The following is a 220611-nucleotide window of genomic DNA, read 5'->3' as shown; positions in this document are numbered from 1 at the left end:
CATCTCAGTTCAGCCCATCTATATAAGGAAAGAAGTAAACCAACATATTTGTTGCACTTGGAGGTCATTTAACCTTTATAATGATCCTATTCAGATTTTACCCATTTTATAGATAAGGAAGTTGAAACTTCTAAATTATTAAATAACTTGCCCAAGGTTATAAGGCCAGTATATAGAAAAGCTGGGATTTGAATTTATTGCTGCTTGATCCCAAAACCCACACTCTTCCCACTGTATTGCATTGATGTATAGCACCCTCCAAGGCAGAGGAAATTCATCAATCAGGTAAACATGCTTCAGCCATTATATCCTTCTCATAAATCTGCTAGTCAGCACCCTAGGTGAAGTTATTCCTGACTACCATCAAATATATCTTCCTCCCTTATAATAGTTGGAAACATTTAAAACTTGTCTTCTGGTTTCTCCAACTATATTGTTAGTTTCTTAGACCACGTAATTTCACCCTAAAAAAATCTAATGGTTTGCAAAAATTAGCCAGATATGGTGGTGGATGCCTGTAATCCCAGCTACTCGGAAGGCTAAGGCAGGAGAATTGCTTGAGCCCAGGATATGGAGGTTGCAGTCAGCAGAGATCATGCCACTGCACTCCAGCCTAGGCAACAGAGTGAGACTGTGTCTCAAAAAAAAAAAAGAATAGTTAATGCATTCACGTGGTTCAGGACAAAACAATTTGACACAGAGGCGTATGGAAAAAAAGAATAAAATGAATACAAAATGAGGAAAAGGGTCTTTTTACTTTGCCCACTAAATACCTAGACCCCCTCTCATATACAAACCATGTTACTAGGTTTTAAAATATTCTTCTCAGGCCAAAAGCAGTGGCTCACACTTGTAATCCCAGCACTTTGAGAGGCCAACACAGAAGGATTGCTTGATCCCAAAAGTTTGAGACCAGCCTGGGCAAAATAACAAGACCCCCATCTCTACAAAACTGAAAATAAATACATAAATTTGGTTCAATAGGCCGCCAACCACAGTTATTGAAAAGCAAAGTTATCAAGATAAAAATTGTTAAAGGAAGATTACAAACTTTTTTTTGTTTTACCTGAATTGTGTAAATTGGGTTAGAACAAGGAGATACTGGCATGTAGGAAACAAGCAGTCTTGCTGCAGCTATTTGTCCAGGTGTGAGATAATGAAGACCTGGTTTAGGGATGTGGCTGTCAGAATGGAGAAAAAGAAACTGTCAGTAAGTGTAATCGTCATGAAGCCCAGGTACAGTGGCTCACACCTGTAATCCCAGCACTTCGGGGGAACAAGGCAGGAGGATCACTTGAGCCCAGGAGTTTGAGACCAGCCTAGGAAACAATGCAAGACTCCCTATCTCTACCAAAAATTAAAAAAAAAAAAGTTAGCCAAGCATGGAGGTTTGTACCTGTAGTCCCAGCTACTTAGGAGGTGAGGTAGGAGGATTGCTTGAGCCCAGGAGGTCAAGGCTGCAGTGAACTATGATCATACCACTACTTGCCAGCCTGGAGTGAGACTTTGTCTCGACAACAACAACAACAACAACAACAACAAAAAGAGTCAGTATAACCTTTGCACCTGATTAAATCTGGGAAACAAAAGAGTATAGGAACAAAAATTACTCCAGATTTATACAAACTTTCTGAAGATAAAATGTGATATTATGCATCAAGATCCTTTCTTTAAAATTTTATTTCCACCTATTAGAATGGCTAAAATCCAAATAAGTGGCAATACCAATTACTGGCAAGAAGGCAGAGCCGCAAGAACTCATTCATTGCTGGTGAGAATGCAGAACAGTATAGCCACTTTGGAAAAAAGTTTGAAAGTTTATTCAAAGCTAAACTTGTCTTAGGCCAGGCACAATGGCTCATGCCTGTAATCCCAGCACTTTGCAAAGCTGAGACAGGTGAATCACTTGAGGTCAGGAATTCAAAACCAGCCTGGCCGACATAGTAAAATCCTGTCTCTACTAAAATAATAATTATAATATAATACAAAACTTAGCCAGGCACGGTTGTGGGTGCTGTAATCCCAGCTACTTTTGAGGCTGAGGCAGGAGAATCCCTTGAACCTGGGAGGCAGAGGTTGCAGTGAGCCGAGATCATGCCACTGAACTCCAGCCTGGGCAACACAGTAAGACTCCATCTCAAAAAAAAAAAAAAAAAAAAAAAAACAGCAAAGCTAAATGTGATGGATTTACCCTATGTGTTTGGTTTCAGGCAGCAATGAAAAGAACTTAGCCTAGGTAGAACATTACTTGCTGAGTCAGCCAGAAACCTTTAAACCTTCAACTGGACAGAAACACAGATAGATTTACTGTAACTCTGTAACTTGAACCTTTTTTTTTTTTTCGAGACAGGGTTTTGCTCTGTTACCCAAGCTGGAGTGCAGTGGTGTAGTATCACTACAGCCTCAGCCTCCCAACCTCAAGTCATCCTCCCACCTCAACCTCCCAAGTAGCTGGAACGACAGGCATGCACACCACCATGCTTAGCTAATTTTTGTTTTGTTTTGTTTTGCTCTTTGTATTTTTTGTAGAGACAGGGTGCCATGTTACCCAGGCTGGTCTCAAACTTCTGGGCTCCAGCGATCCACCTGCCTTGGCCTCCCAAAGTGCTGGGATTATAGGTGTGAGCCACCATAACTGGCCCAAATTCTTAAAAGACATCATGCTGTAGCTTTGCTTTTTGCAAAAGTTAAACATCTCTCTGCAAAATTGTCATATTGATGGCAATGAAGATTAATCTGCTCTTCCCCCAGGTGCATTCTTGAATATTTTTATGTACTGTTTGTACTGAAAATATGAATTCTAGCAGCAATTCTGTGAGCTTTCACACCTCAGTACTAATTAAAAGGAAAAGCCAAGAATCACGCTGAGAAATAAATACCAGCAAGCGTGTAGTTCAGCCCAGATGCCCTGGTCTACAGTTGTACAAGCTCTTTGACAAGAATAAGCTTCTAAGAACCAACAATCAATAGATTACTTTGAGAAATCCAGAACTCTGTTGTGTGCATTACAGTGAACCCTCTGCTTCTCCTATCCCACACTTGGTAAACCTGAAGCTTGTGACCCCAAACATCCTCTTTCACGTATCCTCTTACTACTACAGCTTAGGCAGCCACACCCACCTTCTCTAGAGGCTCTCCTCGGCTGGTACTGTATCCTTTTGCCACAGACTTTAGAAGATCCCAGAATTGGTAAAAGTTTTGCACCTTATGGTCTAAGCACTTTTCCTGATGACAGAAGAGCTAGATAGCAAACCCAGCAGCAAGAATCCACTTATTTTATAGATTATGGCATTTAGTGAATCAGCACTTTGGAGTCAGAAGAACACTTTAAGGGTCTTCTTGTTTTTCACAATCGCTTTTTTTTCCACTTTTTCTTTTCTTTTTTTTTTTTTTTTTTTTTTTTGAGATGGTGTTTCACTCTTCCTGCCCAGGCTGGAGTGCAATGGCATGATCTCAGCTCACTGCAATTTCTGCCTCCCAAGTTCAAGCAATTCTCCTGCCTCAGCCTTCCAAGTAGCTGGGATTACAGGCATGTGTCACCACACTCAGCTAATTTTGTATTTTTACTAAAAATACAAAAGAGATGGGGTTTCACCATGTTGGCCAGGCTGGTCTGGAACTCCTGACCTAAGGTGATCCACCTGCCTCAGCCTCCCAAAGTGCTAGGATTATAGGCGATAGCCACTGTGCCCAGCCTCACAATCCTTTTTTAATAGAGGAGTAACCTGAGGAGTGGGCCTTAAGGTCAGTATCCCCCAATAAATTCTCTGAAATGATTTTATATAACCCATCCATTACCCTCTGATATTTCCTGTGAGAACCTGAAGTACTTCCTTGCTTACCACAATGAGGAAGGAGCAGACCCAGGACTCCAATTCAAAGAGCAATTTGGGCTCATAAGTGAGGACTGAGTCACTCTGAAGGCTGATCTTGGAGACTCTTGTGGAGTGTTTGAACTCAACTCAGTTTGCCACACCCCTTTTTCATCAAGGCAGGCCCATAAATCAGGAGACACAGCATGGCATTGACCTGCAGGGCTAGTAACAGTGCCACCTACCAGGTGTTCTTTCCCAAGGAAGTGGCTATGGTCCCAAAAGGACACCTGTAGAAAGTCTAGGCCAGACATGAGTCTAATATAAGCTCACGGAAGCTATTAAGAAATATAGTGGTCAGGACTCTGCTCTTAAACTTTTCACCTAGAAGCCCTTCTTAGACCCTGGCATTGACAACACTGGTGTCAAGGGGGAAAAAAAAAAACAGGCAAAGTTGGGCTTCTCCAGCAGAGATTTAGTCAATGCAAAAGGTTCGTCAGTTAAAAAGAACTGCCTCACCATTACAGAGTTTTGTAGGACACATGGGCAGGCCTGTCTGTGGCCTCTGGAGTTTGGTTAAACTGTCCCAATGCCTCCACCCATAAGCTGGCAACATTTTAAATCAAGATTGAGCCATACTAGAGAGTCCAAAGAAAACAGCAATACTTTTCTGTATACCAGGGATTCCAAATGAATGTTAGAATTCTTGGAGAGTGACTGAAGGGCTCAGAAATATTTTAAAACCCTTCAAAGCACTGGTTGACCACTGTTCGGAACCTGGTAATCTTCATGCCTAGCAATTACTCTCACAGGTTCCCTGTTGCACTCTATATACCATTAGCAGTAGTGTAATAGATACAATCTTAAGCCAAATAAGTTTGGAGGTGCCTTCATTTTACTTTTTTAAGACAGAGTCTCTTTCACCCAGGCTGGAGTACAGTGACATAATCTCAGCTCACTGCAACCTCCATCTCCTGGGTTCAAGCAATTCTCCTTTCTCAGCCTCCCAAGTAGCTAGGATAACAGACATGTGCCACCACGCTCAGATAATTTTTGTATTTTTAGTAGTGACGGGGTTTCACCATGTTTGGCAGTCTGGTCTGGAACTCCTGACTTCAAGTGATCCACCCCCCTTGGCCTCGCAAAGTACTGGAATTACAGGCATGAGCCACTGTGCCCAGCCCTTCATTTTTTTTTTATTTTTTTATTCTGGGGGAAAAGTGGTACAGAAACGCTCACACATTAGCTTAAAAAAATATGTTTACAAGGATATTAATTAAAACCTTACTTGTCAGGGCCAGGCATAGTGGTTTACTCCTATAATCCCAGCACTTTGGGAGACTGAGGTGGGCAGATCACTTGAGGTCAGGAGTTCAAGACCAGTCTGTCTAATATGGTGAAAATCCGTCTCTACTTAAAAAAAAAAAAATACAAAGTCTGGGCAGAGTGGGTCATGCCTATAATCTCAGCACTTTGGGAGGCCAAGGCGGGTGGATCACTTGAGGTCAGGAGTTTGAAACCAGCCTGGCCAACATGATGAAACCTAGTCTACTAAAAAATACAAAAATTATCCAGGTGTGATGACAGATGCCTGTAATTCCAGCTCTGGGTGACAGAGCAAGACCCTGTCTCAAAAACAAACAAAAATTATCCAGGGGTGGTGGTGCACACCTGTAGTCCCAGCTACTTGGGAGGCTGAGGCATAAGAATCACTTGAAGCTGGAAAGTGGAGGTTACAGTGTGTCAGATCATGCCACTGCACTCCAGCATGGGCAAAACTGAGTGAGACTCCGTCTCAAAAACAAACAAACAACAAAAAAGAAAAACTTACTTGCCCATCAATGAGGAAGTGGTTAAATAACCCGTAGTTCAGTTATAACATGACCTACAATATATTTGTTAAGAAGAACGAAGAGGCCCAGCACGGTGGCTCATGCCTGTAATCCCAGCACTTTGGGAGGCCGAGGCAGGTGGATCACGAGATCAGGAGATCAAGACCATTTTGGCCAACATGAAACCTCGTCTCTATAAAAATATAAAAATAAGCCTGGTGTGGTGGCATGCACCTGTAGTCCCAGCTACTCAGGAGGCTAAGGAAAGAGAATCACTTGAACTTGGGAGGCAGAGGTTGCAGTGAGCCGAGATCACGCCACTGCACTCCAGCCTGGGCGACAGAGTGAGACTCTGTCTCAAAAAAAAAAAAAAAGAATGAAGGAAATCAGAAGGTTGACTGTGCATGGTACACTGCCAAGTGGGGAAAAAATTGCAATTTCAGTTTTTCAGTAGAAATATTTTATTTGTGCATATATTGTTTAAATTTGTTTACAATGAATATGTAAAGCCTTTATAACAAACAACTATATTCCAAAAGCATCCCAGTTATTACCTTAAAACCAAACTTTAGAGAGTTGGTAGATTTTTTTTGTTTTTAAAATTTGTTATTGTTATTATTAATACGTTTATCCAACAAATTAAGATGAAAAATAAAATTTTTAAAATTTAGAATGTACTTTTTTGGGTGAAATCTAGGGAGTTACATTTAACTCAGATAAATGTGAACTTAGGGAGGAAATATTTTACTTACACTTCAACATACACACACGCATGGGTATATTACCACAATTTTGTTGTTGTTGAGACAGAGTCTTGCAATGGTGCAATCTTGGCTCACTGCAGCCTCTGATTCACAGGTTTTAGTGATTCTCCTCTTGCCTTAGCCTCTGGAATAGCTGGGATTACAGGTATGCATCATCATGCCTGGCTTTTTTTTTTTTTTTTTTTTTTTTGTATTTTTAGTAGAGACGGGGTTTCGCCACATTGGCCAGGTTGGTCTCAAGCTCCTGACCTCAAGTAATCCGCTCTCCTCAGCCTCCCAAAGTGCTGGGATTACAGGTATGAGCCACCATGCCTGGCCAATTCTCCCCTTCCCCCACTCCTGACCAGACGGGGTCTAACTTTATCACCCAGACTGGAGACTGGAGTGCAGTGGCTCTCAGCTCACTGCAACCTCCACCTCCTGGGTTCAAGGGATTCTCGTGCCTCAGCTTCCCTAGTAGCTGGGATTACAGGCATGCACTACTACACCCAGCTAACTTTTATTTTATTTTATTTTATTTTATTGTGAGACAGAGTCTCACTCTGTCACCCATTCTGGAGTGCAGTGGCCTGATCTCAGCTCACTGCAACCCCTGCCTCCAGGTTCAAGCGATTCTTCTGCCTCAACCTCCCAAATAGCTAGGACTATAGGTACACGCCACCACGCCCAGCTAATTTTGTATTTTTAGTGGAGATAGGGTTTCACCATGTTGGCCAGTCTGGTCTTGAACTCTGAACCTAAGGTGATCCACACACCTCAGCCTCTCAATGTGCTGGGATTACAGGTGTGAGCCACCATGCCTGGCTAACTTTTATGTTTTTAATAGAAATGGGGTTTCATCATGTTGGCCAGGCTGGTCCCAAACTCCTGACCTCAGATGATCCACCCATAGGCGTGAACCACCACACCCAGCCATATTGCCGCAATTCTCAGAGTATGGTCTATAGATTTCTACAGCCCTTAAGACCTTTTGAGGGGAATCCATGAAGTCAAAACTATTTTCATTACAATTCTAATATATTATCTTTCACTATATTGACTTTTACACTGATGTACAAAAGCAATGGGAGACAAAAATTTGCTGGTACTGCTGTGAGTGGCAGTGAATGCCTGTAGTCTCTGTTACTCAAGAGGCCAAGGCAGGAGGACTGCTTGAGCCCAGGATTTTAAGGCTACAGTGAACTATGATCTCACCACTACAATCCAGCCTGGGCAACAGGGTGAGTTCCTGTTTCTAAAACACACACAAAAATTGCTGGTACCTCAGCACAGTATTAGGCAATGGTATCAAACTGTACTAGCAGTAATGTATTCTTCCCCACTGGGCACTCAAAACAGGGAAAAGGCCAGTTTTATTAAGAATCCTTAGGGCCGGGCGCGGTGGCTCAAGCCTGTAATCCCAGCACTTTGGGAGGCCGAGGTGGGTGGATCACGAGGTCGAGAGATCGAGACCAACCTGGTCAACATGGTGAAACCCCGTCTCTACTAAAAATACAAAAAATTAGCTGGGCATGGTGGCGCATGCCTGTAATCCCAGCTACTCAGGAGGCTGAGGCAGGAGAATTGCCTGAACCCAGGAGGCGGAGGTTGCGGTGAGCCGAGATCGCGCCATTGCACTCCAGCCTGGGTAACAAGAGCGAAACTCCATCTCAAAAAAAAAAAAAAGAATCCTTGATGAAGCAGTAAAAATTTATTTTATTAAAACTTGACCCTTGGCCGGGCGTGGTGGCTCAAGCCTGTAATCCCAGCACTTTGGGAGGCCGAGGCGGGTGGATCACAAGGTCGAGAGATCGAGACCATCCTGGTCAACAAGGTGAAACCCCGTCTCTACTAAAAATATAAAAAATTAGCTGGGCATGGTGGTGTGTGCCTGTAATCCCAGCTACTCAGGAGGCTGAGGCAGGAGAATTGCCTGAACCCAGGAGGCGGAGGTTGCGGTGAGCCAAGATCGCGCCATTGCACTCCAGCCTGGGTAACAAGAGCGAAACTCCGTCTCCAAAAAAAAAAACAAAAAACAAACAAACAAAAAACTTGACCCTTGAGTACAAGTGTTTTTAATGTCTATGTGAGGAAATTAGAAGGATACACAGAGCACTTCTGCTGCATATAAAAGTACGTTGGTTATCTCAAAGAGCACAGTTATTTTGGTTGCAAGCTGCCCTGATCTTTTTTGCTTTCATGGAACACCATTATTACTCGAAAATAGCACTGACAGGCAAATGTTAGTAATTCAGAGTGGATATTTGGCAGACATTCTCTGGAGCCTGTCACTTGAAGGAAAACACCTGACAATATTTATTTCCAATGATAAAATTCAAACCTTTGAGCAAAACCGAGAATTTTGGAAAATTGTATATATTCCCGGTTGACAGTTTCCTAAAAAGTTTTAAAGACTTTGTTGATGAGATAGATCATATTAATAAATGTGTTTTTTATATTATATAATAAAAATGTGTCTATATTTGAAAGATCTGCACAGTTCAGTGAATCAGTGTTTTCCAAATGACCAATCATGATGCTACAAAATCATACAGGTGTAAAAGATCCATTGAAAGTGTATTAGACCAGGCATGGTGGCTCACGCCTGTAATCCCAACACTTTGGGAGGCCAAGGTGGGTGGATGACTTGAGGTCAGCAGTTCAAGACCAGACTGACTAACATGGTGAAACCCCATCTCTATTGAAAATACAAAAATTAAACAGGCATGGTGGCAAGCACCTGTAGTCCCAGCTACTCAGGAGGCTAAGGCATGATGATTGCTTGAACTCAGAAGGCAGAGGTTGCAGTGAGCCAAGATCGCACCACCGCACTCCAGCTTGGGTAACAGAGAAGATTCCCTTTTTTTTTTTTTTTTTGAGATGGAGTTTCGCTCTTGTAGCTCAGGCTGAAGTGCAGTGGCACAATTTCAGCTCACCACAACCTCCGCCTCCTGGGTTTAAGCGATTCTCCTGCCTCAGCCTCCGGAGTAGCTAGGATTGCAGGCATGAGCCACCATGCCCAGCTAATTTTGTATTTTTAGTAGAGATAGGGTTTATCCATGTTGGTCAGGCTGATCTTGAACTCCCGACCTCAGGTGATTCGCCCACCTCAGACTCCCAAAGTGCTGGGATTACAGGCATGAGCCACTGAGCTCAGCTTGACACTCTGTCTTAAAAACAAAAACCAAAAAAAAAGAAAGTACATAATAGGCCTGGTACAGTGGCTCATTCCTGTAATCCCACCACTTTGGGAGGCTAAGCAGGAGGACTGCTTGCGCTCACAAGTTCCAGATACCCTGGGCAACATAAGGAGACCCTGTCTCTACAGATAATTTTTTTAAATTGGGGCCAGGCACAGTGGCTTATGCCTGTAATCCTGCACTTTGGGAGGCCATGGCTGGAGGATCACTTGAGCCCAGGAGTTCAAGATCAGTCTAGGCAACATGGTGAAACCCAGTCTCTACTAAAAACCCTAACTCCTGAGCTCAGGTGATCTGCCCACCTCAGCCTCCCAAAGTGCTAGGATTACAGGCGTGAGCCACCTCACCCAGCTGGAAGACATTTTTTAATGCCCAGTTTTAACTTCTGACATGGTAAATATTCATAGATATAATCCACATACATATACAAGAGCTCTTTGGGTATTTAATAATTTTTAAAGGTATAAAGGAATTCTGAGACCAAAAGACTTCAGAGCTGCTGCAGGACTACATAGCAGTTCTATTGGAGGCAGAAGAATGGAGGAGATGATGTATGGAGACTCTGCTGGGTTTGCTGTCATTTTCCACTTAGCCGACTCTCATTTTTTAGCCCAGCAGTCAAAGCTTGGAGCTAGAGCTTTGTGCTGTGCTCTGGATGTTTCTGATGTGAATCTGTGAAGGATAAAATTTACTTGTTTCCCTCTTCCTTCCTCTCTACACCTCCAGGTAGGACTTGGAGATGCACAGGACAAAGAGAGAGAAACTAGAATAGGGCAGGTGGGACTGAAGGAACTTCCCAGCCGTAAGGAGTTTATTCACAAACTTTGAAGTTAGATGGTTAGGACAAGCTATTAAGACCACAGCCTGTCCACTCTGGCTCAATATCAGGGACTGATGTGAGTCAGGGAAATGACCAAAGCCTTTCAGTGACCTTTAAAAACCAACCAATTCTTCTAGACCACAGTGAAACATGGTTAATTAGAATAAGTCAATATGGAAAAAAATAAAGCTTAAAGAAAAAAAAAGTAAACTCCAATAGTAACAATCTCTACTTTACCATTTACCTCCCCTTCCACCTCCACATCCGTCTATTCCTTTCTCTCCTACCATCCATACCCTCCCTGTGGCCTGAGACCTGTCTTTCCATAGGCTATTACTGATTGATTAAAAATGTTGTCACTTGAAGGCCGGGCACAGTGGCTCAAGCCTGTAATCCCAGCACTTTGGGAGGCCGAGGCGGGTGGATCACAAGGTCAAGAGATCGAGACCATCTTGGTCAACATGGTGAAACCCCGTCTCTACTAAAAATACAAAAAAAATAGCTGGGCATGGTGGTGCGTGCCTGTAATCCCAGCTACTTAGGAGGCTGAGGCAGGAGAATTGCCTGAACCCAGGAGGCGGAGGTTGCGGTGAGCCGAGATCGTGCCATTGCACTCCAGCCTGGGTAACAAGAGCGAAACTCCATCTCAAAAAAAAAAACAAAAACAAAAAACAAAAAAAAAAAAATGTTGTCACTTGGATGGAGAATTTAGGAGTAAGACACTTCACCATGATTTGTTTCCCCTCTATGTCGTTTTTCACCATGATTTGAGTCCTCTCTATGCCATCATACCCTCTGGCTATGATGATCTGGTATGGTCTTTAGCAAGCAACTCCCCTCTCTCCTCTAGACCCTTAGTTTCTATATTTTTAAAATGAGATTACCTTTCAGCTCTGTGATCCTATGGTTATCAATAATCAGAAGGCATGTCCAGGTTGGAACTAACATCTCTAAAACAAATGTAGTGTCACTGAAAATAGCAGAGGGAGCCAGGCACAGTGGCTCACACCTATAATCCCAGCACTTTGGGAGGCTGAGGCAGGCGGATTACTTAAGCTCAGGAGTTTGAGACCAGCCTGGCCAACATGGCAAAACTCCATCTCTACAAAAGATATAAAAACTAAACAAGCATAGTTGCAGTCGCCTGTAGTCCCAGCTACTTGGGAGGCTAGGGTGGGCGGATCACTTGAACCCAGGAAGCAGAGGTTGCAGTGAGCTGAGATCCTACCACTGCACTTGAGCCTGGGTGATGCAGCAAGACTCTGTCTCAAAAATAAACAAAGAGAAAATAGCAGAGAATCTATTGAAGGAACATGGTCTAGTTTGCATCACTGCACATTATCCCCTTTGTACATGGATATATTAATGGGAGGTGAACAAACATGTCTCTGAAAACAACCTAGAGAAACCTCCCAAGGCCATGATTCTTCCCTTGGGTTCACTTAGCTAGTAGGTTCCTGGAATTGGTACTGGAAAATTCCCCAGTTATTGCCCAGCAGTGGTAATTCCTTTGGTTTTAGAGGCCCTAGAGGTTTTCAATGTCCCTGTTGTAACCTTGCTGATAGGATCTGGCCCCTACCATTCTTTTTATTTGTTAACAGCTTTATTTATTATTATTATTTTTTTTAGAGACAGAGTCTTGCTCTATTGCCCAGGATGGAGTGCAGTGGTGCAACCATAGCTCACTGCAGCATGAAATTCCTGAGCTCAAGCAGTCCTCCTGCCTTGGCCTCTCTAAGTTCTGGGATCACAGGCATGAGCCACTGCATGCCACCTTAATAGCTTTCTTAAAATATAACTCACATATCACAGAATTTACTCAAAATGTTCAAGTCAATAACTTTTATTATATGCAGAGCTGTGTAACCACATCTTTTTTTTAAAAAAAACTTTTAGAGATGGGATCTTGCTATGTTGCCCAGGCTGGAGTGCAGTGGCTGTTCACATATGAGATCATAGCACACTGTGGCCTCTAACTCCTGGCCTCAGCCTCCCAAATAGCAGGGACTACAGGTGCATGCCACCATGCCTTGCTTATCACATCTACTTTAGAACATTTTCATCACTCCTAAAAAGAAATCCTGTACCCCATAGCCATTATCCCTAGCCCCCAGCCCTAGGCAATCACTAGTTCATTTTATGACTATAGATTTGCCTATTGTGGATATTTCATATATGTGGAATCATACAATATGTGATCCCTTGTAATTGGCTTCATTCACTTAGAATGATGTTTTCAAGGTTTGTTCTTGTTGTAGCATGTATGGTTGCTTCATTTCATTTTATGACCAAATAATATTCCACTGTATGGATATAACACATTATCCACTCATCAGTTTGGGTTGGTGACTCATTTGGGTTATTTCCACTTTCTGGCTATCATAATAATGCTGCTATGAACACTTGTGTATTTCTTTATGTGGACATAAGTTTTCAATTCTCTTGGGTCCTTTAAATATTTTCTCCTATTCTGTGGATTGTCTCTTCACTTTCTAGGCAGTGTCATTTGGTGCACAGTTTTTTATTTTGATGATGTCTGTTTTATTTTTTTTCTTTTGTTGCTTGTGCTTTTGGTATCATATCTAAGAAACCATTGCCAAATCCAAAGTCATAAAGATTTATACCTATGTTTTCTTCTAAGAAGTATTTTAGCTCTTAGATTTAGGTTGTTGATCCATTTCGAGTTAATTTTTATGTATGATGTGAAGTAGTGTTCAGCTTCATTCTTTTGTGTGTGGATATCTAGTTTTCTCAGCACCATGTATTAAAAAGACTATTCTTTCAGTCAGGCGTGTTGGCTCATGCCTTTAATGCCAGGAGGCATGAGGTGGGCATGAGGCGGGCAGATCACCTAGGTAAGGAGTTTGAGACTAGCCTGGCCAACATAGTGAAACCCTGTCTCTACTAAAAATACAAAAATTAGCCAAGTGTGGTGGTGCCCACCTGTAGTCTCAGCTACTTGGGAGGCTGAGGTGGAAGGATTGCTTGAACCTGGGAGGAAGAGGTTGCAGTGAGCCAAGATCATGCCACTGCACTCCAGCCTGGGCAATAGAGTCAGACTCCATCTCAAAAAAAAAAAAAAAAAAAAAAAAAAAAAAAAAAAAAAAAAAGAAGAAGAAGAAAGAAAAGAATGGAAAAAGAAAGGCCGAGCGTGGTGGCTCACACCTGTAATCCGAGCACTTTAGGAGGTGGAGGCAGGTGGATCACGAGGTCAAGAGTTCAAGACCAGTCTGGCCAACATAGTGAAACCCCATCTCTGCTTTAAAAAACTACAAAAATTAGCCGGGCATAGTGATGCGCGCCTGTAGTCCCAGCTACTTGGGAGACTGAGACAGGAGAATCACTTGACCCAGGAGGCAGAGGTTGTGGTGAGCCAAGATCGTGCCATTGCATTCCAGCCTGGTCAACAGAGCGAGACTCCATCTCAAAAAAAAAAAAAAAAAAAAAAAAAAAAAATCAAATTAAATTAAAAGAAAATGAAAAAAGACTATTCTTTCACTATTGAATTGTCTTGGTAACCTTATAAAAAATTAATTGACCATAAGTGTGAGGGTTTGTTTCTGGACTGTCAGTTCTACTTATCTATGTGTCTATCCTTATGACAGTACCACACACTGTCTTATCACAGCTTTGTATTAAGTTCTGAAATCAGAAAGTGCGAGTCCTCCAACTTGGTTCTTCATTTTCAAGGTTTTTTGGCTATTCTGGGTTGGCCCCTACATTCTTACCCCAGGTGGCAAGGCTGCCTTGCCCACACTGCTTTTTCCAAGGCATTCATTTTGGTAATCTATAAACCCTAATCCTCACCCTCTCCAACCTCATCCTGCAATATTCTTTCTATCACTCCTCCACTCTAGTGAGATAGTCCTTTCAGTTTCTCAAACATTCCAAAGCCTTTCCTGCCTGTTGGGCTTTGAACTCATATTCCCTTTGCCAAGAATGTTTCCCTCCAACTCCTACTTCCTCCCTCCTTTTATCAAGGCTGACTTCTTTTCTTTTCTTTTTTCATTGAGACAGAGTCTCACTCTGTTGCCCAGGCTGGAAGACAGTGCAGAGTCTAATCATGGCTCACTGCAGCCTCAAACTCCTAGGCTTGAGCCATCCTTCCATTTCACCCTCCCTCGTAGCTGGGACTACAGGCATGTACCACTACACCCAGCTTAAATAATATTTTTCTACTAGAATGTCTCCATTCTAGTAAGGGAGATAGAAACATACCGGAGAACAGAGATCCAGTCTTAGTTAACACTGAATTCCTACTACGTGGCATATAATAGTTATTTAATATGCATTTGTTGAATGGATGAATGAATGAAAGACCGATCAATTCCTGGACAGCCCTTTAGTAGGATTCAGCACCAGGAAGAGAAGAAAGAGGCAATGAACTTGGCCCTCAAACCAGGATTGCTTTCTTTGTATTCACTTTCTCTCATTTTGTGCCAATCAGCAGTTCCTCCCGCCTTTCATTCAAATAATTATCCCAAACTCTCCTCCTAATGAATGTTTATGTACATTTGAGAAGTAGATGCAGACATATTTCTGCCTTCCCCAGTCTCTGGTCTGGATTGACTCTAGGGGGAAAAAAAAAAGCCAAAGCTGTCTCTGACAATAGTATATATGGACAAGTACACCCTCAGATCCATTTGCAGTGACAAAATTCTAGAGTATTGGGAAGCATGAGACATCAAACAAGGGTACAGAAGAATACAGAACTAAGAAGGTAAGAATTCAGAACTTCATGGAGAATCAGGATCTCAGACAGAGAGCCTGGGGATTCACATCACAACCTTTGATTTTAATGCTAGCAAAAGTTTGAGAACCATTGTCCCACAGCTACAGACTGGTGAGGAAAGGCCTGGGTTACTGATATCAAGGGATTTTCCCTGAGGCTTGGAAGGTAAGAGCTCCCAGGTTCTTGGTAATCCTATATACAGCCCCAAGTCTTTAATCTAAAGATCTTAAAGAATGTTATGGGCATCAATTAACCTTTCCAGCACCGTAGACTGAAAACCCAGGCTCTTGGCCCTATTTTACTGACAAAAACTCAAGCCTATGGTTTAGAGCCAAGAAAGAAATATCTTGGCTCATATGACCTTAACTGAACAAGCTAAGGAGACTAGAGGTACGCATCACCATGCCTAGCTTATTTTTTATTATTTTTGTAGAGATGGGGTCTCACCATCTTGTCCAGGCTGGTCTCAAACTCCTGGGTTCAAGCAGTCCTCCCACCTTGGCCTCCCATAGTGCTGAGATTACAGGCATGAGTCACTGCTCCTGGTCGACAGTGGTTCTTAATCTGGGAATTGTAGTGTACTACATTTATGTGTATGTGTGTCACTCCTTGACTGTAGGCAGATGATGCTTTCACTTCTTGTCACACAAGTCTTAGCTTTATGGCAATCCACTCAGAGAGGTCTTCCCTGAACACCCATCTTAAGTAATGTTTTCTATCATATCCTATTTTAATTTCTTCTGAGTACTTTTCATTATCTGAAATTATCTTGACTTTTCTTTCTTCATGAAATCAGAAACCTATCTGACAGTACATGTTGATGTTCAGTAAGTGTTTGTTGAATGCTTAAATAAGTTTAAATGAAGATGTTTTCAACAACATGTAGATGCTGTTGAAATTAGTAAAATATACATTTATTTTCAAAGTCTAAATTTAGGCTGGGCACAGTGGCTCATCCCTGTAATCCCAGCACTTTGGAAGGCCAAGGTGGGAGGATTGCTTGAGTTCAGGAGTTCGAGACCATCCTGGGCAATGCAGCGAGACCCCTTCTCTACAAATAATTTAAAAAATTAACCAGGCATGGTGGTATGCACCTGTAGACCCAGCTGCACTGTAGCCCCTTGGTCCCTGTAGCCCTGTAGCCCCTCAGCCTTGGAAGGCTGAGACAAGAGGATTGTTAGAGCCTGGGAGCTCAAGTCTACAGTAAGCTATGATTGCACCACTGCACTCCAGTCTGGGCAACAGAGCAATACCCTATCTCAAAAAATAAATTAAATAAAATCAGTAAATAAATAGAAAGAAAGAAAAACCCTAACATGGTAGTCTAAGTATCTATTGATTGAGAGAAATACATGCCTAAAATATCATTTGGCTGGGCACAGTGTCTCATCCCATAATCATAACACTTTAGGAGGCTGAGACAGGGACTGCTTGAGCCCAGGAGCTTGAAACCATTCTGAGCAACATAGCAAGACCCTATCTCTAAAAAAAATTCTGGCCGGACGCAGTGGCTCGAGCCTGTAATCTTAGCACTTTGGGAGGCCAAAGTGGGTGGATCACGAAGTCAGGAGTTTGAGACCAGCCTGACTGACATGGTGAAACCCCATCTCTACTAAAAATACAAAAATTAGCCGGGTGTGGTGACGTGCACCTGTAATCCCAGCTACTGAGAAGGCTGAGGCAGGAGAATTGCTTGAACCCAGGAGGTTGCAGTGAGCCAAGATTATGCCACTACACTCCAGCCTTGGTGACAAAGCGAGAAATTCTTGGCCGGGCACGGTGGCTCACACCTGTAATCTGAGCACTTTGGGAAGCTGAGGCGGTGAGACCACCTGAGGTCAGAATTTGGAGACCAGCCTGGCTAACATGATGAAACCCCATCTCTACTAAAAATACAAAAAAAAAAAAAAAAAAAAATTAGACGGGTGTGGTGGTGGGTGCATGTAGACCCAGCTACTCAGGAGGCTGAGGCCAGATAATCACTTGAACCCAGGAGGCAGAGACTGCAGTAAACTGAGATCATGCCATTGCATTCCAGTTCAAAATCAGCCTGGGCAACAAGAGTGAAACTCCACCTCAAAAAAAGAGAAATTCTTCACTTGATCTTAGCCAAAAGGCTGAGAAGCAATAAAAGAGAAATTCTTAAGTAATTTTTTAAAAAGTATCATTTAAATTTAGACTTTATTTTGAGAGAGGATCTCTCTCTGTCACTCAGGTTGGAGTGCAGTGGTGCAATCACAGCTCACTATAGCTTCAAACTCCTGGGCTCAAGTTATTCTCCCAGCTTAGCACATTCCTTACCCCTGCTCTGAGTAGCTGGGACTACAGGATGTGCTACCATGTCCAGCTAATTTTTTATGGTTTTTTTTTTTTTTTTGGTAGAGACAGGGTCACACCATGTTTCCCAGGCTGGTCTTGAACTCCTGAGGGCTCAAGTGATCCTCCCTCCTCAGCTACCCAAAATGCTGGGATTATAGGAATGAGGCAGTGTGCTCAGCCAGGGTTTTTCTTTGTAACATTTAAAAAATGATTGGCATGATTTCCATTTCTGACACTGGATGGATTATAATTTCTGAACAATCTTCCCAAAAAACAACTAAAATCATAGGTTAAATATAATTTTTAACTTTAAGACTCATCATGAGATGACACAAAGGTAAAGAGTTAGAATGACCCCAAGACAAACTAACCAAAAACAATTTTTCTTGAAATGTTTTCTTAACTTCTGGTTTTGATTCCATGTCACTGGCCACTCCTCAGTCTTCTCGTTTCCTGGTTGCTCCTCTGCCTCCTAATCTTTTAGCAGTGAAGTGTTCTAAGACTTGGTCCTTGGATCTCTTCTCTGATTATACTCCCTTGGCAATCTTATATAGTCTGTGTTTTCAATATAATTTGTACTCTAATAAAGTTATAAATTTTATCTCTCACTCAGATTTCCTCAGATTTGCATGTCCAGCAGCCTATTTGACATCTTTGCTTGATTGTCTAAAAGGCATTATATGGCCAGGCACAGTGGCTCACGCCTGCAATCCCAATACTTTGGGAAGCCGAGGCTGGTGGATTGCTTGAGGTCAGGAATTCGAGACCAGCCTGGCCAACATGGTGAAACCCCATCTCTACTAAAAATACAAATAAATAATTAAAGGCATCATAATGTCCAAATATGAACTCAAGTCAATGGCAATTTCATTCTTCCTGTTGCTGAGGCCCAAAACACTGGAGTCATCTTTGACCTCCCTTTTTCTCATATCCCAAGCAAGTAGGGGGAGGAAAGTGGAAAAGAAAAAGAAAGGACAAGAATAGCTCAATCCATCTAAAACAACGTAAGAAAAGGAGAAAAGAGAAACAGAAAAATAGGAAATAAAAACCAAGTAAAACAAAATCAAATGTATTAGTAATTACTCTAAATGTAAATGTACTAAATTTTCTAGCTAAAGGATGGATTGTCAAATTGCATTTAAAAACAAAAAACCGGCCGGGCGCAGTGGCTCAAGCCTGTAATCCCAGCACTTTGGGAGGCAGAGGTGGGTGGATCACGAGGTCAAGAGATCGACACCATCCTGGTCAACAAGGTGAAACCCCGTCTCTACTAAAAATACAAAAAATTAGCTGGGCATGGTGGTGCGTGCCTGTAATCCCAGCTACTCAGGAGGCTGAGGCAGGAGAATTGCCTGAACCCAGGAGGCGGAGGTTGCGGTGAGCCGAGATCGCGCCATTGCACTCCAGCCTGGGTAACAAGAGCGAAACTCCGTCTCAAAAAAAAACCGGCCAAGCATGGTGGCTTACACCTGTAATCCCAGCACTTTGGGAGGCCAAAGCAGGCAGATCATGAGGTCAGGAGATTGAGACCATCCTGACCAACATGGTCAAACCCTATCTCTACTAAAAATACAAAAATTAGCTGGGCACAGTGGCACATGCCTGTAATCCCAGCTACTCGGGAGGCTGTGGCAGGACAATCACTTGAACCAGGGAGTCAGAGGTTGCTGTGAGCCGAGATAGCTCCACTGCATTCCTGCCTGAGGATAGAGTGAAACTCTGTCTCAAAAACAAAAACAAAAACAAAAAAACCCTTGCCAGGCATGGTGGCTGGCACCTGCAATCCCAGCACTTTTTTTTTTTTGAGACGGAGTTTTTGCTCTTGTCACCCAGGCTGGAGTGCAATGGCGCGATCTCGGCTCACCTCAACCTCCGCCTCCTGGGTTCAGGCAATTCTCCTGCCTCAGCCTCCTGAGTAGCTGGGATTACAGGCACGCACCACCATGCCCAGCTATTTTTTTGTATTTTTAGTAGAGACGGGGTTTCACCATGTTGACCAGGATGGTCTCGATCTCTTGACCTCGTGATCCACCCGCCTCGGCCTCCCAAAGTGCTGGGATTACAGGCTTGAGCCACCGCGCCCGGCCTCCCAGCACTTTTAGAGGCCAAAGCAGGAGGATTGCTTGAGCCCAGGAGGTTGTGACCAGCCTGGGCAACATAGTGAGACCCCAAATCTACAAAAATTTTTTAAAAGTAGCAGGTACCTATCTGTTCTCCCAGCTACTCAGGAGGCTGAGGTGGGAGGATCACTTGAGCTGAGGAGTTAAAGGCTGCAGTGAGCCATATTTGTGCCACTGCACTCCAGCCTGGGTAACAGGTGAGACCATATCTCAAAAAAAAAAAAAAAATTTAGCCAGGCGTGGTGGTGGCACATGCCTGTAATATAAGCTACTTGGGAGGCCGAGGCAGGAGAATTGCTTGAACCTGGGAGGCAGAGGTTGCAGTGAGCTGAGATCTCACCATTGCACTCCAGCATGGGCAACAAAAGTGAAACTCTGTCTCAAAAACATTAATTAATTAATTAATTTTAAAAAACAAAAAACAAACTCAGGGGGGCCAGTGCAGTGGTTCACACCTATAATCCCATCACTTTGGGAGGCCAAGGTAGGAGGATCACTTGAGGCCAGGAGTTTGAGACCAGACTGGGAAACATAGTGAGACCCTGGACCCTTCTATAAAAATTTAAAAATAAGCAAGGTGACCAGGCATGATGACTCATACCTGTAATCCCAGTACTGTGGGAAGCTGAGGCGGGCGGATTGCCTGAACTCAGGAGTCTGAAACCATCCTGGGCAACACGGTGAAACCTCATCTCTACTAAAACACCAAAATATTAGCCGGGCTTGGTGGCACTCGCCTGTAATTCCGGCTACTCAGGAGGCTAAGGCAGGAGAATCTCTTTTTTTTTTTTTTTTTTTTTTTGAGACGGAGTTTCACTCTTGTTACCCAGGCTGGAGTGCAATGGCGCGATCTTGCTCACTGCAACCTCCGCCTCCTGGGTTCAGGCAATTCTCCTGCCTCAGCCTCCTGAGTAGCTGGGATTACAGGCACACGCCACCACACCCAGCTAATTTTTTGTATTTTTAGTAGAGATGGGGTTTCACCATGCTGACCAGGATGGTCTCGATCTCTTGACCTCGTGATCCACCCACCTCGGCCTCCCAAAGTGCTGGGATTACAGGCTTGAGCCACCGTGCCCGGCCCAGGAGAATCTCTTGAGCCCAGGAGGTGGAGGTTGCAGTGAGCCGAGATGGCGCCATTGCACTCCAGCTTGGGCGACAGAGTGAGATGCTGTCTCAAAATAAATATATAAATAAAAATAAGCAGGGCATGGAGGTGTGTACTTGTAGTCCTAGCTACTCAGGAGACTGAGGCAGGAAGATCTCTTCAGCCTAGGAGGCTGAGGCCACAGTGAGCCAAGGTCGTGCCACTACACTCCAGCCTGGGTGACGTGAGACCTTGCCTCTAAAAGTTGTTTATGTAAATTAGAAAAAAAATAAATACAAAAAAACTAAATCTGACCACATGGTGATTACAAAACATACATGTAAAATAGAACACAGAAAGACTAAAATTCAAAGAACATAAATATATAATATAGGTAAATTCTAATCACAAGAAAGCTAATTTAACTATATTTCTAGCAGACAAAATAACTTTTATTTTTGTTTTTGTTGTTTTTGTTTTTGTTTTTGTTTTTGTTTTTTTTTGAGACGGAGTTTCGCTCTTGTTACCCAGGCTGGAGTGCAATGGCGCGCGATCTCGGCCCACCGCAACCTCCGCCTCCTGGGTTCAGGCAATTCTCCTGCCTCAGCCTCCTGAGTAGCTAGGATTACAGGCACGTGCCACCATGCCCAGCTAATTTTTTGTATTTTTAGTAGAGATGGGGTTTCACCACGTTGACCAGGATGGTCTCGATCTCTTAACCTCATGATCCACCCGCCTCGGCCTCCCAAAGTGCTGGGATTACAGGCTTGAGCCACCGCGCCCGGCCAAAATAACTTTTAAGCAGAAAGAATTACTAATCACTACAAAACAAAATTATTACAAAATAATAAAAGGATCAATTAACCAGGAAGATATAACAATTCTAAACTAGAAAGCACCTCAATAACACAGCATTTAAAAATACATAAAAGCAAAACTTGACAGATCTTCAAGAGATAATGACAAATTCATTGTCATAATAGATTTATTAAAATACCTTTCCCAGTACTAGATAGTTCAAACAGGCCAAATAAAGTCATGCCATATATAGAACATCTTGAACTGCACAATTAGAAGCTGGCCTAATAGAAATAGAAAATTGGAGAAGAAGCATTATTTTCAAGTATACATGGAATATGACAAAAATTTACAACCTTCCAGGCCATAAAGTTAGCCTCACAAGTGTCTAAATGCAATTAACTTAGAAATCAGTTACAAAAAGATAAAGGAAAAAAAGTATGTTTGGAAATTTTTTAAATGCACTTTTCAACAACTTGTGGATCAAAGGAGAAATCAGTAGAAATCAGAAAATACTTAAAAGAAATAAATGGTAATGAGAATATTGTGTATCAAAACCTGTAAGATACAAGTGGTACTTAGGAGGAAATTCATAGCAGTACTGTTTACATTAGGAAACAAATAAGGCTCAGAATAAAGAGGTAAGAAATTAGAAAAACAACAATAAACACAAAGAAAATAGAAAGAAGGAAATAAGAGCAGAAATTAATGAAGTAGAGAAACATTCGGTAGAGAAGATCAACAAAGCCAAAAGTTAGTTATTTAAAAAGACTAGTAGCCTAACTTGCAAGAGTAACCAAGAATCAAAAAAAAAAAGAGAAATAAGAAAACCATAACTAAAGGTGCGACAGATATTAAGCAGGTAAGAGTTATAATAACTTTTTGTCAATAAATATGAAAAATTAAATAAAATGAGTAGAGTCCCAGAAAAATACAATTCACCAAAAATGGCTGAAGAAGAAATAAACAGCCTGAAAATTAAAGAATTTGAACCAACTTAAACTTTCCACAAAGCAACCTCCAGGCCCCAGTGGCTTCACCAGTGAATTATTTGAGTCAATAGAAAACTGGATAATTGAACCATGGTAGAGTTATACAATGGAGTGCTTCCTAGCAATGAAAACAAACTACAACTACATACATCAACATTATTTTTTATTTTTATTTTTTTGGAGATAGAGTCTTACTCTGTTACCCAGGCTGGAGTGCAGTGGTATGATCTTGGCTCACTGCAACTTCTGTCTTCTGGTTCAAGCGATTCTCCTGCCTCAGCCTCCTGAGTAGCTGGCATCGCAGGCACATGCCACCATGCCCAGCTAATATTTGTATTTTTAGTAGATATGGGTTTTTACCATGCTGTCCAGGTTGGTCTCAAACTCCTGACCTCATGTGATCCGCCCACCTTGGCCCCACAAAGTGCTGGGATTACAGGTATAAACCACCATGCCTGGCCCAATATTTTTTTTGTCTTGCTTCTTTTTTTTTGGAAATGACTACTGCAGTATGTTTTGCTTCTTTTTAAAAAAAAAAAAAATTTTTTTTTTTGAGACAGGTTCTTGTTGTGTTGCCAAGTCTGGAGTGCAGTGGCATGATCATGGCTCACTGCAGCCTCAACCTCCTAGGCTCAAGCAATCCTCCTGCCTTAGCTTCCTGAGTAGCTGGGACCTCAGGTGTGCACCACCACACCTAGCTAATTTTTGTTGTTGTTGTTTTTGTGTGAAAACGAGGTTTCACTATGTTGTTCAGGCTGCTCTCCGACTCCTGGGCTCAAGCAATACTCCCACCTCAGTCTTCCAATATGTGTAAAAAACAATTTAACAGAAGAATAATTATTCTGGAAAGACTGTCTTTTTCTGTTTGCAAGCTGAAAAGAGTTCTTTGATAGCCCTTAAATTCTGTAAAAGAGAATCTGTGAGGACAGAAAGTTCAAAATGGGAAGCACTTAGTGGCTCAGGACCTTTTAATGAGTAGAGTGTATAGGGCCTGATCAGTTCTTCTGGTTCACCAGCCTTTCCTAAGCGCACAGCAAACATGCTTGCTTCCTGCCACTCTCCACCCTCAGGTCAGGAGGTAACTGAGGTCTTGGCAGCTGCCCTTCAGTCCTGCCCCAAACCAACTGAGCATCTGGAAGTTAAACGAAAGGCCAGCAATGTCCTGACTTCGTGAGTCAGCTCCTGTGAACTGAGAGAAGACGTGGTGAGGCCAAAACAAGTGCTCATGGGACATACTACTGCAAAGAACAGAGCAAAAAGAGTGATAAGAGATAAGGAAAGCCCAGGAAATCTTGTTTAGGGCCAGCCAGTGAATTCCCCTTTCTCTCTCCAGTCCCCCAAATTTCCCATTGCTCTTAGAGTCAGAGACTCTTAGGCTCTTGGACTTGGAGAAGCATAAAAAGGAGGGTGTTCTATGGCCCAAAAGAGAGTTTGTTTTTGTTGTTGTTGTTGCTGGTTTTTTTTTTTTTTGTGAGACGGAGTCTGACTCCATGGCCAAGGTTGGAGTGCAGTGGCACAATCTCAGCACACTGCAACCTCTGCCTCCCGGGTTCAAACAATTCTCTGGCCTCAGCCTCCTGAGTGGCTGGGACTACAGGCGCATGCCACCATGACCTGCTAATTTTTTGTATTTTTAGCAGAGACAGGGTTTCACCATGTTAGCTAGGATTGTCTCTTATCTCCTGACCTCGTGATCTGCCTTGGCCTCCCAAAGTGTTGGGATTACAGGTGTGAGCCACCACGGCCGGCCTTGTTTTTGGTTTCGTTTTTGTTTTGAGACGGAGTTTCTCTGTCGCCCAGGCTGGAGTGTAGTGGTGCAATCTCGGCTCACTGCAACTTCCACACCTCTGCCTCCCCAGTTCAAGCGATTCTCTTGCCTCAACCTCTTACAGGCATGCACCACCACGCCCAGCTAATTTTTGTATTTTTAGTAGAAACAGGGTTTCACTATGTTGGGCAGGCTGGTCTCAAACTCCTGACCTTGGATAATCTGCCCACATCTGCCTCCCAAGGTGCTGGGATTACAGGCATGAGCCACTGTACCCAGCCCCAAAAGAGAGTTCAGCTTATTAAGGGCAACCAGTTCCAGGCTTTTGTACATGCTGTGGCCTCTGCTTAGAATATTTCCCCTTCATCTTGTTCTGGCTTGCTCCTTTTTAAAAAAAAAAAAAAAAAAAATAGAGACAGGATCTTACTATGTTGCCCAGGCTGGAGTGCAGTGGTTATTCACAGCCATGATCATTGCACACTACAGCTTGAACTCCTGGACTCAAAGAATCCTCTTGGCTCAGCCTCCCTAGTAGTTGGGACTACAATTGTGTGCCACTGTGCCCAGTTACCTGGCTAGCTTCTATTCCTTCTTTGGATTTCAAATTATGGACCATTTCCTCTTTGAAGTGGAGCTCCCACCACCCAGCCACCACCACCCCACCTTCACCAACTCTTACCACTCTGCCTTACTGCTCTCCAAGAAGAGATTAGAAGCCCTGCTCCCATGGCCTGTTCTTCCTTTATCGGAACTATCCCATTCTAACAGTCGTCTATTTATTTGTCTACTCTCCCACTGGAATTTAAGCTTCCTGAGGCAAGGGACCATGACTATCTTACTACTGTATCTCTAGTACCAAGATATGCATGATAGGTCCTCAGAAAATGCTTGATATATGGATGAATAAAATGAAGGAATGGCAGAGAGGACAATTGGCTCCACATGTCTAGAATGTGGTTCTCAGCAGCCTAAGGGAGGAGCCTTCCAGGCAAGGGAAAGGAGCACCAGGCTTTCTCCCTTCCTCTCCTTCCAGCTCCTTCCCATTTCTTTTGCCATGGCACCCCCCACCCCCCACCAACACCCATCTCCGCTTCCCTTTTGGTGTGAGTTTGAGCTCCCTCTACTGACCAAACTTCAGAACCACAGGTAGCCAAGCCCAGGCACCCTTGCCAGTTATTCTTCACTAGGAAAAGACCCTTCTACACCCCAGCACTCCGAATCTAGGATTCCTAAGGGACTGGAGTAAGGAGAAAACAGGGCTTGTCAACACACTGGAGAGTTCCAAGGTCTGAGCCCACACCTCCCACCCTCAACATCAGCAGCACTTCACTCACACCCTCACCTCATGCTGTTTCCTGGGGTCTCCACTCCCAGACTCCTACTCCAGCTAATTCACAGAAATGTTGATTTCTGGAGCCTTTGGCTGATACATCAGCTCTGACTGTGGAAGACAGATCCCAATACAGATTGAGGAGAAACAGAAAAACATAATGAGAGACAACATAGAGGAAGGGACCCACTGACTGGATATAAACCCACAGTGAGACAAAGATCAGAGATGAGAAGGACAGCCCACTTAAGCTGAAGCCTCAGCCCTTTCCACCCATATCGAGGGCCTGTGTCCTATGAAGAAAGATTTCCCTCATCCCTTCAGTCTGCCTATATCCATACACAGCTAAGGGAAGTGACTGTTGATCACATCTGCAGGCTTAATGGAGATATTATTTAGGGACAGCTCCTGGACAAGAACACTCTCCCAAGCCCTGCCACATTCCCCTGAGAGGACCCCGTCCAGAGCTCACATCTTCACTGTCATTTCCACTGAACGAGTGCTCTGACTCCAGCCCCTTCTCAGGGATGCTTCTGTCCTCCTCTGGCATCAGCTCATCCAGCCAGAGGAGTTCCTGTGGTGAGAAGACCCTCTCCAGGGCCTTTCGGACCCCCACAAGGCCCAACAACTGTAGGAATAGAAACACAGCCCAGGCCTGTCAGCAACAGCAATAGGAACATTAACAATAGTAACATGTATCGAGCATTTCCTATGTGCTAGGCATTGTGTATCAGTTTCACTGAATGCTAACACATTCCTATGAGGTAGATAGAATAATTATTCCCATTGTACAGAGAAGGAAACTGAGGCCCCGACTGATTAGTTACTTCCCAGAGGTCACACGTCTGGGATGTAGTAAGCAGATTGGTTCTAGTTCTACTGCAAAGCCTATGATTCTTAACTTCCTCACTAAGAACAAGGCTAGAAGCCACCTGTGTTATCACCTCACTGAATAACAAAAGTGTCACGATTTCCTCTCCCAAGACCTCAGATTTCTTCTGGGTTTTATATTCCTACCTGTGGTTGATCACTTCAAATAGGTTGGGAAAAGGGGTGACTCAGGTGTCTCAGGACTAGCCCAAATCTAGGTATCACTCTGCCATCTTTTTCTTTGTCTTAGTATTTCCAACAAGGGAGAGCCACAGCAAGTGAGAGGGGAGATTCTTCCTCTTGTGGAGGCCTTGGCCACCCTTCCAGACTCAAAGTCCCCCATGACCCTCTAGGACACATCCCAACCCTGCCTCAGGTTACCATGAGGGGGAAGATGATGGCTGCAGGGGTAGACTTGATTATCCAAAGCAGCCCCAGACAGGCAAGCTGGATGGCTGTGAAAAGGTGAACCCTGGTCAGAGGCACATGCCGTAACAGTAGCAGGTCTGGCTGGTGTTTTGCTGGCATCAACAACAGCTTTACTCTCTTAGTGAACTAGGGGAACAAGAGGAAGAAGAATGCAAGGCACTCAGGTAGCCTGACAGGAGGGTGTCGCTGATAGCTATCTTAGCCCAGCATGGGGAGCATGGGTAGGAGCATGGCAGCCGAGTCCCTGAGCCCAGGAGAGACAGGAAAAAGAGGATAAGAGGGGAATCGGCAAGTGTAGGCAGGAGATGCCAGCATAGAAGAAAAAAGGAGCGGGGTTGCTAAGTCATTTTTTTTTTTTTTTTGGCTAGGTGATTTTAATGGGCTCACCTGAATGCTGCTAAGTGCTGCCACCCCCATGTACAGGAAGATGCCATAGAGCACAGGCATTGGGATGAACTGGTAGAAAGAAGCAGAGAATTGGCAAAGTTTACCTCTGCCAACCTCCCAGATGCCCCAGGATGCCTAGTTGCCCTAGATGCCTCTAGCATCTAGCATCCAGGTCTGCTCAGGTCTTGCCTTTCCTTTCAAACTTTGCATACCTAATCTTATTGAATCCTCAAATCAATCAGATGAAGTAAATGTTATTATTGCCTTCATTTTACAGATGGGGAAATTGAATTTCAGAGGAACTAAGTAACTTTGTCCATTACCTAGCCTACCTCTCCAATCTTATCTATCACATTTCCCTCTGTTCTTTATGCTCCTACTATACTAACCTCCTTTCCTTCCCTCAACATGCCCAAGTTTGTTCCTACCCCTTGCAAAGCCTTTTGTTTTGCCGTTCCCTCCACCTAAAGGGCTCTTCCCCCAGACTTTCTCATAACCAGTTTCTTCTTACTACTCATGGCTCATCTCATGATACCCCCAAGGGTCTTCACTGACTTTTTGACTTCAGGCCCAATCTTAAGTAGTCCCTGGCACTCTTAAACATCTTATCCTATTTTATTTTTCATAGAAGTGATCGCTATCTAAAGTTATCCGATTTTCTTTTTATTTTTATTTTATTTTATTTTTTGAGACAGAGTTTCACTCTTTCACCCACGCTGGAGTGAAGTGGCATGATCTTGCATCACTGCAACCTCCACCCACCAGGTTCAAGCAATTCTCATGCCTCAGCCTCCCAAGTAACTGGGATTATAGGCGCTTGCCACCATGCCCAGTTAACTTTTATATTTTTAGTAGAGATGAGGTTTTGCCATGTTGGCCTGGCTAGTCTCAAACTCCTGACCTCAGGAGTGATATACCTGCCTTGGCCTCCCAAAGTGCTGGGATTACAGGTGTGAGCCACCATGCCCGGCCCCTTGTTTTAATTTTTAAAAATCTTTCTCCTTTCACCATATTGCAAGGTTGGAAAAATGATCTCCTTTGACCACCATTGTATCCCCAGTACCTAGAACAGTGCTTGGCATATGGGTTTTTGTTTGGTTTTTGTGTGTGTGTTTTTGTTTTATTTTTGTTTTTTGCTTTTTGAGACAGGGTCTCACTCTGTTGTCCAGGCTGGAGTACAGTGTCACAAACATGGCTTATTGCAGCCTAGACCACCTGGGCTCAAGTAATGCTCCCACCTTAGCCTCCCAAGTAGCTGGGACTACAGGTGCACACCACCACGCCCAGCTAATTTTTGTATTTTTTGTAGAGACGAAGTTTCGCCATGTTGCACAGGCTGGTCTCCAACTCCTGAGCTCAAGCAATCTGCCTACCTTGGCCTCCCAAAGTGCTGGGATGACAGGTGTGAGCCACCGCACCTGGCCTGGCATATGGTTTATGCTCTAAATGTCTATGAATGAGAGTCACCCAGTTAGTAAGTGGCTGATCCGGTTCATCTGGCTCTTTCCCTACTCCACTGTCACCCAGCTTTCATGACCTTTCCCTTCCCTAACCTCTTGTCATCCTGCCAGTGACTCTTGTCTGACATTCTTCACACCCTCCTTGACTGCTTTGCTATTTTGGCTCATTGAACCTTTCTGCTATTACTTTTTACTTAATTTTTCCTTGTGTGTATGTTGCTGGTAGGGGCTTGGTTCCATGTTTCTTTTCAATATTCCCCTAAGCCCCACTTCTCCCAGGTGCCTAGCAGTCTTGCATATGGCACATATTTTATATACCTTTGGTGAAGGAGAAGTGAAAGCTTTTTGCCTCAGAGTTTTTCTGGGGTATGACAGTCACACCTTTTTTTTTTTTTTTTTTTTTGAGATAGTCTTGTTCTTGTCATCCAGTGATCACCACTCACTGCACTCTCAAACTCCTGGGCTCAAGTGATCCTTCCACCTCAGGCACGTACCACCATGCCCAGCCACTTTTTTTAGTTTTTTGTTTGTTTGTTTGTTTTTAAGGCGGGGTCTCACCATGTTGGTCAGGCTGGTCTTGAACTCCTAACCTCAGGTGATCCACCTGCCTTGGCCTCCAAAGTGCTTGGATTACAGGCATGAGTCACCATGCCCGGCCCTTTTTTTAGTTTTTGTAGAGTCAGGGTGTCCTTATGCTGCCCACTCTCAAACTCCTGCACTCAAGTGATCCTCCCACCTTGGCCTCCCAAAGTGCTGGGATTACAGGTGTGAGCCACCACACCTGGCCTGATCATACTCTTAGTCTCAGTTTCATTGGGAGGCTAGAGCAAGGATAGCACTTAGACCCTAGGGGATGGTGGTGGCACACTCACACCTTGCTCCTCTGGGTAGAAAGCCCACTGGATAAGAGTTAGGGTTCTCAGACAGATCTGAAAAACCGGCTCTTCCGATGGGCTGTTGCAAGTTACCTTGCCTCTTTAACCTTCAGCTGCCTCATCTGTAAAATACATATTCCTCTCAGGATTAACGTGAGGATTAAATGAGACCACGTATGGAGAAAACTTAATAGAGCGCCTGGCACACTGTAAGTGTTCAACTAGTGTCAGTTCTTGCATGCTTCCTATCATTACTGCACTGACCCTGATCCTGGCTTGTCTAACAAAGGTACCTTGAGCACAGGTGCCAGGAAGATGGAGACTCCTGTAAGGATGAACACCACCAGGCCCGTCAGCCTCTGCTCCCTGTAGGAAGAGGGAGGAGTTAGCTGGGGTTTGGGAGAGGGAGAGCCCCTGGGGTACACAGACTGGAGATCCTGGCTGAACACCAATATGGACCCTGGCAGCAAGAGGAAACTAGAGGAATACCCCAGGAGGTCACCTGGAGGGATGGGCCCTTAACTTGATGTGAAAAATTGGTGGAGAAGAAGGGGCAGAGCACTTCAAGGTGACAATCGCAGACCTCTCCATCAATTCAAGTTCATCATTGCTCCTCATTTTTATTTTGATGGAAAATTAGCAATTTTTACACTGCCATAAAGACTTCACATTTCACAATTTATAAAGTTGATTTCATATACTTTAGATACTTAGACTGTTTCCAACAATTCCAAAATTGCTTTTAGGTTGGATTCCTTTGTAACTTCTACATTTAGTGAGGATTCTTAGGTGGCACCTGTCCCTCCACTTCAGCCCTGGCTGCCTCTAGCTTTGCATGGTTGATGCTCCTCTTGAGGCCCCTCCCCATCCCCATGGCTAAGGGAAGAGAGGGGAAGATCTGACTTACCCATCTCAGAGCCCAGAACACACTCATTCTGCCACTGCAGTGCTTGTGGGATACCAGCTTAGAATTTAAGCTGCCCAAATAACTCTGTCATGTTCCCCATTGCCCTACCTTGCTGCCCACCTCTTATTGTACTTCCTAAATACTACCCTCACCTGATACCCAGGAAGTTGGGGAGCTCCCCGGGAGCACAGGCTCTGCTCTCTCTCCGAAGACTGTCCATATGAGCCAGGGAGATGACAGTGGCTGAGACATACCAAGGCAGTCCAAGCGCTGATGTGAGTAACATCAGCAGAGCCACACAGAAGAGGTCCAGGTGGAAGCCAGCTCCCTTCTGCAGGTAGTGGTGGGGGCAACAAGGATGACGCTAGCCCAGGCTGGGCCTTCTGTCCTCTGAGGTAGGAGATGGGGGGCCTAGACCGTCCCCTGGAGCTCCTGTTCCTTGGTCGAGGGCCTTACCTTCAGTCTATATTCTACACGGTTGAGGATGACTGCTGTGATCTGCTGGTCCATGAAGATGAGGATAGACAGCAGCAGGGCAGGCAGGGCAGCTGCCACACTCCACCACCAGTGGTTGGCTCCAAAAGGTGACACCAGCCAGCCACGCCCAGGGAGTGTGGGCTGGGGGAGGGCATTTCACGGACAGGTTGGAGAGGGTCTCCCAAGAGCATCTCACCTGCACACCTCAACCTTGGCATTCTTCCACTTTCTGCCCCCACCCCAAGGTATTAGATGCTAGTGAGGTATGTGTGCACAGGTGGTTCAAAGCATCCTAGGGCCTTAAAAGACAGCAGAATGAAGGAAACCAGCCCTGAGGTCGGGCTGGAACCAGGGGCTCTGGACTTTGGTTCAGTGTCCCTCCTTCCCTGGAAGAGAAGGAGGTAGCAGATGTGGCCTGCATATACTTCTTGATGTACTCCTTAGAGACCTCTCTTTCCCTCTCCAGGGTGGGGCAACTCAGGCTCAGACCTGCCTTGATCTGGGGCAGGGACAGGGCTGGGTGTGTCGGCGTCAACTCTGATTACAAGCATATGTGTGGGGAAAGGGGCCCTAGTTGCTGCCCTAGTTGGAGTGCCCCTGCTCTTCTGTCTTGGGGGAATTTGGAGAGGCGGTCTCCAAATGCACAAAGTCTAGAAGTCAGTGCTAAGCTTTGTCCTGCACACTGTCATGCCCTGGAAAGGGAGTTCCAGCTTTCCTGGATCCGAGCAGGCAATAAGGGGTGTGAAGAAGAGAGTGAGGAGTAGTGGGGTGGGCAGGGCCACGCCGAGGGTAGGGCGAACCCATAACAACAATATCTAACATTTATTGAGGATTTGGTATATGCTAAGCACGTGCTGAGTGCTTTCCACTATGATCTTCTGTAAACCTCAAAACAATCTATAGGGTAGCAACTATTGTCATTTTATTATTTCCATTTTATAGATGAAGAAATTGAGCTCAGAAATGTGCATTAACTTGCCTAATGCATAGCTGGGAAGTGGAAGAACTGGAACTCAAACCAGAGCTGGCTGACCAGAACCCATTCTCTTAACCCATAGCCTGTAATAATAGCTACTATGTATTCTCTGTACTCACGTGTCTGCTGCAATACCTCATTTAATCCTCACAGCAACCCTGTGAGGCCATTCTTATTACTATCTCTAGCTTATGAGTGAAGAAAAAAGCTTAGCTAAGAGAAGTGTGGGATTTATGCATTTTCCTTCCCCATAGTCTGCTGGCCCTGCTTTCCCCTCTGGTCCCCCAACCTTCTTCCCTTGCTCTCACCTTGAACTCTCTGGGCACCATGAGCTTTGGTGTGGCTAGGCCCAGGAAAGCATCAAGGCCACAGCCCAGCAGGATGGCCAGGACTGAGGAGAAGTCGCTGAGCCCTCTGCGTACCTGGCACACAGTGGACACTCAGTCAGGTCCAGGCCTGCCATCCCCCTTTTTCCATACCACTTCCTGTTCACAGATAGGACCCTAGAGTCAGGCCTCTCCCACAGAAAGGTGACACTCACCACAGAGGGGAAGAAGCGGCTGGTCTTTACACACTTGAGGGCCATAGCAAAGAAGAAGGAAGTAAGGAAGAGGAGGAGGGAGAAGAAGGCAATGTCTGGGACTGTATGACAGCCAGGGCCACGAGGGTGGCCTCCCTGCCGTGTGCACTCCGGTGGCGGCAGCAAGGATGCATTGATCAGGCCTAGGTCCTGTACAGAGGAGGGTCAGGGATGGGGTTACAGGCAACGGAGTAAATGTCCTGCTCTCTTGGACCCACCTCAAGGGAGGAGGGACCCACAGAGATTCCAAGGGTCCAGGATGGGAATTTCCCAGCTGTAGGAAATGGCTAAGCCTCACAGACCTATGAAGATTTCCTTAGCCTATGGGTAGGAAGAGCTAGGAACCACTGACTGCCTTGGCCTCCACCCTTTCCTTCCTAGAACCTCCAGGAGCAGGCCCTCACCATGCTTAAGATGTCATCTCTGTCTTTTGGGCTTGTTGTTGTCCATTGAGACTCATTTCCTGGGAAGCAGAGAATAATTCAGGTGTATGTTCCCTCCCCTGGGAACCTTCTCCAGCCCCATAAAATTCTAATCTGATGGGTCCAGCTGCACCAGAGTTCTTAATTTCGACTCATCTGTCTGCTGACTCCATCATTACCAAGTGTGTACTTCTCAGGACATTGTCTCATGCCCTTGTCCTCTCAAGTTCTTTTCCCATCTGCATCCCTGGTACCAAGCACAGGACCTGGCCACAGCAGATGCTCAGCAAATGTTGGCTGAATGGAGGAGTATACAAATCTGTGTGTTTCCACCAGGGCTAGAACTGGTCTTGTACATGCCTAGCACTGATAGAAGAACATGTAGAGAGGCCACTTCTTACCAGTGTGGTGTTGCCTTCCATGTGGAAGGATATATGCACGTGTAAGACTCCAAGCCTCTCTCCACCTGGCCGGCCACTTTCACCAAGAAGACCAGTGATTTATTTGATTGGTGATTTCCGGAGACGAAGCTGGGTATACCTGGCCCTGCCCCTTTCTCTCCCCTCTCTCAAGTATAAGTTGCCTGCTTGACGAATGTGTTTAGCTGTTCTCCTCTGGGGCAAGATAGTCTCAACTTGACTATCCATGCTTCCATGACTGGTGGATAAGTCAATCTAATTTCGGCTTCATCATTAGGAAGCCCATTCACCCATAGATATAACCCATGTATGTTCCTCTATCAGTGTTGTCAGAAAGGAAGATGCCATTGGGCCTTCTGTTGTCTTATTTCTCAACTGATTCAGAACCAGAGTGGAAATAGTACTGCTGGTTATTAGGTGAGTAAGTACGCAGCATTTTGCTGAACTTAATCGGGGGGATAGTAAGGGTGCGACCCCTCCCCTTCCCTACATCCTTCTTCACCTGGCCAAGATCCCTGTTTCCCTTACCCACCTGCTGGGCCTGGGTATTGGCAGAGGCACCCATAGGCAGAGGATCCAGGCTTCTGGATAGGATAGGTATGGGTCAAGTTCAGCATTTTGTTCACAGCATCATAAATGAAGATGAGGCTGATGAGGGCACAGAAACCTTCCTCAGTGAAGCGGGTGAAGTAGCGCACCAGCACACTGGCCTCTGTGGCCACCAGCACCAGGCAAAAGGTAGCCACCCAGATGCCCACCCATAGGCGGAAGGGCAGGTAGTCCAGGCTGTAATCTCTGTGGGGATGAGAGACAGGCGAGGCTTAGCAGGGCTTTCTGCTTCCCACCAAACCCAGGTCAGGTGTCCCTCAACCCAAACAGGTAGCTCCCACCCTCTCCTATTCACCCCCACCCTCTCCTATTCACCCAACCAGGAGCAGGCTGACCATGGCACTAGCGGGAGTCTGGTGATGGTGGGGAGCTCTCCTACCTGCTGAAAGAGAAGAGCAGGCGCTCAAAGACCAGCACTGGCCCGGTGCTGCTCAAGATGGTGAGGGGCTGGCCTGCCATCAGGCAGAAGGCAGCTCCAGCCACTGCTGTGCCCAGGAAACTTTCCATCACTCCCTGGAAGCCAACAGGGACTCAGCACAGAACCCTGGAGTTCTCAGGACAGGACCCCAAGCTTTGGGAGAGCCTCCTGAACTTACCCATAGTCTCAAGGGAAGGGACGGACTGGGGGACACCAAAGCTTCTGGCTGCCCCCTTCACAGAACCCTACCTACCTGGGCACCATCAGTGGCGTCTCCCAGCAGACCCCCGAAAGTGATGGCATTAGTGACAGTGGCCAGGTAAATGTAGAGTACAGCCGAGAAGCACTGGAGATGCAGGGCGTCCAAGAAGTCGCTGGGGTACCACGGAGCCTTCCTGCGCACGTCCTGAAAAAGGCCCCCAAACAGCCTCCCGTCCGAGGGTCGTCAGTGATCCAGGTTTTCACACTCCACACCCTCATCCCCGCTACTTTCCCTGTGGCTGGGTGAGCCCCTCCCACAGTGAGCAGACACCTCTTGTTTCCCTGTGACTCCTCTCCTCCTCCAGGTCCCCTACCCTTGCTTCCTGCCAGCTCGCCTCACCTGCCGGTCCGCTGCAACTCAGGGCTGGGGGCGTGCGGGTCATGGCCGTGCCTGTTCTCAGCCGAGGTCAGGCACGGGACTGCGGGACCTTTGCTCTCCCGCTGCTGCGAGGGAAGCCTGAGGACGAAGCGGGGAAACGCAGGTTGTCTGAGGCTCTCCGCCAGTCGGCGACTCAGTCCACAGCTCGTGGCGCCCTGCCCCCTGGCGGCTGCTCGTGTCTCTGCCGGCAAGGGAACCACGGCGGCACATGGGCCTCAAGAAGATGCAGGTCATATTGCGACCTGTGAAAGCCAGACTCAGGCAGGGAAGGTCTTTGTTCAGGTCTCTTAGCGAGAGGTTAGTCCAGCAGAACTCAGTTAGGTCTGCCTGACTCTAAGTCCAAAGATAGCTCCCTATCTCTTTCCTGGGACCCCATCCCTCCTCAGCAATGGAACTAGACCCAGGGCCTGTGGGCAGGAATCTGTATGGGATAATGGCTCCCAGGTACCTTTTGTGCAGACATTTGGGCGGAGGAATCCGGGCTGTTGGGTCCCACCGACCTGGGGGAAGCACTGTCACCTCCTCTAGGAAGGCATCTAGGGCTGCCAGAACGTCGTGAAGGTTGCTGGCCCGACGAACTGACCACTGGAATTGCTGAAGATGGGGGCACAGAATGGGTGGTAAGTGCAAATCTGGTCTCTTACATGCATTTTCGTAGTCTCAAAACTAGACACAAGTCACATAAGCAGACAAGTCATTCACATTTTCATTTATGCATGCATTCATTCATTCATTCATTCAGTGGGTATCTATTGTGTCTACAGTGTGCCAGCATTCAGCCAGTAATGCGGCTGCACTAGGAGCCAAGGAAACTTCAGTCTCAATGTTCACTCTGCCTCACTGATGTACTTAGGCAGACATACAGAGTCCACACACACACACACACTCACATGAGCCTAGGCATGCATGTGCACATGTGTACACACATAGTTATACATGCACACACACCCCCCCTGCCCAGCTTACCGGGTCACTGAGGAGGACAGCTGCTGCCCGGGCCATCTCATGGTAGCCTTTTCCCAGCATAGGGGGGCCCAGGAGAAGGCAGAAAAACCTGAGGAGGGAACCAGGCCCCAGAGATTCACAAGCTGCTTTCTCACAGGGCAGCCCTGGCCTCTGACACTCAGCTCTGACCTATCAGCTCCCATACACACACATATTTGCCTATCTCCCTGCAGTCTTGACCACTACTTCTTCCCCAAACCCCTGAGTACCATCTTCCCCACAGCCTCAGAGAATGAACTGAGATCCTCCTTCCCCTCCCCAGTAAAGACCCTCCTAGGCTCCATGATACCTGACTCCCACTCAGTAGCCTCACCTGCTTGGGAGGGACACCTCAGCAAGTGACCCCAGTACCACAGGGTCCCGCAGCCGAACAAAGGCTCCCAGTGGCTGCGCCAGGAAACCCAGCTCCCCTGCCAGCACAGTCCCTGCCTCAGCCCCTGGAGGCAGCTTCTGTCTCAGAGGGTTCTGACACTGGGTGGGGGTTCAAGGAGACACAGAGTATGAAAGGTTATTTGGGGAGGGTAAGATCTCAACTGATGAGAAATCCCGTCGCAAGTAGACTTTTGTTAATTCCTAACCCCTCTCCCAGCCACTAGAGAGGGAGCCCAAGGAAGGGCCACAAACCTGTTCCCTCAGGGGGGCTTCCTCATCGTCAGAAGCCTTTCTTGGATGAGTAGAGCCTACAAAACAGGATTCTGCAGTAATTAAGAGCAAAGGCTTTGGGGGTGGATCCACCAGGACTCCCTAACCAGTTTTGCCACTGACAAGCTGTACGAATTAGAATACACCCTTCTCCACTCTGAGCCTCAGTTTTCTCATCACTAAAATGTGGATAATTGTGGCACTACTTACAGGGTGGTTGTGAAGATCAAAGGAGATTCTGTGTGCAAAGTTCTTGGCATGGTGCCTACCAAGTACATCCCTTCACAGAACTCTCTTACAATTCTAGCCCCCTGAATCTTCTCCCCACAACATTACCACCAGTTTGTTCTTGCTCTCGAATACTGGGTTGGGGTCTGAACTAAGCCTGGGTTACTTCTAGCCCTGGAAGGTTCAGGGAAGATCTGAGACCCTGCCACACCAGGCTCTCACCCCAGCAGGGCCTGGTGCCTGTGGTCTGGTTGTAGTGCTGGGGTCTCTGCAGCAGCAAGGCCTGCAACTGTCCTCTCAGCTCTGGGCTCAGTGACTCCACCGTGGTCACCTGCTCTGGAGAACGGATAGGGGGTGTCATCTCCCTCCTGAGCGTTCCCTGCCCCCACACACTTCCCCTTCTCCCTCTGCCCAGACCCCTTTCCCTTCTGGGAGTCTAGGAATGCCAGGGCCAATGAACTCGCTCCTCCACCCTGCCCTGCCATGTCCACGCTGCGACAAGGGTACACAATCCTAGGAGGGGTTGGGGGTGGGTTTTAGAAGATTCCAAGACTTTGGAGGGGAAATCCTGGGGAAAAGGCATGGCTACCCAGGCTCTTCCTGCCAAGGCTCTCCGCCTACCCACAAGCTCCAGGAGGCTCTGAGCTGGGCAGTCCAGCAGTACAAGACCCTCGGCCAGCAGACTGCGGAGCTTCTGGAGGCTGGGCAGTGCCAGGGTGGGCACGTGGGGGGCACTCCACCGGCCTGCAGCCACTTCCAACTTCTCCTCAAACAGTACCCACCTGCAATGGAGGTGGGTAGACGGTGTTATTGGGGGCATTTCTCCCATGTCCAGGAGCCAGGATGCAGAGGAGCTAGGGAAGGGAAGGCAATGAGGGCATCCTGGGGCCAGTGGTGTGAAGTGTCGCCCCACCCCTGGCAATCACCTCTCATCTTGGGTCTTGGGGATCTCAAAACTAGACTACAGAAGAGGCTGAGCATCACGGAAGGTAAGATCCTGAAATAAGGGAACACAGCTGGGAAAATCCTAATTTTGGGCAGCCCCACAAGAAGAGCTGGGGGGCATGTAGGAGGCTGTAGCTGGGGAAGGGGAAGGATCCCACAGAACTGGCTTGCATCCCACTTACCTGCCTGTCTCTCTCCACTCCAGTGCCTGGGGCCAGCCCAGTAGCTCATTCAGCTGAATGAAGAGCAGAGGGTCTTTGGGTACCCCCAGTTCCTTGCTCTCTGTGGCTGAGGGGCCATCAGGGCTGGGGCCGGGGCCGGGACTGGGGCCAGGACCAACGTCACTGTCCAGCTCCCCTGCAGAAACATTTGTAGGAGCACTGGAAGCTTCAAACCCTTCCTGGCCTGGCAGCTTCATTTCCATGAGGCTGGCACAGAATCTCAGAACCAGTACAGTCCTAGGTCTGAAGCCAGGGGCCCTCTGGCTGGTTTCGTTTATAATGCATCCCCCACTGTAGCACAACACAAACAGAACAAGGCCTGCTGACGCCAGAGCCTGCCAGTCACCTACTCCCCTACTTGCTTGCCCCACCCCCTGCTGGCATAAAGAGTACTTGTAAGACTAGCCTGGCCTTTCCCAGACGCTCCAGAAATGCCCAACCTAGACTCAAAATGTGTATGTGCATTTCCTGTGGTATCAGGTCTGATCCCACTGTGTTTTGTGTAAAGAAATGGGAGTAATTGATTGGCCTGGGTCTGAGGACTGGTACCCCAGATTTTGCTATCCCCTAACTTGTATCAAATAAAAACACCAAACACCCAGGACTGTTTTTGGTATCACAAACACACCCCTGGGGCCACAGACACACCCATTTGGACAAACAAGCACCTAATAAATAATTGGGTCTATGGAAGCCAGACAGGGTAAGGGAGATAGCAGGCAGAGGCTCTGCTCATTAAATGGGATAATGATGGAAGACCTAGTGCCTGAGTCTTTCTTTTCTTTCTTTCTTTTTTTTTTTTAGACAGGGTCTCGCTCTGTCACCCAGTCTGGAGTGTAGTGGCGCAATCACAGCTCACTGTACCTTGACCTCCTAGGCTTAAGTGATCCTCCCACCCCAGCCTCCCAGGTAGCTGGGACTACAGGTGCACACCACTACACTCAAGTATATATATATATATTTTTGTTTGAGATGGAGTCTCACTCTGTCACCCAGACTGGAGTGTAGTGGCACCACCTGGGCTCACTGTAACTACCACCTCCCGGGTTCAAGTGATTCTCCTGCCTCAGCTTCTGAGTAGCTGGAATTACAGACATATGCCACCACACCTGGCTAATTTTTATATTTTTAGTAGAGACAGGGTTTCACCACATTGGCCAGGCTGGTCTCAAATTCCTGACCTCAGGTAATCCACCCGCCTCAGCCTCCCAAAGTGCTGGGATTACAGGTATGAGCCACTGCGCCTGGCCACCTGGCTCATTAGTCTTACATTCTTTTGTCCAACAACGTCTAGAAATTCCCCAATTTAGCTGTGTCCCTGGGATCTGCCCTTGTAACTCAACCTTCCAGTGAGGATGGAGGAGCCTACTAGCAGGGTGTGAGTGAAGTAGTTCCTGGAGCTAAATGAGCAAAGGAAAATGTGGTCCATTATTAGTAAATCTTGTTGACTCTATTTTCAGAATATACCCATAATCCAACCACATCTCCCCACCTCCAGCACTGCTACCCTGATCCAAACAACCATCATTTCTCACCTGAATTATTTCAGTAACTTTCTAGCCTTTTGCAATAACCCCCCTGCTTCCACTCTTCCTTCCTTGCCCAAAGTCCATCCTCCACACTGCAGCATACATGTCCTTTCAAAAGGCAGTCGAGCCACATTACTCTTCGGTTCAATACTCTCCTAACACATTACCATTACTCCTAGAAGAAAAAAATCAAACTCCTTGTCATGGCCTGCAAGATTCACAGTCTGGCCCCAGCCCACCTCTCTGACCGCATCTCCCACCAGTCTCCCCTTGCTCACTCCTTTTTAACCACACTGGCCTTCGTCTGTTCTGCAAAACCAGTTCCTGAGGGTCTTTTCAGGATCTATTTTCTCTGCAAGGAAAGATTTTCCCCCAGATCCTCACATGACAATCTGTCACCTACATCTCGTCTCAGACGTTAGTTACTCCAGAAAACCTTCCTTTTCCATACTGTCCTAAGTTTCTCTCTTGGGTCACTCTCCATCACATTTCTGTTTTAGTTTCTTCCTAGCAGTTACCACTACTAGTAACTGCCTCATTTATGTATTTGTTTATCGTTTATTGCCTGACTGTCTACACACGCACTCACACGCTGAAATGCACAGTCCGTGGAGCAGGTATCTGTCTTCGCCCGTGCCTGGCACATAGTGGCTCTCAATAAGTATTTGTTCAATGAGAACATACAGAGGACAGGGCTGAGAAAAGAGCCGCTCTTCTCCTGGAGGCCACACGAGGGCGCTGCTTCCCACAGATCGGATTGCTAGGGCCGCTCCCTTAGGCCAAGTGGCTGCGTTTCGGGGCGCCGAGCTGGCGAGATGGCCGGGAGAGATCCTAGATCCTCCGCGGAATGGCCCGGAGGGTTGGAGGGGTGGGGGAAGCACAACAGGATAGGGAAGGGAGGGCCAATCAGGCTCATCTGAATGTAGGTCAGGCATGCTGCACACACTGAATACTAAGAATTCATCCCCTGAGAAAGGGGACCCAGGCTGGCCCTCCCACCAACCTCACGTCTGGTCCAGGGAGGTCCCAGGACAGCAATTCGAAGAGCATGTCATTATATTTCCAGTTGGAGAGGGGTGCTGAGTCTGAGTGGAGAGCTGGTTTCCGTCCTAGGAGGAATAGAAACTGGCCTAGGGCCTGAATGGGGCCTGGAACCCCTGTGACCACTCCCTTCAAGAATGTGCCCCAACCTTAGGGACAAGTGACTCAAAGGAGCCTGAGGGGAATGGGAGCAAGGATTTGGTGTGAATACCTCCCCTACATGCACATACACACGTTCCCTTCCCACCCAACTCCTGCCAAAGTTCAGAGTGTCTATCCTTGCCCTTTCTGTGTGGCCCCAGCTACCTTGGCTCCCAGGGCTGCCTGGAGTAGTGGGCCACGATGCCGCCACCCTTCCCGGGTCCCACTTCCACCTCTGGGCCTGAGTGCCCTGAGCTGGGCAGACGGGTGAGGGTTGGCCTGTGGTTACCAGTGTCTCCCAGACAGGGCCCAGGGAAGGTGTGCTGTGTGGGGTGAGCAGCCCTGGGTGTGAGCGCTGGAGAAACCTTGGCCTAGGAGTTCAAAGACTGGGTTCTCACCCTGGCTTAGTCACAGACTTATTGGGTATCCTTGAGCATGACCCTTCCCTCCTCCAAGACTCCATTTTCTCACATGTAAGTGGAGACAGTTGGGGTAGGTTATTTCCCAAGGTTTAAAGCATACTTCTTGCAGTACACTGGACCTTAAGGGAGAGGCGGTAGCCCCAGGAATAGGTTGCCTGCCGGTAAATCCTGGCTTGCTCACTTTTGGCAAGTGGAAAAGAGGTTTATCTTTGCTGAATCTAAACTTTCTTTCTTTCTTTCTTCCTTTCTTTTTTTGACACAGGGTCTTACTCTTCCATCCAGGTTGGCGTGCAGTAGCAATCACAGCTCACTGCAACCTCAAACACCTGAGCTCAAGTGACCCTGCTGCCTCAGTCTCCTAAGTAGCTAGGACTACAGGCACGTGCCACCAAGTCTGGCTAATTTTTAAATATTTTGTAGAGGCAGGGGCTCATATGTTGCCCAGGCTGATCTCAAACTCCTGGGTACAAGCAGTGGCTTCCAACAGTGTTAGGATCACAGGAATGAGCCTCCATGCTCAGTCCCTTACAAGATTTTTAGCACTTTAAAAAAACAAAACAAAATCTTATTGGCTGGGCATGATGGTTCACACCTGTAATCCCAGCCTGTTGGGAGGCTGAGGCAGGTGGATCACTTGAGCTCAGGAGGTCGAGACCAGCCTGAGCAATATGGCAAAACCCCATCTCTACAAAAAATACAAAAAACTAGCTGGGCATGTTGGCACATGCATGTGCTCCTAGCTACTCGGGGGGCTGTGGTGAAAGGAACGCTTGAGCCTGAGAGAGGTTTCAGCTACAGTGATCCCAGATTGTGCCACTGTACTCCAGCCTGAGCAACAGAGTGAGACCCTGTCTCAAAACAAAACAGAAACAAACCTACTGTTTAACTCATTTCAAAATAAATATATAAATAAATGTAAATTAAAATGATTTATTAATGTGAGTCTAATTATAGATTCATAAGAAATTGCAGATCTCCAGCTTTCGTCCAACTTCCTCTGGTGATAACTTCTTTCATTACAGTGGTACAACATAAAAACCAGAACAATGACATAGGTACTATATTGTTAAATAGACTGCAGGCCTTAATCAGATTTCACCAATTTCTATATGCACTCATTTGTGTGTGTGTGTGTGTGTGTGTGTGTGTGTGTGTAGTTTTATAAAATTTTATCACATTTATAGGTATACTTACAACAAACAGGGCAAATTGTTCAATCTCCTTAAGCCCAATTTATAAAACTGGGGTGATAATACTAACTTCCTCAGAGGAATGTTGTGAGAATTAGAGATAATGTGTATAAAGTGCTTAGAGTCTGAACTTGGTGGCTCACGCCTGTAATCCCAGCACATTGGGAGGCTGAGGCAGGCAGATCACCTGAGGTCAGGAGTTCAAGACCAGCCTGGCCAACATGGTAAAACCCTGTCTCTACTAAAAATACAAAAATTAACCAGGTGTGGTGGCACACGCCTGTAGTTCCAGCTACTCCGGAGGTTGAGGCAGAAGAATCACTTGAACCGGGGAGGTGGAGGTTGCAGTGAGCCAAGATCATGCCACTGGACTCCAGCCTGGGTGACAAGAACAAGACTCAAAAAAAAAAAAAAAAAAAAAGTGCTGGCTGGGAATGCTGGCTCACGCCTGTAATCCCAGCACTTTGGGAGGCCGAGGCAGGTGGATCGATCACGAGATCGAGAGATCGAGACCATCCTGGCCAACATGGTGAAACCTCGTCTCTACTAAAAAATACAAAAATTAGCTGGGCATGGTGGTGTGCACCTGTAGTCCCAGCTATTTGGGAGGCTGAGGTAAGAGCATTGCTTGAACCCAGGAGGCGGAGGTTGCAGTGAGCTGAGATTGTGCCACTGCACTCCAGCCTGGCAACAGAGCAAGATTCTGTTTCCAAAAAAAAAAAAAAAAAAAAAGTGCTTAGAGCAATGCCTAAAATATAATGAGCACTCAATACATTTAAGCTTTTTTTTTTTTTTAAGATTGGGTCTTGCTTTGTTGACCAGGTTAGGGTATAGTGTCGCAAACACAGCTTACTGCAGTCTCTACCACTTGGGCTCAAGCTCTTCCCACCTCAGCCTCCCAAAGTGCTAGAATTACAAGTGTGAGCCACCATGCCCAGGGACTTTCTTAAGAAAAAGCATGTTTTGAAAAGTAACTTAAAATACACAAATATTTCATGTTTGTTACAGAAGAAAAAAACCGAAAATGCCCATAGAAGAAAAATGCTTACAAAACAGAAAATAATGTTTTTCATTATGCCCTTACCCAGAAATAACCACTGTTAATAGTTTTACTTCCACCAAAAATTGAAAGTATATTTCATTATCCCTATTTTACTAGTAAGAACACTAAGGCTCAGAAACATTAAGCAGTTTGCCATGGTCCCTGAGCCTGTGAGCCAGGAGCTGAGGTTTAATGCACACTCTTGCCTGCAGGAGCTCCCTACTGGAGAAAGCGAACAGGCACATGAGAATTACTAACTCAAGGTGGACTGGGACACCAAGCTGCTGCCAGGTACTAAGCACTTGCTGTGTTCTAGGTACTGCCTTAGCCCTGCACAGATTATCTCAGTGTGATAATCCTAATAGTGAAGCCCTCTGAGGTAAGTATCATGCCTACTTCTTTTTTTTTTTCTTTTTTTTTTTTTGAGACAGAGTCACAGTCTGTCACCCAGGCTGGAGTGCAGTGGCATGAACTCGGCTCACAGCAACATTTGCCTCCCAGGTTCAAGCGATTCTTCTGCCTCAGCCTCCTGAGTAGTTGGGATTACAGGTGTGCGCCACCACACCCAGCTAATTTTTATATTTTTAGTAGAGACAGGGTTTCATTTTGGTCAGGCTGGTTTCAAACTCCTGACCTTGTGATTTGCCTGCCTCAGTCTCCCAAAGTGCTGGGATTACAGGCATGAGCCACCATGCCCAGCTGTCATTCCTACGTCTGAAGAAGGAAACTGAGGCTCAGAGAGGTATCCTGCCCGAAGCAGAGAGAGGGGCTAGTGCACCCAGGGTTCAAAACGGAGTCAGTCCGATGCCTCCGCCTGAGCTTCAGAGCCTCTGCTCTGATAGATGCAGACAGCATGCTAGGGGAGTGTATGCTGTGTAGAACAAGTCTCTCCACTTTTAGCTTTGGACTTCTGTGACCATAGAGCTAGCGTGCCTTTCCCTGACCCCCTCTTAACCAAGACCACCAAGATCCAACCAAAGCTTGGAGTGAGCCCTGATAGCTGGAACCTTCGGCTCCTCACAGTGCCCACACTCCTTCACAAAGGTGAAGGCCGTTGAAGGAAAAGAGAATGAGGTGTCAGAGACATCAAGTCTGCAGGATGAGACCCCCTGAGCCCACCGTCATCTGTTCTGACTCAGGCCTTCCAGGCCCCTCCAACCTAGACTACCAGACTCAGAAAGTACTGGCAAGGAAACTGCAGGTGCATGATATTGGAGTTCCACATTCATTATTTATGCTCCCCCTACTTCCAGAAAAGATTTAAAGGTGGCTTACAACAAAAGACATAGATAACAAGTAAATATTTAAAGAATGGGCTGGGTGAGGTGGCTCATGCCTGAAATTCTAGCACTTTGAGGGGGCTGAGGCATGAAGATCACTTGCTGCCAGGAGTTTGAGACCAGCCTGGGCAACAGCAGGACTCCACCTCTACCAAAAACAAACAAACAAACAACAACAACAACAAACCTCACACCTGTAATGCCAGCACTTTGGGAGGCCAAGGAAGGAGGATCACTTGAGTTCAGGAGTTGGAGACTAGCCCAGACAACATAGTGATATGTTATCTCTACTAAAAAATAAAAAAAATTAACTGGGCATGGTTATGCACCTATAGTCCCAGCTACTCAGGAGGCTGAGGTGGGATGATCACTTGAACCTGGGAGGTCAAGGCCACAGTGAGTTGTGGTTGTGCCACTGCACTCCAGCCTGGATGACAGAGTAAGACCCTATTCTAAAAAAAAAAAAAATGATCTTCAAAATGCTGGGCTAAGGATAACCACTGCAACTGAGTCCCAAAACTTAACTGTGAGCTTTCTGGCAGTTGAGGCAAAAATGGAAGATATGGGCCGGGCGCGGTGGCTCAAGCCTGTAATCCCAGCACTTTGGGAGGCCGAGGCGGGTGGATCACAAGGTCAAGAGATCGAGACTATCCTGGTCAACATGGTGAAACCTCGTCTCTACTAAAAATACAAAAAATTAGCTGGGCGTGGTGGCACGTGCCTGTAATCCCAGCTACTCAGGAGGCTGAGGCAGGAGAATTGCCTGAACCCAGGAGGCAGAGGTTGCGGTGAGCCGAGATCGTGCCATTGCACTCCAGCCTGGGTAACAAGAGCGAAACTCCGTCTCAACAACAACAACAACAACAACAACAACAACAAAAAAAAAAAAAAAAAAAAAAAAGGAAGATATGAGTTCCACACCTGTTATTATTTAATAATAGGAATAAAGCCGGACGCAGTGGCTCAAGCCTGTAATCCCAGCACTTTGGGAGGCCGAGGCGGATGGATCACCAGGTCAAGAGATCGAGACCATACTGGTCAATATGGTGAAACCCCGTTTCTACTAAAAATACAAAAAAGTAGCTGAGCATGGTGGCACATGCCTGTAATCCGAGCTACTCAGGAGGCTGAGGCAGGAGAATTGCCTGAACCCAGGAGGTAGAGGTTGCGGTGAGCCGAGATTGCGCCATTGCACTCCAGCCTGGGTAACAAGAGAGAAACTCTGTCTCAAAAAAAAAAAATAAAAAAAAAAAAATAAATAAAATAATAGGAATAAGTACCTATACCAGATAGTCATGATAGTCAAGACTACATTACAAGAGGAATTTATTACATGGGACCTTATATGGAATAGTATCTGGAAGAGCACTTTTACAAAGGATATATAGAAAAGCTTTTTTTTTTTTCTTTTAGACAGAGTCTTGCTCTGTAGCCCAGTCTGGAAGTGCAGTGACACGATCATGGCTCACACCAGCCTCAACTTCCACCTCCTGAGCTTAAGCAATCCTCCTACCTCAGCATAGTTGGGACTACAGGCACATGCCACCACGCCCAGCTAATTTTTGTCTTTTTTTGTAGGAACAAAGTTCCATTATGTTGCCCAGGCTGGTCTCAAACTCCTGGGTTAAAGTGATCCTCCCATCTCAGCCTCACAAAGTATTGAGATTACAGGAATGAGTCACTGGATCCAGCCATAGAAAGGCTTTTCATGTATCTCTTGTGTCAGTGGTTCTCAATCCTTTCAGAATCAATGTTTCCTTTTTTAATGACAAATATGTTGTTAACACCCTTTTACTATCCTGAAATGAAGTTTAAAGATAATATATTATGTGTACATTTACTCTAAAGAAATTAATACTGGCCAGGTGCAGTGGCTCCCACCATTAATCCCAACAATTTGGGAGGCCAAGGTGGGAGAATTGCTTGAGCCCAGGAGTTTCAGACCAGCCTAGGCACACAGTGAGACCCCATCTCTACAAAAAATTAACAATTAGCTGAGTGTGGTGGTGCCTGCCTGTAGTCCTAGCTACTTAGGAGGCTGAGGCAGGAGGATCACTTGAACCCAGGAGGTCGAGGCTGCAGTGAGACAAGATGGTGCTACGGCATCCCAGCCTGGGCAACAGAGTGAGACCCTCTTTCTACAATAAAAAAATAAAAATAATTAATATAAAAGATAAAATGATATTTAAAATAACATTATTTCAATTGACAAATGCTTGCTCACAACTACTCAGAAATCCCAATGAAGTAGCCCATTGATTCCAACCACACAGACTCACCTTGAATGTCGCCGCTATAAATACTGACTGCTAACAGGTGCATTGTACTGGTAGCTCAGATATCATAAAAATGAACAGCTCACACTAATTTCATTCCTGGAAGTCAGTGCAAAAACTCTTGTTATATTTTTGTGTAAATTAAAGATGATTCTAGGCTCAAGTTATTACAATCAAGCTTTTTACCGATATGTGTCTGGTAGGACACTCAAAAGCAGTCAGGTCATTTACTGACCCCTTTTTCTCCCAAATGCCTGAGGACTGGTCAGTCAGTCAGTGACAACTAAATTCCTGGAATGTCCACTAAGGGGCAGTATCTCTTTCTTTGTGAACCATTGTCTTAGACCAACCCTTGGTTATAAAAATGAGCAAATGGGTAATGTGAAATTGTTAAATTGCAGCTCTGTGACTGCATTTCTAAGAGGAACTGAACTTGTACATTCCTGGTACAGAATGTGATGTGACCACATTCCAAGGTTAAGCACCGGAAAAGTTAACAGGAGCTCTGACCTATTTATATTGGGCTTTTCATTTTGCCGAGCACTTCAGAGATGCTATCTCCTTCAGTTGTCACAGGAACCTCCTAAGTAAATTGTTCTTCTCCCCACTTATAGATGAAGAAGCTGAGACACAGGGAGAAAGTTTATCACACCCTGTAAGTCAGGCACTGTTGATTGTTATAGAATTGTCTGCCCAAGTTGTTTTTTGTTTTTGTTTTTGTTTTTTTTTTTTTGAGACAGAGCCTCACTCTGTCTCCCAGGCTGGAGTGCCGTGCTGCCACCTTGGCCCACTGCAACCTCCACCTCCCAAGTTCAAGTGATTCTCCTGCCTCATCCTCCTGAATAGCTGGAATAACAGGCGCCCGCCATCACGCTTGGCTAATTTTTGTATTTTTCGTAGAGATGGGGTTTCGCCATGTTGGCCAAGCTGGTCTGGAACTCCTGACCTCAGGTGATCTGACCACCTCAGCCTCCCGAAGTGCTGGGATTACAGGCATGAGCCACTGTGCTCAGCCTCCTCAAGTCTTTCAGCAAACAATTCATGATGGACATCACCGACCAGCGCCTGAATGCAGGGTAATTGTTTCAAGCTCTCATTTTTCACGTGAGGAATCTGAGGCTTGAAGAGAGAGGTGCGTTGTGTACTGAGGGAGGAATCACTTCCTCTCTGTGCTGGCAGACAGCCATCTGTGTTAGGGGATGGCTGTAGGTGCAAAGTCCTGGGTCTGGAGATGTTAATCCTTCAGAGTCACAGAAACGGGCCCAAAAATAGAGAAGGATGGTTTGGGGTCCAGCACATTATAAATATTCCTTCCTCAACATCTTCTGGAGATGACAGGGATTCCTGAAACCCCCTCACCTCCAAAAGCCTCTCCCTGTCTCATCCATTCCTATCCATCCTATTCAAATGTACCCTAGCCCCAAACAATCAGACAGCAGAGCCTGTCCATCCCTGAGTGTGCATGAAGCACGCTACTCCCAGGTGCCCCACCAGCATAAGGAGATACACAGGGACTCCAAAAGGCACACCTGAGTTCTAATCTAATCCAGTTGTATGCCCCAAACTGCTTGATTAACTGACTCAGATGCGGTGAGAGAAGCTAGCCTGGGGCAAGGAGCAAGGACCCCTCATCCTGACTTTCCAAGTTTGGGTAACTCTGGGCTCATGGTCAGATCTACCCTCAATGGAGGTGCCCTTCTTTACCCCTCTCCCCAACCCAGCAGAGCTCAGGGGCTGTGCAGGACTCACTTCTGGTCAGAGGGGAATGAGCAAACATTGAATTCTCTCCCTCAGGGGGCAAACACTTCCCTTTGAGCTCTGAGCCTGCGTTGCTTTTTTGGGTTGAGGTTTCCAAAACTCTGGGCTGCCTTGCAGATCTAACATCTCTTCAATAAGCATGGCCAGCTCCCAGAAGGGACCACTTCATCTCTGAGGATGGCTAGCTCGTGATAAACCAACATTTTATTCAAATTCCCACTTAAAAAGAAAAAGGGAAGAAAGCAAAGGAAAGAATTTGGTCATAATAACAGCTGTCATTGAGTAAGTACCTACTATGTGTCAGGCATTATATTCTTCTTTACACACCTGATCGGATTGAATCATCACAAGAGCCCTATAATAATAACTACTATTATGATTCCCATTTTTCAGATGAGCAAACTGTAGGTAAGAGAAATTGAATAACATGTTCAAAGTTAGAAAGGGAAAAAAAAAAAGAGCCAAAATTTGAACCCCCAAGTATCTGACTCCCAAGAGTGTATCCATTTCACTAGCTGCCCTGCTATCCTTGCCTAATTCTCTTTCCAGCGTAATGAGGCAGAGATTCTTATCGTTATCCCTCAGGACAGATGAAGGACTGAACCTCAGTAAAACTGATAATGTTACTGAGCATAACATTATGCAGAAGTATAGAGAGGGCGGCTGTCGTCTCATCCATTTGAGTGTTGAGCTTAGGAGAGCACAAGCCCAAGTGAACTAGGAGGTTTCAAATTGAGGCTGAGACACTTACTAGCTGGGTGACCTTGGGATGTTACCTTTTTAAGCTTCAATCCTTTTTTTTTTTTTTGAGACGGAGTTTCACTCTTGTTACCCAGGCTGGAGAGCAATGGCACTATCTGGGCTCACTGCAGCCTCCATGTCCCAGGTCCAAGTGATTCTCCTGCCTCCAGAGTAGCTGGGATTGCAGGCATGTACCACCATGCCTGGCTATTTTTTTGTTTGTTTGTTTGTATTTTTAGTAGAGATGGGATTTCTCCATGTTGGTCAGGCTGATCTCGAACTCACAACCTCAGGTGATCTGCCTGCTTTGGCCTCCCAAAGTGCTGGGATTGCAGGCGTGAGCCACCATGCCCAGCACTTCAATCCTTTAAAATGCGAATGATGTTAACAGGTCTAGTTTTAGGAATGTTGTGAGGATCAAGCAAGATAATGTATGCGCGGTGTTGAGCACCAGAGAACTGTCATTACTGAAAGCTTCTCTGCCTTGGAGGTTCAGATTTTTTTCAGATGTTTGGCATGTTATCCTGATTAATCATGTACACCAGTGCTTCTGAATGTGGCTGATGTCAGAATTACCAGCCTAAAGTACACATATTCAGGAACCCACCCCAGGAGATCTTTATTTAGGAGGACTAGGGTAGAGCCTAGGGCTCCTTATTTTTAATAAATTCCCACGGCTGGGCACTATGGCACATGCCTATAAGCCCAGCACTCTGGGAGGCTGAGGCGGGAGGATCACTTGAGCCCAGGAGTTCAAGGCTGCAGTAAGTTCACACCACTGCCCTCCAGCCTTGGCAACACAGCGAGACCCTGTCTCAAAAAAAAGTAACGATAATAATAATTTCCAGGTTTGGGGGAACCAATCTACTTGTATAGACATCTCAACCACCATGGAGAAGGAACTCTGGTTGGTTCTCTTCAGGTCTCCTTCTCTTCTTTCGTGTCCCCATTAACACCCTTTTCTTCCAGGTCCTCCCCACTGGTGAGCAAGTGCTGTCTCCAGATCAAGAACTCTGGCCCTAGCAATGAGTCAGCAGCACTCAGAGTCCCAGGAAGCCTGCCTTTCCAGAGGCCCAGGGACCCCACATGGGCTGGGAAGCAGGAGGCAGGGTTTCTGCTCTGCACTTGTCCCCTTCTCACTCACTGGTGGCCCAGGGCTAATCAGTCTCCAAACCTGTTTGCTCATGGTCAATAGACAGTCAATAAAAGCAGGCTTGTCCGTCTGAACTCTGCTTTCTTAGGACTGTGTTCCTGGCACTCGACAACCTGACATCCAGACAGCCGGTGGGGGAGACCTGAGCAGGAGTGGGCGGGGGGGGGGGGGCGATATGGAGGAATCCTACATGACAGTGCTTGCTCATTGACATCTCATTAGATTCTCGCAATAATGGGGAATAAAATCTAGTGTCTATAACATCCTCTTTTATATGTTGCTAGCCTTTGTTCCACTATCATCCCATAGCTCTCCTTTCTTGGCCTTCTTGCTGTTCCTTGAATGCGCCAGGCTTTTTTCCACTTCAGAGTCTTTGCACTATTTGCACAGCTTGGAATGCTTTTGTCATGGATAATCCCAAGTCTGGTTTCTTCTTCTTATTCAGGTCTCAGGTTACATGTCACCTGCTCAGAGAAGGCTTTGCTAATCAGTCATCGAACCTAAAGTGTCATCCTGGGCACTGGAACATATCATCCTACAGCACATCATCAAGTATTTTAACTTTCATCTTAGCAGTTATCACTATAGGATATGTTTTTCCTTGTTTATTTCCTTAATGTGCTGTCTGTCTACTATAGAATATAAGCTCTGTGAAAGCAGGTCCTGGGCTGTCTTATTTATTTTATGTCTCCAGTGCTCCCCCCCAAATATTCAGTTAATGTTCATGGAATAACTTATTTAATGAGGTTGCCTCAGCATGAATTGTGATTCCTTTTCTTTGCTCGGAGACATCCAAGGTTCTGAGAGGGGAAATGACTGTCCCAAATTCAATTCAAGTTTTTATCTTTTTTTTTTTCAGGCCCTTCCCATAAAACCTGGCTGACACACAAACCTAGCTGGGGTGAGGCTCCAGGTGTGATGAAAGTTTGGAGTTGTCCCATGAATGGGTCTGAGGCTGATGTGGGGGTGAGAAGGCGGAAAGACAGAGCATTCAAAGGGAGACAGGCAGGCTGGGACAGGAGAGCAGGGTGTGAATCTGGCAAGGGTGGAGGAAAGGTGGTGATTTGACCATGTGTCAGGAAGTGTTTCTTTCCACCCTTCCCTGGGAAGAGCCTTGACCCCAAAGTGGCTTTGTTTTGGGGAAGTAGGTGTCTAGGCAGCTGCTGAGGGAGGGCAAAGCCATGGCCTGGGTGGTGACCATGCACTGAGGTCCTAGGACCGATATTGATCACCCAAAAGGGTAATCTAACAGTGGCTCTTAGCCAAATAGGTGAGAGGTGAGCTTCCATCTGAAACCAGCCTAACTATACCATGGAGCCTCAGACCTGGCCTGGGGGAAGGTAAGGGATCTGGGGAAGGGAGAGAAAAGGAAATAGAATGGTCAAGTGCCTAGTGATTATTATTAACAGCAACAATAATAATGGGTCACATTTATTGAGAGCTTATACTGTGCCTGGCACTATACTACTTTCATGTGTTCCCACATTCATTTCTTAAAAAGCTCCCAACAAAGTAGTTATTATTATTATTATTATTATTATTATTATTTTGAGACGGAGTTTCGCTCTTGTTACCCAGGCTGGAGTGCAATGGCGCGATCTCGGCTCACCGCAACCTCCGCCTCCTGGGTTCAAGCAATTCTCCTGCCTCAGCCTCCTGAGTAGCTGGGATTACAGGCACGTGCCACCATGCCCAGCTGATTTTTTGTATTTTTAGTAGAGACGAGGTTTCACCATGTTGACCAGGATGGTCTCGATCTCTCGACCTCGTGATCCACCCGCCTCGGCCTCCCAAAGTGCTGGGATTACAGGCTTGAGCCACCGCGCCCGGCCAGTAGTTATTATTTTTTTCCATTTGAGAGATGTCAAAACTGAGGCTCAGTGAAATTTTCTTGTCCAAGGTCACACAGTAAGTAGCAAAGGCAGGATTCAAACTCAGATCTGTAGTGATTCCAGTGCACTAGGGAAACCTAGGCCTGGGTTGCTAGGGCAAGTTAAGAGGGCAGGGCCAGATTGACCCCTGCAAAGGTGGGGCTAGGGACAGTGGGATAGACTGTACATAAATAGCAGGCCTGTTTTTATCCCTACACACAGGCAGAATCAGGCAAGTGCTCTATCTGGCACAATTTGAGGGCTCTGAAAGCCAACCCAGCCCTGTGTCAAACAAGTCTCTCCCCAGCACGTCCCTGGACACTGAAATACCTACTGAGAGACTCATTTCTTTGGGTCAGGACAGTGACTCTAGAAGACCCCTGTAAAAACACATGGGTTGGAAGAGAAACACCTGGTGCCTGTGAAACAGCAATCTAGGGTAGCCAGCTGGGTCCTATGGGAGGGAGGCTCATTGTTTATGTTGAGGAAAAAGGTGGCAGTCAAAGGCAAGGAAAAGAATAAGGCGTGTTTCACAACCTGTGTCTCTCCAATCTCAGAAGCCTGGGAATTATAATCCATACTTCAAAAATCCTAATGTCCCTTGGGGGAAAGATAGGAGGAAGCCACTCCAGCGTCTGAGAGAGTACTAACTTCTTTTGCTTTTGCTGGATTGATACCAAGTGCCTGCAACTTCAACTCTGGTTATCTCGGGTTCATGAGAACAGCTGGCATTCATGTGTCTAATTCTTAAATGATAAATGAATTAATTATTATTTGATACTTGCTGTGTTGGTAGGCCAAAAGGTGGGCTTCTAAAACTTAGAGGGTGACAGGGATGGAGACCCCTGGTAGAGAGCTGAGACGACCCAAGATGCCAGGCCCCAGACAGAACTCAGCTCGCAGTCACAAGGCTGCAGCGTGACAGGCTTTTGGGGAAAGGTAGGAGCCGCTCCCCGCCACCTGCCAGTCAGAAGCCCTACCCACAGTCAGGCCGCGGCTGCCTCGGCCTGGTCCCAAAAAATGTGAGCGCCGCCCCCTCCTCCCGCCGGGTCCCCCGCCGCGGCGGGGTCGGGGGCTGCGCTGCCGGCGCCGCGAGCCTGGCGAGCTTCCCAGCACGGGAGGAGGGAGGGGGCGGCGCCGGGCAGGGCGGAGCTTCGGCGCCTCCCGGAGCCTTATTCCCGGCCGCGCGCCGGGCAGCGCTCATTTCGCCGAAGGAACTACGGTGTCTACGCTTCTGGCCGGCCTGACCTAGGCGCGCGGGATCGGGCGAACGCGCGGGCGGGCGGAGTGAGCAAGACAGACACTAAACGAGAGCGAGCTGCGCGCGGGTCGCGGCCAGGCTTGCACGCAGAGGCGGGCGGCGGACGGTGCCCGGCGGAATCTCCTGAGCTCCGCCGCCCAGCTCCGGTGCCAGCGCCCAGTGGCCGCCGCCTCCAAAGTGATTGGTGCCTCGCCGCCTCCACTCGGTGCGGGACCATGAAGCTACCGCCGTCGGTGGTGCTGAAGCTCTTTCTGGCTGCAGGTAAGAGGGCTGCTGACGCCCCCGGAGATCGGGGGGATGGGGGCGCTGTGCTGGGGGCACCGGGGAAGGTCGCCGGAGCGCCCCCGGCACGGGCCACTTGGTGGGGCCCTTGCGCTCTGGCCGAGGGGCGTGGGCATCGGTGCGTTAGTCTGGGGTCTGGGCGGGTGTCTGATTCGGCCTGGCCCCTCGCCTGCAGTTCTCTCGGCGCTAGTGACTGGCGAGAGCCTGGAGCGGCTTCGGAGAGGGCTGGCTGCTGGAACCAGCAACCCGGACCCTCCCACTGAATCCACGGACCAGCTGCTACCCCTAGGAGGCGGCCGGGACTGGAAAGTCCGTGACTTGCAAGAGGCAGATCTGGACCTTTTGAGAGGTGGGTGTGGAGGCCGTCCATCCTCGGACCCTGGTGGGCTGTTGAAGAATAAGCAGATCCAAGATTCTTGCTGTTTGGCCAATACTGTGGGTTGGGGATATTCATGGAGAACCTCGGGGAAAAGCTGATGGGCCTGACGGATACTGGGGGATTCTGGAATATAGGTCCCACTCTCTGTCTTGCCATTGCCTGGCCTGCTAGGTTGCTGCCCTTCTGGGTACTTTGGGGCAAATTGAAAAAGGCAAGTTGTCTGAGTTTGTTACATTCTTCTTAGGTAACTGGGAGATAGGAACAAGGAATGGTTGAGATGCTTTCCCTAGAGTTACTATGTAAAAATGGGTGCCAGTTCTAATTTCCTCATCAAATGACTATTATATATAAAATAGAGGTAACAGATGAGGAGATGCCCAGGCACATCTATAGAAAATGTGCAGTGTTAGCCTCCTCCATCCACCTGTCACCAGATTGGGGAAACAGAGGGGAATGCGGAGGTCATGGTCATGCAGGTCATGCAGGATTGGGATTAGAACTGTGGTCTCTGGACTCCACTCCAATGTCCTTCCTCATCACATTAAGCTGCCTCACACCACCCCATCTCCTCCTTCCCTCCAGTCTGGAGCACCTGAGATGCTGAGCCAGGCATGAATGGGCTCTGAAGTCCATAGACCTGTGCTCCAATTTCAGCCATATGACTGTGGGCTGCCCTAGGTGAGGCAGTGAATGGTGAGCGCTGGGCCCCTAGGGAGCTGTATTAAAGTGCTGGGTATCTATGAATGCTATGGGAACCTCGAAGGCTTCCTGAGAACCTTGCATTCCTGAGGAGACTGCAAATGGGGAGAGCTGTATAGGATCCTCCAACCAGCCTCTTTGGCTGTGGGCAAGTACAGGCACAGGGCAGTCCAGAGCCTGCCAGCTCTCCTGCCTCCAGACCTGAAGAGATTCTCCAGGATAGAGCAGGGACTCAGCACTGGACCCCAGAATGACTATATTTGGTTGGACAGATGCCCACCTGTTCTAGCTCCTCCTGCTCCTCAGCTGCCCTTCTCCCTCCTTCCCAGGAGCTTCCCTTGGGTACTCTCTACTTTGTATCAATCAAGCACATGCTCCGAAACCGAGCCTTGGGCTTCCATGCTTCATCCTTCCCCAGTGGCCCTCTGGGGTTGCCCATGGCCTGAACAGCCTGAACTCTCCTGGCCCTCTCCTCCTGGCTGGGCAGGGCTGGGCTGTGACTCACTCCACCCCCACCCCACACCCACACAACTGCTCCTCATACCTCTGCAGACCTGACTCACTGCTCCTTCTCCACGGCAGGAGCCTGGCTGTCACCCTGCACCTTTTCCCACCCCTTTTGGATTGGCTTGGCCCTCCTGCCTTGCTCTCCTGGAAGCTCTGGTCACTGGGTTCCTCTGACCATCTGCATCACCTTCTGAGCTCTGAGGTGGCCTGGGGCTGGATGAGAGGAAATAAGGGAGTGTGGGGTTGCTGGCATCTACTTCTCTTCCCTTCTCTTGGCTTCGTTGGGCAAGGACTGTTTTTCAAGTCTGGGGATTCTATCACTTAAAATAAATGACTGCTACCATTTATTAAATGCCTACTGTGTTCTAGGCACTTGATATGTTATCCTGGTTAATTTAACACTTACAGCAACCTTTTGAGATAGTTACTTTTGCTATCCACATTTGCCTGAGAACTTGAGGTTCAGAGAGGGTAAGTGACTTGCCCACAGTCATATGGCTGAAATTGGAGCACAGGTCTATGGACTTCAGAGCCCATTCATTGCCTGGCTCAGCATCTCAGGTGCTCCAGACTGGAGGGAAGGAGGAGATGGGGTGGTGTGAGGCAGCTTAATGTGATGAGGAAGGACATTGGAGTGGAGTCCAGAGACCACAGTTCTAATCCCAATCCCGCATGACCTTGAGTAAATCACTCTGCCTGCCAAGATATTGATTTTTTTTTTTTTTTGAGACATAGTCTCACTCTGTCACCCAGGCTGGAATGCAATGCCACGATCTCAGCTCACTGCAATCTCAGCCTCCCGGGTTCAAGCGATTCTCCTGCCTCAGCCTCCCTAGTAGCTGAGATTACAGGCATGCACCACCATGCCCAGCTAATTTTTGTATTCTTAGTAGAGATGAGATTTTGCCATGTTGGCCAAGCTGGTCTTGAACTCTTGACCTCAGGTCATCTGCCTGCCTCAGCCTCCCAAAGTGCTGGGATTGCAGGTGTGAGCCACCGTGCCTGGCCGCGTGTTATTCTTTGAAGTCAGTTCCAGCTTGAGACTCTAAGTCTCTAGTCTAATGTATCGTGCTCACCCTTCTGATAGACAGATGGCTGTAGCCATGGATGTGGGCATCTTTTTCCTGATGGGGGATAAGAAGGTGGGATTGGGCTGATGGGCATAGTCCATGGTCAGGCCCAGCTGGATGTCTGGGTAAGGTTGTTTTTCCCCCAGTCTCTCTGAAGCATGGAAAGAAGGGGGAAGTCATCACTGTTCCAGTTCCTTCTGGACAGTTCCTCACTTTCCATTTTTCTATCCCTTGTACACCCTGTATCCCCCAACCAAGAGTGCTATAAACAGGACATTGTGGGTTAAATATGAATGGATCTTTGAGAAAGTGGGTGAGCTGTAAATGGCATCCAGGTTAAATATTTTGCTTGAAGTTGTAAAAGCAAGGCCCTGATCAGGGCTGGTCTGCTTGCTGTTCCTGAGCCAGGCTCTGCCCTGGGCTCACAGTACTAAGGGATGCCCCAGAGGGGACCACCTGAACACATGAACACTGTTCTTATTTTAGGAGCCCTCCAACCCCAAAATCTTAAGGTACTTTCTCTAGAAGCAATTTTTACATGTGACACTGTTTTTCTGCAAGTGGGTCACTGAGTACAGCATCAGGAAATGAGGCTGATTTAAGGCCAAAATAGAACGCAGTGGGCATGGGGGAGTAGGAGACGGGGGTGTAAGGTGGACAGTGGAGTGGAGGTGAGGTTGGTAGAATTGCCCAGTGAGCTGCAGTTACTCAACAAAAGCATTGTGAGAATGAGGCTCTTACACTGAGATTATGAATGCCTTCCTTGGGACTCACCCTAGCTTCTACTTCCTACTAAGATTCCCTCTTTCTGGTGGTTCTGCCCAATCTTCCTGCTCTTCCTTCTGCCTCTTGGGAGGCACTGAGCTAAGGGGACCTCTCAGATCTCTGACTTCAGGTGGGATCAAAAAGTATATACTCCTTTTAAGCACTGTGCTGTTCTGATCTTCTTTCCAAAGGATCAGACTTTAACAGCGTACTTTTCTCCTACAGTCACTTTATCCTCCAAGCCACAAGCACTGGCCACACCAAGCAAGGAGGAGCATGGGAAAAGAAAGAAAAAGAGCAAGGGCTTAGGGAAGAAGAGGGACCCATGTCTTCGGAAGTACAAGGACTTCTGCATCCATGGAGAATGCAAATACGTGAAGGAGCTCCGGGCTCCCTCCTGCATGTGAGTGCCCCTTCCCCAGGGCTGAATCTCATCAGCACACTTTGTCAGCCACGTGGCTGTTCCTCGTTGTCGCTGTTCCTTGAATTCATGATTTTACCCAGTTTCTTGTCAACCTCTGGGCGGAAGTTGGGAGGAGGGGAAATATATTTTTAGTCAGCGGAAGCCCCCTCCACGCTATAGGATGCAATTTCCTGTGTTATGGTTTTGTGACACACTTTAATCCTTGGGGACATTTCCTGCTTGCCCAGAAGTGAGCATGTGGCCAGGACAGCTGGCACCTGAAGGCAGGCTCTTTATTCTTGCCCGGTGCCCTACTCTGGGAGGGAGAGGCCAGGAGGAAACATGGCAGAGCGGGCTTCCTGTGAATAGAGCTCCTGCGGGAAGGTGGGAGGCACATTTGGATGCATGTTGTGTAGGTATGTGTGTATTTGGGTTTGTGTGCATGTCAGTGTGCAAATGTGGGTTGACCGTAAGGCATGGCAGGACTATACAGAGAGGGATCATCATGGGGGGCAGATTGAGGCCTCATTCTTCTTTCTTATCCCAGCAAGGGCCAGGAGGTGGGGGACATGGAGAGTATTGGCCTTTGGCCATGGTGTGGGAGAACAATTCCTTTGTGCAGGATTCATAGGAAATGGAACCTGACCCAGCAGGCATCAGCCCCCGGTCAGGCAACATCACCCCTTCCCTGGGGTATGGGTGTGGGCGGAGGGGCTATGGGTTCCTTATCCTCTCTCCTAAGCCAAACACCCAGCAAACGGCTGCCTTGGCAACCCCTCAGGGATGACAGCACTGCCATGCTGTCTGGCAGGCATAATGTTGCCACTGTGCCTGAGGCCAACACCCCACGTCAGGCTGCAAACATCCGTTCCCGTCCCTGTAGGGAGGCAGGCTCTGGGGACCTTAGGGGGAGACTCTGGGCAGGGCCAATATACTGTTTTGTTCACACTGCCTCCAGCTTGTTAAGAAGGCAGCCTGCCTGGCATCCCTTCTACTGGTGATTGGTGCAGATCCCTTGGCTTTTTAAAGTTTCCTTGTTTTGTCTGATCACACATAGCAGAGCTGCCCTGTATCTGGCAGTTGGCAGACAGACCCATCACTCCCCACCATGTTCACAGTCCCTTTTGCATCCTTTCCTATAACATCCTTGTCAGGAGTTTGGTATTAGAGGGGATTGTTTAAGAGAGCCCCTATATTATTCTTCCCAAGGTCTTGAAACAGGGTGGGAAATGTTTGTCTTAAATTTGTAAAATGGCATCATTAGTACAGGGTAAAGAAAGCAACTCTGGGTGGTCAAGGTAGATTGAGGCCAGGAATCTATCTGTGCCAGCTTGGTCCTGGGCATTTTGGTAGGTGGATATGGGGCTTGCACTGCGTGGTTGAGAGGCATTATAAGGCTGCCTTCCTGGATTGCGGACTCAACTGACCACCTAAACCCAGAGAACTTGAGATGAGTGCCCAGGCCACCTTCCCAGTGGTCCCTAGGGATAGTGATAATTATAATGATGTCATCTCTCCTTTGTCCCAGAGCTTCAATGTTTATATATGAGTTGAGTCCAACAGGTATGTTGAGCTCCTGTTTGGTGGCAGACACTACTTTAGGGGCTGGGGAGATACAGTTTCCTGGGATTTTCAAAAGTCCTCTGCTGAGTAGGCAGGACTTGGTACCTCTTCTCGAAAGGTGATGAAACTAGAGTCAGAAAATAGGAAGTAATTTGCCTGAGGTCAATAGCTGAATAAGTAGATGGAAACAAGACAGAGTTTCAGGTACCTGACTCCTAGTCCAGCATGCTTTTCCTGCCCTCAGGCTGCACTGAGTGTTGGCTTTCGCCTTTCTTTTCTTTTCTTTTTTTTTTTTAATTGAGACAAAGTCTCGCTCTGTTGCCAGGCTGGAGTGCAGTGCATGATCTTGGCTCACTGCAAACTCCACCTCCCGTGTTCAGATGATTCTCCTGACTTAGCCTCCGGAGTATCTGAGACTACAGCCATGCGCCACCACGCCCAGCTAATTTTTTGTTTTATATTTTTAGTAGAGACAGGGTTTCACCATGTTGACCAGGATGGTCTCGATCTCTTGACCTTGTGATCTGCCTGCCTCGGCCTCTCAAAGTGCTAGGATTACAGGTGTTAGCCACTGCCCCTGGCCCTCATCTTTCTTTCCTGTATCTGTCTTTATAGAGTTAGAGCAGCATTTTACAGAGGACAGAGGGCAGCTGTTGTCCTAGAGGTCCTTATTCTTTTACTAGCCTAAGAGAACAGTGATCTGATTTGAAAACTTCGTATCAGCTTCCTGGGCAGATTTTCTTTTTCTTTTTCTTTTATTTTCTTTTTTCTTTCTTTCTTTCTTTTTTTTTTTTTTTTTTTTTTTTTTTTGAGACAGGGTCTTGCTCTGTGTCCCAGGCTGGAGTGCAGTAGTGCAATCTTGGTTCATTGCAACCTCCACCTCTTGGTGTCACGTGATTCTTCTGCCTCAGCCTCCTAGGTGACTGGGACTATAAGCACCTAACACCATGCCCGACTAATAATTTTTGTATATTTAGTAGAGAGGTGGTTTCACCATTTTAGCCAGGTCTTGAACTCCTGACCTCAGGTGATCTGCCCACCTCAGCCTCCCAAAGAGCTGGGCTTACAGGCATGAGCCACCATGCCTGGCCCTTTTTTTTTTTTTTAAGTTGGAGTTTTGCTCTGTCACCCAGGCTGGAGTGCAGTGGCGCAATCTTGGCTCACAGCAACCTCCGCCTCCCAGATTCAAGTGATTCTCCTGCCTCAGCTTCCCGAGCAGCTGGTATTACAGGTGCACGCCACCACATCTGGCTAATTTTTATATTTTTATAGAGATGAGGTTTCATCACATTGGCCAGGCTGATCTTGAACTCCTGACCCCAAGTAATTTGCCTGCCTTGGCCTCCCAAAGTGCTGGGATTATAGGCATGAGCCACTTCCTGGGCAGATTTTCAGGGGGTGGATTGCATGAACGGGCTGGTCCCCCACTGCCTCCTGCCCTTGCTACCCAGGGCAGAAAGCAGCAAGAAGACAAAGAAATCCTGGTTTGGGGGAATGTGACATCTGTGCACCTTCATCTGGGGAACTTTGTGCCTCCTCTTTGCCTCCAGACCCAGGGACCACTAGCCAGGGTGTGTCCAGGCTGCCGTGGTGAGCCTGAGGCTAACTGGCTTCCTAAACCAGCCCTTTGCAGCCACCATGAACAGGAAAACCCTTTTTGTGTCACCAGCCAAAAGTTGCCCTCAGAGAGTTGTTTCCTGGTATTCCTGACTGGCTGCTGAACCAAAAATTGGCTGTGGAGTTTCCTGTGGCTGGAGGAAACCTGGGGACGCTTGGGCTGAGGAGGACTCAGAGCTGAAGGAGAGACAGGCCAGAGGGCTCTACTTGGCCTCACTGCCCAGGGGCTAAGAAGGAACGGCGAGCCCTCTTCTCTTGGCTCCATCTGACTTGGGCATCCCATTCCTCAGGCCATGGGCAGTAACCTCTGGAGTCTGATTATGTAATAACTCACACAATGGGAGACTTGGCCTTTATTAAGTCCTTTCATTTGTATTGCCTCATTTGATCTTTCCACAATACTCTAGTGAGGTAGGCATTTCTTATCCTAGTGTTTTACATGAAGAAACCAATGTTTAAAAAGGTAACGTGACTTGCCCAGGATTGTCTGGCTAGAAATAGCAGCTGAACCAGTCTGGAACTCATGTACTCTGAGTATCCTCCATCCAGACTTGTCCCCTCCACCTCTTGGGATAAAGGTGGAGAAATCCAGTTTGGAAGATGTCTCTGGACCCTAGAGCGTTCTTGCATCTGTTGTAATACAAGTTCTGAAATGGGTCGCAGACATGGGTGGGAAGAATGTGTCCTAGTCTGATGGGTGGCTGGCTCTGAACAAGACACAAAATCTTGCCCCTACCCTGGGATGCTTGGAATGTACTCATCCCCACCTGCTTCCCTGGGTAAGCCAGGAGTTGTCTGCAAAGGGAGGGGGAGGTGGGTAATATTAGGATGTTTACATTATTATCCTTGACTCAGGGTGGGGGTGGAGGGATTATGTAACTGAATTGCGAGACTCTGAGGCCAAACTTTATTTCTATCATCTGAGTAACTACCTGTGGGGTTTGAATGATGGCCTGGAAGTAAAAAACAGACTCAACTTCAGCTTCCCTCCCTGCAGGAGAGCCAGGTCTCTGAAGTATCTAGACTGCTGGGTTGAATCCTAGCTCTACCACTCACTAGCTTTGTAACCTTGGGCAAGGTATTTAACAAAAGCTAAGCCTCAGTCCATCTTCAAAATGGGGCTAGTAACTCCTCCTTCACAGAGATGGTTTTAAATGAAACAATCTTTGTAAAGCAGTTAGCACAAAGTACTTGGTAAGCCTTCAATGATTGCTAATTATTATTTTTTATTATTCAAGTTATGGAAAATAATAATGACATAGTCAGAGAGAAGAGTTAAACTGCCCCCAAGAGCCTATCAGATATGCTTCCTTGGAGTCACCTGCACTGTTCCACATTGTTCAGAGTGGAAGGAATAATGAATGTGGAATCTGCCAAGACTCGTTCCTAGTCTTAGCCCTGCTGCTTTCTAGTTGTGCAGCTTTTGGTTAATCACTTAATCTCTCTGACCCTTAATCTTCGCTTTTCCATCTGTAAAATGGGGTTGCACCTGCTTACCAGAATGTTAGGAGGCTCTGAGCTAGTAGATAAGGCTAGTGGCTTATGAATGGTAAATCGCTGTGCACAAGTGATTTTCGAGGAGTGCTCCTGCAAGTGTCCTCCATGTCCTGGCAGGTTAGGGATTGCTCTTTTGCCTACATGAGCTGGTGGGCTAGATACACGGAGAGGCTGGGCAAGGAATTGTGGACTCTGCTGTGTGTATAGTGGGCCTGACCTACATTTATCCTGCAGTGAGGTGTTTTCTCAAAGCACCCAGGAGGAACTAGGGCAGGGAGAGGCACAGGGCAAGAAGACAGGAATACAGTGCCACCCAGCTTGGCCCCTTTGCTACTGCTGGTTGTGGACAAGTCTGTCTCTTGGATATTCCCTGGTAGTCTGTCCACAGGAATAAGGGATTCCTTGCTTTGAGGCACCAGAAAGAGCACCTCCTTCCCAGAGAAAGCACAGCTCAGAGAAGAGGGCCACCAGGTTCTTGGTGCTTCCTTCAGCAGTTGGTAAAGTCCCAGGCAGACAGTGCCACCACACTCCCTGGCTGAAGGGTAGGCAGTCATGGGGTGTGAGTGGGCAAGCACACTGAGCTCATGTACATCTACGTTTCTGCCTTGCTGTGTGACCTTGGGAAAACCACTCCACCTTTCTGTAAAATGGGGTCCTACCTACATCGAAGGATCTCTGGGATGCTCAGATAAGGGAAAGGATGTGAATGTGCTTCTTCAACTGTAAGCACTTCTGAGTCTTTCTAAGAGCCTCAAGGAAATGCTTTGTGTTAGAAAAGGCAGTTGCCAGCTGGGCATGATGGCTCACGCCTGTAATCCTAGCACTTTGGGAGGCTGAGGCGGGTGGATCGTCTGAGGTCAGGAGTTCGAGACCAGCCTAGCCAACATGGTGAAGCTCTGTCTCTACTTAAAAAATACAAAAATTAGCTGGATGTGATGGTGGGTGCCTGTAATCCCAGCTACTTGGAAGGCTGAAGCGAAAGAATCTCTTGAACTTGGGAGGCAGAGGTTGCAGTGAGCTGAAATTGTGCCATTGCACTCTAGCCTAGGTGATAAGAGTGAAACTCCGTCTCAAAAAAAAACCACAAAAAAACAAAAAAGAAAAGAAAAGGCAGTTGCCATGTGATTTATTTCTTGAGTGAGAAGAGCCAAAGGATTGTTTCTGACATTCTTCCATGCTCTGGCAGGGAAGCTGGGCAGAAAGATGTTACTTGATTTGTTTGCTTTGTCCTGTGATGAAGGAGGCCTAGCAGCTCTGCGTTCAGAGGCCAAAGGCCAAAGTTAAGCTCCCAAGATAGGCCCTACACCCAGGGGAAGCTGGGGTTAAATGAAGGAAACTTGAGAAAAACGACTCCTGGCAGAGGCACAGGGCCTATTTATAGGCTGGGCAGCAGTGGAGAGGGACTGGATGCTGGAAGCACGATGGGCAAGGCTGGGTTTATTTCTGGGTCAGAATGTTGAGGGGCCTCACTGGAGGGAGTGATACTGAATCCCCTCAATTCAACCTACCAGTTCTTGTGCCCAAGCCCTCATAAGTGGCTTAAACAGAACGCCTGAACACACATGTCATAAATCAGCCACACGTGGAACAACATATCTAGCTGGGGCCTTCAAGTCCTCCCTTGCTTTTTCCATGCCTGGAGCAGGAATCTCAGCCCAGAGAACCAAAAGGAATGGAAAAGGGGAGGGTGGTAAGTGAGGGAGGAATGCTACGGAGCCTTCAGATGGGCTTTAAAGAGTTTTCTACTGGAGGAGAAGGATGGAGGATAGACAGGGATCATGGGCAGGGATTGACAGGCTGAGGGTGTGAGGAATGAATGGGCTTTGGCTTACGTAGGTGGGCCATTGCCAAGAGAGACAGGCCAAAGTACTAACTCCGTTTCTTTCTTGTTCTGTCTTGAACTAGCTGCCACCCGGGTTATCATGGAGAGAGGTGTCATGGGCTTAGCCTCCCAGTGGAAAATCGCTTATATACCTACGACCACACAACCATCCTGGCCGTGGTGGCTGTGGTGCTGTCGTCTGTTTGTCTGCTGGTCATCGTGGGGCTTCTCATGTTTAGGTGAGTGTTGGGGTCCCCTGCAGGCTGTTTCTGCAAATCACTCCCCTTCTTCTTCCTCCTGGGCCTTCTCCCTGATGGTAACATGCACTTCCCTCAATCTCTCCAAATCATGGGCTAGCTCCGGGGTGTAGAGTCTCCAAAAACCTAGTATTTCTGGCATGACAGGAGTCCCGTGTCTAGAGACTAGGGTCAAACTTGCCAGGCCATACCAGGTTCTGTTCCTCACAGGAGTTCTTTTCCTGCCTCTGTGGCCCAGCTACCCACTCATGGAGCCACTTTGTCACACATTGCTTTCTCCTGACTCTGTTCTTTGGTAGCATTAACATGTGGTTTGGTAGTCAAGGTGTTGGTGGTGCTAGTGGTATATCCTTCTACTTCTGAGGCATCTGGACCTCAGGCCCTGCTTCTAATCCAGGTATGCTCTAGCTTGGGGGAGACCTACCAAGCATTCTATGCCTGTTTTCAAGCAGTGCAACTCATCTGTCATGAGACCTGGAACAAGTTACTGTCTTTCTCAGGATTGGATTTTTTTTTTTTTTTTAAAGATAGGGTTTCACCATGATGGCTAGGCTGGTCTTGAACTCCTGACCTCAGGTGATCCACGTACCTCGGACTCCCAAAGTGCTAGGATTACAGGCGTGAGCCACAGTGCCCGTCCTGAGGATTGTAATCTTATAGTGACTGCAATCTTTGTCCACCTACCTCATAAGGATGTTGTGAGGATCACATAAATATGGTGAAATCTCTTTGTAAATTGCAGCCTGCTGTTAAAGACAGGCGTCCCTCAGGGCAGTTGGGCCTTTGACCAGAGGTGGGGCTGCCCTACCATCTGGGCTTTTCCACGTCGTAGAGGAAACCACCGTGGCAGAGTTCTTTGGAAGGACCTGCTCTGGATCTGCACTTTGTCATAGCAGGCAGGGCTTATTCACAAAACTTATCTTCCTCAGGTACCATAGGAGAGGAGGCTATGATGTGGAGAATGAAGAGAAAGTGAAGTTGGGCATGACTAATTCCCACTGAGAGAGACTTGTGCTCAAGGTAATGCTCCATCCTTTGCCCCTTGACATGATTATCTTTTGTGCCCTGTCCCCGCTCTGCTTCAGTGGGTACTGAATTCTTCATCTAGGGGTTGAGGGCCAGGCTACTGTGACATTTGGATCCCACTGCAGAATTATTTTCAGAAAGACTCAATGCTTCACTTAGGGTAAAAGTTGCTAGAGAGACACCTGAGGGGACAGCTTCTCCCACCCTTGTCCTCTCCCCTTCCCTCCCCTTCTCGGGGTGACAGAGTGAAACCCTGTCTCGGAAAAATTAAAAAGCAAAAAGCCTGGACCAGGAAAATCTTAAGACCTCTTTAGACTAGACCTGGCTTTAAATGCCTTGCTTTTGTGCTTTAGGAATCGGCTGGGGACTGCTACCTCCGAGAAGACACGAGGTGATTGCAGACTGCAGACGGGAAGGACTTCACAGATAGCCACAAAGACTTCTTCGTCCCTAGTCGCTGTCTAGGATTGGGCCTCCCATAATTGCTTTGCCAAAATACCAGAGCCTTCAAGTGCCAAACAGAATATGTCCAATGGGATCTGGGTAAGAAGAAAGCAAAAGCAAGGGACCTTCATGCCCTTCTGATTCCCCTCCACCAGACCCCACTTCCCCTCATAATTTTGTTTAGACGCTTACCTTCTGGATTAGAATGTTGGTTAAATTCCATACACTCCAGAATTTTTGACTGAAAAAAAAAAGAAAAAGAAGAAGAAGGAAAGATTTGTGAACTGGAAGAAAGCAACAAAGATTGAGAAGCCATGTACTCAAGTACCACCAAGGGAATCTGCCACTGGCACCCTCCGGCGCTGGATTTGATGAGTTAACTGTGAAATACCACAAGCCTGAGAACTGAATTTTGGGACTTCTACCTAGATGGAAAAATAACAACTATTTTTGTTGTTGTTGTTTGTAAATGCCTCTTAAATTATATATTTATTTTATTCTATGTATGTTAATTTATTTAGTTTTTAACACTCTAACAATAATATTTCAAGTGCCTAGACTGTTACTTTGGCAATTTCCTGGCCCTCCACTCCACATCCCCACAATCTGGCTCAGTGCCACCCACCCTTGCCACAAAGCTGGGTTGGTTCTGTGATCCATCTGTGGTAATTTATTGTCTGTCTACATTTCGGCAGATCTTCCGTGGTCAGAGCGCCACTGGGGGAGCTCTGTACGGTAAGGATGTGGGGGTTAACTTGGTCAGAGCCACTCTATGAGTTGGACTGCAGTATTGCCTAGGCGATTTTGTCTACCGTTTGTGTTTTGAAAGCCCAAGGTGCTGATGTCAAAGTGTAACAGATATCAGTGTCTCCCTGTGTCCTCTTCCTGCCAAGTCTCAGAAGAGGTTGGGCTGCCATGCCTGTAGCTTTCCTGGTCCCTCACCCCCACAGCCCCAGCCCACAGTGTGGGAACTCACTTTCCCTTGTGTCAAGACATTTCTCTTACTCCTGCCATTCTTCTGGTGCTACTCCATGCAGGGGTCAGTGCAGCAGAGGACAGTCTGGAGAAGGTATTAGCAAAGCAAAAGACTGAGAAGGAACAGGAGCTGACTGTTCTTGGTAACTGATTACCTGCCAATTGCTACCGAGAAGGTTGGAGGTGGGGAAGGCTTTGTATAATCCCACCCACCTCACCAAAACGATGAAGGTATGCTGTCATGGTCCTTTCTGGAAGTTTCTGGTGCCATTTCTGAACTGTTACAACTTGTATTTCCAAACCTGGTTCATATTTATACTTTTCAATCCAAATAAAGATAACCCTTATTCCATAGCCTTTTGTCTGTTTGTTTTAACTGGGAACTGGTTTAACTTAGTTATTTCATAAGCCCTGACTTGATGTTAGGCTCTATGCCAGGTCTATTTATATATAATACCACAACAATAATGTGATGCAGGTACTATTGTTCCATTTTTCCAGAAGAGGAAACTGAGGCTCAAAATGGTTACGTAACATGCCTGAGGATATACAGCTAGTAAGTGACAGAGCTGGGACTATGAGTCTGGCTCCAATTATTTTGTCTTAGTACTTATACCATATTCTTTCTGAGATAAGAAAGAACAGATCTTTCATACAGCATGTTTAGCTATCTATAATCAGAGAAGACATCCACTTATTCAATCAACAGGACCTGGACTCAGGGCTTATTCCTATGTTGTACATATAAACAGGCATTGCTCCTGGCAAGAACAAGACATTTTAACTCCCTTCTCTTGCTCTACAACCAATCCATCAGCAAATCTTGTCAGCCCTACCTTTAGAATATATGCTGTATGCAACCACTTCTCATCATTGCCACTACCATCACCCAGTCCAATTTAGCATCATCTCATGTCTGCACTCTTGTGATGGCCTCTGTCTTTCTAGTTCCATCTTGCTTCTATATAACATATTTCCAGTATAGTAGCCAGAGTAGTCATGTGTTTCAGATCTTGTCTGCTCTGCAGGCCTTCCTTGACCACCCTATTAAACAATAGCACATTCCTCCCCCATCCCGCTCTTACTCTTCTCTCATTGCTCTATATTTCTCCATAGTCCTTATTACCACTAACATATTCCTATTTGTTCATAGTCCATCTCCTCCTATGAAAATGTTAGTTCCATGAAGGTAGAGATGTGTACATTGCTCCTGTCCCAGATTCTAAAACAATGCAAATGAGTCGTAGGCATTAAATATTTGTTACCTGGATGAATGAATATAGGAAATAAAATCCAGTCTAAGGACAGCAAGTGGACAGACATGCAATCTAATGCTGCCCTGAAAGTGTGGTTGGAGTTTTAGAGGGGGTCTCTGTTGGGGAATGTGGATGGCAGTGACAATATGAAAGTGGAATTCAGGGCATGTCATGTGTCTTGGTAGATTGGACAGTCCACAGGTGGATTGGGGCAGCCCAGTGGCATTGGACAAGTGCCACTGGACTACCCCTTCCTCGTCCTCTTCCCTTGCAGAGTTGCGACATTCTGAAGTTTCTCCAGGAGCCCACGCAGAGATCTTGTATATACTTTGAATATCCTTTTAAGACTTTAGGCACTAGTAACTGTTAAAGCTGAACATATGCATATCCTATTACCCAGTAATTCCACTCCTGGGGATTCAAGAGAAATGAGTTGACCAGAAGATAGGCACAAGAGTAATCCAAGCATTATTTACAATAACTAAAAACTGGAAACCATTCAAATACACATCAGTATTTGATGACAAATGGATAAATAAATTGGGGATATATCTATACAGTGAAGTACTAAATATCCATAGGAATGAGTTGCAAAACATATTGCTTAGTGAAAGGAGCCAGACACACAAAAAAAAGTATATACTGTGTGATTCCATTTACTTAAAATTTAAAAACACATAAAACTATGGTGAAAAAAAAAATCAGGAAAGACTCCTGTTGCAATTAGTAATGACTGGAAGAGAGGGACTTCTGGTGTTCTGATAAGTTATGCCATGGTTTGGGTGTGGGCTACATGAGTATATTCACTTTGAGAAGTTCACTAAATACGATGTGTGCATTTTCTGTATGTATTATACCTCAATAAAAATATTTTTAGGTCCAGGTGCTGTGGGTCACATTTGTAATCTCGGCACTTTGGGAGGCAGAGGCAGGAGGATTGCTTGAGCCCAGGAGTTCGAGGCCAGCCTGGTCAACATGGTGAAACCCTGTCTCTAAAAAAATAAGTAACTAGCCAGGCTGGGTGCAGTGGCCCACACCTGTAATCCCAGCACTTTGGGAGGCCGAGGCAGGTGGATCGCCTGAGGTCAGGAGTTTGAGACCAGCCTGGCCAACACAGTGAAAACCCGTCTTTACTGAAAATACGAAAATTAGCTAGGTACAGCGGTGGGCACCTATAATCCCAGATACTCAGGAGGCTCAGGCAGGAGAATCGCTTGAACCCATGAGACAGAGGTTTGCAGTGAGCTGAGATTGTACCATTGTACTCCACCCTGGGCAATAGAGCAAGATTCCATCTCAAAAAAAAAAAAAAAAAAATTAGCCAGGCATGATGGTCTGTGTTTGTAATTCCAGCGACTTGGGAGGCTGAGGCAAGAGGATTGCTTGAGCCTAGGAGGTTGTGGTTGCAGTGAGCTGTGATTGTATGACTACATTCCAGCCTGGGTGACAGAGTGAGGCCTTGTCTCAAAAAAAAAAAAAAAAAAAAGGAGATTTAAAAACGTGGAAAGGAATTCTTTTGCTATTTGCATTGCATAAGGTTCTATAAAGTACCAATGTATTATTTGTGATAATCAGAGAAAATAATAAAGATATCAGAAATAACTAGAGTAGTGAGTTACTTTGAACTCTCCTGGGGCTCCCTTTCCTGCTTCCAAGCTTTCAGTCTCAAGCTCTTGTCCTGAGTGAGCTTTTACAAGCATACTTTGTTTCTCCACCTAATGTTTCCTGCAGGCTCAGGGCTTCCTGCCTTTCAACTGCTCTCTCTTCTCCCCCAGTTTCTGATGGGAGTTTCCCTCAGCAGAGGTCCTCTGAAGCTCCTCTGGGCGTCTTCTTGGTTGATACAGCGGCCCTAGGAGCCTCTGAACCTGCAGCCACTTCTCAAGATGGGCTGTCAGAAGAAATCTGGCCCTCTCTGAACACTGAAAATAATCTACCTCTTCTCTGTGGGCTCTGCTTTTAGCCTTTGAGAAACTTTCTTTTATAGTGTTCATAATCATTATTGGCTTAATAAACATGGAACAGTTCATTGAATGCTCACTATGTATCGGGCACTGGGCTACACACTTTACAGGCACTACCTCATGTACATCTTAACACAACTTACTGTATTCATGTTATAAATGAGGGAAATTGAGAAGCAATTGAGAAATGTTAAATGTATGCCTAAGGAAAGTGGTAAAGGCAGGATGTAACTCAAGAAGCCTAATTCCCAAGCCTGCACTGTAAATACGAAGCTACTCTCCTAAATCAGTTCTCTGTGCCAGACTTGTTTTCGCTTTTTCCTATATCCAGAAATAATATAATGGAGAAATAATATTAACAGGACCTTAATTAGCTAGACACAGTGGCTCACACCTGGATTCCTAGCACTTTGGAAAGCTGAGACAGAATAATCACTTGAGGCCAGGAGTTCGAGGCCAGCCTGGGCAACATAGTGAGTCCGTCATCTCTCCAAAAAAATGTAAACATTAGCCTGATGTGGTGGCATGTACCTGCAGTCCTAGCTACTTGGGAGGCTGAGGTGGGAGCATCCTTTGAGCCCAGGAATTTGTTTTGTTTGAGATGGAATCTTGCTCTGTCATCCAGGCTGGATTGCAGTGGTACAATCTCAGCTCACTGCAACCTCCATCTCCAGAGTTCAAGTGATTCTCCTGCCTAAGCCTCCCGAGTAGCTGGGACTACAGGCGCGTGCCACCACACCTGGCTAATTTTTCGTATTTTTAGTAGAGACAGGGTTTTGCCGTGTTAGCCAGGATGATCTCGATCTCCTGACCTCGTAATCTGCCTGCCTTGGCCTCCCAAAGTGCTGGGATTACAGGTGTGAGCCACCATGCCCAGCCAAGCCCAGGAGTTTGAGGTTACAGAGGGCTATAATCAGACCACTGCACTCCAGCCTAGGCAACAGAGCAAGACCTCATCTCCAAAAAAGAAAGGAAGAAGGAAGGAAGGAAGGAAAGAGAAAAAAGCAAAAAAAAAAAAAAAAAAAGAAAGGAAAGAAGGAAAGAAGGAAAGAAAGAAAGAAAGAAGAAAGAAAAAGAAAAGAAAGAAAGAATCTTAGAGAGCAACTCCTTAGAGCTCAAGGGTTTCTGGGCTGGGCACAGTGGCTCATGCCTGTAATCCCAGCACTTTGGGAGGTCGAGGCCTCATTTGGGATCATTTGAGCTCAGGGGTTCAAGACCAGCTTGGCCAACATGGTAAAACTTTACTAAAAATACAAAAATTAGCCATGTGTGGTGGTGCACTCCTATAATCTCAGGTATCCAAGAGGCTGAGGCAGGAGAATCACTTGAATTCAGGAAGCAGAGTTTGCAGTGAGCCGAGATCGCACCACTGCACTCCAGCCTGGATGACACAGCGAGACTCCAGCTCAAAAAAAGAGAGAGAGAGAGAGAGAGAGAGAGAGAGAGAATTTCTTCTGTTGCCCCCAGTTAACAGATTCTTGAAAGGTGGCACAAGAGGCCTTATCAGGGGGAAGTAGAAGAAAACAGGAATGCAGGATGACCTAAACATGTGGCTGAATCCAGCTTCCACTGTTACTAGGGAAGTGCCCTCACGCATGACATGTAACCTCTCTGAACCTGTCTTCCTGTCTATAAAATAGAGACACTAAAAATATTTACCTTAAAGGTTGCAAAAATTATATGTGTGCCTAGGCACAGTGGCTCATGCCTGTAATCCCAAGCACTTTGGGAGGCCAAGACAGGTGGAGGGCTTGAGCTCAGGAGTTTAAGACCAGCCTGGACAACATGGAGAAACGCCATCCCTACAAAAAAATACAAAAGCTAGATGGGCACAGTGGCACACACCTGTAGTCCCAGCTACTTGGGAGGCTGAGGTGGGAGGATGCCTTGATCCTGGGAGGTCGAGGCTGCAGTGAGCTGTGATGGTGACACTGAACTACAGCCTGGACGAAAGAGTGAAACCCTGTCTCAAAAAAATAAACATTATATGTGTGGGTAAAGTGCCTAGCTCAGGGCCAAACATGAGCTAGATGCTCAGTTAGTATTGGCTATCTTAAGCAACCTGTCCAAGGAGCTAATTACTTACTGTAGTGTCACATCTAGGATTGAAACCCAGGCTTCTGATTCCCAGTCCACAATTCTTTCCTTAGAAACAAACAATGCTTTTCAATCACTGTTTCATATTTTAATGTCAACTTCAGTTTCAAAGGAGCCTTAAAGGGTCTTAATAAGTATTTGTGGATTTAAGAAGCCATGGAACAGCAACTCTGTCCAAAAATATCACTTCAACTCTGCTGCCCTGAAATTCTTCCCTTTGTCAACAATGCCTGAAATTCAAGCTTCCTGTTTGAGAATGCTAATCCTCCTGGGAATAGCTTTGCATTAAGAGGCTGGCATTCTCTGTTGATGTAATTCATTTCAGCTTCATTCATTCACCAAATGTTTGTGGAGGCCCCCCTATCACCTTACAAATGAAATCCATGCTCTGAAGGAGACAGCATGTTGACAGAGAAAAGAAAGAGAAGTGATTCTGGAGCAAGAACATTAATTAATACACCCCCAAAAATTCACTGGGTACTTACAATGTGCCAACAATTATTCTTCGTTTTGTTTTGGTTTTTTTGAGACAGGGTCTCACTCTGTCACTCTGGCTGCAGTACAGTGCAGTGGTGTGATCACAACTCATGGTAACCTTGACCTCCTGGACTCAAGCAATCCTCCTGAGTAGCTACAGGCACACACCACTCTGTCTGGTTAATTTGTGTACTTTTTTGTAGAGACAGGGTCTCACTATGTTGCCCAGACGGGTCCCGAACTCCTGGGCTCAAGCAATCATCCCACATCAGCCTCTCAAAGTGCTGGGATTATAGGCATAAGCCATTGTGCCTGGCCCGAAGTACTATTCTTGTCACTGGAGAAGAACCCATGACATGTCCTGTTTCTTTATTTATGCATGTATGGACATGACATACATGGATAGATAAAGAAACAGGAAAGTTTCAGAAATAAGTAACACACAGACACACAGACACACACACACACATACACACACACACACACACCCCAGTGATGTGCTCAAGAGTAGGTGGGGACAGAATTTATTTATGTGGGTGCCTCAAGGAAGCTCTCTTTGAGGAGGTACCATCTGAACTGAGACATGAAGGGATCATGCAGGCATAGGCCCTGAGACAAAAATAAGCAAAGCATGTGTGAGGGACAGAAAGGGGCTCCTGCAGCTGCAGCACAGTCATCAGAGGTTGAAGACGCAAGGCAAGGACCACATGAGGTTTTGTAGGCCATGACAAACAATTTGGAAGCCCATGCAGTGTTTTGAGTAGGGGGAGTGATATAATTTAATTTATGTTTCAGAAATATGACTCTTCTATGCAGAGAAGAGAAGAGTAAAGGGGTAAAAGTTTACTAAGGGGTAAAAGTAAAAGAAGCAAGACCAGGAGCTGGGCATGACGGCGTACCTGTGATCTCAGCACTTTGGGAGGCTGAGGCCGAAGGATCACTTGAGCCCTTGAGTTTCAGACCACATAGCAAGAACCCATCTCTAAAAAATAAATAAATAAATAGCAAGGTCAGTTAGGAGAACTTGTAGTCATCTAGGCAAGAGGTGATGGTGGCCAGAATTAGCGTGGTAGGAGAGGGTGGGCAATGGTCAGATTCAGGATGTGTTTTGGAGCAATAACCTGTAAGACATGCTGATGGATTAAATGTATGTGTTGCGGGGAAGAAGGTAATCAAGGATAACTTCTTAGATTCTAGCCTGAGAAACTGGGTATACAATGGCACTAATAAAATGGGAAGGAATGGGGGAAGAAGCAAGTTCACAGGGGCCATGAAAATCAAGAATTATTTAAGTCTATATGGGATGGAGGGCACTACACAGAAGGCAGTGGGAGAACGGCAGATACAAAGAGGAGAAAAAAGAGGTAGAAGAGGCTGAACATGGTGGCCCATGCCTGTAACCTCAGCACTTTGCTAGGCTGAGGCAGGAGGGGGACCTCATCTCTGCAAATAATTTTTAAAAAGAAAAAAATTTAGCCAGAGGGCCCTGAGGATCAGGGGATGAAGTAACTAGCACAAGGATGCTATTCTAGCAGCTAATGCGATTTTGCTTGATGCCAACCTTGTGCAGGAGGGCCCAGGCTTCTCATTGCCCATGAACTTCTATCCTGGCTACCATTCTGCAGAGAGGAGAGGACAAAGTTCTGCATTTTCCTCCTTGCTGTGGTGAGGAGCCCAGGCCAGGCGTGTTGCTCCATGGAGACCAACCCCAGAAAAAGAAAAAGGGCTAACCTTATCCAAGAGCAGGAGGAAGTTAGGGTTGTCCCTTCCCATGACTGGTTTCCAGAGTGTCAGGCCATCACCAAATTCATCTAATTTGGAGGTTGTTGCGGTTTGATTTTTCTTTTCGAACTTTTTAAACCACGCATTTTTTCTCGATTGTCCCCTTGATTGATGGAGAAGAGAACAGGGACCTCTTAGCTCACTGCCACCCACACGGCTGTGAAAGAAGCCAGCTGCCCTCTTGCTCTTCAGAAAACATCCCTTCCTCCCTCCCTCTCTCTCTCCCTTCTTCCCTGCCAGCATCTTGGCCATTACTAACCAACAGGGCATGTAAGGAAAAGGGCTCCTTTCAGGGCTGGAGTGCTATAGTTGGTGGGTCACAGCCTGTGTGGGAGGCTTCCCCAAAGGCATATGATGTGGGTGTAGGAACCAGACAGACGGGAGGAATTAAATCACCCTTTTCCCCAACCCTAATTTCCTTGCCCAACCTAGAAGTCACTGGGTTGGTTTCCTTATAATGAGGCAGTAGTTTTATTTCTACTGTCCCCCAGGTTTTGACAGTGGGCAGGCTTCAGTGGGAGTGTGGAAGGAGGAAGAAGCTGGCAGTTCGTTCTTTCTTCATGCGGCTAGGTCTAGGTTAAGGACAGCTGTGTAAATCATGTACTCACCCGGGGTTCTCTAGGAACGCCTGACTTCTTTCTATGTTGTCGGTGGTACTGGGTGGGTTGGGCAGCCCTGGGAAGCACTGGTTAACAGGGCCCGATCGGGTCCATCTGAGAGTAAGTGTTCTCTCCTGCCCATGGATGTAAATTCAAGCCCTGGGACTCCAGGCCTGAGAAGTGTGACTCAACCCCTTTTCCAGGTGTGTGTTTGGACATCTTTCGGAGAAAGTCTGTCACCCACCCCCTCCACCTATGTGGGAGGCTGAGGTAGAAAGATAACCTAATCCCAGCTGAGTTGGTCTCTCCTCCCCTGTGCTCTCACATCTCTGAGCCTCGGACAAGGCAAGGAAAATGAGTCCTCTTCCCACGGCAGCTTTGCTGCTCCTCTCCCATGGCTTTCATCACACCATGTATTGTCATTGTTTGCTCATTCGTTCCTCCCACTGTGAATTCTTGGAGGTCGTGGTGTGTGTCTTTTTGCACACTGTATCCCTGCACCCAGTCCAGTCGGTAGCACACCAGAGGCTATCCCTAAATGTTTGATGCATGCATGGATGGATGGACAATTGAATAAATGAATGAGTGCGTGAATAAATGGATGAGCAAAATAGAGTAGAGGGGAAAGATTCAGGTTCTAGGTCAGACAAGCCTGGGTTTGAATCCTCATCATGCCATTTTCTGGTTGTATAATAACCTTAGATAAGTCATTTAACCTCTCAAAGCCTCAATCTTTTTTAATTAGGATTTTTTGTGGCAATTACAGGGCATGTAAAGCATTTATCACAGCGCCTGGCAGCATGGAGTAAGTACTCAATACAGGAAAGCTTTCACTATTCCTGACAAGCTCTGCCAGTTTTTACTCTCACAGTTCTTGTTTGAACTTCCTTTTCTAGATTTTTGTCACAGTGGGTCCTTACCAGACTCAAGGCTTGGCCTGCAGGGCTGCCCAAGTGGGTGCACGTTGGGGTCAGGCGATGTAAGTGGAAACAGCACTGGATTTTGCTGAGAAGGGGAAACTGTGACAGGGGCCTGTCTGAACCAGGCAAACAGGTCAACTGCCACCCCCATTGTCTCAGGCCTTCCCTGCTGGCATCGTGCTCAAGAAAACAGGAACAGTGCAGCATTTAAGGTGCCCGGATGACAGCCACATCAAATATGTGACCTTTTCCTAGGAAGCCTGGTTTCCATGGCGAGCTCCTTCTCAAGCCGTGCTCTGTGGCTCTCAGCCCACTCTGGAATGTGATGGCAGTGGCCCCAGCAGCTGGGTAGGGACATCTACCCAGGGGCTGTCCCTCGAACATCTCCAGGGTGGAGGAGGAGCTGAGATAGCCCCCTGGGCTGTCTGATGCCCACACCAGCCTTCCAACCTAGAAGGATTTACACTGAGATCCTGATACTACCTCCCTCTCCTCCCCTTCACCCACACATGGCTCATGGCCAACTGACTGCCAGGCTGGGCAGAAAGAAGGGGCCTTTTTCAGGGAACCCCTAGAGGCCCCGACCCCCTCCACTTCATCATGGCAGCCTGAGCTTGGAGAGAGTTTCTGTCTCCCTGGCCTTGGCAGAGTGTGTGCTCAGCCCAGCCCCTGCAGCTGCCAGAACAGGAGTTGAATGCCCAGTGTGTCTGCCAGAGCTTGCTAACTTCTTTCTTCTTTCTCTGAGCTATGCAAACAGAGGCTGCTGAGGAATGTGGCTGCTAACCTCCCCACCACCCGCCTCCCTCCTCCTGGGGCTTGTGTTCCCCCAAACCCCCAGGCTGGAGTCACATCAGAAAAATGTAGGGGAAGAAAGAAATCCCCCAATGTGTCATGACATTAGATTTCCGCCTGGTCCTCAGAAACAAGAGAAGTCAGAAGGGGAGGGAGAAAAGGGGTGGTGTGGTCATAGCCAGAGCCCTGTGCCCTGTGACTGCTTCACTCCTGCCACCCCAGGGCAGATCACCTGCTCCCTTGGGGACCTGCCTCCTCATTAATAAATGGGGGCAAATTACTGTGACTCAGATTGCAGAGAAACTCAGAATTATCTGCTTGCTATCATTGAACAGCATTGACATCACTAAGTTGGTAATTATTGAGCAAGTGTATTGCTCACACGTATTCATTGAACAGACATAGGGGATTCCTACTTTGTTCTAGAGGCTAAGAACACAAGGGTGAACAGGACCAAGGCCCTGCCCTCTGGGAACTTGCAAGTGAACAGGAAAGACAGATAATTAAGCCACAATAATCAAATGTCAAGAGAGTTGTGCTGGGCAGAGGGAGGTGCCAAGTTGACTGCCGTGGTCCAGGGGTCAGGGATGCCACTTCTCTGAGGAAGTGAAAATCAAGCTAAGGCCTGAAGGATGAGCAGCTGTGGTGCAAGTGAAGGATGGGGGTTGAAGTATTCTAGGCCAGGGGAACAGCCAGAGTAGAGAGGGAGGCTGATGTGAATGAGGAACCTAACTGTTGTGATGACTGTACACAGCTGGCTTGGGGTCAGCGGAAGAGGCTGCAGAGGGAGGCCAGGCCAGATCATGCAAGGCCTTCAAGACTGTGCCAAGGAGCTTGAACTGAATCCTCAGGGTGGTAGGGAGCCAGCCCCGGGTGTTCAAGTGACTGTGGGTAGGGGTGGCATGCTGGGCTCTGTTTTGGGGTGGAGAATGGGCTTGAGGGGTAGTTATAATCAAGCAGGGAGATAGGTTAGCTGGGGACTGTAACAGTAGCTAGGCACTGTTGGTAGCAGCAGTGGAGAAGAAGAGAAGATATGAATTCAAGATCTCTGTAAGAGATATGTGGAGGATGAGAGAAAGGGAAGAGTGAGAAAGAGGAAACGCGTTTTGAAACCAGCTACCCAGTCTCTGACGCAGGAAGGCACAGGAGTGGAAAGATCGCTTGACGAGTCCAGGACTTGCACCCATTCATTTGTCCCAATTTGTAGGTGCTTACATAGACATAGGACAGACAGAAGTGAAGGCAAGTCACTTCTTCCCTTTCCTTATTGGAGACCAGCAGGACAGGACAGACCTTCAACCCATTTTGGTCCTTCCTGCACGTTGAGTAGACCTCTAGGGTGAAATGATTCCACAGTAGTTAGGTTGTTGGCTGTGACACCGGCCACCCCTGCCTCTGCCTTCAGACTGGCTGCCATCCATCCTCACTTTCCTTTCCTTCTCCTCAACAAGCATTTGTTGACTATCTGCTATATGTTGGGTCTCATTCTGGAAACGCAGCAGGGAATGAAGCAGAGGTTCTCATATTAGTTTGTGTCTTTTCTGCCTCTCCCACTAGAATGTAAGTTTCATAGGTAGAATCCATGTCTTATCTTTCCTACCACTGTATCCCTAGCACCCAGAATAATGCCTAGCACATAGTAGGAACTCTGGAAAGAACTGCCAGATAAATAGATGGTTGAATGAACTCCCTTGGGAGTTCACATCTGTAATGAGCGAAAGGGGAAGAACATAGGTGACCTCGGTTCGTCTATGGCATAGAGGCCTAATCTGGCTCAGGAAGTCAAGGGAAGTCTTCCTGGGAAAGAGATTTAAAAAATTTTTGTATATTTGGGTTTTTTGTTTTATTTTATTTTGAGACAAAGTCTCACTCTGTTACCCAGGTTGGAGTCCAGTGGCATAATCTTAGCTCTCTGCAACTTCTGCCTCCCGGGTTCAAGCAATTCTCCTGCCTCAGCCTCCTGAGTAGCTGGAATTACAGGTATATGCCACCCTGCCTGGCAAATTTTTGTGTATTTAATAGAGATGGGGTTTCACCACATTGGTCAGGGTGGTCTCAAACTCCTGACCTCATGATCCACACGCCTCGGGCTCCCAAAGTGCTGGGGTTACAGGCATGAGACATCGTGCCTGGCCTGTATTTATTTTTTGTAGAGACAGAGTCTTGATATGTTGTTCAGGCTGGTCTTGAACTCTTGGTCTCAAGCAATCTTCCTGCCTGGGCCTCCCAAATCACCAGAATTACAAGCATTAGTCACTGCACTCAGCCTGGGAAGAGATATTTAAGCCTAGAGTTATGGATGAGTAGGTAATAGGCAGATGGAATAGCATATGCAAAGGCCTGGCATCAAAGGAGTGCATGGAGTAACAAAGGAAGTTCAGTGTAGCTGGGGCTTAGTGTAGTGTAGTGTAGCTGGGGCTTAGTGTAGTGGAGGGAGCGCTGCAAGATGAAACAGACCGGCAGGCAGGGACAGATGTATATGGCCTGTGCAGAAGCCTCTATTTGTCCTGAGGGTGTGTCACTCAGCAGCTTCTTTGATAATGCAGCCATTGTATTTCAGGTCATTGTTCCAACAGGGCAATTTTTGACTTTATTATTTATTCTTACCTCACTGTCTCAATAATGTTTGAACTGGGGTCAGAATTAAAGTTATCTGCCTGGTCACATGCGGTGGCTCATGCCTGTCATCTCAGCACTTGAGGAGGCCAAAGTGGGCAGATCACCTGAAGTCAGGAGTTTGAGATCATCCTGGCCAACATGGGAACACCCCGTTTCTACTCAAAATACAAAAATTACCAGGGCACGGTGGTACACGCCTGTAATCTCAGCTACTTGAGAGGCTGAGGCACAAGAACTGCTTGAACCCGGGAGACAGAGGTTGCAGTGAGCCAAGATTGCACCGCTGTACTCCAGCCTGGGTGACAGGGCCAGACTTCGTCTCAGAAAATGAAATAAAATAAATAAATACAAATGTTAAAAAAAAAAAAAGTATCTATCTTACACAGAGCCCGAGGTGGGAGGATCACTTGGGTCCAGGAGTTCAAGATCAGCCTGGGCAACATGGCAAAACCCTGTCCCTAAAAAATTTTTTTAAATGAGCCCAGCATGGTGGTGCAGCACCAATAGTTCCAGCTATTCAGGAGATTGAGGTGGGAGAATCACCAAAGCCCAGGAGGTTGAGGCCACAATGAGCCATGATTATGCCACTGTATTCCAGCCCAGGCAACAAAGACCCTGTCCCCACGCCCCCACCAAAACAAAACCCAAAAAACCCCAAGAAATACTAATCCAAAGTGACGCTTCCAAACTTGGCTTATTATTAAAATTACCAGAAGAGCTTTTTTTTTTTTTTTTTTGAGACTGAATTTCACTCTTGTTGCCCAGGCTGGAGTACAGTGGCACAATCTTGGCTCACCGCAATCTCCCCATCCCGGGTTCAAGCAATTCTACTGCCTCAACCTCCAAAGTAGCTGGGATTACAGGCATGCGCCATCACACCCAGATAATTTGTTGTATTTTTTGTAGAGATGGCGTTTCTCCATGTTGGTCAGGCTGGTCTCAAACTCCCGAACTCGGGTGATCTGCCTACCTTGGCCTCCCAAAGTGCTAGAAATAGAGGCGTGAGCCACCAAGCTCGGTCCAGAAGAGCTTTAAAAGCTTTTAAAAGCACTGATACCTGGGCCCCTCCTCCTGGAGAGGTGGATTCCGTGGATCTGTGTTGGGGCCCAGATAATCTGCACTTTTCAGAAACTCATCAAGTTTATAAACTGCAGCTCTAGAAGAAAATATTAATGAAATTAATATTGATTTATTATTTTTTCTTCCCTAGAAGAGAGAAGAAAAAATTACTTCAGCACTTGACACTTTATAGCCATTCTGATGTAAACACTTCAGGTGATTTATGATAAAGATAAAATTAGAATTCCTGGTAAAGAGAGGGCGCTGAAACCCAACAAGCCATAAAGAAAACAGTAGAATTCAGAAGGCCGTGGATCTGTTATACTGTATTGTGACCACAGCTTATACCCTGGCATATCAGCTCTTTCAGTGACTTGTCTAGCCCATACTTGGTTTCCCTGACTCTACCCTCCAGTGGCTCTCAGATTCTATGAATCTCCGACCCTTAGTCAGTACAGCATTAATGCACGGTGGTACACGCCTGTAATCTCAGCTACTTGAGAGGCTGAGGCACAAGAACTGCTTGAACCCGGGAGACAGAGGTTGCAGTGAGCCAAGATTGCACCGCTGTACTCCAGCCTGGGTGACAGGGCCAGACTTCGTCTCAGAAAATGAAATAAAATAAATAAATAAATAAATACAAATGTTAAAAAAAAAAAAAAGTATCTGCCTTCTTGAGGTCCCTGACCACTGCTATATGGGGAAGAACGGCAGGGGGTCACCACCATGAAGTTCATGCACTCATCAAAATGGAATTGACCTATTCATTAGGGAAGAAATTTTAAAAAGTTGAAATTTTAGCCGCTAATGTATAAAATGAACATCTATCTTTTTTTTTCTCTTTGTGACATCTAGTACCTCTTCCTTTGATAGTTATACCGTTCTCTTTTGGAAAGAGGATACCTTTCCCTCACCATCAGTCTACATCCTTTTTGGATGAAGAAGACACCCCCTAACATTTGTGGAATGGCCATATGACCTGCACCTGCCGAACCAGAGCATTCCAGGCCTCTGGGCCTTGTGATTATTTTGGAGATGGGCATGTGACCAAAGCTAGGCCAGGGAAATCCAATCCTAGGACTCTTTCTGAAAGCCTAAAGGAAAAAAGACATTGTCTCTTTCCACTGTGGAGGTTGAACTGGTCAGATGTAGGCCTGGAGTTGCTTGTGGCTACATGTGAGAATTAGCCACAAGGTGGGCAATCTGAGGCTTTCTATTTTAAGTAACTTTTTTGCTTACGAGGTGCTACGTTTACTCATATTCTTCTAATTTATAGAAAGAACAGCCGGGCATGGTTGCTCATGCCTGTAATCCTAGCACTTTGGGAGGCTGAGGCGGATGGATCACAAAGTTAGAAGATTGAGACCATCCTAGCTAACATGGTGAAATCCCATCTCTACTAAAAATATAAAAAAATTGCCAGGTGTGGTGGCATGCACCTGTAGTCCCTGCTACTCAGGAGGCTAAAGCAGAAGAATTGCTTGAACCTGGGAAGTGGAGATTGTAGTGAGCCAAGATTGCTCCACTGCACTCCAGCCTGGGCAACAGAGTGAGACTTCATCTCAAAAAAAAAAAAAAACCCTGAAAAGAACAATATTAACTTTTTCAGCTTCTCACGATTTTGAAAACCTTTATTTAAAAACATATGGAACTGCTAAGGTGGATGCCCTGGGGAGAAGCCTTAATCACCTTGTCCTAGTTATGGCACTAAAGATGGAAAAACATTCCTTTGTACCAGTGTTTTTTGGTGCCTATTTATAAATGCATGTGAAGGTTGTCCAGATTTCAGCCCAACCCCATTGTATTCTTCTTCCTGTTCTAAGAGACCATGAACTTTTTCAGCTTGGAGAGCTGGAGTGACAGAGGCATGGATTCTTCCCTAGGCTTTTGGTTCCTTAATTTTATTCTTTTTCTATTCTTGGGAGAGTCTCTGCTCTTGCCTCTCACCTTTGGTGGGCCCCATACCCTCACCGTCTCTGATGAGCAACAGGATAAATAATCCAGCCTTTGTTATGCTCTGTTACCCAGCTTCATCTCTTACGCAGGTTTAAATCATCGGAATTGATTGAAAATATTCACTTTCTTTGGACTTTGCATAAACAGATTGAATCAGACGTGGCAAGGTGCCTGGGAAAAGCCACCATCAGTTCCTGCTAACGACTCACTTCCTCTCCCTGCAGAGTTTCCTGTGACCGCTTCATTTGGTAGGCTCAGTGAAAGCTCCTTTTTTGCCTAGTAAGGTCCCAGCCCTGAACGTACTCGGTCAGCAGGAAGGGATAGCTGAGAGTTTCTTGGCAAGTGTGTCACCTGCAAAGGTTCCTCTGCCACTGGCTCTCATCTGCCACTCTGCCCTCCTCTTAAACATGGTCCCCTGCTCCAGTGGTGCCAGACAACTTGTGTTTTCCTGAAGGCACCAGGCTTTCACATGCTGTGGTGTCTTGGCTTCTTCTAGGAATATCCTTTCTCCCTTCTTTGCCATGTACATCCATTTTTCTTGTAAGATTTCTGGGTTGGAGGCCCCTCTCCTGTGCTTGTCCAGCTCCTGGTATTGCCTTCCTTGTGGCAGAATTGTCATTTTATTTCGTAACTTTCTGTTCATTTATCTGTGACTCCCTTACCTGTGCCACTATACTGTGAATATACTGTGAATTGCTGTTATTTAGCTGTAGGTCCAAAATACTTGATACATAATAACAGATAATGTTGATTAGGTGCAACTCCATGCCTGGAGCTGTGCATTCATTATCACATTTATTCCTCATAACAACCTATGAAATGGGTACTGTTATTTATGTCAATTTTATAGGTGAAGAGACTGACGCTCTGAGATGTTAAGCAGTTTTCCTTGGATGTCACAGCTAGTAAATGGTAGAGATGGGATTTGAAACTCCAAAGTCCATACTCTTTTTTTTTTTTTTTTTTGAGACGGAGTTTCGCTCTTGTTACCCAGGCTGGAGTGCAATGGCGCGATCTCGGCTCACCGCAACCTCCGCCTCCTGGGTTCAGGCAATTCTTCTGCCTCAGCCTCCCGAGTAGCTGGGACTACAGGCGTGTGCCACCATGCCCAGCTAATTTTTGTATTTTTGGTAGAGACGGGGTTTCACCATGTTGACCAGGATGGTCTCCATCTCTTGACCTCGTGATCCACCCGCCTCAGCCTCCCAAAGTGCTGGGATTACAGGCTTGAGCCACTGTGCCCGGCTCAAAGTCCATACTCTTAACTACTCTGCTAAACTTTCTCTCAAACTGAATGAACTCTTAGGAACTACCCATGTCACAACGTTGTGAAGATGAAATGATATGATGAATGGGAAATAGCTTCATCAGCTGAACTGCTAATTTTCCCTCAATATCTGTCCTCTATTCCCCTTTCATGATGATAGAATTATCCTGGTCTCTCTCATAACCGGAAGTGGCCATGATTCTGTTTGGGTCAATGGGGTATGAATAGAACCACGCCTACAATTTCTGGGACATGCCTTTAAAGGGAAAGTGTGAGCCTCCCCCTTTCTTTTCTGTCTTTTCAGCTAGACTATGAACATGGTAGTGATGAGTCATCTTGGATCTTATGGATAAGATAGAAGCAGCCTGGGAACTTTGGCACTGTGAGACTCACATACTTGCCCTAGACTGCTTATGCCTAGATGATTGTGGTAGAGAGAAACAAGCTTCAATCTTATTTTAGCCACTGCTATTTTGGATCTCTGCTATAGCAGCTGAACCTACATTCTAACTTCTATAGTCTATTCACAAACGGAAGGATTATTCTTATTATTCCTATGGAGCAGCCTTGAAACTGCTTACAGGCTATATTATAAAATTAATTTTCCTTTTTCAGTAAAAGACATTAACATTCAACTAGTTTGCTCAGGTCAAAAACCTGGGAGTCTTTTTGAAAAAACAACTTTATTGAGGCATACTTGACATACAATAAACTGAATATATTAAAGTGTACAACTGATAATTTCTCACCCAGGAAACCATCTCCATCATCAAGACAATAAACGTATTCATCATCATAAAAGTTACCTCATGCTCCTTTGTAATTGCTTCCTTCTTTCTGCTTCCCAGTCCCTGATCCCATTGCTTGCTTTTATCAGCCAACCACTAATACTTTCTTTTCTCTTCTTTTCTGTTTTTGTTTGTTTGTTTGTTTGTTTTGAGACAGGATTTTGCTCTGTCACTCAGGCTGGAGTACAGTGGCATGATCACAGATCATGGCAGCCTCAACCTCCAAGGCTCAAGTGATCCTCCCACTTTAGCCTCTGGAGTAGCTGGCCCCATAGGTGTGCACCACCACACTCAGCTAATTTTTGTATTTCCACTGATCTTTTACCTATTTGGATTTGTTTGCATTTTCTATAACCTGTAGTATGTTCCTGTAGTATGTTACTCTGTTTTGTCTGGCCTGTTTTGCTCAGCATACTTTTTTGGAAATTGGGAGTCATCTTTGATGCCTTTCTTTCTCTCATTGCTCCTCTCACCACATATCCATCCCTTCGTCAAGTTCAGTTGTCTTGACCTGAATCCATCTACTTCTTCCTGTCTCCACTGGTATCATCCTCATCCAGACCACCGATGCCCCACTGTTAGACTACTGCATTAGTGTCCTAACTGGTCCTCCTGCTTCCACTCTTGTCTCCAATTCATTCTCACCTAGAACCCACAATGTTCCCCTTAAAATGGGATCATATCAATCTCCTGCTTGAAATCACTCAGGTGGCTTCCAGTCACACTCAGAATAACATTCCAATGCTAAAAGTAGCTTATAAGGCCTTTCGTGATTTGGCCCCTGGTTTACCTTCCTAATGGAATCTTCTACCATTCTTCCCACTCATTCTTCCTGGCTTTTTTGTGTTTGTTCTTGAGATACACGACATCTGTGACCATCTTAAACCCTTCACTCTTGCTATTCCCTTTGCCTGGAATGTTCTTTCCGCCGCTCTTTGCATATTTGGTTCATTGTCATTCATTTTTTAGGTCTCATCTCAAATATTATGTCCTCCCAGAGAACCTCCTACACCTAAGTGGTCTCCATCCAGTCAATCTCTAACCATGTTGCTGTTTTCTTCCTTAATAATACTTACTAATATCTGTACTTATTTTGTATGTTTATTGCTCACCTTACCCTCAATGGAATGGATGCTCCATGAGGTCAGGAAGTTTGTCTCTCATTATTGCTGTATCTCAAGGGCCTAGAACAATGCCTAACAAATATTTGATAAATCTTTGTTGACTGAATACAAAAATGTATTGAGCATTACTAAGTAGATCTGAGGAATAATAGGAGATCATTATTTTAGATTCCACAACTGTAGACTGGTTGAGCCTCAGGAGTACATCCTTGTAATAGTGAAGACTTGAGTGCGAAGTTTCTTTTTTCTATCACAACAATAAAGCAAGAACATCATGATTATTTTGGGGGCAAGTAACCAAGGACTACAAACCCTTTGGTGCTTTCAAACCAATCTCTTCCGGTCATTTTATTTTTATTTAAATTTTTAAATTTAATATTTAAAAAAACATTCTGGAGGCCAGGCATGGTGGCTTATGCCTGTAATCCCAGCACTTTGGGAGGCTGAGGCAGGTGGATCACCTGAGGTCAGGAGCTCAAGACCAGCCTGGCTAGCATGGTGAAAACTTGTCTCTAAAAAAAAAAAAAAAAAAGGCTGGGTGGCTCAAGCCTGTAATCCCAGCACTTTGGGAGACCGAGGCGGGTGGATCACGAGGTCAAGAGATCGAGACCATCCTGGTCAACATGGTGAAACCCCGTCTCTACTAAAAACACGAAACATTAGCTGGGCATGGTGGCGCGTGCCTGTCTGTAATCCCAGCTACTCAGGAAGCTGAGGCAGGAGAATTGCCTGAACCCAGGAGGCGGAGGTTGCAGTGAGCCGAGATTGCGCCATTGCACTCCAGCCTGGGTAACAGGAGCGAAACTCCATCTCAGAAAAACAAAAACAAAAACAAAAACAAAAACAAAAACAAACAAAAAACAAAAAACAAAACTGGAGACAGGGTCTTGCTTTGTTGCCCAGGTTAGAGTGTAGTGGTACCATCTGGGCTTGAACTCCTGACTCTGGGCTTGAACTCCTGGGCTCAAGTGATTCTCCCACCTCAGCTTTTTGAGAAGCTAGGTGCATACCACCATGCCTGGCTAATTTTTTATTTTTATTTTTTGCAGAGATGCAGTCTCACTACTTAGTGAGCTATGATTAATCTATCACTGCACTCCAACCTGGACAATAGAGCAAGACTCTGTGTCTTAAAAAAAAAAAAAAGACTAATGGATGATTTAAACAGTAAACTAGACATAGTTCAAAAGAAAATTAGTAAATTAGTGGAGAGAGTTGTAGAAACTTAGGGTTTAGCGGCTGGGCATGGTAGCTTACACCTGTAATCCCAGCACTTTGGGAGGACAAGGTGGGTGGATCACAGGGTCAGGGGTTCAAAACCATCCTGGCCAACATGGTGAAACCCTGTCTCTACTAAAATAGAAAAAATTAGCCGGGCATGGTGATGCACGCCTGTAGTCCCAGCTACTCAGGGGGTCTGAGGCAGGGAATTGCTTGAACCTGGGAGGTGGAGGTTGTGGTGAGCCGAGATCGCACCACTGCATTCCAGCCTGGTGACAGAGTGAGACTATGTCTCAAAAAAAAAAAAGTATACCTAAAAATGTACCTAAATATTTATTTATTTATTTATTTATTTATTTATTTTAGAGATGAAGTTTCACGATGAAAAAAAAAAAAGGTTTGGGTACATTTTTAGGTATACTTTTTTTTTTTGAGATGGAGTCTCACTCTGTCACCAGGCTGGAATGCAGTGGTGCGATCTCAGCTCACCACAACCTCCGCCTCCCGAGTTGAAGCGATTCCCTGCCTCAGACCCTCTGAGTAGCTGGGACTACAGGCGTGTGCCACCACACCCGGCTAATTTTTGTATTTTTAGTAGAGATGGGTTTTCACCTTGCTGGCGAGGATGGTCTCAATCTCTTGACCTTGTGATCTGCCCGCCTCACCCTCCCAAAGTGCTAGGATTACAGGCATGAGCCACTGTGACCAGCCAGTATACATTTTTTTTTTTTTTTGAGACGGAGTTTCGCTCTTGTTACCCAGGCTGGAGTGCAATGGCGCCATCTCGGCTCACCGCAACCTCTGCCTCCTGGGTTCAGGCAATTCTCCTGCCTCAGCCTCCTGAGTAGCTGGGATTACAGGCACACGCCACCATGCCCAGCTAATTTTTTGTATTTTTAGTAGAGACGGGGTTTCACCATGTTGACCAGGATGGTCTCGATCTCTTGACCTCGTGATCCACCCGCCTCGGCCTCCCAAAGTGCTGGGATTACAGGATTGAGCCACCGCGCCCGGCCCCGATAGTTTTATATATAGCTAATTTTGATTCAAAAATAAGGGTGAACCTTTTAGATATGTTATGTATTTATTTATTTATTTTAACTTTTTTGAGAAAGTGTCTTGTTCTGTCACCCAGGCTGCAGTGCAGTGGCAGACCTTAGCTCACTGCAACCTCGAACTCCTGGGCTCAAGCTATTCTCTGCCTCAGCCTCCAAAGTAGCTGGGACTACAGAGATGTGCTACCAAACCTGGATCGTTAAAAAAATTTTTGTAGTGATAGGGTCTCACTATGTTGTCCAGGCTGGTGTTGAATTCCTGGCCTTAAGCAATCCTCTGTCTTGGTCTCCCAAAGTGCTGGGATTCCAGGCATGAGCCATCACACCTTGCCTGATGTGCATTTATAGATACACAGAGTATTACGTAAGGCTGCCGCAACAGAGTACCATAAACCGGGGTGGCTTAAAACTACAACTTATTGTCTCAGTTCTGGAGGCTGGAAGTCCGAAATCAAGGTGTTGGCAAAGCCATGCTTTATCTAAAATCTGTAGAAGAATCCTTCTTTGCCTTTTCTAGTTTCTGATAGCCCCAGATGTGACATGGCTTTCTCCCTATGTCTCTTCTCATAGTCCTCTCTGTGTGTGTCTGTATGTGTTCAAAGTTCTCCTTTTTATAAAGACATAAGTCATACTGCATTAGGGCCCACACTAATAACCTTTAACTTGATTAACTCTGTAAAAACTCCATTTTCTTTCTTTCTTTCTTTCTTTTTCTTCCTTCCTTCCTTCCTTCTTTCCTTTCTTCCTTCTTTTCTTTCTCTCTCTTTCTTTCTTTTTTTTAAATAAAATAAATTTCCAGCTGGGTGTGGTGGCTCACGCCTGTAATTCTAGCACTTTGGGAGGCCAAGGTGGGAGGATCATGAGGTCAGGAGTTTGAGAACAGCCTGACCAACATGATGAAACGTGGCCTCTACTAAAATTACAAGAATTAGCTGGGCGTGGTGGCGCGCACCTGTAATCCCAGCTTCTCGGGAGGCTGAAGTAGGAGAGTCGCTTGAACCGGGGAGGCAGAGGTTGCAGTGAGACGGAGGTTGCAGTGAGCCGTCATCGGGCCACTGCACTCCAGCCTGGGCGATAGATTGAGATTCCATCTAAAAATAAAATAAAATAAATAAATAAAAATAAATTTCCTAATTATTCACGTAGAACTTTCTCTTAGCATAACAGTTTTTAGAGTAGGTAAACATGTTTTTTTCTCCATTTCCAAAAGTCAATTATTTATTTTTTTTTTTATTTTTATTTTTTTTTTGAGACAGAGTTTCGCTCTTGTTACCCAGGCTGGAGTGCAATGGCACGACCTCGGCTCACCGCAACCTCCGCCTCCTGGATTCAAGCAATTCTCCTGCCTCAGCCTCCTGAGTAGCTGGGATTACAGGCATGTGCCACCATGCCCAGCTAATTTTTTGTATTTTTAGTAGAGACAGGGTTTCACCATGTTGACCAAGATGGTCTCGATCTCTCGACCTCATGATCCGCCCGCCTCAGCCTCCCAAAGTGCTGGGATTACAGGCTTTAGCCACCGCGCCCGGCCAAAAGTCAATTATTATCTATCCTTCTGGTTCAAATGCCAGGTCCTTTTATGACAGAGATTCTCAAAAAAGTGATCCACAGACAAGTTACACGATTAGGTCACTGGATGAGTTTGCAGAATTTCCAGACCCCATTCTCAAAGAGATAAGACCCAAAGAATCTGCGTGTGTGTGTGTGTGTGTGTGTGTGTGTGTGTGTGTGTGTGTGTTTTGTTTTAAAAAACCCAAAAACCCCAAACGTATTCAGCCTCTCTTGAGAATCACTGTGTCTGGAAGGTCTTCGGGAAGCTTTTGGAAGAAATGAGGTCGTCTTGGGAAGAACACTCTAGATAAGCTTTCCAATAGTCTTTCCCAAACTGTCATGCCAGAGGTTCAGGACTTACTCATTCCTGACAGAACAGCGAATAGCTGAAGGACTGATAGGCTGATGAGGGTTTGCATCTACATACATCTCAACTTAGCAGCACACACTAAGCTAGCTGGCAAATTGCTTAAAGCCACATGGGAAATCTGCGCGTTGGGCTGTGTCTGGAAGACGTGGAGGAGCAAGCCAGAACTGACCGGTCAGATAGGGAAAACACTGAATCCGAAACCCAAATATCTCAGGGGTCAATTCACAGAGAATGGGAAGAAGCCTCGTTAGTCCAATTCACGCGCAGGCGCGGAAGAAAGACGGACGCTCAAACTAAGGCGCGCCCTTCCCCCACTCTCTCTCTGGCCAACTCCACTGCGCAGGCGCTTAGAGTGCACCAAGATGGCCGCCCCCGTGGATCTTGAGTTGAAGAAGGTAAAAGAGGGTCTTGGGCAAGCGGAAACCTTCTCTTAGGAGGTTGACGGGACTATAGGCAAGAATTTCGAGTGAGGCCCAAGCCTTGCAGAAGGAAGGAGAGTTCGGCGAATTAGGGAATGGTTTCCCAGAGTCCTAAGGCCGCAGTGGGTCTCCTTAAACTGGGGTGGGGGGCGAGCGGCTCTTGCTGGGTAGGAGCCGGTTGGTCTGGGTGGGGTAAGTCTGTGAGCCTATCTCCGGCCTGCCCAGTCTTTCTGAGCTCCAGAGACAAGTCGTTGCGTTTGGAGCCTTCAGGGACTCGCTTTCATAGTAGCAACTAGACAGAGCATTTCAAATGGGGGTCACTTCCGACCCCTTGCCTGAGCTGTGGCATCCATGATTCTGCCTCATTTGCTTTGAAAAACTCCAAGTCCAGCCTTTGTTTTTAGGCCATTTATTCGGTTCTATACCTTGAAAGCTTGCAGTCTGTACAGTTTGGAAAATCAGGGATTCTAGCAGCAATGTTCATTTCAGGATTTTGACCCCCTCCTCCTTCTTTTGAAGTACTTGTCAAAAAAAAAAAAGTAAAGTGTTCCAAATAAAACTGGTATCAGAAGGAATTGGGTTTCCTGCTTTCCTCAAACAGTTGCTTATAAATGTGTTGTTACTCAGATTTTTGCTAAAAATGATTAGTGTTCTAACACCGCTGATGACCCTAAACCAGTAAAGCAGCTTTAGCAAGCTGCTTTGTGCAGTGGGGTGGATTGGAAAGGACCCTAGGATTTATCTATTTTAAATCGACTTTTTTTTTAAGAAAACTATGTCAGAGGTTGGGAATAGAATCCAGTATTTTGTCTTACCGCACACTTTTTTGACCATTATTTTGGGTTCTTCAGATGAGCAACATCTTAGTTAAGACTGCCTCTGATCAACCTGTGCAAAAGAAATAGAACAGCCGAAATAACTGTTGCTCCTAACAGATGAAGCTTTTACTACTATTCCGAGGATGTTATGTGTTTGTGTCTTGCTTTTTGTTATTCTTGTCTTGAATCTTGTAAATCTAGCCCTCAGGTGTTCCCTAATCTTTAGCAGTTTACTAGCTTCTTTAGCAAGCTTTGCAGAGCAGTCAGATAATACTGGAATTTTACATTCAAAACAAAATTGTGCATTCTAAAAATTTACCTTTTTTTCTATTAAAAATACAGATTTAAGCCGGGCGCGGTGGCTCAAGCCTGTAATCCCAGCACTTTGGGAGGCCGAGGCGGGTGGATCACGAGGTCGAGAGATCGAGACCATCCTGGTCAAGATGGTGAAACCCCGTCTCTACTAAAAGTGCAAAAAAAAAAAAAAATTAGCTGGGCATGGTGGCACGTGCCTGTAATCCCAGCTACTCAGGAGGCTGAGGCAGGAGAATTGCCTGAACCCAGGAGGCGGAGGTTGCGGTGAGCCGAGATCGCGCCATTGCACTCCAGCCTGGGTAACAAGGGCGAAACTCCGTCTCAAAAAAAAAAAAAAAAAATACAGATTTAAATCAGGGTTTAGTGAATGTACTTGCCTCCTGGTACTTTTGAATTTGTTGCTGCATTTGAAACGTGGACAGTGAATGCAAACTAAGAAAATGATTACAGACCTAAACTGAATAATTTTGACAACCAATTAAATAAAAAACTTGTTTAAAGGTTTTATCTTCTTTCTTTTTTTTGAGACAGAGTTTTGCTCTTGTTGCCCAGACTGGAGTGCAATGGTGTGATCTCAGCTCACTGCAACTTCCACCTTCCGGGTTCAAGAGGTTCTTCTGCCTCAGCCTCCCAAGTCGCTGGGATTACAGGCATGCACCATCACACCCGGCTAATTTTGTATTTTTTGTAGAGATGGGGTTTCTCCATGATGGTCAGGCTGGTCTTGAACTCCCAACCTCAGGTGATCTGCCTGCCTTGGCCTCCCAGAGTGCTGAGATTACAGGCATGAGCCACTGTGCCCGGCCTAAATGTTTTATCTGCTAATATTGTTACAGGGTCCTTTTCTTGGGTGGAGACAAATAGGAAATTTCAGGCCCCTTCTCTTCCCCAAAGTAAATCTTTCTAAACCTTACTAGTAGGTGAAAACAAGGTCAGAATAAAAATTATGTGGTAGCTTTTGCTGTGCATTGCAGTCACAAATGTTATTATTAAGGCACAAATTTGACAGCATGTGAGAGTCATTCCAGGCACTTCAACAAGAGTATCCAAGAACTGTTTATCTCCAGTACACAAGGGGCAGATTTGGCCTGATATGTGTGGATGAAGATCATGATGCAATTCTTTTGTCAGTGCTTTGCATTTTTTCTCACTCTCTTTTTGATCTTCCTCTTAAAAATATTTATATTTCGAATATTACTATAGACAGTAGAATGGAAAGGTTCCCAAACTAAGAGGTTAGAAGAAATTTAAATAAATTAAATTTAAATTTAAGGCAGGTATTTAAATAAATTTAAATAAATTAAAATTTAAATACCTGCCTTTCCCCCAGAAGTGGTTAGTGCAAGCCACTTTTATCTCTTAACTCATTTAGTTATTTGATTTTTTTTTTTTTTTTTTAAAGGAGTCTTGCTCTGTCGCCCAGGCTGGAGGGCAGTGGCACGATCTCAGCTCACTGCAACCTCTGCCTCCTGGGTTCAGGTGATTCTTCTGCCTCAGCCTCCAGCATAGCTAAGACTGCAGGTGCCCATCAGCGTGCCCGTCACCATGCCCAGCTAATTTTTGTATTTTTAGTAGATATGGGGTTTCGCCATACTGGCCAGACTGGTCTTAAACTCCTGACATTATGATCTGCCCACCTCAGCCTCCCAAAGTGTTCGGATTACAGGCGTGAGCCACTGCACCCAGCCTAATTACTTAATTTGTAAATTGTAGATGATGAAACTGCCAACGCTAACTCACGGGATTATTGAGAAGCATAAATCAGATTTATCATTATATTTCCTCATTAATATTCTTATATTCATATTCCCATGTTAATATTTCAAACTAATGTGAGAAAGTGCTTTGAACCTAATTGTGCAATACAAATGTAGTGAGTTGTTACTTTTATGGTTCTTGTTTTGAATTTCTGGGTTTCATCCTTGACTATTACATTTCTTTCTTTTTTTTTTTTTGAGATGGAGTTTCGCGCCGGGCGCGGTGGCTCAAGCCTGTAATCCCAGCACTTTGGGAGGCCGAGGCGGGTGGATCACGAGGTCAAGAAATCGAGACCATCCTGGTCAACATGGTGAAACCCCGTCTCTACTAAAAATACAAAAAATTAGCTGGGCATGGTGGCGCGTGCCTGTAATCCCAGCTACTCAGGAGGCTGAGGCAGGAGAATTGCCTGAACCCAGGAGGCGGAGGTTGCGGTGAGCCGAGATTGCGCCATTGCACTCCAGCCTAGGTAACAAGAGCGAAACTCCATCTCTTCTTTTTTTTTTTTTTGATACGGAGTTTCGCTCTTGTTACCCAGGCTGGAGTGCAATGGCGCCATCTCGGCTCACCGCAACCTCCGCCTCCTTGGTTAATTCTCCTGCCTCAGCCTCCTGAGTAGCTGGGATTACAGGCACGCGCCACCATGCCCAGCTAATTTTTTGTATTTTTGGTAGAGACGGGGTTTCACCATGTTGACCAGGATGGTCTCGATCTCTTGACCTCGTGATCCACCCACCTCGGCCTCCCAAAGTGCTGGGATTACAGGCGTGAGCCACCGTGCCCGGCCCCACATTTATTTCTTTTATTACTCCTTGAGTACTTGACCTCTTTTTTTTGAGATGGAGTCTTGCTCCTTTACCCAGGCTGGGTTGCAGTGGCGCAATCTCGGCTTGCTGCAGTCTCTGCCTCCTGGGTTCAAGTGATTTCCTCTGCCTCAGCCTCCCGAGTAGCTGAGACTATAGGTGTGCACCATCATGCCCAGCTAATTTTTTGTATTTTAGTAGAGATGGGGTTTCACCATGTTGGCCAGGGTGGTCTTGATCTTCTGAACTTGTAATCTGCCTGCCTCAGCCTCCTAAAGTGCTGGATTACAGGCATGAGCCACCACACCTGGCCAAGTACTTGCTACTTAATATGGTTATTGTTTAATGTGCATTGTTTTGCTTCACGATGATTGCATATTCTGATGATTGTAAATTCAGTGTCTGGTATAGTGTCTTGATTGTTTACAATTATGTTGACTTTTATTGATGTTTGTTTTGGTAAATTCCACAGCTTTGTCTCTGGCTAGCATGTTTTATTCTAATATATTTGGATTTGACATAAATGTTTTCTGTAAAATGTTTTACTTACTAAATCATGGAATTGTTTTTATTAGGCCTTCACAGAGCTTCAAGCCAAAGTTATCGACACTCAACAGAAGGTGAAGCTGGCAGACATACAGATTGAACAGCTAAACAGAACGAAAAAGCATGCACATCTTACGGATACAGAGATCATGACTTTGGTAGATGAGACTAACATGTATGAAGGTGTAGGAAGAATGTAAGTAAAGTATGTCCTTAATAGAGTTGTTTTGGGAGTGCTTTTGTCTGAATTAAATAGAATTTGTTCATACTAAAACTAGAGTTAGGCCAGGCACGGTGGCTGAACCCTATAATCCCAGCACTTGGGGAGTCTGAGGGGGGTGGATCATTTCAGAGCAGCCTGGCCAATATGGTGAAACCCTGTGACTACCACAAATACAAAGATTAGCTGAGCATGGTAGCACTTGCCTGTAGTTCCAGCTACTTGGGAGGCTGAGGCAGGAGAGTTGCTTGAACCTGGGAGGTGGAGATTGCAGTGAGCCAAGATCGTGCCACTGCCCTCCAGCCTGAGCAACAGAGGTAGGTGTGTACAAAACGAAACAAAGCAAAGCAAAACCTGGGTTAAAGTGTCGTAGAAATAACTTTAAAGGTTATTTAGTTACATGCCTTCTTTTTTTCAGATGAGGAACTGAACCTCAGTAGATTAATGAAAGTGTTTAATTTTAGACTTTGAAGTATATTTCTTAAGGGCTTACCTTCCTGTTCTGTCTATGATTAGGTACTTAAGTGTGTAAGTTCAGTAATAAAAATATGATTCATTGGGGAAAATGTTTATAGTAATTTGATATTGTAGGTGAAGATTTATTTAAGTAGGTATAGTTTTAAACGCCTCTTCCCTACTCAATTTATTAGGAGTGATACAAATCATAAATCTTTCAGATGTCTGATCACGGTTGTAAAAGAAAAATAAATATTCAGTTGTCTTTTAAATACGTTCATTCTGGCTGGGTGTGGTGGCTCGTGCCTGCAATCCTAGCACTTTGGGAGGCTGAGGTGGGTGGATTCCCTGAGCTTAGGGGTTCGAAACCAGCCTGGCCAACATGGTGAAACCCCACCTCTACTAAAAATACAAAAGTTAGCCAGGCATGGTGGTGCACACCTGTAATCCCAATTACTTGGAAGACTGAGGCAGGAGAACCACTTGAATAGGGGAGGTGGAGGTTGCAGTGAGCCGAAATTGTACCATTGCACGCCAGCCTGGGCGACAAGAGTGAAACTCCTCAAAAAACAAACAAAAAATACGCTCATTCTGTGTGTCATGTGTTGTTCTAATAGGAGGACAACTCACATGTGAGAAATCTAATAAATCATTTTACTTTGTTTGTCCTAATTATTATACAATTAACTTTGTACATTTCACTTTTTTCTTTTAAAAACATTACCCTTGTGAGAGAGACTAGGTCTGCTTCATGTTCTTGAAGCAGAAAAAAAGGAATGGAAAAGCCCTTAAGTACAGGTCACATTCCATTACAGTGAGCTAAAAGGAGAAGACTGATTTTTTTTTTTTTTTTTTAAAGTTGGGGGGAGGTACAAGAGGAGGGTTTTTCTGGAATTTGGTCTTTGAGAATTACTTAGTAAGTAGACCATTACTTCAGGTTTGGAGATCTTTTAGTTAGAATGGAATTTGACCTCAGTCTTGGGATGACTTGTTTTGTGATTGATTTGAAGGAAGAATAACATGTGTAAAATTTAATAATGGCTTTGAAATGACATCATGAGAAGTAGACCCTGCTCATCACTGACTAATCTATATCTTTATGGTTCGGAATTAGATTATGTTAAATTGTTCATCTGATTTGCTTTCTCAGAATGAATAGTATAGCACAAGGAAATTTTATCTCCAAGCTCATATATTTCATTTTAGTTTGTTTTGAGAGGGTAAGGATCCCAATTTGAAAGTTTGTTACTGGGACACAAAAGAATTGGGATGAGAACAAAGTAGAATCCTTGAATATGTGTCTGTGTAGTATGAAATGTATTGTTGGCATTCACTACAGGATAATTTTATCCTTAATGTGAATATCCTTAGGTCTTAAAACAGTCATGCTAGCTTTTCTAGTATGCCTGTTAACATGTTGTACTTGGATTTCACATCACTGCACTAGCCTTTGTTTGCAATAGCTAAAGAATTCCTTTTTCAAAATAGAAAAACTGTTTCACTCTCTTTGGCCTTTTGAGCTACAGTGAATTTTTAGTTTTTAATTAGAAGAGTTTCATTTGTTAAATGTTCTGCAGAATGGATAGGAGAGTTGCATTTTTGTACATATTGTCCAAAGTGCTACAGATAGGTTGTTTTCCATACAAAGAATTTTAGAGTTTAAAGGCTAGGATATGAATTAGTTAATGGTAGAATGGTATTATTTCCGGAAGGTTTATTTCCTATAAATTATGTTTCTTAAAAGAATGATGCAGTTTTAAATGTTTGGATAAAGTTGAGCTTCTACATGATTGCAGACTTCTGTTTTAAATTTGACTTTTGTACTTTCTGCATCTCACCGGGAGTAGGAGTTTGACCCTGTGTTGTAGGGGCATGTAAGGTGAATGGCGTTTGTTGTTTGGCTAGAGTATTAGTGCGCTGAGAGGAAGAAAAGACTTGCTGAGTATTAGTCTGGTCATGAGGATGTTCTCTTTCTTGACGCTAAACGTGAAGTATCTATTTCTGAATTTATAGTCTTGAGTAATTCTGAGTATCATTGTGATTCACGTCTTTAATTCTAGTCTTTACCTTAATTTCTTTTTTCTTTTTCCTTTTGAGTGTTATATGGAAATTCTGATTAGAGTATTACTTTTTCCCAAATTTTTGTTTTAAAACCACAGATAATAAAATCCAAAACTTCATTTTTCTTTTAGAACCTGCAGTAGATTTTCCCATGGCTGAAATTCAGGTCTCACTGTTTCTTGCCTGGACTTTTATGATAGCATCTTAACTGTTCTTTCTTCCTGCCTTCATTCTGTCTGTCCAAATCCATTCTTCACACATCTGGCAAAATTAATCACATCAATATTGTTCATAAAATCCTTTGTTCATCCTCTGTTGTCCACAGGATAAAATGTAAACTTGCTGGCCTTGCATTCATGGTTATTCATAATCTGTTCTTAATTTACCCTTTGCCTCAGGTCTTACCACTTTCTTTTTCCAGGGTTAGGATAGCATGTGTATTTCAGCTCACAGACCTACCTCCTTCTACTAGTTTTGTGTTATGTGTTGAGAAAAATTTTGAGGTGTCATATGGGTTTTAAACATGCTTTAGTTGATTAGTGATGTCTCTTCCACAGTGAGGGTAGAAGAGTAGTAGCACATGTACCAGAAATTGTTATCCTACCCTTGCCACATGGGTTTCCTCACACATGCTATGTTTCTTTTTTGCTTTTGCTCAGTCTTTGGCTGAATAACATTGCCCTTGGCTGGTAATATTCTTCTTTTCCTTGTGAAATTCTCATCCTTCAAGACATAGCTCAGATCTTACTTTGCCTTTGAAGATTTTTCCACCCCCTGGGGCAGACTCATTCACTCTTTCCTTGGCGATAGCAGGGCTTTTGTTCCTACAGCTAGTAAAGCACATTGAGTGTGTAGGTGTGTTTAAATGGGTCAGTCTTCCCAACCAGACTGTCAGCTCTGTGAGACCGTGTATATATATATATGTGTGTGTGTATTATCTTTGTTTCCACATTCTCAGTATAATGGCATAATGTCTGGCACAAAATAGCTATTAAATGTGTATTGATTTGAATTGAACCTGTTGCTTTTTTCTTGCCAAAAATAACATTTTTTTCTTCTGGTTTCTTAGAAAAAAAGTATTTTAGAAAGTGTCAGAGACTTAAGAGTGAGTTTATTATCCTGTTTTAATATGTGATTCAGGTAAGATGAAATTATAAAAGTAATATATATTTTGACAAAGTTCAAAAAATTATATCTCACCAAAATCCTGTCCTTTGATCTGACAGGATTAATTCTTTATTAAATATATTGAGAAGGTTGACTAATTCTAAATACCAGCTAGTTGAAGAGATGCTCAGAACTGACAATATAGAAAACCTAAACCTTTAGGATTGTGCTTGAGGGTAGTATAATAAAGGCGTAGAGAATAAAGGCTATTTTATGCGTAATATTGTGAATATAATTTTATCCATTTTACCTTACTAATCATCATACAGGATGGAAGTCAGAGTTTTTTTTTTAGGGTGTGTATTTAGTTAAACAAATCATTGCAGGTCCAGATACCTTTCAGTTCGTAAGTATGGACACATTTTGTAGTGTTAAATATCTCTTATACATGGCTATTTTTGGTTTAAAGCAAGGAAAGTCAAGCTACAGGATAAGAGATGATGAATTGCTATATACTGTAAGCTCCGAGTATTTGTTGCTCAAAGCTATATTCCATCCAGTCTTTTGGCATGTTGCCAGCACATTTTAGTTCTCTTACTTCATATTCTTTAGAGAGGCTGTTATGTAGCCTGATACTACTACCACCAATTTCTAGTTTTGCTACTTAAGCTGTTTGTGAGCTGACCTCACCATACTGCTTTGAGAATTATGATGAAAGTTACAACTGGGGAATGATCTGTCTGAATATTTGGAGGTGTTTGTCTTTGCATCTTTCTAGCCTGCAGGGAGGGAATAGGCAAATCTCAAATGTTACGTGATTATTTCTTATTTTTTTTTCATGGATAAAAATGTTTATAATTGTTTGCTTGGGGGTTTTGTTCCTTTTCTACTTTGCAAGGTAGGGGAGAAGAGTATTTTTAAAGTAAGAATTTACATTTGAAAGTGCACTTAAATGCCATTTAACCATGCTCGTGTTTGAAAGGACCATCATTAGAATAAATGTCAAACTTATTTTTATGAGCAATAAGTATGATCCTAACCCTGATTTGATGTCAGATCTATTATTCGAACACCTTTTCTGCTTGAGCATTACATAAATAACATTTTTTTCCAAAAGAGACAAATTAACTTTTTATTTTTTTAATATAATAGGAACTTGAGTAGATTAGCCTTTAAAAAGTACAATTAGTGCCTTTTTAAAACTTGAACCTAACTAAAAATAACTTCGTACCATATTTAAACTAATTTAGAGGTATGCCACCATTCTGTGGTTATTTTTTACATTTAAGGAACTAAGAATGAACAATGGTATAAATCTGCCAACTAGATAAGTGTCTAGCAATGCAAAAATTGCTGTTTGGGAGCGGTGTTACTATTTCTACTTGTTGAACTAATTTAATGGTTGATCTCTAACGGTTGAAAGATCCAGAAGTGTAAAACGTAAGATAAATGTAGCACAAGTAGAAAGTGAAACAGTAAGTGTATTCCTGATAAATAGCAAATTAAAAAAGAAATCTAAATAGTTACGCAGTTTTTCAACTGATAAGGTTGTAGAAATCTGAACTCTTCATGACAGCTTGGCTGAACTGTCCCCTTGTTCAAAGTGTTATGTTGGTTTTGTTGTGATTGTATTTGTTAGTTTGGATATTGACCTATAATTTGAATCATGGCATTTAGTAAATGCAGAATGAAATATTTGCAGCTTCCCTTAGTTATGTTAAATAGCAAGAGGTATGCTCATGCTGTTTCAAGTTTTGCAACCCTTTTATAATTTGATGTAGCTGTAGAGTTGATCTTCCACTCAATTTGAGGTAGTTTTAAAACTGAAGAAATGGTAATACCATGTTTTATTGCTAAGAGATTAGGAAATGAAATTTAAACAATCTTAGTATAGTAAATATTGATATTGTTGGTAAATACTATTGATATTATAGTAAAAATAGTTTATTTTGTTGCTCTTAGCAGAATCAAGTTTGAGTATTTTGTTTAGTTCATAATACAGGGGAAAAAATAATGTGTGAGATTACTTTTGGTGTGAGAGTCACATTGCAAATGCTAATTTATAAATTCCTTTTATGCCCTTTTTAAAGATATTAATCTGTATTTTAGAGAAAGAGAAGCAAAGATAGTTGTCAAAAGTAAGATGAAGTTACTTTTTAGATTAAAAAAATTTTTTTAGATTTTACTTGAAAGGAAGAGAAGTTCTTGGTGTTCAGCTGCTTTTACTAATAGAACATGACCCACCCTTCTTGTGTTTTTATACAGAGCCATTTAAAGTCATGGCTCTCATTGCCCAGAGTTCTAAGTGAAAACAACAACAACTTTTCCTGTTGTGCAGGGAAAAATGACTTCAGTTTTGTTGACTTTGAATATGTATATAACCCCAGATGGGCACACTCTCCTCTTACACAGATTTAGTACTCTGGGGAGAGGAAATTTTTAAGTAATATTCTTAATTTCCTTGAGTTGTCAGTGATTTAAAAACTTGATGTTCATTATAACTCTGCTCTACTGCTTTCTAGAATGACATCACTGTTTTTGTGCCAGAGTGAGTTAAACATTTGCGTAAGAATTACATAGTCCTGTTTCTTCTGCAGATGAGTACTTTTTAATAATTCTTTCCCTGCTTCTCCTCCCATATGCCCCAGAATCTAAAGATTCTCACCAAAACACAGGAAATTAATTTTGAAAATGTTATGCTAATTAGACGTCTTGTTAAAAAAGGGAAAAGAAGTCTGTTATCTTGGAGGGTACAAACATACTAAAATAAACTTGTTATGGGGTTACTTGTTTTAGGCTTTGGACTTGTTTTAAAAACATAAATGTAATTGATTCATTTAGCTACTTAGTGGACTTTGCTTTTGCATTTCCTGACATCAAAAGACCTGGCCTTTTTTTTTTTTTTTTTTTAACTGACAAAGGATTAAACAAAATCAACCTTTGTTGTATGAAAGTAGCAGTCGTTTGCAGAGTACTACAGTGTGCTCCAGTTGATGCTAAGCAACTGAGTGAAAGGTGAAAAGTACCATTTGCTTGCTGTTCATATGTAAAAAAATTAAGGTAGCAGTAGTCTGAATTGTTACTTTGTCACTAACTTGACTAGCTGAATATCTCCAAAAACAGTCACTTTTAAGCCATACCAAAATTTTTCTAATTGTAGCTGCCACTTACCTCATAGTGCAAAGTTAGGAATAACTTACTATCTAATCTGAGAGAGAGGACTGAAATGTTCATGTCAAGGAACATAATCTGCTTAATGAAATATCCAAGAAGGCGCTCAGAAAAATATTGACTTAGGTGAGTCAGTTCATATATATATGAACACATACTTAGTAATGCCTTTTGTCATTCTTTTCTTTCTTATTAATATCAGGAATTACTGTTAACTGCAAATATCCTTTACTCTGATGAAATAATTAGGATTGTAATGTGTTACATGCACCATGAGTGCTCATGCTTTTGTGAAGAGTGTATGCTCATTTTATTTATATAATTTAAGTTCAAATGGACCTGTCTGGGAGAATGTTATTTCATTGTTCTGGCCAGGAGCTTTTTTACCAACTCTTGTTTTGCAGTAGATCAGTTATCTTGAAGTGGACTAGATTACTTGGCAGCGACTATCCTTTTCACTTTGAAGAGGACTTGAAATATTCTGATACCAAAATTTGTACAGCAACAGGAGGCCTAGTATCAAAGATGTGTCTTTAAATAGATAAGAATATGATTGCCCTAAGCCCAACTTTTATATTGGCTCAAACTAAAAAGATTTGGATCACAATATACATCCTGTATGTGTGTGTCTGACTGAGACTTTTGCATTTATGACAAAGTATATTTATATTTCTCTATGATATTTTGCTTTTGTACCAGGAGTACTCTACTGTCTGTCCTCCCAATACTCATTGAATAGTAATTTTAAAATATTTTATCTGTTACTATATTTTAACTTACTAGTAAAATAAAGATCGTATCTTGGAAAAAGTTGTGGAATAACTCAGTGCATATATGTGGAAATGTTTGGGGTTTGATGAAGCCAGAGTAAAAGTGGTAAATATCAGAGGTGCTTACTTACCAGAATACTTAGAATACAAAATAGTAACCTGAAATAAACATCATGTTTAAAATAGGTTAACATACTACTGCTTCCATTTCAGGAGTAATAGTTTTGATTTAAAAATAGGCAGTAATTTTTAATTAGTACAAGTTGAACATAGCAGTGTGTGTTATTCTACTAGAACAAGGAATGCTTATATGGGATTGGGTTCTGGAAGGTACCATGATTCTCCAGTAATTCCAGTGAGTTGTCAGTCCTTCTCTTATTTGACCTATCAGTAGCATTTGGTCCTGTTGATCTTTCTTCCTTGAAGCACTGTCTTGGCTTGCAGGATACCACTTCTTGGTATTCCTCCTACCTCACTGTCCATTCCGTCTCATTTTCCTTTACTGTCTTCATTTATTTTGTGTTTGTAAATGCTAGATTGACTTTGGGCTTAGGCCTTGGGTTTTGTTTTGTTTTTTTCTTTTTTTGTCTATATGTACTTAGTCTCTTAGTAATCTCATCCAGGAGTATCTCTAAATGCGGTTTTATGTACTGACAACTCCCAGATTTTTATCAACTTAGACCCCTTCCCTAAACTCCAGAGTTAATATATCTAGCTGCCTACTTTACATCTCCATTTGATGGTCTAATAGGCATTTCAGAATTAACTTGGCCAGAATAAAATTTTTGCTGTTTGTAGACAAACCATCTCCTCTCTCAGTATTAGAAAGTGGCTTTTCCATCCTTCAGGGATTTCCAAATCTTGGACTCATCTTTGGCCCCTCTCTTTCAATCTTATATTCAGTTCATTAGCAAATACTGTTGACTATATCTTTAAATTTTGTTCAAAATTTGAAGACTTCTACTTATCACCACCCTGGTCTAATTTACCATTTATAGCAGTTGCTTCCTAAGTAGGCTTATAGCAGTTTATAGCAGTTGCTTTCTAAGTAGGCTTCTTGCTTCTATCCTTAACCTTTAACCTTTTATAATCCATTTTCAACTGGTCAGCCAGAGTAATCCTTTTTTTTTTTTTTTGGAGACAGAGTCTCCCTCTGTCGCCCAGGCTGGAGTTCAGTGGCATGATCTCGGCTCACTACAGCCTTCAACCTCCCGGGTTCAAGTGATTCTCCTGCCTCAGCCTCCTGAGTAGTTGGGATTACAGGCACCCATCACCATGCCTGGCTGATTTTTGTATTTTTAGTAGAGACGGGGTTTTGCCATGTTGGTCAGGGTGGTCTTGAACTCCTGACCTCAGGTGATCCACCCGCCTCAGCCTCCCAAAGCAGAGTAATCCTTTTAAAATGTAAGTCAAGATCACTATAGTCAAAATCTTCAGATGGCCTGCCATTTCATCAGTGAAAAAGACAGTCTTTTGCATTTGACAGTTTCTCTGACTGAAGCCTTCTTCCAGATGTGTCCATTGCTTATCCTTTCTCTTCTTTCAGGTTGTTTCGAAAAAGGCAATGAAGCCTTTCATGACCATCCTATTTAAAAGTATACACCTAACTAGCACACACATTAATTTGCCTCTTTTTGGCTTTATTTTTCTGCATGGTACCTCACCATCTGACAACAATGATACCTCACCATCTTTCTTTTTTTTCTCTTCTACCCTCCATGTTATCAGAGGTCTGTCTTAAAGAAAACATTATTGAGATATAAGTTATATAGAGTAAAATACATTCATTTTAGGAATACAGTTGGGTGAATTTTGACAAATGTAGCCACCACCCCAGTCATGATAAAGAACATTTTCATCACTCTAAAAATTTCTTTCTTGCTTCTTTCAAGTCAGTCCTCTCTTTTCTTAATCCTGGCTCCAGGCTGCTAATCTGATTTCTATTACTATAGATTAATTTTTTCTGTTTTATAACTTCATATAAATGCAATATAGAAATGAAGTCATTATAGTATGTATGTTTACTTAGTGTAATGCTTCTGAGATTTACTCATGTCATATAGGACAGGCCTCCTCAGGGGCCGCATGCTGGTCTTAGCTTAAGATCCACGTATTTTGGTGCTCTGGCCCTGCCTTTCTTCCTGTGCTTGCCAGCTTCATCTTCAGCTTGGCTACAGGAGTTCCAGGGATTTTATTGAGGCATGACAACATCCAGAGTTAGAAAGTGCCATGTTTGGCTGGGCGCAGTGGCTCACGCCTGTAATCCCAACACTTTGGGAGGCTGAGGCTGGTGGATCACGAGGTCAGGAGTTCCAGACCAGCCTGGCAAACATAGTGAAATCCTGTCTCTGTCAAAAATACAAAAATTAGCCAGACTTGGTGGCAGGTGCCTATAGTCCCAGCTACTCAGGAGGCTGAGGCAGGAGAATCGCTTGAACCTGGGAGGTGGAGGTTGCAGTGAGCCAAGATCATGCCATTGCGCTCCAGCCCAGGAAACAGTGTAAGATTCCCGCTCAAAAAAAAAAAAAAGAGAGTGCCATATTTTCTGGTGTCACCTTCATGGGAGCACCTTTCCAGAAGTCTTCTAATGGTCTTCCCCTTATATTTCATGACAGAAACTGAGTCACATGCTTAGGCTTAAATCTTGGGGGATGCAACTGCAATGATTGGGTAAGGCCAATCAAGATTCAGCCTAGAATTCACTTCCCTGATTTACTCGGGGAAGTAGAGGGTACCCAAACAAAATTGGGGCTCAATCAACAAAGAAAAGGAAATGGATATGGGATAGCTAAACAGTAGTGTCTGCCAAAATCATCAGCAATCATTATAGTGATCAATAACTAAGGGCTAGCTATGTGAAAACTGTTGATATATTTAGGATGAATTAGGCAGAGTTTAGTCCAGGAGCACAGGCAGGCAGCAAGCTATTCAGGAGATTAGGAATAAAAGCATAAATTAAAGTGGTGGAAGTGGAATAGAGGTGAAGGATCAGTACAAGAGAAAGTGATAAATTGGGAATATAGGGAGGATATCTGCAGTTTTGGGACTTGCATATGGTGATACTGATGGAAGCTGAAGTTGAGATGGTGAAACTGCTTGTAGAGAATGCTGGTACGGGTTGATAAAATGAGTTTAATTTGGGCTATGTTGAATTTGAGGTGATATGGAACATCCAAGTAGAAGTGACCATAGAGCCTGGACGTAGTGCAGGGACAGTGGTAGATATTATTTTGAGGGTCATTAGGTAAGTTGAGGCCTTGAAAATAAATGAGTTCTCTGAGGAACTTTGGGTAGAGAGAGTTTAGTAGAGAGCCTTGCATACTGCTTATAGTATGGGCACTGGAGAAGAAAGAGGAAGGAGGGATTTATGGATACAGTAGTTAATGAGAGAAACATGGATAGCATAGTACAGAGATGCAGCAGCATCCGTTGGAGTTATATTTGAGCATACAGTGATCTGTAGATTTCTTGTGGCTATGTATGGCAGGGTACAGGTGCTGTATTTCTGTGTTATAATCTAGTACTACATTATTTATTTTGTTGCTCAAATAATTCTGCTTTGACCATTGGGAGCTCTTTGAGGTTTTCTCCTGTGTTTTTAGATTTTTTTCTCCCAGTCTAGAATGCAGCGACGTGATCATGGCTTACTGTACCCTCGACCTCCTGGGCTCAAGCAGTTCTCTACCTCAGTCTCCCAAATAGTTGGGACTACAGGCATGTGCCACCAAACCCAGCTAATTAAAAAATTTTTTTTATAGAGGTGGGGTTTTATCATGTTTCCCATGCTGGGCTTGTACTCCTGGACTCAAGTGATCCCTCACCTCAGCCTCCCGAAGTGCTGGGATTATAGGGGTGAGCCACTGTGCCTGGCAACATTATTATTATTATTATTATTATTATTATTATTTGAGATAGAGTCTCCCTCTGTTGCCCAGGCTGGAGTGCAGTGGCACAATCTTGGCTCACTGCCACATCCACCTTCCAGGTTCAAGCAATTCTCTCACCTCAGCCTCCCGATTGCCTGGAACTACAGGCATGTGCCACCATGTCTGGCTAGTTTTTTAAATTTTTAGTAGAGACAGGATTTCATCATGTTTTCCAGGCTGATCTCGAACTACTGACCCCAGGTGATCTGCCCACCTCAGCCTCTCAAAGTGCTGGGATTAAAGGCGTGTGCCACCGGGCATGGCTGGCAACTTTATTTTATTTATTTATTTATTTATTTTTGAGACGGAGTTTCGCTCTTGTTACCCAGGCTGGAGTGCAATGGTGCCATCTCGGCTCACCACAACCTCTGCCTCCTGGGTTCCGGCAATTCTCCTGCCTCAGCCTCCTGAGTAGCTGGGATTACAGGCACGTGCCACCATGCCCAGCTAATTTTTTGTATTTTTTTTTAGTAGAGACGGAGTTTCACCATGTTGACCAGGATGGTCTCGATCTCTTGACCTCGTGATCCACCTGCCTCGGCCTTCCAAAGTGCTGGGATTACAAGCTTGAGCCACCGTGCCTGGCCTGCAACTTTAATTTTTTAGAGTAGTTATAGGTTACAGAAAAATTGAGCAGAAAAAACAGAGAGCTCTCACTCCCTTTCCACTCTCTCCCACACAGTTTTGCCTTTTATTAACATCTTGCATTAGTGTGGTACATTCATTACAATTGATGAAAGAATATTGATAAATTATTGTTAACTAAGATCATGTAGTTTACATTAGGGGCCACTCTTTGTGCTGTCATACAATATAGTTTTACCATCTCCCAAATCCCTTGTGTTCTACCTGTTCTTCCCTTCTTCCCATTCATTCCCCACTCTCTTCCTTGGTGACCACTGACCTTTTTTCTGTTTCTGTGTACAGTTTTGCCTTTTCCTTAGTCTCATATAGTTGGAATGATGCAGTATATAGCCTTTCATACTATCGTGGCTTCTTTGACTTAGCAATATGCATTTAAGGCTCCTTTGTGGCTTGATACCTCATTTCATTTTGTTATTGAATAATACTCTTTTGTATGGATGTACCACAGTTTATCCATTCACCTATTGAAGAATATTTTGGTTGCTTCCAAGTTTTGGCAGTTATGAATGAAGTAGCTGTAAACATTTGCACACGTGCATATAAGTTTTCAACTCATTTGGTTAATGGAGTGCATTTGCTTGATCATGTTAAGCTTTGTAAGAAGTTGCCAAACTGTCTTCCAAAGTAGGCTGTACCATTTTTTAAATTCCACCATCAGTGAATGAGAGTTTCTGTTGCTTCACATCTTCACCAGCATATGGTGTTTTCAGTATTTTGGATTTTAACCATTACACTAGGTGTGTGGTGGTATCTCATAATTTTGGTTTATAGTTCCTTGATAACATATGATGTTGAATATCTTTTCACATGCTTACTTGCCGTCTGTGTATCTTTGATGAAATATCTGTCAGATCTTTTGCCTGTTTTAAATATGGTCGTTTGTTTTCTTATTGTTGAATTTTAAGAGTTCTTTGCATAATTTAGATGCAAGTTCTTTATCAGATACGCGTTTTGCAAATATTTTCTCCCATCTGTGGCTTGCTTTTCTTTAACCTTTTTTTTCTTTTTTTTTTTTTTTTGAGACTGAGTCTCACTCTGTAGCCCAGGCTGGGCTCACTGCCACCTCCGCCTCCCGGGTCTCAGTTCAAGCAATTCTTCTGCCTCAGCCTCCTGAGTAGCTGGGATGACAGGCATGTGCCACTGTGCCTGGCCTAGCCTTTTGTTTTTAGTAATTCCTGACTTTCTCATACTGCAGTATGGTCCAGGTTCATATTATATTTTCCCTGCTGAGCCCTGTAGTTAGTCGTTTCTCCAAGAAACTGTGGTTTCTGATTCCTTTTATTGGAGAATGGTATTTAGAAACCTATATCTGGTCATTGGGTTTTATTTGTTGCTACTGAGGTGTTATTCTAGGCCCTCTGGTGACTAGAGGTAGGTAATATGTGTATATATACTACTAACTCGTGTATGTTTTTGTGTATTCATCACTATACACTTTAAGCTGAATATGAGTTTATACTGATATCTACGACTCTTAAATACCATAGGGTTGGCCAGGCGTGGTGGCTCACGCCTGTAATCCCAGCACTTTGGGAGGCCTTGGCTGGCAAATCACGAGGTCAGGAGTTTGAGACCAGCCTGGCCAACATGGCGAAACCCCATCTCTAGTAAAAATACAAAAAATTAGCTGGACCTGGTGGCAGGCACCTGTAATCCCAGCCACTCAGGAGGCTGAGGCAAGAGAATCGCTTGAACCCATGAGGCAGAGCTTGTAGTGAGCTGAGATTGTGCCATTGTACTCCAAGCTGAGCCACAGAACAAGACTCCATCTCAAATAAATACATACATACATACATACATACATACATACCATAGTGTTCATTCTAGCCTTCCTTTCTTGCTCATCAATAACTTCTCTCTCACTTGAGAAACCTGGCTCTGCTGTCCATTGTCCAATTACTTATTTACTTATCCTAGTACACATATAAAGCAATTTCAGAATTGTTTGCCTGTATCTCCTGTGAGAAACAAATTTAACCAACTAGTTAATCCAAGGTTAATTGCATTATTTGTATTCACATACACTCATATTTATAGTAACTTATATTAGAGCCTTTATAATATGGTACATGAAAGACCTGAGTTTCTAATCTAATACATACAAGCTGGGCAAGGTATTTAACCTGACAAGGTCTTATTTTTGCACTTGGTAATTTTTTATATACTTAAAAAACACTGGCCAGGCACGGTGGTTCACTCCTATAATCCCAGCATGTTGGGAAGCCGACTCAGGCAGATCATCTGAGGTTAGGAGTTCAAGACTAGCCTGGACAACATGGTAAAATCCTGTCATTACTAAAATACAGAAATTAGCTGGGTGTGGTGGCAGGCACCCGTAATCTTAGCTACTTGGGAGGTTGAGGCACAAGAATTGCTTGAACTGTGGAGGTGGAGTTTACAGTGAGCCTAGATGGCATCACTGCACTCCAGTCTGGGAGACAGAGCAAAACTCTGTCTCTAAAAAAAAAAAAAAAAAAATTTGAGGATTCAAGAAGAAACATTTTTCAAGTGATGAATTTTAAAAAGCTGTTTCTCTTTCTTTTCCAGTCCCATTTCATCTTTGTTTAAATCCTTTTTTATTTTACATATTTTTTCATCTTGAAAATGGAATGACACGCTGATTTTTTTTTTTAATTCGAGATGGAGTCTCGCTCTGTCACCCAGGCCAGAGTGCAGTGGCATGATCTTGACTCAGTGCAACTTCCGCCTCCTGGGTTCAAGTGATTCTTCTGCGTCAGCCTCCTGAGTATCAGGGATTACAGGTGCCTGCCACCATGCCCAGCTGATGCTTTTGCATTTTTAATAGAGATGGGGTTCCATTATGTTGGCCAGGCTGGTCTTGAACTCCTGACCTCAAGTGACCCACCCACCTTGGCTTCCCAAAGTGCAGGGATTATAGCCGTGAGCCACCACACCTGGCCAATGTGCTGATATTTTTATTTTTTAATTTTTATTCCAAGGTTCAATTTGGGTACATGCTGATTTTTAAAATTTGAGTTTTTACTTACTTACTATATTGACCTCTTTACATGTAAATGAAAGTTTTTTTATTTTTAAATTTTCAGTTTGGTTTTTTATTTAATTAGTCATTCAAATTTTTATTTATTTATTTATTTATTTATTTATTTATATTTTAGAGTTGGGGCATTGCTGTGTTGCCCGGGCTGGACTTGAACTCTTGGACTTAAGCAATACTCACACCTCAGCTTTCCGAGTAGCTGGGACTACAGGTGCATGCTATTATACCTGGCTGCCCCCTTGGTTTTATCTCCTGTTTTGTATCTTATTTCTGTGCCGGTGTGATTGCTTAAGGTCTCCAGGATTCAGCCTAATCTAATTACCCTTGGGTAAAAGCCAATTTTCTGTTGTCTTACATTCCTGAATTCCCAGTTTCACTTCACTTTGGGCCTTTGTGGAATCCTTCCTTTTGTGTTAGTTGAACAAAGTGTTAAAAACATTTTTTTGCTTTGTTTTTAATCAAGAGTGTTCAGGGTACCTACTCTTCATTATGCCAATAACAGAAGTCTCTAGCTCACTGAACAGTCTACAATGTGGATGTGCCATAAAATTTTAATCACTTCCTTATTAAGGTAGTGATTAAAGTAAGAAATGAATTCAGTTTATTTTTACTTTCTTCCATGCTAAAAATTATGAAGTAAAATTTTATTAACTTTCATCACCAGTGGAGTGAGGCAAAGAAGCAAGATAGACTCATTCATGTCTTTCCTATGCTACTTAATTTGTGGATACTCTGAAACCCAAATGCTACAGGATATGTTTTTAGATACCCTCTAAAAATTTCCCACCCAAAGTGAACTTGCCGTAAGCATTTTGTTGTTTCTGAATAGCATATGTCTAGGTGACCATACTTTGGAAAGTGTGTCCACAGTGCAGCAGTGCAACTGATCTGGGATTGTGTTTTGGGCAGGTGAACAATAGTTTTGAGTCATACTGAGTTATAAGAAGGTGGAAGTTGTAGCAAACTGCAGGACGATTTAGAAAACAGTCTGGTGTTTCTCAAATCAAAACCAAAAGCCATCAGAAAAATGTTTTCAGATGGCATAATTACAAAAAAATGAGGAAGTGAAATAGGTTACAAGTCCTTGAGAGTAGACTGTGCAGAGGCACATGGCATTGTTTTCCAGGTCGAAGAAGAGGCCTTTTACAAAGCATCAACTCTAATTCAGGTTATATAATCCTGACTATTGAAGCATATTACTTACATACTGTTTGTCATATGAGCATACTTTGCCTCTTCATGTTTTATTTTTCCTTTTTGGTACATTTTGAACTCCAGAATTCTTTATTTACTATTTGGCTTTCCATAAACAACCAGGCAGGATGACTATGAGATTCTCTACATTGAGAAACTGTGTACATAATATTTGCTTATAATAAGACTCATATTATCATGATAAATCCTTTCTCTTCACATAGTATCTGATAATCCAGTGCCTTTTTAAACAATAGGAAAGCTGTTTTCCAAAGACTTTTCAGAAATCAGATGTTTCTTGGAGCCCTTTCCAGTCTATATACAATATATGTTTACCATTTTTTTCAATTGAAGACTAAACCAAACTTTCCACAAGTTTTGTGTTTGAAGTTTAATGTGTAACTAATCTTTGAGGTAGACATTTGCATTTATCCAGCACTCATCCTTGTTTAAAACTTGCATGGCTGAGATGTCTTTAGGCTTATAGTAGTAAGTTGGCCTCCATCGGCGGAATCTCTCTGGCCTTTGAAGTTGGCACAGTCTGATATAGCTACCTCAAGGGATGTGTGGCCATGGAACAACATGTTTTTGTTGTTGAGTGTTCTTGCTTTCTAGTAATTTTATTTTCTGCTCAAGAGATTTAGTATCTGTTCAGATACTTTATTTTTAAAGGCCACATAAGTAATGACTTGACCTCTAATCTTAGCTTTGAAATTTTCCCAGACACTAATAAAGATGATGTCTGATGACCTATTATTTGAGAATAGTACTCATTGGTTAGCTAGCAATGCTATTTAAAAATGTATTTTTTACGCAAAAAATTATTTCCAAGGCTAAAAGACTTTCTCAGTAAAATCATACATATAATGACATAATTTGGTGACTCTTGCACCTTGTTTTAAAATAGATTTTACACGGTATTACTGAGACTTAATATTGTTCAAAACAACTCTTTTCCTCAAATACAAATGTGAGTTAGTTCTGAGAAAAATATTCTGTAAACCATAATCTTATCAGAAATAGCACCCGTCTCTTGGATCCAGTAAGAACATTTTAGACAGAAAGGGTTCTATAGTAAAAGACCTAGAATTAATCCTTGTTTTGCATGAATGTGGGCTGTCTTTCCCATAAATATACAGTAAGGTTTTTACAAGGATCAAGTTACTGCTAAAGACTAAGATTATCAGTTAAATGATTTGGGCTGGCCACATCAGGATGTAAGCTTAATGATTAGTGGAGTAAAATAAGTTTATCGAATTGTATTAATATGTGTAGTAAGGCTTAGTTATGAAGAAGAGGGGAAAAGGCAGTTACTTTCCAGGTGTTGGGGCATAATTAATTGCCTTTTTTGGTCTGTTTTTACTTGTCTTATATCTATAATAACAGACTCTCTTGATAAGAACCCACCTAGGCACAATGATGTTTTTGTGGGATTAGCAGAGGAAACTGCTTATTGCTACCTTGATATGTTTTCTTGTTTGGCTTTTTGTTAAGAGATGATATTTCGTTTTTTGTTGCTGAACTCTGTTAGTGCAAAGAGAAGAAAACTCTTGCTTAATTAATTTCAATGTTCACTTGAAATCTATTTTAGCCTCCTTAGACAGCCCTAAAAGAGATTTGCGTAATTGGGGTTTTCCCTTGGTTCCAGTGGAAGGGAAATATTTCAGTTCACTTACTTGAGGCTATACAAGTTTGTTCTTCCTTTCCCTGCAGCAAGAATTGTGGACATAAAGTCATAAAACAGATTCAGTGTTAATTTTTAAAACTTCTCCTTATTTCCAACCTCATCAGTGGTAAATAATGTGCCGGACTATAAAATGGAAAAAGTTGAAAATTTCCACTTGTACATTTTGAGCTTTTCAGAGGTACTATACACTCTGGAAATAATAATAAAAGATACCAGGGCTTATACAGTGCTTTTTGTTTGAGGAACTCATATAAACACTAATGCATTGATCCTAACACAGTACTTGATTGTGACTTTAAAAGGTCATGAGTTACTGCTGTTACAAAAAAAAAAGATGGAGGGGCGCTCTACTTTATAAATATTGTTTAAAAAATATGTAGATAAAAACTGAAACAGATAACTGAAAAAACAAAACATATAGGGTATTTTTTTGTTGTTTGTATGTTGACTTTTCTCTTAGCCTATGACATATTTTTATTCCTTTATTATTTTTGACTGTTGCATATGAATCTACTTGAAGCCTGATTTTCTTTTCTTTTTCTTTCTTTCTTTTTTTTTTCCAGGACGGGATCTTGCTTTGTTACCCAAGTTGGAGTGCTGTAGCACAGTCATGGCTCACTGCAGCCTTGATATCCCAATCTCAATTGATTCGCCCATCTCAGCTTCCTGAGTAGCTGAGGCTACAGGCGTGTGTCACTGTGCCCGGCTAATTATTTTAAATTTATTTTTTGTAGAGACTGGGTCTTATCATGTTGCCTAGGTTGGTTTTAAACTCCCAGGCTCAAGCATTCCTCCTGCCTTGGTCTCTCAGAGTGTTGGGATTACAGGCGTGAGCCACTGTGCCCAGCACCCTCTCCCTCCTTTTTTTTGAGACAGCGTCTCGCTCTGTCATCCAGCGCCTCGCTCTGTCATCCAGCGCAGTGGTGCAGTCTCGGCTCACAGCAACCCCCGACTCCTGGGTTCAAGCGATTCTCCTGCCTCAGCCTCCTTAGTAGCTGTGATTACAGGCACATACCACCACACCCAGCTAATTTTTGTATTTTTAGTAGAGATGGGGTTTCACCATGTTGGCCAAGTTGGTCTCGATCTCCTGACCTCGTGATCTGCCCACCTCAGCCTCCCAAAGTTCTGGGATTATAGGCCTGAGCCACACTGCGCCTGGTCCCACCCTCCCGCCTTTTTATTTTATTTTTTTAAAGAGACAGGGTCTTGCTATGTTGCCCAGACTAGACTGAGACACCTGGCTCAAGCACTCCTCCCACCTCAGCCTCCTCAGTGTCTGGGACTGTACCCACACCACTGTGCCCTTCCTGATTCCTATATTAAATAAGAAAGCAGAATCTACTATTAAGCTTTTATTCGTATTCAGCCAGGAAGGTTTAAACTTGTGGTGGTTTCCTGAGCTTGCCTTATTATGTTAATATGCATTTGTCCTTTTAGCTTTCTCAGTTTAATATTTGTGTTATGTAGCTGTTGATTTTGATGAATACAGTAGTCATGTGGTGTAATTTTCAACTTTCTTGTGTTTTTCATAGGTTTATTCTTCAGTCCAAGGAAGCAATTCACAATCAACTGTTAGAGAAGCAAAAAATAGCAGAAGAAAAAATTAAAGAACTAGAAGTAAGTTTTGAGTGAATATTGGCAATAGAAGTTAACATTTGGGAGAAAGTCGTAATCTTATTGTTTCATATTAAATGAAAATGTATACCTGCCTGCCAAGGTAATGTCATATTATTTTTATTTTTTATAATTACTTTGGAGCCATGAAGCTGTCATAATCATATTCATATTCGTAGCAGTGCATAAGACCAAAAAAAGGGAATAGTCTCTTCTTTGGAACTGTAGAGGGTTTTGATGAGATGGTTTAACATGAATGTATTTTGTTCGTTGACCTTGAATGTGTTTATTCTTTAAAACAAAAAAAGCCATAAATGAAATGTGATGTATATGCAAACAACATGGGTAGTGGATTGTGGTGGATGAGCAGGAGAGGGGGTAATAATGATACATTTTAGAGGATCTTGGTATAGCATCTGTTTTACACATTGTGATTCCTTTAACCTAAATTAGGCTCTATATAAGTACAAAGTAGCAAGCTGTAACCAATTAACTATCTGAACGATGGTGCTCCAATGAGAGAACATTTTTTTCTTTTTAGTTAGGGAAAAAGATGATAGGTAACAGTAAGTAAATCTTTGGAAATATTACTTACTTTTTATTATTACAGTTTCTTTGTACATTAAGACCTTTAGTGAGATATTTTTCTTGGGCTTTGGTGAAGGCCCATCCTGTGTGTAGTAAAAGTTAGACTGAACAAAAAGCTGGTTATTATTTCTTAGGGATCAAGATTTCCCAGCATGTGGGTGGATGCATTGACTTCAAAGGTCATTTCATCCGATTTCTGTGAGTACTATTTGAGGCAGAGGATCAGAATCTAACTCAGCCTTCTGCTGAATTTGGGAGATACAGCTTGTAGCCTCCTTGGGATTTCTTTTTTTTTTTCTTCTTTTTTTTTTTTGAGACAGAGTTTCGCTATTGTTACCCAGGCTGGAGTGCAATGGCGCGATCTCGGCTCGCCACAACCTCCGCCTCCTGGGTTCAGGGAATTCTCCTGCCTCAGCCTCCTGAGTAGCTGGGATTACAGGCACGTGCCACCATGCCCAGCTAATTTTTTTTTTTTTTTTGTATTTTTAGTAGAGACGGGGTTTCACTATGTTGACCAGGATGGTCTTGATCTCTTGACCTCGTGATCCACCTGCCTCGGCCTCCCAAAGTGCTGGGATTACAGGCTTGAGCCACTGCACCCGGCCGCCTCCTGGGGATTTCTTAAGGGGCACTGAATTGGCTTGGCCTGGGAGTATGTAGTATATTAGGTTACTTAGGCCTATTTTTGTTTGACTACTGATAGTTTAAACAAACCTGATAATAGATTTACAGCTTAGAAAAGTTGTATTGTAAAAACAAGACAAAAAAGCAAACAAAAAAACCAAGTAAAGAAAAAACAGCCTGTGATAACCAGGTTTTTTTTGTGTCCTGTTTTAACATTTTAAGCAGCTCAACTGTTTTAAGTGGTTCAATTTGATATCTTGTGTTTTCACTCATGAGAAACAAAAGTATTTTTAAAAACCCAAACAAATCATAGTTAAAACAAAAAATGCATTTTTGCAACTGTAGGTAAATACATTTAAAATTGTTATGATGAATAATAAGTAGCAAGAATGTCTATATTTATATAAAATCATTCATATATGCATATATACAACCTTTCTTAAAAGAGGAATTACGCTATATATGCTGTTCTCCATCATTTGACAGTTTATCTTTCTAAGTAATATAAATCCAGTTAATACACAATTTCTTTTTTTACCATTCCCATCGTCATAGGCTCCTTAACATGACCTTTATCTCAGCATTTAGTATACTATATTCTCCAGTACTTCTCTAACCTGTGCTTTTAACAGTATCCTCCACTGTATTCTGAGACAATCCTATACTTTTCCCTGAGACAGTCTCTTCCCTGAGACAATCCTATACCTTTCTACTGCTACACCTAGTTTTGTTACTAAAGCATACCCCTACATGTGCACTCATGCACATATACATTAATTGTGATGTTCAACTTTTCTGTGTATCTTACTGATTTATCAACTGCTTATTCATGTAGTTACTGAGAGAGAGGTGATAAATCTTCCTCTATGATGGTGTTTATAAATTCTCCTTAACCTGTCAGTTTAGTGGCAGTGATACTTAGAGACTGCTGTGTGGGGGGTGGTAAATGCTCATTATTACTGTATACGAAGTTTGGAACATGTTTTATTGTTTTATATTAGGAATTTTTCAGCTTGTTTTTATTTGTTTATTATTATTGTTTTGAGATGGCGTCTTGCTCTGTTGTCCAGGCTGGAATGCAGTGGCATGATCTTGTCTCACTGCAACCTTCACCTCCTGGGTTCAAGTGATTCTCCTGCGTCAGCTTCCCGAGTAGCTGGGATTATAGCCACCATGCCTGGCTAATTTTTGTATTTTTAATAGAGAAAGGGTTTCGTCATGTTGACCAGGCTGTCCCAAACTCTGGACCTTCAGTGATCTGCCTACCTCAGCCTCCCAAAGTTCTGGGATTACAGGCATGAGCCATGGTGTCTGACCTCTCAGCTCTTTTAAAGATAACCATTCTGGCTTTCATTGTTGCTACTAAGAAGTCATCTGGGCTGGGCGTGGTGCCTGTAGTCCCAGCACTTTGGGAGGCTGAGGAGAGCTGATCATGAGGTTGGAGTTCAAGACCAGACTGGCCAACATGGTGAAACTCTGTCTCTACTAAAAATACAAAAATTAGCTGGGTGTGGTGGCATGTGCCTGTAATCCCAGCTATTCGGGAGGCTGAGGCAGAAGAATCGCTTGAACCCGGGAGGCAGAGGTTGCAGTGAGCTGAGATCGTGCCACTGCACTCCAGCCTGGGTGACAGAGCAAGACTCTGCCTCAAAAAAAAAAAAAAAAAAAAAAAAAAAGTCATCTCTTAGTCTAATTGTATTTAATTTGTCTTTTCTGTCTACCTGCTTTTGTGTGTCTATGTCTTTCATGCTTTGTAGTTCCTCTGGGATGTGAGGTGTTGATTTATTCCTTTTCTTTTTCTTTTTTTTAATTTGAGATGGGATCTCACTACCCAGGTTGGAGTGCAGTTGTGTGATCTCAGTTCACTGCAGCCTCCACCTCCCAGGCTTAAACAGTCCTCCTGCCTCAGCCTCCAAGTAGCTGAGACCACAGGCATGCCACCATGTGTAGCTAATATTTTTTTCTTTATTTTATCTAGAATTTGTTGGGTTTCCTGAATCTGACGATTAGTATTTTTTAAAATCAATTCTGGAAAATTTGTATTTCTGAAGATTACTTCTTCCTTATTTTGTTTATTAATGATATTTCCCTCTGGATTTTTTTCCTACCTTTAAACTGGCTGCCACTACCATCTGCAGTAGCCTATTATCTGATTTTCCCATCTCCATCCTTCTCTCATTTAGTTCTTTTAACATATTTAAGTTAGAATGACTTTTCTAAAATGTTAAATCTGCTTATATTACTCTCATGTAAAACCAATCATTGTTCTTAGGGTAAAGCTCAAACTTATTTTTTTGACATGGAATTTTGCTCTTGTCACCTAGGCTGGAGTACAATGGGACGATCTCAGGTTCAAGCAATTCTCCTGCCTCAGCCTCCTGAGTAGCTGGGACTACAGGCATGTGCCACTACACCAGGCTATTTTTTTTCTATTTTTAGTAGAGATGGGGTTTCACCATTTTGGCCAGTCTGGTCTTGAACTCCTGACCTCAGGTGATTGGCCTCCCAAAGTGCTAGGATTATGTGAGCCACAACGCCTGACCAGTTCAAACTTTTTTTTCTTTTGAATTATTTTTGTAACAAACCCTTGTGTCAAGGGCTGACTTTCAATAGATCGCAGCGAGGGAGCTGCTCTGCTACATACGAAACCCCGCAGTTCAAACTTTTTTTTAACATACCTTCAAGGCTTTTAAAGATATAATTTCTGTTTATTTCTCTCATCCCTCCCATTTCCTTTGCCTTCTCTTATACTGTATACTTTAGCCATGCAGAAATACTCTCAGTCTTTGGAGTTTGCTCTGTTTTCATTCTACTAGATCTTGAAAAGTAGTTATCTCCACTTGGGAACTTCCTTCTCCTGCCTTTATCAGCTCCATCTACTAATCCTTCAGATCTTAATAGAGAGTTACTTCTCCTGAGAAGCATTTTCTGATTCCTCAGTCTTAAGTTAAGTGCTTCTTTCTTGTGTTCTCCGATTACTCTGTTAGCTTCTTAGAACATTGTGGGGATTTGGAAATATAAACACTCACCAGTTGAATAAATCGTAAACATGCTTTCCTATTACTTCAGAAGCTTAGTACAGATTCAGAGCTCTAAATTATTTTCCCCAGGGCCTCCTATTGTTGCTCCTCTTTTCAAATCTGCAATCTCTTCTTCTGGACCTAGTGTTTCTTGCCAGTCTAATCTACTTCATTTTAATCCTCTATAATTGTCATCATCATCATCATCATTATGTCATTATCATCAGTTTCTCTCCTGAGATACCCTGTATTAAGTTGGAGAAACACAATTTATACCCAACTCTGTAGACAAAGGCCGGGCTATTTCTGTTTACCATGTTTTCATCTCTGAAAGAGTAAGGTTGATTTTGGTTGGGGTCAGAGTTCTAGTTTTTGATCAAAGCTGTTAATTGGTTTTACTGATTTGACCCACTGAGTATGCTTCCCCACCCTCTACCCACATTTTGTGTAGAAGACAGGAGGGACAGACCTTTTCCATGACATAGATGTGGTCTGATTCAGCTTCTCTAATCTGATAGCCCCTTTTCATTAGTATTTGCTAGGCTGTCTTTTACCCAGCTCTCTTGTTTCTGTTTCTTTATACTTGCCCTCTCCTGATTTCTTTTTTCTGGTATTTATTTATGAGTGCAAAGCTTACCTGGAATTTGTTTAGCTTTTTATAGCTCTGTCATGCTGTGCCTTATTAGCTAACCAAGTGGCCTCATCTACTGGCCCTTTTCTCTTATAGTCAGGGGTTGGGGTACTACCTGCCCTCATGTTAATCTTGATAGGGAGTCATACTCCTTTTTAGCAGAGTAAGGACAAGCACTGTCTTAATGGTGGGAAGATAGTCTTACTGTGTTTTTTTTCTTAGACCTTCTTTGTTGAACCTATGGATTATATAAAGAATAAAGAAAAAAAGAAAAGGACTTTTTTTAACTTTTTTTTTTTAAGATGAAGTCTTGCTTTGTCACCCAGGCTGGGGTGCGGTGTCGCAATCTTGGCTCACTGAAATCTCCACCTCCCAGGTTTAAGTGATTCTTCTGCCGCAGTCTCCCAAGTAGTGGGATTACAGGTACCTGGGCTACATTTTGTATTTTTAGTAGAGACTAGATTTTACCATATTGGCCAGGCTGGTCTCGAACTCCTGACCTCAGGTGATCCACCTACTTCAGCCTTCCAAAGTGCTGGGATTACAAGCATGAGCCACTGTGCCCTGCCTCTTTTTACATTTTACATTTTAATACCCCTGTGTTGTTCTTCACGCCATCATCACTTTAGTGGGATTAATTGGTAAGTATTTTCATAACAAGCTCACGGTATATGTAGATTTAATCTTTCCTTTATAAAGATGATAGATAAAATTCTAGAAGAGAATACATCCTAACTGATTAGTAGACCAATGATGCTGATCTTATTCATGAGAAAATACAAAATGGTGGCTTTAGTATGATAGAGTAACCTTGTTATTTTTGTCATTTTTTGGAGGACATTTTCAATTTTTAAAAAATACTGATGATAACTTTCTAAAGCAGGTACTGAATGCATAATACCTAACACAGTATTTGTTGTTATTTGAAAAGTACCCAAGCGTAATTTTAGAAAATAGCATGACTGCAACTGTGATTTAGAAACATGACATGAGTCTCATCTATCTTTGTAAAATAATTTTCTTTTTATAATGTATAACATTGGTACAACATTGGTACAAAGAGAAAGAAGTCTTTTTTTTGACAAAATTCAATTTTAAAGTTGAGTTACAAGTATTGATAGATTGAGGAGATCTCTATGAGTGGGAAATTCATCCTCTGTTTTTGCTAACTTTTTTGGAGGTAAGCAGGAAATAATTAGTGGGCCTCTTTTGGAGTTGGGAAAATTTAAGTCAGCATTCAGCTGATCTAGAGATCAGCTCTAGACCTTCTGAATCTCAGCTATTAGGAATCTTTGAGGTAAATGTAAACTTATTTTTTTCTTTCTTTTATTTTTGAGACAGAGTCTTGCTCTGTTGCCCAGACTGGAGTGCAGTGGTATGATCTCTGCTCACTGCAACCTTCACCTCCTGGGTACAAGTGATTCTCCTGCCTCAACCTCCTGAGTAGCTGGGACTACAGGTGCACACCACCACCACGCCTGGCTAATTTTTTTGTATTTTTAGTAGAGCTGTGGTTTCAATGAGTTAGCCAGGATGATCTTGATCTCCTGACCTTGTGATCTGCCTACCTTAGCCTCCCAAAGTGCTGGGATTACAGGCATGAGACACCTCGCCTGGCATAAACTTTCAATGATACATTTGAACACATTATGGCCATCATTGCCTTATATATATATTTTTTGTTCCAGGTGGAGGCTAAACAGTTACTTCTTCAACCAAAAATGGACCTTCAACCTAAAGTCTGTTATATTTCAGGCACATGCATATACTGGTTAACCAGCTTCCTTCCCCTCTGTCTCCAACATGGTTACCACCCCTCCCACCACCCTGGTTAGCTCAGCTATGACAGAATAAGAATAAGGAAACCCAGGACATTCTGGCCTGCTTAGCGCCACTTCTGACGTAGAATGTTGCAATCCCAGAGTTGTTCAAATAACTTCCCATCCCATGTCATATGTAAAATCTATAAACTGTGTAAAAGTTTTGACTTTTGAAGTCCCAACTCTTCCACGAAAATGACAATTTTGGTCAGACAGTGTTTCCTGAAATAAGTAGGAAGAATGGTGGTTAGAGAACAGGATAGGAGGTGCCTGTGACACTCTGCAGTTGGGTTAGGTTTGATACTCTGATGAGAACATGCTTTGGAGGGATTCCCACAATTGAGGACATTTTACTCTGCCTGTTGAGGATCATTTTTTCCATCGCATGGGTGGTGACTGGTAGGCACTTGGATGGATGTCCACTTTTGCCCTAAGTACTGCATTTTTGAGCTGGTACAGTTGGTGTATTTAATAATAGGAGCCCCCCTTTAGAGGTGATGGCAGGTGGACTTTACTATACCTCTGTTTTTTTTTTTTTTTTTTTTTTTTGAGACGGAGTTTCGCTCTTGTTAACCCAGGCTGGAGTGCAATGGCACGATCTTGGCTCACCGCAACCTCCGCCTCCTGGGTTCAGGCAATTCTCCTGCCTCAGCCTCCTGAGTAGCTGGGATTACAGGCACACGCCACCATGCCCAGCTAATTTTTTGTATTTTTAGTAGAGACGGGGTTTCACCATGTTGACCAGGCTGGTCTCGATCTCTTGACCTCGTGATCCACCCGCCTCGGCCTCCCAAAGTGCTGGGATTACAGGCTTGAGCCACCGCGCCCGGCCCTATACCTCTGTTTTTTAATGAAGAATGGAGGGCAAGGGGATAGCGGAGCCAGTGATAGAATGTTTTTAAAACATTAAACAAGAAATGTGCCCAGCAGGTTATCTGCTTGCATAGCTCTAAATTTATAATCCATTAAAAATTTAACTTTTTATTGAAATGTAGCATTTATAGAAATATGTGTTAAATAACATATATAGCTTAATCAGTAATTATAGTCTGAGCGTGGTGGCTCACATCTCTAATCCCAGCACTTTGGGATGCTGAGGTGGGTGGATCACTTGAGGTTGGGAGTTCAAGACCAGCGTGACCAACATGGAGAAACCCCATCTCTACTAAAAATACAAAATGAGCCAGGTGTAGTGGTGCGTGCCTGTAGTCCCAGCTTCTTGGGAGGCTGAGACGGGAGAATTGCTTGAACCCAGGAGGCAGAGGTTGCAGTGAGACGAGATTGTGCCTTTGCACTCCAGTCTGGGCAACAAGAGTGAAACTCTGTCTCAAAAAAAAAAAAAAAATAATAATAATAATAAAATAAAATAAAAATAAAGCAAACACCTCAGTTATCCAGGCCAGTAAATCAAATATTGTCAGGACACCAGAACCCTCCTTATTGTTTACCACTGCCTGATCATATGCCATCCCTGCCTGCCTCTCCCACCAAGTAACTACTGCTCTAACTTCTGTGATAATTATTTCCTTTTTTAAAAATATGGTTTTACTACCTATGGATGTATCCCTAAAATAATATGATTTAGGCCAGGCATAGTGCAGTGGCTCATGCCATAATCCCAGCACTTTTGTAAGGCCGAGGTGAGTGGGTCACCTGACATCAGGAGTTTGAGACCAGCCTGGCCAATGTAGTGAAACTCTATCTCTACTAAAAATACCAAAATTAGCTGGGCCTGGTGGTGCACACCTGTAGTTCCAGCTACTCGGGAGGCTGGGGCAGGAGAATTGCTTGAACCCGGGTGGCAGAAGTTGCAGTGAGCTGAGATTGCACCGTTGCACTCCAGCAAGACTCCATCTCCAAAGAAAAAACTATGTGTGTGTATATATATATATATATACACACATACACACACACACACACACACACACACACACACATATATAATTTAATTTAGCTTGTTTCTGAACTTTATGTGACCAAAGTCACTCTATTTTTTGCCTCACTTCTTTCGCTCAACATTGTGAAGTACATCCATGTTATCTCTTGAGACTGTGAGTTGTTCATTTTTATTGCTGTATAGTATCCCGTCATATAGAAGTACCACAATTTATCTAGACAATCCATTTTTATCCTTAACAAGCAAAGATATTCTCGTAGAGGATTTTCACAGTGTATCTTAGCGTCTTGCTGAGACAATTTTCAGAAACCACCGTCCTCCCACACTCCAGGAAAGCCTGCATCCTCGAAAGAAGTATAAAACATCTCCACTCCTGACGATTAAAATTAGCTTGATGATTGCCTACCTTCCGTAGTAGCTAGATAGCTAGGCACTTATGGGTATCTTTTTAACATTTTTATCTTAGAAATCAAGGCAAGTTGTAAAATCTCTTTTCTATGTTGTTTTGACTTGGAGAGTCTTGGGCGAAGTGATTTCTCTTATTGTGCATACATTGGGATTTCAAATGTGAGTACTTATCTCTTTATAGAGCTCATTTGCATTCTCAACATTTGTAAAAATGGATGTTTGTTTTAAAATAGTTTTCAGTTATTTAGGACTTCAGTCTAAGAGAGCCTGCTGGTTGGAAGCCCCCAGAGTTTATTATGAACTGTATATAGTCTCTATGTCCTGGTGTCTTAGGGCTTAATGTAACTGCAGATCTTCCTTTGTGGATTTCAGGGAAGAGCTAGTATGGGTCTGAAAAAGCCCGTATATGCTCTTTTTCTGCTTGAGCATTTTTTCTTATTAATGTTGTCAATGCCTTGGTCTGTGTATATGTTATGATCCAAGTGCTAAAATTTGCCCAAATGTAAAGCATCTGTGATGAATTTTATTTCCTTCATAGAAGTATTGTAGATCTGATGAGAACTCAGATGTAAGCAGTTCAAATAGATGGGTTATTTTAACTGGATAGCCTTTCTTATTTATCTTGAAATATATATCATAGATATTTAACACACACATTCGTACACTCTTGATTTGATCTGTTCCCTGATGGCGCATCTTCATTTTATGATTAAGATAAGAGACTTAAGATAATTGGATTTGCATTCCAATTAGCCCAGAGTTCAACTTTTTGCATCTTGTTTCAGTTATTCTTTTCTTCTTGGATACATTGGGTGCCTCCTTGCTCTCATTGGAATACTCATCTGTCCCCACACCCGGCTGTCCCTTTGAATGTTTTAGAGAGTTGTTGACTTCAGCCTTCATTGTTAACACGCTTCATATGGTCTGTACTCTTTTCTGTCTAACCATATGTCCTTAGCCTTCTCCCTCCCATGTCTGAATTCCTCAGATCATTTTTGGGCTGTCTAGAGAATGATTTTTTTTAATGAGTTGGACTTTGAATTTTCTTTCATGTCATTACATACTTCCCCACCAAGTTAATCAGGGCACTTTTCCGTATCCCAAATTCTTACTCTGATCAGTCTCTGTTCTCACATCACAAGTGTCCTCCAGACGCTGGCCATAAAAAGCAAGTTCAATACTCCATGTGGGGAAGGCCACTGTATTAATGAGCATGCTACACGTCAGCTCAGAAAAAGAGCCAAAGAAAGGTTGACATTTCAGCCATAAATAGAAATTTCCAAGTCTACTAGATTTACCACTGAGCATTCATTAACCCTGAATTCCTAATTTTAAAAGCCTTATGTTAATTTAGGAGTCGTCATTCTAACTGTTGTTGTACTCTACGCCTCAGTTTCCTCATCTGTAAAATGAGAATATTGGATTAGAAGATCTCAGGATCACTCTAGTCACTTAGCTATGAAGTTTATTGTTATAACCTTGATCTTTTTCTGAGTTGCCATGTTAGGAGCAGAAATGCCTCCTTAAAATGAAAAGATGGGAGAAAACAAAATGGAAAACAATTTCGTTTGTCCAGATCATTGTCTTAATTTAAAAAGTTAATTAGAAGGATCCCTACGGTGACTCATACCTGTAATCCTTGCACTTTGAGAGGCTGAGGCAGGCAGATCTCTTGAGCCCTGGAGTTCAAGACCAGCCTGGGCAACAAAGTAAGCCCTTATCTCTACAAATAATTTAAAAAATAGCTGGCATGGTGGTGCATGCCTGTGGTCCCAGCTACTGCAGAGGCTAAGGTGGGAGGATTGCTTGAGCCCAGGTGATGGAGGCTGCAGTGAGCCCTGATAGTGCCACTGTACTCCAGCCTGGGTGACAGAGTGAGACCTCTATCTCAAAAAAGACATAAATAAAATAAAAAGTAAATTGGAATCCTGTTTTTGAAGCTAAAATGAAGCAAGTTGTCTACCTATATCTAAAATGTAATTAAATGTGATGGAATCTCCTTTGATATCTTTGGAGGTAAACTATATTAGGCATCACCTGTTTTAGAAATCTATTTTTAGCCCGGCATGGTGGCTCACTCCTGTAATCCCAGCACTTTGGGGGGCCGAGACGGGCGAATCGCTTAAGGTTGGGAGTTGAAGACCAGCCTGACCAACATGGAGAAACCCCATCTCTACTAAAATACAAAATTAGCCGGGTGTGGTGGTGGGCACCTGTAATCCCAGCTACTGGGGGAGCTGAGGCAGAAGAATTGCTTGAACCTGGGAGGTACAGGTTGTGATAAGGCGAGATTATTCCATTGCACTCCAGCCTGGGCAATAAGAGTGAAACTCCATCTCCAAAACATACATATATAAATTATATATATATATGTAAATATAAAAATAATGTCTACTATTTATATAATATAAATTATATATAAATATATATAATAGTGTAAGTCCACATATATAATTGACATCTCAAAAAATACATATATAAATAATTATATATAAATGTATTTTATAAAATTTATATAATTTATATTATATAAAATATAATATATAAATATATAAAATAAATATATTTATATATGTATTTTTTGAGATAGAGCTGAATAGTTTAACTCCACATATATAATTGATATACCCAGGAAGATATCACTTTATTCATTTATAGTGCTTTATCATATCTTATAAAATACATGATACATAGAATAACAGCATTCATGTTCCTGTGTTCAGAAAATGCTAATAAATGATTAGATTCCTTGAGTGTTTATGAACTTTTTTTTTTTTTTGAGGCAGGTTCTTACTCTGTCACCCCGGCTGGAGGGCAGGGGCACGATCTTGGCTCACTGCAGCCTCCACCTCCAAGATTCAAAGGATTCTCCTGCCTCAGCCTCCTGAGTAGCTGGGATTACAGGGTATACCACCATACCCGGCTAATTTTTGTATTTTAGTAGAGACAGGGTTTCACCACATTGGCCAGGCTGGTCTTGAGCTCCTGGCCTCAAGCCATACACCCACCTTGGCTTCCCAAAGTGCTTGGGATTACAGGTGTGAGCTGCTGTGCCCATCCTGTTTATGAACTTTTTAATGAATTGTATCTTATTTATTTTTATAACATACTGTTTTGAGAATTTTAGTTTATCTGCTTATGCAAACAGTTACACTATTTTCATAGGACTTTTACCATTTTTTATCTTATCGTTTTATTCATTTTCAAATGAGTTTTGCTATATTATTTCATTTATAAATAGAATGACTAGGGACGGTGCTGTGTTGCTAATTATGACTAGTTTGAAGTTCCTCCCAGCTCACTTTGTTCTGCTTTCAATCTCCTACCTGCTGCCAGCATAATCGAAATATGTGAATTCCATCACTATTCATGAAACTATTCTTTTGGTTATACAGTCATCTTGTGAGGGAGTTTTTCCAGAATGGACACAGATACGTGTACTCCTAACCTTTGTGTAAAACAGTTTAGTTCATTTGATTCTGTTTTTGTTTTTAAGAAAACACATGTGATGGTGGAACAATACTTCCAGATCAGGAAACGTTATCGGTTTCCACTGATGTTTTATACCTAGTCTGTTTTTATATGAAACTCTAAAGGCTCAAACTCTGTGATGCTATAAAGACATGGAAAATAGTTCTTTCTTAGGGTTGGAGGAAGTGATGACTAGTGTTTTTTTTTTTTTTTTTGCTGGTAGTATCTGATAATACCCCTTCCCTTTAGCTATTCTAGGCCTGTTTAGTTGTGGGGCGTTGTCGGACTGAATTGCTAAAAATAACAAATAAGGGGGAGGTGATTCTAAGGCCAGCCCTGGCTACTGTCTGTAATCTGTTTAATTTAGTTCCTGGGGAGAAAGGCTAAAGGAACATGGTGCCATTCTCATTGAATGGATGTTTTGTTTAAAGTGCTGATGAGAACATTGTTTGAGCTCTCCCTTTTCTCAAACCCCCCAGGGCTCATGTACCCACATTCATTATGTGGAACCAGAGGCTGGGGGCTCAAAGAACGTGGTGGTGATCGTGGTGATCGCATTCAGCAGTTGTGCTAGAGATTAACCAGGCAATTGTGGTCTTCTGTTGGTCTTTTAATGTGGCTTTTAACAATGGAAATGTGCATTTAGCTTTTAAGAGAGTGAGAGTGAGTGTGGTGGTTAGAGATGGGGGAGTTAGTGTATGAATAAGAATCTATTTACTACTTTCCCTAACTCAGTGTTCAGAGAGTCAGGTGGTTTGATAAAATAATCACGTGTGCGACTCCAGTACACCTGCATTTAACTTCAACCCACACTGCCAGCATAAAGCTCTGCTTTGATTTGACTCTTGACCTCTCTGTGCCTTAACTTCTTCATAATAATAGAAACAGCTTGCCAGGCACGGTGGCTCACACCTATAATCTCAGCACTTTGGGAGGCCGAGGTGGGTGGATCTTGAGGTCAGGAATTTAAGACCAGCCTGACTAACATGCTGAAACCCCATCTCTACTGAAAATACAAAAATTAGCCAGGTGGTGGTCCAGCTACTCAGGAGGCTGAGGCAGGAGAATCACTTGAACCCGGGAGGCAGAGGTTGCAGTGAGCCGAGAATGTGCCACTGCACTCCAGCCCAGGTGACAGAATAAGGCTCCGTCTCAAAAAAAAAAAAAAAAAAAAGAAACAGCTCTCTGTAGAGATAGCAGTCTAGTAACTGCTTGTAAAGCTGCTGATGATCACTGAAGGAATGGTTTAAATGCCTTTCCTATCCCCTGCTGTGTATTTTCTAGTGATGGAATGTGTGAAACTAGGAGCAAATTTTTAGCGTGTGTGTGTGTGTGTGTGTGTGTGTGTGTATGTGTGTGTGTTTCACATACTGTGTTGACTCACCTCAGGGCTTATTGATTTTTATATTCTGAAGTTTATTGATTTTTGAATTCTGAAACCTCATCCAAAACCCTTTCCTTTGTAGTTCTTATTTTGGGGAAGTGGGGTGTCTAAAACTGATTACTTTAACACCAAAGGTAAAAAATGATTTTTTAAATTAGAGATCTTGGGGGTTTGTTGGGGGGTAGGTGCCATGCAGATGTCTTGGGAAAGCATACATTAATAAAGATCGAGGTATTTACCCATAGCTCTGGGATCTGAGCAGTTAGACATTGCAGGGTTTGTAAATGCCAGCTTTTAGATATTTCTCAAGTCACAAACCTGTATTACTCCCTAGTTTAATGATAGGCTGCTGCATTATCCAGGTAAGAGATGATCGTAGCTTGGACCAGGATAGTGGCAGTAGAGGTGATTGGACTCTGGATGTATTTGAAAGTAGAACCAAGGTGACTGCGTATAGGAGTAAAAGAAAAGAGTTGAAAAAACCAAAGTTTTGGGCCTGTGATTAAGGAATTATACCCTCTTCCTCCCTCATATGTCACTCATTCTCCTGTTAGATTTGGAATGGGTTCATGGGAGAGGTGGCATTTTACTTGGGCTTTGAAGGTCAGCCAGAAGTTTGCTAGGTTGGGCTGGGGCAGAGGAGAGGGCATTTCAAATCAGAGAATAGTGTGGACAAAAGTCTGGAAGTGGAGTGGTGGTTACAATGGAGTAACCCTCCATTGGGAAATGAGTGAGTGGGGTGTGAGACTGGAAAGATCTAAGGAAAAGGAATGAAAGTGAATGAAATCAGCATTGCTTCTACTCACTTTTTCTAAGTACCACTTGTCCTATGCAAGTAGCTGTTCTCAGTGCCAATGCTATTCATTCAGTGTGGTTTCCACTCAGCATTCCATGTGTCCTGGGCTCCACAGAGGGATCGTCCTGCTGCAGACATTCCACAGGTTTATAGGAACAAATGTGCTAGTGCTCATTCATAGATCAATGTTTCCTAGTCAGTTTTCAAGTTTTAAAACTAATTTTTTTCCCCAAAACTAATTTTAAAAGCAAACTGAAAGTTTGGACCTTTGAGATTGATATTGGGCACCCAAGTAGAGATGTTGAATAGACAGTTGGATATATGAATCCAGAACTCTGGACTAGCAAAATAAAATGGAGAATTGTCTGCAAATTGTCAGTTTATAGATGGCATTTCAAGTCATAGAACTAGCTTGGGTCAACTAAGGGAAAAGGATAGCTGGAGAAGGGACAGGGTTTGTGGACTGAGCCCTGGGTGACTGCAGCAGGATCACAGAGGTATGGACAGTGTACATCTTGCATCCAGATAACTGAGTGAATACCCACATGGGCAAGCCTCCGCTGATACGCTGATACGGCGCCAGGCTGAAGGGTTGCTCACAACTCCCTTGGTGGTAAGGGGACTGCTTTTTCATGGGCTGTGCAAGCAGAGGCTGGCAGCAGAAGTTGTCAGTTCTGTCAGACCTGAGTTGCAAGTGCTTTGTGGCCTTCCTTACCAGCACTGCCCCTGGAGTTAGACCTGATTGGCTGAGGGAGGCTGGTTGGTTTCCCCTGGAAGTGACTGCAGGAGGTAGAGACAGATCAAGTTAAGCTCAGAGCTGAGTGCTCTGTCTGGACAACACTGCAGAGAGGGAGTGGCTGAACACAGTCCTTTTAAAGTATAGCAGATAAAAAAATCTGCCATGGACCTATGAAATCTTGAGGAAAATGTGAGGGAGGTGGTTACTAACATGGGGACAAGCAAAGACGCCTGAGTTTTGAACTAGTTTTGAAGGTTAAAAGATCCCTAAAGGGATTTTACGTTAATTCATACCTTCACTATTCCCAAATATACTCACATATTATGTACACACACATTGCTACCCTGTTTAAAATGGATTTAAAATTTTATTTTATTATTTTTTTTGGAGATGAGGTTTTGCTTTGTCACCCAGGCTGGAGTGCAGGTGGCACAATCGTAGCTCAGTGCAGCCTGGAACTCCTAGTCCCAAGTGATCCTCCTACTTCAGTCTCCTTAGTAGCTGAGACTACAGATGCACACTACTGTGCTCAGATGATGACTTTTTTTTTTTTTTTTTTTTTTTTTTTGGTGGAGACAGGGTCTCCGTATGTTGCCCAGGCTGGTTTCAAACTTGTCCTTGAGCCTCCCAAATTGTTGGGATTACAGTCCCCTCTGTGAGATCCAAATATATACTAAGAAAAGCTTCAACCTTTAGACTATTTTTTAAGTTCATCTTTAAGATTCTAAGCAAGTAAAAGATACTGCTTGTGTTTGCTCTGATATGTATAGTATAATACCTTGGCATAGTTGAGAATATGAACTCTGGAATTAGATGAATATGAATTTGAATCCTGACAGCCACTTAATATCATCTTGGAGAAATGACATATTCAGTGTTTGATATGGGTTAGATGTTTGTCTCCTCCATATCTCATGTTGAAATGTGGTCCCCAGTGTCGGAGGTGGGGCCCTGTGGGAGGTGATTGGATCATGAGGGCAGATCACTCATGAATGGCTTAGCGCAATCCCCCTGGTGATGAATGAGTTCTCAGTTCACTGGAAATCTGATTGTTTAAGTGTCTGGGACCTCCCACTCACTCTCTTGCCTTGCTTTTGCCATGGGACATGCTGGCTCCCCAGTGCCTTCCACCATGATTGTAAGCTTCCTGAGGTCTTCACCAGACACTGAACAGATGTTGGTGCTATGCTTGTACATACTGTGGAACCGTGAACCAATTAAACTTCTTTTCTTTATAAATTACCCAGCATCAGGTATCAGTGCAAAAATGGATTAATACAGTGTTTTTAAGCCTAAATACACTTGTCTGTAAAATGGCAAAAGCAACAGTGTTAGGATGAAGGGAGACAGTAAGTGATTTTTATTTCCTGCCCAAGAATGGAACCAGTTGAAAGACAGATGGACATAAAAATTCCATCTTTTTATATATTAATAAAGATTAGGTTGAAGGATGTGACTTAGGTATGCAGCAGTCCTGAGTTTTTAATATTGATCCAGATTTAGGCATACAAATAGATGAACTTACCCTACAAATCTCTGTTAAGTGTGGGACAACCACTAGTCTTTCTCTGCAGAGGCAAGCAAAGCCTGTCTGTTAAACTTACAAGAGCCTTCTGTAAGCAAGCAGCTTCTGACAGAGCAGAAGGGGCTGAGCTCCTTTGTTTCTTCTTCCAAACAAGCCAGTCAAAGAAGCCACTAATCTTCCCTGGACTAGATGGAGGAGGCCAGGACTATCACTAATGAAAGCTGGAGGTGAGGAGGATAAGGATTTATCCCTTATGAAAAGTACCTGCCTTGTAACATAATACAGATCACTTAGTACTGTGGCTGACACAGTAAATACTTAATGCAGGATTTTATTATTTGCATCTGGTGGATGCTCAGCAGCTGTTTATTAATTGAGCATGTTGCCACCAATTGCTTATAAGATAAAAGGTATACATATTTCTTAATTTGGAAAAAAAATGTGTGAAAGCTAGTTTAACAAACACCAGTGCATTTATCATTCAGAATTAACAAATGGTAGCATTTTGTAATATTTACCTTTTTGGTTTTTTACAAAAATAATGCTAATGAAATTGAGGTCATCTTTGTTCCTTCCCACATGTTCCCCAATCTCATTCCCATTCACCACAAGCAACAGCTATCAAGGATTTGGTCTGTATCTTTTCATTCCATGTTTGATATGCATCCTGTATTCAATAGGTAATACCGTGTTGTTTGTATCTTTCAACAACTTGCTTTTTTCATTCTATATGACGTACAAACTTTGCCATTGGTAGGGCTTGTCAGTGGACTCACTGTCGAGTGCCAGCAGGTCAGTCCGATCTGTTACTCTTATTTTTTTTTTTTTTGAGATGGAGTTTCGCTCTTGTTACCCAGGCTGGAGTGCAATGGCGCGATCTCGGCTCACCGCAACCTCCGCCTCCTGGGCTCAGGCAATTCTCCTGCCTCAGCCTCCTAAGTAGCTGGGATTACAGGCACACGCCACCATGCCCAGCTAATTTTTTGCACCTTTAGTAGAGACGGGGTTTCACCATGTTGACCAGGATGGTCTCGATCTCTCGACCTCGTGATCCACCCACCTCGGCCTCCCAAAGTGCTGGGATTACAGGCTTGAGCCACCGCGCCCGGCTGTTACTCTTATTTTTTAATAGCCATGGATTCTGTGTGAAGCCATCTCATGAACTCCATGGCCTCTGCCCATGATTTAGAAATGGAGATCACATGTTCTTCATGGAGCCAGAACCAGAGTCAGTCAGGGAAAGAGAGGGACATGAGAATGGTAAACTGGGATTCCAGGTTCTAGACTCCAAACCCTCTATCATTCTCTTTTATGCTGAAATAAATGGGGAGTCCTTATGCCATAGTTGGATACTCTAAGTAGCTAGGCATTCTAAAATTTGTGGTCCTTTTCTTATAAAATGATAACCCCCTGAATACCAGCTCTGAGTAAAGAGTTAAGTGGCTGCTAAGTGGCCTGGCATCTGGAAATTGAAGAAAGGGCAAAAGGAAAACCACCCTTTGAGTCATGTTTGCAGAGAAATATGCCAAGGGCTCTTTTATTACTCCCGTGTCATTAAAAATGTAATTGGTGTTATGTCAGCTATTAGATCAGCGCTATTAGCATATTAAATTCTCTGTTTACCCCAGTTCTATGGTAACTTGGTGGGTGTGGAGTTGGGGACAAGTGGCAGCTGGGCAGCTGTGACGTTTGGTCTGTAGAGTGATTTCATCATGGTCTGAGCCCTGCATCACCCCGGATGGAGGAGTGTCACTGGGTGAGGTGGAACTGACTTCTCAATACCCCTCAGAACACCCAGAGCTATGAGCAAAGGTCCTGGGTTGCTTATCTTACCTGGAAATGTAACTTCAAGTTGGAGGACAGCATTTTCTCAGGTGATATTAACAGGTATAACTATGAATTACCCTTTTATCTCTCTTAGTGAAAAGACAGCTGAGGTTTTTGGAACGCTTTATACATATCCCTTTGATATTGGAGTATATTTGTAGTCCTCCAATGTTGCCCTCTGCTGACCCATACAAATCAGCCGGGGAGGTGCCTGTGAGTCATGCAGCTGTGCTTGCTGTGGCTTTGAGCTCTTGCTTGTTTTCACTGTCTCCAGGTCCTTTTATGGGTTTCCGGTTGCCATATCTCTATTTTTTTAGTTGTGTAAATATGTTACTTGATTGGAAAGTAGTAATGTGATCACATAGAACTTTTACTCTTGTTTGTTCATTGGCTCTCCCACAGTATCTTATTAACTCATTAATCTAAATGCTTAGTGCTTTTGCTTACCACATTAGTTTTTAGAAATTAATATGGCAGTTTATTTAACCCTGGCCAGTTTGCATCTGTAAGTTTTTGGGTGGAGTACAGACTGATTTGCTGGTGAAAATAATTCATTACTTGCCATGCCTGTATTCAGACACAGAGACTTAATGTCCTGTCTTTTTTTTTTTTTTTTTTTAAAAACATCCTGTCTATTTTTTTTTTTCTTGAGGTGAAGTTTCACTCTGTCCCCCAGGCTGGAGTGCTGTGGTGCAACCCCCGCCTCCTGGATTCAAGCGATTCTCTTGCCTCAGCCTCCTGAGTAGCTGGCATTACAGTCGTGTGCCACCAGGCCCAGCTAATTTTTGTATTTTTAGTGGAGATGGGGTTTTACCGTGTTGGCCAGGCTGGTCTCCCAACTCCTGACCTCAAGTGATCTGCCCACGTCAACCTCCCAAAGTGCTGGAATTACAGGTGTGAGCCACCGCTCCCGGCCAGTTTCTTTTTCCCTTGTGGTGCAGCATTTTGAGAAGAATAGGAGTTATTATTATTATTATTATTATTATTATTTTTTTTTTTTTTTGAGACGGAGTTTCACTCTTGTTACTCAGGCTGGAGTGCAATGGTGCGATCTCCGCACACTGCAACCTCCGCCTCCTGGGTTCAGGCAATTCTCCTGTCTCAGCCTCCTGAGTAGCTGGGATTACAGGCATGTGCCACCATGCCCAGCTAATTTTTTGTATTTTTAGTAGAGACGGGGTTTCACCATGTTGACCAGGATGGTCTCGATCTTTTGACCTCGTGATCCACCCACCTCGGCCTCCCAAAGTGCTGGGATTACAGGCTTGAGCCACCGCGCCCAGCCTGAGTTATTATTATTATTTTAAGTGGGGTAAAATTCACATAACATAAAATTCACAGTGTTGTATAATCACCACTGTCTAATTCTAGAACATTTTTATCGCCCCCAGAAGAAACTTACCTATAAAGCAGTGAGACCGCCCATTCCCTCCTACCCTCAGCACCTGGCAACCATGAATCTGTTTTCTATCTATCTCTGCAGATTTGCCTGTTTTGGATATATGGATCCAAAATGGATTTTATAAATGGATCATCCAGTGTTTGGCTTAGTGTGTCTGGCTTCTTTCACTTAGCTTAATGTCTCAAGGTTCATTCATGTTACAGCATGTATCAGTACTTCACTTGTTTTTATGTCTGAATAATATTCCATCGTATGGATATAACATATTTTGTTTAGCCTTTTAGCAGTTGATGGACATTTAGGTTGTGTCCACTTTTTGGTTGTTGTAAATAATGCTGCTGTGAACATTTACAAGTTTTTGTTTGAATACCTGTTTTACTTTTTCTTGGGTGTGTATGTCAGAGTGAAATAGCTGGCTCATATGGTAATTTTATGTTTTAACTTAAGTAACTACCAAACTTTTCCATAGCAGCTGCACTGTTTTATACCACCAGCAATATGTGAGGGTTCTAGTTTCTCCACATCTTTGCCAACCCTTATTTTCTGTTTTTGTATTTTTTTTTTTTTTTTTTGAGACGGAGTTTCGCTCTTGTTACCCAGGCTGGAGTGCAATGGTGCGATCTCGGCTCACCGCAACCTCCGCCTCCTGGGTTCAGGCAATTCTCCTGCCTCAGCCTCCTGAGTAGCTGGGATTACAGGCACGCGCCACCATGCCCAGCTAATTTTTTTGTATTTTTAGTAGAGACGGGGTTTCACCATGTTGACCAGGATGGTCTCGATCTCTTGACCTCGTGATCCACCCGCCTCGGCCTCCCAAAGTGCTGGGATTACAGGCTTGAGCCACCGCGCCCGGCCTTGTTTTTGTATTTTTACTAGAGACGGAGATCTCACTGTGATGCCCAGGCTGGTCTCGAACTCCTGAGCTTAAGTGATTCTCCCATGTTAGCCTTCCAAAGTGCTGGTATTACAGGTGTGCAAAACTGCATCCGGCCGGTTTTTGATTATAGTCATCCTAGTTGGTATAGTCTATCATTGTAATTTTTAAAATTTGCATTTTTTTAATGTTAATAATGTTGAACAGCTTTTCTAGTGTGTTTTGGCCAATAATAGATCTTTTTTGAGGAAATATCTGTCTTTGTTGTTGAGTCGAATGAAAATAGGAAATAGGAATTCTGGAATTGAAAATAGGAATAGAAAATAGAAAATAGAGGCCGGGCACAGTGGCTCAAGCCTGTAATCCCAGCACTTTGGGAGGCCAAGGCGGGTGGATCACGAGGTCAAGAGATCGAGACCATCCTGGTCAACATGGTGAAACCCCGTCTCTAATAAAAATACAAAAAAGTAGCTGGGCATGGTGGCATGTGCCTGTAATCTGAGCTACTCAGGAGGCTGAGGCAGGAGAATTGCCTGAACCCAGGAGGCGGAGGTTGCGGTGAGCCAAGATCGCGCCATTGCACTCCAGCCTGGGTAACAAGAGCGAAACTCCATCTCAAAAAAAAAAAAAAAAAAAAAAGAAAATAGAAAATAGGAATTCTGGAGTTGAAAGAAAATAGGAATTGCTTGGAGCGGAGATTGACTTTAGGCGGTAGCCACACATACCTGCATGTTAGTCTTGCCCCCATAGTTGCGTCAGTTACACCTCCACTTCCAAGAATGCAAGGTGTCACCCTTACTTCCTCTCTCAACAGGCACACCCTTATTCACCTACTCCTTTACCATGCCTACAGGCCAAACTCCACTGTAAACACTGTTGATTTGATCCTCTTACTCCTGTAAGATTGGGACAAACTAAAGAGAAACTGAAATATTGGGACTAATTGGTTTTTTTGTCGTTACTGTTTTTGCTGCTTTGAAAGAGTTGTAGAGTTTTGACATTTCCTCTAGTCTGTTTTATTGAAGAGTGCTTGACTTTCTGATGTTGGCAAAACAGAAGAAAAGTAATGCACACTGGGAAACAGTAATCATTTGCTTGGGCATAATTATATTGATGCTTCTACAACCCTTGTGTTGGACCTACACAAAGCCCAATGTCTCATTGAAGATAGGAGTTAACATTATTTGTCCTGACACTGCATTACATGTTCTTGAGGCTCATCTGTAACAGTTAAAATGTCAGCTAGTTTTCCTTCACGGAGTTAGGGTCAGGTCTCAACTTTTTAAGTTGCAGGATATGCTACAGGTCACTTGACGTAGTGCTCCACTTTCCAGTCCCTAACCATTTATGACGTGTTGGCACTCTTCCTATTTGAACATATCCAGTGATTTCTAGTGACCTCATTCTTTTTCCTGAACGACTCTCCTCTATGACACTTATTTCCCTCCTTCTTAGAATTATTTACAGGTTCCTCCTCTTCCTACCAGTCTTTAAATGTTGAATTTCTTCAAGGCTAAGTCCTCTTATTCTGTATTCTTTCCCTGGGAATTTCATCCATTTTCATGACTTCAAGTACCACCTCTATGCAAAATTATATCCCTAGCCCCGATTTCTCCCACGAACTCCAGAGCCAGTCTAGTTTTTCACATCTCATTTGGATGTCTCACAGGTACCTTAAACCCACTATGTACAAAACACAGCTCAGACTCTTCCCTTCCATACCAGGTCCTCCTCCTGCTTTTCTTCTCTCGGTGAGAGGCAGCAGCCTCGAGCCAGTGTGCAAGCCCAAACTGGGCATCCTCCTCCCCAGCTTCTGTCACCTAATGAAGGTTATGATAAGGGTGCAGTGGAGTCTTGTTGATTTTTCTCCTGAATATTTAAAAAATCTATCTGCTCTCCTCTATCTCCATCGTCACCACTAAGGTACTATCATCTCTTTCCAAGACGATCGCAATGGCCTCCTAATAGATTTCCAACATTCATGCTTGTGTTCTCTAATCCAGTACTTCCCAGGCTTTTTTTTTTTTTTTTTTAATAGTACAGCACTCAGAAAATTTTATTTGCACAATTCACTGCGTAACTGGACAAAGGTGCTCAACGTTGGAGGCAGCTGCCCAGGGGTGTTCTGGCTGCTCTGGACCCGCCCAGCCACTCCAGGGACTGTGAGGGATCAATATCTTGGGCACATCTGTTACCCATTCATGACTCATAAGACATTCTGTGGGAAGCTCTGTTCTCATTCATTGTCTGTGCTTCAGCTGAGTAAGATTCTTTTCAATGGAAATTTGACTTTTGCTCTCCTGCTTAAAACCCAGTGTTCCGTTGCCTTCAAGATAATTTCCAAGACTTTAATGTGCCTTAAGACCCCAAGTGATCCAACTCAGCCTTACCAGCCTCCTCTGTCTGTATTCTCACCCTTTCTCTCTCTGTGCTTCAGTCTCCCTGGTTGACATTCAGTTCTCCCAACTTGCTGTGCTTTGTTTATCTGGAATTACTCTCTCCCCACTCTCACCTTTCCTCTTGTTAATTCCTGCCCTTCCTTCAGAGCTAAGTTCACAAGTCCCTCTGTGATTTCCTTGATTCCATCAGACGTTTCCTCTATTAAAGACCATGCTTTCCCACAGATCCCTTGTTAAATGGTAGTTGAATGTCTGTGTGTCCTGCAGCAGTATAATCTCTAGGGATAAGTGTGTGCTTTGTTTGCTGCTCTACTCTTGGTGCTCTTTGGAATGCTGAGTGCCCAATACATGTTGGTTAGATGAATTACATGCCAGTTCTTGGTGCTAGGGGCATGGCATTAATCACAGCAGACATGATTCCTACTCTTTGGAGCTTACACTGAGATACAGACAATAAAGAAAGAAACAAGAGGCCAGGCTTGGTGGCTTACGCCTGGAATCCCAGCATTTTGGGAGGCCAAGATGGGCAGATCATGAGGTCAGGAGTTCGAGACCAGCCTGGCCAACATAGTGAAACCCCCATCTCTACTAAAAATATAAAAATTAGCTGGGTGTGGTGGCATGGGCCTGTAGTCCCAGCTACTTGGGAGGCCAAGGAGGGAGAATCACTTGTACCTGGGAGGTGGAGGTTGCAGTGAGCCAAGACCACACCATTGCACTCCAGCCAAGGTGACAGTGAAAAAAAGAAAAAACCATGATGTAGTAAGGGTAATGTTTTATAGAGTTATTGGAGACCTCCTTTAGTTGAATAATTGGGGAAGGCCTTTCTGAAAAAGTGAAATTTCAGCTAAGATGTGAATAAAAAGAAGCAGACAGCCACATGAAAGTATCTCAAGGAGGCCAGGCACAGTAGCTTACTCTTGTAATCCCAGCACTTTGGGAGGCTGAGGTGGGCAGATCGCCTGAGGTCAGGAGTTTGAGCCCACCCTGACAATATGATGAAACCCCATCTCTACTACAAATGCAAAAATTAGCTGGGCATGGTGGCATGTGCCTGTAATCCTAGCTACTCTGGAGGCTGAGACATTAGAATCACTTGAACCCGGGAGACAGAGGTTACCGTGAGTTTAGATTGCGCCATTGCACTCGAGCCTGGGCAACAAGAGGGATGCTTCGTCTCAAAAAAAAAAAAAAAAATCTCAAGGAAGAATGTTCCAGGTGGAGGGCACGGTGAAATATTACACAGAGGGATATTCCTGTCTTAAGACAGAAATAAGTCTGCTGGAGCTGTTTAGGCAAGTGAAAGGGAGACAGAGTAGTAATGAAGCTGGAGGGGTTGGCAGGAGTGAGGCCATGTGGAGCCTGATCACCTCAGTTGAAGAGTCTGGCTTGTTTTCTTTTTTTGAGACAGAGTCCTGCTCCGTCGCCCAGGCTGGAGTGCAGTGGCACCATCTCGGCTCACTGCAACCTCTGACTCCTGGGTTTGAGCAATTCTCCTGCTTTAGCCTCCCGAGTAGCTGGGACTACAAGCGCACCCCACTATGCCCGGCTAATTTTTGTGTTTTTAGTAGAGACGGGATTTCACCATGTTATCAGGCTGGTCTCGATCTCCTGACCTCAGGTGATCTGCCCACTTTGGCCTCCCAAAGTGCTGGGATTGCAGGCATGAGCCACCTCGCCCAGCCAAGAGTCTGGCTTATTTTCTAAGTGTGAAGTGAAACTATCAGAGGCTTTTTGAACAGAGGCTAACTTGATTCATTGTGAGAGTATCCACGACACACCTCCAGGCAAGAGACGATAGAGGCTTGGACTAGGATGGGGAGCAGTGACACTAGATAGAAACAAGAGCAGTCTTTGGGAATATATTTGGAAGTAAGCTAATAAGATTTGCTTATGGATTGGATGGAAGATGTGGGGTTTGAGGAAAAGAAAAAAAATTAGGGATGTGTCATGTAGGGTTGTTGTTGAAAAATGTCAGGGATAGCCCATATATATATATATATATATATATATATATATATATATATATATGTATTTGTCATTTTGATTTTTACTTTGAGCAGTTGGGTGAGTGCCATTCACTGAGATGGGGAAGACAGGGAGGGGTGGGGGCAGGGGTTAGTATAAATCAGTTGTGTTTGTTTTAAACATGTTTAAAGTCTGGGTTTGACATCCAAGAGGATATGTTTTCTAAACAAATGGATAGGTTAAATCTGGAATTAAGGGGAGGTGGGGTTGGAGATACAAATTTGGAGTCATAATAATGTTTATAGCTATGAGACGAGATTAGAGTTTTGGTTTTTTTATTATTGTTGTTGTGAGATGGAGTCTTGCTCTGTCACCCAGGCTGGAGTACAGTGGCCTGATCTCGGCTCACTACAACATCCGCCTCCTGGGTTCAAGTGATTCTCATGCCTCAGCCTCTCAAGTGGCTGGGATTACAGGCACGCGTTACCACACCCAGCTAATTTTTGTATTTTTAGTAGAGATGTGGTTTCTCCATGCTGATCTTGAACTTCTGACCTCAGATGATCCGCCTGCCTCGGCCTCCCAAAGTGCTGGGATCATAGGCATGAGCCACCACACCTGGACAAGATGAGAGATTCTAAGAGAGAGTGCAGATAGGGAGAGGAGGAGGAGTCCCAGGACAGCTTCTTGGGAAATGCAGCATTCAGGAGTTGAGCAGAGGAAGGGTAGTCAGCAAAGGAGAACTTAGAAAGAGCAGCCAGGTGTGTTGGAGGAGAATAGAAGTGTGGTGTCATGAAAGCTAGGAGGCGAAAGTGTTCCAAGAACTGTGTTGAATGCTGCTGGGAGGTTGAATAAGATGACAGAGAAGTAATCACTGCTTTGGGTACCATAGAGATGACTGGACTTGAATCAGCCAGTTCACTTCAATCAGCAGAAGTGTGATTGAAGAGGTCTGAGGAGCAGATAGGAGGGAAGGCAGGGGAGGTAGCTGCCTCAGAAAACTGATTCAAGAAGTTTTGCTAAAAAGAGGAGGAAGAAAAGGGGCAGTACTTACAGAGGATGGAGAGGTAAAGAAAGGGCTTTTAAATGATTGGCCTCACCAAGAAGGATCTTGCAGAGAAAGAAATAGAAGATTAAGAAGAAAGTCAAGTTTCTGAGAAGGTATGTAGGGATGAAATCAGTGTCTAAGTGGAAGGGTCAGGTGTGTGTTTTTGTGGGACAGGGCCTCGCTCTGTCACCCAGGCTCGAGTGCAGTGGCCTGATCACAGTAGAGAAGGATGAAGGAGGGGAAATGGTTTGGCTCACTGCAGCCTCAACCTCCTGGACTCAAGTGATCCTCCCACCTTAGCTTTCCAAGTAGCTGGGACTACAAACATGCACCACCACGCCTGGCTGATTTTTTATTTTTGTAGAGATGGAGTCTCACTAATAGGTGGGTGATATTCTAGGCCAGGGTTCAGTAAATTACAGCCCAAGGGCCAACTGGTCTCAAACTCCTTACTTCAAGTGATCCTCCCACCTTGGCCTTGCAAAGTATAGGGTTGTATTTTGATTTCTTTAAAAACACAGTGCAGGGATGCTGTCAATTTTAACAGTAGAGAAAGAAGAGACTATATATACAGTTAGTAGGTTTGGTAATGGGAAGATAAGAGAGTTCTCATCAGATTTATTTTCTCAGCTGAGGGGAGAAGGGAGAGGAGATTTGAGGAGACAAGACAAAGCATGAAATAGTTATTTTGGAGAGCAGACAGTGAACACATTAAGGAAGTTTAATAGAATTTCCATAGTGCCCATTTGGGATTCATGGCCTGGAATCTAAAGTGCGACCCTTCAGCACAATTTAGCATTTTCCTCCAGCAACATTCAGCCATTCAGGTGAGGCATGGAGTGGGTAGATGGTTGAGTTTAACCTGGGTTGCCATTTTCCCAGCTAAGCGCAGCAGAGGGAGAGAGGGACATAGCCTAGAGGGTATTTATAAGGAGAATAAATATAAATGGTGGACTGTGTAAGCAAAGCTGGGTAGGAAGGGAAAAGGCCATGGAAGCATAATGGATAATCAACAACTTTCTGAGTGACAAGGTTGAAGTGCTGAGTGAGAGTATCAGATAGAAGTGACCTGGAAGACTATGAGGTAGTGGTGGTGAAATTGACATTTCAGAGGTGTGCAGCTTGTAGTGTTGAAAAGACCTAGGGCATGACCATGGACCAGGTGGCTGAGGCGGGGTAACCATAAAATTGTGAGGAGAGAGGAGGCCATGGTATTGGATGGGTCATCTACGTTCTTGTTGAAGTCACCTTGAATGGTATAGCAGTGGTGGAGAGGAAGACAGGGAGCCACCAACAATGAGGGATAGTGCCCAGGATACTAGTAGATTTCAGCAACAAGGAGGGGGAGTCTGGTGGTAAAGCATGATGCCATGAGCTTCAAGGACCAGGGTTTGTGAAGGATGAAGGAGGGGAAATTGTTTGGCAGTGAGCTGAATGAATGGATGGAAGGCTGGACCGATGGAAACGTATGCTTTTATTTGGCAGCTTTCAGTGAAATTCAAAAATCTCTAACTGCTGGACTCAGCCCTACCCATTAAAGCTCCATCTTTCTAAGAAACAGAGACTGACAAACCACCGCCTGCCCGCCACATCCAGCTTACTGCCTTTTCCCGTGCTTTCAGAGCATAGCTGTGCCCATTCATCTGCACCACACTCATCTGTTTACACGTTGTCTGACTGCTTTTGTGCTACAGTGGCAGAGCTGAGTAGTTGTAACAAAGATAACCCCACAGTGAAGGCCTAAAATATTTATTATCTGGCCCTTTATAGAAAAAGTTTGCGGACTCTTGATTTAGATCAAAAAGTTTGAGTCTCAAACTTTAGCGTGCATCACAACCACCTGGAGGACTTGTAAAAACACAGATTGCCGGACTCCATTGCTAGGATTTCTGATTCAGTGGGTCTGGGTTGGAGCACAAGAATGTGCCCTTGTAATAAGTTTGCAGGTGATGCTGATGCTGCTGGGAGAAGACTGCACGTGGAGTGCCATCACTTTCAATAGTTAAGGTACTGACCAGATTCCTCTTTTCCTTAATATTTGCTGAACCAAATGTCACCCCCCTAACTTAGCTGCCCATCGCTTGAGATGATTTGCTAGCTTGTCATCATCCCTTTACACCTGGTGCTTGCAGAGGGTAGTGATTCTTTGGCTGAGGCTTGATCAGCACCATATGCATTGGGACAGTTGCTCCTCCTGGCTCTGTGCTTTGCTCTGAGCTTTCTACCTGGTCTTTCCCAGGTTGTCTGGTAGGCTGGGACTTACATGAAGCTGATGTGTTAGGGAGAGCAACAGTAGATAGAGATCACCTAAACCTGAGGGGGACTGAGCGGCTAAACACTGTTGTTTGCAGAAGAATTTTTTCCCCTTGTATACATCTGCTGTAAGGTGCTTGAGTGGCGTAGGGGTTTGTCTTGGCAGACCGAGTTGGGGGTGCTAGTCAGCATGTGATCATAGATGGGGTTTGGGAGTCTGACCCCATATGGTAGCAGGTAAAAGGACACCTGGGAGAAAAACAGGTCAGTGCTCAGCTGAAGCAAGTCTTTTGTCCCTGTCCTTCAGCAGAAAGACCTCTGAAGGATATTTCTAAAGTACCTAGAAGATGCTGGGACAGTAACTCCTTCCGAGATTTCTCTTTCTTCTCCTGCTCCATGTCTAAGGTTGCTTTCTCTTTCTTTGATTTGTCTCCCAGCAGTATAGCTCAGCGGTTACCATACTTAGCTGTGTCCTCTAGTGAAGTGGATGCACCCAGATTCGTTTACAAGTGGGCATGTCCGTGGACTGCATAGACCTGTCTCTCAGTGTCAGGGTTTGCCTGCCTCTGGTGGTGCTCCTCACCCATCCAGGCTGGCAGTGCAGGGCACGTGTGCACTCAGGACTCTGCGCTGCCCCTGCCTGCTGCAGCCGTGCCCATGCTGTCCCATTTTCCATCCTGACTTCTCTGATTGTGTCTTCTCGTTGTCTTTTTTTCCTGCCTTCTTCCAACCCTTGTCCCCTGTCAAGACATGCCTCTTCAGTCTGCAGTGAGTTCTTGGCCTCTTGCCAAACATCCCTATTGCGGGCAGCTGCACCCTGTGACCATTTTACAGATCTGCCAGTGAGCGAACATGAGAATGAGTGAGGTTTTGTGTTTTTAATTTGGAAGTCATGGTAGAGACAGTGAGAAGATGGCCTTTGCCTTCACTGTTTTTTTTTTTTTTTTTTTTTTTTGAGACGGAGTTTCGCTTTTGTTACCCAGGCTGGAGTGCAATGGCGCGATCTCGGCTCACCGCAACCTCCGCCTCCTGGGCTCAGGCAATTCTCCTGCCTCAGCCTCCTGAGTAGCTGGGATTACAGGCACGTGCCACCATGCCCAGCTAATTTTTTTGTATTTTTAGTAGAGACGGGGTTTCACCATGTTGACCAGGATGGTCTCGATCTCTCGACCTTGTGATCCACCCGCCTCGGCCTCCCAAAGTGCTGGGATTACAGGCTTGAGCCACCGCGCCCGGCGCCTTCACTGTTTTTGATTGATAGTAGAGCTTGAAGTTGGTGGTGGTCTCCAGGAGCTGGATGCTGTGGATTTAGCACAAGGGAGAAGTATGTGACCGAGGTAGGTCACATTCAGGGTCTTAAACCGTGACTCCCAGCAGAGGCTCTCTGAGGACTCAGCTCTCACAGAATATCAGGAACAGAAGGGGACCTAAGTCTGCCTTGTCTGCCCCTGAAGCCTGGATTGGAGGGCAGGAGATGAGCCAGCAGGGCTACTTTTATTCAGATTAAAGTAGCTGTACGCGTCCATACTATGGCCCCTCTCCTCTGAGCTCCATTTCACCTATTTTGTTTTAGTCTTTAAGGCAAGAGTTCACTTGAAGAAAGTGTTGTATGGCTAAAGTAAAAGTGGGAGTGGGTGTGGAGGGACACACTGGTATTACCCAAATCCTCATCTTACAAATGGGAAAATAGAGGGTCAGAGAGGAGAAAAGTCTTTTCTATACTCCAAGGCAGGACAAATAGGAAAGCGAGAGAGCGAGAGAGAGAGACAGAGAGAGAGAGAGAGAGAGAGACCGACCAATTTAGAGAAGGAGAGCTAGAGACAAAGTTCCTAAGGAAAAAAAAAAAGTCTGTAGAGATAGCGTCACAAGATGCATTACCTCAGGAGTCTATTTGAGAGACTGTGTCATATCAGGAAAGTTCTAGGGACTGGAGCCCCTTTCCTTGGTAAGAGGATGAGAATGAAACACCAGCCCCTCAGTCTGACTCCCAGAAAAAAGAACCTCAGGCTGATGAGCAATAACTGCAACAATGTCATTTCCTCAGCCGTGCTCAGCCCCACAGGAAATCTCCGAGTTTGTCATCAGGACAAGGGCCCACAAGAATGTCGCTGCACCCAGAGCTTTGTGGTTTGATGCCACTAGAGACTTTCCTGGCGAAAGCATTCTAAGGGAAGTTGCTTGGCTAGACAGAAAGATGCTGTAGTGAGGCCAGCACATGCCTTCCCAGGACTGCTGGAGGTAAGTGTGGATTTCAAATGCCTCCTGGATCTCACACAGTGGTCATTGTCCCGGTGTAGCTCCTGGCAGCCCTAGTCTGACATGGGATAGAGCAGTCCCTCAAGGATTTCAGAGTCCAGGACATGGGAAATTGGGGTGGTTTGTTTTTCGGTGTTGCAAGTTGACCTGATAAAGCATAAAAACCTAACTGTTAGGGCCTATTCTGTTTGTGGAAGCAAGGCCAGATCCAAAGCCCCCATTGGGATCTGTGACATTACAAATCAATATTTTTTAATTGTGTAAATTTATAAGGTAAAAGTATTGTTAAGATTTATAAATATAATGTGGGCTGGGTGCAGTGGCTCACGCCTGTAATCCCATCACTTTGGGAGGCTGAGGTGGGCAGATCATTTGAGGCCAGGAGTTCGAGACCTGCCTGGCCAGCATGGTAAAATCCCATCTCTACAAAAAATAGAAAAATTAGCCGGACGTGGTGGTACTTGCCTGTAATCCCAGCTACTCAGGAGGCTGAGATGGGAGAATTGCTTAAACTTGGGAGGTGGAGTTTGCAAGTGGGCCCAGATTGCACCACTGCACTCTAGCCTGAGTGACAGAGCAAGACCTTGTCTCACAATAAATAAATAAATAAAATGTAGAATAACTAAATCAAGCTAGTTAACCTGTTCATCACCTTAAATACTTGACTTTGTTTGTGGTTATAGGTTGGTTTTAAATCTGTATATATCCAGGGGCAGGGGTGAGAGGGCAATGCCGAAAGCTGAAGACCACCTTGAAGGAAAATGGTCAGTTTCTGCCTTGGTTCCTCTGGTGGGCGTTTCTTGATTATTCAAGTTGGGAGGAAAAACTAAAAAGTGTGCGTACATTAGTAAGGCGTCATTTCCCACACTAAAGCACTTTATTCAACAAGCGTTGAGTTCCTATGATGTACCAGCCATTTTTCTAGACAGCAGGACTGTTATCAGGTGACAGAACAAAGTCTGGCCCTTGTGGACCTTTCCTTCTCATAAGGGAAGGCAGACAGACAGTTACTGCTTCCTGTGGAGGGAGCTCTGGACTCAAGGTGAGGCGTATCCGGCAGCATGAACTCGAGAAGGCCTTGCAGATAAGGTGACATTTGAGAAAGGCCTGAAGGAAGTGAGGGAATGAGTAATGTGAATATCTGGGGAAGAGAACTTCTACACAGAGAGCACAGCAAAGGCAAAGGCCAGGCAGGAACATACCTGGTGGATTGGAAGAGCAGCACGGCAGGCTGGTGTGGCTGGAGCTGAAGGAGTGATGGGGAAGAGCTGTTGGAGTGAGGTCGGAGACTTAGCTGAAACCAAGAGCATGCATGCATGGCTTTTTGGAAGTTGAAAAATACTACGGTGTGAATATTTGTTTCTCCCTAAAGTCATAGTTGAAATCCTAACTCCTGAGGTGATGGTGTTAGGAGGTCGGGTCATTTGGGAGGTGAGTAGGTCATGAGGCTGGAGCCCTTTAAATGGCATTAGTGACCTTACCCAAGAGCACAGCACTGCGCTGGAAATGAAGGATGCCCCTGCCGTGGTGTGCGTATGGTTTGTTTGCCCCCTGCCAGGTCTCATGTTGAAATTCGGTCCCTCAGGACACCCCCCAAAAAAAGTTTGATCCCCAGTGTTGAAGGTGGGGCCTGGTGGGAGGTGTTTGGATTGTGGGGGCAGATTTCTCATGTATGGCTTTGTGCCGTTCTCATGGGAGTGAGTGAGTTCTCATGATTAGTTCCTTCAGTGACTGGCTGTTGCAAAGAGCTTGGCACCTCCTCTCTCGTTTCCTCTCTGGCCACATGATTTCTGCACATGCCTTCCCAGGACTGGGAAGCGGCTCCCCTTCGCCTTCTACCACAAGCAGCCAGAAACCCTCTCCAGAAGCAGTTGTTGTGCCATGCTTGTATAGCCCACAGGACAGTGGGCCAAATTTCTTTTCTTCATACAGTACCCAACCTCAGGTATTCCTTTAGACCAACACAAACAGACTAAGACACCCCTGGAGACAGAAGCTCTCCCGAGGTTCTTCTGGACTCACGGGACTGATCCCGCCATGGCTCTGACCACACTGAATTGCAGAGGCCTGGGCAACTGTCTCTTAAAATTTTATAAGCTAGGATCATACTTATCCCCAAATACTTGTGGTAGAATTGACCTCTGGGGGCATCCCTTGTTTCAGGTATTGTGTTGATTTTCTACTTGCATAACAGATTATCACAAATTGTTGGCTTCAAACAACGGAAATGTATTCTCTCACAGTTCTGAAGGCCAGAAGCCCAACAAATGGAAGGTGCTGCAGGATACGCTCCCTGTGAAGGGTCGAGGGGAGAGCCCGCCCCTGCCTCTTCCAGCTTCTGGTGGCTGCCCACAGACCCTGGCATTCATTCCTTCACTTGTAGTTGTGTTCCCCGTCTCCATCTCCATCAGCACAGTGTTTTCCCTCTGCATGTGTCCCTGTCTTCACATGGCCTTGTTTGGACACTCATGATTGGATTCAGGGCCCACCCTAATGCAATATGACCTCATCTTAATTTAGTTACGTATGCAAAGATCCTCTTTCCAAATTACCAGAGATTAGAACCTCAGCATATCTTTTTGTCAAATTCAGTTTAACCCACAACAGGTGCCTTGGTCTGAGTTTGATTATGATGAGAGGCTTCTGGGCTTAAACATGCTTGAGGACTGAGACAGGAATTATTGAAATACAGTTAGAAAGGTCCACTATATTAGGGATGTCAGGAATTTTTTTTTTTTTAAAGAAATGTCTGTTGTGTTTATTTAAACTAAAGATTATAGATGAAACCGGCACAGTGGCACATGCCTCTAAGGCAGGAGGATTGCTTGGGCCCAGGAGTTTGAGGCCAGCCTGGGCAACATAAGACCACATCTCTAGAAACAAAAACATAGATAGGTATGTTAATTTGCATCGTTTGGAAACCTGAAGACTTGAGGATATGCAGTGGTAAAATTCATCAAAGTGTTAGAAGACAGAGATCTTACAGAATAAGGAATTTTTAAAGCTGAGAGTCACAGCCTGAGTTTGGCCTGGGTGGGAGGGCAGAAGAGCTCTTGCTGATGTTCCAAGTTTATGGTTTTGCCAGCTGTGGCAGCAAGTTGGCAGAGACTGAATGCAACAGACCAGAGTCCCTGGGCCCTGGCTGACTTTTGCAGGAGAAGCAGGCTTATTCCACTTGCCTTTCCCCTGCATTCCCATGGGGTCCACAGAGTGCCCAGGTGGTGTGTGGCACCAAGCTGTTGCTCCCCTCTGTGCAACACCCAGTGAACATACACTCTTTAGGGTCTGTCAGGGCTTGCTAGTATTTGCCATTTTTCAGCTCACCAGTTAAAAGTCTTAAGAGTTGTTTATCTGTAGGGTGAGGTGACTCACACCTGTAATTCCAGCACTTTGGGAGGCCGAGGTGGGTGGGTCAGGAGGTCAGGAGTTTGAGACCAGCCTGGCGAACATAGTGATACCTTGTCTCTACTAAAAATACAAAAAATTAGCCAGGCATGGTGGTGTGCACCTGTAATCCCAGCTGCTTGGGAGATTGAGTCAGGAGAATCGTGTGAACCCGGGAGGCAGAGGTTGCAATGAGCTGATACAGCACCATCGCATTCCAGCCTGAGCGACAGTGTGAGACTCCATCTCAAAAAAAAAAGTTTTTTATCAAAGGAAGTTTAAGTTCCCACTTTGATATCACAGTAATAGGACTATATATGGCTTAGCAATGTAATTAAAATTCCTTAGCAATAATATACATTTGTGGGCATTTAATTGAATTGTTATCACGGTCACCATGAATTGGAGCTTTGCTCTTACCAGGCTGGAGTGTGATGGCATGATCTCAGCTCACTGCAGCCTCCACCTCCCGGGTTCAAGTGATTCTCCTGCCTCAGCCTCCCGAGTGACTGGGATTACAGGTACTCTCCATCACACCTGGCTAATGTTTTGCAGAGATAGGGAGTTTCGCCATGTTGGCCAGGCTGGTCTTGAACTCCTGGCCTCAGGTGATCCACCTGCCTCGGCCTCCCAAAGTGCTGACATTACAGGTGGGAGCTACGGTGTCTGGCCACCAGTTCTTAGGGAGCTCCTGTTGTGTCACAAGGAATTGTGTGCAACTTAGACAGTTGGGAGATGAATAAAGAGGGCCCTTTGTAGCCTTAAGGAAATTTGAAGCAAGGAGAGAGGACAGATAGGAATCAGAGGTTCACAGAAGAACTGATAAAGATTTGTGTATGCCACATTTGGCTTCTGTAGGAAAAAGCCTCTAAATGTATCATCTAATAAATGGCCAGGTGCAGTGGCTCACGCCTATAATCTCAGCACTTTGGGAGACCAAGGAGGGAGGATTGCTTGAGTCTAGGAGTTTGAGATCAGCCTGGGCAATACAGTGAGACCTCATTTCTACAAAAAATAAAAAATTAGCTGGGCATGGTGGTGCACACCTGTAGTCCCACTGCACCTAGAGTCCCAGCTGTTTGGGCTGAGGTGGGAGGTAGAGGCTACAGTGAGCTCTGATTGTACCATTGTGCTCTGAGCTGAGACTTTGTCTCAAAAATAAATAAAGCATACAAACAACTAAACAACTAATTGGACAGAGAGCTCACCTGGCCTCTGCCTCAACCTCTCCCTGCTTCCCTGAGTCCTGTAGGCATTTTAGTGGTGGAACAGAATCAACAGGTGCTTGGGTGAAGGGGGTTGAGGTGAGAGAAGGGCCTCGGCTGCACCTGGACTGCCCGGGTGACTGCATTACTGGTTCCAGTGTGGCTCAGTCAGCTGTGTCCTGGGAGGTGTGATAATTCTGAGTATTCCCTCAGGACGTGAGTAGTATTCCTCAAAAAGGGAGGCTTCATTTCAAGTCTGTTAACTGGGAATACAGCCACAACTATGTCCTCAGGGCAAGGACCAGTGGCAAAATCGCCATACTTCTGGGATGAGCACAGGGCAAATAATGTACAGACATCATTTCCTTTGACTAATCTTTGTAATCCTGGCTCCTGAAAGTAGTGAAAGTTCACTGTCTAAGCTGAGATTTTAAATTTAGGACCCAGATGGGTTATAGAAGGTAAGCCTCCAAAAGGTCTGCTTTCCTCAGTGTGTCAGTGTCCTGGATTCCTGGCAGGCAGCAGTCTCATTAGAAAAGCAGATTGCCTCCTGACTCACCCACTCAGTGTGACGTGAGACAGCCCCACAGCCCTCAGAGCAGCCCATATTCCTGTTGGATGGGGCAGAGCATGCACCGTCCATTTTATAGCAGTGGTGGCTACAGAAGCCTGGCCCAGACCGTGGAAAACCTTGAGAGGAGATAGTCTGTTACGGGATAGGAGCTTTGTCCTGGAATTTCCTGGCCTTTGTCTGTCTGGGATAACTTCGTGTACCAAGACGCCTGTTTTTTAGAGTCTGCTTCCTTCTGGGGGAAGAGTGCTACTGCCTGTCTTCCACATAATGCTTTTGCTTCCTGTACCAAAGCCATCTCCTCCCTGCTGTCCGTGGGTTCGGAGGTGTGGGGAGCACTGTGACCAGGTTTGTGTACCTGGCTCCCATTATGCTCCTGGAAGTTACCGGTCACAAAGGAAAAGCCTAACCACTGGACATAAAAGCTTCGTCTTCCAGCCCGGCCCATTTGCTCTGGTCCTAACCTTTGTCTGTCTCTCATATTGCAGCAGAAAAAGTCCTACCTGGAGCGGAGCGTTAAGGAAGCTGAGGACAACATCAGGGAGATGCTGATGGCACGAAGGGCCCAGTAGGGACCCTCTCGGGGAAGCTCTTCCTCTTGCCCCTCCCATTCCTGGTGGGGGCAGAGGAGTCTCTGCAGGGAAACAGCTCCTCCTCTGCCCCATGGACGCTTCATCTGGATGGCCTGGCAACGTCACATTTTCTGCATCACCCTGAGCCCCTTTTGCTTACCAGCCGTGGAGTTTTTACCCTGGCTTTACCTCCCACCTCGGCCCAAGACACTCTTCCCTCTCAGGGTGTGTGAAGAACTCCCAGGAGAGGGAAGATGGGAGCCAGGGCAGATAGAAAGCTCTGCTTGAGCTTTGCACTAGGCGTGCCAGCCAGACCAATAAAAAGTGTCCACTCTGCTAAGCCTGCTTTTCTTGAGCCGAGGGATGGAGCAGAGAGTTAGAGAGGCAGTGGCCGTCTCCACCTCAGCTCCTGCTCCCTCTGCATTGGAGCCCTTCCTTCCTTGGGGGATGGGCTCTTGCCCTCTTCTCTTTTCCCTTCCTGTACCTTTGACTAACCCCTCAGCTTCCGGGCCTGCATGTAGTAGACAGAAGAAGAAAGAACACTGACATTCACAGCTGAATAATTGAACAGGACAGCAGTCCCTGGATGGCAGTCTGCCTCAAGATTCCTTTTCCTGCCTTCTCCCATACATTCCAAAAGGAAGTTCAACAGTCAGCAGCACCTCCAAGACTATCTCCTTCAGGCCAGTATCGTAAGATGGACGCTGTAATCCTGAGGCCTCCTAGAGGCTGAGGGCAGCAGTATGCTCCGGCTGGCTCATCCTAGCCCAGGTGGGCCAATTATTCAATTTTTAAGAATTTTGTTGCAAGCCAGTTGTTAAACACAGCCATTATAATTATGTAAATGTGCAAATTAGGTTAAAAACAAGGACAATAAATATTCAAAACTCATTCCTAATTATATTACTACATTTGACCATGATTGTGCTGTGTCTGTCTATGCACTGACTGATCTGTGGGGCTGCACCTATTGTGTCTGGGTGACAGAAATCCCACATGATGGCAGGTCCTGTGCTGCTCTTCCCAGCTCCAGTCAGTGACATCACATTGGTAACTTGAAATCAGCCATGGCACGGTGGGAACAGTGACACCACAGAAATAAGACATAGGACATGCTACAAAACATGGCTGAGTTGTTGTTGTTGTTGTTGTTTTTTAAGAGAGGCTGGTAAACGTTTATCAGCACATCCACTGCTTCAGAGGGAAGGCAGAGTCGGCAGGAGCTGTCAGCTGCAGCCTCTCTGGCCAGCTGGGCTGGGTGGACCAGCTGAAGGAGGAAAATCAGGCTTGCTGCTATGGCAGCCCGGCGCCACCCTGTGGCCAAAGATGGGATGAGTGGCATGGTTGACTAGTTGGGGTGAGGGGTGGGAGAGGACAGTGAGAAAAGAAAACCTCTGTTATGACCCCATGTTACTGTAGGATCCTGGGTTTCCAGGGAGCAGGCCTGGAAGCCACTCCAGGGGCAGCCCCTGGTTACCAAAATACCCTTTCCTAGGCCCTGGGTGGGTAAAGGCAGGTGTAAGTTGTCATGGTAAATACTCCTCCCTGAGCCCATCTTTGAGTGGGACTAGGGGGAAAGTGCTAGCTGGACCAGGAGCCCATCACCCGGCTGGAGGACACCTGGCCTCAGAACCGTCCTTCCTTGTAGCACCTGCACTGTTTGCATCACCGCCAGAATAAAAAGTTACACTGGCTGCTGGTCATATACTGGATGGTGAACACTAGCTGCGATACCCACATTTTAGAAGCCTTAGTGAACAGGTGAGCAATGAGAACACTACTCACCTGTTCACTAAGGCTTTCTGGTAACAGTCCAGGAGACAGAAGCACAGACTCAAGGGGGCTTAGCTTAGACCTGGAATCATTTAGACGGATGAGCTTTGGACAGATTTATTGAAACATACAGGGTGTTAGCAGAGAAATCATTCCATGGTGTATTACATTTGGCCACTACCTTGAATGTATAATTTAAAAATTATAAATATATATTTCACCACTAAGCCTTTGGCCAAAAAAAAGTCATTTAGCACATCTTTAAAGATCAATAAGAAATGGATTTTGGACATTAAAAAGATCAAGTCACTGAATTAAACAGCAGCAACCCCCACTAATCTAGAACCCCATAGTGCTGAAGGTAGAGGTGTCTGTGCAGAGCTAGTCATGTGTTACAGCAATCAGAAGAGACGGGGGCAGGCACACCTATCAGAGGTGGCAGCAGAGCTGGCAGGACCGGATGGCTGGGCTGGTCAGGTGAGCATGTCCCAGAGACAGCAGCAACAGAGAGCAGTCCAGCAGGCTGTGAGGCAGGTGGATGGTCCCAGCTCATCTCTTCTTTGGTCTTCTACCACATACACTGGAGGGAGAAGGGGCAAGAGGGTGAGAATGGACTGGTACAAACCCCAGGCCCTGCAAAGTTAGCCTCCCAGGGCCACGGGAAGGCTATAGCAGGGGGAAGCCACTGGGCAGGCTGGCAAGATCTTCGTGCTCCTGCCATTGCTGCTGCTGAATGGAGGGAGGGTGGCTCAGCTCAGCTGTTTCCTCTCTCCATTCCAGACTCAGGACACTCTCACCGTCACAGCGACAAGTACTACGGAACTTGCAGAATGGCCGACCCTACTTAGATAACTTTATAACCAGGTAGCATGTCCTCCCCCTGCAGGGGGACTGGGGGGCATTTCTTGAGATACACTGAGCCATCACCCAAAAGTAACAGGGAAAAGGAATTAAAATCTCCTTTAAAAGAGGGCTTTAAACCCTCAAAGAATAATCAAGAGCCCTGGTTTTTCACTCCTGGGCAATACACAATTTCAGAATTGCCCCTGACCTCTATACCTTGATAGAAAGGATGAAGGCAGGCAGGGATGAAAACCTGGCTGAGTGGTATGGGGCAGCTGGAGCCTGTGTGGTGTCTTCCTGTGCCTGGGATGCTCACTTTTCCTCCAAATGGAGTTGGAAACCTGAGTCTTGTCAGGGCGCTCTATCAAGAGATCTGAGTGCTAAGCAAATCGACAGGTCAAGAAGGACCCCAACTAGTAGCTAACTTGAGGCAGGCATTAGCTTCTCTTCCCATAAGGACGTATTTTCAATGGCTGCTAGTCAATCTGTGACCACTGGGGGAAAAAAATCTCCAACCAACCACTCATAAGCAGTAAGCATTTTTCATTTTTCCAGAGTTCATAAATGCATGAATCTTATCAATTAAACTAGTCCTTTGGCGGTTTTCTTTTTCTTTTTGTGTTTTGTATCTGTTTTGAGACCTCTCTCTCCGCAGCCCCTCTCTCTGGAGCCTGGTGTCTTCGCTATTACAGAGCATGCTGGATGGGTTAGTAGATTTTCCAGGTCTTCTCATTATATCAGCTGTCCTCCACTGTACGTACATGTTCCTTTTCCTTCTCTTGTGGCAAAGGTTTAATCCCAGCCCACTTTCATTTGGCCCTCTTCAGCAACACAGGTCTGGGTCTAGGTGACCCTTTACCAGGAAAGCCTGCTCAAAGGGAGAGGATGAATGACCCATTTATTCTGAGGCCTCCTAAGGTCTAGTACCTGATTTCGTCTTCACAGCAACCTTGAAGTAGATACTACCATCACTGCCTGTGGAGTTCGAGGCTTAGAGAGGTTAGGTCTCTTGTTGAAGCACATGCGACTAGGCAGAGGCAAGGGCAGGATCTGGACCCAGGCCTTTATGGCTCTAAAGCCTCTGGCAAGCCAGGCTTGCTCGGGCCTAACTGGGATAGAAAAGGGACCAGAAAGAGAACAGAGGTGACTGGGGCTACTGCGAAGTCTTTTCTCACACCCAGCTAGAGCGTAACCCGCCCATTGAAGCCTGGGCACCCCGGACCCTGGGGTCACTGCAGCACGAAAGCCCCAGGCAGACTGTCCCTTCCATCTGCCTGGATGACCTGCTTACCACAGGATCCTGCATGGGCAACTCTGGACAGGAAAACCAGAATACAATGGCATGCAGGTTGCCTTGAATAACCTCTTCCCTGTACTCTCCCTGTCACAGGATTGGCTTGCCTGCCCCTGGGACAGAAAGCCCCCTCCCCTGCCAGCTCTAGAAATAGCCTGCTTGATTCATGTGAAGGCCATCCCGGGCTTCAGGCCAGAGACTCAGCTGGAGGCTGGCTGCAGTGAGAGAGGCCCCATAGACTCTCTTAAGCTACCATTTATTGAGGTATTTGCAAGTGCCAGGACCTGTGCTGAGGGCCTTCTGGACATGGGACCACTCAGTCTTCATGACCACTGTGTAGGGTGTGGGCATCAGGACATCAATCCGTCTCCTCACTGCTTCCCCTTCTCCCCAGCCTCCAGGGACAGGGCTGAGGCAGCGGCCATGCCTTTCTCTCCTGTTGGAGCCACTGAACCTCAGGCAGCTTAGCTGGGGAAACGAAAATGTCCTAGCCGTGCTTGCTCCGCCTTTCTCCTCCAGTTTAATCAGGTCCGTCCTTGCCGGGGCTTTCACATAGCATACTTGGAAATGTGGAGAACTGGGGACTTGAGCACATTATTCCCAGACAGCGCTGACTAGAGGTTAGAAACGGCAGCTACAAATTGGAGGACTTCAAACCAGAGGGCTGTGCCAGCCATGACAGGGGCACTGAGTGCCTACACATACCTTAGAAACCCGAGTTTTATTTCCTGGAGCACCAAGTTCCCCCAAACCCTTAGGACATTTTTACCTTCAGCTGAGGACAGAACCTCGGCAACTCTTCTCTCAACTTCTGTAAATATTAACAAATATAAACCTTTTTAAAAAGAAGGAAAAAAAGGAGAGGGGTCAAAAGAGCAATGGAGGGGCTGGGGTGGGAACAGGCACCACGTTTCCAGACCTGTCGGCAGCAGTCAGTGCCCAACCTGAGAAGAGGTTCTGGTGCCCGCTGTCGGTGCTCTGATCGAGCCGCTTCTTGGAGATCAAGTGCCCCCCTGTGGCCAGTCTAGGGACAGGGGCTGGGTTCCAGCTCCTGATGGGGTCAGAGTCTTAAGCATTGGCTTCCTTCCATAAGCATCAGTGCCAAAAGGCTCACCCCTCATTCGCTAACTAGTTACTACCCTATTCAACCGGCCCTAGGCAAGAAGAAACTATTCCCAAAAAATAAAAATAAAATTTAAAAAAAGAGACTTCCCAGGGAACTAAAGGTGGAGTGGGGGAGCCTTCACTGGCTTGCCTCTTAACTGCCCTTTGAACCAACCCTCAGTATTCTCAGCCCCAGCCTGGTGTAGGGCCTGCAGAGGGGCAGGCACCCAGAGCTTTGTCACATGGATGCAAGCACAAGTGTGGGGCGGGGAATGTGCAGGGAGAGGCCTGTGAGCAAACAGGTGTGGCCTAGAAGCCCAGGCTAGGTCAGAAAGGCCCAGGAAGCTTGGGTTTCAGATGCACAACAGCTTTGGAAAGAGCTGAGCAGCTTCTGGCAGGGGCACCTCCTACCTCCTTGCCTTCAAGCTGGAAGCAGAAAAGATAGATGGACAATGTCCACCAAGCCCTGTGGTCTTCTCCGGGGCCACCAAGGCCCACTGCAACCTTGGCCACCAGACACACCAATCAGTTGTGTTAGTTCCAGGATCTAGGACTACTGTATTGTATAGCTCCAGAGGTGACATTCACATGGGCTACTCAGAAACCTGGTTCCGGGCAGGCAATGGGCAAGTGGGGCTCCAGTCCCCATAGAGGTCAGGGCAGGGATGACCTGCAGGAAATGTGAGTACTAGCCTCAGGTGAAGGCTCCTTTTCTCAGTCAGCCCCATTCTGGCACCTGAAACCATCACCTGCACGGCTCAGACTTTGTGAATGATTAATCGAGTGCCTCGATGTGGTAATTGAGCCTTATTAGGTCCTTCTTGTTTGTGCATGTCTGTACCAGTCCCAACCCAAGAGAGCTAAGCAGGAAAGGCAAACAGAAAGACCAGAGCCTCCCAGAGCCCGCAGCCTTGATGCCCGCAGCCTTCTTGATGCCCGCAGCCTTCTTGCTCCAAGAGTGAAGCAGCAGCACCTTGGCCCCTTATGGCCCAGACCAGTGATGGGCACCCAGGGCTGGCCCTCAACTGCTAAGACAACTACAGTCACAGCACCTTCCAAGAAGTGTCATGAGGGGAGATGATGGCTTTGCCAGGGGGAGGAGGACCTGTAGTCTTTGCTCAACTGCCCTTGCCCCACATTGGGCATCTAGACCGACAGAAGGAGGCTAGCCAGCTTTCCAGGAGGTTTCAGAGGATCCATAATAGCCCCTTTACTGCTCAGATGCAGAGGCAGGAAGGGAGGGGGAAATTTTTAAGCGTTTTTCAAATAAATAAGTAAAATCCTCAAGACAGTTACGAGATGGCTCCTGGGGTGCAGGGAGGGAGGAGTATGCAACTTGTTATGGCTTCAGTTCAGCTTTCCTTGGATGTGCAAGTGCAGTGGGATTGTTTATTCCCTAGCACAAAGGGGCTTCACCGATGAGAACAAAATGTCCTAAGGGCAACGACACTGTGCCTCTTTTCAAGCCCAGTGAGCACCAGGTCTGTGTGCTGAGCAGGTGAGTGATAGGCGAAGGATGACCAGGAACAGCAGAGGGACCAGCCTAGCTTCTGTCCTTCGAGGTTATCTGGACAGAGGCCATCACGGGTCTGTTTTCATTGGAGTCTTTGAAAGGTAAGAGAGGAGGAGTTAGGAACCTCTTCTACTTTCCAGGATCCTCTTCTACGGAGAAGCAGATATGGAGCTGACAGAATCAGCACAGCCTTGACTCAGGCTCCACAACAGTAGCTGCCTTTGCCTCCTAAGCTCAGAGCCTTTCCTGGGCCTCCTGAGCCTCTCTTCCTGCACTACTCCTCCTGCCTCCTTTTCCTGCAGCTTCAGCTCTGGCCTGGCTCTTCTGTAAAGCTGAGTCCCAAAATACCCACTCCAAGGTGAAACAGATCAGGAGCTGGCCAACCCACTCACCCATCAAACTGCCTCAGCTGACTGCAGCCCAACCCAACAAGCATTTAGTCAGCCATTGCTCTCTGGATAGGTGTGGGTGTTTACATGGATCTGTCTGGAAAGGGTGAGGACTCGCTGAGCTGTGTATGGGTCTTTGCTCATAGGTCTTCAGAAGTGCATTTGCCACCATCCTGGGGAGGCTGCCCCTGGACAAAACCAAGCAGCTATCCCAAGGCTAAGACCAAGCCTTCCGAGAAGCCTAGGGAGCCCCAGGTGAATGGGTCATCTTCTAGATGAGCCCTAGGCCCATCCCATGTCTACCCTGGGCTCAACCACAAGGTCTGCTTGCACTTTAGCCCTGCCTACCCTCAATCAATCCTGTGAACAGTAGACCCAATAGCACAATTTTTGGATAATCAACAAAAACCATCTAGTAGATCTGGACAAGCTGGGCCAGCCTGACAAGGCTGCACCACCAGCCCCCTCTATACTCTCATCCTTGGGTGAGAGCTGCTAGGGCCACTAGGACAGGGTTGACTGTTGATACGGAGACAATTGAGAACTTCTCAGATGCCAGGACTACAGTCAGAACTGCCTTGGGGACCACCTTGGGCAGTCATTTTTTGTTAAGAAGAGGATGCTGAGCTCAAAGAGAAATAACTTCAATGAGGTCACATGGTGAATTAAAGGCAGGTCCTGGCCTGTCACCGCACCGTCCTGCCTCGTGGCCCAGTGCTCACTGCACATCAAGATCAGGCTCAGTTCAAATCAGATAGCATCTGGGCTGCATGTGACCTGAAATGTGGCTACGCATCAAGGGAATGAAAGGCACCCCTATTCTCTGTGCCTCTGTTCCCCTTCTAAATCCAAGATCTGTGTGTTAGGTCCAGATCTGGACCTCTCCCTGTTCAGTGTGTCCCAAGGAGAGTAAGGGCCCATTGCCTCAGAACGACCTGGTCCAGCAGTCAACTGAGATACAGAGTGATTTCTGTCCACAGTCACAACATCAGAGTGAAAGGCCCCTCAGCTTCCACCTGCCACACCTCCACCTTCCACATGAGGGTGCGGGAGAAGGAGTGGCTGCTGAGGAGCCCGAGCAAGGCGTGTGTGAAGGAGCGCCCAGGTGCGTTTCATCCTCCCTCTTGTGTAACTCAGCTCCAGTGCTAGAAGCTGACAATTCCCGGGGAAGTGGCTGGACATCCAGAAGTGCTTCGTATTTTCCAGTAAAGACCATATCACTTTTACAAGAAGATTATCACCTCATTTAAATAAAATAGAGAACATAAGGGCTTCTAAAAAACTATGACCAACAAAAGAAGAGGTTAAAACAAGGGCCCACCTTCCCCATGTCCCTGCCACCAATTTGGGAGTTGGGCAGACCCCAGCTGAGGTCCTGGCTCTGTTCTTCTAGAGCTGGATAATTTCAAGTAAGACACTGGACTTCTCTGAGCCTCTGCTTAGTCTTCTAAAGGATGAGAAGGAAGACAGAGTCGTACAGTTACTGCCTTAGATAACACAGGAAAATGTTGTAATGAGAACAAAGGTTATCATTAAGACAGGTCAAAAATATAAACTTAATTTAGAGAGAGGTAAGTTTCATCGTACGGTTTCTTAAATAGTAAGATCATATAGTACATTTCAAATGTTATTTTCAATAATTTTCTAGGCCATTGTCTATGTTTATGGCACTGCTAAAAAACTGAGGTGCCCACCATGCGGTGCAGCGCATGCATTCCTCTTTGCTGGTCCAGCTGCATGTACAAAGCTTGGTCTTGCAAAACATCATGCAGTTTTGCATGATGGAGCAATCCAAGCCATAAGATTGCAAGGACCCGCATATCCACAGAAATGCCACAAGCTGACTGTGGGGCTCAACAGCTTGATGTGGAGAGGAGGGGTTCTATACAGATGAGTTTATAAAAGATAAAAGATGCACAGATAATAATTTAATTCAGACTTAAATAATTCACTTTATTTGTGTAAACCTGAGGAGAAAACCAAGAGCTTCTTATACTGGTGAGAGAAGGAAATAAAAAAGGGAATCTCAAATAGTATACAGGGGCAAAGGCCCCTTTCCCTCATACAAGACTTTAGCAAGCAATCTTATACACCTTGAGGGGAAGACAGGCCTTAGAAACAAACTGTTTTGTATTTGGTTTAGAATAGAGAGCAGTTTTACTTTTATCTGGTGAGGGACTGAAGGGCAGTAATGAAGAAGAGTACTGGGACAGGGTGAGTACATAAGCAGTTCCTCAGCACCTGCTCCTCCGCCAGAGTCCAGTCCTGTGGTGCCATTGCCTCCGATAGGCCAAAGGACCACAGTGTGAGCCGGAGAAGGTGTCACTGTCAAAATCAAAGGGGAGGAAGAGGTTGACAAGTATGAGAAGCTCCAAAATACCCTTGGGAAGAGGACAAAATGTTTTTCTGGTGCTGAAGACCCAATGTCATGGGTAACATTACTACAGTAGGAGGAGAAATCAGTTCATTATATCATGACATATATCATGAACATATCCCTAATGCAGCTTTTGGAGGAATAATTATGAATGAGGCTGTTATACCAGGTGGAAGAAATTAAGGAAAATCTAGAGAAAAAAAACCGAATCACACCTAGTACATGACAATTCTATGACCCTGTGATGATGGTGTAAAGACCTCAAGGGAGGGAGGATTCTCCAGTGGAGGCAAACTGTGTGTGATCTTGCTGATGACCTGCTCAGAAGTGCGGCACAGAGAGACCACGGCTGTGAATGATGGTGGCTGACCTGACTCATGGCGTAACACGGCCATGACTCAGACCATAACAAGTCCCTCCATATACTGGCCATCTTGTAATGGCTGTTCCTACCCAATTTAATGAATAGTATACTTCATTTACTGCCAGACTTCCAAAGACACCAATGTAATCATACACTAGGAGCTTTAACTCTGGAATAATCACAACACAGCAAATGAATGGGCAGGCTGCCTTCCATCATTAAAGGTTATGGCATGTAAGGGTGAGCAACCAATCCCACTTAAATATCCATTAACTCTCATGAAGACCTATAGATTTAATGCAATGTCAGTAAAAATCCCAGCAGGAGTTTTTAATAGGTAAAGATAAACAAATTCTAAAATTTATAGAAAGGCAAGAGAACTAAAATGACTAAAACAAGAATGAATATAAAGTTATATAGTCAAAGACGGTTGATAGTACTGGCAAATGGACACATAGATCAAAGGAATGGAATGAAGATAATAACAGACCCATGCAAACATGGCTAACTGGTTTGACACATAAGCAAAAGCAATTCATTGGAGAAAGCATTTTGAAAAATATTAAGTATAGTATGTAAAACACCTCATGAAAACCCTCAACCATTTTAAACCTCACATTTTATATAAAAATTAACTCAAAATGGATTATAGATCTCAATGTAAAACATAAAACTATAAAATATTTTGAAGAAAACATAGAAAAGCATCTTCATGACATAGGGTTAGGCAAAGAGTCCTTAGACTGACACCAAAAGCATAATCCATAAAATAAAAAATGAACAAACTGGACTTCATCACAGTGAAAACTTTTTCTCCATGGAAGACACTGTTAAGGGGATGAAAAGACAGGCTACAAACTTAGAGAAAATATGTGCAAATCACAGCCAACAGAAGACTTGTATCTAAAATACATGACAACTCTCAAAAGTCCACAGTAAGACAACAACTCAATTTAAAAGTGGATAAAATACTTGAAAAAACACTTTACCAAAGAGGATATAGGGAGAGCAAATATGCATATGACTTCATCACTATTAGGAAAACACAAAATCACAATGAAATACTACTACATACAATCAGAATGGCTAAAATAAAAATTACTGACAATATCAAGTACTGGCAAGAACGCAGAGCCACTGGAACTCTCATTCATTACTAATAGGAATGCATGATGCCAAAGCCACTTTAGAAAACAGTAGCAGTTTCTTAAGCCTATCATACGATCCAGAAATTCCACTCATGGGTATTCAGCTTAGAGAAATGAAAATTTATGTTCACATGAAAACCTGTTTGTAGTAGATGGATTCGTAATCACCCAGAAGTAGAAACAACCCAAATGATCCTTCAACAGATGAATGAGTAACTGTGGTACCTTTAATCCAATGGAATACTTCTCAGCACTTAAGTACCCACGGATCCTCATAGAATACACCAGCAGTTACAAACTGATGATTTTGCTCACAAGGCAGTATCCCGAAATGACATTCCAGGGCAAAACCTAACCATCCCAAATCTCCTGTGGCCAAATGTACTGCAAAATCCCAAAAGACCAGGGGCTTTCAGATGTATTCCTCAGGTCCCTAGGCTTTTATAAGAAGTAGGGGGTGGTTCGTCCTTGCCTCAACCATGGCAATTCTATAGTATCCATTTTTCAGATTGTAGTTGCATGTAGAGTTTCTTTTGAAAAGATGTATATTAGCAAAATAATGGTGGTCATGAAAGATCTAGACTGTTGCTAGTTTACAGAAGGGCCTCCCCAGGGCATGGATGGTCATCTGTTTGGTGATCTATATGCTGGACCCTCCAGCAGCTACCACAGAGGACACAGTTTTCTTGAGGAACAATGTCTCCTCTGTTCAGGCTCAAAGCTGAGTGACATTAGCCTAACTCCCTTACTTGGTATCTAACCTTTTTGGAACTCAGTGTTTTGTTAGCATGCTTCTCTCCAGTTTAGCAGGGTTCCTAGCCTTCCTGCTTCAGCTAGTTCTTTGTACCTGGGAGCTCACCTGTTCCATGCTTACACAAATGTCTGCCTTTCTCCAGGCCTGAGGAGCCCTGTCTTCAAGTCCCGAGCAGTCTTGTCTTTCCTTCTGTTGATTTCCTTCACAGAACAAGAACTGGAGAAAAGTCCACCCCTCAGTGAAAAAAGTGTGGATACTTTTGCATTCTGACCTTACCTAACCTCTCAGCAACATTTGATATTACTGATCACTCCTCTCTTCCTAATGCATCTTCACTCAGCTCTCAGGACATCCCATTCTCCTAGCTTTCTTTCTCTGACTTCTTTGCAGATCCATCCAGAATTCCTTAAAGCTCAACTCACACTGCCACCTTTTCATTTCTCTCCATATTTCCATCCAACTTGATCTTACAGCCACAGTTTCAATTATCATCAACATGCCAAGGCTCTCCACATTGACATCTTAACTCAACCTCTCCTCCAAGCCACAGGTTTATATACAATTGCTTACCTGATATCTCCACTTGAATGTCTGATACTTCGAAACCTCAAACTAACCCAGTATGTTCTTCCTCTCGACCGGTTCCCAACCTCTGTAAACACCACCACCAGGTACCCAGTTCCAGTCAGAAACCCAGAAGTCATCCCTGATCCTTACCTTCTTCCCCAGTGCCCATATCCAGTCCATCACCAAGTCCTGTTGATTTTACTTCCCAATATCTAAAATGCATTCTTTTCTCTCCATAATCACCATGTGTACCTGTGCCCCGCTCCAAACCATTCTCCATACAGAAGCCAAAGGGATTTCTTAAAAATGCAAATGTGATATCATGCCTTTGCTTAATATCCTTCAACAGCTTCCCATTACTCACAATACAAACACCAAAATCCTTATCTTGGGCTATAAGCCCCTGTCTCACTCCTGTTTCCCATCTGCTCTGAATGTCCCTTTGCTGTCTACGACACCAGTTTCCTTTTCCACTTTATCAGATGAGCCACCGTCTTTACTGCCATTGGGCCTTGGCACCTGCTGTTCCTACACATGTTGCCTATTGACACCTATACATCTTTCAGATCTTAGCTCACTTCACCTTGGGGAAGCCTTGGACCATACCAGATTGCTCCCCTTTTATATGTTTTCATGGCATTACATCTCTTCTCTTCACAGGAAAGTATGATGTCAACTATTACCTGTGGGTTTATTTAATGTCTAGTTCCCTCCCTGAAGTATACGCCCCATAAAAGCAGGAATCGGGGTTTGTTCTGTGTGGCCTATCACCTTGCACTCTGGAGCTACATTTAGGGAATGCATGATTGTCTGTAGAACCCAGGTGGTTCCCCTGGAGCATGCATGGGACAGACTGAAGAACTGCTCCCCTCACAGCTCAAGTGCCTGAAGGTAATGCTGTGACAAAGATGGGCTAAAATTTTCTAATGTGTGATCCCAATGGAATCAATAAATTATTTCCACCAAGTAATAAATGTAACATTTTAAAAAAGGAATCTATTCATAGTAACATTAAAATTATAATGTGCCTAGGAAAAAAATCTAATTTTAAAAACCAATAAGGATATGTGAGAGCTATGTGAAGAAAATTGTAAGACTTAAAGGACATAAAAGAAGACAAAAATAAATCAATAGATTCCTTTTCATGGTGGGAAGACAATATTGTAAATATGTCAACTCTTTCACCAATGACTTGATAAATTACATGCTGTTCCAATCAAAGCCAAATGTGTTTTCTGTAGAAACTAACACACATTCTAAAATCTAGATGAAAGAGTAAAAGGCTGAGAACAGCCAAGAAAATGATGAAAAAGAGTAAGAGGTATGTGTTTATACATATGCTGGTGGAAGGAGGGTACATATCACACCAGATTCCTGATTCCCATATTCTAATTCGTACATGGGAACTTGGTATATGACAAACCTCATTTCATATTAGTAGGGAAAGGATTGAAACTGTGCCCCAAAGAGTTAAAGACACCAATCCCCAACAAAAATTCTTTTTTTTTTTTTTTTTTTTTTTGAGACGGAGTTTCGCTCTTGTTACCCAGGCTGGAGGGCAATGGCGCAATCTCGGCTCACCGCAACCTCCGCCTCCTGGGTTCAGGCAATTCTCCTGCCTCAGCTTCCTGAGTAGCTCGGATTCAGGCACGCGCCACCATGCCCAGCTAATTTTTTGTATTTTTAGTAGAGACGGGGTTTCACCATGTTGACCAGGATGGTCTCGATCTCTTGACCTTGTGATCCACCCGCCTCGGCCTCCCAAAGTGCTGGGATTACAGGCTTGAGCCACCGCACCCGGCCTCACAAAAATTCTTAAGTTTGCAAGATGGCAGATAAGGAACAACTTGCTGAAACACTGAAACTCCTCAGCTTATGAGGCAAAAGAACTGGCTGAAGTCTCTTAGAACCAATATGGCCAGCTGGAGTTTGGATAGAATGAGCTTGCTGATGTGACAGTCTGAATTTTCACTGCATGTTTCATACTAACCCCTCCCCTGAATTTGCACATGGGATCCATGAGGTAGCATGAAGAGATTATTGTACATGCCCCAGGACTTTCCAAACCTCCCCTTTCCTTCTGCCAATCACCTTTCATCCCAGAATCTACCCCTCTAACCTTTTCCAATAAAATTACTGCCTTAAAGCCAGGACAAGGAGACAGACCTGAGCTAGAATCATCCTATCTCCTTGTTAATCAACATAATAAAAAGGATTTCTTTTCTAAAAACCCAGTGTCATTGTATTGGCTTCTAGCACATCAGGCAGTCAGCTCCTTTTGCTTGGTAACAGGATGATCTAATTAATACATGGGGCTGGAACTACCAAAATGGAAAAAGAAAACCAGCACTTCATCCTATACTATGATAAAAAATAAATTCAGGGCCAGGTGCAGTGGCTGATGCCTGTAATCCCAGCACTGTGGGAGGCTGAGGTGGGTGGATCACCTGAGGTCAGGAGTTTTGAGACCAGCCTGGCCAACATGGTGAAACCCCATCTCTACTAAAAATACAAAAATTAGCCAGGCGTGGTGGTGGGCACCTGTAATCCTAGCTACTTGGGAGGCTGAGGCAAGAGAATCACCTGGATCCAGGAGGCGGAGGCTGCAGTGAGCTGAGATCGCACCACTGCACTCCAGCTTGGGTGACAGAGCAAGACTTCAACTAAAAAAAAAAAAAAAAACAACAAAACAAAACTAGCCAGATGTGGTGGCACATGCCCGTAATCCCAGCTACTTGGGAGGCTGAGGCAGCAGAATCGCTTGAATCAGGGAGGCGGAGGTTGCAGTGAGCCAAGATTGTGCCATTGCACTCCAGCCTGGGCAACAAGAGCAAAACTCTGTCTCAAGAAGAAAAAAAAAAAATCAGGTGGACTAACAACTATATGTGAAATATTTTTAGAAGAAAATATAGACTTGTCTTTATGACCTTGGAATAGAAAATGAGTTTTCAAAGACTAAACCATACAAAGTATGTAGGAAAGACTGATAAATATGACATCTAAGATTTCTCATACTAGAAAATACACTATAAAAAGATTAAGAGAGGCAGGGTATGGTGGCTCACACCTGCAATTCCAGCAGTTTGGGAGGCCGAGTCAGGTGGATTGTTTGAGTTCAGGAGTTCGAGACCAGCCTGGGCAACGTGGCAAAAGCCTGTCTCTGCTAAAAAAATATACAAAAATTAGCAGGGTATGGTGGCATGCATCTGTAACCCCAGGTACTTGGGAGGCTGAGGCATGAGAATTGCTTGAACCCTGAGGTAGAGGTTCCAGTGATCTGAGATCACACCACTGCACTCCAGCCTGGGTGAAAAAGCAAGACTCTCTCTCAAAAAAGATTAAGAGAGTCAGCTAGGAAGAAGATACTTGTAAGCCTATAAAACAGACAAATACTAGTGGACAGAATATAAAAATTCCCTACAAATCAGTAAGACAAACCAAGAGAAAAGACAGGTTAAGAATATGTACAAGCAATTCACAAGATACGTACAAACTGACCAAAATTTTTATGTTTACATTCAAGGTCACTAGTAATCAGGGAAGGCAAATTAGTGAGATACTATTTCACACCTTTGAAAGGGCTAAAATTTAAAAGCCTGCAAGTTATTCTCAAATAAAGAAGAAAATGAAAACTGTGTAACAGTAGTTGTTTATTCCAGTAACAGGAGGTAGCAGGGCTGTAGGGAAATACTTGGGTCTTGGCTGCTTAGTCCAAGTTGTCCAGGAGGCAGCAGCAGCAGAGAGCAGCCCAGCATGCAGCCAGCACTGCCTGACACCCGCTGTCCGTCTTCCTTTCCCGTTCTACCACGTACACTGTTGAAGGGGGTTTGGGGGCAGGCAGGGGAGAGAGAGACCCAGTCAGAGGGGACTTGGTGGCAGCATCCTGGTAGCACTTACCACACTCTGTGGAGACTTGTTCTGTCTAGATTGTTAGATCCATGAGGGCAGGGCAGGTGCCATGCTGATCTGGTTCACTGCCCCCTCCCTGCTCCAGTGTATGGCACACATCAGGTACTCAGCAGCTATCAGACTACTGTTCCTACCACCTCTCCTTCCTCAAGCCGACCAGGAAACCCAACCCAGTACTTTATTTGTTGCTTGTCCAAAGAGATCCATTTTTCAATGCAGCCCTTGCCCTGAGCCCCACCCCAGCAGCCTGATACGGCAGACACTGGTGGAAAGCTTTACATATGATCATTTAATCCTCACAACAGCTCTGTATTACTATCATCATTTTATAACTCTCATACACTGTTAGCAGGAGTGAGAACTGACAGAATCTCTTTGAAGGTGAATTTAGAGAAAACCGGGAGAGACAACAACTGCAACCTAGAAAATTTGTATCTAGAATTTATCCTGCAGAAATAATTGTCCTGGTATTCAGGGATCTATGTAAAGTATGGTTGTCACTGCATCAAAATAACCCCAAACTAGCCTTAGTGTCTATCAACTGGAGTCCAATTGGGTAAATTAAAGCACACCACATAACAGAACACTACGTAGCCAATAAAAGACCAGGTGGTTCTTCCAGGTGGCCAATAATTTAAGGGACGAAAGCAAGGTCTAGAGCAGTGCATCTATTTTATTTGTACAATAAGAAGGATATACACACAAATACACATATATACATTTCTGAAAGTATACAAGAACTTAAAGGTCAGGGTGTGAAAAGAGGTGGAGGTTTTCACTTTGCTTTTACATTTTTCTCAAATCTGGGCTTGTCTGATTCCAAAGCCACACTCAAAGCTGCTCCCCGGGGTCCTCATGGCAGGAGGGTACGGGTTGGCTAGTTTTAGAATGCCTTGGATCTCTTCAAGTGCTATAAGAGTTCTAGGGGCTTTAGGGGCAGTGGGCACTAATCAATCTGGGCTCCTAGCCCCAGTGGCCCCGACCTCAGTACTGGGCTGCCTCTCTAAGTCACTGTTACATGGATACCTCAGATGGTCCAAATCCCTACAACCTTGCTCCTCTTATAGCCTGACCTGGCCCCTCCTAACCCAAAGTCCCACCTATCAAATATGCCTTAAATCCAATTCTGTCTCCTCTCAGGCCCTGCAGCCTCTGTGAGCTCTAGGTTAGCACTGGGACTTCTGCTGGGCAAACCTGGTTATAGGTGATGCTATCAAATCACAACTCCCCCTCCAAGGAGCTCAAACCAGACAGGACTCCTACACTGCTGCAATTCCTGAGGCTGAGCCTATTAACCCTCTCCTTCACTGTTCATGCCAGTTCCCAAACAGCTCATTAAGACTCCTTTTGCAACTTCCTGGCCCTCCACACCAGGTGGCAGCACTTCAGAATTTACCAAATCAACCCCAGCCTCTTCTCTTAGGGTTCAAGTAGGTAGTCAGGAGCCCACCTGAGCCAGGTCCTGGAGGACGAGGGCACCAAGGGAGCCGGCTCTGTTGGTCTTTGCCTATGCACAGCCTTGAGGATTCCATGATGGTCCAGGGGCCACCTCCAGGTCCGTAACCAGCCCCCTGGCCCCCCTCACCCCAGTGAGTGTGAACATCCATCCTACTCCGCTTTCTCCTCCCACTTCCTCAGCAGAGCCCTCCATTCTTGACTCCCATGCTGGTGCTCTCCACCTCTGCCAGCCAGTGACCTCAGCGGCACCAGGACTCTTGTCAGGAACTTCAGTGCCTACTCAGCCGACCCTTGGGAGTGCCCACCCCACCCCTTGGCCTTCTCTCAGCATCAGCAATCCTGTCCCTGGGCTCATCCTTTCCTGTGTCCTGGAAATATCCCCTCCCCATTTTTACTCTGTCTGCTCTTCCTCTGGGGCCTCCAATACCAGCCTGGGTTGCTGGGATATAGGACAAAGCCTCCCAGCCAAGGCAGCTACCTGTTCCTCCCAGATTCAGCCTTTATCATTCTTTTCCTCCTCTTCCTCAGACTGACATCTGTAGAACTCTGCACATTTACAGGTTTATTCAAAATCAATTCAAAGGTAGCATTTACATGTCAGTCTCCTGCCCCCCTCCCACTGTCCTACACTTAACCACCCATCATGTCCTTTGCTCAAAAATAGCCAAGGCTCCTACTATCTTAGTACTCTCCCTCTGGCCACCTTGACTGTTCACAGTGGTTCCATGGATCCCATGGGTCCGAATCTGGCCATGTCTAGCAACCCCAACACCGAGCACTACCCTAGGGCCTCAGATACCTCAGAGCCAAATCTGTGCCTAGCACAGACCAGCTCCATGCCTGTGCAGGACACACACAAAATGATAACCCTAGCTGTGTTCTCAGAAAATTTATATCCCTATCTCCCCAAATCCTTCTTATCAAAGCTAGGCCCCAGCCGTTCTAAGCATTTCCTCCTAGGAATCTGAGATTCAGCTGGAAGTTAGTGGGGGTAGGGAGCTGTGGGTGGGAGAGGTACTGGGTTTTCATCAGATTCTGGTGATGGGAGGTTCAGAGAGAAGCAGGGAAGGAACCCTCCTTACTTGATACTGTGTGTAGGGAGATGTCCCCAGTTTAGGTCACAATTCCCAAAGACACTCTGTCCCAATTTAGTAGGAGGCACCACAATTAGGATTTCATGATAGGATTTTTTTTTTTTTTTTTTTTTTTTTTTTAAGAAGGAGTCTCAGTTGCTCAGGCTGGAATGCAGTGGCACAATCTCGCTCACTGCAACCTCCACCTCCCAGGTTCAAGCGATTCTCCTGCCTCAGACTCCCAAGTAGCTGGGATTACAGGTATGCGCCACCGTATCTGGCTAATTTAAAAAAATGTTTTTGGTAGAGACGGGTTTCACCATGTTAGTCAGGCTGGTCTCGAACTCCTGACCTCAAGTGATCTGACTGCTTTGGCATCCCAGAGTGTTGGGATTACAGGCGTGAGCCACGGCACCCAGCTCAGAATAGGAATTTTAATAAGATATCAAGCTGAATTTAAAAATAGGGTCAAATACTCCCACATAACCTTGGACAGGTAACAACCTCTCTTAGATTCACTTTCTTCTGCTATAAAATAGGGATAATATTAGTAATCTATACCCCACCATAGGGTTGCTGGGAAAATGAAGAGATTATGCATGTAAAATGCTGAGCACAGTGCTTCACACATTGGAAAGCATTCAGTAAATGCTCACTGATGTTATTACTATTATTTAAATGTCTACCACCTTTTAGGCAGACCCCTCCCTGACGAAGAGCAGGCCTCTTGTAGACAGGGAGAAAGAAGACAAAGTGCATACCCACTCTGAAGTGGGTAAGAAATAAACAGGAGGCTGGGAGTCAGAGTCACAGGCTATTCTAGGAGCAAGGGGCCTGCAAGATCAGTTAGCCCTTCACTGTACAGAGGAGGTAAAGGAGTTCCATTGCAAGGGATGGATATGCCCAAAGCCACTCTGAGAGAAGAGGAAGAGCAGAACAGAGCTATATCTCTATCTCTAGTAGATCCATGGCAGGAAAAGACAAGAATGCTGGGGAGGGAATTGCCAGGAACTGAAGGCCCTACCTACTCACACCTTCCTTCACCCCAACTCACACACACACACGAACAGTCCCCATCACTTTTCCTTTGGCCTCAACTAACTATGACATCAGAGCTAAGGTTCAGAGTCAGGGAGTCCCAGTCACATCTTTAGAAAGTATGACTAGGAAGCTCAGGCAGAGCTCAGGGCCAAGTAGCTTTCAAGTCAGAGGATGTAGAGTTTGTATACTGAGCCTAGGACAGGAGAGAAACACACAGGACATGGGAACAATCAGGATGGCAGCCAAAGGCTATAGTCCAGTGGGCACAGACACCTCCTATATCCTGACTGCCAGGCTCCTGCCTGGTAACAACTCCACCCCCAACTCCTTCCCACTGATTGAAGGCCTAAACACCCCAGGCACTGTGGTCATCCCACCCCACAGTGGGATTCACCTGTGTCTGCCTACACCACCTGCCAGTCCTAGCCTTCCACTGATCCTGAATGGGCAGTGACACCTATGTAGGAAAATTGTTGCATGGCAAGAATGACATCATTTTTTTTATTTTTATTTTTTAGAGACAGGGTCTTGCTCTGTTACCCAGGCTGAAGTACAGTGGCATGATCGTAACTCACCTCAATGTCAAACTCCTAGGCTCAAGTCATCTTCTAACCTCTGCTTCCCAAGTAGCTAGGACAATGAGAGCATGTCACCACACTTGGCTAATTTTTTAAATTTTTTGTAGAGACAGGGTCTTGCTATGTTGCCCATAGTGGTCTTCAACTCCTTGCCTCATGCCATCCTCCTGCTTGGTTTCCCAAAGAGCTGGGATTATAGGCCTGAACCACCTCTGCCTGGTATGACACCATCTTGAAATGAAACCATCATGATGACTGATGTATTCCCATAGCACAGAAAACTCCTCATAAAAACGCAATGCCTGGCTGGGCATGATGGCTCACACCTGTAATCCCAGTGCTTTGGGAGGCTGAGGTAGGAGGATCCCTTGAGTTTACAAGTTCAAGACTGGCCTAGGCAATGAAGTGAGACCCTATCTCTACAAAAAATTTTTAAAAATTAGCTGGGTATAATGGCTCATGCCTGTAGTCCCAGCTATTTGGGAGGCTGAAGCAGGAGGATTGCTTGAGCCAAGGAGTTTGAGGCTGCAGTGAGTCATGATCACACCACCACATTCCAGCCCAAGTGACAAAGCAAGATCTGTCTCCAAAAAATAAAAAAAGAAACAATGCCTATTGCATAAATAACCCCCCAGTAAAGATGTCTGTCTAATCTTCCCAGAGTTTTGTAAGAAAGTCTGAGGTATGACACATATCTTTACCCTAAAAGCTTGCTATTTAAAGGATACTTTCTGGAGAGTAGGTATAGGGATCCACCCTGTCTCCACCTGAGACATTGCTTCTGTTCTTAAGTCTCTATTAAATGTTTCTTTCTGAGAAACTGGATTTGTCAGCCTCTCAGCTCCCTCAGCCTTTAGGGATAGATCTGTATATAGCTGGCTCATCCTGGAACAACCTGTGAGCAGAGATGTCAGCCACCCTCCAGAAACTGGCTGCATACCTTTTGAACAACCTCTTCCTTCTTCTCTCCCTGCCAGAGGAATAGCTTGCCTACCCCAGGGAAGAAAAGTGCCCCCTGGCCTCACATCGGCTCCAGAAATAGCTGCCTGATTCATGAGCAGGCCCCTCCCAGAGCATAGGCCAGGGACCCAGCTCAAAGCCGGGTTACTGTGTGAAGGGCTCTTCCTCTACACCCCACACAGATCTCTGTTCTTCTGGGAAGCATCTGATCTGCTGTCTGGCAAACTCCCGCCTTCATCCTCTGGCATCCAGAAAATAAGGTAACCATCAGGGTAATGAAATGGCAGCCACAGTACTAAGCATGTATTGGTCTCTTTCGTCAGCTCAACCCAACTCAGACCCAGCTAACATTCCCTCCTCTTCGTGGTTCTGCCTATGACTTGAACTCTCCCCTTCACCTCTCTAAACCTCAGTGTCTCCATCTGTAAAAAGCAGGGTTGACAGCGGTGTCTATAGTAAGGTCCCAAAGATCAAAACGTCTTGACAATAAAATATTGTTTGAGCGTTCCCCATCCCTGCCCCAACAGCCACGTGCCAGAGCAGAAGGCACAGTCAGCCCTGAGAAGAGCAGAACAGAAAAGTCGCAGAGGATGTCCTCCTCCTTGTCCTCTGCTACATCTCACTGGATCCTACCCAGAACCTGGGAGCTCTAGGTGGTGGTTCCTCCAAGAAGCACCTTCTGGTGGCGGAGATGGCCTCAGGTTAAGTATTTAGATGAAAAAAGCAAACTATAGGCCAGGACATGTACAGTGTCCAGAAGAACAGAGTTTAGGGGGTAAGAATAGGAAACTTTTATTCTGTATGCCAGTGATGTTTTCCTTTTTACTTCTGTTATTAGAATAGAACAAAGAAAATAGGACTGTCTCAGAAGTGACTGGCTTACTGTCAGTGTTTCCATATTCCCTAACTAGACTCTAAGTTTCTCAAGTACAGGGTACAGGCTTTCTCCACATGCTGCCCCTACAGGGCCTGAGACACAGGGAAGGGAAGGCTGGCTGGGAACTATGAGCAGCACCAAGATCCTTCTAGGCAGGTACAGATGACTAGAGTGGGAAGTCCCTGCCTCACTCACAAGGGCCACATGGCCCACAGTCTATGTCTTCAGCATGTCATGAGTTCAAAGTACCAGTACACTGGGACTGATCTTAGTATCTTTAGTTACGCAGTAGGTTGAGTTGGCTCATTTGTGAGTCTAGAAAATTGCTAGTAAGAAATTAACACAGAGAATAACCACATGCCCATTAAGACAAGAGTTTCACAACCAGAGATGGCTGGTCTTAATAGGCATGTGGTTATTCTGTGTTATTCTCAACCAGACCACTTCCTAAATGGTCTGGCAAATATAGGACACAGGCTCAAGGAAGCCCATTATCACCCAAGTGTGTTCTTAGCTGGGATGGGAAAACTGGTCTTGTGCCAAGGCATTTCAGAAATATATTTTCCTAGGAAGTTACACATATGTAATTCCAATAATTCTAAATGTGGCATAACAACTGAATGAAACAAAAGCTGAAATACATGGTGGATAATACCATGCTTGCACAAAGCTGCCATGAGTGGAAGACAAATGTCCTCAACAGCCTTAGTCATCAGCAGGCTCATGGTTTCAAGTCCTCAGAGCCAGGTCTGGGGACAAGGCCAAAATATCAGCTCAACTAGGGTCAGGAAACAGAAGGGCCAAAGTCATTAAGAGCCCACACTGCTAAAGCAAGGCAGCTGTAGTAAGGCGCACTGCCTAGTCTAGTGCCCACCAACAAGTGACAAGGGTGCCCCCACAAGCACAAGGAAATAGTCTGCTGAAGTGTGGTCAATGAAAGGGGATATATCAAACTGGAATTGTAAAATGTCATGAAAGCCTATCAAATATCAAAATGAAGTCTGATATTACGAGTGACCAGTTGTAGTTACTCTGGAGTCTAAAATTAGATGGTGAGTAAAGCTGACTTTTGATCTGCCAGTCTATCTATCCCTTAGCAGAGAAGGGTGATTCATCAAAAACTGATCTTCAAAGATATCTTGCTCCTTGTGCTGTGCTTTAAACCCTTACCCAAATGAATAGAAATTAGGGGTTTTGACAGATATTTGTATATCCATGTTCACAACAGCATTATTTAGAAATACAGTCAAAAGGTGGAAGCAACCCAAGTGTCTATCAATGGATAAACGAAATGTGTTATATACAATGATTATTATTCAACCTAAAAAAGGAAGGAAATCCTGACACATGCTACAGCATGGAAGAATCTTGAGGACATTGTGTATATTGTGCTAAGTGAAATAATCCAGTCCAGAAGGACAAATACTGTATGATTCCACTTATATGAGGTACTCAGTATAATCAAATTCATAGACACAGAAAGTAGAAAGGTGGCTGCCAGGGGCTGGAGGTAGGCGGAAATGGTAAGTTGTTCAATAGGGACACAGTTTCAGTTTGGGAAGATGAAGAGTTTTGGAGATGAGTGGTGGTGATGGTTGCACAACAATGTGAATGTACTTAATCCAATGAATTGTACATTAAAAATTGGTTAAAGGCCATGTGTGGTGGCTCACGCCTGGAATCTTAGCACTTTGGGAGGCCAAGGTGGGTGGCTCACAAGGACAGGAGTTTGAGACCAGCTTGGCCAATATGGTGAAACCCCGTGTCTACTAAAAATATAAAAATTAGCCAGGCATGGTGGCGGGGACCTATAATCCCAGCTACTCGGGAGGTTGAGGCAGGACAATTGCTTGAACCTAGGAGGCGGAGGTTGCAGTGAGCTGAGATAGCACCACTGCACTCCAGCCTGGGTGACAGAGTGAGACTCCATCTAAAGGAAAAAAAAAAGGTTAAAATGGCAAATTTTATGTTATAAGCATTTTATCACACACATAAAATCCTGCATTATTTTTTCTTTTTTTAAGAGACAGGGTCTTGCTATGTCACCCAGGCTGGAGTGTAGTGGTGTGATCACAGCTCACTATAAACTCAAACTCCTAGACTGAAGTCATCCTCTTGCTTCAGCCTCCTGAATGGCTAAGAAACCCGAATTCTTTAATCCTCAGTTTATATATCAGAATTCCAGGGCACTTCACACTTGGGGAAAAAGACACTAGAGCTTTTCTTCACAGCAGGCAAAACTGTACGTTGTTGGCTCAGGACGTTCTGTTCTGGCAGCAGCTTCAGTTCTCTTTGGTTTGGTAGTGAATCAATCCTGCAGGCCCCTGGGGCCAGCCTGGACTCCAGCCAGCCAGAGACACCTTATGGTCACAAAATAGTAGGTCCACTCTGACTGCCTGTGTGCCCACCTGCCCTCCTGCCTGAAGACTCTTCCAGATTGCTCCAACTATATCTCACATCCAGCAAATGTGCTGAAGGAGAAAGAAGCTGCTGTTGCTGACACTTGGCTCAGTCTCCTTCCCACCCCTCATGCTCACTTTGCATTTTCCTGACACAGCCAACCCTGCAGAGGAGTCCAGAAATAAAAGACATCATTCCTGACTCAGGCAGCTCACAGACCTCTTGAAAAGAAGAGACAAAGACCCATCTCAGGAAGCTCACAGCCTCATGCCAAACTGGGCAGGACCAATAATAAACACAACTGGAACAGAATCAGGATAGATCCCTTCAATGAGTTAAGGTGAGAGGAATGTTAATCTTATTACTGCCCTCTCCTCATTTCTCTCTCCTTGCATTGCTACAAGAAAACTAAGTAAACGATGGCTAGTGAGTGGCTCGCCAAGAAATGGGCATCATCTTAGATGGGCCCTGGCTGCCACAGCCAGCCCTAATAGCCCTGGCTTCTGACTGATAGGCCATCATGGCCTGACAGTCCCTTGCCCCCAGGATGGAACGGTGGTTAGGGTTTTTAATGCATGACTTGTTATTTCATACTCTGCTGAGCAGCAAGAATGATGCTTGAAACCAGGGAAGCATAGAAACAAAGCAAGGAGAAAAAAGGCAAGAGTGGAACAGAAATAGAAAATTACTCAGAAACCAAAAACCCCTAATGTCAGTGCCCCTTAAATATAAGACGACTACTCTCACGATTTTAGAGGGATAAACAGAAATCAGAGAAATGATTTCCTCCTGGTTTTCAGTCACTGGGTTGCAGAAAAAAATAGAGAGGTTACTTTGAGTGGAGCTGGCTCTTTGGAACTTGCCCAAATGGGCAGAGATCACCAAGGAGGTAGCTGTTGGGTTTTTCCAAGTAGAGTCCAGGTACAGGCAAGCACAGACTACTCTGTTATCGGCAATGTTAGCCTGATTCACACTGAGTGCTAGCCCAGGAGTCTCATTCAAATAGTACTTGTTGCATTTTCTAAGAAGGTAAACACTGCCATATCATTTTTATTAAACATAAAATGTGTTTTATCTTGGGTATACAGACCATAACTGGCTTCTAAAGGTACCAGATTCCTGTGTTACTGATTAACAGCTCCAGCAGATATATTTATGCAAAGCACCCCAGGTTGTTTTCTTTTACCACTTAATTTTATGACAGTAAAAATAGTGTTTTCTCCTGAATGCCTCTCAGTTTACAGCCTGGTACACAGTGAGTTCTGAGGTCAGAGATGGGACAGGATGAACATTCTCAATGAATGTAGTGAGAAGGTGATTCAGGGCAACCCTCACTTGTAAGGACTGTTCTCCACCCTTCCCCTCTACTACCTGCAGCACACTGCTCACTATTTCAGAGAAACAAAGGCCATCCTTGTAGATTTGCAAAGAACTGTGTGGCGTGCCTGGGCTATACTAAATTATCCACTGCAATTCCTGCTGTTTTGTAACACTGCTACAAGCCGACATCCACACAGAATCAAGGCAAATGGTCCTGGAAATCCCCACTTTACCCACCGAGATGTGATTATATGGCAAATGTGAGGCCAGAGACTTCACCAGTGGAGAAAAGGAGACAGAAATGGTAGCCTAGTGATATTCACAACCACAGCCATCCTTATTATAACACTCACCATATCCGTGAGCTGGAGCCGGGAGCGGGCTATCACCAAGAACCCTTCTACCAACTCCCACCATCACCACTCTTCTCCCACGACTGAACAGAGAAATGGAAATGGTCCTATTTAGCAATTCCTTTTGACCTCCAAGATAAACCCTGGGGACCCTCAGCTCCTAATTTTATCTGTATAAAAATGCTGAGGACTATAATGCCACTTAGCACTCTATGCTCACAGCCTACCACAGGGCACTCAGTAGGCCTGGCACACAGGAGACACTAAATGAATGAGTGAATGCACAAATAACCTGCCTTGCACTCCTAACCTCAGTTGGAAAAGCTTATCTTAAAAAGAAACTGCAGATAAGGGCTTAGCTGGCTATACTCTAAAGCAACTGCAAAGCACTGATAAGGAAAAATATGAGAATCGCTCTCAAGTTCTTAAGAAAGGGAGTCACTCCACTTTTGTCAGGTCAAATCCTTTAAAAGAGATCTTGGCATACCCTGAATTTTCTAGAAAGTGGCTGAAGGCAGTCCTTGATATCAGGGTTATCAATTTATTCCAAAGGGAATAATCTGCCTGGGAGAAGATCTTGGAAGACAGTCATGCAAGCAAAGGGAGCTCAGGGTCCTGAGTCTAGCTAGGCCAGGGAGTGTGGGCCCAGTAGCCACAGAATACACCTTTTTCACAGAGGCTTCAAATCTATAGCCCCAGGACATCTTGCCTACAGCCCTGGAGAGTTCATGGTTACCTACTAGCTGCCTGAGGCTACTTGGAAAGGGCTTTTTTGGAGGCTCAGGAGGAGGGGAGAGGAATACTGATCCTTCATAAACAAACTACCCATGATATACATTCTCCCCAAAAGCAAAAATTCATTTTTACCCATTAAGAACAATTCACAATATAATCTTGCACTCTCTAAAATTCTCCAGGCTGAAAAGGTATCCCAGGCTAGAAAATAGACTCATTTCAAGGGTAAATGGAAAAGCTCAGAGGAAACCAAGGCACTACTCAAAAAAGAAAGAAAAAAGTCTAATGGAGATTTTTTTTCCCCTAAGGAAAATGCAATTGAAAACTATCAAAATCTTTTCTAAGCTGTTCCCAAGTTACAGTCTTCAAGCAAATGTGTTCCTGGGGAAAGCGGCTGATGACTAGAACCCCAAGAGGAAGCTCAGGTACAACCCCCAGAACAGGAACATGTGTGCGCTCTCGCTCTCGCTCTCTCTCTCTCTCTCTCTCTCTCTCTCTCTCTGTGTGTGTGTGTGTGTGTGTGTGTGTGTGTGTGTGGGCGGGGGGTGGGGTGGTGGTGGTGGGAAAAGGGCTCTACTCCCTCTCCCTGCTTCAGAAAGCCCTCTAAGTCTAAAAGCCTGAGGATGGGTCTGAGCAACCTTAGGAGTATGCTATCTCTTCCAATCAGGATCCCAGCCTGGCTACACAAGGTACCCTTGATCGAATGAGGAAAAGGCCACTGAGGCCAGCAGGGAGAGAAAAGGAGGGGAGCAGTATTAGCCTCTAGAGACGAAAAGCACTGCAGCCCTGACAGCATATGAGCAGCAAGCTTCCTGGTACAGGCTGATAAGATTTTCCACAGGAGTTGATAGGAAAAGCAAATATTTCCTGGAGAAGGAACCCACTCCCTCAGAGAGGCAGGGTAAGCCTGAAACAGCAGAAGACCAGGGCAGGCTACTCAAACACTGCAATGATCTGCTCACTGGGTCTGTCTCCATGAACCCCCATCCCCTGCCAGACTGCCAGTTCAGCTCACAGGGCAGGAGTTGAGTCTTCTTCAGCTCTGTATCCCCAGAGGTCTAGCTCTTACAGCTCTGGACTTGGCCCTCACACTTGTGTTATTGCTGGGCTAATCACTGGATTCAGATATTATGAGTAACATACCTAGGTTAATCAGTTTAGTAATATGTAAGTCCCTTAACCTCTCTGTGGGTAAAAAACCCAGCATGCTGTCAACCATGTGATACTAACATCTGAAATGGAGACCTCAGTGAAATCTGATAACCACTCCTTAAGACTTACATATTCTAAGAGACTGAGATACAGCCAAGGATATACAGACTATATAAAGTTATACAAACTTTTTTTTTTTTTTTTTTTTTTTTTTAAGACAGGGTCTCATTTTGCCACCCAAGCTGGAGTGCAGTGGTGTGATCTCAGCTCACTGCAGCCTCAACCTCCTGGGCTCAAGTGATTCTCTGGCCTCAGCCTCCCAAATAGCTCCAGGTGCATGCCACCATGCCCAGTTAATTTTTTGTAGAGACAGGGTTTTGTTATGTTGCCCAGGCTAGTCTCAAACTCGTGGGCTCAAGTGATCTACCCACCTTGGCCTCTGAAAGTGCTGGGATTATAGGCATGAGTCATCAAGCCTCGCCTAAACAGACTTTTTAAAGTTAAAAACACACACATACACACAAAACAATATACTCAACAACACTTTATTTTTTTAATATCCCACCCTACACTAATATACTAGCAACACATTTATGTAGCATTATATTAGCTGCAAATACATCCTCTGGACAGAGACTAATGCACTAGATGAATTTCAAAAGGGCTATATCACAATATTTATACCAATTAACTGCTATCTCTGGGGAGCAAAATTATGCATATTATTTACTTTCTCAAAGGAAAAATGTTTCTGTAATTTAAGTTATTTTCTAAAGAGTGGCCAGGTTTCTCTGTGTGAGAGCCTGGGTGTGAGCCTGGGTGTAACTCAAGAACAGGAACTCTGGTGTATCATCAGCATTGAACAAAGTAGGGGTTTGGAAGAAACCAGCTTTTCTGGACCACTGATCGCTACAGACTTGGTCCTCACACTTGTGTTATTGTCTGCTGGACTAAGTTCTCATCCAACGATAAAGACACAAATCCCTGCTATCCTCATTTTCAGCATTTTAATTACAATCTATTCTATGTCATGTCCTGTTTTTTAGAGCATCTCAACTCTGTGGCTCTAAGGAGCCACAATATAAGCAGAATATAATTGATTTTTTAAAACGCGCTATATTCTACTAGTATAGACAGTTCTCCTGAGAGTTACTTCCATGAAAGTCTATGGGAATCTTAAGAGAATCAAAAGCTATCAGTCTTCAAGAGGTTCTTTCTCAAGTTTCCCCTGTGGCTAACCACACCGACCACTGGGAAGATGGCACTAGGTGACTATGGGCATTGTGCCACGCAGGCAGCTGGAATGGTAAGAGACACACCACCCTATGCACAGGCCCTGGAGCCTAGGCCCTTCCTATATAGCATTAAGCTAATGTCTCATGAATACTGGGAAGAATATATCCAAGGGGAAGATCCCTGTCACCCTGGATTTTCCCCACACCAACGACCTGCAGCATTGGACTTGCTCTGCAGAGTGCAGCCAACACAGGGAGGCCCTGACAATGTCTGTTTAGCACCAATCCTTCTAAGACTGTCCTACTCTATCCTGCCTGCACTTTCTAATTTCCCTTAGCTGAGCTTCACCCAAAGTAGTCTTCTTTTCCTTGCCCACCAAACCAATGTTCTCATTGTTTATAACAACCTAACTGAAGAAAGCTGTACAAAAGGTAATGGGAATATGTGTGTCATATTTTCAAGACTGGAAAAGTAGTATCAGAGCAGAAAACTCAGGCTGCACATGGGTAGAAGGGTCTAAGAACAATGAAGCAAGACCATTTGGTGTGGAAGCAGCAGACTTCAAAATACCTTGTTTCCTCGGCCCAGCCAGGTCTGGCCTGCCTAGCCTGTTCCCAGCCCTCAAGCACAGAGCACATCCCATAAGCCAGTTGAGTCCATTGGAACTGCAAAGAGCAGTTGTCTTTCCAAACTCCATTACCTCTGAGTGCCTGGCAAACCAAGGCTTTTTAAAAGGCAAAAAAGAACGTTCTACATAAAGTACTTAACCAAAACAGATTGTATCTCTATCCCCAAGAAGATGGAAAAATCCCAGAACACCTTTAGGAGTCTATAGTCCCCTAGTGTCATGACCACACTGTCATCGCATGACACATAGATCCACGAGACCTGGCACTGGTGCAGTCATTAGGGAGACCATCGTCGAAGTGCTAGGCCTAACTGAGCAGATCTGTGAAGTTAAGGCCCTATGTCAGAAAAAAATGAGAGCCTAAGATGGTGCTAAATACATTCACTAAAAACCTTTCTCGTCTGCTTTTGGGAAGAGAGTTGCAACTGAGTAGTATCACCAGAGAAAACCCATCTTACCCAGAGACTTCTCCTCCTTTACCACTGCTAACAATGTGTGCTATAGTTAAGTTTGAAGTATTTTAAGGATATTCTCTGGCGGAATACAAAACAGCACAATACAGTCATGCATCTCTCAGTGATAAAGATATGGTCTGAGAAATGCATTGTTAGACAATTTTGTCATTATCTGAACATCATAGTGTACTTACACAAACCTAGGTGGTATAGCCTACTGCACACCTAGGGTATATGGTATCCCTATTACTTAAACTAGGCTACAAATGTGTACAGCATGTTACTATATTGAATGCTGTAGGCAATTTTAAACAATGGTAAGCGTGTATGTATCTAAACAGAAAATATACAGTAAAAATATGGTATAAAAGATAAAAACTGGTAGACATATAAAGAGCACTTACCATGAATGGAACCTACAGGACTAGAAGTTGCTCTAGGTGAGTCAGTGAGTAAATGTGAAAGCCTAGGACATTACTATACCCTAATGCAGACTTCATATATACTGAACACTTACACTATATACTGTTTACCTAGGCTATACTAAATTTATAAAACAAATTTCTTTCTTCGATAACTAACCTTAGTTTACTGTAACTTTGAAAAAATTTTTTAACTTTTTGACTCTTTAACAACACTTTGCTTAAAATATAAAGATATTATACAGCTATACAAAACTTTTTTCTTTATACCCTTATTCTATAAGCTTTTTCTATTTTAATTTTTTTTAATTTTTAAACTCTTTTATTAAAAACTAAGACACAAACTCACACATTAGCTTAAGTCTACACAAGGTCAGGATAATTAACATCACTGTCTTCCACTTCCACATCTTGTGCCACTGAAGGTCTTCAGAGGTAATAACATACGTGGACCTCTCATCTCTATGATAACAATAACTTCTTCTGAAATGTCTCCTGAAGGACCTGCCTGAGGCTGTTTTACAGTTAACTTAAAAAAAAAAAAGTAGGAGATCTCTCTCTCTCTCTCTCTCTCTCTCTCTCTCTATCTGGCATATATATATTTACTCTATCTATATATATTTATATTTATATATAGGTTTTTTTCTTTTTTGAGACAAAATCACCCTATTGTCCTGGCTGGAGTGCAATGGCACAATCATGGCTCGCTACAGCCTTGACCTCCCTAGGCTCAAGTGATCCCCTGACCTCAGCCTCTCTAACAGCTAGGATTACAGGCATGTACCATTACACCTGGCTGTTTTTCTATTTTTCTGTAGAGATGGAGTTTTTCCATATTGCCCAGGCTAGTCTCGAACTCCTGGGTTCAAGCAATCCACCTCAGGTGTGAGCCAGTGTGCCTGGCCTTAGTTTATGTATTTACTATACTTTTTATTGTTAAAGTGTACTCCTGACTGGGCAGGGTGGCTCATGCAAAAATTAGCTGGTTGTGGTGGCATGCACGTATAGCCCTAGCTGCTTGGGAAGCTGAGGTGGGGGGATCACTTGAGCCTGGGGATGTCAAGGCTGCAGTGAGCCATAATCATGCCACTGCACACCAAACCACATAAGACAGTAACACAGTCATTTATTCTCAAGTATTATGTACTGTACATAATTGTATGTGCTGTGCTTTTATATAGCTGGCAGCCTAGTAGGTTCATTTACACCAGCATCACCACAAGCATGTGAGTAACACATTGCTTTATGACGATATCATGATGGCCAAGACATCACTAGGGATAGAAATTTTCCAGCTCCATTATAATCTTATGGGACCACCATCATTTATGTGGTCTGTTGTTGACCAAGACATCCTTATGTGGTGGGCACATGAGTGTAGTTAAGAATACAAATTTGAAACTAGACAGACCTGGGTTCAATTCATAGCTCAGCTAGTTACTATTTAAACAGAGCTTAGTTATGTCATCCCTCTGAATCTCAGTCTCCTCATCTCTAAAATGGGATACCACTAGGACTGCTATATGGATTAAATATGATAGTGTATGCAAAGCACCTGAATAAGATCTAATTGGAAATGGTAATATTTAGTGACTGGCACTAAATTACTGAAGGGGTGTGTGTGTGTGTGTATGTGTGTGTGTGTGTGTATCACTCTGTTACGCAGGCTGGAGTGTAGTGGCACGATCTCGGCTCACTGCAACCTCTGCCTCCCAGGTGCAAGCAATTCTCCTGCCTCAGCCTCCCGTGTAGCTGGGATTACAGGTGTGCACCACCATGCCTGGCTAATTCTTGTATTTTTGGTAAAGACAGGGTTTCATTATGTTGGCCAGACTGGCCTTGAATTCCTGACCTCAAGTGATCCACCCACCTTGGCCTCCCAAAGTGTTGGGATTATAGGCGTTAGCCATTTTACCTGGCCACTGAAGGGATTTAACAGGTATTTAAAAAGGGAAAAAGGAAGAGTAGGTTATAAAACAATTTTTACTTATACATGGGAGACCACATGATACGTGGCAGTCAGTATGTCAGGTTCTGGGTCAGAGATCTAGGGGATCATAGACAAGACATTATTATAGTTTCTCTAAGACCCCAGTTCCATAGCTGTAAAATTTGAGATACCACTACCCTGAAGAGCTGTTGAATAGCACTCCACTGTGATTATGTACATTTTAAAAATCCAGTCATCTGCTGATGGGCATGTAGGTTGCTTCCAAATTTTAGCTATTGTAAACAGAACTGCAACAAACATAGGAGAGCAGATATCTCTTTAATATACTGATTTCCTTCCTTTTGGGTACATACCCAGTAGTGGTATTGCTGGATCATAAAGTAACTCTATTTGTAGTTTTTTGAGGAACCTCCTAAGTGTTCCCTATAGTGGTTTTACTAACTTACATGCCCACCAACAGTGTTTAAGGGTTCTCTTTTCTCCACATCCTCTCCAGCATTTGTTATTGCCTGGAGAAGACCTTAATTCTTTAACTAGAGTCAAGATTATAAAATTACAAATCAAGATAATACTATGAAGGACAGAAATCTGATCCAGACTGGGAGGTGAGGAGTACCAATCAGGTGTGAATGATTAATAGGGGTTACCTATCCTAAGCCAAGAGAGGAGCAAAGAATTCCCCCAGCCATACAGAGGAAGTAGCGTTTGCAAAAGCCAAGTGGGAGGAGGGAGCTGGTGAGGCTGAGAAAGTGAAACTGAACCTGATAGCAGGGCCAGAATATGAAAGGCCCTTAAGTTTTTTGGAATGCTGGTCTTTAAGAGAAACAGAAAACTGTTAAGGGGGAGAAAAAATATTTAAATCCTTAAGTTGTACATTAAGTTCCTACTTTGGAACTTCCAAGGGTCAGATGAGGCAATTATTCCCACCAGGACCTCTTTACCCTCAGGTAATCTGAAACCTTTGACCTATCAGAGGAAAGCCTAGAACACTGGCAAACCCTCCACGCCAAATGTAGGCCAACAGAACACTGCAATAAGTAAGGAAGGGTAGTTTCCCTCCAAACCGAGGATTAGCAAGTTGTAAGTCCAGTCCCCTCTCTGGGGTAGGGGAAAGATAGCTTGAGATAGCTGAAAGAAATGGCTGATGTTTGAGCCTTTTTTAACAGCCAGGAATTTCAGGACCTCATAAGCAGCCTGTCTTCTAGTTGAGGGGCCAGAGAAGACAGTTCTGTGGCCACCAGAGCTCTGTCTCTCACTTCTCATAGCAAAAGGTATTTATGTGCCCAGACCCCCTTGCTGGGTCAGAAACCACAAGATTCTCAAGCCTCTGACAGACCCAGCTAAAGTCTTAAAAGATGTTGGCCCTGACTATGTGAAACTTTTCCAAGGGATTCCATGAAAACACCATTTGGGCACTGAAAGATTCAAATGAATGTCCCAGGATATGTGCTCAGAGATATGTAAGGAAGGGGGAAAGTTAAATAAATTATCCTCAATTTAGAAGATAAACTGAGTTGGGCATAGTGGCTCACACCTGTAATCCCAGCACTTTGGGAGGCCAAGGCGGGCAGATGGCTTGAGTCCAAGAGCTCAAGACCAACCTCAGCTGTGTTTGGTGAAACTCCTGTCTCTACAAAAAAGTTTCTAAAAAATTAGCCAGGTACAGTGGCACATGTCTGTGGTCCCAGCTACTCAGGAGGCTGAGGTAGGAGAATCACTTGAGCCCAGGTCAAGGCTGCAGTGAGCCTTGTTCACAGCACTACACTCCAGCCTGGGTGACAGAGCAAGATCCTGTTTCAAAAAAACAAAAAACAGTGCTCAGCACCAGGCCTGACACATGACAGTAACTCAGGAAGCAGCAGCTCAATAGGGCTACTCCCAGGATTCTGTACAGATGAGATGAGGAGGAAAAGGAACCCAAGATAAGGCCTGAAGGAGAAATACCCCACAGGATACCCTGTGCAGCTTAAGGAGATTGGGAGAGGAGAGGGGGACATTCAACCGTTCAAGAAGTATTTAAAATTTAGTAATGAATATAACATTAAAAAATCCCTGCCTTAAAGGAGCTTATACTCCATTGGAAAGAAAAAGGCAGCCAATGAATAAGTAAACACAGTATGTTGGGCAGGGAAAACAGGTAGAAGAACAGGGACAAAGAGTGCCAGTGGGGGTGCTATATTATATGGGGTGGGGGAGGCAAGAGGTGACTGGAAAGCCCTTCTGACTAGGTGACAGCTGAACAAGACTCAAAAGAAAGTGAGACTGTAGGCTGTGGATGTCTGAGGGAAGGGCATGGCAAGGGCAAAGGCCCTGGAGTTGGATTGTGCCTGGTAAGGAAGGCAGAGCAGAGGGCATGGGGACAAAGTGGCAGGAGTCAGAGAAGTGGCAGCAGCCTGCTCACAAAGGGACTTGCTAATCCCTGCAAGGATTCTGGCTTTCACTCCAGTGAAATGGAAAGCTATTAGGGGGTCTGAGAATAAGAAACAGGAGGGCATGACCAGGAGGAGGGGACCAGTTTTATGGCCATAACTGCAGATGAGAGATGACTTTGGAGCTGTCCCAGTTTCCTCAGACCAGTGGGGATAGATCAGGAGTGACCCTCAGCAACTGGCTTTCCCTGCTTTCCAGAGAGCTTTGTTTTCCCTACCCCTATCCGTCCATAAGCAAAAATTCAGAAAATCTGTGTGGGCTGGGGGACGGCACTAACTTCCTCACTGCTCATCAAGGTGTCGCAAACTATAAAGGTGCGTTACTTTATTTATTCTTCATCACAATCCTATAATCTCCGCTCTAAAGACAATAAAGCAGAAGCTCAGGGAACTGGAGAAACTCTACCTAGATTCCTAAGCCAAGGTGGCTTTTGGTGGCACTAAGCAGTGTCCTTGTTGGGACATTCTGTCATCTGATACCTGGCAAAGAAAGAAGGCACTGGAATTGTCTATGCTGGAAAAGCTTCCCAGGGCAATGAAAAATGCCGGATTGGAGTTTCTGATGAAAGAAAGTATAAAAGGCTCAAACAAGACAGGCAGTAATTCCATACTTAGAGCCAATTAGCCAGGGATGCCAGACTGTTAAATTTCCTTCCTCTTCTATCCTCTGACTAATGAAAGTAGCATGAGGCACCAAGAAGAATGTGCAGGAGAAAAATGCCATTCTATCACTTCCTCCACAATCTCTGATGGTGGAATATAAGAGGCCTCTCATAACATTCTGCTGGTTGGCGAATGGCCCGATGGGCCCAAAAGGTACCCCTGAAGATGCACTCCCTTTTCATTTCTTCACATCACAAAGAACCAGGGTCACTGGGTAGTTCCTTACATACAGGCTTAGAAACCTGGTTCAAAGGCCAATTAGGTTTTTGAGCTCCATGGGGGCACCCCAAAGAACTGTGCTGAAGTAGAACTTATTTCATTTTAAATCAGTATGTTGCCAGATATTACAGTCCTACCCCAGAAGAACATATTATAAAACTCCAGTATCTGGACTCACAGGAGTTAAATAGCAAGGGAAAGGTCTCCAAGGGAAAGTGACAAGGGGACCAGACACTGAACAAGAACTCACAGCCACCCTTTGAAATGGTAATATTTGCATTCATCTAACTCTTATTTACTGCACACACACACACACACACACACACACACACACACATGCTCAGCACTGTTCAAGGTGCAATGGAAGCAGAGGTGAAAGAAGAAAAAAACTTGTTTTTGAGAAGCATACAAGGGAAGGCAGGGCACACTCAAAGAGCTGGGAGGTAAAATAATTTGCTCAGGTTAGTGTTAATGAGATTTGAATCCAGCTTTATTGCACTCCACTTTACTTTTGTCTACCAGGAAACTGCTGTTCTGCTATAACTTTTAGGGTTTTTTTTTGTTTTGTTTTGTTTTTGTATGTTTTGGGAGTGGGGAGTGCAAACAAGGAAGGGAGAAGGCTAAAAATACTTTCCTTTGGTGGGTGCTTGAGAATTTCTGTGGAATCTGTGCTGGATCACAGCAGCAGGGCATAATGTACTTAGCCTGGGATCAGGAGACATTTTGTTGCTGTTGCTGAAAGACAGGGTCTTGCTCTGTTGCCCAAGCTGTAGTGCAGTGGCTCAGTCCTAGCTCACTGTAACCTCAAACTCCTGGACTCAGGTGATCCTCCTGCCTCAGCCTCCTGAGTAGCTAGGACTACAGGCAAGCATCACCACACCTGAATAATTTATTTTTTATTTTTATTTTTTAGAGATGTGTGGTATCTTATTATAATGCCTAGGCTGGTGTTGAACTCCTGGCCTTCAATCCTCCTGTCTCAGCCTCCCAAAGTGCTGGAACTACAGGCATGAGCCACTGCACCTGGCAGGAAACTTACATTCTGGTCAAAATTCTCTGACCCTGGCAAGTCACTAAACCTCTCTGGGCTTGTTTAAATATCTCTAAAAAGAGGGGGTTAACGTAGCAAGGAATGGTAAATGGGTTCATCTTACCCAGCAATTCGAATCTATTCATGGTTCCTGCCTAGAATGCTGGAGTATACTGAAGCCGTATTCATGCTTAGTGGAAGGAGCTGCAATTGCCTACTGATGCTTGCTATGAGGTCAGAGGGTAATGATTAACCCAAATGATCATGATTCAAGGTATTTGAGTGGAAGTCACTTTAATTATTGATGAAATAAAAAAAACCTCTTCTTCTATGACTTTCTAACCAATTCGCAGGACTATCCATAAAATGACAGATCACCTATATTCTAAGACTAGAGATAGTATTTTCACTTTAAACAGTCCTGATACTATGGCATATTTATTAGAATCTATAAATAGTTCTGTTATTTAGAATGTTTCAATGAACAGGAATTCACTTGTCACCACTGAAACTTGCGGTAGTGTTTCCAAAGATCTCCCATCCCATGTGCCTTTTTGCAATGTGACTTACCACTCTCCCAACAAGGAATGAAGTCTATTTTCCTCCCTTTGAATCTAGGCCAGATAGATCTCATGTTGCTTTGACCAAGAGTGTGACAAAAGTGACACTGTGTGACTGCTGAGCCAAGGTTGTGAAAAAGCCTCATAGATCATTGTATTGTGGCTATGTAAGGTTTGAGGAAATTGGGGTGAAAGGTATACAAAATCATTTGTATTATCTTTGCAATGTTTTCCTAGTCTGAAACTGTTTCAAAATTAGAAGGTAAAAGCCCACCTACCCTGAAACTATCATGCTTTGATAGCAGCACTGAGACACCATGCAGAAGGACGAAGACATCCAACCCCAACCCATTTCAATCACCTCAGCTGAAATACCAGACAAGATTTTTTTTTTCTTTTTGGACTTGAGATGATTTCTTGTTATAATGAAACAGAAGTACAAGATTCCATTAGAACTGAAACAGTTGACAAAATATGGTTAAACTTAATCAAATCTTCAAGGACAATAAGATCAAACAAAGCCAGTGAAAGTGGAGAAGCCCAACACTGGTTTGGAATGTACACAAAAATACTAGCATGTCAGGTACCTCCTGACTCCTCCCAGCAGTCTGCCATCATGCTTTCCCTGCTTTCTCTCTTTTGAAGCACTGGCCAAACCAAATGGCTTCTTTCTCTGTACTGCAGGTGTAAGTCAACCCAAGAGTACCCTTTTGAACATAATACAAAACCAAGAGGAAACTTTATGAATCATATGGAATGGTAGAAAGCATACAAACCCAACCCAGCAAACTGCTTATCATTATCTATGTTCCAGCCTCAGTAGATGCCAACAAGGAGCAGAGATGAATCACCTTTTCCTGCCAAGCCCTGTCCAAATTACAGAACCTCTAAGACTGGGGGTGGTTTATGACGTAACAATAGATAACCAAAACATACATCAACCTTCCACCTATAGCAAAAGCCTTAAATTCTGGTCTGGCAAGATCTGGCTGCCAAATGGATCTTTTGGAGCTAATCCTAAGGCTGAGGTCAGTTTCACATTCTTCCTGGCTAAGTGCTTTTGTTTCTAGAGTTGATTTTATACAGCACCACTGCTCTTATTTCAATAAGATTTATCTTCCATATATCTTAAGAATATTAGAAGGCCAGGCGTGGTGGCTCACACCTGTAATCCCAGCACTTTGGGAGGCCAAGGCAGGTGGATCACCTGAGGTCAGGAGTTTGACCAGCCTGGTCAACATAGTGAAACCTCGTCTCTATTAAAAATACAAAAATTAGCTGGGGATGGTGCTGCAAGCCTGTAATCCCAGCTACTCGGGAGGCTGAGGCAGGAGAATCACTTGAACTTTGGAGGCAGAGGTTGCAGTGAACCGAGATCACTCCAGTGCACTCCAGCCTGGGTCACAGAGCGAGACTCCATGTCAAAAAAAAAAAAAAAAAAAAAAAAAAAGAATATACAGGGTTCCCCCACTTTCTGATTTTCTTCTCCCTGCAATGTTTGTTCCCTCAGAATCCCTTTTTTCTGTCTGTTTGGATCACCATCTTTCATCTTGGAGGCGTTCTTTACTCAGATGTCTGGTAAACCTAAACCTCTGTTGCTGGTTAATATCTAAGGCTGAGGTTGTATCACTTGTAGCCTTAAGAGTCTTGACCAGACTGGGCGCGGTGGCTCAAGCCTGTAATCCCAGCACTTTGGGAGGCCGAGGCGGGTGGATCACGAGGTCAAGAGATCGAGACCATCCTGGTCAACATGGTGAAACCCCATCTCTACTAAAAATACAAAAAATTAGCTGGGCATGGTGGCGCGTGCCTGTAATCCCAGCTACTCAGGAGGCTGAGGCAGGAGAATTGCCTAAACCCAGGAGGCGGAGGTTGCGGCGAGCCGAGATCGCGCCATTGCACTCCAGCCTGGGTAACAAGAGCGAAACCCCGTCTCAAAAAAAAAAAAAAAAAGTCTTGACCAAAACAATGAAAGCCTAAACACTAAGAGCAAGGTTGACTGAATTCAGACATTAAAAAGCTAAAATGGACTGGACATAAGGTAGACACTATTGAATCTGAAGCAAGAAGAAAGGCTCTGAAAGAAGTCTACTGGAGGTGTAGTATAGGTAAGGAAAAGCTTCAAGGAAGAAGGGATATTTTCTTTTGATCTCAGAGATGCATACGGTAGACTGTAGCAGAATGGGAATGAGGGGTGGGAAGTAAAGGAAGCAGCATAAACAAAGTTAGGGTATATGGACCAGTATGGCAGATTAGAGGCCTTACCTACATATAGACTACCTAGATGATAATGTCCTGGATTTGAAGCTGATGTAGTTATTGGATGAGACATTTAGTGGTAGTAGAAGAGGGTGGATATATTTTGCATATGAGAGGCATGTGAATTTGTGAAAGCAAAGAGCAAAATGTGGTAGAGTGTCTGCAGAGATGGTCGCCAATTCCTCTCACCCTGTATTCACATGCCATTCCTCCAAGATGAAGCCTATTTTACACAAATATTTATAACAGCCATTATTCATTATTCCTAATAGCCAGAAAGTAGAAATAACCTACATGCCCAACAACCAATGAAAGGATAAATAAAATGTGGCATATCCACAATGAATATTATTTGGCAATAGGAAGGAATGAAGTATTAATACATGCTACAACACAGATGAACCCTGGAAATATCAAGCTAAGTGAAAGAAGCCAGTCACAAAAGACCAAATATTGTATGGTTCCATTTATATAGAATTTCCAGAACAAACAAAATTAGATTAATAATGGGGAAGGACAGAAGGAAATGGGGAGTGATTGCTAAAGGGCTTCTTTTTGGGGTGATGAAAATGTTCTGTATATAGATCAATGGAACAGAACAGAAGCCTCAGAAATAATGTCACACATCTACAACCATCTGATCTTTAACAAACCTGACAAAAACAAGCAATGGGGAAAGGATTCCCTATTTTAAAAATGGTGTTGGGAAAACTGGCTAGCCCTGTGTAGAAAACTGAAACTGGACCTCTTCCTTACACATTATGCAAAAATTAACTCAAGATGGATTAAAGACTTAAACATAGACCTAAAACCATAAAAACCATAGAAGAAAACCTAGGCAATACCATTCAGGACATAGGCATGGGCAAAGACTTCATGACTAAAACACCAAAGCAATGGCAACAAAAGCCAAAACTGACAAATGGGATCTAATTAAACTAAAGAGCTTCTGCATAACAAAAGAAACTATCATCAGACTGAACAGGCAACCTACAGAATGGGAGAAATTTTTTGCAATCTCTCCATCTGACAAAGGGCTAATATTCAGAATCTACAAGGAACTTATACAAATTTACAAGAAAAAAACAAACAACTCCAGCAAAAAGTGGGCGAAAGGGCTGGATATGGTGGCTCACGCCTGTGATCCCAGCACTTTGGAAGGCTGAGGTGGGCGGATCATGAGGTCAGCAGATCGGGACCATCCTGGCCAACATGGTGAAATCCTATCTCTACTAAAATACAAAAAATTAGCTGGGTGTGGTGGTGCGCACCTGTAGTCCCAGCTACTTGGGAGGCTGAGGCAGGAGAATTGCCTGAATCCAGGAGGCGGAGTTTGCAGTGAGCCAAGATTGCGCCACTGCACTCCAGCCTGGTGATAAAGCAAAAAATAAAAATTTAAAAAGTGGGCAAAGAATATGAACAGACACTTCTCAGAAGATATTTATGTGACCAACAAACATGTAAAAAAGGTCATCATTATTGGTCATTAGAGAAACGTAAATCAAAACTACAATGAGATACTATCTCATCCCAGTTAGAATGGTGATCATTAAAAAGTCAGGAAATGGCCAAGTGCGGTAGCTCACGCCTATAAATCCCAGCATGTTGGGAGGCTGAGGTGGGCAGATCAAGAGGTCAGAAGTTCAAGACCAGCCTGACCAACATGGCGAAACCCCATCTCTACTAAAAATACAAAAATCAGCTGGGTATGGTGGTGCGTGCCTCTAATCCAAGCTACTCAGGAGGCTGAGGCAGAAGAATTACTTGAATTCTCCAGGGAGGCAGAGGCTTGAATTCTGCCTGGGAGACAGAGCTTGCAGTGAGCCGAGATCATGCCACTGCACTCCAGCCTGGGCGACAGAGCAAGACTCTGTCTCAAAAAACAAACCAAACAAACAACAACAACAACAAAAAAAAAACAATAAAAAGTCAGAAAACATGCTGGAGAGGATGTGGAGAAACAGGAACACTTTTGCACTGTTGGTGGGAGTGTAAATTAGTTCAACCACTGTGGAAAACAGTGTGGGGATTCCTCAAGGATCTAGAACCAGAAATACCATCTGACCCAGCAATCCCATCACTGGGTATATATCCAAAGGATTATAAATCATTCTACTATAAAGACACATGCACATGTATGTTTATTGCAGCACTATTCACAGTAGCAAAGACTTGGAACCAACCCAAATGCCCATCAATGATAGACTGAATTAAAAAAATGTGGCACATATATACCATGGAATACTACGCAGTCATTAAAAAAGGACGAGTTCATGTCCTTTGCAGGGACAGGGATAAAGCTGGAAACCATCATTCTCAACAAACTACCACAGGAACAGAAAACTAAACATTGCATGTTCTCACTCGTAAGTGGGAGTTGAACAATGTAAACACATGGATACAGGAAGCAGAACATGGGGTTTGGGGGCTAGGGGAGGAATAGCATTAGGAGAAATACCTAATGTAGATGACAGGTTGATGGGTGCAACAAACCACCATGGCACGTATATACCTATGTAACAAACCTGCATGTTCTGTACATGTATCTCAGTACTTAAAGTATAATAAAAAAAAAAAGTTCTAGAATTATGATAGTGGTGATGGCTGAAAAACTGTTGATATACTGAAAACCATTGGATTGTACAACTTTAAATGGGTGAATTGTACAGTACATGAATTATATTTCAATAAAACTTTTACCAAAAAAAGAAGGGGAGGAGGGAGGTAGTATCTTTTCCCCCTCCTATTGAAAGTAGCTGGCCTTGAAACTTGTTTTGAACACTGGAATAAGGGGTAAGTGATGCTGTGCCAGTTCTGGACCTAGCCCAAAATCCTGGCAGCTTCCATTTTCACTCTGTTGGAAGCTAGTTGTTATGTAAAGCAGCTCAGGCTAGACCACCCAATGATGAGAGACTGTGTGCTGAGAGAGGCCTCATGGAGGCAAACCAAGACCCCCTCATCATGTGAGTAAGGTCATCTTGGATAGTCTACACCCAACCAGGCTGACAGCTGAATTAAGTAACATGAGTGACCCCAGGAGAGATCACATGAGCAAGAAGACCCTCCCAGCCAACTCAGAGAATCATGAGAAATAATAAATCATTGTTGTTTTAAGCCAGTGAGTTGGGAGTGATATGCTGCACAACAGGTAACTTAGACACAACCTTTCTGAGCCTCAGATTCCACTTCCATAATGTGGGACTGATAGTATGCAGTTGTTGCGAAGATTACATAAAGCTAACACCAAGCATGGTGCTCAAGAAATACTAGTTGTTATTCTTAAAAACCACCAGGAGATCCTTGACATAATCTGCAGTTATGCTCTTCTGGGAGGCCTTATTCCCACAAGCACTTGCTGCTTCCAATCACATGGCTTCCAAAAGGTTGGCCTTTTACAAAAACAAAAGGTGGGCTTTTTTTTTTTCTTTTTGCTATAATCTCTGACACACGACACATGAATTCTGAATCATAAACAGATGACCAAGGAAGGTTCTGTTTAGGTTAGCCATCTACCCACCCTACCCATCCATTCATCACACCTTTCTTTTTGGAGATGGAGTCTTGCTCTGTCACCCAGGCTGGAGTGCAGTGGAGCAATCTGGGCTCACTGCAACCTCTGCCTCCTGGGTTCAAGTAATTCTCCTGCCTCAGCCTCCTGAGTAGCTGGGACTACAGGTGCACACCACCACACCTGGCTAAGTTTTTGTATTTTAGTAGAGATAAGGTTTCACTGTGTTGCCCAGACTGGTCTCAAACTCCTAAGCTCAGGCAATCAGCCCACCTAGGCCTCCCAAAGTGCTGGGATTACAGGAGTGAGCCACTATGCCCAGCCCCATCACCCCTTTCTTAAGCCCTAACTAATTACCAGACACAAATTAAGGATAAAGGAGATCCTCCCTCCTTTGAAAAAGAAACCATTTCTACCTATGTAGTCATTAAAAGAATATACTACACACATGAACTTGAGTGGAGAGAGAATATCTATAGTAGTAGATAAATCTAAAATCATCCAGCTGGAAAGAAAAAGCTGAAATTTCCATATAGAGCTCAGATACACAGCATGAGAACACATAATTCTGACTGGGAATTCCACAAGCAATACCAGAGCAAGGAATGAAATGGGTCCCCTAAAGGGTTCATCCCTCAGTGAGCCTACATCCTTCCAAGAGTTCCATTCACAGAACATGGACCCCAGATGACAAAACTTAACCATTTAGCACTACCTGCTATGTTTAGGTACACAATGGATCTGGGCAGTTAACAATTCACAAGCTAATGACAGAGAAAGAAATTCCTAGGTATATCTGTAGGAAAGGATATTAAACAGCTTTCAACTGCATTTGTGAAATCAATTGTGATTGGTAACACTGAATGAACTAAAGAGCCATTTAACCCTAAAAAGAATTAAGAAATTATTTTACATCCAAAAGGCTGACATCAATACTTAAATTACATGAAAGGTAAGACAGATGACCAAATCTGTATTTTCTGCACGAACAGTGGACAAAGTCCACTGAACCTAGGAAGCACTTATGCTAAACAAACTCAATAAAGTTCTGAACTCTTCAAATGCTAGTTAGAGAGTCAGTATACACAATATTGGCCTAGAAATGAACAGGAAGCATGAGGGCTATAGGTGAAAGACCTAACACCAGGCAGGCATTGGGCTGAGTCTACCAGATAACTCAAATGCTGGGCTGTTTTTCCATTGACATAAAATGTATAGCAAAGTACACAAGTCATAACTATCTTGAAGAATGTTTATATCAAGATTAAGATATAGAATATTCCTGACACTCCAGAAGGTTCCTTTGTTCCCATCCCAATGAATAACTAGTCCTACCCTAGTTTCCCAACTCCACAGCCAGGAGTAACCATTATTTTGATCTCTGGCATTATAGATACTTTTTGTCTGTTTTTGAATTTCACATAAATGGAATCATACCATATGTAGTCTTTTCTGCTTTCTTCCATTCGTCACAGGGTTACCTTATTTTGAAGCAGAAAGCCCAGAAGCTGAGGTTTATTTTCAGAAAAATCTTCCTCTGATGTCACTGGCCTGACATTACTCAGTTTATCAACTACTCTGATTACACTGGTTATTACTTTCTGCCTTCTTCTTCCAAGCATGCATTATAAAAACTGTTACAACAGAATACAATCTTGGATTGCAAAAGTTTCCTTCCAGATAAACTAAATTCTTTAAGGGTATTCAAATATTCTATTCAAGATTAACAAAGTATAAGCTTTGACACTATAAAAGTGTAATCTTTTCTGCCAGGCGTGGTAGCTCACGTCTGTAATCCCAGCACTTTGGGAGGCTTAGGCAGGTGGATCATGAGACCATCTTGGCCAACATGGTGAAGCCTCGTCTCAATAAAAATACAAAAAAAATTAGCTGCGCATGGTGGCGAACACCTGTAGTCCCAGCTACTCTGGAGGTTGAGGCAGGAGAATTGCTTGAACCTACTGCACTACAGCCTGGGAGAGAGTGTGAGACTCTGTCTCAAAAAAAAAAAAAAAAAAAAAAAAAAAAAAAAAAAGTCTAATCTTTTCCATGAATGCAAAATTCTTATTCTAGAGAATCTTCAAGTCATAGAATAAAATTAACCATCAATTCTGTTATTACTTTGATTAGTAAAGAATTAAATGATAGAAAAATCTCTCAGAGGAAGCCTAAGGCAGTAAATTCAAATGAATGTGAGTCAGCTCAGAAAAGGCAGGAGAGGCACAACACTTAGAGCAATAAATTATAGGTACAGATTTTGAGGCCAAACTATCAGGGTTCTAATCTGGAAAGTGCTCCTTTTAGCTGGATGACCTTGGGGAAGTCACTACTCTAACTCTGTACCTCTATAACATCGCTGTAAAATGGGAATAACTTCATAGGATTGTTGCAAGGATTAAATGTTAATGTATATAAAGCTCTTAAGAGACCATGTGACACAAAATAAACACTTTTTTTTTTGAGATGGAGTCTTGCTCAGTTGCCCAGGCTGGAGTGCAGTGGTGCGATCTTGGCTCACTGCAACCTCTGCCTCCCAGGTTCAAGCCATTCTCCTCCCTCAGCCTCCCAAGTAGCTGGGACTACAGACACGTAAAACCAAGCCTGGCTAATTTTCGTACTTTTAGTAGAGATGGGGTTTCACCATGTTGGCCAGGCTGGTCTGAACTCCTGACCTCAAGTGATCCACCCACCTTGGCCTCCCAAAGGTGGGATTACAGGCGTGAGCCACCATGCCTGGCCATAATAAGCACTTTTTAAGAATTAGCTATTTTTAAAAGCTGAAAGAGGTATTAAGAAAGCAGCTATTCTGCCAACCAAAGGGCTATAAAATAGTGACCAAGACATCTGGCACAGTGCTTCTCAAGATACTTTATTTTTAATTCTTCACAGACTGATACTTTCCATAAAATGCAAGATTACATGCTTGGATGTCACAGCAATACCAAATTGTTCTAAAAGTTTCTAAATGTTTACTCTCACTTTGTGCGCTTATTGTATAGTCCATAACTGTTCACTGTTCATTGGCAGGCATTTGTCTGCAGACTGAACTTTGAGTAGCACTGTTCCAGTATCCAAGAAGGACTCAAGAGCCTCTTGAAAACTCAAATCGTAGGTTAAATAGAATTAAGAAAACATTTAGTTAAAAAAACAAAACAAAACAAAACCCAGTAGCAGGGGCAAGAAGATGACTTGAGGGTCAACAAGCAGACAGATAAAATAAAGTCAAGAGGTTAATTACTAAACCTAAAATACAAAGTTGGCTGCAGAGCAAAGACCCAACTGGTAACTCCCTCCCCATCCCCTAGTGCTCTAGAGAGTGGCCCTCAGGAAACACACTGGCCAGGTTATCAGCCCCAGAGGGGACAAGAGGTGTGAATGTAGTAGGCAGAGCTGACTTGGGCCTCTTCTCAGGAGTAAAAAGCCACCTTAAGCCATTATCAAGCTTTGGGGACATCAAGTACAAGTTGCAAAGGCTGGAAAGAGTTTCTTCTCTGCCAAAGAAAACATGCAAACATTTCCTTTGGTGACATGGGACTGCACACATGCACACCAACATATTCACAGACACACACCTGTGGTTTTAGGAGGCTCCTGAGGTCCGCCCTGCCAGCCGTACTGTGGGTATCCTTGGTAGGGGTACCCTTGAGGAGGTGGGTAGGGTCCCCCCATAGGTCCTGGACCCATTGGTTGTGGTGGATAAGGTGGGTATGGGGCCGTTGGACCAGGGCCCGGATATGGCGGAGGGTTCTCTGGGTTCATCGGGGACCTGTAAAGTATACCTAAGAGACAAAAAGAATGAAAATCATTTGCATCAGGAATCATCAGGAATAAAATTCTAACCCATAAGATCATTTACAAAATACCTTAAAGGTGTATCAAGCCTTGTGCAGATCTCTAGCTCTGCCCATTTTGTTTCCTTCTCACCATCACTACAATTGACAATTATCTTATATATTTATTTGCCTTTTGCCCATTTGCCCCACTAGACTGTAGGCTGTGACAGCAGAAATCAAGTAAGTTTTGGATCACTACCATGTCTCTAGAGCATTGCACAGTGCCTGGCACAAGGCAGTCCCCTAAATAAATGTGTTAAAGGAGTAACAAGATACTTTTTTAAAATCCTCTGAAACGTTCATAAATGTGATTGGATGGCTTTAAGAAACTGTTCTAACAGCACTATGAGCCATATCAGTGGAAGCTGATCCACTACTAGAAACTCTCCAATCAACAGGGTTGAGCCACAGTGGCGTCTTCTAACAAGCAGCACTGCCAGCAATGACCAACCAAAGTTTGTAACCACTACCATTGCTCTAGGGATTGGGATGATCTGGTTGTTCTCCCTAGACCTGGTGCTCTGGGCAGTTGGACAGTGCTGTCTTTAGAGAATGCCAACCGTCTCCTCTGCCTATCCAGGTCCCTGAGACTCTGGAGGGTTCACCAGGAGCCTTTATTTGTGTTTACAGGACCCTGTCCTTGGTGGTTTGCTTCTGTGAGGGAAGCCACGCTTCCCAGCCCTCAAGCCTGTCAATCATTCTCTTGATTGGGCTTGAAGTTTCCAGGACCAGCATCTTGTTTCTGTTATCTCTTTAACCTCCACAGTGCCTGGCACAGTGACTTTCAGATTTAAAACAAACAATTACTGGGGAATGCAAAGTATATACTCTACGGATGACTCACTTAAACATGGTATCATCTGTCATACTGCTGCCTTGCACTGTTACCCATATCTTATATCGATAGTTAACTTTTCACCTATTTGAGTGTTTTCTATCCGCAACCAAATAGTAGGGAAGAGTTTCAGATTTAAAATGCAATAATATCACTATTAACTCTTTTCCATAACATGTAACAAATAAATTCCTAAGTGACTTTTATTATATAAAGGATGGAATAGTCATAAATAGTCTAGGTTTGCTAGAAAATCTGGGCTACAGTAGTGGTGGTTTTGCTGGTTGCCAACACAACACCCATATTCTCCCCTCCTAACAGTAGTCAGGTTTCCAGGTAGGTGTCCACTCATTCTTCCTGTAATTCATGTGCTTCAGAGAAAGCTCATCCCATCCAGCTGCAGGGTGAATCTAGTCTATCTAAGCCAGTAGGAGTCATTCTCTCCCCTTTTACATCATAATTGATTCAAGAAATTCATGACTTAACCCAGATGCAAATGACACTCCCTGGCCACTGGGACTGGTTCTGAAGTGGTTCAATAAGTAAAAAGCTCAGACTCTAACACACTCCCACCCAACCTTCCCTTCCCCTGTACACAGGCACACACAAAGTCTAGGAAAGATATAGCCTACAAAGTTGCTGACAGCCAATCTGCAGCCCTGAGGAGGAGCCAGCTTTAAGATTAAGTGGGCCACTCAGAAAGGTAGAGCAGAAAAGAAAGAAATGGGATTCCAGATGACTTTTTAACAGTTCATAAATCAAAGACTGAAGCCAGGTCTACCTGGCTTCTACCTGGAAATTCTACCGCTACAGAATTTCCAGTCCTGGAAACCAATGGTAAGGTAAGGTAATGAACACTTCTGGGTGACATTCACAAACATACATTTATTAAGTGCTTTCTTGACGCTGGGCTAAGTAGTGGGATATAGAGATCAATATGCCTCAAACCCTACCTTTGGGCAACTGGTTGAAACAAACATAAAGACAATAATTTTTAGAAAAGGTAGTAAACAGACTGATGGGTAGGAGTAGGGGCTTAAACCTAGTAGAAGGAGATGCTGGTGGAGAGAGTGTCATTTGAAGGAGTTGACTATAAATTGAAATTCTATGTCAGGCGTCCCCAAACTACAGCCCTGGCCGCACGCGGCTCCCTGAGGCCATTTATCCGGCCCCCCGCCGCACTTCAGGAAGGGGCACCTCTTTCATTGGTGGTCAGTTAGAGGAGCACAGTATGTGGCAGCCCTCCAACGGTCTGAGGGACAGTGAACTGGCCCCCTGTGTAAAAAGTTTGGGGACGCCTGCTCTATGTTATGGGATCAAATGGTTTGAGGGTCTTTAATTCAATCACGTCTGTATTCTGTCTCCTATTTTTGACACCATCTTATTTTTCCAGGGCCTGAAAGGGACTCAGGAAAAAGGTAGAATTCTTTCCCTTCTCTGCTCTCTGGTCTACAATTGGCAACACATCCTGACCTAGGAACTCTAATGCAAATGTTCATGGTGATTAACACTAAAATTATCATATGAATTTGGACAAAAGCAAATGCATTTTGTTTCCTCTCTCCTACAAGGAAGGCTGCAGAAAGCCTAATGAACTCTGGTTAACACAGAAATCAGTCTTGTTAATCCCCATATGGCCATGCCATTATTTACTTTTAAATCAGATGTACAATACGGTTATCGTAACTACTTCTGTCCTGAAATTCAGTGTGTGTAACGTAACTTTATTAAAACTGAAATTTAACTTGATCAGTCCAACATGACTGATCATTCTCCCTCTAGCAAAGTCTAGACATGTATTTTTTTTTCAAAGTGTAAATTCATATTTTGTAGGAAATGTAGTTTACAAAACAGTATCAATTGCTACCCTCCAATCCAGATGACCCACTTTCCCCCAAAGGGGGATGTTTAGGTCCTATTCCACTGGACAAGGGTAAAACGATTCAGCAGTCTTCCAGGTTAACAGTATATTCTTCTCCCAAGGCTGGGGCCGTCAAGGCACAGTCTGCATGAGGCTCACCCTGTCTAGCACTAGGATGGGGCTTCTTGCTCTGTAGGTAGGAATTGGGGTGGGTGGAGCAGGGCTCAGGGAAAGGTCTGGACCCAGAGTCTTCTGCTTGCAGGAGGGTGCTTAGAAAACTCTGCCTTGGGCTGGGGAATCCCCTCTCTCCCACCTTCGGAGAAAAGGGTTGGGAGGGTTAAGAGGAGCCCTGCTGCCTGGAGGGCTCAGGTCTGAGCAGCAGGGAGCACTGAGCACCCACTCCAGCAGACCTCTTAGGAATTTACTGCCTGAAGACAAATTATAGGCATTGGTGGGAGGTGAGAGTTACAGTCTAGGGCAACAGTCTGAGAGAGGACTCCTTGGGGTCAGAGGTTGTGCAGAAGCACCTTTCCTACCTCCCGCCTCATGAGATAAGGTTACCAGGATTCCATTAGCATGGTGAGTTTCTCTGAGCTCATGAGTTAGGGATTATAGTAGAGCCACCAAGGTAAAAGTCACGAATGGAATGAATGTGTGTTAACTGACAGTGGTCTGGTCAGAGGTCAGGGGACACTAGATCCTTGTCAAGAAAACTAATAAATTAATAGGTGAGATGCAAGAAGCAGGCCCATGGTAGCTCACACATACATGGCTCAGGACATGACAAAGCCTTTGCCCTGATAGGAATCCGACAGGCTGCTGTAGGACAGGGCATCACAGACAGGGTTGATCTTGTCCAGATAGTCTTCCTCCTCCTCCCCGTTCTCTAGATCCAGGGAAACGGCTTCCACAGGAGGTGGCCCTGGAGGCACCAGGATGAGGGACCCCAGGCTTGTGGCCCCAGAGTGCAAGGGTCCTGACCACTCTTCCAAGGTGGGCAATTCATGGTACTGAGGCACTTCCTGCTCTGTGCATGAGACACCAGTGTCAAAGTAAGGGGTCTTGAGTGGGCTGTGCTCCAAGGACCCCAGAGTGAAGAGCTAGGAGTGTATCTCCTACTCTTCCAGCTCCGCTTTTGGGGTTGGTGAGTTGTAGAAGGGAGGTCCCTCCAGGCTGTGGGGTAGGAGGTAGGTCAAGTGGAGGCTAAGATCTGAGCATCCCTGACTCCAGGGTTATGCCATGCTGTTTTCTCTGCCTGGTTCTCCCTTTCCCCCACCCCCTGGATCTATATTTCTTTGAAGACACTGTTCATCTAAAAACAATGGGCAGTGAGGAGAAAAAAGAACAGAGTATAGAGCTACTACAGCTTCAGACCTCAATGTTTCATGACTTTTCTTGATCCATCTGTTTGCATCTATTCCTCATTATTTTGTGTAGTTCTCTCCCTGAGAACCTCAAGCTCTCTTCCAATTGTACACATCTTTACCACTTACCCCTCATCATGTTTCCCTCTCATTTTTGGTATGCATCTTTCTCCATCTGCCTAAGGAAAAATCTCATGAGTTATTCACAGAGGCATTTATACAAAGCATAAACCACAAAGGTGTTCCAGCTACCATGACCTCTTTCCACACATACACTCTTTCCCTTTGTTCCCAATATAGACAGTCATCTCGGAGGAATAAAGATCTGGATCTATTTTCAGTTTCCTCTAAACAAGAAAAAAATCCCAGTGAGAGAATAGCAAAAGTCACAGAAAGAGCATCTGTGTTGGATCAGAGATCCTAGAGCTAGCATTTGAAAAACAGGACTTCATCCAGTGGGAATCCATTGTTCCCAAGCTGGTAAGAAGCAAAGCAAAGCAAAAAAGATTACCTAACACTGACACAGTATAGTACAAACCACTTTACATAACTGAAACACAAAAGAGCTTTAAATTTAAGGTATGATACTGAACTTTGTAACATGACTGTTTTCCCTTATAAATTTGGTCAGGTAACATATCAACCCTACTCTAGTGAAGTGTTTTACTATGGATCAAATGCAAACAGTGTATCATTAAAGACAAATCAGAGGTCCAAAAGGGACAGCTCAGATAGTGCAGCAGTCAAGATCCATTAACAGACTGCACTGAACACTGCTATTCCCACAATCCCATTCAAGACAGAATCACAGGATTAGCAGTCATTCTACCATACAATGAGAAGGGCAGAAACTATTCTTTGGGGAGGTGGTCAATGGAAATAAGACCTCATCAAAGTAGAGATGGAGGAAAAAAAATTTTTCAATATTATCATTTTTTAAATTATAAGACACCTGGTAGACAGACTGGCACTGACTCTACAGACAGTAAAGTGGAAAATTTTCCTCTAGAAAACTGAACAGTCCCAGTGGAAAAAAAAAAAAAAAAAAAAACAATAGCTGCTAGTACTTGTGGGGACACCAAAGAAATGACTTACCCAATCACTACACAGTAAATCCTATGCACACAGACCTTCTAATGGACCTTTACTGCCTCATACATAAATGAATGGACAAATATTATCAGGCATTGGAGGAAAGCCTCCAACATAAAAAACAGATCAAAACAAAACAGAGAAAGGAAAAAAACAATCTAAAGTCCAAGGAAAGAAAGTGTACAAGAAAGAAACCAAGGTTTTTTTTTGTTTTGTTTTGTTTTTACAGTTGTTTTAAATTTATGCTTTTGAAGTATGATGTAATACTGTGTAAGAAAAATTTAAAAGCTATATATTCAGCATGTCCTAACTTTCTTAAAAATAAATACTGAAAAATAGATTAATAGAACAGAATAAAGAGTCCTAAAACACATCCACACAGTACAGTGTCCTAATTTAACAGATAAGACAACTGTAATTCAGAAAAGAAAAGGTAGTCTTTCCAATAAATAGTGCTGGATTAATTGGCTATCTTTGTGTTGGGGAGAAATGACCTTTGATTTCCATGATCATACATAAAAAAAATCCACAACATATCACAGAAAAAAAAATCACAACATATCATAGACATATACAAAAGCTAAAACAATCAAGCTTTTAGAAAAAAGTATACCACATATTCATGACTTTCACAGTATTTACCTTATGACCCAGAAGCTCTATTCTTATTTATATATTGACGTGAAACAAGTATGTAAGTCCACCAAAAGACTTAAACAAGAATGTTCAAAGCAGCTTTATTTATAATAGCCCCAAACTGAAAGCTATCCAAATATTCAGCAACAGTACAACAGATAAATTATATATTTAAAAAGTAGAAAATGACCCCAAAACAATAAAGAACTATTATTACATGCAACAACATGGATGAATCCCAGACACAATGGATGAGCAAAACAAGACAGACTCAACAGATTTCACTAATAGTCTACTTAGTCTGTTTTGTGTTGCTATAAAGCACTATCTGAGGCTGGGTAATTTATAAATGAAAGAGTTTTATTTTGACTCGTGGTTCTGCTGACTGTACAAGAAACATAGTGCTGGTGTCTGGGTCTGGTGAGGTTCTCAGGTAACTTACAATCATGGCAGAAAATAAAGGATGAAGCAAGCACACCCCATGATGAGAGAGGGAGCAAGAGAGTGGAAGGAGGTCCTAGACTCTTTTAAACAAGATCTCACTTGACTAATAGAGAACTCACTCATTACCTTAAAGAGGATACCAAGTCATTCATGAAGGATATACCAGCATGACCCAAACACCTCCCACCGTCCCATCTCCAACACTGGGGATCACATTCCAACGTAAGATCTGGAGAGGATAAATATCCAAACTATATCATTCTGTGATTCCATTTATATGAGGTACAAGAACAATCAAAACAAATCTGTGGATACTGAAAAGAAAGACACCAAAATGAATCTATGGGTACTGAGGGGAAGATACAAGGGAACATTCAGGAATAATGGAAATGTTCTGTATTTTGAGCTGAGTCATGTTTACATGAATACATATGGACATATTGAGTTGTATTTTAAGATTTTCATACTTTATTGTAAGTTGTACAGTAAGAGCAAACAGATATTTTGCTAGAAAAAAATATATAAAGTGGTTTTCCTTGGGTGCTGGAATTGTGGACAATTTTATTACTTATATTCATCTGTATTTCTGAAAATTTCAGGAGAACCTATACAGTCAGAAAAAGATTACGTTTTCTTAGTGCTTTCAGATATATATCCACGCTGCCTGTCATTTTTAATAGCTAGAATGCCACTTTAGCTGGGCGCAGTGGCTCATACTTATAATGCCAGTGATTTGGGAGGCTGAGGCAGGGGAATCACTTGAGACCAGGAGTTCAAGACCAGCATAGGCAACATAGTGAAACCTTGTCTCTACCCACCCTCAAAAAAAAATTAGCAAGTTGTGGTGGTGTACACCCATAATCCTAGCTGCTTGTGAGGCTAAGGTGGGAGGATCACTTCAGCCCAGGAGTTTGAGCTGCAGTGAGCTATGATCATGCCACTATCTAGTCTAGACAGAACAATACCCTGTCTCTTAAAAAAAAAAAAAAAAGTTAAAATTAACAAATTTTTTAAAAATCCACTTTAAACCTCCTATTTACTTCTGATATACCAATTTGCCTTCTCATTACTTATCTTCCTCTTGTTAACAATCTACTCAAAATCTGCTTTTCACTGCTTTTTTAAGGTGATTTTTGTAGTTACAATTTTTTTTTTTAACAAGACACTTCAGTTCTCTAAGGTCTTCAAATGTTTTCTCTCTGCTTCAAACTGTAAAGTCCCTTGACTAGGTACCAGACTTGGGGTAAAAAACCAAAATTCTTTTGGTTAAATACAGACTTCTCTATCTTGGAACCCTTCTTATTATCAAAGCCTGAAGTCATGCTTATCCTTATATCCTTAAATTTATCTTTCTTGGTAACTTATAAAATTATCTTTAAAGTTTAAAAATGTGAGAGCAGGGCCAGGCACCATGGTTGACACCTGTAATTCCAGCACTTTGGAAGACCAAGGAAGGTGGATTGCTTGAGCCTAGGAGTTTGAGATAAGCCTGGGCAACATAGTGAGACCTTATCTCTACAAAAAACAGGAAAATTAGCTGGGCATGGTAGCGTACATTTGTAGTCCCAGCTACTTAGGGGAGGCTGAGGTGAGAGAATCACTTGAGCCTGGGAGATCGAGGCTGAGGTGAGCCATGATCATACCATGACACTCAAGCCTGGGAGACAGTCTAAGACTTTATCTCAAAAACAAAACAAAACAAAACAAACCAACAAACAAAAACTATGAGAGCAGATCTGACCCTTAAGACCTCAGTGTCTCTTTTTAAAAACTCCCTATTAGCTGACTTTTTAACAAGACCTTTGTAAATAGATCACTTTACAATCTAAGTCCCTCAGTATGTCTTGACTCTTTCATCTATAATTTTGGGTGTAGTTTGTTCAGCTAGAAACAAACAAAAAAAAAGGGCGAGGTGGCCCACACCTGTAATCCCAACACTTTGGGAGGCCATGGCAGGTGGATCATGAGGTCATGAGAGACCATCCTGGCCAACATGGTGAAACTCTGTCTCTACTAAAAATACAAAAATTAGCCAGGCGTGGTGGCAGGCACCTGTAGTCCCAGCTACTTGGGAGGCTGAGGCAGGAGAATCACTTGAACCCAGGAGGCAGAGGTTCCAGTGAGCCAAGATCGCATCACTTCACTTCAGCAGGGCAACAGAGCAAGACTCCACCTCAAAAAAAAAAAAAAAAAAAAACTTTAAAATTACTGAGGGTTTTTTTTTGTTTTGTTTGCTTTTGAGACAGAGTTTCACTTTGCCACCCAGGCTGGAGTGCAGTGGTGAGATCTCTACAATGTTGCTCCACCTGATGGGTTCAAGCAATTCTCCCACCGTAGCCTCTGGAGCTGCTGGGGTTACAGGTGTGCACTACAATGCTTGGCTAATTATTGTATTTTTAGTAGAGACGGCATTTCACCATGTTGGCCAGGCTGGTTTTGAACTCCTGACCTCAGGTGATCCGCCCGCCTCTGCCCCCCAAAGTGCTGGGATTACAGGCAAGAGCCACCACGCCTGGCCTAGAATTACGGAGTTTTATGCTGCCATATCATCTCTGGTTTACGGTTTTCACTAAATTTTGGCATTGACATGTTAGTTTATTCCATTCACACAGTCATTTGTTCGTCCATAAATACTTATAGGAGCATCAACTATAACCCAGTACTACTGGGTTCCAGGTACTGTTGAGATAACGGTAAGCAAGAGACAATTCCTATTCAGGGTATGAGAGAGACAGACAGGGAAGTCAGGGAAGTCAGAGAAAGATTCTAAGAGAAGTGATGATCACACAGCTAAGCATAACCAAAACTTCATATTACTGCAACTTTCATACTCTGCAGATGTGAGATGTTTCAGATCTGTGAGATGTTTCAAAAAGCAGAGCACATTTGAGGAACTGAGTAGGTTCTTATGGCTGAAGCATACTGCATGGGATGAGACCAAAGGGGGTCAGCTCATAAATAGCCTTGCTAAGAGCGACTTCCAGGATTATTGCATCTTCCATTTCTATCATTATTCTTTTTTTTTTTTTTTTTTTTTTTTTTTTTTTTTTTTTGAGAAGGAGTTTCGCTCTTGTTACCCAGGCTGGAGTGCAATGGCGCGATCCCGGCTCACCGCAACCTCCGCCTCCTGGGCTCAGGCAATTCTCCTGCCTCAGCCTCCTGAGTAGCTTGGATTACAGGCATATGCCACCATGCCCAGCTACTTTTTTGAATTTTTAGTAGAGACGGGGTTTCACCATGTTGACCAGGATGGTCTCGATCTCTTGACCTTGTGATCCACCCGCCTCGGCCTCCCACAGTGCTGGGATTACAGGCTTGAGCCACCGCGCCCGGCCTCTATCATTATTCTTTACTTTTTTAAAAAAGGATTCATGTAACTTTGTTTGTTTGTTGAATATTGTTGACAAACTTAATAATTCACTTACTTCATGATATTTAAGTACCTACTAAGGCCTAGAGCTGGGGATAAGAGGTAAAGAACTATAGCTAGCTTGATCCTCCCATTCAGTATTGCTATTAATACAAATAAAATTATCATTTCCATTTGTCTGCTATTTCATTAGATGGAATATGTTGGAAGTTCTCCAAATTTTAAGGATATGGTGAAGGTAATTTGACTATGCAGAAAAGGAAAAACTTACTTTGGGAGGTCCAGAAGGCAGTTACCTCAAAGAGTTATACAATTTACTAAAACTCGAGTACAAGTAGAAGCCCAAATGACTCCCCAGTTGGGAGAGTCCAGTCACATACTTGTGAATGAGCAGAGGTAAGAAATGATGGTCTCAAATCTGAACCCCAAGGGCAAAGTCACAAGAATAGGCATTCCAGAAATATAGGCCTTCTCCTAGGTGGAACTTGCTCCTGATATGGACACTTTAACACAGGAGCCCCAGGGAGATACCAAAAGCAGGGATTTATGTTTTTAAAGATGGTAACAGCGCTCCCAGTAACAGTGCAATTACCAGGAGACCTCTGATAGTTAGCATAACATGGATAAGATATTTCTTTTTACGACTTGCTCAGCATTTTAAACACATTTGCTGGGTACTGCCATTTCCTAAATTGCTCTTCTTTTAGGGACAGACTGGAGGAAGACAACCTGCAGTATTACACCAGTATTGTCCAAATACTGATTCTGGCCTCAACCTCCTAAATATTATTAGCCATCCCCTACCTCAATCACTATCTCTTGTTTGCCAAAGAGTTCAACCAGGCCCTGAGCTATTCTCATATAGTCAATGAATGAATAAGTATTAGAATGCATCTTTTGTATCAATATTTTGGCTGTGGTTTCAGAACAGCTCTTCTATGGAGTACAAAACAACACACAGCTCAGATATGGGACCTTCACTGAACAAGGCATCAAAATGCACATAGAAACAGAAACTAACAGTGGATCATGTATCTCTAGGCCCTGGCCTAGAGTGATGAAGAGGTTCAGGGACTTATTTTCCTTTCTCACAAAAACTATCTGATATATAAACCACACATTGCTTTTATAATTGAGTTCACATGAAGCTAAAAATCTACAAACTATTTAGTAACATGGTCTGCTAATGCCATTCAGATAATTGCTTTAAGCCACTATCCCCAACATTAAGATAACACAAAGATGTAAGTATTATCAATTTGTCCTGATTAGGAACAACAAATTCTGAAAAGTCATACCCACATTAATTATCCATAGTTCAGAATTATTAGAAAATATGACTATAGTCAATCTTGTCTCCCTCCAATATTAAACTTGGTAGGTGTACTTTAGCATTCTTCCAGACTTAGAGACTGAGGGAATCCAGAGAAGCTCCCTTCAACAGAGGATAACCTATCATCTGCTAAAATCTTTTTCCATAAAGCTTTCTATAAAGAACCTCTGGCTGGATCCAGGACCTGCTGCTCTGTAAGATACAACATTTATTAAACGGCCCTGGGAAAAAGGCATTGCTACCTGAAAATATTAACAACTAAAATGACCTACCCTTAGCCACCGGGTATTGGTGTCCCATTCCTTTCTAATGTTTTAGAGGGGACAGTCTTTCTTTTTACAGTGAGTCTACCCTTTTTTCTTATAAACTCCTCAATAAGAACATATTTTTAAGTAAAACCCTAAATAAATAAATAAAAATACCCTATCCTTTGAACCAGGAATTCTATCTGTAGGAATTTATCTTACAGAAATATATACTAGTGCCAGCCAGTGTGCCAAAAAACAAAAACAAAACCCAACTTTATACACACACATATATATTAAACATAATGTTTATCAATATGGGAATGGTTAAGTAAACCATGGTATTTCCAATCCATGAAACTGCTACTATATGACCCTTAGAAAGAATAAATTAGGCCGGGCGCGGTGGCTCAAGCCTGTAATCCCAGCACTTTGGGAGGCCGAGGCGGGTGGATCACAAGGTCGAGAGATCGAGACCAACCTGGTCAACATGGTGAAACCCCGTCTCTACTAAAAATACAAAAAATTAGCTGGGCATGGTGGTGCATGCCTATAATCCCAGCTACTCAGGAGGCTGAGGCAGGAGAATTGCCTGAACCCAGGAGGCGGAGGTTGCGGTGAGCCGGGATCGCGCCATTGCACTCCAGCCTGGGTAACAAGAGCGAGACTCCGTCTCAAAAAAAAAAAAAAAAAAAAAAAAAAAAAAAAAAAAAGAATAAATTAGAACTACCTGTGCTGATATGAAAAAGCACCAACATGGTAGAAAAAAAAGCAGATTGCAACAGTGCATTCTATTACCCCATTTGGGTTTAAAAATAAACTTCTATTTCTAAACCTGAATAGATCACACAATTATATTAATGAATACAATTATTGATTAAACTGTACATCTATATTATATATATATTTGTATACATATGTTATATTTAATAATAAAAGTTAAAACCCTTGCTAACCATCTTTAGGTAAAGTTAACCGTATGGCTTTTATGAGAAAATAATCAATTTTTAAACTCATTGAGCAGGAAAGCAATGCTTCTAGATGCTTCCAACAATCTATCCAACCATATGGGAACACAATTTGGTCCAGTTGCCACCTGGGAAAAGCTGACTCCAGGACAGGATCCACAGTTGCAAATAATCCTTTGGGTTCCAGGCCAACCTCACCCAAGGGCTCCTTCTCCAGCCTTCATTCATCATGTATGGTCCTCTGCAAAAGCCAGAGGATGGCCAGGATGCAGTACCTGCCTCTGCCATCAGCTTATGGAAGGGTCCCCACGGGTGAGCCTCAGCCCCTTGTTTGACAGATCCTGGCACTGTCAGCAAACCCTGATTATAACACCCTCCCCTACACTGCTGGGACCCCCATATGGGGGAGGGGCACATCCAGCCTCACCCAACCACTCAGTTCAGGGACTCTGCTCAGTACCCCACCAACACTGCTATCTGAAAGCCAGGGGAGAAATAAAGGTTGGCTACCCTTCAGAAAAAAAGGGTAGGAACCTCTGAATTATATCTAGTCACCGGGACATACAGGACAGCATTATAACTGGAACTTCAAATAGTCAATCATCAAAGTGAGAATGGAGAGAAAATGGGGCCCAGCAAGAGAGAGGCACAAAAGAAAGGGCAGCATTGAACAGAAGGAAAAGGAAAAGGGAAGAAAGCTGTTAACACAGAAAGTCAGTTGGGGAATTGAAATGAGAGGTTAGGGCACAGAGAGAGAGAAAAGGGAAGAACTCTGCCCCCTGCCAAGTTGAGAGGACACACTAGAAAGGGACAGGTCCATCCCTCCCAACAAGCCTGATAAGGCCACTTCCCAGGCCAGGTCCCCTACCAGCCCAGCCCCTGAAAGACAGGCTCTGCCCGCCTCCTCCCAGAGCATTAGATTAGGCTTTGTGGGAAAGTTGAAATCTTGATGGTTTAGAAAGAGGCTCCTACAGCTTAATGCCCTGGCAATTTAACTAAGCTCTCCTGGTTCCTGATGAATACCTAGCCAGCCCGGCTTTGCTCCATCATGAAAGCGCGCTCTTCTGACCCTCTGAGGGAGCAGCAGCTCAGTCAGCTCTGTGGGGTGGCTCTTAATGGACAACAGTGAATTACACATCAAACCAGAAAGTACCACTCATGCCTATCATGTGCTGCACCTAAGAGGCCATACAACCCAGGGCAGCTCATCCTCCCCCTTTCTTCTGTTTTCATAGGATTCTTAAAGAAACACACTTCATGAACAATGAAGATTGGGGGAAAAAAATGCTAGAAGATAGCTTCACTTTCTATCATTATCAACATCCACAAACAGCTCTCTATATGTGAAAGGAGCTCAAAGTAGTCTGGGGTATTGATGAGTTTTTAAAAAAAGCATCCTGGCCAGGCACGGTGGCTCATGCCTGTAATCCCAGAACTTTGCGAGGCCAAGGTGGGTGGATCACAAGGTCAGGAGATCAAGACCATCCTGGCCAACATGGTGAAAACCTGTCTTACTAAAAGTACAAAAATTAGCTGGGCATGGTGGCATGTGCCTGTAGTCTCAGCTACTTGGGAGGCTGAGGCAGGAGAATTGCTTGAACCTGGGAGGTGGAGGTTGCAGTTAGCCAAGATTACATCACTGCACTCTAGGCTGGGCGACAGAGCGAGACTCTGTCTCAAAAAAAAAAAAAAAAAAAAAAAAAAATAGCATCTCTCCCACCCTCCAAGAAAGATCTGAATTTCCCAGGAGCATCTGAGTTTTCTAAGAGCACAATGGCACAGAAAGAACACTGTAATACAGCATCAATGAAGCCACACCCCTGGCAGAGGGCCTAGAATTTAATATAGCATACAGCCTCACCACCAATCAGGCCTCTTTTTGGCAAACTTCAGACGAAAACATCAGTGGTTTCATATTACATTTACTTCTTGTTAGCTCCCAGATTCCCCATTCTGTGGCCTTCCTGGTATCATAGAGCCACACAAGTTTTAAGAGAAAGATAGGATTGCAGGGGCCCTCTCTGAGGACCTGCCTACTCTAAACCATCCTACCACCCATCTACTGCTGCCTGAAAAACTCACTATTAGTGAGTCACATCTTTGGGTAAAGGCCTTATTGCCCCAAGTGGGATATGTGGAACCTAGGTAATATGGATAAACAACTTTATTTTAATAGTTTATACCTTCTATTTGTGACAAGTGCTACAGTAGTTATCAGTTTAAGGCCATGATATCATTTCCCTTTTAAACAAATTTCAGGGTTTTAAAAAAATGGGTCAACTTTAAGAAAACTGTTAAATAACAGTACAGGTGACATAAAGATAAGACAAAAATCATGCAGGGGAACACAAATGAAGTGTGAAGAGCACTAGGGTTTCCACTTTCAAGACCTTCCTGTTAAATACAACTACCTGGCCGAAAGTGGTGTCACATGCCTGTGATCCCAGCACTTTGGGAAGTTGAGGCAGAAGGACCCCTTGAGGCTAGGACTTCGAGAACAGCCTACTCAACATAGCAAGACCTAGTCAACATAGCAAAAAATACAGATAGCAGTCTTGCTATGTCGTAGTGGCAGTGGCCACTGTGGGTCATGCAGGTACAGTGGCTCATGCAGCAGGATTGCTTGAGCTCAGGAGTTTTAAGACCAGTCTGAGCAACATAGTGAGACCCCCTACTTCTATGGAATATAAATAAAAAATTAACCAGGCACAGTAGCATGTGCCTGTAGTCCTAGCTACTCCAGAAGCTGAGGTGGGAAGATCATTTGAGCCCAAGAGTTTGAGGCTGCACTGAACCATAATTGTGCCATGCACTCAAGGCTGGCAGAATGGTTCTAAAGCAAAATAATAATCAGTAAATAAATACAACTAGCCATCACTAGAGTTTCTCACATAGCCACCACCAGACTATTAAAGGCCACCAAAAATTAGTTCAACAAAGTTAGCAGAGCCAGAAGAGTACAGAAACTTCTATCAAAGATTAGACCGGCTCTAGAGAGAGTGGTGTTGGGGAGGGAAGGCTGTTAGTGGGGAAAAGGTAGAAAGGCAGAATCTGGAGTGTCCAGGAAGCTAGTGGCAGCAGGAAAGCACTAAGTATTTGACTTAACAATAAGAACTCATGGAATAGGCACATTCTTACAGATGTCCCCCTCTTCACACACTTTTTTCCCAACTGATTCTGCCCAAGGTTCTGAAACTGAAAGCTGATGGGTAAAGTATGGTGTGCAGCATTAGATGTGTGAAATGGCAGAAGTCTAGCACCATTTCCCAGGTCTTCCTCTCTCCAAACATTTTTGTAGTTCAACTGTTTACCATTCCTGCTTTTCTCTGAATAAGGAGCATGCCCAGATAGTTTTCAGTTATGATGTATTTTTCTGAGCCAATTCTCTTGAGACTGGTTAATGATTCCTTAGCACAAATAATCAAGAAACTAGTGATAGGCACCTCTGAATAAGGAATTTACTCTTTAATGAGTAAATTCAGGTAGATCAAACTCTCCTCCCACCACGACCATCAATTTTCTCCCTTAAACCATTTAAGGGAGAGTTCAGAAAAATGAAAAGAGTTCAGAAAAATATAAATCATCTGTTGTTTTTGGCAAAGTCATACCACAAGCTTGTGCCCACAGAGACTGAATTCAAACCATTTGTCTCCTTTGCTTTAGATGGGAGGAACCACCCAGTGTCCAAGATCTGGCTTTAAGGCCTAAATCAGTAATAAAATTTCACATACATCCCCTAAAAGCTATAAAGGAATCATTCCAAGCTCACTTCTTTTTGAAGATTCCTTTGTGTAGTGCCCAAAGTGGTGTGAACCTTTCTGGTTGTAAAGTGGGAGGGTCAGCTCATGTTCAATTCCCTTACTCTATATTGCTGCTGTTTAATTGCTGACTCCCATTTTATAGACAAGCCAATTAGTAGCCTTGGCCAAGTGTGAGGAGCTTGGAAGCCTGAAACATGGCACTCAGCTGAGCCTACAGAAAACAGAAAGCCTTTTCTGTCAGAATTTCCCTGATGAGAGCGAGCTGGACCTGCCTACCAAATGTCAAAAGTCTAAAAGGTGGCTGTTGCAGTTCAGTATGCAGTGTCCCTGGGCACATCAGCAAGCACTTGAATCCCTCCTAGATTGAGTGACAGGACTGGGGGCCTGACACAGGTTAGGGAAATTTTAAAAGATGACTATTTCACTCCTCATCCAATTTAGTGAGCAATATTACTCCCTTTTGTCTCTCACCAGCTTAATAACTAACTCCTTCGAGGGCTGTGACACTTTCTGATCATACTCTTGCTGTTAAAAGGATGCTGGGTCAAAGGCCATCAGTCCCACAGCCTTCTGTGTTACTGGTTTACTCCAGGCACTCTAAAAAAAGCCAAGACCAGGTTAACAGAGAATAAAATAAAAAAGAGAGTGAGGTCAGGTGAGGTGGCTCACGTCTGTAATCCCAACACTTTGTGGGGCTCAGGTGGGTGGATCACCTGAGGTCAGGAGTTCAAGATCAGCCTGACCAACATGGTGAAACCCCATCTCTACTAAAAATACAAAAAATTAGCCAGGCGTGGTGGTGCACACCTGCAGTCCCAGTTACTCAGGAGACTGAGGCAGGAGAATTGTTTAAACCTGGGAGGTGGAGGTTGCAGTGAGCCAAGATCGTGCCATTGCTCTCCAGCCTGGGAGACAGAGCAAGACTTTCTCTCAAAAAAGAAAAGAAAAAGAAAAAAGAGAGTGAACAATCTGAGCTTTACTATTTACATATTAAATACAAACAGAAATTTAGCCTCAGGCCTCCAGATTTTTTTTATTTTTATTTATTATTATTTGAGACAAAGTCTCATTCCATCTCCCAGGATGGAGTGCAGTGGCACAATCTTGGCTCATTGCAACCTCCACCTCATGAGTTCAAGCAATTCTTGTGCCTCAGCCTCCCAACTTAGCTGGGATTACAGGCATGTACCACCATGGCCAGCTAGTTTCTGTAATTTTAGTAGAGACAGGATTTCACCATGTTGGCCAAGCTGGTCTCGAACTCCTAGCCTCAAGCAATCCACCCATCTCGGTCTCCCAGAGTGCTGAGATTACAGGTGTGAGCCACCATGCCCAGCCATTTTTTTTTTAAGAGACAAGGTCTCACTGTCTTCCAGGCTGGAGTGCGGTGGTGTGATCATAGCTCATTGCAACCTCAAACTCCTGGGTTCCAGCGATCCTCCCACCTCTGCCTCCAAAGTGCTAGGATTACAGGCACATACTATATGCCCAGCTAATTTTTAAAAATTTTTTGTAGCAATGGGGTTTCCTTAAGTTGCTCAGGCTGGTTTTGAACTGGGCTCAAGCGATCCTCTTTGCCTCAGCCTGCCAAAGTTCTGGGATTACTGCACCAGGCCTCAGATCTTGATTATAGGCTGATTAGTAACCAAGCCCATAAAGCCCCAGAATATAACAGCAAAAAGGCCAGGTGTGGTGTCTCATGCCTGTAATCTCAGCATTTTGGGAGGCTGAGGCAGGCGATCACTTGAGCCCAGGAATTTGAGATGAACCTGGGCGACATGGTGAAACTCCATCTTTATGAAAAACACAAAATATTAGCTAGGTATGGTAGTGCATGCCTGTAGTCCCAGCTACTTGGGAGGCTGAGATAGGAGGATGGTGGGAGCCTAGCAGGCAGAGGTTGCAGTGAGCTGATATCACACCACTGCATTCCAACCCAGGCAACAGAGTCAGACTCTGTCTCAAAAACATTTAAAAAAAAAAAAAAAAAAAAACCAAACCAGCAAAAAGGCCTTAAATAGCCAAGTATGGTCGCCTGTAGTCCAGCTACTCAGGGGGTTGAGGTGGGTGGATCACTTGAGCCCAGGAGTTAAGAGACCAACCTGGGCAACATAGCAAGCCCTGTTTCTGGAAAAAAAAAAAAAAAAAGAAAGAAAAAAGAAAAAAAAGGAAGGTCTTGAAAAAGGCTTTTCCAAAAATTTAGAACCTCTACCTCTTTTTAAAAAATGTTATCACATCTCATCACATCTCAAAATATACCATTCATCCAAAAATTTAAATTCTGCTTTGGAGGAACTCAAAATTCATATAAGCCTGTCATTAATTCTCGGTACTTCTGTGAGGAGGTACTGACCTGCATTCAAGGTCAAAGAATGTTTCTGTGCCAAGAAAGGAGTGCCCTGCTCAAGGCCTTAGGTGACAAAAGGTGAGCTCAAAATACTCCTGCCCATACCCCAGCCCTGCCTTTCAGCTCAGCCCAGTTCCCCTTAAGGAAGAGCATTTCTGTTAAAGGCCAGCTCTGTTGTTTATTATAGCTTGTATTTAGGGAAACACACTAACATTTTTCTTCCTGACAGTAAAGTCTGAAGTTCTCTACCAATGGGAAAACTTGTGGGGGTGGCAGGGGTGAATGAAAGCGGAAAATTTCCAAAAACTTTTGGCCTACTTAACTGCCCTGACAGCACATATTTTGTTTGGGAAAGGAGGGGGTGGACTGTTCTTTCCAAGGGAAGTATAATTAGTTGGCCGTTTCAAATATTATCAAAGAAATTTAGAAAATACTTACTTTTCAAAATTTTTAATGTGGCCAAGACATCTGATTCCAGCAATTCTTAATATTAACAGTCTCCTGCAAAGCCCCTTAAAAAATCACTATCATAATCTCTACCACTCAACAGGCACACGGGGAGGAAAACTACTCTGGTCTTTTGCACACTTCGGGGCGTCTTTTACAGAGAATGACTTCGCTGATCTGACTGGAAATCCTGTTTCTCTAGGTCTCACCCTGGATTTGCCCTCCTTTGAGTGCTGCACTGGTTTCTATATTTATGCACAAACCAGCTGTGGCCACCTTCCTTAGCAATTCCCAAACCTGCTTTTTACTGTATGGGATCCCTGGAGGTCCAATTCTGTTTTCTGGAGTCAAAGAAATACAAAATAAGTTTCACTACCTCCCAGAAAACAGACGTTGGTAAGTTTCAATGTAGAATAGCCAGCTCGTGAACCCAGGAGATGAAGGTTGCAATGAGCTGAGATCTCGACACTGCACTTCACCCTGGGTGACAGAGCGAGATTCTGTTTCAAAAACAAATAAATAGACAGCTGTGTATTTTTTGGTCACAGCATCAATAAACTTTAGGGCTAGGAAAAATCATAAATCACCAAAGCATTCCTCTTCATAGAACCAAAATACCTTTTTCCTGTTGCTCAGGAAATTAAGACAAAATGGCCAACTAACACTTATGCAGCCTTACACTGAGAAACTCAAAGAAGCTGGTAGGAAAGGACTAGAAATCTTTGATCTACAATTAACGAAGAGTATGGGCCTCTTTTCAGCTCACCCAGTGCCCCATATGCATGTTTTGGATGCTGGTTCTCCTTTAATAACTTCCCCCTATTAAATCTCATACCAGTCATTTGAGGTTTGGATTTCACCCTAGGGATAAGAGGTGTTTGTAAGACACTCTGAAACCTCTGAAGGGCAAAGTGTTGTGGACCTATAACCTTCCTGAATACTGAGAGAGGCATAGCTTTCAACAAGTTATTAAGTCCAATCAAATGGGATACTCGAAAATGAGGTGCTCCTGGGTAAGTCCTTTCATAAGAAGGAATTTTTAAAAAAATCTGCTAACATAATTACTCCACAAAGTTTACATGTATCATATTGTAGAAATCTATAAATATGTATAATTTTTGTTAATTAAATTTTTAAAAATCTGCCAACAATGGCTGGAGAAGGCACCCGGCTGCCTGAGCCCCTACCCTTGTCGGTTACAAGTATTTCATAAGCAGGGTTCGAGGAATCCCATCAGAGAAGTGTCCTCACCTCTTTGCCGGAATGTCACACCAACTTCCTCAGTGTTCCTCCTACCCCAATCTAGCCAACGTTTCAATGGCTCACCACAGCACACAGTGCCTCTCAGCTGGGCACTCGAGTTCTTTCCTAACCCTCCCTAACCTAATTATCCAAACTGTTTTCCCCAAAACAGCCCAGCACATGGTGCAGTCAGTCCCCAAATCATCTTTCCTCATGCTCCTTCCCCAGGGGACGTCCCTCCTTCTCTCCCCCTGCAATCCCCGCCGCTACCAGGAGATTAGTCTCCACCAGTCAGGACCCCGCTCTGCTTTCACCTCCTCCAACAGGTCCGCTCAGATCCCAATCCACGGCTCTCAACAGCCGCCAGGATTCCTTTCCCCCGCAAACAACGCCTTCTCTGAACACTCGGGCCGCCGAGCGCCGGCTTCGCGTTCCCTAGTTACTTCCAGTCACCCCCGCCCCACTCCCACCCGCGGGGCTTGCGACCAGCCCTCTGCCTCCGGGTGGCCCAGCTCGGAACACGCAGAGCAGCGCCTCAGAAATCGCAGCCCCAGGCGAGGAAATCCAGACGCCTCCCGCAGACGTCCCCCGGGACAGGGTGTGGCAGGCCCGGCTCCTAGCCCGCCGACTCCTCGTGAGAGAACCGCAGCGACGCGGAGCCCCTGTGAGTCCACCGCCCCGACGCGCTGCGCAATGCCCGGGAGCCCCAGAGCAGCCGCGGGGTGCCGGGAGGAGTCCAGCCAGCAGCAGCCGTTTCCGTGCCTCCCTGACTCTCCTCAGGGGCTGCGCGAGCCCCTGCCTGAGCCTGGCCCTGCCGGGTGACCGCCAGTTCTCTGGGCGCTCTCCGGGGAGCTCCGGGGCGCACACATCCCGGGACGCGCCCTGTCCGCGCCTGTTCCCCTTACTGGTCCCAGCTGGGCCAGAACAGGTCCGCCGCGTCTCACCTCTCCTCTCCGCGAATCAACTGGATAACGGTCAGGTCTGGACCTGAGGAGCCCGGACCAGCCGGCAGTAGACTCCCCGCACCTGTCTCGGTGCGATTGAGGAGCTGCCGCGCGCCTGACGTCACGGCCGCCCCAAGCGCAGCGAACTGGGAGTCACCTGATCACCCTGGCAACGCGCGCGGGGCGGGGCGGGGCGAGGCGAGGCGAGGCGGGCGTCACAGCGCGAGCCCCGCCCCCAGCCGCTCCGCCTCCAAGCGCCGCCGGAAGCTCTCTGCGGCAGTCTGCGCTGTTGGCATGCGAGGTTGGCGTCTGGCTTCCCACCGCGGGCCTCCCAGCTGCGATGGCTACTTGGGACTCCTACACGCGTCCCCTTAGGTTGGATCGGTTCTCCAGGACTCCACCCGATGCCCCCACGCCGCTAGTGCAGGTGCCTGGAAGGCAGGACCAGCGTCCATACGGGACCCTGGCCAGTACGTGTCAAGAGGGGTTAGCTGTGGGCTGCTGCCTCCTCGTTTCTTGTTGATCCAGACCCAGCTAGGTTTGAGGCTTACTTCCCGAGCTGTACCTGAGAGGACTGAGGCTGAGGCTGATAACTAGATTGCTCTGTGGCAACTTTTCCCCGTAAACTGCAGCAAATAGTCCCGCCAGTACTTTAGAGAGTAATGAGACTTCATTCACATCAGGAGGGGGAACGGGGACAGAACCTTCTGTCCTGAAGGTTTCCTTCTTCTATTCCAACAGGAAGTCACCGAAAAGCTCCCAGAGCAAGGCCTAGAACAAGCTTGCAAGTCCTACTTGCCAACAAATTTTTATTTTTCATATTACAAATTGATTTTCTCTGCAGATTCCTCCCCCTTCCTTGCTATTAGGTTGGTGCAAAAGTAATTGTGGTTTTTGCGATTTTTTTTTTTTAAAGGCAAAAACAACAATTACTTTTGTGCCATGCTAATGATATGCTTACAGCTTTGTGACTCTCTAGTCTTCCCAGATGTACCACCCACTTTGAAATTAAAATTTAACATCACCTGGAGGTCTCAATGTGAGAGTCACTGCCTATTTCATACCTGTACTACTTGCTGACTGAGTTTCATTTCGGTTTTACTCTCTTCATCCCTGCACTGTTAAGAAGGTTTCATATGTATTGCAACCTTCCCTCTCAGAGTATAGGATCTTAGACCAAGAAGTTAGTTGATAATCAATTTCTTGTGAGCATCTTTTAGTGTCAGGCAATGGGCCATGGGCAGATTGATTGAGATGTGGTCCTCGAAAATCAAACGTGTATGAGTAGTACGTCTCACATTCAAGTACAACTTGTACTGTTTGTTATGACTTAATCATAGTATTTAAGTGGCACTTTAAAATGTTTATGCTTAGAAAAAAATGAA

At 44.2% G+C, this 220611-nt stretch overlaps 4 protein-coding genes across 4 annotated transcripts; 2 read left to right on the top strand and 2 right to left on the bottom strand.

Annotated features, from left to right (window-relative positions):
* Nucleotides 1–22514: 22514 nt before the first annotated feature.
* On the bottom strand, nt 22515–38444 carry SLC4A9 (solute carrier family 4 member 9). Its single transcript, XM_074380312.1, has 22 exons — nt 38025–38444; nt 37519–37751; nt 37120–37233; nt 36652–36707; nt 36341–36498; nt 35989–36076; nt 35471–35616; nt 34984–35100; nt 34636–34810; nt 34344–34477; nt 33888–34150; nt 32919–32977; nt 32476–32664; nt 32243–32356; nt 30938–31099; nt 30634–30812; nt 29868–29940; nt 27240–27308; nt 26805–26978; nt 26026–26181; nt 25566–25664; nt 22515–23644 (listed from the first exon to the last, which is right to left on the bottom strand). The coding sequence occupies exons 1-21, from the start codon at nt 38264–38266 to the stop codon at nt 25611–25613; spliced, it is 2955 nt and encodes a 984-aa protein (XP_074236413.1). The 5' UTR covers nt 38267–38444; the 3' UTR covers nt 22515–23644; nt 25566–25610.
* A 15224-nt stretch (nt 38445–53668) lies between these two features.
* On the top strand, nt 53669–67428 carry HBEGF (heparin binding EGF like growth factor). The gene is made up of 6 exons (XM_003933905.4): nt 53669–54029; nt 54226–54399; nt 57696–57873; nt 64456–64611; nt 65559–65649; nt 66009–67428. The coding sequence occupies exons 1-5, from the start codon at nt 53984–53986 to the stop codon at nt 65629–65631; spliced, it is 627 nt and encodes a 208-aa protein (XP_003933954.1). The 5' UTR covers nt 53669–53983; the 3' UTR covers nt 65632–65649; nt 66009–67428.
* Nucleotides 67429–90278: 22850 nt separating this feature from the next.
* On the top strand, nt 90279–152925 carry PFDN1 (prefoldin subunit 1). Its single transcript, XM_003933906.4, has 4 exons — nt 90279–90363; nt 94657–94823; nt 114419–114503; nt 151079–152925. The coding sequence occupies exons 1-4, from the start codon at nt 90331–90333 to the stop codon at nt 151160–151162; spliced, it is 369 nt and encodes a 122-aa protein (XP_003933955.1). The 5' UTR covers nt 90279–90330; the 3' UTR covers nt 151163–152925.
* A 111-nt stretch (nt 152926–153036) lies between these two features.
* Nucleotides 153037–219314, bottom strand: CYSTM1 (cysteine rich transmembrane module containing 1). Its single transcript, XM_003933907.4, has 3 exons — nt 219227–219314; nt 198077–198283; nt 153037–153515 (listed from the first exon to the last, which is right to left on the bottom strand). The coding sequence occupies exons 2-3, from the start codon at nt 198261–198263 to the stop codon at nt 153409–153411; spliced, it is 294 nt and encodes a 97-aa protein (XP_003933956.1). The 5' UTR covers nt 198264–198283; nt 219227–219314; the 3' UTR covers nt 153037–153408.
* Nucleotides 219315–220611: the final 1297 nt, after the last annotated feature.

This window comes from Saimiri boliviensis, chromosome 1 (genome assembly GCF_048565385.1).
Source record: "Saimiri boliviensis isolate mSaiBol1 chromosome 1, mSaiBol1.pri, whole genome shotgun sequence".
Taxonomy (NCBI): Eukaryota; Metazoa; Chordata; class Mammalia; order Primates; family Cebidae; genus Saimiri; species Saimiri boliviensis.
Note: the sequence above shows the minus strand (reverse complement) of the source record. Positions and strands in the feature narration are given on the sequence as shown.

What these genes read in the sequence shown, in the direction of transcription:
- SLC4A9 (XM_074380312.1), bottom strand. Translation starts at nt 38,266, where the DNA reads ATGGAAATGAAGCTGCCAGGCCAGGAAGGGTTTGAAGCTTCCAGTGCT. An exon ending in CCCAAATGTCTGCACAAAAG is followed by an intron (nt 35,101 to 35,470) that starts GTACCTGGGAGC and finishes CTTCGTCCTCAG; the next exon opens with GCTTCCCTCGCAGCAGCGGG. An exon ending in GTGGAAATGACAGTGAAGAT is followed by an intron (nt 25,665 to 26,025) that starts GTGAGCTCTGGA and finishes TGTCTTCCACAG; the next exon opens with TCAGAGCTGATGTATCAGCC.
- HBEGF (XM_003933905.4), top strand. Translation starts at nt 53,984, where the DNA reads ATGAAGCTACCGCCGTCGGTGGTGCTGAAGCTCTTTCTGGCTGCAG. An exon ending in AGATCTGGACCTTTTGAGAG is followed by an intron (nt 54,400 to 57,695) that starts GTGGGTGTGGAG and finishes TTTCTCCTACAG; the next exon opens with TCACTTTATCCTCCAAGCCA. An exon ending in CTCCGGGCTCCCTCCTGCAT is followed by an intron (nt 57,874 to 64,455) that starts GTGAGTGCCCCT and finishes GTCTTGAACTAG; the next exon opens with CTGCCACCCGGGTTATCATG.
- PFDN1 (XM_003933906.4), top strand. Translation starts at nt 90,331, where the DNA reads ATGGCCGCCCCCGTGGATCTTGAGTTGAAGAAG. An exon ending in TGGATCTTGAGTTGAAGAAG is followed by an intron (nt 90,364 to 94,656) that starts GTAAAAGAGGGT and finishes TGTTTTTATTAG; the next exon opens with GCCTTCACAGAGCTTCAAGC. An exon ending in AAAAAATTAAAGAACTAGAA is followed by an intron (nt 114,504 to 151,078) that starts GTAAGTTTTGAG and finishes CTCATATTGCAG; the next exon opens with CAGAAAAAGTCCTACCTGGA.
- CYSTM1 (XM_003933907.4), bottom strand. Translation starts at nt 198,263, where the DNA reads ATGAACCCAGAGAACCCTCCGCCATATCCGGGCCCTGGTCCAACGGCC. An exon ending in GGAGCCTCCTAAAACCACAG is followed by an intron (nt 153,516 to 198,076) that starts GTGTGTGTCTGT and finishes TTCTCCCTCCAG; the next exon opens with TGTATGTGGTAGAAGACCAA.